This window comes from Vipera berus (assembly GCF_964194415.1).
Source record: "Vipera berus genome assembly, chromosome: 1".
NCBI classification, from domain to species: Eukaryota; Metazoa; Chordata; class Lepidosauria; order Squamata; family Viperidae; genus Vipera; species Vipera berus.
Genome location: NC_138202.1, coordinates 203,574,709 through 203,863,066, shown reverse-complemented (window position 1 = coordinate 203,863,066; position 288,358 = coordinate 203,574,709). Strand labels below are relative to the sequence as shown.

The 288,358-nt window shown below is 39.1% G+C and overlaps 3 protein-coding genes across 10 annotated transcripts in view; all 3 read left to right on the top strand.

Moving 5' to 3' along the window:
- The window catches only part of PLCB1 (phospholipase C beta 1), a 497,164-nt gene extending 462,677 nt beyond the window's left edge, over positions 1 to 34,487 (top strand). Inside the window, exons 32-33 of one of the 3 annotated variants that reach the window (XM_081321971.1) lie at positions 12,611 to 12,676; positions 31,891 to 34,487. In XM_081321971.1, the coding sequence (XP_081178097.1) occupies positions 12,611 to 12,652 (42 nt within the window). In that variant the 3' untranslated portion in view covers positions 12,653 to 12,676; positions 31,891 to 34,487. The remainder of the gene's footprint in view (positions 1 to 12,610; positions 12,677 to 31,890) is intronic. The other 2 variants (XM_081321972.1, XM_081321970.1) reach the window with 2 other exon arrangements.
- Positions 34,488 to 86,169: 51,682 nt separating this feature from the next.
- PLCB4 (phospholipase C beta 4) lies at positions 86,170 to 275,635 on the top strand. 6 transcript variants are annotated; one of them, XM_081321998.1, is made up of 40 exons: positions 86,175 to 86,381; positions 93,918 to 93,983; positions 118,737 to 118,793; positions 194,293 to 194,389; positions 195,671 to 195,751; positions 197,206 to 197,265; positions 198,527 to 198,670; positions 206,181 to 206,260; positions 209,149 to 209,202; positions 211,288 to 211,369; positions 212,079 to 212,179; positions 212,727 to 212,784; positions 219,347 to 219,455; positions 221,017 to 221,227; positions 221,797 to 221,890; positions 222,242 to 222,321; positions 222,619 to 222,703; positions 224,825 to 224,915; positions 226,681 to 226,776; positions 228,528 to 228,628; positions 230,293 to 230,328; positions 233,760 to 233,901; positions 234,882 to 234,966; positions 235,190 to 235,314; positions 236,877 to 236,928; positions 239,418 to 239,520; positions 243,857 to 244,021; positions 249,361 to 249,565; positions 251,639 to 251,727; positions 254,876 to 255,026; positions 255,237 to 255,286; positions 255,992 to 256,057; positions 258,869 to 258,984; positions 260,338 to 260,413; positions 263,005 to 263,180; positions 263,844 to 263,945; positions 266,080 to 266,137; positions 268,518 to 268,604; positions 270,750 to 270,786; positions 273,653 to 275,635. In XM_081321998.1, exons 4-40 carry the CDS (start codon positions 194,306 to 194,308, stop codon positions 273,739 to 273,741), a joined length of 3,621 nt encoding a protein of 1,206 aa, XP_081178124.1. In that variant the 5' UTR covers positions 86,175 to 86,381; positions 93,918 to 93,983; positions 118,737 to 118,793; positions 194,293 to 194,305; the 3' UTR covers positions 273,742 to 275,635. The 6 variants fall into 6 exon arrangements, with proteins under 6 accessions (XP_081178123.1, XP_081178124.1, XP_081178122.1 ...); XM_081321999.1 differs by lacking the exon at positions 86,175 to 86,381 and adding an exon at positions 87,487 to 87,503; XM_081322000.1 differs by lacking the exon at positions 86,175 to 86,381 and adding an exon at positions 91,272 to 91,957.
- A 7,041-nt stretch (positions 275,636 to 282,676) lies between these two features.
- The window catches only part of LAMP5 (lysosomal associated membrane protein family member 5), a gene marked incomplete at both ends in the record, with an annotated part of 17,095 nt that continues 11,413 nt past the window's right edge, over positions 282,677 to 288,358 (top strand). Inside the window, 4 exon segments of the mRNA XM_081314347.1 lie at positions 282,677 to 282,721; positions 287,321 to 287,413; positions 287,415 to 287,594; positions 288,350 to 288,358. The exon segment at positions 288,350 to 288,358 is cut by the window's right edge and continues 123 nt beyond it. Coding sequence (XP_081170473.1) covers positions 282,677 to 282,721; positions 287,321 to 287,413; positions 287,415 to 287,594; positions 288,350 to 288,358 — 327 coding nt within the window.

Here is a 288,358-nt window from a genome sequence, read left to right as displayed (position 1 = left end):
TTACCCAATTCAGTGGAAGACATATTGGTAGTCACTATGGTTTAGAGGCTAATACCCCTCTTTATGTTACACGACTGTCATTCAGGAGGAGGAAATTGACTACTATACTGCTCAGCAAGAGAAGAAGAGACAACATAGGGTATCTCTCTGTTGATAGAGAGGTCTGCCCGGTCTGGAATGGAGGAAAGGGCATTGTGATCTCATACTGATGCTGCCCAGATGAAGAAACACAATTGGCCATTATGACCTCATGCAGGTCTACTCTTCTGAAAGAGAAGGAATAGATGTCATGATAATCTTAGTTCTTTATCACTTGCAGCTAGAAAGCTTTGCAATATCTTCTCTGGTGAAGAGAGCACATTGTTGAAGCAGTAAAGATTGCTGTTGGGGATAACAAGAGTAAAGTTGCTGGCTGTGTCAAAGGTCCCATAGAATCTGGTGATTGTAATACCATAGTGATGTCAGTGGTCCAAACGAAGGGAATTAAGAGACTTTTTCCAGGAATGATTTGTTACTACTGAGGCTGCCTCCCCAAGGGTGAGAAACTGAATTTAGCCACTATCTGTAAATGAAACATTTTTCTAGAACTAGCCTGAGAAATTTTATAGCTATATTCTTGTGCAGAAAAAGGGATTTATACTCTTATATCATGTATTGACCTTTATCTCAACTACTGTGAACAGAACAAATAAGGTTATAGAATTATGGAGCTCATAACTTTCTTACTATTACTTTGATTACTTTCAAGATAAATAAACACAGTGTTATAGGGTATTTCATAAAAACATTTGAAGATGGATAAGAAAGTATTTATTCATTGAAAATAGGACTAATATCTGTCTGGTTTAAGAAGTTGAACTTTATCAGCTCCCTATTTAATTCCTGGTTTAATTTAAAGTGCTGGTGATGATTTTTAAGGATGCTAATACTCAGATTATTTTAACAATAGTTTACTTTGATAGATGTCTAAGCAGTCTCAGCCTCACTTCTAAATACTAACAAGACGTTTCCAGTGTGATACTCAAATTTTGATCCAGAAACAAATCACAGTTCAGAACTTCGCTCTTTAGAAACTAAAGATACCTTTCAGTGAGGTTTAGTAAGTAATTTGAGGTTATGAAACAGTGATTTTTACTTTGTTAATATATTATCTGTTTTATATTATTGCTTGTATGTATTACATTTTAAAAACTACTTTAAAATAATAGGTGGTGGTGGCCACTCTGAATACATTAGTAGCAATATAATATTAATAACCACATATTGTCATATTAATTACTATGAAGAAAAACAGACAGACCTAATTGCCAAAAGGCTGCACTCTAAATTCATTTACTTAATAGTAAGTCCCTTTGATCAAGTTCCATCAAGACATTTGCTAGCTCTGTTTCATATGTGACAAGCTAATGATTTCATCTCTAATTAATTAGGAAGAAATAAAACAAAACCAACCTAAAATTGTGTTCAGTAAATAGCCTGTGTTTCCTCAACTTAGGATAACATACAAAACTGCAGAATATACTATATATACATCAAACACTGACTTAACAACAATAGCCTTTGAAAAGACAAATTGTGTGTACAAAAGTACTTATAACACTTATATTTGGCAGAAGCAAAATATAGTAGAAAGGGAAAGAAATGTATGTTCCAAGAATCTGGAAGGAAACCATGCATCTTCTTGGTGTGTTCATATTGAAGATAGCCTTAGCTTACTTTCATGTATGTATGTATGTAGTAGCAGACATATATAAAAGGTGATGTCCTCTGTAATTCTCTAAACCTCTGGCAATCAAGAAATCTAGAGATATGATGGAGAATATGAATTTCTTTGCTCTATTGCTGAACAATGTCTTGGCATTACAATAACCTGGCATGCATTACGGAGACATGTTTGGGCTCAGAGGGAGGAGTCCCTCTGATTGATTTATGCCCTCCAGGTTTCCGTGTGTTGCATCAGCCTCGGGCTCAGGGTAGGGGCGGCGGGGTGGCGGTTGTTATCAAGGAGGCCCTTTGTTCGCGGGAGGCCACTGCCCCTCAGATAGGTGGATGTGAGTCCCTCCTCTTAAGATGGGGCCCTGGTGGTCAGTTGGACCTGTTGCTTACGTACCTTTCTCCCAACTGCGTGGCAATGGCTCTGCATCTACTCGATGCTCTCTCGGGATTGGCAGTGGAATTTCCCAGACTTTTGGTGCTGGGAGATTTTAACCTACCTTCCCTAGGGGGGGCATCAGGAGTGGCCTGAGAGTTCATGGCTTCCATGATGGCCATGAACCTGACCCAGATAATTCAGGGCCCGACCCATGAGGGGGGAAACACGCCCGACCTTATTTTTATCTCCGGGCAATGGCTTAATGATCTGGGTGAGGTTTCTCCATCTGTACAACCCCTTTCATGGACAGATCATCATCTCCTGTGGCTGGGCCTCCGTCATGCCACCTCCCACCGCTGGGAGGTGGAACCGACTAGGTGGTTCCGCCCCAGGCGCTTGATGGACCGAGAAAGGTTTCAGACAGTGCTTGGTTTGATTCCTGCTTCCCTCTCCCACAGCCCGGTCGAGACCTTGGTTGACTCCTGGCAACGGGCTGCTTTTGAGGGTCTCGACTGCGTTGTTCCTTTGCGGCCTCTGACCCGACCCAGATCCCGGTGGGCCCCATGGTTTTCCGTGGACCTACGGGAGATGAAGCGCCGGAGGAGGGGCCTAGAGAGCGTTTGGAGGTCCAGTCGGTCCGAGTCTGACCGATCACAGTTAAGATCTTTTACGAGATCTTATCTTGTGGAAATGGAGGAGGCGAAGCGTACTTACTTTGCCTCCCTCATTTCGTCCGCAGATAATCGCCCAGCCGCCCTGTTTAGGATGACCCGTTCCCTTCTAAATCAAGGGACAGGGGAAGATCCCTTGCAGGGACGCGCCGAGGAGTTTAGTCAACATCTGCTGGACAAGATCGCTCAGATTCGGACTGGTCTGGACTCCGATTGGACAGTATCTGACGAGGGGGAAGCGACAGGTCTGGCCAATATTATCTGGGAGGAGTTTGACCCTGTGATTCCGGATGAAGTGGACAGGATAATGGGTAGATTAAGTGCCGCCACGTGTTTATTGGACCCGTGTCCCTCCTGGCTGGTTTATGCGGCTCGGGAGGTTACATGAGGCTGGCTCCAGGCAGTGATCAACGCCTCTTTGAGTGAGGGGTGTTTCCCTGCCGCCTTGAAAGAGGCGGTGGTGAGGCCCCTTCTCAAGAAACCTGCTCTGGACCCAACTATTTTGAATAATTTTCGTCCTGTCTCCAACCTTCACTTTCTTGCGAAGGTTGTTGAGAGCATGGTGGCACGGCAGCTCCCATTGGTCCTGGAGGAAACTGAGTATCTGGATCTGTACCAATCGGATTTCAGGCCCGGGTACAGCACGGAGACGGAATTGGTTGCGCTGGTGGATGATCTCTGGCGGGCTCGGGATAGGGGTTATTCCTCTGTCCTGGTCCTATTGGACCTCTCAGCGGCTTTTAATACCTTCGACCATGGTATCTTGCTGCGACGTCTCCGGGGGTTGGGAGTGGGAGGCACTGTTTTACGGTGGTTCTCCTACCTCTCGGGCCATTCGCAGACGGTGTTGGCAGGAGTACAGAGGTCAACCCCGAAGTCCCTTGATTGTGGGGTGCCTCAGGGGTCGGTCCTCTCTCCTCTCCTGTTCAACATCTATATGAAGCCACTGGGTGAGATCATACACGGTTTTGGAGTGAGGTATCATCAATATGCTGATGATACCCAGCTTTTCATCTCCACTCTGAACCAACCCAGTGATGCCCTCGACGTGATGTCCCGTTGCCTGGAAGTGGTACGAATCTGGATGGGGAAGAACAGGCTCCAGCTCAACCCGGCCAAGACCGAGTGGCTCTACATGTCGGCATCACATGTTGTCCAAGATTTACCATCCTTGGTTATGGGGAGAGGTGTTGCCTCCCGTTGATAGGGCGCGCAAATTTGGCATCCTCCTGGATGCACGACTCAACTTAGATCATCATATAGGAGCCGTGGCCAGGGGGGCATTTGCCCAGGTTTGCCTGGTGCGCCAGTTGCACCCCTATCTGGACCGAGATGCCTTACGTACAGTCACTCATGCACTCGGTACCTCCCGTATAGGTTACTGTAACGCTCTCTACATGGGGCTGCCCTTGAAGACCACCAGGAGGCTTCAGCTGGTGCAGAATGCGGCCACGCGGGTTGTGATGGGAGCATCCCGATACTCCCATATTACACCCCTCCTGCGTGAGCTGCATTGGTTGCCGGTTGTCCTCTGGGTGAGGTTCAAGGTGCTGGTTCTTACCTATAAAGCCCTACATGGCTTAGGTCCGGGATACTTACAGGACCGTCTGCTGCCAGGAGCGACTTCCCTCCGCCCTGTGCGCTCACACAGAAAGGGTCTCCTCAGGGTGCCATCGGCTAGACAGTGTCGGCTGGCGACCCCTAGGGGGAGGGCCTTCTCTGTTGGGGCACCTGCCCTTTGGAATCAGCTCCCCTGAGAACTTTGGATGTCCCCAGATCTCCGGTCCTTTCGTCGCGACCTAAAGACGTATCTTTTCCAACTGGCCGACCTGGGCTGAGGATGGGGGGTTTTAATATTGTTTTAATTTTATTGGTTTTAGTAATTAATTATGGGGCTTTGTAATTTAATTCTTTTTTAATATTTGTATTACTGTTTTTTATAGCTGTTTTATTGTTGTGAGCCGCCCTGAGTCCTTCGGGAGATAGGGCGGCATATAAGTCCAATAAATAAATAAATCAACCAACCAACCAACCAACTTAAACCTTGGTTTGAACATTTTTCCCCTATTATTTTTAAATTTGAAAGGGAGCAAGTTCTACAATTGAAATTTAACCTAGATTTTAAACTTTTTTGTCTATGTCTATTCTAATCTGTCCTGTATCCATACCTAGTATTAGATTTCCCATTACAATTAACAAGACCAAAAACTTAAAGTTATATATAGATTTCAAGAGATTGGTTAAGCATTTTCCTGATTTGTAGCATCTTTAGGTGAAAACGAGGGAATACTGTAATTTCTGTATGTATATTTTATATTTTTGTGTAGAAATAACTCATAATTTTCAGAGAGTCATCAATCTATATTTGCTGCAAGATCTCCTGATCTTTTTATTGTTCTTTAGTGGAGACCTAGAAGGCTTCATAGATTATAGAAATTCTTAATTCTTTCCCCATCAACTGTTTTCTCAGTTGTGGTTCCTCCCTTTTAAGCAATTAGGTGAATGAATCAGCTTGACATTTATATATTTACACCTGCATTTCCTCAAACTTCCTCTCAAAATGCCCATTTCTAAATGTTTCCTGAAGGCTAATTTTGCTATAAAGTCACAAGGTTCAATGCCGTTCTCTATTCTTTCTTATACCACAAACTGATAAAAAAAATTCAATATATTTTGAGATAGCTGAACGGTGGATAATATAATTTGTACTCTTATGCAGGTGTACTTATATCTGAATCTATTGAATTAAATTGCATTTATTTCCTGGTAAGTAGATAGTTTAGCCTTCTTAACTGGAGAAAGGCTGAGGAAGAGAATTACAGTCTTGGTTCTGATTTGCAGATTAGTTCTGGAAGATGTGGATCAAATTTAGTTTATATCAGAATTCACAATCATTTAATTACTCAAAATCACTGTCAGTATTTTAAAGGAAGCGATCCATAATGATTTGTCTTTCTTTCTTGGCAACCCTTTGCTTAGAGCAAATTGGGACTTTCTCAAAGACTACTGCTCTTTCATGGTAAATTGCACATTCATTTAAATGTCACATCTCTGTTGCTGAAACAAATTGCATCCCCCCCCCCAAATATCAACAACATTTTTTTCCTTCCACCCCCATTTTCATGGTGCTAACTTGCTTCAGATTTACTGAGAGTGGCATGAGATTTTTACAATTTATTTTTGACAGTGGCAATTAGCAGCTAAGTTCAGTGGAGAAGAAAATTAGTAGCTTTGGCATGTGCATACAAAATATTTTGAATTGCCATTCTCTTACTTGAAAGTTGGCATCAATCATGTTTTCTTTTTTGCCAGTGACATTTTATCTGAAGCTGTACTTAGAATCACATTCCTTTCTCTGCAGTCTCCTATTCAACAAAATAAACATTATTTTGTCTCCATTTGAGAGCACTGAAAATACTAAAAACAAGAATCAATCAAAAGAAGAGCAATCTGTGAGGCAAAGAGATGGATGTTTTCACAAGTTCCAAAACTTCTTCCAAAGCTTCTTTGGGGAAATGGTTCCTATAGCAGTAGACAACATTCCAGGCCTATTTTGGCCAGTTTAAAAAACTTTCCGCCATCAAGTGAGAAAAATAACCACAGCCTCTAATTCAGGGCCGGGGAAAAGTTACATACATAACTGCATTTTAACAACATCTGCAGATTTCCCATTGTGAGCTAGCTGAACACAGGCCAGGCATTGTAGATTTATGATGCAATCCCCTCTCGTCAATTTTTATAAGTTAGTAAAGCAAAATTCAATATAACTATCAAAACCTTTTGACCGCTGCATATGGATGATATCTGATTTGTAAATTGTAAATAATAAGCTATAGAACTGCCTCATATCACATCAAAATGCCTGCTTTGATTGATGAGACACTGAGAAATTTTCAGTCTCTAGGCAGTCATCTGCAAGTTGATTGCAGCAAATGTAAGCATTCTGGGACAACTGACAAGATGAATTATGATCATGATTACATAACTTTTCAAAGAGTATACAATATTAGATACATGGAGCCATATGCCAGTTAAGGTATATTTGTCACATATGCTTTCTCATGAAGAGGTGAGAGTGGGTGAGGATAGTAAATAAGGAGGTCACAGAGGGAAGTGAAAGGTAATAATGATAATTTTAATAATGATGATCATTATAGTTTCCTATTCAACAGACTACACTCAAACAAATGTGACATAAACTTTATTGCATTGATGAATCAATTGTGTTTTACACTATATGTAGATTTATATGTAGACTAAGTGTTCTGGCCTGGTTTTTAATGACATTTCTTTAAGCTATCACTGGACCAGTTGTGGTTCTTTTTAATTTCTCACTGTGTGTGTGTGTGTGTGTGTGTGTGTGTGTGTGTGTGTGTGTGTTCGTAGATTTTCACGGGTACAGGTATGTAGGTCTTGGCGTATTTGGGTCTTTTCCCATGTAAGATTGAGAGTGTCTTGGCGACGTTTCGACGAGGTCCCACTTGTCATCTTCAGGCTGGTGTCTTCAGCTTCGTGCTTGTGCGAGCAAAGCGTGATCGGAGCTGCCGTCTCTCTATAAATATTGGTGGGGTTGTGTGTGGTGCTGGCTTTGTTGCTGTAAGCGGGTTGGTTGGCTGTGTTGTTACATCCTGATTGGATGATGGAGTTATTGTTTGCAGCTTAGTCGGCTGTTTTGTAACATCCTGTGTGGCTGAGGTATTGGCTGTGTGCCCATTAGTCTTTTGTGTTGTAACAACTTGGGTGATGGGCTGTGTGATGACATCCTGAGCTCTAGTGTAGTGATATCCTGAGTTCTGGGCTGCAACATCCTGGGTGGTTGGCTGTGTTGTGACATCCCAAGCTTTAGTATTGTAACCTCCTGAGTTCTGTGATGTAATGTCCTGAGCAGAAGGCTGTGGTGTAACATCCCAGGCTCTGGTTTGGCTCCGAGTTTGCGGTCTGGCTTTGTGTTCATGGTGTGTGTCAGTTTGCTTTGTGTGGGGGTTGGGAGGGGGTGCAGCAGCTGGAGATGCCGCCGTGGTTTGGCTTCTGCATGGTGGTTGCATTTCATCTATGGGGTGGGTTTGGGTTTGAGTCTGGTGAGGATGATTGGTGGTGCCGTCCTGTGTTGTTGTGGGTCCGGTGTCGGTTTTTGTGGCTGGGACTCGTTTGTTGACTAGGGCTAGTTTCCAGATGGGAGGCAGGAGGTATCGTCACATTTGTTCATGTTGTCGGGGTGTTTCTCTATTTCGATGGCTTCCATAATTATTCTCTTATTGTAGTGTTCAGTTTGGGAGATTAATTTCGTTCCTTCAAAGTCAATTTCATGTCCTGTTGCTTTAAGGTGCTGGAAAAGGGTGGAAGTTTTTTCTTCTTTTCTGACTGCGTTCTTGTGTTCTGTGGTACGTGCATTTATTCTCCTATTAGTTTGTCCAATGTATGTGGCTGGGCAGTTTTTGCATTGTATTTTACAGACTCCTTGGTTTTCAAGCTGGAACTTGTCTTTGGGGTTTCTTAAGATGTTGGCTATTTTTTGGTCAGTGCCGAAGGCTGTCTTGATATTGTGTTTGTGGAGAATTTTGCTGATTTTATCTGTGGTGCCTTTAATGTAGGGGAGGAGGGCGATGCCGTTGTCCTGTTCTGTGTCTTGGTTCTTGGGGGGTGTCTCCCTTTGGATTAGGTTGGTAATAGTGCTTCTTTGGAATCTGTTGGAAATTAATACGTTAGTGAGAGTGTGTAATTCGGTTTTCAGGTGGTCTTTGTCGGCTAGGCGTTTGGTTCTGGAGATGAGGGTCTTCGCTACGGAGTTGATCTGTGCCGGGTGGTGATGGGATTTTGCGTTTAAGTAGCGGTTGGTGTGTGTTTTTTTCCGGTAGATGGTGTGTCCTAGGGAACCATTGGGTTTTTTGTAGATTAGGACGTCCAGAAAGGGGAGTTGGTTGTTGGCTTCTATTTCCATAGTAAATTGTATTTTGGGGTGTAGGCTGTTGAGATGTGTGAGGAAGTTGTCTAGTTTTTCTTTCCCATGTGGCCAAATTACGAAAGTGTCATTCTACATATCTAAGCCAGAGTTTGGGTTTGTGTTTAGATTTGTCTAAGGCATTGGTTTCAAAGTGTTCCATGTATAGGTTTGCGATGACGGGTGAGAGAGGTGATCCCAAAATCCATAAATTAAAAAGGATGAAAAGAAAGCAAAATAATTACAGACACCAAGCATTGCAATTTTTTTTTCTTAGCAGTCATTAGAGAATTTATTTTACAGGTTTCCTATTTTTGCTCTAATTGCTGATTCCCCCCCCCCAAAAAAAACCTGATGCTTTCCCTAAACTTTGTCATTCATTATGGTTTGGGGGAGTATTATATAGAACTTTCTATTTTGATTTTCTGCACATACTGTTATGAAGAAGCTCTTTGAATCCTTTTCAAAGAGGAGGAGTAAATTCTAATGTCTATGTCAGTTTTTTATTTTAATTTCTTTGTAAAATAATTTGAATATACATCCACACAAAATCATACTATGTTTTTAATTTACCAAATTGTATTTTAACTGTTAGGGTAGGTATTATAAACTCAAGAACTGAAGATAAATATCGAAAATGATTATGTTTCTACATTAATAAATGTCTGAGTAGGTGACAGTAATGGCTGATCTTGTGTGGGCTCTGAAATTAAGCAGATTAGTTGGATGGAAGGGTTCCAGAGAATTCTGAAGATATAAGCCAGGTTGGGAAGCCAAAACATTCTTAAAGTCAGGAAACCACTTTCTCTCCGCTGCCAAAAAAACAACATAGGCACCTCCATGAAGTCTTCACAAGTCCAGCTAAATTTGTAAAAAGTTTTACCACCTATAAATTAGACCTAATTTTTGATGCTCTAATTGACCTACTTCCAGTTTCAGGAAGGAGGCACTTCAGACTGGTAAAGAGCCTGAAGAAATGGCCCCCTTTTTTTAAGGAATTGATGGGCTACATGATATGTCAGGGGAATACTATCATATGTCATCTGGACTTTCCTTTTTTCTCCTGCTGCACTGCAATTAATCTAATCTGTTCCAGAGGATCTTCCAAAGATGACAAGATTTGGGAGGTAGAAAAGGAGCTGGACCCATGATGAGTTATTGCTGCCAAGTAGATCCTGTGAATACTCAATTTCATGGATACAAGTAAATAAAATGCCAGTTTCTGGTTGAAAAAGATTAGACTGAACTGTATAATCTTATGCAATTTTTATATCACTGTAATACATACGTACATGTTACATGAGGTGATTATTAATAAAACATAAATGCCTGACTGCATTGAATGGGGCCCTTTGCAGCATGTCTATTCCATCCCATTTGTATTCCCTGCAATAGTGAAAAAAAATACTAGGAAATTCATGACTAATTATTCATCCTTGCCCTGACAGGTGGGTGCAAAGTAGAGTCCAGCAGATGTCAGGAAAAGTTTTTTTTTTAATCAGTCTTTGCAAAGCATTGCAAATCTTTTTTTCCCAATTCCAGGCATATATGTAAAAACATTTTAGTTTACATATGCATAAATGTTCTATCTCATTTCTTTACTGATAAGGTTCAGTAAGAAGAAACTATTTCAGTGAAGGTTTGGACTGTCTTCAGTCTCATAGCATGTTTATCTGTGAATATAAAATCTAAAAATGTTCAATATCGTTCCCACTAGAACATTGTATAAAATAGCTTGTATTATAGAAATTGAACAACAACTGAGATGAACTCTGACAGGCTCAATTATTGACACAATTTCACTGTTATGGGCTATTATCTCAAAATTGTTTTCTCTCCATCTCTTACTTATCCAAGTAGAGCTGAATATGTACTTTTTGAAAAGAGTTGGCTGCATATGTTTAAATGGAGATATTAGAATCAACAACCTGCTCTCAGCAGAGGTATCATCTCGAGTTTGTTGTATGTCAGGAATGTACCTCGTAGAAAACAATGGAGAGTGCCACCCTTTGATTACATATCCCACCAAAAGGAGGGAAGACAATATCTACAGCTAAAGATGAGGTTGACATTCAAAGAGCAAAGTGGAGACACTCAACAGATTTCTCTAACCAAAGTCAATGGGCTATGGTTAAGCTAAGGTTAAAACTAATTCCTGGTGGGATGGTCACAACACATATGCAGTAAAAATAACATGTTTTTCATTTCCATTCAGCAAGTCATCTTATTATGGATAGAACTGAAATAGTAAGCTGGTTTTGGTCATTCCAGTACTGTAGTCCTCATTTACTAACTGCCTTGTTTAGCAATCATTCGAAGTTAACAATAGTTGGGAGAAAACAGCTTTGCTACACTCCTCATATCTTATTGCAATGTCACACAATCACACAATTGCCATCTGTGATCTACACAACCAACTTAACAACAAACAGAATTAATGGAGAATGTGGAAGTGAAAATGCAAGTGGCAGTCCCATAATGTCTCACTTAACCATGGCAATCCATTTACAATGGAAGTAGAACTGACATCATAAATCCAAGATGACATGATTTTTCACTTAGAAACTGCAACACTTAGCACAGAATCCCTGGTCCCAAGTGTGATTGATAAGTAAGGCATGCCTATATAATAGTTGTTTCTTTAATTCAAATAAGTTAGATTTGTGTCTTGCTTTTCCCTCCGAGAAGAAAATAATACTTGAGAGAACAGTTTATTTCTACTCAAAAATAATCCTCACTGAATTAAATGGAGCTTATTCTTAGACAAGTACTCACTTTCAAGGTATTTCCTCCTTAAACAGCAACAGTGGTAAGTTAGTGAAACAAAAGAACTCCTTCCAGTTGAGAGAAAATACCTTGGGTGTATTGTAGTAGAAATGCTTTAAATCCTGATATATTTTAATCCGTTTCCCTCCACCTCAACTCTAGCCATGAAAAATTCAAAGCAGGAAATGCTAAGCAATATGCTTCTTATGCTTATAAAAGGTAAAGGTAAAGGTTCCCCCGCACATGTGTGCTAGTCGTTTCCGACTCTAGGGGCCGGTGCTCATCTCCGTTTCAAAGCCGAAGAGCCAGCGCTTGTCCGAAGACGTCTCCGTGGTCATGTGGCCGGCATGACTAGACGCCAAAGGCGCACGGAACGCTGTTACCTTCCCACCGGAGTGGTCCCTATTTTTCTACTTGCATTTTTACGTGCTTTCGAACTGCTAGGTTGGCAGAAGCTGGGACGAGTAGCAGGCGCTCACTCTGCTACGCGACACTTGGGTCAGCCAAATTACTTATACACTGTTAAAAAAAATTTTCACCACTATGAAATACGTTCCTTAAAAGCAAAAAGAGAATGGTTTTCTCCTATACAGAATTTCCATTAATTTAGTATGTCGATTTGAGGTGAGGGGTGGGGTGGGGTAGGGTGGGAGTGGGAGTGGGAGTGGGAGGCCAGTTTAGCTTCTCTAGGTTTGGAGCTGTTTGATTGTTAGCAGATCTTCTGTCAAAGAATTTCCTTATTTGAATTGTGGCTGACTTTAGCTGTACTAGAAGAAAATCCCAAATGATGGATGGATCCATTCTCTATGGTGAAGGGGATGCCATTATCCTTGCAGGGATATCTTCCTTCCTCTTAAAATTTCTTTTCTGCTTGTCATACAGATTTGTGACATGGAGAAAATGTTGTTAAGTAGAGTGGACAGAGTGGCTTCACTGCCTGGTATGTCTGTGTATGTGTGTATGCACACGCATGTACCTGTTGGAGAAATAAGATTAAAATTAAAACTAAACTGCATTCATGGACTTTTTTCTGATTTGTTAAGTTTTTAATATATACTGATTGCTACATGTAAAAATGTCATATGCTAGTTTAGTCATTGCTATTCATCTAAAATTGAAACGATCCTTGGATTTGTTTTAAAGAGCATAGAAGAACCAGAAGGAGAGGAGGAAAAACAGAAGTAGAAATGGAGTATGAGACTAGTGAAAGTGAGTGAAACATTTGCCTTTCTTCTCTAGTAAAACTAACCACTATATATTTATCTATCTATACATATATATCCTAACATAAAAACCATTGATTCATCCCCATATCTTTGCATGTTTTGAATTTCTGGTATTACCCATTGATTATTTAACCAGTATGATCCCGTTTTTTTAAAAAAAATAATAATAATATATTTGTGATCTTAAGTTCCTGCTAATTTCAATCCTTCCAATAAATTTTGCTTTGAAACTATGAGCTGTAGAAATTAATGAATAAAATAATAAAGCTATAGTGTCCATGTAGCACAGAGTGCAGAAATGCTATTCAGTTTTATATTATGTGTTGAGTAGTCTTTTATTTGGCACAGGCAAAATTCCTTCAAAGGAAATCTGCTGGGGAGGGCACGCTGATGTGTGTGGGGGGCTAGTGGGGAGGGCAGGCTGAAGCAGACAGTGGAGAGGTGTATACAAATATGGGTTGTGTAACCCCTTCTTTCTCTTTCTGATGACAATTTAAAAAAAAAGCCATAGATTTAATACCCGCAAATACTGTATACAGTATATAAGCCAAAGGCTTCATTGAAGTAAAACAAGGGCCAAATGAAACCGAAGAGTTACAGATTGCATACATTTCCTGTATCATGTCAGCAGCTACTAAGATAAGTGGTACACAGGTAACCCCCCCAGGATTGTTTTGTGAATTTTCACAAAAAACGAACTCATTCAGAAAGGGTACTTACATTAGAAATTCAAAACTGCAACCAAAAGAAGCCTCTGTACCCATGTGACTTGAATTCAGTCCCTACTGCAGTGGTGGCCATATTCAGTGCTCTTTTTTTGTAAGAAAAAAGGTGCCGGAACTCAGCGCCCCCACCCCTGCTAGGGCATTCCTTGATTGGCAACTTTTCATTCCCCTCCCGAGAAGGACTGCCATGCTAAGTTGGATGGGATGGGCGGGGTAGGCCCAGTCCTCCTCCACCGTTTCGGAGCCAGGGGGAGTGATGGTGAATGGCTCCGCTGCCGCTGTGCGCCGCTGGAGGGGCTTCCTTTAAGCTTCGACCCACAGGCCACCTGCCCAGGCGTAGCAGCCACCTCCTTGTCCTCCGCCAACTCTCCCATGGCTTGCGCCGTGACCGGGCGGCCCAAGCCTCCCCCACCGCCTCCCTCCGCCAGTCCTTTGTCACGTGTCTCACAGAGAACAGCTGTGCGCAGGGGTGCAGAGCAGAGAACAGCACTTGCTTGCTGCCCTGCATTGCCCCACGTCTCCCTTCTCCCTTCTGGAAATGGCAGCCCCATTTCCTGCCGCTTCTCCTCCCGGCACAACTCCTCCCCTCTTCCCGAAAGCATTTCTTTGCTCACCTGCTTTCTAGCTCTGGAGTGTTTCTCTTCTGCTGCAGGCAAACGGAGTTTGTGGGACTAAAAAAAAGTTCAGTCAGACCTTCCAACTCCTTGTGAGATCTTTCTTTTTTTTCTTCACAAAAAGTTGGAAGGTCTGGCTGAACTTTTTTTAGTTTCACAAATTCTGTTGAAAAAAGGTGCTGGAACGCTGTTCCGCGCGTTCTATCACAAAAAAAGCCATGGCCATATTTAACACTGTGACTTGCCTGGGCCAGTTCTGGGCTACAAGAAGCCAGAAGGTGTTTTTTGTATATATATTTTTTTGTTGTTGTTCCTGTTCCTGGTCACATGGCAAAAGAAGATCTGGTGATTTTTGCAGCCAGCACCAACCTTTTCTTTTCCCGGAGCTACATGGAAGATCTGCTGCTTGCTGGATTGAGGACTAGAGAGCTAGAATTACTTCTGTATATATTTTAAACTATTCTTTTTTGTTACTCTGTAGTATTGTACTGTTTTGTTTGTAATCACTTTGGAACTCTTCTGATTTTTATTGTACTTTGCCAAGTACTTTGCAAAGATAGCTTATTTTTATTTGCCTGAAACTGCTTGTAGAAAAGCACTTACACAAAGCATTCTATAATGTTGTGTTTCCTTGCTTTTATTTTAGAGATTAGTGTATATTATTTTAGAGATTAGTGTATATTATTTTAGAGATTAGTGTATATTATTTTAGAGATTAGTGTATATTTAGTATGTATAAATACTACATTTTTTTTGAATCATGGCATTCTCCAAGTTCCTATTTTCGAATTGCAAAGAACTGCAGACAACAACTGGAAAATGAACTGAAGTTAACTAAAACCAATTTGATATCATCCACCAGGGTATGGAACTAGAGATCTTGTTTTGCAGTGGTTCCATTTCTTCCTGAGTGAGCAGTTTCAGTTTGTGATAAGCGGCCCAATGATAGGGTGGAGCAGGCATCATTTCTGCTCTCTCTGCTTTCTAAATCTAATTGAAACCACTACCTTGTGCTGTAAGAGAGATGCTGCTGGTGTCCCTCCCCAGTGCATGAGGCCATAAGATGTCTGATGAGAAAGAATAGGCTGAGGTTGAACCCTAGGTGGGTGAAGGTGCTATTTGTGGGAAGTTTCCATTACTATCAGAGTTGCTGCTTGATGAGCAGGTACTACCCATGAAGGTGTAGGTATGTGATGTGAGTTGGGGGGGGGTGTATCCTTTTGGGCTCAGGGCTACTGCTCAATCTGTGCCCAATTTCAGTTGGTATGCCAATTGTGGTTCTATTTGGAGCAAGAGATCTGGCTATAAGAGCCCTGGTGATGGAGTGGTTAGAATGCAGTACTGCAGGCTACTTCTGCTGACTGACAGCAGTTTGGCAGTTCAAGTCTCACCGGGCTCAAGGTTGACTCAGCCTTCCATCCTTCTGAGGTCAGGAAAATGAGGACCCAGGCTGTTGGAGGCAATAGGCTGACCGTGTAAACCGCTTAGAGAGGGCTGTAAAGCACTGTGAAGCAGCACATAAGTCTTATTGCTATAGCAATTCATGTCCTCATCGTCATTCAACTTGAATATCACACTATGTTGTGCTTTAAATGGAATTACCCTTATAGGCTACTCAGAAAGGGCAGCTGTTCCAAAATGCAATAGCTCAAGTGTTTATTGGTGCTGACTGAGAGCATATTAACACCAATTTATTGGGCCTGCAAAGTTGTAGTTTATGAATGTTATGATTGGTTTTAAGATTTGTGTATGTGGCCTATAAGGCACCAAGGGTGCTTTGGTTGTAGCTGGCAGGTAGGCAGGCAGGACATGGCTCATACCTAAAGCCTAAGGATTTTGAACCAAATGTGCTCAGTTGGAGTACATTTATCTGATTCTCTGTATGACTTGAGGAGAAGAGTCCATTGTGGACCATACATGGACTTTGAATAAAGTCGCTATATTGGGGTTGCAAAAATCCTAGCAACCAGCAGAAGGCAGAAGAGAGATATAGAAAAAGTATTCTTTTGCAGCCCAGACCTGGCAACCCTATCTCGGTATGGCATGGCAGAGACCAACCTACAAAACATAACGGAAGAGGTTAGAACAAAAATTAAACAGGATCTGATTCTATTTACATATTTATTAAAAATAAAGCAAGATAGCCCTTATGTTCCAGCTGCTAACTTAAGTATTTCCCCTTGTGTCACAATAATAATAATAATAAGTTGGAAGGGACCTTGGAGGTCATCTAGTCCAACCCCCTGCTCAGGCAGGAAACCCTATACCATTTCAGGCAAATGGCTGTCCAGTCTCTTCTTAAAAACTTCCAGTGTTGGAGCATTTACCACTTCAGGAGGCAGGTTGTTCCACCAGTTAATTGTTCTAACTGTCAGGAAGTTTCTCCTTAGTTCTAGGTTCTAAATTTGATAAGTTTCGGAAAAATGCAGTGGATCTCGGGGGGGGGGGGGGGGGAAGGGGAGCTGCATGAACTCCTGGCAATTCACCTGGTCAATTCTGCTGTTTTTTTAAAAAAAAGGTTCCTCATTTTCTAATTGATATATGTGGATGTCTCCTGACAAACCAAGACTTCCCAGCCAGCTTGCTATACAAGAGTCCTATGAACAAAGGACATTTTTGGATAAGCAAGCTCTTAAATATTTAACAGTTCTTCTTTCCTGATTTAATTAGGTTTATTGATTGGCTTGGAGACACCTCCAATGACATCCATCAAATGACAAAATGATATCCAGAATGGAACAGATTCCTTCTCTCTGCTCAAGTGTCTCATAGTATTTCTGAACCGTGGATGGCATGTGATGGATGCTGGGGGATGGGGGGGGAGAGACAGGGAAGCCAATCTAGTCATGTCATATTGGTTGTAGGACACAAGTCTTAAAGCAAATTATAGCTGTCAGAATGAGCCAGATTGAATACATTGTATTAAATTAAAACCTTTGCATTTAGGAAGAAATTTTAATTAAAATCTGTCTCTGTGTTTGTGTAAAATAGACTCAAAGAAAACAGGTTGTTTGTGAAATGGTTTCCCCCCCCTGTTGTTTCACTGATTCTTCAACATAATGGCCTGAATTTCCATGATTTCTTATGATGTGACATGCACGGGGTGGCACTGTGTGTCTTCTCAACCCCCAACATAGGATATACTTAAAACCATGAGGGCACATTTCAAGTCTAGGTTTAGAGCATTATTATTAAAAAGAAATGAGTAGCCTCCAAACATTACAGATTTTTTCTAGCAATTCAAGATAAAAAATAGGACAATATGGAGCAAAATGCAATCTCCTTTAAACACAGCCTCCTACTGCATACCTAAGAAAATAAGAAAATGCTGCAATCCACCAACTCCACCACCACCCTCTGTAAAAGTGATATTCTTTATAGATTAAATTGTGGTGCTTTGTAATGGCATTCCTTATGACAGTGGGCAGCAATCATTTTGTTTCACACTATTAACTATTTAACTTTTTTCAGTTGTTTAACAACAGTTAAATGGAATGCTAACAACTTAACATATAGTGCCCAACTAGAGTTGGAGAGAGACTACATTTTTAGAGATAAAGAATGTATGGGCAAGAATAAATGTACTGTTATAATAATGTTACTTTGGAAAGAATTCTGTGGAGAATATCTTTAGTGACTGTTAAATTTTATATATCCTTAGGTTTGACAGGGAGAGAGAGCCATACATAATAGAAAGTCCCAATTATAATAATCCAGTTATGATAGTATTACCCCCAAATTCTAGCTAGGTACGTTAACCTGCTGTTTCAGAACATTTCCAGGATCCCTCTTTTGAATGCCTCGAAAGAAAACTGAGCTGTTTGTCGGAAATATTTTAGCAACCAAGTACTTCATATGGGAGAAGGAACTGTACCATTGGCCCTGGGATGTTGCTGCACCTAAAGGTAAAGGTAAAGGTTCCCCCGCACATGCGTGCTAGTCGTTTCCAACTCTAGGGGCTGGTGCTCATCTCCGTTTCAAAGCCGAAGAGCCAGCGTTTGTCCGAGGACGTCTCCGTGGTCATGTGGCCGGCATGACTAGACGCCAAAGGCGCACGGAACGCTGTTACCTTCCCACCGTAGTGGTCCCTATTTTTCTACTTGCATTTTTTATGTGCTTTTGAACTGCTAGGTTGGCAGAAGCTGGGAAGAGTAACAGGCGCTCACTCTGTTACGCGGCACTCAGGATTCGACCCGCCAAACTGCCGACCTTCCGATCGACAAGCTCAGCGTCCCAACCCACTGAGCCACCTACCATTATTTTAATTGTAGCCGGGGGGGGGTTGGCCAGACAGGAAACATACCGTAAACAGATAAGCTAATTCAGCTTTATTGTCAGGCTATATTAACAGAATCATGCAAGTTTGAAGGTACAACTCTGCTGTCTTTTTTTATAGCCTAAGTTACAGAGAACCTTTCTGAGTTTCTTTCTCTGCTATTATGCAACTCCAGGCTCCTCTCCACCCTCCATCTGATTGTTCCCTAAGCAGCATCATTCCCATAAACCATGACATGTAGCTACATCTCCCTTGTGTGTCTTTTGCCTTAAGTAGCTCAGGAACAGGGAGGAGGAGAATAAAGCAAAAAGATTAGTTTAAAGCAGGGTTCCCCCCCACACACACACACACACTGTTGTTCCATGGAGCTCTAAAGTTCTGTAAGAATTTGATGGGGTTCCATGAGAAACAAATGCTAACACTTGTGTCCGTGGAAATTTTTGTAAGGTACAGCCAGAAAGGTGAACATGACGACTATAATCTTTACTTAGGAAAATGCCTCCACACAGTATTCTCCGGGGCGGGGGGGGGCACAGTTGCCATGTTTTGCATCCCGCCCCAACACTGCCTCTCTCCCCTTCTCCCAAGCAAGGCCAGATGAAAAGCTTTGTGGGGAAAGCAGGGACTTTCATCTACCTGTGGCTCCCAATTGGTCCTTTCATTATGGATGAGCAGAAATTAACCTACATTTTAGCGTATATTTTATTGTCAGCTTTCTATCATTACAGCTTTCCCTTTTGATCAAGGAATTCCAAGAAGTTTTATACTAAGAGTTTTATGGTCTGAAAAAGTTTGAAACTGTGAGTTAGAAGAATGAAGAAAGTTCAGGTTTTCAAAATAACAAAGAGATGCTTGGGGTAGGAGAAGGTTGTCCCAACAAGTTTTATATTGATTATAATGCATTGAAATATTTTGCAAACAAGGTTTTGATAATCTGTAGACTAAGGGTCCCTCTGATCCAGGATCTGTTGGCAATACGCCACACGGATTTCAGGGCAAGGACATGAAGGGGAGAGCAGCCTTCAACAGCCCATATTCAGAATTACACTGAACATGGAATCTTCATTTGGGAATGAGCTTAAATCAGCCTTTAGTGAGCTGACTCAGATATACCCACTATGGGTTACTGAAATCAGTATTATTAATGAAAAACACCAGCCTTATTAATTATAGTGGTTCCAGCTCTGTAGCCATTCAGGAAGTATGAATCAAGTTCAAGAATTCCTCTAACCCTGTTTGTAAGAACATTTAGGATCAGGGCTTTTTTTCTCATAGAACGCTCAGAACGGAGTTCCGGCACCTTTTTTGGATGGAACCTTGTAGGGTAGGCAAGGCAGGTTGTATGACATTGAGCCTTGGTGGAGCAGTGGGCTAATGCCTCCTTAAGTAACACCAGCTGCTTGCAATTAGTGCAGGTTCGCGTCCCACCAGACTCAAGGTTTACTCAGCCTTCCATCCTTCCGAGGTAAGTAAAATGAGGACCCAGATTGTTGGGGGCAATAAGCTGACTTTGTAATAATGCCGCTGGGGGGGGGGCGAAAGCCCTAATAAGCAGGCATATACATAGAATGAAGGCTATTGCTAAGCACATTGGTTTGTGCTTAAATTGTAAACCGCCCTGAGTCTTCGGAGAAGGGCGGGATATAAATGGGATTAAAATAAATAAATAAATAAAATGTGTGAGTTCTGGCACCTTTTTCTTTTACAAAAAAGCACTGTTTAGGATATTTATTTATTTTTTTTATTTTTATTTTAATTCCATTTATATCCCGCCCTTCTCCGAAGACTCAGGGCGGCTTACAAGCTTAGCAAGCTTACAAGCTTAGGGATGAGAAAAAGGATAATTTATAAGCAACTTATTTGGAAGAATTTTCAAATTCAAATCAAATATGCCATCTACATATGTCACTGCAAGCTAATCAGCGTCTTCCCACGTAAGTTCTTGGAGGAGGAAATATAAATTACAGCATGTCTGATTAATCGTCATTCACTCAATGTGGGACTGCACACGGTGATATCCAAAATAGATGAATATTGCTTCCAGGAGTCCAATTTTAAGGATATCAAAGATGAAGTTGTAATTAGAGAACCTTGTTATTTTGATACCTTTGCCTTTGTCTTGTTTCATGAACAAGAATTTTGAAATTCTAATAGTTGAATACAGAAAATTAGTATTCTATAAATGTTTACAGCTATGTAAATAGCACCCACAGTAATCAGGATTTTTTACATGTTGCTTGAAGAGCAAATGAGGAAAGTAATTTGATTTGCTGACTTCTTTCATATCCTTTATATGATTACCCAAGAGAAAAATAGGGCATTTTTAAAGCACACATAGATATGTATATACAAATATATGAACATCAAGTGTGTGACTGTCCTTAATCAAAGGAATGAACCAAATTTTAACCAATCATATAGGAGGAAAACAAACATTATCAATAAATTATACTCAGACTTAATTCAATTTGGGTAGCTTTAGGAGGGATATTTTGTGACTTTTTAAGCTATTTCAGCAATTTAGTTACTGCTTTTTAAAAAACCTATATAGTTAGTTATTATTTCTAGTCATCAGGGCCTGTGCAATAAAATTGATTTGACTGGAATAGTGTAATTTAAAAAAAACACTAATTGAATCGCTTGAACCATAAAAATGTATTATATTAATCTTTGGGGAGATGATTATGATTTGCATTTGAGATTTCAGGCATGATGAAATAACTTGAGCATTTAATTGCAAATCCTATGGAGCTAAAGCCCTATGGATTGCTATGTTCCATCTGATGGCAAAATTGTGTACAATGGTCAGCTTGATAGCGTTATCCTTTATATAAATGCATCCATGGAAGGTAATTAAACTCGAAGAACAGCATTAGATGAGTGAAAGAAGGTTAAAAGCAAGAGCAAGGGGTATGTAGCAATGTGTAGTTTCCTGTTGTTGGGCCATTACATTCTTCAGAATGTTGCCAAAGGCATCTAAATAGCAGCCATAATAAATTCAACCCTGGGAGTTGTGACATAATTTATTGCAAGCATATATTGTCATGTTTGATAGGATATGCTCTGGAGAGTTGGAATTCTGTCTTCCATGTAGTCATCTTTTGGGTCTAATTGTAAGATAGTTTATGAGACATAAGTGTTTTTGCTTGGCAGATTGTATTTTAACATGCTTATATGAGAACTGTAAAAATTCAAGATGGAAAGCATATGGTGTGGAATATGGTTGATTAGCTTCCTTTGCCAGCAGGTGCCTTCTGCATATGTGTTTTTTTAAAAAAAAATGCATGAAAGATAAACTAAATTATTTTGATCCATCAATATTATGCTTCCTATCCCCCACAAAGGCAACACTTTTTTTGGTGATGAGGCCATCCAATGTATGTATTAGCTTTACACTGTTGGTTTTGGCCTGCTATACATTTGTGTTCACAGCTTCCATTCTTGGGCATCTTTTGGGATTACTGTTTTCTTCTTTTTTTTCTCCATTGCTGGAGTAAGGTTTGCTAGAATGAAATGTGCTATGATACATTTTACCATTAACTGCAGAAATGGTCTTAGGGTCTCTCAGGATAGGGCTGTGGATGTGTAATTGGATGCAGCCAATTAAAAACCAAAAAGGTGGGTGGATGCTAAGGAAGATCCCTGCAGCATATCGATGCTACAACAAAATGATCAGGGCTCAAAATGGGGGGATGTGAAAGGAATAAAATAATCCAGTTTTCCTTAGTTTCATCTTAATTGACAACCTTGGCCCACATTCATTTATTTCTCAAATTTAGATATAGAAACACAGTACACACCGAGTCAGTAAAACGAGAGTTGAGTAAAACATGGATAAAATAAGTTAAAAATTAAAAGGCAGAAACACCTTCGGAGCACTAACCACCCCAGGATTGCATGAACCCCACTCTGAGCCCCACAAAGATTGGCAGAGCCAGATCTTCACACTCTTCTGAAAAGCCAGGAGAACAAGGCCTACCTCACCTCAGAGGGAAGGATGTTCCACATGGGAGGAATAAAAAAATTCAACTCCAAGGATGTTGGAAAACAAAACAAGTTTTATTAAAGCTTTTGCAAAAGCGGTGGAACTCTTGTAATGGCAAATCCCAAAGTCCACACCTGAAGCAATTTTTGCATAGGTTTTTATACCCTGTCCCGTACATCATGCCACGTCCTTCCAAAGTGAGTCCAGTTGATAGGCCCACCTGGTCACATGTTTTCCGACCGCCTAGCAACCATTACAGTTACCAAACCCTCCAATTATTAGATCAAATGCCTTTTGCTTCTATCTTATCTTCACTCCCTTTTCTGTAACATCCTGCTAACTTGGGGTATAGCCTTATCTACAAGGTGAACTGTTACCCAAGCTGGATAATTGCAATTATAAAAGATTTATGTCTTCCCTTGTTTTTCTATAAGAATGCCTGCTTTGTATCTAGAAGCTATGTGTGTAACAAGAGTTCATGCTTCGGTTAAGCATGGCTGCACTTTGGTTCTTAGTTATACTTTAAAATACTAACTCTAAGCAGTTTTTATAAAGAATAAGCCTTATATAAAATGAATTCATATGTTATTCTACAATAGTGTGCACTATTCTAAAAGTATCCTTTAAGTCAGTATATATATTTCTCTATTTCTTCATCTTATTATATGTCCTTTCCTAAATGTAAGTGAACTCTATATGCCTATTCTTTTAACAGAATTGGAAAATTACTGTCAGGACCCACCCCAAACCACGTCTTAGGAAAACAAAAACTCTTGGGAGTCAGTTCTACTCCAAAAGGAATCTTTACTAGGACATGCTTGGTTGTGGGAATACAAGACAGGACTTAGTATTGTTTTACAAATTGAGATTTTATAAAGGGTACCCGGTTCAACCCCCCTTCCCTCCACCCCATTTGGTCAGCCCCCATCCTTCTACTTCGTGTCATCCCTTTCGTGGGGGAAAAAAGGAACTTCGAATCTTTATGGTTATTGCTTTCTTCCTCTCCAGAATTAAAAGAAGTCACAAGCCAGATGCCTTCTTCTCTAACCCTCCCTTTTGTTCCCCCCAGTTCAAAAGGTTCCCTTGGCCTTTAAAATAACCTAAGGCAGGCTGAATCCACATATGCTCCTCCTTCCTCGGGAGATGGCAGAATCCATAAGGGGGGGATAATGTTTTAAACATACATTTATGAATGTGATATAAATGGATTCTGACAATTACAACATGTACATTTCTCTCTCACACACACAGACACCCCTACATATCATTACATTAGTCTGCACGTCTCTTTTATATGCATAACCCTGCTCAGATGTTCTGTAAGAGTTTTGCCTGTGAAAAAGGAAGAGCTGCCCAGCTCCCTGAAGACTTTCCTTGCCCTATTTTTTACTACAGGCAGGGATATATTCATCCAATTAGTGAAGCTGAATTGAGCGGGTGGAGCTAGTCTATTCATCCTTACATTTTCCTCCACATTCATCTGGGGGGGAAAAATTAAGCCCAAAGACAGTTATGTTGCCTGTCTTGTAGAACAGAATTACCTTCCATTGTTTATTATATTTTTATAACACCAATACTTTTCAACATGTATTAAAATACCCCCAGCTGCCAATATATTGCAGATACACAAAAAAGAAAGAAAAATTGCAATGATTACACACACACACCCCAAAAAAATTATGGCTTTCCCTCACATGGGTTTAAGAATACTGTTTACAGTATTGCTTTAATTGCTTTGGAAAATATAAAATGTTCCTATAGTTTCCTGTTATTGGATCTATTGCTGTATTAAGGTAATAGTCTAATTTATTAATTTTATCAGTAGTTAAGGAACTTTAGAGGCAAACTTTAAATCTTGCTTATTTGATGTAGTTATAAAATTCAAAAGGCAAGCTTATACTTCTCCTAAATTATACACAGATTATTTCAGGGATAAATAATGACTTGTTGCCAGAGATAGCTGATAAACACACTGTAAGATCATCATTCTTTAGGTTCCAAAACATTAAACTGTAGTTCTTTATCCCAGCCTTCCTATCTTGGCACCCTCCCCAAGTCTTCCATCCAGCTAGAAAATTGATTGCATATTTGTTTGGGAATAAATCTCACTGAAGGTAACATTATAAGACTGATAATAATTCAAATACAGCGTTTATCCAGTTTGGTGTAATTAAAATATTTTTGTCAATGATATTAAAGTAATGTGTGATTTTTAATGTCTTTCTTAGGCCCCTACAGTATTATTTATGATTTTATGATTTAACTGAATGAAATCTGTTGGATAAGTATTCATTTTCAATAGATTAAAATTAACAACTAGAACTGTGCAATATAATACTCTTCATATACTGTCCCCAGATCTGCCCCCCCCCCAAAATAATGAAGAGACCTATGATTAAGTGAAGGTTATTCTTCAATATTTTCAATTTCTGTTATTTAAATTTTTTTTGATAGTGACTACTTTGAAATAATCCTCTTTAAGCTCTCTATTAATTGCCATACTATAGAAATAATATGTACTTAAATTTGCATGGAGTGAAAATTAATTTAAGCATGGGGGGGATCTTGTTTAACACCTTGTAAAAGAAACAGAGGATAATTAATTGGCAGTGTGTGAATCAAGGCAGACAGACACAAATGCTGGTGCTGTAAAGCAACTTCCTAGGCAAAGGATTTTATGTATGAGTATTGATAACAAACAATTGTTTCATTTATTTTTACCTTATTACATTCTACAGAATACAGTTGTGGAAGTTCTTGTGCCGAAGGATGGTGGAGGTGACGAGTTTTGGTTTTATTATTTCTTTCTTTTCTGGTTTTTTATTGTTGTGTTCCATTTTTTTTAAAGATGTGTGGCCCTAGAAGTCTTTTCAATCAATCAGTCAATAAATAAATATGTGAAAATCTATAAAGATCACTTCAGGAACAATAACAGGAATTGAAGCTCAAGTTACCTTAGTCTTAATTTTTTTTTAATTTTATTTTTTTATTTTTTCACAGTTCCTTTAATATACCACAAACTAACCAATGAAATATTAACATTTTTTCAAGTATTTAACATTTGTTATATCAGTAATGCTGTAGGTATTATATATCGCCATACATAAATACCTTAGTCTTGTATGGTAATATTATCTGGGAGGGGGGGGGTTATTACATTTTTTTTAAATTAACATTTTTACTTTAGTAGGGAATAGCTATGAGGACTGCTTGCCCTCATTTACTTTATCCCATATCAGTGGTTCTCCTTTTCTTGGGGGATGCTCCAAGGAGGTAACCAAGAATTCCAGACCCTTGTAGTTTTCTTCAGTGTTGATGGAGCATACTTTAAATATCTCATTGTTTTTGTTGAACAGTAACCATGTGAAGACAATGCCAGTTGTTTGCTAGTTAAACGTAATGTCACTAACAGGATCACACAAAATTTGCCTTTCTCCAACATCTTTCCTTGTCAGTCCTTCTAGGCCCCCCAGGTAATTCAACAAAACACCTAGAAACAGAAGTGTAACATTCAAGCATCAAGACACAACCCTCAGTTCCTCCCATGCTTGTTAATGAGAAACAATCTATACTTGTGCCTAATCAGCGTGGAATCCTTTAAATAGATTTACACAGGGGTTTTATATCCAAAATAACTTTTTCTTGCCTGGTACTTAATTAAATAGTCTTCAGTTACTTCCTTAGATTTTCACCTGTCTTTACTGCACAAGATCAATTTAAAATTTATTTCAAAGATTGACTTTACAGCTACTTAAATAACTGACAGTTCTTGTTACGTCAGCTAACAGTTAAATAGGATAAACACTCAAGCCTTAAATAATCCAAAGCTTTTCTTACCATTCATATTTGCACCGGCTTAGCTGTTTTTCACGATATTTAACCGTAGTTTTGTTCTCACAACTAGTCTGTTTATGGAGTGCCTTACACAGGTCATGATAATTGCAAAATTTGTTTCTGGTTTACCTGTTAAATTGGCTATTCTCCAGTGCTTTTTTTGTAAAAAAAAAAAAAAAGTGCTGGAACTCACACACGTCATACAACCTGCCTTGCCTACCCTACAAGGTTTACCTTTGTAGTTGAAAAAAAAAACCCTTCAATTTTTAGTGTATCTAAAGGACTAGGATTTTGTTCAAGGTAAGTTAATACTATTAATGTTACCATGCACTGTGTGGCTTTAAATTACAAGAAGGCATTTTATTAATCTTTGGGACATTTACCACTGGCATACCCATTTAGTTTAATGAGTGGAAAATCAGCTTTCTATGTGGAATGAAATTGGCCCAATAAAACAAAATTTGGTTGCTTGTAAAAGATTGAGTTATTTTTAAGAAGTTGTCAAACAAGGTGGAAAAATTTACATTTGGAGTTTAATATGGATATTGACTTGAAACAAATTAAAGTTGAAGCTTGGTCAGTGAACAGTGAAGAGATTACTTTTAATTTACCTTTAAGTTAAATCCAATCTAATAAATAGATCTGATCAAACCTCATACTGTAGGTCTATCTTTACATCTGACCAATACATAATTAATATATATTATTATTAATAGTAATACCTCCAAATCACAAGAGATCGGCTTTATTCTTACTCTTCCCCTCTGCAGTTTGAATATAAAGTATAAAAGACTAAAAAGAGATTTTCGTAGACATCCCAGCCTTTGAACTACCCATGGAACCAAAACAGCAAAGTTTTGCTATCAGTCAAGCTTCCACACCAGCCGCCTTTCTTGCCTCTCGCTTCGCCTCGTTTTAACCTCACACCTCACCTTCTGTAAGGGAAGGCAAAAGGCTCACTCACCCTCTCGTGAAAGATGGCCTCCAGGTTTATGTGTCTCCCACCGCCACCATTGGCATCCATGCCACATGGTCTGACCTAGCCAATCAAGTCACGCTCTGGCTGTGGTGCTCCTCCTAGAGGAGGCAGACAGCGCCAGAGCAGACCCCGCTTGCACCGTATCGCCAGTGGGACATTTTCAAAAACAAACGAGGATAGGAAGGGAAGCAATAGGAAAAGAACGCAACTCTGGAATATTCATCAGAAAAAGGTGCTGGAACTCCATTCCGGTGTGTTCTATGACAAAAAAAAGCCCTGGCTATCACTATGAAGACTTTGTCAAAGAATCAAATTATTGCCTTATGTCAGAATAAGACAATAGAATCATGACTCCTCAGTGAGAAGGGCTGTGTATGATTTTGATACTTAAGTGAGTGCTTTATGAATAATCAATTCATCTTTATAATACTAGAAAAAATCATCTCTAACAAACTAATGTCCATATCCTGCAACTCTGCATATTTATTGATGCTCTGCTATTTTCTTAGAAAACATCTCTCTCTCTTGCACATATGCATTCCTGCTTCCCTCACTCATGTTTCTGTCAGTGATGGATCAGTTGCCTTTTTATTTAAAATAAAAACTCTTGGCAGTCCTGATACTACTTCCTTATTATAATGGGATTACCCAGTAAAGTAAATGTTGTAAACCATTCTGTAGAACACCACAAAAGTATTATACAGGGGTGGGGTGGGTGTGTATACTTTCTCCAGTTGTTTTTCAACTTGTGTTTCCTTGTTCATGTTTTATCTAGTGCTACAAACCATTTTAATTACTGCTTTTGCAAATATTGAACAATTGAGAAAATATTACAATGTCTTCAATCATTTATTTATTGGATTTTTATGTCACCCAGCTCCCTTATAAGATGACTGGCGATACCAGTATTTACAAACTGATCACCTCAATATTTGGCTTGAAATGGGAACTGCCTTTTTATTTTAAATACACAATATAGCTCTTTCAAATATTTGATCAGAGGTTTTTCAGTTATGAAGAATGGAGTCCTCAAGAAAGGAAAAAATATTAAATCTTCCTCCTGATATTTCAGCATCAATGTGCAGAATCATACTGGAAGTTCTTTACTATTTACCATTGAAATGTATATCTAAACATGTATTTTTATTGCCATCCAAATGTTTCAAGAGTCTTTGAATGGCCTGTATTCAAAAAGATTACAGGTAATCCTCAAGTTATGACAGTTCACAGCGATCATTTGAAGTTACGACATAACCCCCTCCCCAAGTACTTATGACACAATCCCGAAGTTACAAATGTTACACAGCACAGCAGTCATTTACCCTTACGAAGGACCACAGAAGCGCTACAACATTTCCCTTGCCTATTCCCTCCACCCCCAGGTCTCCCCAGGCACTGGGCTTGTGGATACTCACCTTGCGAAGATCTCGCGAGCCTTTGGTTTCTTGGCCTGCTTCGGTGCTTCAGGCCTTTGGTGTGTTCGCAGAGAATAGAGGCCTAAAGTACTGCAAGTTCACACAAAATCAATAGTGCGAGATCTTGCACTACTGATCTTGCATGATCTTGCGGTACTTTAGGCCTCTGCTCTCTGCAAATGGAGGCCTGGATGAGATCTGTGGCAAAAGGCTTTGCCAACGGAGGGAAGGCCTGAAGCATCGAAGCCTTCCCTTCATTTACAAAGCCTTTTACCATCTTTGCAAAAAGCTTTTGCTCCTGAGAAGGGAGGCCGAGAGGGGTGTGCATATCCCTCCAGGCTTCCATTTACAGCAGCAAAGGCTTTTCCTCAAGGTCTTTACGGCCGAGAACGGAGGCTGCTGTAAACGGAGGCCCAGAAGGACACACCTGCCCCTCCTGGCCTCCATTTTCAGCAAAGGCTTTTTGCAAGGATGATCAGAGCAATCTGTCGCCCCTGCAGGCCTCAGCAAGCTTTTGCTCAAGGTGAAACCATAGCAGGAGAGGGGACAGCTCCCTTGATCGTTGAGATCTACATAAGGTAAATGACCCAGTTGGGCAGGATGTGGGGGAAGGGGAAGCATGAGATATCTCAGTGGGTCAGGTCGGTAGCAGTAGGCCCCCTCATGGCCTTCCTCACCCTGAGATACCTCGTGCACTTAATGACCCAGACATTCGATTAGCGAATGGGTGGGCAAAAGCAGGGAGTGATCACATTCAAGTTACATGATTCACTCCTATGAATCCTTGGGTTACAAATGTAATTGGCAGGCTCCATTACATTTATAACTCAAGCACTACCTGTACAACAGTGATTGTTCGAAGTTACAACAGCACTGAAAAGATGCTTGACATTTGACTCGTATTTAGGACAGTTGCAGTGTCCTGGGGTCATGTGATCACCTTTTGTGACTTATGACATGTAAAGTCAAGGGGGAAGCCAGATGCACTTAATAACCGTGGCAAGAAAGGTGGAGAAAATCTCACTTAACAACTGTCTTGCTTAGCAACAGAAATTTTGAGCTCAGTTGTGGTAAGTTGAGTACTATCTGTAATTAATCTTTAAGGAGGAAAAGTACTTTTTGGTTTATTTTCTGTAGTGCTGACAACTTTTACTGTTGGGACGATGCAATCCTGCCTTGTTGCACTTTACTGTCATTGGACACCAGAAGCCTGAGTTAGTATAAAGATTCTCCTCTTTCAGCTACTTTACTCTTCCTGTTTGCTACCTTCTTGCAAGGCTAATGTACTTCCAGATTTATTTCACTCAAAGGTAAACATTTTTGTCCTCCAAGGCACATGAAGCCTGTGAGTAGTATTTATAAGAGCAGTGAGCTGTGATAATGGACCTTACTAGCCACCCCATATTTAGTAAACTCATTTGAATAAGAAATTATGCACTTGGCTCCTCGAGAATACCACTATATTGGATAAAAGCCTGGAGACTGATATATTCCTCAAATAGCTACATTAAATTACTTTCAATGATAGTATTAATGAAAATGAGGTAGCTTTCTGCATGGCTCACAGCTCTTGAAATCCAATACTATGTCTCTAAAAAAAGTGGGGGAGGCAGGCTGCTAGTCATCTCACTGAACTGCTTTCAGTTTCTCAGTGCAGTAATTAGAGCTCATGGTTAGGACTGAGCGATGGGGTTAGACATTCTGTTTTTCATAGTGACTTTTCAGTAATCTCACGGGCCACTAAGCTACCTCCTTGGAGTACAGTATCAATATGACATCAGTGGAACAGTTTAATTTGCTTGTTGTTTCCCAAACTACCTCTAAAGTCTTCCTCTCTCCTCATTTTTTTCTTCATTTCTAATTGTACTTCTGTGCTTATGTTAAATTACTTAAAATATTTCAAGGAAGCGGACATAACTCATTGCATACATGCTGATGATACTCAACTATATATCTCAGCCCATGGTGAGTTAAGTGATGCCGTGACCTCCCTCTCACAGTGCCTGGAGGCTGTTAGGGGCTAAATGGGGAGCAACGGGTTGAAACTGAACCCTGGCAAGACCGAGTGGCCCTGGGTTTGGGGTTCTTTGGCCCATGGAGAATTGGCACCTTTTGGACTTGGATGGGGTGGCAGTGCCCCAAACAGACCCTCTGCGTAATCTGGGAGTATTCCTGGATTTGTGACTTCTGCTCATATTTCTGTTCTCGTGGGAAGAATTCAGAAAATACCATTGTAATTGAATCTGCTGTAACTGAATATTAGGCCCAGCTAATAGCTTCCAGATTGAATGCCAACACAATTACAATTCTGCCTTCATAATAATTGGCATTTCTCTGGTGAGGTGTCACCAAATTAAAGTAATCATTCATTTCCAAATATGCTACAGCAGTTTGCCCATTTCTAAACATCATGGCTTACCATTTGAATTCCTATGGAGAGATTTTAAAACTTGCAATTCAACATTTTAAAATATTGTTTCTGACTCTAGATTTGTTGTGTGTCAGCACTCTTTCATAAGCAGTCAAATGTCTAATAGTAACTACCATTTTATTAATTCATGCTCAATACTAATTACTGTTGAATAAGAATGTAATTGTCAAGTATTTATCAACTGGTGTCAGATTACTCATAGATATTTACTCTTTCAAACACTGTAATACATTTAATATATTTGTAAATCAGCAAATGCAGTTCAGTGGGTTATATCAGTGGAGCCTTTTTTACATTTTGTATAAAATTGACTTTACTTTTGATTTAGCATATGTTCCTCAGTATCGAGGTCTTCCAAAATAAGACTAAATAGCAAAGTAATTAACACAAGGATGCTACTGTACATGTTACTTCCACCAAGTTTCATAGTGATGGCAGAGATAGCAACATTTCTGCTGGTCATGTGACATATCTCTCATTGAGTCTTGAAATGAAGTCTATCCACTCATAAGATATCTTACACATATCCAGTACCCTCAGGATGGATTTCAATTCCCAGAATCTCCCTGGCAACATATTATTTTATAGCAGTATGTCCAACATACGTGGAAAGCAATGGATGCAGATGTTTGATACCGAGGCATCCAGCATGATGGAGGTTTTTTTTTAAAAAAAAAAGCAGGCTGTAATAATTAACGTTGTTTTGTGACTTTTGGTACATGAACAATCTTCCTGCATGCTCTAAAACAATGGAATACAGCCAATGGTAGGTTTTCTCTCTATCCTCATGCAAAATTCACATCTGGAAACATAACCAAAATGCAGCCCCTCCCCTTTCACCATTTGAAATGTCAGTCAAGGGGGATTTTTTTTTGTTTGAAAAAAGCAAGGGTGAATCATTTCAATTTTATTTATGACAATATTCATGTCATTTCCAGTTACAGGCTGAACTAGATCAAGAATATCAAGACAAATTCAAAAGACTGCCATTGGAAATCTTGGAATTTGTTCAAGAAGCGATGAAAGGCAAAATCAGTGACGATGGAGATCACAGCTCAACATCCTCTTCCCTGACATCCGATGGTGGGAAATTGAACCACAAACCACTGCAAAATGAAGAGCTAGAAGATAATCCAGGAAAAGTGTTTGATACACCCCTCTAACAGCTCCCACAAAGACCCCAATCTCAAATTACTCTGACAGGGCAAGTTACCATGTTGTTCCCCAGGAATGTTCCTCTTTTTGAATGACCATTGGGCAGTTTCAGATATGGAAGACCTCTATTGGGATTGTACTAATTTCTCAAACAAATAGTTGGGTGTGGAAATTACATTCTATTTGTAGGCCTTTTTTTCTTTTTAGTTTAATGCCATAAACCAAGAGGTTTCTCTGGCCATATTTACATTAGTCATTTTTAAACCACAAGCAGGCTGGAGCATTCTTTGGGGACCAGTATGCTTTGTGCAGGTAAATGTGTTTATACATCTTTATGAAACAGCTGTGAAACAATATTCCACCCACGGTTATCACAGTCTCCGTAATTGTTTGTTTCTTCCTTTGCAACTATATCTTGAAAGCTTTCTTCATCTTAACAATGGCACTTTGAGTGGGGGACATTTTTTTTCCTTTAGCTTTCTGTGCAGTGATAGTTGGTTGTGCTGATTGTGTCAACAGAGAATTATCAGTGTTAGTTCTCTGTAATTGTGATAACTACTGGAATATATTCCCAATCCAAAATCTCTTCAAGATATAATAATGTGATTATACATGCTTCAAATGTGACACAAATTCACATATGTATATGCGCATTCTGTCTCTGTAAATCAAAAGTGCAGGCAAGTTCTTGCTGAACCTTCCCTCATGCTGGACTTAAAAGCTTTAAAAAAGAAACTCATACAGTCATCAGTGGTAACTGATACTGTTATGAAATAATTGTTGCACAATCAGAATCTTTCATTTAGACTTCTGTACTATTTCCAAATGTAAGATAGATTCAAGAATGTTGCTTTCAATTATTTTTGTGTTGCATCATTGACCTAACTCTTAAACTCTTATCTTCTTTTTTAATCTATGGAACGCACGTGGAAATGCCGTTTCCCAAGTGTATAGAAACATAGATGTTTCAAAGTTAAAATATTTGTGAAAAAGAAAAGAATCAGAGAAATCTGATTAATCCTACCCTTTTGTTATATAGTTAACCTTAGAAAAGTTACTGTTCCATCCCCAGCATTCCTTACTGTCCTACCATGTGGATATTACTGAAACATTACAGTTTGTTCTGATAGTGGTAAGGGGTTGGAATACATAACAGCATATATGTAGTTTGTTTTCCCTCAGGAGTTCAGTAAAAAATAACTTATTTTATTTAAATGCAAGCAATAAATAGAGATCAAACAAAACAGAAATTGAATTAAATGCTAAGTGTACATAGGGAAACTAAAATTTTGGCTAAACAGTATTTTTTTTCATTACATCATGCATGAAGAAAAGTTGCACATTGTTAGAATATATAAAAGATAAACTGCTTACATTGTATGGAGTAATTTAGAGGATATAATGGAAATGGAAGGTTTCATTTTAATTTTAAGAAGATGACTCCTACATTTATTCTACTTTTGCACTTTGAAGATCAATATTATTAATCATTAAATATAAAACCTGGAAGGGTCAAAGTTTAATGCTGCATTTTCTAAGATAAAAGTTAAATAAATTTGTTTTAAGTTAGACAGGCTACAATAATCCAGTATTGATAACAGTTCTGTAGTTATTTCTTTGCCATGCTTGTATACTGCAGTTTCAAACAAGTAGGAGAAACTGATAAGCTTTTTAATTTATGATGTAAAGTTACCAAGTTAATGGTTGACAGAGTATATTATCAGCAGTGGTTGGTTTTCAGTACATTTGTAACTGATCATTGACTGTACTTTTTTAATATCTGTACAGTGCCCTTTTTTGCAGTTGTAGTTTTAGTGTGTAATATTGTATATCTTGCATTGTTAAAACTTGCAGTAATATATCATTTACCATGAATATTACTTGAAATAAAGTAAGGTAATGAAAAAGGAGTCTATGATGTGAGAGTCTTGTGCCTTCTATGTATTTGCCTTGTTATGTGTTGAACATGTCAAAATAATATACTGTGGACATTTTGCTATAGAGAATAGAGCTACGTTGAATTACATTGGGCTCCACTGTATACTTCAGATACACTACTGAGAATTATTTTAGTAGCTTAGGACAGACCTTCACACAGAGAATTTGGACATTTTAACTGTCATCATGGTTGTAAGAGATATTTCTTTTAGATAGGGCTTGCTTTCATTTGAAACTAACGTTATTGAACATTGGTATAAACAATGTATGTGACTGGCTGATTGGACATAGTGGTTTTGCTTTCACTTAGAGAAAAAGTCATTTAACATGTATATAATTTAATTTTTCAGCCTTTAGAGATGCATAATTCACATTTTTTTGTAAGAATCCTATGCAATTTTGTGGCATGATGTTTCTTCCACTTGTAATTTATGTGCTTTCATCACAGAGCCAAATAAAATTTCTTAACATTATCTGTACTTATTGTCATAATTATCCAGATCCTAAACATCTTGGTGTTTGAAAATATTTCCTTTTACTGCTCAGCTGAGGGACAGTTTTGTGTTTATTTCATGTTGGGAGCGGTGTTGAAGTTGCCAACAAGCCTAGCCATTGTTCCTCGTGAATTTAGAGAAAACTTCACCAATAAGCATAATCTATTTTCATGTAGTTTATTGTTTGAGATTTTCCAGGACTGTGGGATATTTGGCGAGCTATGACTATTTTGCTCTTTAAATCTATCAGATTTCCCCCAGATTTAGCTTCAGTCTTGGGGGCTGGGGGGGTGTTTCTAAGAAGCACAAAAAGACACTAGGAAAGTGCTTATAGCCCATGTGCTACAGGTTGCCTACCTTTAATTTTTTAATGTGAAGATCTGGTTGCCTCCTGAAATTATGGATCAGAGCTCTTTATTATCAGTCATGGTAACTGTTTTAATAGAAGTCCAAGATAAACTAAGGCTCTAACATCTTCTACAATCAAATCCTGTGCCAATTAACTGTTGTTTGTTAGTGAAGCAGGCACCATATAAATTTAATAAATAATATTCTTCAAGATATTCTGAGCAGAAAAGTTGTATGCAGTAAACAGAAAAGTCAGTGGGTTTGTCTAGAGGCAAGTTTAAAGTCCACGAAGATAAAAAGTAAGCAATCAGAAGCTCACTCCTGGATTCACTTTTACTCCTGAGAATAAAACTAACTGCATCCTGAGAAACAAGCTGAAATTTTACTGTATGATGTCATATTTAGGGACATGCAAAATTCCACTGAAGAACATTCCTTAAACATTGGCTTCCATTTAAAGTTAAGCACATAAAGCAAGGGACATTTCAGCTCTTCAGACTATAATTCAGCACTAAGTATACAGCAACATTAAAGATTGTTTTCAGAAATGCCTATATCTAATTGTCACAGGTGGAGTAATAGTTCAAGAAATAAGTATTGTTGAATTAGGGGCAAAGTTTGATCTAGCTTGGCCTTTTCTTTCTAACAGTGGGTTTAAAAGCTGTAGGCTTGGCATACTATTTTCTAGCCAGAAACCTGCATTGTGCAACTGAAGGATATTTTTATACTTGTCCTGGGGTCTTCTTAGCCATCATAATTGTGAGCATCTAGCGGCAAACAAAATCATTACTAAAAGCCAGCATGGGTTTGTCAAAAACAAATCATGCCAGACAAATCTTATTGCATTCTTTGACCAAGTGACAAAATTAGTGGACCAGAGGAATGCTGTGGATACAATTTACTTGGACTTCAGTAAGGCATTTTATAAAGTAGATCACAACCTACTACCGTATTTTCCGGCGTATAAGATGACCCCCTACATTTCCTGTTGAATTATAGGGTTTGGGCTATACTCGCCGTATAAAACTACCCCTCTTCCAACGCACACCAAATAAAAATTAAAAAACATCAGATTTGATTTTAATATGGTAATTTTAATTCAAATGCTTATGACATGCAGGTGCTTAGTAGGAAAACTGTCACTTATAAACATAAGGCTGTTTGTCATCAAACATGTAAACATAAAACAGTGCAAGTGGATTAAACTATAATAATATAATAATAATAATAATAATAATAATAAGAAGAAGAAGAAGAAGAAGAAGAAGAAGAAGAAGAAGAAGAAGAAGAAGAAGAAGAAGAAGAAGAAGAAGAAGAAGAAGAAGAAGAAGAAGAAGAAGAAGAAGAAGAAGAAGAAGAAGAAGTAGTTGGAGGGGACCTTGGAGGTCATCTACTCCAACCCCCTGTTAAGGCAGGAAACCCTATACCATTTCAGACAAATGGCTGTCCAGTCTCTTCTTAAAAACTTCCAGTGTTGGAGCATTCACCACTTCTGGAGGCAGGTTGTTCCACTGGTTAATTGTTCTAACTGTCAGGAAGTTTCTCCTTAGTTCTAGGTTGCTTCTCTCCTTGACTAGTTTCCATCCATTGCTTCTTGTCCTGCTTTCAGGTGCTTTGGAGAATAGCTTGGCTCCCTCTTCTTTGTGGCAGCCCCTGAGTTATTGGATCCCTGCTATCATGTCACCCCTCACCCTTCTCTTTGTTAAACTACACATACCCAATTCCAGCAACCGTTCCCTATTTTCCTAATTCACTTTTTCACTTTTCCTAATTCACTCTAAAGCTTTCCCTGCGCAGAGCCTTAAGTAAAACCAGCTGCCTGCAATTAGTGCAGCTTCGCATCCCATCAGGCTCAAGGTTGACTCAGCTTTCCATCCTTCCAAGGTAGGTAAAATGAGGACCCAGATTGTTGGGGGCAATAAGCTGACTTTGTAATAATGCTGCTTGGGGGTGTGTGAAAGCCCTAATAAACAGGCAGATACACAGAATGAAGGCTATTGCTAAGCACATTGATTTGTGCTTTAAATTGTAAGCCACCCTGAGTCTTCGAAGAAGGGCAGGATATAAATGGGATTTTTTAAAAAAAAGACCAAATGGGAGATCCGCTCCAGGTTTTCCAGCCAGCCCGCCCAGTTCCTGAGTCAAATGTGTCCTTAGAGCTAAGCCGCTGCTCTGGCTGCTGCCTTCCCCACCTGCCTTTCAGGTTGGGATATACTACAGCTGCTCTTCAACTTTAGAAGGAAAGACGCCCAGACCCCAGCCTGGAAAAAATCACAGACTGCAGCTTCTTCTCCAATTGGTCCTGCTTTCCCTGCGCAGACTAAATGGAAGATCCACTCCAGGTTTTCCAGCCAGCCCTGTCCCTAAATTTTCAGCACCCAGGCGTATAAGACGACCCCTGACTTTTGAGAAGATTTTCATGGGCTAAAAAATAGTCTTATACGCCGGAAACTATGGTACTTGATAAGATAGAAAAATGTGGGTTAGACAGCATCACCACCAGATGGATTCATAGCTGACTGACCGGCCGTACTCAGCATGTGGTCCTCAATGGAACCGCATCTACATGGAGGGAAGTGTGTAGTGGGGTGCCCCAGGGCTCTGTTCTGGGCCCAGTGCTCTTCACCATCATCAACAATGATTTGGACGAAGGGATAGATGGGGAACTCATCAAATTTGCAGATGACACCAAGCTGGCAGGAAAAGCCAACACTCCAGAAGACAGGCTTAAGATACAGGACGATCTGGACAGACTTAAACATTGGGCACTATCTAACAAAATGAAATTCAATGGTGAAAAAAGTAAGGTTCTACATTTAGGCAAGAAAAACCAAATGTACAGGTATAGTATAGGCGGTACCTTGCTCAATAGTAGTAACTGTGAGAGGGAGCTCGGAGTCCTAGTGGACAATCACTTAAATATGAGCCAGAAGTGTGCTGCAGCTGCCAAAAAACCCAACACAGTGCTAGGCTGCATTAACAGAGGGATAGAATCAAGATCACGTGAAGTATTAATATTACTTTGCAATGCCTTGGTAAGGCCACACTGCATCCAGTTTTGGTCACCACGATGTAAAAAAGATGTTGAGACTCTGGAAAGAGTACAGAGAAGAGCAACAAAGATGATTAGGGGACTGGAGGCTAAAACATATAGGAAACAGCTGCTGGAATTGGGTTTGTCTAGTTTAATGAAGAGAAGGACTAGGGGTGAGATGATAGCAGTCTTCCAATATCTCAGGGGCTGCCACAAAGAAGAGGGAGTCAAGCTATTCTCCAAAGCACCCGAAGGCAGGACAAGAAGCAACGGATGGAAACTAGTCAAGGAGAGAAGCAACCTAGAACTAAGGAGAAACTTCCTGACAGTTAGAACAATTAACCAGTCGAACAACCTGTCTCCAGAAGCTGTGAATGCTCCAACACTGGAAGTTTTTAAGAAGAGACTGGACAGCCATTTGTCTGAAATGGTATAGGGTTTCCTGCCTGAGCAGGGGGTTGGGCTAGATGACCTCCAAGGTCCCTTCCAACTTTACTATTATGATTATGATTTATCACTGTAACTTACATGAAAGAATTCCTTTAAGTTAGCTGTATTTTTAGGAAGCATTTCCTTCAGTATGTGAAACTACTATTTAATAAAATAGAAATCCTATTCAATCAGTTTGGATACTGACCATATATTCAAGAATGGAGAACAATAGGTAGTAAAAAGGGCTGGGATATTGTTTAAGTAATGTATATAAATATATAAATATTCTCCTTTACCCTTCATGATTCAATCACCTACAATAGCAGTAATGGAGAAAGCCTTTTCATTCATAACTTTTGTTTCATTCATGCATCATCTTTTCACCTGTATTTTTGATATAATTGAATTAGCTCTGGAGAAAACAATAACAATCTTAGAACCTACTTCGCGGTACATGATAAATTTTGTTTCTAATAGCACTTCCATAGTTCCAAAGTTTAACCAAAGCATTAGGGCAGGGGTGTCAAACTCAATTTCATTGAGGGCTGCATCAGCATTGCGGTTGCCCTCAGGGGGCCGGGTGGGTGTAGCCTACTGGGTGGGCGTGGCTAAAGTGCATATGGCCTACTGGGTGGGCATGGCCAGCTCTACATCGTTCGCATCAAGGGTGCCTATGGGGGCCTGGGCAGGAGTGGGACAGATCTGAGGGTCTCTGGCAGGAGGAGGGTCTCTGGGCCAGGGCCAAGGCAGTGGGGGCCGTTCCCTCACTGTTTCCAGGATGGCTTCGCGGGCCACATGAAATCACTTCACAGGCCGGATTCGGGCCTTGTGTTTGACATATCTGCAATAGGGGATTTTAATGCATCATATAAGAATTAGAATGCTTATTAGTGCCACAGTAATTGATAATGTGATTGCTATCTTACTGTGTAGTCCTGGAGCAACCAAGGTCTAGGAAGATACTTGCACAACAGCTAAAAACAAAATAAGAAAATTATTTAGCTAGACCTAAGTTTTATAACAAAGTCCAGCAACACAGAGCTTACCAGGACCTTTGATATGCAAAGCATTCAACATTCTTTCTGCCTCTTCCTACATACAAATATTGCCTCTCATTCCTCTGCAAATGTTTTTAAAGGCTCTGGTCACTGAGACTTTAAAAAAGAGAGGCTGTTTTCCCAAAAGAGTTGACTCTATCCACAGGATGCACTTAATATAAAAAGCATGCTGTCAGTTGTTCTGGATTCATCAGTAAGACTATAATTCCCAGGGTTCATTAGATTAGAACTTCCCAAGACATCAAAAGCAACTACAAGATCAATAAGTAAGGAAGGGTTGATAGAACAAGAGTAGGAGACTGATGGGCACCTAACAGAATTGTATGTAGGCCCTCCAGTTCTATATAATTGGAATTTCTCCCTTTTTGTCTTTAGGCCAAAAATTTCATGTTTTACAGTTCTAAAATTATTGAGTGTCAGAACCTACTTCAAACCCACATCTTAAGAAAGCAGAACTCTTGGAGACAATTTCTTCCAAGCAGGAACTTTTACTAAGAATAAGGGATAGCAAGCATAATAGTCAGGATCTGAGGGATTCCCTTACAGATTGATATTTTTAAAGTATCCCTAAGCAAAACCCCACTCCACAGTTCAACCGGGCAGTTCCAGACCGGCCAATCCCCAGGTGATGAAGTCCATCATGGAAAAGGAAATATAACATCAATCCAGTTCCATTTGCAGCACGATCATTCCACAGCTCTTCACACCTCCTTTGGAGAAATAAACCAGATCCCGGAGGTTTGTGTCTCTTCCCCCACCCCTTTTCCTAGTTGCCCGGTAAGGGAGAAAAAGTTCAGAGAGATGCATAGTATAGAAAGCAGTTTGTTACATTGTAATGGATAGCAGACAAGAAGGCAAATAAACAAAAGGTTACATTTAATGGAGGAAGTGAAAGTAATAAAACCCGCATGCCTATCCCCTCTCCCCCTTGGGAATATGGCAGAATCCAGGGAAAGGTGAGATTTGGTTTTAGCTCAAAGGAGATAGATAGAAATGAAATATAAATGGATTCTGACATCGAGTGAAATATTGTTTTGAACTTTGTTTGCTGCATGTTGCTTTTAGTGTAGTGGAGAGTAGTGTTTAATCCCTGTGTTTGGAATGGGTGTTTCATTCTGATATTTATAAATTCCTTAAAGATCATTTTGGTCAGAAATCAGATGGAGAAATTAAGTACCAATAAATGAAAAGTAATGTAGAATTAAATAAAAGAAATGTCACTGCAAGCTATCTCAGTTCTTGCTTGACTGGAGATCTCTAGAGTCTGTCTCTCTGTCTGTCTGTCTGTCTGTCTGTCTGTCTGTCTCTCTCTCTCTCACACACAACACACACACAGAGAGAGAGAGAGAGAGAGAGAGAGAGAGAGAGAGAGAGAGAGAGAGAGAATGATTATGTTGGGGCATGTGCACTTTGCTATTACTAACAATCAGTAGTTTGCAAAACAAAGCAAAACCATTGTTATGATTATAGCAGCCCAGAGTGGTCAAGCGCCTTCCACAGGCTTCTGGCTTTGTTTTTATCCTAACCCCTTGTTAACATGGGCATGATTAGTGTTGGTGCGTCATTGCTGTTACATTTTAAAATGTATAAACCAGGGTAACAGCAATTTCTTGACAGAGAATTTCTTTTAAAAAGTGTGCTCCCTAGATGTTTACACTGCACTTTTCTTCCAGCAATGTATTTTTTCCCCAAGCGTATATGTAAAACAGGAAGAAAATGCCAGCATTTCTTAGTTTTAAAAGAAACATTTTTACAAGTCACTTACTTTTGGAGGCAGTTGAGGGCACCATATAGCTTTCTCACCAAGCTTTTATTACATTCACAGTAACAGCATACCTAAGAGGCAATGTCTAAATTATGGATTACAGAACAGGCAAGATTATAGGAACATCAAATGTTAAAGTCAAAACATCTTGCTTTTTTTGGAATGAACAAGAGAAACCAAGAGGGAATGATGCCCTTCAAAGCTACTTCCTGGCTAAGGTGAACATCTGCTCCTACGTTTCAGTCTCTTCAAAGTATTTCAAAACTCTAATATTGAACCACGTAAGATGTTTTTCTTACTCTTGGCTTTGACCCCGTAGAACCGTCCCACATTTGAGGTAAGGATATTACCCAGCATTTCTAAGCCCATGCTTGGTTTTTGTATTAAATACAATGTATGTTTGGAATGTAATTTTGAGTTTTCTATTGCTTCCTTAGGGATAAATACAACTCAAGCTGGCTTCTTGAATGTTTCTTTTTCCTAAATGGCAGAGCTATTAAACCTCCTACTGCCTTCCCTTCATTAGAGAAGCAACCAACTGAATGACAAAAGAGAACAGAACCAAAAAGAGTTAAATTGAGAGGCTAGCTAGAAGACAGGCTTTGGCCTCTGTGCCTACTTTTCCCCATGCTCCACCAAATGTGGTCACAAAAAAATAAAAATATTTAAACACTTGATATGTTAACATCAGGTGTTGGGGGCTTCATTCTTCCTTTCTGTAGCCTGTTTAAGTAGCAAGATGGCTGAGTGCTTAAGAAGGTTGGGACTGTAGGTACATAGGATGTACAGTGAGGAGCTTCATGCCAAGTATACCCACTCCTTCTGTGGAAAACCCAAAATGAAGAGAAAAGTCACAGGTGTTTGGTATTCTGGCTCATTGATGAAACCAGTGGATGGTGGTGCCTGGGCAGACTGACAATGAAATATGCCATTAGAAGACAGAAAGCCAGTGGAAATATACGTTTCAATGTTGTCCGCTGTCTAGCCCAGGGGTAGGCAACCTTGGCTCTTTTTTGACTCGTGGGCTTCAACTCCCAAAATTCCTGAGCCAGCCTTTATATTGGAATGGGCAAGTTTCTGACAGAGGGATGCATTGGAGATGTTTGGAGGGAAGACTCCACTCAATAGAATTGTGATGATGCATATATAGTACACAAAAAGATTGGTTTATTGGCTAAGACACTGGGCCGAGCCCAGGAGACTGAGTTCTAGTCCTACCTTAGGCACCAAAGTAGCTGGGAGATCTTGGGCCAGTCATTCTCTTTCAGCCCTAGGAAGAAGGCAATGTCACACCACTTATGAAGCAAAACTACAGGGACTTCTCCAGGCAATCACTAGGAGTCAAGACTGACTTAAGGACAGTGGAGGGGGGGGAACCCACAAACACAAACTTACACAAATGAGCAGATCTAAATTTCATGCAAGAGGTACTACAACTGCTTGCTTTCAAGCTTGGAAAGAGAGGACAAAGGGACTTTCCTTTGATTTTTAAAACTGAAAATGTGCCAAGCTTGTTTTGGATTATATGTTGTAATTTTCATATGCTTTACCATTTCATCAAGTCAGCAGATACTCAGAAGACCACAAGTTGCTTACTTTTGTTATAAAGATTACCATATATTCAATCTGTGATAGCAGGATTAATGTATTAATGACAATCAAATGCAAGCCTACCTTTATTGGGTTGCAAAGTTTATATTCTGTATTCTCAAGGCATTAGAATTCATTCTAAGATTGATAGTTATTCTTGTGACTTAGCACTAAGAAATATAAACAACTCATTGAATTCCAAAGGCTATCATAAACCATTCAGATCTATTAATTGCAAGGCTCTTTAGAATGCTTAAAGCATCCATATTGGTTGCATTAAAACAGCTGAACATGAATAGATTGCTACAGGATTACCGAATGTCTCTTCGCAGTTCAGTTAGCAATGTCAAAATTGAGATGAAAGATTTAGTTGCTTAAATGAGCTTACCTGTGTTTCAGTATTGGGCTTACTTGAATTGTTTTTCCCCTTTTCTTTCTTCAATGCAATTATGTTGGTTTGCTGTGGCTGTTACACAAATGGGGAGTTTGGGTGAAGCTACTGGATGCTAAAACTGCTTACGGTGGGTATGCTGGCATTTATTCCTTCCACTTTTATTATTTCTCATAATGGATAATCTCAGTTAAGGAGCCATTTCAGTTAATTAGTAGGAAATAGTTTGGAGGCTGATCATGCTTGCAGTACTCCACTCAGGATATTCTTCAGCATTAGTTGCCAGATAGTATAGAAACATGAATTCCCCCTTGACTGTAAAGCCAAGTTTTGAAAAGCAGACAAAAAGTTGGACTGCAACAGCTTGTTTAGCCATTCCACTAATGCAGGATGAAGTCATACGTCGGATTCTTATTTTGGTGTGACCCAGAGAATGTTTAGAACATGATCAGGCAAGCTTTCCAATTGGAAGGTAGCAAAAGTGAGACAGGATCCAAAAATCACTGGAGAACATCAGAACCTGCCCAAGATGGACAAATGACATTTTAAGGGAAGAAAGTTAAAAACCCTTGTTACTGGTTTGGGATGCAGGAATTCCTTTCTCATTAGGCAGGTTAGCAGCCTTAAGTTAGCACAGTGTCCAATCTTTCTTCTCTACTCTCTATCCCCATTCAGGTAGACAGTTGTGGCAAGGCAGGAGAGAGAGAGAGAGAGAGAGAGAGAGAGAGAGAGAGAGAGAGAGAGAGAGAGAGAGAGAGAGAGAGAGAGAGAGAGAGAGAGAGAGAGAGATCAATACAAAGACCAATGGGGCTGTTCTGTCTTTCAATCAGGCAGTCTGCGTTTCAGGTCAGAATGGCCAGTCTCTTCAGATAGATAACTATAGGTGACATCACAATGACCCCTCCTCAAACATGCAACATCAGCATGACAGCAGATTGGCCAGCCTTGTTATCACTGAAGGAGGCAGTGGACGATCACTTGACTATGAGCCAGCAGTGTGCAGCAGCAACCAAAAAAGCTAATACAGTCCTGGGTTGTATAAACAGAGGGATAGAATCAAGATCACGTGAAGTAGTATTACCGCTTGATAAAACCCTAGTAAGGCCACACCTGGAATACTGCAGCCAATTTTGGTCACCATATCACAAAAAAGATGTTGAGAGTTTGGAAAAAATTCACAGAAGAGCAACTAAGATGATCAAAGGCCTGGAGACTAAAACATATAAAGAACGGTTGCAGAATTTGGGTTTGGCTAGTCTAAAGAAAAGAAGAAATAGGGGAGACAGGGCCAGGTTGTTCACCAAACCACCAGAGGGAAGGACGAGAAACAATGGTTGGAAACTGATCAAAGAGAGAAGCAACCTGGAATTAAGGAGAAACTTCCTGACATTGAGGACAATTAACCAGTGGAACAGCTTTCCTCCAGAAATCATGAGTGCTCCATCACTGGAGATTTTCAAGAAGAGACTAGACTGTCTGAGATGGTATAGGTTCTCCTGCTTGAGCAGGGGGCTGGACTAGAAGACCTCCAAGGTTGCGTCCAGGTTCTATTCTATTCTATTCTATTCTATTCTATTCTATTCTATTCTATTCTATTCTATTCTATTCTATTCTATTCTATTCTATTCTATTCTATTCTATTCTATTCTATTCTATTCTATTCTATTCTATTCACAGTTGACCAGAAAATACAATATCTGTCTTTCTCCACTCAGACAGAATGAAGGATCTGCTAGTGACCATGTTTTCCTTGAGTCCTTAAGGATGGACCAGAACACACAGGCAAAGCCATTCCTTCTTTTCAGATATGGTCAAGATGTAATGTGAGCCACCAGGACGTGTTTTATTTCTATAAGTAAACCAACAAATTCTATATGCCAATGGTATGGTGCAGAAAACTGATAATAGAAGTGAGCTATAAGAACATCTCAAGTGTAAGTATTTGGTGGCTTGCACAGTGTTTCTTCAACACAGCTGATGAGACAGAGTGGTGGGAGGAGCAAAAAAAATGCAGAGCTGATCAAGGCAGGAGTTTCTTCTCATTTTATAATTGTACAGGCAAAAAAAGGGCTGGAATGGACTTGTGAATAAATGCATGGAAAATTGATGTGACAAATGGTGCATCAAGTCATTTGATCTAGGAAGCTTCCACTTGAAGTGTATGAAGATCAGGAGAAATGGAGGGACCAGATGGCACTTCCTGGGCTCAGGTGCAGCATAAAGAAGAGAAAAAGAGCCAAGATGGGCATAACTGCTATTGGGGAGGAAAGGGGCAGAGAGAGGCAGGAAAGAGCATATGTGATTTACTACATCCCAAGTGGCCTAGAGCAGTTCCAAGAATTCAAGAGCAGTTCCTGCTCCAAGCAACAGCAGCTAATCAAGAAAAGATTCAAGAGATTAGAACAAGGTAATGCATCAGGCAAACAGTTGAGATTAAAATGAAAAGGAAGCAGCACATGTAGGAAGGGAGATCTGGTATGGACAGTGAATAACCAGAAGAAAAGATTAGGTGACGATCCCCTGCAGTTAGAATTTTCACTATATTCTCCCTCAAGAGCTCCTAACCAGAACTCACACTATGGTACAATTAAACACATACTAATTTGTTTTAAAATTTGCAATTTTTCTGGGGCTGGCTGGTAATGTTAATCAGCCAGTGGGGATGGCAAGTTGCCAGGATTCTTATCCTCTCCTCCCATCTGCCATCCTCAATTTGGGGGTGGAGGTGGGAGAATCATTAAGCTTTATTTTCACCACCCCTTTAGTTTTGGTCCATGAAAGAGTTTACACATTAACTCATGATAATGATGATGATGATGATGATGATGATGATGATGATGATGATAGAAAGAGGAGGAAGAGGAAGAGGAGGAGGAGGAGGAGGAGGAGGAGGAGGAGGAGGAGGAGAAGAAGAAGAAGAAGAAGAAGAAGAAGAAGAAGAAGAAGAAGAAGAAGAAGAAGAAGAAGAAGAAGAAGAAGAAGAAGAAGAAGAAGAAGAAGAAATGCCCATCTTGTTTAAGAATTTGAATAGCTCATGGAATTCAATTTACAAGAAGGGATATGAGTGAGTGTGTGCCAGGTTCAGCTTTTATATCAGTCATCACCCTTCTTGCCATTCCTTGCAAATGACAGCTTGGCTACTTGCAAGGGAGCCTGGCATACTCACTGGAATGTACCATCCATCTTAGAACCTTGGAAAATCTAGGTTCCAATCATAGGACTGGCCCAAAGCCTCTGCTGCAGTTGGTTACCCTTCAAAGTTGTGGAGGTACCAGGACTCAAGCTAGCACTATCATCTCTAGTTGCCTGCACTTGTTTGTAATTATATGATATGCCTGAGAAGGATTATGATTTCCCCACAAACTCCCTGGTAGTAATCAGTTCCCTAATTTTGCATTTTATGTGCTTCATACTGGGGCTAAGTCAACCTTTCCAGATCTCTTCTCCAGAAGAGAGGATTTGATTCTGTGATTGTAGAAAGACATTGCAAGCATTTAGAACCAGTTGAGCAAGTCTACCCTGGCAGCTTCTAATATTAGATAACTTGTCAGGTTGCCATAAGAAACAATGGTTGGCTTCCACTTCAGACAAAAAGGAAATAACCAGAGTTTGTCCTCAGTTTGTCCTGAGTCCAGAGGGAGGCTGCCTTCCCCACTTCCTTCAATTTAGATGTGGTAATGAACTCTACATTTATTTGTGTGTGTGTTTAAAGCTTACTGTCAACTCTACAATGAACCTGGCTGAAGCCATCTTGCTCGTTTTAGGTGGTCACAAGAATGGGAGGGGGAAGTGGAGGTTTTCTGCTATTCTAAAAAATTTCTCTCCTGTGGGAACCAAGGTCATTTCTACTGGTTGAATTGGGGGTTGAGCATTCTGTCAGAAAGCCTGCCAAACTATTCTATTGGGAAACACAGTTAATTGCATCGTATAGGGATGGGGAGGGACGTGGTGGCTCAGTGGGTTAGGACGCTGAGCTTGTTGATCAGAAGGTCGGCAGTTTGGCGGGTCGAATCCCGAGTGCCGCGTAACAGAGTGAGTGCCTGTTACCCGTCCCAGCTTCTGCCAACCTAGCAGTTCGAAAGCACGTAAAAATGCAAGTAGAAAAATAGGGACCACTCCGGTGGGAAGGTAACAGCGTTCCGTGCGCCTTGGGCGTCTAGTCATGCCGGCCACATGACCACGGAGACGTCCTCGGACAAGCACTGGCTCTTCGGCTTTGAAACGGAGATGAGCACCGGCCCCTAGAGTCGGAAACGACTAGCACGCATGTGCGGGGGAACCTTTACCTTTACCTTACCTAGGGATGGGGAGTTTAACTTTGTAATATTGTAACTCTTTGGAGGGAATTTCAAACTTGGTTTCACTTTTGACCGTGCTAATACTATGTAGCAAATAAACATGTCCTTTGAGGAAACTTCCAGCCTCGGAGTTCTGATTTGTTTGGTCTCATCTATTGGAACCATGACACTTAGCCTGTCAGTTCTTTTAAAAAATGGCATCTGGAATGAGAGAGCTGAATTGGCCCAAAGACATCTTGGAACCTGTGGGCTCCTTTTACAAGCCTAATGAATTGGAGTTGAGATGTGCTTTGATGTATTAAACATTGCTGCATCATCTATGTTCAAGTTCATTCACTTGCTCTTTCTCTATTCCTCTTGCCCATTTATGTATTTGCTGTTTGTATTTACTCTATGTATTTGTTGTGTGTATGTGCACATCCTCTATCCTTTAACTATTAGGTTCCTGATGGTAATTGCCCCGCTTTGTTAATTAGCTTACACAAGTCTGTCATTTGTTACTTTTATTCATGATGGTGATGGTAAATCACTTTCAAGCCTTATGAAGGGGACAGTATCAATATACACATACTTGTGTTCATGTGGCCATAATAGGGATGTGCAAAATATTCACAGCTAAAACAGTACTCTTAAAACAATTGTTTTGAATGCTGCAAATTGGGAATAAGTATGATGTGCCAAGAGGATTTTTTCTCCCCAAAGAAGGACATTGTATTTTAACAATAGTAATAGCAATAGCTACTTGGAACTTATATAGCACCATATATTGCTTTACAGCACTCTCTGGGCAGTTTATGATGTCCGTATATTGCCCCCAGGGACGCAGTGGCTCAGTGGGTTAGGACACTGAGCTTGTCGATCAGAAGGTCGGCAGTTTGGCGGGTCGAAACCCGAGTGCCGCGAAACAGAGTGAGCACCTGTTACTCATCCCAGCTTCTGCCAACCTAGCAGTTCGAAAGCACGTAAAAATGCAAGTAGAAAAATAGGGACCACTACGGTGGGAAGGTAACAGCGTTCTGTGCGCCTTTGGCGTCTAGTCATGCTGGCCACATGACCACGGAGACATCCTCGGACAAACGCTGGCTCTTCGGCTTTGAAACGGAGATGAGCACCGGCCCCTAGAGTTGGAAACGACTAGCACGCATGTGCGGGGGAACCTTTACCTTTTATATTGCCCCCAACAATCTGGGTCCTCATTTTACTGACCTCAGAAGGATGGAAGGCTAAGTCAACCTTGAGTCCCATCAGGATCGAACTTCTGCCAATGGGCAGAGTTTACCTGCAATACTGTATTCTAACCACTGCATCACCAGGGCTCCTTTTAATATTGTTTTGATTAATTAAAGGTCCTGCAACTGGTTAATTAAAAATATCATGGAGACCTGGGGAATACCTTAGGCAATAATGCAAGAGACATCATATTCATCCTTGCTGCCATTGGTTGAATCTAACATTCAACCAGAATCAATCTTTCTATACATTAAATCTGTTATTTTGGGGCTTGCATTGTTGGATGATCAAATATACCTTTTTGGCCTTTTGTATGACACATTTTCTAGTACTTAAAAATGTTGTTCTATTATTCCTCAGTGCTCTGTTGTCAAGGCTGAGCATTTCTAATTCCCTTAATGTTCAAAAGATTTAATATATCATCCCTAATCATTCTTATTTATCATATCCCACTTCAATCCTTCTTAAAGTTTGGTATCTATAACTAATATTCAAAGTAGGGGCTTCAGAATTTGGAACAGAGTAGAATAGTTACTTTCTTTGATTTAGAACTGTTTCTGTTGATGTAACTTAAAATTGTATTTGTTTTTTCACCCTTTTGGTGATCATCATGCTACTGACTAATATTTATTTTATAATCAATTATTATTCCAAGTTAGTATTGCCAAACCTTCTGTTTTGTGTAGCTGATTTTTGTTTCCTTAAGGAAAAACTTTACATTTGCCTTATTTTACCCATTTCTCTATTTTTTTTCTTTTATAGGGTATTAGCAATGCTGCATTGCATGTCATTTACAAAGTTGACTTCTTTATCCCCATCATTAACAAAAATCTTTGTGAGTTTGAAGTCTAAGATTGAATCTCAGAATGAATCTGGTAACATTCTGGTTCAAACAGAGGACCATTGATGAGCACCAATTTTCCTTTTGAGCAATCCATTTCATACTTATGCCCCTCCAGTCTGTATTGGAGGTTAGCTTATTAATCAAAATGACATGCAATGCAATGCAATCCATATTTTTCTGAAATCAAGACATAGAGTAACTATACCATTTTCACAACCTACGTAGGAGATATCTCATCAAAACTGAGATAAGATTAGGCTGGCATCTAAGATAAGGTTCTTGACAAATTGAGGGTGTCCTTTCAAGAGCTTTATAGATTAATCACCATTATCTGATAGCAGATATCTTCTTAACACAGAAGAGTGAGCCAAGTCAAGTGTCTTGAACTTTGCTGGCAGGGCACCAAATGAAAAAGTCTGGAGTGTTCCTGTGCATCAGAAAAAGACATGCTGCTAACTGTAATGTTTTTAAGTCTTGGAATTGCAAAAATAGTGTCCTTTGGCTTCTTGAATTTTTTCTGTAGCCTACCAAATGCAAAAGCATGTAATTTTGTGTATACTGAAAAAAGCCACAAGCCAATAGCCAAACAAATGTGTTTTTATTATGTTGTTTATGGGCTATGCTGACGTTAATCCATAGCTGCTGCTTGCAGGTGTCAAAGCTCAATTTTTTTCTTTGGGGAGACAAGAATATTATAGAAAGTGTGCTTAAATGTTGAATCCCTGTTTGTCATGGGAACAGTTTCTTCATTCTCATGAGCAGCCAAAGGTCTACATCAAATATGGCTTGGAAATTCTATCCATGGTTAGATTTACAGATTTCAGATTATTTCAGTTTAAAGGAGAGGATACCAAACCAACATATGATACTTTTTCTTTTGCAGTATGAAATATTAGGATCTACCAAACTTAACTCTACGGTAACATCAAAGCTGCCAATGAAGAGAAGATACCAATGATCATTGATGCCTCAGCTACCAAAATATTATAAACAGCTGAATGTTAGGAAGATTATTTTTTTTAAAAAAAAATATATTAGGACTCAGTTGAGTATATATATAAGGAAGTTGCACTCATTCATTTATAATGGAAGTTGTACAGAAAGCTACATATGAAAGATTGCAGTGTAGACGTAAGCACATTGCACAGAAAAATATGAAATTGTGGTAAAAATCAATGAAGGATTTCATTTTACTTTTAATAATTTGTAAAACTGATTGATATATAGAGAGAGTGACATTCCTCATGAAAACAGGGAAGATTTCCACGCATCTTCCCTGGCCAGCAGGGATCAAATTCTAGGGAAATGGTTTAAAGTAGTAATCAAACAGTAGTAATAAGTAGCTTAAGGGGAAAATATAAATGACAAAATAAACTATGCAAATCAGGAAAACTGACTGAATGTAACCAATGCTTACATGAGGCATTACAACATAAGGGAATAAAATTCATGCCTCCACATCTCACTTTTTTCTTTGTCTACCAATGAAATCAAAATGCATCCACCACATAATTGGGAGGAGGAGAAAAAATCAGCCATTTTCAGTAAACGGGGTAAGAAATTCCTCAGCTGTCCACTTTTCCTGAAGTGCTGAAAAATGGCAATTCCCTCCAAGCGGTTAATGGCAATGATCTGTGCCTCTGCTCTCCAAAGGCGATGGCAGATTTCACAACTCTTCTGGACAACTTCAAATATTTCTCCACCGTGACAAACTAGTCCTCCTGGGAAAGAATAAAGAAGCGCTATTGTGCCCGCTAATGAAGTTTACTGCTCTTCCTCAGGAGAAATTTGACAAAAGATACTTGAATTGTTTACAATCATTATGACAGGTTGTTAATGGATGTTGTATTTATTTTAAAGGGCCTGATGTTAGAAGGGAATTTAAAGGTTGCTCTGTAAGCAAAGGACCTTTCGGTGCGGACACATTTAGTACAGCTCACGTTTCCCCATTAATAATTCACTTTCGCTCACGGATTAACCCAGGATTCTCATTTGTGGGGACGTAGCCAGGTGGCCTTCTGCATGGCTGCACAGACACAGCAACTGAAACGTTTCTGACGGCAACCGGTATTTGAAAATTATCACACTGTGGTCCTCCACAAATTGTGTGCATTCAGCCGAAAGAGGAGAAAGGGACTGTTTTTTCCACAGGTCTCATTCTAGTTTCAAATATTTCAGATGGTTCCCTGAAATTTAAGTATGCCTTTTTTCCCCCCATCAGCATGCAGCATAAAATTCCCTTTGTGTTTGTTTGTTGAAATCCTTTTCCCAGAAATTCTAGTTGCATGCTTGATCATATTTCCCTTTTCTTTTTGTAGGATTATGAGACCTCCAACATTGTGTGATTTCTCCTACTTTAATCTCATTGACCTATTTTACTGGATCAGTCAGAGAAGAGATAGCCACACACACACACACACACACACACACCCTCCTTCCATCCTCTCTCTTCTGAAACAGGACATGGGTAACAAGCAATTCAGGAATATAAAGGAGATGCCATTCTTCTATTACTATTCATTCGCGTCTCTGAAATTTGTTTCATGATGGCATCATTCACATTCTTTCTCCCTTTGGGAGTGCAGTTTTTCCTCTCCAATTTTTTTTTTACCCAGATGCTCTCCACTGGTTTTCTCAGATGGATGGTACATTGAATTGCTTCTTCAGTTCCATTTATATACTTGAATTATTCAGTTTTTGCATTTCAATAATGCTAATTATCCCACCAAAGCTCAATTATGTCTATCAATCTATTATTGTTTCTATACTTAGATTTGAATCTCCGTCACTGACATTTGCATAGCCACTCTGTTTTTTTTGGGGGGGGGCATATTGGGTTCCATAGCCAACTTCCCGACAAAAGCCAGAGTGGCGGAAATATGCATGCATATAAAGATAAATGGATGGATGACGAAGATGGATGGATGGATAGATAGATAGATAGATAGATAGATAGATAGATAGATAGATAGATAGATAGATAGATAGATAGATAGATAATCATTGCACTCAATGTTGCTAATATATTTGCCCCAAGCAGGTCATTAATCTCAAGTAAAGAAAAACAGTGAACAAAGAGACCAAGTTGAAAAAGCCACACCATAGGAAAAAAATGGAGGTTGTGTGAATATATTTTGATTGTGAAGTGTTCTTGTTGGTCTCATTGTTTTCCTAGTCCAGGGGTAGGCAACCTTGCCTCTTTTATGACTCGTGGACTTCAACTCCCAGAATTCCTGAGCTCTGCTGGCTCAGGAATTCTGAGAGTTGAAGTCCACGAGTCATAAAAGAGCCAAGGTTGCCTACCCCTAGTCCATACAGCCTGATGATTTACACATCTGCAAATCACGAACATGCTGCATGCTGAATCCATTGCTGCCCAATCTGTACTTTATTCAGACATGTTTATAGTTTCTGTTCTGCTTTTTTTTTTTACTGAATCTTATTCCCAGGTTGAGCTGGATATTTATTCATTTATCCCTTCTTGGGATGCATTTAGTCAATTGTACCATACAAATATAGCCAGCTGCAGCAACTACACTAATAGATGAAGCTGTTCCCCAAAATGTTCACAATGTGCTACACATAATAAGAGGCAAGGAAATCTGAGATCAAGGAAGTTAATATTTAAAGAGAAAAATAGTTGACAAGCTCTGTCATATGCCATCCTTTAACTTTTTATTCACCTCACTGTTTTAGTCTTCAAATCTTTGATCTGTCTCCATCAACCCCAATTTTCTCCCTCAATCTTCTCTCCCTTGGATCCAGGGAGTAATAATAACAGAACAATCATATCAGTGATGCTTTTAAAAACAGTAGCACTTGTCCCTGAGGAATTAATAAAGAAATGATTGAACCTCTATTTTCCAGCTTACTTGATTAAATGTCCAGATAGTTGATAGTCTATGGGAAACAAGACAAGAAGTCTGCAATGTGAAACAAGTTATCTGATAAAAAACCCCATTGGGCTCAATCTAGCCCTAGGTCAGTAGAAAAATGCCATTGCATTAGGAAATTGGTTTCAACTATCAAGTATTTCCAAGAAAGTAAGACATTGCTTTCTATGCCTTTCACTTAGGCCCCTTTAAAATGGAATTTTTGTATCTGTTTTAGTACTTATCCCTGATGACTGAGATTATGTAAGTCCAGTTTCTGTTCTGAGGGAACAAAAGTCAAATTGACCTGCCTCAAAGGACAATGAGTGATGTTGAGTATGTAACACATCCACCTTCTTCTCTTTTTGCTCCTTGGCTGTATTATTAATTTACTTTTTAAAAGCATAACAGAACAACAATCAATATATGTGAAGTGCAAAGGCAAACTTGCTGATGCTTCCACCTCATAATTCTCACATTGGGTGATGCTCCATTTCCTACTGACCTTTGAGATAACAACTCCTATTGGCTAGAATTAGATGGAAGATTCTCTGGGGTTTCCCAGCCATGAATAATGTATAGCATCTCCTAAGCTGAGCATAACAGCATTAATTGCAACAATCAGTGACAGCATTCATAAACCATGAACCTATGATCTTCCTGATCAATAGCAGTGATCCTCTTTCCAGCATTTACTGACATCTCTAAAAGGATTTATTTTGAGGACATTAGCACATGCTTACTATGCCTTCCTAAAAGCACTCCCTTTTCTCTGTGATTTATATCACAACCAGTGCATAATTCTTGACTTGTTTGCACTCAGCTTAGAAAAAAGTGGTTACAGTCCAATGAATTGCAGTTAACAGGCAACACATGAGCTGGTGCAAATCAGTGTTGGAGCTTCTGACCTGGTCCATAAATGCACATTTGTTGATTGTTCATGCAATCCAAGAAAAACATATAATTGCGGAGATTCATTATTATTTTTTTGGAGGGGGTTACTTGTTAATAGTTACTAGTTAATATTTTTATTTTCATGTTGAGCTTTGCTGTTTTTAAGCATTGTGAGCTATTGTGAGAAAGATGGCCATGTTGTTGTTAGCTGCGAAGTCGTGTCCGACCCATCGTGACCCTATGGACAACATTCCTCCAGGCCTTCCTGTCCTCTACCATCTTCTGGAGTCCATTTAAGCTCACGCCTACTGCTTCAGTGACTCCATCCAGCCACCTCATTCTCTGTCGTCCCCTTCTTCTATTGCCCTCGATCTTTCCCAGCATTAGGCTCTTCTCCAGTGAGTCCTTCCTTCTCATTAGGTGGCCAAAGTACTTGAGTTTTAGCTTCAGGATCTGGCCTTCTAAAGAGCAGTCAGGATTGATCTCCTCTAGGATTGACCGGTTTGATCGCCTTGCAGTCCAAGGGACTCGCAGGAGTCTTCTCCAGCACCACAGTTCAAAGGCCTCGATTCTTTGGCGCTCAGCCTTTCTTATGGTCCAACTTTCACTGCCATACATTGCAACTGGGAAGACCATAGCCTTGACTATACACACTTTTGTTGACAGGGTGATGTCTCTGCTTTTTAGTGTGCTGTCTAGATTTGCCATGGCTTTCCTCCCCAGGAGCAAGCGTCTTTTAATTTCTTGGCTGAGCCCAGGAAAATAAAATCTGTCACTACCTCCATTTCTTCCCCATCTATTTGCCAGGAATTGAGAGGGCCAGATGCCATGATCTTGGTTTTTTTAATGTTAAGTTTCAACCCAAGTTTTGCACTCTCCTTCTTCACCCGCAACAAGAGGCTCTTTAGTTCTTCTTCACTTTCTGCCATTAGAGTGGTATCATCTGCGTATCTTAGGTTGTTGATATTTCTTCCGGCAATCTTAATTCCAACTTTTGATTCATCTAGCCCTGCCTTTCTCATGATGTGCTCTGCATATAAGTTAAATAGGCAGGGCGACAGTATACAGCCTTGCCGGACTCCTTTCCCAATTTTGAACCAATCAGTGGTTCCGTGTCCAGTTCTCACTGTTGCTTCTTGACCCGCATATAGGTTTCTCAAGAGACAAATAAGATGGTCTGGTACTCCCATCTCTTTAAGAACTTGCCACAGTTTGTTATGATCCACACAATCAAAGGCTTTAGCATAGCCAATGAAGCAGAAGTAAATGTTTTTCTGGAACTCCCTAGCTTTCTCCATGATCCAGCGTATGTTGGCAATTTGATCTCTAGTTCCTCTGCCTCTTCGAAATCCTGCCTGTACTTCTGGTAGTTCTCGATCCACATACTGCTGAAGTCTAGCTTGTAGGATTTTAAGCATGACTTTACTAGCATGAGAAATGAGTGCAATGGTGCGATAGTTTGAACATTCTTTGGCACTGCCTTTCTTTGGAATTGGAATGTAAACTGATCTTTTCCAATCCTGTGGCCACTGTTGAGTTTTCCAAATTTGCTGGCAAATTGAGTGTAGCACTTTTACTGCATTGTCTTTTAAGATTTTGAATAGCTCAGCTGGAATACTGTCACTTCCACTAGTTTTGTTGTTGCTCAGCTTTTCTAAGGCCCACTTCACTTCACATTCTAGGATGTCTGGCTCGAGGTCAGTGACCACCTCATTGTGATTATCAGGGACGTTAAGCTCATTCTTGTATAGTTCTTCTGTGTAATTTTGCCACCTCTTCTTAATCTCTTCTGCCTCTGTTAGGTCCCTGCCATTTTGGTCCTTTATCATGCCCATTTTTGCATGAAACGTTCCCTTCATTTCTCCAATTTTCTTGAAAAGATCTCTGGTCCTCCCTATTCTATTGTTTTCTTCTATTTCTTTGCATTGTTCATTTAAGAAGGCATTCTTATCTCTTCTAGCTATTCTCTGGAATTCTGCATTCAATTGGGCGTATCTTTCTTTTTCTCCCTTGCCTTTCGCTCCCCTCCTTTCCTCAGCTATTTGCAAAGCTTCCTCAGACAGCCATTTTGCTTTCTTGCATTTCTTTTTCTTTGGGATGGTTTTGGTTGCTACCTGTTGTACAATGTCGCGAACCTCTGTCCATAGTTCTTCAGGCACTCTGTCTATCAGATCTAATTCCTTAAATCTATTTGTCACCTCTACTGTATATTCAACAGGGATATGATTTAATTCATACCTGAGTGGCCTAGTGCTTTTCCCTACTTTCTTCAGTTTAAGCCTAAACTTTGCAAGGAGAAGCTCATGTTCTGAGCCACAGTCAGCTCCTGGTCTTGTTTTTACTGACTGTATAGAGCTTCTCCATCTTTGGCTGCAGAGCATATAGTCAATCTGATTTCTGTGTTGACCATCTGGTGATGTCCATGTGTAGAGCCGTCTCTTGGGTTGTTGGAAAAGTGTGTTTGCTATGACCATCGTATTCTCTTGACAGAATTCTATCAGCCTGTGCCCTGCTTCATTTTGTACTCCAAGGCCAAACTTGCCTGTTATTCCAGTTATCTTTTGGCTTCCTACTTTAGCATTCCAATCCCCCATGATGATAAGAACATCATTTTTTGGTGTTAGTTCTATAAGGTGCTGTAGTGCTTCATAGAACTGGTCAATTTCATCCTCTTCAGCACTGGTGGTTGGGGCATAGACTTGGACTACTGTGATACTGAATGGTTTGCCTTGGATTCGAACTGAGATCATTCTGTCATTTTGAGGATTGTATCCCAGTATTGCTTTTCCTACTCTTTTATTGACTATGAAGGCTACTCCATTTCTTCTGAAGGATTCTTGCCCACAGTAGTATACCTCATGGTCATCTGAATTAAATTCACCCATTCCTGTCCATTTTAGTTTGCTGATACCTAAGATGTCAATGTTCAGTCTTGTCATCTCTTGTTTGACCACGTCCAGCTTTCCTTGATTCATGGATCTTACATTCCAGGTTCCTATGGAGAAAAAATCTTTACAGCATCGGACTTTCCTTTCACCACCAGACACATCCACAGCTGAGCATCCTTTCGGCTTTGGCCCAGTCGCTTCATTCTTTCTGGCGCTACTACTACTAGCCCTCTGCTCTTCCCCAGTAGCATATTGGACGCCTTCCGACCTGAGGGGCTCATCTTCCAGCGTCATATCATTTTGCCTTTTGGTACTGTCCATAGGGTTTTCATGGCAAAGATACTGGAGTGGGTTGCCATTTCCTTCTCCAGTGGATCACATTTTGTCAGAACTCTCTGCTATGACCTGTCTGTCTTGGGTGGCCCTGCACGGCATAGCTCATAGCTTCATTGAATTACGCAAGCCCCTTCGCCACGACAAGGCAGTAATCCATGAAGGAGAAGGTGGCCATACAAATCAGTTAAACAAATTAAATATATTTATATTTATTTATATTTATTAGATTTTTATACTGCCCTTCTCCCGAAGGACTCAGGGCGGTGTACAGGGCAATAAATATCAAAATACGAAATACAAAAGTTAAAAACATTAAATAATTATGCCCAATGTAGTACATTGGTTAAAATCCATGTTAAAACCCCAGACCCCAAACCCATCAGACCAGGCCGGCTTGTTCAAATAAATAAGTTTTTAGATCATGTCGGAAGGAGCGAAGGTCGGGGGCCATCCGGAGCTCAACCGGTAAGCGGTTCCACAGGTCTGGCACGCCCACAGAGAACGCCCTCCCCCTGGGGGTCACCAGTCGACATTCTCTGACCAGTGGCACCCTGAGGAGGCCCTCTCTGTGGGAGCGCACTGGACGGAGGGAGGTTGACGCCGGCAGCAGGTGTTGCCGCAGGTAATCCGGACCCATGCCATATAGGGCCTTATAGGTCATCACCAGCACCTTGAATATGTACATGATGTAACCAATACTGGCAGGATATAAACTGGAAACACTTCATAATAGTAAATTACTTATTCAGTATTATCTGTCCAACATATGGTAGACCTATCTCTTTAGCGTTCTTTGGTCTAGTCCTCCATGATATTGGAAGGAAGACATCACAATGCCCCATCTACAGAATGAATGTGTTCTTGGCCATTTGTTTTCTACAGCTGTTTGCTTCCTCCTCTCATAATTCTGCTTGTAATCAGATATTCTACCTATTCCAAGGATGATTTTGTTTGCTTATCAGACAAGAGAGTTAACATCTCCAAAACACTTGCAAAATTACTCACAGCTGCTTTATGCCAAGAATTTAAATCTTCATTTTAGAATTTATAATCAAGTAAAAAGTTATGCTCAGTGCCTTGTTTATATGCTTTTTATTGCATGTGACTAGTTGCTGACTGCAATAAAGTTATGCACACAATTAAACATTAAATGCTTTTGGATGTAAGAAGTCAAGCAAGGAAACTTACTGAAAAAAAATCATACCATGATTAGGTTCACAATCTAATAGCTGCATAAATAGGAGCACAATTTAATTTTATTTTCATGTTCATTCATTTATAAATTGTTATGTCTCATGTCTATGGCTAAGGATGAAGAGTATCTGGAAAGATATAGGAGTGAAAAAATAAAATAAAAATCCAGCCTGGTCCAGAGAAGAGGAAGGAATATCATATATGACAAGGATGAGCAGAGCAACTCTTGAGAGAAAGAGAGCTTGCACAAAAAAAGAGGATACTGAGAGTAGTTAAGTTTACACAGCAACCACACAGATACACTGAGGTGTGTACAAAAAGTTTTACTTGTGGGATAAGACAATAGCACAGTCCAGGAAAAAACAGTCCACGTCATACACGAGTAATGAAAAAGATAGCAGATAACAACAGTCCAAGGATTATCCGATACAGAGTCTTCTTACCAGTCCGTAAGTCAAACACAGTTCTACAGGTTTAGCAAAACAGTAGCAAACCCACAAACCACACTAAACAGCAAGTAACAGCAAGTGAGAGTGAACGTAACAGAGAGAGAGAAGCTATGTCTCTAGCCCCCTCTTATGGCCGTAGGAAACAGCGCTGGCCAATCATTAGAAGGTATGATGCAATGCATTACACAGTTAAAGTGATACATTACAGTTCTATAACAATGATACAATCATAGTTTATATATATTGACAACCCAACCAGTTAGGCCACAGACATATACCTAACAATATATGTTTGTTGCCTTGAGCTATTTATAAAAACAATACAGGTGGGTTATAAATAAATAGACAGAGAGACAAAACTAAACATAACAGCAGGCAGATTTCTCATAACAGTTCTTAGCACTATGACATAGAATTTGTTGTCATCTCTCCTGCAGACAAGCACTAGCATGAGGTCACAATGGCTGTTTTCTGCCCTGGACAGCTCCATTTGGCCAGCCTACCTTGCTCAGGCAAGCTGGATCATGGCAGTTCCAGTTATGGACTCCTCCTTCAAGTAAGCAGCCGTAGTATAGAATATCACCATAGTTGTTTCTTACTTCCAAACTAAACAGGCACATTGGAAGCAAATCTCTCTTGTTCAGGTGGGTCACATTGGAGAGAGAGGAGAATATCTGTAGCTCATGGTTACAATGAGGGGTGCGAGGTGCTCTCTGAGCTTGCTTGCTTTGTTGCAGACATTTCATTACCTAAACTGGGTAACACTGTTAGTGCTGGTAGGGAGTGGGGTTTTCTCTCAGTTTATATTCTAAACTTCATTTTTGATCTGTGCCGTTGTGCCCACAGTAAAAAATGACAATAAAGATGATCTTATCTTATCTTCTAGTGGCTTGCCCTGTCATTGTTGGTGGCAGGGAGGGTCTTAAAGGTTTTTTTTTTGGTTCAGCTGGTTACTGTCAGGTTGTTTGGCAGTTCCTTGACTGAGGTGCTGTTTACCTAAGTTAGCTGGTTTGGGTAATGAAACAACTTCAAGAATACAACCAAGCTCAGAAAGCACTAAGGTCACATCTGTTCGAAGACCATTGAGAAACTGAGTGCACTTAAACCTTTTGTAATCCTTCATGTTTAGCATGATTGGCTTGGCAGGGGAGGGGTGCATTCTGCAGGGTTCTGAGAGCGGCGGTGTTTGCTTTATCACATTTTAATACCTGTTAATATATGAATGGTATTGACCTAGTGATTTAGACACCAGGCTGGAAACCAAGGTCTGGGAGTTTCAGGTCCATTCTGGACATAAAGGCTGGGCAACTCAGGCCAGGTCACTGTCTCTTGGACCAATTCACCTCACAGGGTTGTTGCTGTAGGGAAAATAGAAGGAGGAAGGAGTACAGTATTACGTATAGTTCACTGCCTTTAGTTATTTATATAAAAAAGGAAGGATAAAAAAAATCTTTAAAAAATTATCAACCAGTTAGAAAGGAGATTGTGAAACCAATAAACCCTTTGTCCAAAATTATCTACAGTCCAGGGGTAGGCAACCTTGGCTCTTTTATGACTCGTGGACTTCAACTCCCAGAATTCCTTAGCCAGTTATAGCTGGCTCAGGAATTCTGGGAGTTGAAGTCCATGAGTCATAAAAGAGCCAAGGTTGCCTACCCCTGATCTACATCAACTTGACATCAGCTGCATTATGTGCCACCACCACCTCCTCCTCCTCCTCCAAGAATGTCCCCTCCCAGCTGACTTTGGTTGAGGCTTGAGAACTTAAAATGTCAGTTAGTTGGTTAGTTAGTTAGTTAGTTAGTTAGTTAAGTCAATTGAACAATGTGAGTTTCCTTCTTGAAGAAAGGAAGCAAAGAAGGAGATGCTGGTAGTAAAGCAAGCATGGAAATGTTGGTACTTATCCCAGAAATGTTTCTTTGTTGAAAAATTGAGACTTTCCTGAGCTGGAAGATTAGAAGCAGCAACTTAGTCTTGGAAAACCTGAAACAGAAGAGCAGCTTTTTACACCCATAGCGTTGCACTTATTCCTTCAGTTTGCAGTGAACTGCAGTGAACTAAGATCTGTAGTCTCAAAGATTTCTGCCATGCAGTTCAAAACCATGAGATCAGGATTACCTCTGCAATTGTCCATGGTAGTGCACAGATTAATCATGGTTTGAAGCCCACCACATTTTGTCTAGTTGTGTTCAGCAGTGATTCTTCACAGGTTCCAAATACATATTTGGGCAAAGGGCAGGGTTGTGCCTACTTATCCCATGGACACACCCTGTCCTTACCTTGGTGTGGGAGAAGAAAACCGAAGATGCATCTGCCATAATCATACAAAAGAGCTTTTCAAATATCCTAGTGTACAGTTGTGGAATGGCACCTAGGACAGTGATCCACTGTCCTTCCTGTGTATTCTTTGACTACACCAAATATTTTTTCCCTTTTTCATAATAAAAAATCATGGTTGTTGCTTATTCACATCAGTGGCCCCAGGCAGTTTACAAATATTCATTTGCAATAGCAATTGTTAGAACTTGGCTAAAACTTAGAGTTTTAAGTGATACCTGAATGGAATTCCTGCCTTCACTTAGAGGCCTGGTGGCACAGTGGTTAGAATGCAGTACTGCAGGTTACTTCTGCTGACTGCCGGCTGCCAGCAGTTCGGCAGTTCGAGTCTCACCGGCTCCAGGTTGACTCAGCCTTCCAAGGTCAGTAAAATGAGGACCCAGATTGTTGGGGGGGGCGGCAATATGCTGACTCTGTAAACCACTTAAAGAAGGCTGTAAAGCACTTGAAGCAGTATATAAGTCTAAGTCCTATTGCTGTTAATATATACAGGTTCACTTCATTTTATATTTGCATATAAAATATACATATCTGTATTCTTGCATTTGTATTATGACTATCTACATTCAGTGGTATTATATGAGAAAGTTCTCCACTGAATGATGAGTTTGTACTGCATTCTGTATGTCAACAGGACATGTATGAACTGTTTTGAAGAAAACATTTTCTCTTCTGCAGTGGAATGGGAAATACGTTCTGCCATTCTGGTCAGTACATTTGCTGCTGGAAAAGTAGCTATTAGAAAATATGGTTACTAACTGAGTTTAGGAAAGGCCTGAATCAATATCCTGTATTATCATATTAGCTGTTCTTTACAGTTCAAGGCAGACATACGGATAATGATCATAACCCTTGTTCAATACAAAAGTAGCTAAAATATATTCATTGCAGCATCCAGCCTTCAGTATAAAAAGAGTAGAAAATCTGCTGGAAGCAAACAAAATATATTTATTTTAATTTTTTGTTCTTTGAGTACTTCAGCAATATATAGTTTGTTAGTGGAGAATCAGTTTGCTGAGTAACGGTCCATTACCTGTTAGTTTAGACAGATTAAAAGGAAGAATTTAACCAAATTGGCAAAGAAAAATTTAATAGCTTGGGGTAAAATATTAGACTGTCAAGATTAAAAATAGATGTCTCAATTTTTAGGAGATTGGTAGCAATGATATTTTGCTACCAATTCTCATCATGTGATTAGTTTTTTTTAAAAAAATGTATTAACTGATGAAACCCACCAAATTGTTGCTGTTGTTGTTGTTGTTGTTTTTGTTAGTAATGAATCAATACCCTGTCAGATTCTTTTAGAAAGATAGTATTGTAGCCCAAGCCACTCATTATATGAATACAGTGCCCCAAACTAATTCAGATCTATCTATTCGGCCCAATGTTATTTCACATTTAATCAGAAAGAAATCTTTCTACATTTAATTATTCTACTTGATTCTGAATAAGATGCATAGGGCTAATGCTTGCCTACTGAGTTTTAGTCAAACTTTGATATCTGGCCTGCAAAAGTCTAGGTGGAATCAAAGAGAGTTCTGTTTATCTTTGCTGCCATCTAGTAGTTGTCTAGATGTTTGCAACCCAGATTGTGCAACTCTACTCATTGACCTTCATGACTAAATATGGTAGGAAATCTAATCTTTGCAGCCCAGATGTGGTACCCAAAACTTTAAGCTTTCCATGGAATCCACCAGTACTGGATTACAGCTGGTTCTGATTCACAGAGATTAAGAATGTGGTCACTCTCCTGCATGCTTTAAATTTAAATTAATTTAAGTTCGTATTAAGTAATCTAAATTAATAAGGTTATTATTCTAAGTTGATAAATTTACTTATTAACCTGTTGTAAGTAAATTTAAGAGATAACAGGTGGAAACTTATCAAAGAGAGATCCAACTTAGAACTAAGGAGAAATTTCCTGATAGTGAGAACCAGTGCTTTTTTTGTAAAAGAAAAAGGTGCCAGAACTCACACATGTCATACAACCCTATAAGGTTCCATCCAAAAAAGGTTAACAATTAACTTGTGGAACAGCTTGCTTTCAGAAGTTGTGGGAGCTCCATCACTGGAGGCTTTTAAGAAGAGATTGGACAGCCATTTGTCTGAAATGGTATAGGGCTTCCTGCCTGAGCAGAAGGTTGGACTAGATGACCTCCAAGGTCCCTTCCAACAACTTCTTCTTCTTCTTCTTCTTCTTCTTCTTCTTCTTCTTCTTCTTCTTCTTCTTCTTCTTCTTCTTCTTCTTATTCTTATTATTATTATTATTATTATTATTATTTTATTATTCCATTATGCCATTATGCCATTATGTCATTATTCCTTCCTTCATGCCTTCACGCAACAGTAAAAACAAACCCAGACAGGCTTCAGGTTTGTGCAGGTGCACTTGTGGGGACAATAGCATGGACAAATGTAGTAATGCCAGAGTTAGTTGCCTTCATTGCATAAGGACGTAACCTGGGCTGCCAGAAGCTCTCCTTCACTAGAATTCAAAAACACGCTAGGATCTTTCATAGCTTAGATGCCACTGGTTATGTAAGCCTGTACCAGGGGTAGGCAACTTTGGCTCTTTTATGACTCGTGGACTTCAACTCCCAGAATTCCTGAGCCAGCTATAACTGGCTCAGGAATTCTGGGAGTTGAAGTCCACGAGTCATAAAAGAGTCAAGGTTGCCTACCCTTGGCCTATACCTTTGGCGCTTGGAGCCTTGGAATTAGAATGGGGGAGAGGGAGAAAGCTCATGCTTGCATTTCCTGGTAAAAAGATTTCAATAACAAAATGTTTTCATAGGGGTTCTAGGCTCATCTGAGGGATTTTTTTTTTGATAAGCAACATTGTTCTTAAATGTTTTATTATGCACTGCCAGTCTCATTAGCTTCATTTTGGCATTGCTTTGTGGTTTAACGTGTTCTCTGTAAGTCTGGCTCAGAGTTGATGGATATCTGCATAAGACCGGCTCTGCCTCATTTCATTGCTTCCTGCCTGTCGTTTTTGCCCTCTGTATTGGTGGCTTGTTCCCAGCTTCTGTCTTGGCTTTGTACCTTGCATTTCCCTCTAGCTGGTTGGTGTAATTAGAAAGAGACATGTTCCCTTGCCTGGCTGATATGGATTTGCTCATAAATAAGTCAAGCAATGTCCTCCAAAGCTGGGAATAAGCTCAGCATGTTTGTGACTCAATCCATTGTTAACTCCAGCCTGAACTCAACCTACCCTCTTCTCCTTTCATTCCCACTTCTCTGGCTGCTGTGGCTGACTGGTAAGGCTGCAGGAAGAAAGATTAATGGAAATTCTTATCTTTGGTCTCAACAGAGTCCTACTTTCTGTATACTTCCTGTGATTGGGTGCATTAAGTTTTCTTTTTCTCTCTGGATTCTCATCGGCTTTGTGACTTTTGTTGTTCTCTTTCTGCCTCAGCTTGAGTCAACCCTACTGCTTTTTCGATCTGGGCTTTGCCTTTCATCCACCCGCATGACTTCCTGGCTCACTCTTTCTGTCTCCTGAGTGACCAAAAAAAGGCTAAAAATGGGTAGAACATGGGAAATGTTATGCCCCCACCTCTCACTTACCTCCATTACATCCTCCATTCCTCAACCCATCCTCTTCCTTTTGCTTCTCAGAGATCTTTCAATATTGCAGGTTTGGGGGACATAAGGGGGGGTGTCAAAAAAGTACTTGTCTTCATTAAATTTGTTCTAGAATAGATTATCTGCTTCTCACCTGCTTCTTTCTTTTCTTATTTACTTCCTTTGTATGCCGCCTCCTTGAGTTCTCCTATTTCTGACTGCCCTGATCTAGATCCTCAACTTTTATTTATAGCAAGCACTACAGCTGCTTGTTTGCTAATTCTTGGAGCTCCCATTAGCTTCTCCCCTTGTCATGAATGAAGGCGAATATACATGTCCCAGGATAATGTTGCAGGATCCAATCTGGGTCGATCATCGGGACCAGAGGTTTTTCGCTTCCGAGCTTTCAGAATCGTGATGGAGCCCATCCTCAGGGAACTTCTCTCTAGCCCCTTCCCTCTAGTTCTCTAGGCTAGAGAGAAGTTCCCTGAGGGTGGGCTCCAGTACGACTCTGAAAGCTTGGAAGAAAAATCCTCTGGTCCTGGTGACTGACCCAGATTGGACCCTTCTCCCCTTGTGCTCACCAACCAGCCAACTGTAATTCCTAGCTACCAATAGTAGCTGGGAAACAGCAAAGTTTACTTAGAAAGGGTTAATGAAAATCTCCTTATGCTCCAGATGGCTCCTTCCCTTCTGTTGATAGGCATGAGAAACAATTCCTAGGAGATTACTGGGGAAAGATAAATGATGTTTCTTCCCTCCCTAGAATTTTTGAAGAAGCATGAACATGCATTTGGCATGGCCATACCCACCAGTGTCTCCATCTGAGGATCCTCCGAAGCCAGTGTAGATCTTCAGTCATTAAAATTTGACCATATCTAATCTATATCCTAGGGACACGGTGGCTCAGTGGGTTAGGACGCTGAGCTTGTCGATCAGATGGTCGGCAGTTTGGCGGATCGACTCCCCAGTGCCGCGTAACAGAGTGAGCGCCTGTTACTGATCCCAGCTTCTGCCAACCTAGCAGTTCAAAAGCACGTAAAAATGCAAGTAGAAAAACAGGGACCACTACGGTGGGAAGGTAACAGCGTTCCGTGCGCCTTTGGCGTCTAGTCATGCCGGCCACATGACCACAGAGACGTCCTCGGACAAGCGCTGGCTCTTTGGCTTTGAAACGGAGATGAGCACCGGCCCCTAGAGTTGGAAACGACTAGCATGCATGTGCGGGGGAACCTTTACCTTTAATCTATATCCTACTTCCTAATAAAACAACTCAGCCTTTGCTTTTCTTTAAGCACAGACTGATGTTCTCCCATTCAGTTAGAGGCTCAAACTCACTTATAGATTCTAAGCTGCTAGACAAATTATGAATTATTTTTTCCCAGTAGCACTTTAAAATGTTTGTAAATATTTGATGGAATCATAGATGATCAATAGCTAGTGTTCATTCAGCTGATGGCTGAATGTCAGTTTCTTTCTTTACTACATGTGATATATTTTCATGCAAGATTTATTATTCAAACAATATCTCAATTTTCCTAACATTAATATAATTACCAACTGGATGTTGTGACAATGCTATATATTTAAACTACAACTTTTATTGCACAGCTATAATTCTTCAGTGTGCGTTTCTGACATAGATATTAAAAATACATGCTATGCATAAGTACATAGTTAGAAACCACCTATAGAAGTTAATATTTAGCAGAGTCCAGGCAATTTCCTACATGATGTCACCTTCCTTGCTTATGTACCAAAGTCCTAATAAAAATCAGGATTCTCCCAATAGAGCAATAAATAATAAAAAATAGATATTGTTGCACAGTGTAATTAACATGGCGCTGAAACCAGAGCTTCAGTGCTTGCTTTAACTGCTTGTTGAGTAAGTGAAGATGCAATCTCATTTAAAACTCATATGGAAACTAACTGTCAATGGAAACAAAGCTTTTAGGGTACCCAGGAAGGAATTCTGGTTACACAACATTGTTACAAACATGTATGTATCCTAAAGAACAGCCAGTGTGCTATCACAGCACAAAGGTCCCTTATTAAAAATAAAGATCAGAGAAACCACAGCTGTATTCTTAGAAGGCATAAAAGTGCTAATGATACGAAATCTGGGGGGGGAGGGGAGTTTAAAGGCTTGGTACAGCAAATTATCCTGTAGCACTATTTCAGGTAGTGGAAAATGGACCTTTTAAGCTGAGGGTATATTAGTCACCAAAGAACATAGCTGAGATGCCTTTGATTGGAGATGAGACACTGTAGAATCCCATTATCTAGCAAAGTTAGTACAAATTTATTCCAAAGGGAAGCAGGTTGATTTTAGCCCTCTGATTCCTGCAGGGATTTATAGCCGGAATTTATGGCATTTGCCTGCTTCTGATTATCTTTATGAAGAAATATCTCATAGCCAATATGAAGGTCTTTTTTACGTTGTGCTTCATGGATACTGGTTTTTCAAGCTGTGTTATAAAATGATGAAAAATGCATTTGACATGTTCAATTCATTTTAAAGACATGCATTCCTGAGTTTAAGAAATGCAGAACTATTTCTTTTCCCAATAATTTTTATTAGTTTAAAATTAGAAAGACAAAAAAAACTAATACAAACTAAGAAAAATATACAAAAAAGAAATGCAGAGAGAAAAGGGGAAAGGGGAAACATATATAAAAATATGTAATAACATTGCCCTTCATCAAGATAAGTGCAAACAATTTCAGTAACTTATCACCTTCTCTAGCATTTCAACCAAAGATCTCTTATTCTGTAGTTCATATTTTGTCTATTAGTGAATCAGCAAAATTCCATTAAAAATTATCAGAAATAATAATTATATCTTTCAAGCTTTTTACAAATTTAATTTCAAATTCCTTTGGTTTACACAATAATATCATTTTCTCTAAAATATCACAAAAAATCTATTCTTCGCCTATCTTAGTTCTATAAATTCATCATTCATACTTAATGAAGAAAAAAAATTCCATTAAGAGCTACCAAAAACAACACTGAAAATATTGATATTTAATCCCTTCAAATACTGTCCCACAAATCAATTTCTTATCATTTTCTCTATGTCTGTGTCTCCTTTTAGAAACTTGCAAATTTAACACTTCTTATCAATTTTAACATTATCACTTTCTCAAAAAATACAACAAAATATATCTTATCTATAAACAAATCAAAAAAACACCAAATATAGTATATTTTAATCTTGATCAAATAAGCCAAATCTATCTATCTATCTATCTATCTATCTATCATCTATCTATCTATCTATCTATCTATCTATCTATCTATCTATCTATCCATCCATCCCAGATAAAAGTCTTGATGTTTATTCAAGTAATGTCGCAAAATCTGATTTCTTTTCATCTCTCTTAATCTTTTCCCAGGAACTCCTTCATAAATATAACATGTATATCTTGTAAGTCTAAGATAACAAAGTTACCAAGTCACTGTTCTGAATGGAATTCTGCACATTCAAGAATTTTCTTATTTATTATTTGTGTGTGCTTTTTAGCTTTTAAAACATCATCAGGTTTCATTTATAGGTCCTGTATAACAACGTCATTTTTAACCCATATTCAAAACAGCTTGATTCTCAGCTGTATTCTATCTCCTCTTTTAAACCCTATTGAACCCATTTTTATAATAACAGACACTCTTAAGAGAAAGTTCTGAGCACATTGTTGCAAATTATCTTTGAATTCTTCTAGAATTAAAATAGTTTTTTTCCATTTTGCATTAGTGGATGCAAAAAATTATAAAAATTATAATTTTTATTTTTTTTTCCTGGTTGTCTCTGGTAATTAGCCTTCAGCCTTCTTATCATGTTTTTTCTAATCCACCTGTTCGGTTGTCTACGTATGAAACATATAAATTTCCGAAATCAACTTTCTAATCACTGTTTTAATGCTTGTTTCTCAATAGTTTTTCTTTAAGTTTTTAAACTCACATGAAATTTCTTTGGCTGAGGATTAAAGAAGAAACACTTGGTGTAATGAAACCTGCCCTTCTGAAAAACTTCTTAATATCCAAAAAAAAAAGTGAACAAGCAGCCATTTCCAGAAGTGATTAAGAAAGGAAGTGGGTGAACCTAGTGTTGTTTTGAAGACACCAAACTTTACGTTAGGAAAGATGACTTTCTCCTGACTTCCAGAGCTCTGAAACCACTGGAGACCATTATTTGATGGTCTCCTCATGGGGAACTCTGCAGTTATGAGCAATTTTAATCTGTTGTTTGATCTGGAGAGGATTTTTTTTGGCGGGGAGGAGTTGATCCATTCACCAGCTTCTCTTTCTGCTTGGCCAATTGATCTGTTCTTTGCCAAGGTATCGTTAGTTCACCATTACTTCTCAGGAAGTCAGAATGCAGAACTATTTATTTACTATTTATTTATTTACCCAACAACCTCTGATTATAGCAATTATGTTGTGGTTGAAAGTTTAAGCCTCTAGTCCTTTGTACATAAGTCTCAATGAGTTAGGAGAATTCCATCTGAATTTTTTTGTTCAGAGGATTATTCTGTCATTGTAGTATTTTTATTTGTATTTATTTATCTATTTATCAATTTTGGAGGCTACCAATCTCTCTCTCAGAGTGACTCTCTTAGTCTATAGTATCATAGATAATGTGTTGGATTAGGCCTGGGCTCATATCCTCACTGAAATCAAAATAGAAATGAAAAGGCATATCTTTCCTGTTACGATCACAAACAGATACAATCAGATACATAAACACACATGCTCTTTCCTAAAATCCCTTCTTAATTTACTTAAAATTAATGTTTTAATTAATTAATTGGGATATTTTTCAGCAGAAAATAAAAGGCTTCCTTACATGGTAAGATCATTTTTCATGCTGAGGAAGAAACTAGGACTACACATCCCAACATTCTGGTTGATAATTGGACAGTATGCCTGTCCATTTCCAAAAGATGCTAGATCTCTACCAGCAGTATCATGCAGAATGATATTGGCATTGTAAACATACTTAATAATATTGTGGGTACATTAATGAGTCACTGGCCCAGGAAAAGTATTACTACTGGCATATCCACAAGAACTTAAGCAAACAGCATATGCAAAACTTTCAAAATACATAGGAGAGAATTCTGTAGACACAGAAAGGGAAACCCAGATATATTCACTGGCCAAACTAAGTGAAAGACAGAACTGAACATAAACAGAGGGCGCTGCTAAGAGAGGGCTGGGAACTCTCAGACAAACAGTGGAGAGTGTCAGAGGAAAAATAATCGGAGGAAAAAACTGCACTGCCAAGGAAAGCAAGAGTGTGAATGATGCCGTCATGAAACAAATTTCAGAGATGTGAATGAATAGTAATAGAAGAATGGCATCTACTTTATATTCCTGAATTGCTTGTTACCGATGTCCTGTTTCAGAAGAGAGAGGATGGAAGGGGGGGGGCGGGTTTTCTGGCTATCTCTTCTCTGACTGATCCAGTAAAATAGGTCAATGAGATTAAAGTAGGAGAAATCACACAATGTTGGAGGTCTCATAATCCTACAAAAAGAAAAGGGAAATATGATCAAGCATGCAACTGGAATTTCTGGGGAAAGGATTTCAACAAACAAACACAAAGGGAATTCTATGCTGCATGCTGATGGGGGAAAAAGGCATACTTAAATTTCAAGGAACCATCTGAAATATTTGAAACTAGAATGAGTCCTGTGGAAAAAAACAGTCCCTTTCTCCTCTTTCGGCTGAATGCACACAATTTGTGGAGGACCACATAGTGATAATTTTCAAATACCGGTTGCCGTCAGAAACACTTCAGTTGCTGTGTCTGTGCAGCCATGCAGAAGGCCACCTGGCTACATCCCCACAAATGAGAATCCTGGGTTAATCCGTGAGCGAAAGTGAATTATTAATGGGGAAACGTGAGCTGTACTAAATGTGTCCGCACCGAAAGGTCCTTTGCTTACAGAGCAATCTTTAAATTCCAACATCGGGCCCTTTAAAATAAATACAACATCCATTAACAACCTGTCATAATGATTGTAAACAATTCAAGTATCTTTTGTCAAATTTCTCCTGAGGAAGAGCAGTAAACTTCATTAGCGGGCACAATAGCGCTTCTTTATTCTTTCCCAGGAGGACTAGTTTGTCACAGTGGAGAAATATTTGAAGTTGTCCAGAAGAGTTGTGAAATCTGTCATCGCCTTTGGAGCGCAGAGGCACAGATCATTGCCATTAACCGCTTGGAGGGAATTGCCATTTTTCAGCACTTCAGGAAAAGTGGACAGCTGAGGAATTTCTTACCCCGTTTACTGAAAATGGCTGATTTCCCCCGCCCCACTCCCAATTATGTGGTGGATGCATTTTGATTTCATTGGTAGACAAAGAAAAAAGTGAGATGTGGAGCCAAGAATTTTATTCCCTTATGTTGTAATGGCTCATGTAAGCATTGGTTACATTCAGTCAGTTTTCCTGATTTGCATAGTTTATTTTGTCATTTATTTTTTTCTCTTAAGCTACTTATTACTACTTCTTTGATTACTATTTTAAACCATTTCCCTTGAGCATGATCTCAGCATGATCTTTGATCTCTGCTGGCCAAAGAAGATGGATGGAAATCTTCTTTGTTTTCATGTGGCATCTCTGTATATATTAATCAGTTTTACAAATTATTAATAATAAAAGGAAATCCATAATGAGATTAACCTTTTACCACCGTTTCATAGTTTTCTGTGCAATGTGCTTTCGCCTGAACTGCAATCTTTCATATTTTTTTATTTTTTTTAAATTTTAATTCCATTTATATCCTGCCCTTCTCCGAAGACTCAGGGCGGCTTAAAAGCTTAGCAGTAGCCTTCATTCTATGTATATGCCTGCTTATTAGGGCTTTCATACACCCCCCAAGCGGCATTATTACAAACTCAGCTTAATTGCCCCCAACAATCTGGGTCCTCATTTTACCTACCTCGGAAGGATGGAAGGCTGAGTCAACCTTGAGCCTGGTGGGATGCGAACCTGCACTAATTGCAGGCAGCTGGTGTGACTTAAGGAGGCATTAGCCCACTGCTCCACCAAGGCTCTGTACATGTATATGTAGCTTTCTGTACAACTTCCCTTATAAATGAAATGAGTACAACTTTCTTCTATATATATTCTCTGTCCCAACTGAGTCCTCATAGATTTTTTAAAAAATAATGTTCCTAATGCTGTGCTGTTTATAAAACTTTCTTAGCCGAGGTAGCAATGAACAATAATATCTTCTTTTTATTGGCAGCTTTGGTGCCATTGTAGAGCTAAGTTTGGTCGATCCCAATATTTTGTATTGCAAAAGGTAAAGTATCATATGTTGGTTCGGCTTCGTCTCCTTTAAACTGAAATAATCTGAAACCTACAAATCTAATCTGGGATAAAATTCCCAAGCCGTATTTGTTGCTCAGGAGAATGAATAAACTGTTCCCATGACAAACAGTGATACAACATTTCTGCAATTTTCTTGCCTGCAGAAACAGACACAGAATTGTGCTTTGAGATATGCAAGCAGCAGCAATAGACTAACTTCAGCATAGCCCATGAACAACATAATGATGACAAAAATATTCTTCTTCGCCTCTTATGGTTTATGGCTGTTTCCCGTGCACACATAAATTACATGTTTTGGCACTTGGTAGGCTGAGTACAAATCTCAAGAAAGAAAGGAACACTATTTTTGCAATCTCATAACCTAAAAACTCAATAGCAAGGGAACTTTACAGTTGAGTGAATATCTTCAGGTGTAACGTGGAAACCAGCAAGATCATTCCTAAAAATAGTATTATGCCTCGGTTCTAAAATTACCTAAGTACAGTTTCTGCACAGACCCTGGAGCTGTGTCCCTCTGGGCTATCAGAAGCAGGACCTGTTCTTATCATTTTTGAGAAGTGAAAGCTTTCCTTGGCTAAGAAATGAACTCTGTCTAGTTTTTACATTTTGAAGACTTTGTAATTCTTTCTCAACATTTAGCTCGGGTGTCTTTTCAAGCATTTGCAAAACTATTGAAATAATTTATTTTTAATTATACTGGGTTCATGGCACATAAATGAACTAGATTCCTTAACCAGAGTTGAAGAGTTGACAAGCAAGACTGTGGGCACATCCACACAGAGTGTTGTCCCCCAGACCATAAAATGTCACAAAAAATTGCTGGCATAATTTGAACTGACCGCATACTGTAGCTACTCTCTAGTCTGCCTTAGAAATGAGGCCAGTGACTGGGTAGTCCTAACAGGATACCATAGATTAGTTGCAGCAAATCTATCCTTCATTTATGCTAAATTGCTTTGTCACAAAAATAAGAGATGGTCCTATGGTAGAATGACTGAAGCAGAATTCAAATCAAATTTATCTTCCAAATGCTGTTTTTCTTGTTGGCAACACACCCATTTATTGGCGTGTTTAGTCTTGGTTTTGACTGGTTCCAAAATGATGTTTAGTCTACCTTCTTTAAAAAAGAAATTATTGAAGTCATCACCTAGTATCATACAATAATGTGGATCCAAAATGATATGAAAAATCCTCCAGGGTAAATTATGGCCAGAGTACAGACAGTAGAAGTGCTATATTCCATTCCCCAATGGATTGCCATACCAGTTCAATTGCAATCAGCAATTGCAGTCAGCCAATCAATTGCAGTCAGCACATGTTTTACTGTATATTGGTTAGCTGCTGTGAACTGCTGGTTTGGGCCTCCTTAAAAAGGTAAAGGTAAAGGTTCCCCCGCACATGCGTGCTAGTCGTTTCCGACTCTAGGGGCCGGTGCTCATCTCCGTTTCAAAGCCGAAGAGCCAGCGCTTGTCCGAGGACGTCTCCGTGGTCATGTGGCCGGCATGACTGGACGCCAAAGGCGCACGGAACGCTGTTACCTTCCCACCGGAGTGGTCCCTATTTTTCTACTTGCATTTTTACGTGCTTTCGAACTGCTAGGTTGGCAGAAGCTGGGACGAGTAACAGGCGCTCACTCTGTTACGCGGCAGTCGGGATTCGACCCGCCAAACTGCCAACCTTCTGATCGACAAGCTCAGCGTCCTAACCCACTGAGCCACCGCGTCCCTTGGGCCTCCTTAGACAATATTAAATAGATCAACTAGTGTCTGTCTGCAGCACAGTTGTTGGCTGAAGCACAGCTCAAAGGCAAACCTTTCCAGAAATGTTCTGAGATGAAATGCAATAGCTCTTAATAATTGCAGCTGGCTAACACTTATGGGGAAAACAGCACCTTCTCCTGAAAGAGGAGGGGGGCTTTAACGAGTTCAGCGGACTGCAGCCTCAATATTTTAAAAAGAAAATATTTCAGTGAAGATGAAGGAGTTAAAGGGAAAAGCCAGTGAGAAGCAAACATGCTCTAGGTCTGTATAAGCAGGGCTTTTTTTCTCATAGAACGCTCAGAACGGAGTTCCGGCACCTTTTTTGGATGGAACCTTGTAGGATAGGCAAGGCGGGTTGTATGACATGTGTGAGTTCCGGCACCTTTTTCTTTTACAAAAAAAGCACTGTGTATAAGGCTAGTTAACTTTCTGTTAACTTCCTCTTCCTCCAAGCACTGGGTTAGGATGGGAGTTGAGCTGCAAGGATGATTGGTCTGGCACCTGGTGGGAAGAGGACTTTTGTTTTAAACTATATTTTTATGAATCATTGTGGGCCTCATAGAGTCAACATAGGGGTGGCCATATAAGTCCTGCAAATAAGTAAATAAATGATTGATTGGAATCTCTTGGAAGAAGCGCCACTGGTTGGTTATAAGCCTACATAAGGCCAATCCATTTCTCTTCATGTCCAATTTATTTTAGTATATTACAGCTATAAAACATCCCAGTTATTTGTTATGTTGGATGGATATTGTGATATTCTTTTAGAGTATAATTGGAAAAAGAGCAGCTAGAATGTAAACATAATTACCTGATAGTTTCCTATCAGCCTGGCTAAAAGACTTTACTCATTAATCTAAAAGTAGATGATTACACTATTTAGAAAAGCCTTAAGCTTTTTGTCTCTATTGATCAGCATTAGTGCTTAGGAGTTTGAGGCAAGATGTTTTCCCCTCCACCAAGAATTAGCTGGAGATGTTGAGAAATAAATCCAGCATCTTCTGTCTGTAGAATCTTTGTATACTTTGAACTCTTTCCCAACAAAATGTCTTGTCCCATGAGAAAATCTAATTTTTAATTCCTCTTTTAATGAAAGTAACTTTAATTACCTTTTTAATGAAACGGTGGTGCTGTGGCTCAGTGGTTAAGACCAGTGGTGGGATTCAAATATGTGAACAACCGGTTCTCTGTGTGGATGCTGCTTCCGGAAGTCCATTCTGGGCCTGGGCAACAAAAAATTAGCTACCGGTTCTGTCGAATTGGTGCAAAGTGGCTGAATCCTACCACTGGTTAAGACCCTGGGCTTGTCAGCTTTGAGACCCGAGCATCATGTGATGGGGTGAGCTCCTATCCTCGCCCCAGCTCCTGCCCATCTAGCAGTTTAAAAGCATGCAGATGCAAGTAGATAAATAGGTGCCACTTCAATGGGAAGGTAACCGCACTCTGTGACATCATGCTGGCCACATGACTGAGGAAATGTCTTACGACAACGCTGGCTAAATGGCCTTGAAACCTCCTATAGTCGGCAATGACTAGTGGAGTAAAATCTGCACATCTCCCTCCCCAGATCTCTAAAAGTGACATGGCCGTGTGTCAATTGTCCGACTAGCAAACTCAAAAATCAAGGAATCTTCAAGGCTTTGAAGTGCCATAAAAGATAAAACTTTATTGAGTACACATCTCAGAACTGAAGAAGCAAAAGTAGTTCTGGTTTTCCCGCATGAAATTTTGCCTAGTTAACAATAACTTCCTTTACACCCCGCCCCGCCCAACCAGGTGTTCACGTTGTACAATCATATATCTTTGGTTTGTTATGGGAATGGTCCACTTCTCTGTCAGACACCTGGCATTCTTGTAGGCTCTCGCGGTCTGTGGACAGCTTCTTAGAATCTCGTTTCTTCCTCACGCTTTCTACCCCTCCCCTCTGTTTCTATGGTAAGTTGAGTAGCAATAGAAGTTAGCAGGCCTTTTAGCATTTCAATATTGACAGTGTGTTTCTTACTTTGAGGTTTTGGTTGGCGTTCCAGTGTGAAAACATAACTCCTCCAGCTCTTCCACTCACTCGCGGGAATCACTAAAGGCTTTGGCTAGTGCACAATATATGGGCAGAAGCCCCTGCTAGCTCTTGGAACTGCTGGGTGATGCTTCCAAGTACAGGCAATCCTCGTTTGCTGGCCACAACTGTAACCAGCAACTCTGTCATTAAGTGATCACTAAGTGAAACTGCAACTGTGCTTATGATCTTCCTCCAGCTTTCCTTTGGTTTACAGACCTACAAGGCCATCAATACAAGGACTCGAAGTTATCTTTTCATCATTGTCGTAACTGCAAGAGGTCATTGCATGAGGCAGTTTCTAAGCAAGGACTACCTGTAAAGTGAAAGATCTCATTACCAAATCATGTTGCTTCCGTATCTCAACAAAGCAAATTATGTCATCTCCCTGGTGCTCTGCTCCTTATTGAAGTGAAGTATGGATGTCTCACATGCTCCTAATGTAATATTTGCTTTGAAGTATTCAGTCCTTTTGTATTTACTCATCTGCCATAAAGCAAATGTCCAGGGAGCAGGGGTCGCACTGGGTTAATGGGGCCAGAAAATATGCTCAATAAAAGCCAGCTGCCAGCCTCTTTCCCAGCTGCTTTCTACTGAAAGTGATTCTTTTCCAAGATGATTTCCACAGAGTTCTCTTTAACAAGATTTATTGAGGTGAGGAGATAGGATTGTAAAAGTTTCAGCAGCAGAACTGTATTCAATGTATAATCAATGTATTCGTGGGAGCATAAGAAAGGGAAGAGATGAAAAGATTCACCCCCTTTCACCAATATTTGCCCCTGGAGTTTAAGAACAAGAATGGGAATAGGAGGCCTCTGGAAAGCTAACTTCTCCCATCTATTGCCTTAGCACCCAAACTTCAAGTTGTTGGAATAGCAGTGTGGAAACTCAGATTTAAACCTAACCGCAGGAACTGAAGCTGAATGGGTGACTTTGGGCCTGACACTCTCTCTGAGCCCAATGCACTCCACTGGGCTACTGTTGTAGGAAAAAAATCAATATTGCATATCTTGCCTTGAGTTCCTGGAGAAGAGGTGGGATGGGAATCTAATAGTGTACACACACGTACAAATAATAAGAGCCGAAAGGGTTTCTGAGATAAGACTCTACAGTTTTCATAAACCTATGGACATACATTCATACATATACAGAGCACTAAGCTAGGCATACACAGAGCAGTAAACCATGGTACAAGCTTCTTTTTCTCTTAATTTCTAGGTAGGGCTGCTTCCTTTCTAACACAGTAGACCCTGAGGCAATCTGACATGCAGCTCCTCAGAAGTTAAGTGTTGGCTATACATCATTAACAACTCTATTCAGCAAATACCAACATCTCTTGTGTGTCACCTAAAGCAACGGTCCCAACCTTTTAGACACCAGGAACAGGTTCCATGGAGAGGTTTTTTTCGCTGACCGAGGGGGCATGGTTTCATGCACTGCCTGTATCCCACGCATGCGCGGATGGGGCTTCGCTCATTTGCGCGGCTCAATTTCTGGTGTGGTCGAGACTACTGCAAGTCCGCGGCCTGGGGCCAGGGAACCCTTGACATAAAGAATAAAATCTAGGGATGGAATGCAAGCTGAGTCCTAATGCTAACATAGTTAAGCAAGATTGGGAAATGCTTATGTATTAGATTCGTGTTGTGCCTTTTCCTCACTGAAGGCAGTTAAGCCTTTTCATTAAACAAGAACACTTCTATCTCATCCCAAGTAAGAATTTTGTCAAGGATGACATGAGGCTAGACTGTACATCCTGGTTCTCTAGAGCACCTAAAAATTAGCATACTTAGCTCTGAGATATCATTTAGCTAGATTAGACAAGAATGAAGTCATATACCCACACGTGATTTGCCCCTGCTATAGGTAGAAGTCAAAGCATTACGCATACAGGTCTATGCTTCAAGTTTTAAATTCTAGGCATTTTCTTCCTGGCTTTCCAGGTCAGTGAAACTTTGGACCTGATCTGTGTTGATACAGTTCTTCTCTCTAGCCTGGTAACGTGCTGCCTCCTTATCAACTTTCTTCTTTAAAAGCAATGGGCATATTCTACATGAATTTCATGAGCAATATCAAACAAAGATTTAAATAGCTTTCTTGGACTTTAACCCTTATTGTTAGCCATGCGTTGAAGCTATTGTGTGGGCTCAGGTTTATTTATTGAGAAACAAGAATTAGATGTTTCAAATACTCAGGGGAAGATTTCTTGATAAACCTGCTGTTCATCAACAGAATTAATAGACCCATTATCTGATAGCAACAGCAATAGCAATTAGACTTATATACCGCTTCATAGTGCTTTACAGCCCTCTCTAAGCAGTTTACAGGGTCAACCTATTGCCCCCCCCAATAATCTGGGTCCTCGATTTACCAACCTTTAAAGGATGGAAGGCTGAGTCAACCTGGAGCCGTTCAGAATTGAACTGCTGAACTGCTGGCAGCTGGCAGTCAGCAGAAGTAGCCTGCAATTCTGCGTTCTAACCACTGCACCACCACGCCTCTGATGCTATTGAGGAATACTGTTTATAGCAAATTACAATTCTACCCCATGGAAGCACGTCTGCATTTTTGCTGAGAAAAGAGAAGCTATAAAGACACAATTAATGCAAGGCTCAGGGCATTAGGAAGTTGGTACATTGGCTTAGTGTTCTACTATAGGAAAAGGGTGCAGTCCTTCATCTCTCAGTGTGGTGTGAAATAGTATCTAGTTACTTAAATGGTTTAGATGATTATCGGGATAGCTATTTTTACACACTTCTTTCAGTGGAAATCATATTCACTTGCAAAGTGATTACATCAGCAAAGCTCTCTGGATACCAAGGTCAAGCTGGATTGCTTATGAATAAAGCAATTCAGAAGAGTGAAGGACTAACATGGAAGGGAAAATATGAAAAAAAAATATAGCACTGTATCATTAAGCTACATCACAGCTAATTTATTTCATAAAAGCTGGTTTCCCATCAGGAATCATGCCAGGTTAATTTTCCATTGCCATTTACAACCCATGGTAAAGGAACAATTGGAATGTAGTTTTTGGAATTCTTCATTTGAGCTTGTGATATTCTGCTTTTCAAGATCACATCATAGAAAATGTAGCATAGAGGTTATTTGAGCACATCCAGCTAAAAGCTTATTTTTCAAGAACAAAGTGGACAAATCCATTTCAGAATACAAAGAAATAAAGTTGGAAGAGACAATGGAGGTCTTCTAGTCCAACCCCATGCTTAGGCAGGAGAACCTACCCTTCTGAAAAAGTGGCTGTCCAATCTATTTTTAAAAACCTCCAGTGATGGTGCACCCACAACCTCTGGAGGCAAGCTGTTTCACTTGATTGTTTTCACTGCCAGGAAATTTCTCCTTAGTTCTAGGTTGTATCTCTCCTTCATAAGCTTCCATCTGTTATTTCTTGGCCCGCTTTGGAAAATAGGTTAACGGTATTCCAAATTGGGTCTTACCAAGGCAGTATAAATTGGTACTCAAACTTTATGTGACCTTGATACTATACCTCGGTTGATGCAGCCTAGGATTGCATTAGCTTTTTCGGCAACTACAGCACACTGCTGGCTCATATTTAAGGCTCATATTTAAGATTTTTCACTAAGACTCCAAAATCCCTCTCATTGTTACTGTTATTGAGCCATGTCCTACCGATTCTATACCTGTGCCTTTGTTTTTCTTGCCCGAGTGTAAAATCTTACTTTTCTCACCACTCAGTTACATTTTGTTGGATAGAACCCAGTGATCAAGTCTTGCAAGATCCAGAAGAATCTTGAGCCTGTCTTCTAAATTGTTGGCCATTCCTTCCAGCTTGGTATTGTCTGAAAATTTGATGAATTCTATCCCCTCATCTAAATCATTTATGAAGCTGTTAAAGAGCACTAGGCCCAAGACAGAACTACTGTGTGCTTCCCTTTATGTAAATATAGTTCCATTGAGGATTACACATTGAGTGTGGTTGGTCAGCCAATTACGAATCCATCTGGTGGTGATGCTGTCTATTCCACATTTTTCTACTATATCTTACCAAGAAGTAGGTGATGAGATTTACTTTGTCAGTTGCCTTACTGAAGTCCAGGTATACTGTATCCACAGCATTTCGCTGGTCCAATTTAGTCACTTTATCAAAAAATGAAATAAGATTTGTCTGACATGATCTGTTCTTGACAAGCCATTGGTTTCCAATAATAGCCTTGCTTGTTTCTAGCAGATCTTGTTGCTTGATGATCTTTTTCAAGATCTTCCCAGTTATTGCTTCATCTGTAGTTTGCTGGTTGCATTATCTTTTCTTTTTTCTTTTCTTTTTTCTTTAGACGTGAACCACATCATCTCTTTTCCAGTCCTCTGGTAATGTCCCCATACTCCAGGATCTTTGAAAGATATGGGTCGGTGGTTCCGAGATCACATCTGCCGGCTCCTTCAGAACTCTGAAATATACACCACCTGGTTAGTTGGTTGGTTGTGGTGTACTCCTTATGGTAACAATGTGATTCTTCGGAATGATAGAGATATTGTATTTAATATTCTGTTTCAATCTGAGTTACAGAGGTAAAAATTGTAAGCTGCTGAGTCTGATCACATTGGAGCAAACTATAAGCCCTGCAAAATAAAGTAAACAATTGAATATACCCGGATTGAAAAAGTAGGTTGGAGGTATAAATACAAGCAATCTCTAAAACCTCAGCCCCAGGGTGTTTTCACTGACACAAGATTACTTTGAAACCAAAGTGATGAATAGCAATTCAAAGGATTTGTTCCGGCTTCCCAATTAAGTGGCAGACTTTAGGATATGCTGTCATAGCACTTACTTAGGAACCGGCATGTTTCTTTCAGACATCGGTGTCCCAATATATGGTACATTGCAGCCTTCAGCCTATGCTAGGAGTGTATATGTTCAGTGGAGGGCCATTCATTTGGCATAGCTTTGGTTACTCTGACAACAAGACAAGCATGAGCTCTCTATATACCTTGATCTGCATTCAAACAAATTTATCTAATTACATCTCAAGCACACTGGGCATTTCAACAGTACCTCCTATTCATGCTTACGTCCATATAAACATAGGATCAGGTGATAAATTACAACACTAGTGAGTGATGATCCTAACAACTCAATTAACGCAAGCGTGTAGGAATGTGTAACTATCAAAATGGTACATAGGAAGAATTTTAATAAAGTGTTGCCAAAAGTATTGCAACAGAACCATCTATGCATCATGTTTGAGAAGATGGATACGTTGACATCAACCCACAGGGCTGGGAAAATTAAGCATTTAAGAGCTTTATCTTTGAATGAGATGCTAGGCATTCATTCAAGAAGTTGCCTCAGCTTCACAGCTCATTTTGATCCTGTCTGCAGTCTTGAAAAGTGGGACATCTGAGTTCAATCACAGATTTAGGGAGAATGACATGCAGGCTGGCATTTTTTCAAATAGTCCGATCTCCGGTTAGGGTCGTATTATTATGCTTAATAATTTTAATTAACTGGAAAACTAGGCTGCCTCAGAGGATATTTGGGCCTCATTTTCTAGAATGTTCTATGCTATGGCTTCCCAACCTCCATGAGACTCAAAGAGATTGCAGTACATTTGGAGGAGGAGTGGAGTTTGGCAAATGTCATTTAGGTGTTGGGTTTTTTGAAATAATGAAAAATTAGGCTTCCGACTTCACCAGCACTAAGGTAGGATAAATAAGTTTTGACTCAGGTAGTCCTCGCTTTATGACAATTGAGCCCAAAATTTGTTCTTAAGTGAGACATTTCTTAAGTGAGTTTTGCCCCATTTTATGACCTTTCTTGCCACAGTTGTTAAGTGAATCAATGTAGTTGATAAGTTGGTAACCTGGTTGTTAAGTGAATCTGGCTTCCCCCATTGACTTTCCCTGCCAGAATGTTGCAAAAGATGATCACATGACCTTGGGACGCAGCAACAGTCATAAGTATGAACCAGTTACCAAGCATCTGAATTTTGATCACAGGAGCATGGGGATGCTGGAAAGGTCGTAAGTGTGAAAAATGGTCATAGTCACTTTTTCAGTGCCATGTAACTTTGACTGGTCACTAAATAAACTGATGTGGATTGAGGACTACCTTCTATATTTCTCCCTAAGGCAAAAGAAAAGGAACTTGGCAAGGTATTTCTGACAGAAAACAAGTTTACTTTATTTTGAGCTATCTTGAGTCTAAGTCAGAGGTCCCCAACCTTTTGGGCACCAGAGACAGGTTCTGTGGCGAGACGTTTTTCTGCGGACCGGTAGGTGCGTGGTTTTGTGTGCTGTCTGCATGTGGCAGGTAAGACTTTGCTTATTTGTGCAGACCGGTTGCTGGCTTGCTGCGGCCCGGTACTGGTCCACGGACCGGAGGTTGGGGACCCCTAGTCTAAGTGACCTTGGTGATTCCACAATGGGGCAAGTATCTCCAATGTAGGAATGCTACCTCATTGTTTGCATCTTAATCAAGGCTAATGAATAATGCCAGGAATGGCTTTCTGGGCAACAAAGCCCCCAGGTGTTGGGGCTAAGTTTGCAAAATTCTACCTATGTAGCTTTACAATAAATTAGCTCATCTGATTCTGATTCCTATCTGGTGTATCTGGCAAGGCTGACATCAAGAGTGCACTGGTTAGAATGCAGTATTGCAGGTGAATTCTGCTGACTGCCAGGAGTTTTATTCTCACTGACTGAAGCTTGACTTCCATCCTTCTGAACTCGGTAAAATGAGGACCTAGATTGTTGGGGGCAATAGGCTGACTCTGTAAATTGCCTAGAGCGAGCTGTAAAGCACTGTGAAGCTGTATATAAGTCTTAAGTATTATTGCTATCAATCTTGCAGGTCTGAAAGTATAATCCACCCCTCCTCCCATTTCTCTTTATATTGTGAGAACCTAGGGAGGATCTCTTCTGAACCTCTTGCCCCATCCACTATCTGTTCTGTCCCAGCCTATGTGAGTCCTTGTTATGCTCATAAGAGAAACCCCTCTTCCAAGAAACAGGCAGGAACTGCAAGGAAAAAACAACCCCTTTTATTCTCACAGACCTGAGTAAATGTCCAAGGCAAACAAACACAGTCCACAGAAACTCAATCCTCAACATGAACAGTTGCCTTTGGCAATCAGCACCTCCCACACCTTCCCTTTTATAATTCAGCCAAGGCGTGGCTTCCTAATGCCTTCTCCTTTGCCTTTGGAGCTGCCCCATTGCATCCCTCTGTTGTACTTGCTTCTCTTGCCTGCGCTTTCGTGCATTCTGGATTTGTCCCAACTGTTCTTCATCACTGTCCAACTCAGGCTCCCAGCACAGCTGTCTCTCAGCCTGGGGGTGTGTAGAGGGGCCAGGGTCCTTGTCCGACTGTAAGTCTTGGAGCTCCTCAGAGCCTTCCTCTGACTCTAATGTCACTCCAGGCCCCTCCTCCTCATCTGATTCCTCAGACTCAGCTGCCGGATCCACTGGCTGGCGAGGAATCACAACACTATCCAGCTGTGTCTATCTGACCATTCCCTTGGCAGTGTCTCTTGGCTCAGTCTCCCAAGGTCTTTTCCACATGCCATCACACCTTGTGCTCATCAGAGGTCCTCTATCTCCATATGTCATGAACTCCTCAGTAAACTAAAATATTTAATAGAGGTTTTCTCCTAGTTAAGTTTGGATATGCATGGAAAAGAGGTGGTACTAAGGAAAAGCACATATCCCGATAGTGAAATTTCTTCCTTTGATATCACCTGATCAGGTGGGGAGAATGGCATTTATTCACCTGTTACTTTCTTTAACTCAATTATTTTAACTGATCTTTAAAAATGTTATAATCAAAATTTATTTTTGGCATTATATTTTAACAGGCTTTATATTACCGTTGAGTAAAAGCCAATATAGATTGAAAGAATATGTATTAATCTGTTTTATTCTATACGATATAGATGTATATACCTACCATGTAGATTAAAAGGGGAAAAGAACAGAAAGAAGAGAAAAGCAAACAGAAAACATTGAAGAAAAAAAACCTAAACAGAAGTATTAAAATAGGTATGCAAAAGTTATTAAAATGTCAGAATATGCACCAATTGAAATTGTGTTAAACTTTTCTACTTTTTTAGTATGATTCATAGCCCAGTCAGGCAGTTTAGGCTGGATTTGACACTTTTATCTATCGAGTTTTTTTTCAAAGGATCTGGGATAGACACATGTTGTTTGACGGTGTTAAAGGTATTGTCACAGGATGTTAGCTGTTCCGAGTAAAGCTGTTTTTTGCAGTTGATGAACAGTGATATGTTCAACTGGTACAGTTGTTTTGGACTCAAAATGCCTATTACTACTAGTACTAACATTATGATTCGTTGCACATTTATATTTATTCAATTTTTAATTAATGAATTAAACCTAGACCATATAGAATACTATTGTCCAGTCTTGTCTCACCTTTGATTTATAGCTTATTCAAAGGCTAGTACATTTTTCATTTTAATTTGACTATTTTGAACTGCTTTTATAAATTTGGCATAATTGATTTCACATTATGTTTGGAAACCACACAAGCTGTTATGAGAGCACGAATAGAAGAGGCAATCAATCTCTATAATAATCAGGCAAACCCCTTTGATATCCCTTTGCTTTTGGGCAAATGTTTTCTTTTTTTCGGTCACCCTGGTCACCCTTTGTCCTCCCGTTTTCAAGATCATTTGCATTCAAATTCTTAAAAGCCCATGTAATTGAAGCCTTGATCTCTCTGCATGCTGCTTTAGCTCACGCCAGGGTTTCAAGTTATGAGACAAAACAGAGAAACAGCAGGAGACCCAGGAAATAAGCCGCAGACTTTCCTCTCCACGTTTCAAGGCCAACAGCTTAAAGGTAGACGTGGGCTGCTTTTCTTCTTCTCGGGTGTTTCTGGTGGAGCAGTGGGCTAATGCCTCCTTAAGTAACACCAGCTGCCTGCAATTAGTGCAGGTTCAAGTCCCACCAGGCTCAAGGTTGACTCAGCCTTCCATCCTTCCGAGGTAGGTAAAATGAGGACCCAGATTGTTGGGGGCAATAAGCTGACTTTGTAATAATGCCGCTTGCCCCCCCCCCCCGAAAGCCCTAATAAGCAGGCATATACATAGAATGAAGGCTATTGCAATAAGCAGGCATATACATAGAATGAAGGCTATTGCTAAGCACATTTAATTTGTGCTTAGATTGTAAGCCGCCCTGAGTCTTCGGAGAAGGGCAGGAGATAAATGGAATTAAAATAAAAAATAAATAAAAAAAATTATGCAGAATTTGGCCTAGTCTTTGCCCTGATGTCAGTGACCTGGTCTACACTTTCCTTGGGGCAATTGCCACTGAGCTCAGATCCACCTTTCCATCTGCTTTCCCGTTCTCTGATTTCGGAAGCCTGCCTGCGGCTTTCTGCCGTCCTGCACCTGCTCCGGCACCATTTGGGCGCCCTCACGAGAACGAGGCACCTGCCGGCCAGCTTCGATGACTGCTTGGCCTAGAAGACCAATACCACTACGAAACCCCCCCCCCCCCTTCCCTTCCCGCTGCCATCTTCCCGGTGCATTGTTCAGAGAGCACCGATACGGCTCCCATCGCCAGTCCCTTTGACCCCCGCCACCGTCTTGGCGGCGGCCGTGCGGAAAAAAACCCACAATTGCAAAAACCGAATGTGCGCCGCTGGCTATAACGCGAGGGCCGCTCCGTTTTTTTTGCCCTGCCTGCCCGCCGCCGCCGCCCCCGTCTCCCCGGATGGTGCGCGCGAACCCGCGGACAGGTCCGCCGGGCCTGGGCGGCTGGCTGGCTGGCTGGCTGGAGGTGAGCGCGCTCCCACACGGAGACAGGGGGCGCGCGCGCCCGAGCGCCCGCGCGCCGGCAAGAAACGCGCCGCCTTAGCCCGCGAACCAGGAGTAGCAAACTCACGCGGCGCCTGCCAATCGCAAAGACGCTCGCCGGCAGCTGAAGGCTGGTCTGGAACTGGGCGAGGAGAGAGAGAGAGAGAGGAGGGGGGGAAGAGGACGGAGGGGTGTGTGTGTGGGGGGGGGGAAAGGCGTCCCCCCCCCTTTTTTTCCCCCCCCCGACTTGGCGCCTTCCCAAATCATCTGGTGCCCGGGAGCGCTTAACGGCAACGGCGGCGGGGCTTTCTCCTCTCGCTCTCGTCCCTTCTTCCTTCCCGGCACCGTCCGGCGACAGCTGATGTAAGACCCTGTGGCGGGAGCGCTGACAAAAGGGAGGCGGGGAAGAGGTGGAAGGAGGAGGAGGAGGAGGGCGAGGGGGGAATGCGGTGCCGGGGACGCTGCTGCGAGCTGAGGGTTGCCTTTCCCGAGCTCGGGCGGGCAGGACGACCGAGTGGCCCTCGGCTCCCGGCGAGGCGACGCGGTGTCTTGCCTGGACAAGGAGCGGCGATTCCCGGGCGCCGGAGGTGGCGGGGGTCGGCTGGGGAGTCCACAGGGCCGCGGCTGCGTCTGCCGGTCCTCCCCCGAGCAGCCCCTTCTCCGCGCTCCTCTCCCTAAGAGGGAAATCCCGCGGGGACCGAAGCGCTTGCTTGCCTGGTAAGCCCGCCGGGGAAAGCGCGTCCGAAGCGCCGCTTTGGAAGAAAGCAAAAGGAACGACCGGTTTTATTTATTCCTCCTTGGCGGCCCTTTCGAAAAGGCGCTGCTGCTGCTACTACTACTGACCGAGACCTTGTTAGCGAAAGCCCTTCGGTGTGGCAGGGCTTCTTCGGTAGCCCTTCCCCCTCCCTCTGCCCTCTCCCCCCCACCCGGCCTTTGCTTTGTGGTGCACTTTTTGGATTTGTTTGCTCCTGCTTTATAAAAGTGGCGTCGTGGCAGGTCTGTCCAGAAGCGAAGCGCCAAGCCTTTCTCCTCCTCCTCCTCCTCCTCTCCTTTTTATTGTTGATTGCTCGCCGAGCAAGTCACCTTTTTCTTTGTATGTGCATCCGGGATGAAATGGCAGCGCGGGCTGCTGAGCTAAGAAACGCGGTTCTTGTGGCTCAAGTCTTACTTTAGTTTTAGATGCTTGGTGTGTGTGTGTGTGTCTCTGTGTGTTATAAAAAAAAAGGTGGATGCTGTGCAGTGACCTGCAGCCTCCTTCCCAGCTTTTTTCTTCGCCTTTACCCCCCCCCCCCCCGTCTCCCAGGGATTCGGGATCCCTTTAAACTTTCCCGGTGAAGGGGTTTTTCTTTTTCTTTTTCCAGAGATGGATTCGAGGGTATTGACCTGGGATGGTGCGTTTTGGTAAAGGAAATGATTCGTGAAGCCTATACCTGCAGAAAGAAGCCGGATTCTTAAACCGGATTGGCATTTGGTGACTCTTGTCAGGTGCTTTTGAATGCGCTTGTTGATTCTCTTCAGAAGTGAAATGCTGGGCACTGCCTCCTTTGTGCTGTTGTTTATCTTCTTGGTTCCTTTCCTGCATTATTATTGTTCTTCATGGATGAAGTAGTACTTTTGGCCAAGATAGCAATCTTTGGGAGCTACTAAGAAAAGTGTGTGTACAGATGTATCGGGGCTACCATGCGAACCATTGCGATAAATTAGTAATATAACTTGCATGAGGAGAGAGCATACAGCAGAAAAAAGTGGCATTGTGTATAATTTATCACATTTTTATCCCTCTTTTTTCTCTGGGAGATTAAAGTGATGTGTTTATTTGGTTCCCACAGCAACCTTGTGAGGTAGGCAGGCCCTGTGAGAGAGATTGGCCCAGAGTCACCAATGAGGTGGTTGGTCCAGAAACATAAAGTATGGACACTGTCCTCAAGTAATTCTGGAAAAGTGTGTCCATATATTTAAATGTAAACATGCATTAATCACCCTAGCAGTAGGACACGTCGAAGATTATACAAACGTGATTTGTACATGTATATGCATGCATTTGTCATGCTATCACAATACCATTCTCTCTCATGCATTCCTTAGTACTATAAGTGAGTTTGTGACTGAGTTAAATTGTATAGGAATAAAAAAGTGAATCCTTATAGGAGAAACATGTCACAAGTGGGGTGTGCCACAAAAGGTCAGATTTGTCACTTGTGAATTAGGAATTGGATGCATGAATGATGATGCTTGAAGAGAGTATCTGTGTAGGAAAAACAATGGTTCAGCTTTGGAAACAAATACCACTATAAAGTATATGGGATTCTGTGATAGGATGCTTTGGTTTAAACTGTCAGGAATCTGGTAGCAACTTTTCTGACTAAGAAATTTTACTAAAAGGTATACTCTTTCGTGAGCTGCAGAATCCGATGCAAAGAATGCTTCATGAAAGCATATGCCTTTTAATAAAATTAGTTTTATTTTGGAATCCTGATTTTTTTTTGGCCACCTTGGATCAACATGGCTATCTTGTTATAATTAGTATAGAGCTATGGTCCATTTCCAAAGATTTCTAATTGAATAGCAAACTATTGCACGTTTTGCATTGCTGCCAAGAAACCTATCTGGACGAGTCCCTGATGGCATCAGAAATCTAGCATGAATTTTAAAAGACTTTACTTTTTAACAGTACAGTTTTGTAGCTTTGCCAATTGTTGATGTATGCCAAAGAAATGAAGGTCTGTAAAGAGCAAAACATAGCTTTGTCATAAATGTTACATAAGCAAAGATTGAATAGAAGTTATTATGTGTGGCATCACATTTCAGTAGACCACTTCGAAATACCTTGCACAATTGACTGTTTCCTTGGAACCAGATATAGTCTGATTACATAACTGCCTTTCTTTTGTTTGCATCTTGGCAAATGCTGGAGAGGTTGGCATATGATCCAAAACAGATATCTTGCAAATAAGACAGTCCGCATGTGAATGAATAGTTTTCGGGTAAATTGAAGGAGGTAATATAATAAATGGTAGTATTTGCATTGTTTCTAACAGAAATTTATTTCAGAATAATATAATGGTGAGTACAGTTTAGATTACATATGCTAAAACAGTGGTAAAATGCACTTCAGCCTGTGGGTTTGGCTTGGCTTGTGGCCCTTGTCTTTGCCTATAAATCAGACCTGTGCTGTAAAATAGATCTGTGCTAGTGGCTGTCAAAACAATTTTCAAACCTGACTTGATATTAGGTATGGTTTCGTATCTGCTTGAGTAACAGTGTGCTTTGCTTTACAGCTGCACTCCCACGCATAGAAGCTTTGTTCTAAAACACAGTTTCTTTCCCCCCCCATCTTTTCAGGTTAGGAAACTTTAATTTTTAGGCATGAGAATATGAGTCTAAGTAATAGCCGCTCTGCCTTTAAATGTAGTTCCTTGTCTCACATTTACCACCCCACATATAGAGAAATAGCATGTTTTTTGTTCATGTAAACCTATGGCTCTCTAGACTTGTACAGTAAGAGTAGCGATATAGTTATACTAAGCAGTAAAGGTAAAAACTCCAAACAGAAATACATTCATCATGAGTGGGTGATTGAAAAGGAAATCACTGGCTTCAGTCTGACCATCCCTTTGTTTCTACAGTATGAGTGACCCTGATAATGTGTAGCTGCATTATGGAAAAAGAAAAGAAGATAAAGGTCACCTGTGCTTCCTTTTAGACACCACCCAAGACTAACACATTCCCCTCTTTGAAATGAAGACCAAGAGGGAGAAGAGTCTTTTTGGAGTGATGACCAAACTGTTTGTGGCAGATGGACATTGGACCCCAGAACTACACTAGCCTGAACTTTCTTAATTTCCCTATTTTGAGTTAACCTCCTACCTAATGACGTGTTCTGAAAAATCTGAAAACTTGTTGTTTGTTTGGAAATATTTCAGTTGATGTAACTGAATAGAGCTCAGTCTATAAATTTAAACAACAAATGCAGCTACCTTTCAGGAAATATAAATAACTATATTCACTGGATTTTTTTTTATAATTATGGATGAACATGTTCAGAGGAGCTAGCTATCTTGATGCTAAAGAATGTGCACTGCTAGGTCCAAGGCAAACTGCAGTAGCCAGAGTAGTTGGAAGGGATGGGAATTGTAGTCCAATACATCTGGAGATTGGGAAAGCTGCAACTTTATGAAAAAGGTAAAATCACCTTTGCATTGACCTCCGTCTGGTGACTTCATGGTAATTGCCATTTTATTTATTTATTAATTTTTTTAATGCCACCCAACTCCCCTACAAGATGGGTTGCCATTATCTTCTCCCAGTGTTCTTTTTGACTTCTCAATTTGGCCACAGTGGGTTTCCTGGAGAGCTCTGATCCACCTACTAACCTGGCCTGACCAAGTTTTGTTTCAGAATAATAATAATAATAATAATAATAATAATAATAATAATAATAATAATAATAATAATAATAATAATAATAATAATAATAATAATAATAATAATAATGTTGGAAGGGACCTTGGAGGTCATCTAGTCCAACCCCCTGCTCAGGCAGGAAACCCTATACCATTTCAGACAAATGGCTGTCCAGTCTCTTCTTAAAAACTTCCAGTGTTGGAGCATTCACCACCTCTGGAGGCAGGTTGTTCCACTGGTTAATTGTTCTAACTGTCAGGAAGTTTCTCCTTAGTTCTAGGTTGCTTCTCTCCTTGACTAGTTTCCATCCGTTGCTTCTTGTCCTGCTTTCAGGTGCTTTGGAGAATAGTTTGACTCCCTCTTCTTTGTGGCAGCCCCTGAGATATTGGAACACTGCTATCATGTCACCCCTCACCCCTCTCTTCGTTAAACTACACATACCCAATTCCAGCAACCGTTCCCTATATGTTTTAGCCTCCAGCCCCCTAATCATCTTTGTTGCTCTTCTCTGTACCCTTTCTAGAGTCTCGACATCTTTTTTACATCGTGGTGACCAAAACTGGATGCAGTATTCCTAGTGTGGCTTTACCAAGGCATTGTAAAGTGGTATTAGTACTTCACGTGATCTTGATTCTATCCCTCTGTTAATGCTGCGCCTGGCTGAGACACGCTGATTAGCTGATTCATAGTCAGTTATTTCAGTTGCAGGATCCAGACTGGGTCAGCCACTGGGACCAGAAGTTTAGTCTTCCGAGTTTTTGGACTCATGCTGGAGCCCCTCCTCGCATTCAAATGAGAGAGAAGTTCCCTGAGGATGGGTTCCAGCATGAGTCCAAAAATTTCGGACGACTAAACCTCTGGTCCCAGTGAAGGACCCAGACTGGATCCTGCAACATTATCCTGGGACACATATATTTGCCTTCATTTGTAATTATTTCAGTCCCTACCCTACTGGATATAAGAAGATATATTCAGGCTGTTTTTGGTGCAGGTTCTTTTTTTTTTCTTGGCATCAGCTTGAAAGAGTGATGGTTTGGAACAAGATTTGGAATGCTTGTCTCTTTGAATCAGGGTTTACATTTCCCTAAGTTTCCTTTTCACAAGGGATGCAAAATGTGTTTCACTGAGTTAATTTAAAACTTTGTTTCTTGCTCTTAGGGATTCTAGCGATTGTTCTGGTGATTTTTCTCAATATATTTTGGTTTTATTTGATTTTTGTTTTGAGTTACGCCCTTTAGAGTATAATCGATAACGTTTGTCGGTAAAACACCTACAGATATTAAACAAGGGGTAATTTCAAGAAAATGTTGTACTGTTTCCCCCATATTTGGTCTACTCTATTCACATGGGCTTCTTGCTCCCTCCTTCCTGCCTTAGCCTGATTAGATTTTATTTTTTCTGAAGAGTTTATGCACTTTTCAGTTTTCAGAGTTTTACAGCGTTCAGCATTCTTCCAAGCCTCTTGAGTATGGATTGTACTGGTTTAGGTATAGAGGCCGGGTGTCTGAAGAACTGAGCTTTCAGTATATACAAAGGTAACTTCTCTTAAGAAAGTTATCTTCCATTTTGGCTATAGTTTCTTTATCTAGTTGTTAGCCAACATTCCAGAGGTGGTGAAAGTGTTCAGATCTTGTATTAGGCTGCTCTTTAGAAGAGTAGGGACGTGGTGGCTCAGTGGGTTAGGACGCTGAGCTTGTCGATCAGAAGGTCGGCAGTTTGGCGGGTCGAATCCCGAGTGCCGCATAACAGAGTGAGCGCCTGTTACTCGTCCCAGCTTCTGCCAACCTAGCAGTTCGAAAGCACGTAAAAAATGCAAGTAGAAAAATAGGGACCACTACAGTGGGAAGGTAACAGCGTTCTGTGCGCCTTTGGCATCTAGTCATGCCGGCCACATGACCACGGAGACGTCTTCGGACAAGCGCTGGCTCTTTGGCTTTGAAACGGAGATGAGCACCGGCCCCTAGAGTCGGAAACGACTAGCACGCATTTGCGGGGGAACCTTTACCTTTACATTTTTAGAAGAGTCTTTTCTGCTGTAGCCACTCACTCTTTGGAATATTCTCCCACTGGAGGTTAGAACCACCCCCCTCCCCCCACTCCTGGCTTTCTGGAAGAGCCTGAAAACTGTCAGATGGGCAGCAAAATAAATAAATAAATAAATCATCCATCCATCCATCCATCCAACTATGGTGGTCAGTGCAGATGAGACTTTCTTACTAATCTCTCTCTCTCTGTGTCTCTACACACACACACACACACACACACACACACACACACACAAACACAAAGCCAAACATATGAAAATATTTCCAAAGACCTGTTTTCTTAATTCCAAAAGAGGTTTTGTAAACTTATTCAGATTAGACGCTTGCTTCTGCATGTATGTTGTCCCTGCTGTTTCTTGATAAGTGTTTGTTGGGTCAGAAAAAAATGGGAAGTGGGATGTATGACTACAGTTGTGGTTAGGAAGTAATGTGATAAATAGAAAAGGGGCTGCTGACTGAGGAATTTCTGCTGGTTGCTTGATAATAATTTCATTAATCTTCTGCATGTAGTCATCTTTGAAGGATAGATGGACATCTGTTAAAAAATGTGTCAGGTGAATTTTTTTCACCTCCATTATTATTGATACTTACAATAAATAGCAGAAAAAGGAAGCATTGGAAAATAATTTAATACAAAGTATTAAATTGTTATTCTTTGCAATAAAATGGCTTTCCTTAAGTTGGCCTCCTTTTTTTTTTGAATTGGACTACAGCTTCTTGAATTCCTCTGATAATGTACTGAAGAATAAATGCATGTATAAGTAACCCTAGATTGGACAAGGTCTCAGTAAACCAGCAATTATACTAAGAAAGAGAAACAAAGGGGGAGATTTAATAGCTAACACCATTAGCTCTTGGGTAATTTTATGACATCTGGTTCATAAATCATTTTTTTTTAAATCTAGCAAATAATTGAGATATAATTAGCTAAATAAAAGTCACAGTTGTGACAACATTATTTGCACCCAGTTCAAATAAAATGAATAGATGGCTTAGGAATATATACTGCTCAAAAAATAAAGGGAACACTTAAACAACACAATGTACTGTATTTAATAGTAGGATGTCTTATCTTGTGTTCCCTTTATTTTTTTGAGCAGTATACTTTGGCCAGTCTCTGCTGTATCCCTATTATGGCATAGAAATTGTTGGGTATCAATCTTACTTTTGACACTTCTGAGTGAAGCTTAAGAATCTAAGTTGGTTGCTATAAAAATTAACAGAAAGGCAGTAGAGCCTCTTCTTGGATGATATGTAGCTTGATTAGGCTAAGATGGATCTAATGGCCTCTTTCTGATAGTAATCCATCAATGTTTCCAGGACAAACAGTAATGTGTTCTCCCCTGGTGTTTCCACTTAGTAACTGATATTTAAAGATACATGAATGTCAGTTTTGCAATATAGTAAGTACATATTACCTTCACATTCTGTTTAATTTTTTTTGTACTAGATTACTACAAAAGTAAAGTTCTTCATTTCTTCATAATGTTTTAAGAAATTGAAAGTGAGCCATGAAGTAAGTGATCATTTCTTCTTTCCTTTCATATTTCCCAAAGGACTTAATCATGGTTAAGGGTTAGCTGTAAATTTAATTATAGTCAAAGCAAAGTTATGGTTCACTCAAAACCACAGCTATTGGCACACGCCTTAGTGACAACGAATCTCAACTGGAGGAAGGGGAGTTTTGTTTAAATCAAAGAATGAAACTGTAATTGCCGATTTCTACACTTGTTAAATTGAAGATATTAGGAGAACTCGGGCTTATATAAATATAGTTTTTCTTCAGAAACTTGCAAGTGCTTAGGGAATGAGTCAGGCTTTTCATGTTGCCATTTTTGGGGCAATTTTCTTTTTTTCTTTTTTATAAATATTTTATTAATTTTCTAATTTTACAATCATAAGTACTTAATAAGCAAAGTGTTGTCTGGGTCTGTTAGTAATTCAGTGGTACATATTAACTTTCTCAGTCTAGTTCCAACACTACACCATCCAGTGCTTGGTCCTCTTTTCGTCCGGTGGGTATGCATTTTTCCATATTGGGCAAATACAATTCTTGTTACTGTTAATACATATACAATTAAATATAGACCTCTTCATCACATTTTTCTGGTATTATACATGATATCGATAGTATCAATTTATAATATCTTCTCTAGCGAAAATATATCTCAATTGCATTTGCACTTAAAATCCATTTATTCAATCAATATTCTGTTTTTCCTGCTTTTTAAAAATTTTAATTTCCCATCAATGTTTGAAATATCTCTGTTGCTTATAATTTTCTCATAAAAAGTTATATTTGGGTAACCAAAAGCTTCCCTTATTCAAACTCTTTTAGAATTTTCATATTTCCCATCTCATATCAAAGTATAATATTCTAGTTACAAATCCTATCCTTCTAATTATAATAATACTTTCATTTCTAACAGTTATCTATTTTCTTAGCCATATTCAAACATCTGTTTAGTAGTATAAAATCCCATCTAATAGGTCAGGACCTCTATTTTCTTCAGTCTTACTCTAGCTTTCTTCCTTTGCCAAATAACTTTCCAAGTCAGTACATTTAAATCATCAAGTAGTTCTTCCTCTGTTCTTGCATATATTGTTTGGAATGAGGAAAATAATTTGGTTGAAGAGTTTTTGGAAGAACCCTAAACCCATTTATATTCATTAAACAGCCTCCATCCTTCAGTTTTTCTTTTCATTTCTTGTTTGTCAATATTTAGCATTTCTCCTAACAGCTTTATCATCCATTTGATCAGCTCTTCTTCCTTATCTTCAAATGTTTTCTGAGATCTTGACAAGTATGATGTCTTTTCCATTTCCGGTGTTATCACTGCATCTTCTAATTTTTCATTTGTCTGTATCTGTTATTTCCTTCCTTTAGGCCCTCCATCTTTGGAACCGTTTCTTCTAATTTTCCTTCTGTTTTCTAGGTTATTAGTTCCTTCTTTGCAGTCATTGCCTGCATTTGTAAATTTAGGTTAGAAAATTGTTCTTTTATCTCATTTGCGTTATTTTTAGTCTCATCCTGAAATAAAACAATTGTCTGTTGGATTGATTTCAACATGGAAAGTATTTATTTCTGAGATTCATTAACATTTTCTTGTTGATATATCAAGCTGCGAGCTTTGGAGACAGGCGTTGAAGATGATTTCTTGCCATTTAAGGCTGAGTATAGAACACTCATTTTATTTTTGTATGTAGTCTTTATAGTCCAATAGGGTCCCCAGACCAGATAAGCAGCCCAAGAGTTTTTGTTTTTCCCTTTTCCCAGCTGCAGTCTGCAAAAGTGAAAGTGTCCAGGAACAACAAAGAGTCTTATCTGAGTCTGGGCTTCAAGCCAAGTTTCCCTTAAGCATAGTAAATTGTAGTGCAATAATTCTCCACTAGATGTCATTGACACCATCTTCCAGCTTTCCAAATCAAGCTTATTTTGCAGACTTTCAAATATTTTTTCTAAAAAAAGTCTCAAAGGTACTTTTAGTCCCCAAATTTCAAAGCTATAGATCTGTATTAGTTCCAAATTGATCTTGTAGTTTCCTGTTTTCCCTCAAAGCAATTAATTTGCCACTTTTCTTTTCCTAAGGGAGCAGGGCAATAACTTCCCTTCCCTCTCTCCTTGGGGAGGATTCTTTGCTTTGGGCATTCTTTTTTCCAGGAAAGTAGTGTTAGGGCCATAAAAAGAGGATAAAGTCTCACCCAGTTCCATCCACGTTGCTCAGAAATTGCTAGTTAGTGCTTGTCTTTGGTTGTCAGCAGCTTCTGACTGGCCACATGAATGTAGCTAGTCATTTCCCCTGCCAGTTTGGAGGACTTCCTTGGATACAGCAGAAGGGCCACCGCCCCTGTGCGATCGACAAGGGTCCCCTCCTTCTTCGTCGCCTCTTCAGAGTGACTTTCGACCCTTTTTAGGGTCTCCAGCGGGGCAAAATTGAACATGGAAGATGGAGCCCCATCTTCCGGCGCCTATTACGCTGGAACGTCAAACTGGAAGTCCGGGGCAATTTTCTTGAAGCATTTAGAGACAGTCCTAGTTTGTTCAGTATACAAACTAGGACTGATCAGAATGAGTATTATGGTATGTGTGACGATTGCCTCTCACACAGAACACAGGATACATGATCATTTCTATTTTCCTGATGCTGCACTACCAATATGTTTCAGACACGTAAAACATGATTTTATTTCTAGGATGCTGCTAGAGGAAGGTGCATGCCAGTTATATACTGTAAACAAAATCAAGTCACGATTGTTTTCTGTAAGAAAGATAAACAGATATGGAGATTATAAAACTGTCTTTTCTGGTAAAATGGATTATAAAATGCACTAGAGATCCATCAGACAATTATGTGAGAGAGAAATTAATTCATTTCCCTCAGAGGTTTGGTGGATAGAAAGGAATGTAGTCATTTGTTTATTAAAGCTGCATCAGGTACGTGGGAATGAAAAGATTATTTAAACTTGCACTTGTTTATAAATCAGCAGATGAATGGATTAAATAAGCAGTTTGTGGGAATTGTTGCTACATCGTCCATGGCTTTCTTTGCAGGTACCAGCTTGATGCTGCAAAAGATTTTAGTCTACTTTCTGTCCTGAATTGGGACTTACTTAGATATATTTAAGGCTGAATTATGAGTAGCAGAAGGAGATAGGGGAGGAGTACATGAACTGCACACCTGCTGCAGCTTGTTCTCATTACATAAAATAATGGTTTAATAGTAATATGGAAACTGGCATTATTGCAGTTAATCCAACTGTAGGGAAACATGTTCTTTTATTCTCTGGAAAAAAAGTGAATGGCTATCTATGGCCTCTACTCCCAAAAATATAGATGTCACTGTGTACAGTTATGTACATTAAATTAATCCTGATTAAGAATGTTGAGAATGTTTCTGCAGACTTTACTGAAATAAACAGAAAGTGTGAGTTGTTTTACATAAATCAAATATGGGAAACCAGATAGATGGTTTCAAAGTTAAATGCATTTTTAGGCAACAGAGGAAAAATGTTTCAGGGCACATCCTAAGGGCTCGTATCTCAGAAATAAACTCTAGAATAGCTGACTTTAAGTTATATTAGATTTCAAATTACCGTATATACTTGAGTATAAGCCGACTCGAGTATAAGCCGAGACCCCCAATTTCACCCCCAAAAACTGGGAAAAGTTGTTGACTCGAGTATAAGCCGATCCGCCGTTCTGCAAGCCTCCGCCGCCGGCGGAGGCTGGATCCGCGCTCTGCAAGCCTCTGCCGCCAGCAGAGGCTCGATCCGCCATTTTGCAAGCCTGAATACACAGGAATACCCTGTGTGGCCGCGGCTCTCGGGGAAGCCCTGGCTGTCCGCTTCCTCGCTCCACGCTGCCATTCGGGGCCCGCGCGTTCCCCGGGCAAATCGCGGCGCCCAGCAGGCGAGGAAACACGCCCGCTCCAGTCGCCCCCCCTTCCCTCAGGAGACGCGAAGCAAGTGACCGCCTGGAGCTTACCGAGGACTTGCGCGCGGCCGAGGCTTCGGTGCTTCCAGGATCGCGCGCACCTCTCCCAAGCCGCCGCCGTCCGGAGACCTGCCGAAGTTTGGGGAGGTTTGGGGAGGTGCGCGCGCACCTCCCCAAACCTCCCCAAACGTTGGCAGGTCTCCGGACCTCCGCGCCCTGCCTGCCTGCTTCTTTCCACTGCGGAAAGAAGCAGGCAGGCAGGGCGCGGAGGAACGGAGACCTGCCGACGTTTGGGGAGGTTTGGGCGCCTCCCCAAACCTCCCCAGGTCTCCGTTCCTCCGCGCAGACCTGCCGACGTTTGGGGAGGTTTGGGCGCCTCCCCAAACCTCCCCAGGTCTCCGTTCCTCCGCGCAGACCTGCCGACATTTGGGGAGGTTTGGGCGCCTCCCCAAACCTCCCCAAACTTCGGCAGGTCTCCGTTCCTCCTGCCGACGTTTGGGGAGGTTTGGGCGCCTCCCCAAACCTCCCCAAACTTCGGCAGGTCTCCGTTCCTCCGCGCAGACCTGCCGACGTTTGGGGAGGTTTGGGCGCCTCCCCAAACCTCCCCAAACGTCGGCAGGTCTCCGTTCCTCCTGCCGACGTTTGGGGAGGTTTGGGCGCCTCCCCAAACCTCCCCAGGTCTCCGTTCCTCCGCGCAGACCTGCCGACGTTTGGGGAGGTTTGGGCGCCTCCCCAAACCTCCCCAAACGTCGGCAGGTCTCCGTTCCTCCTGCCGACGTTTGGGGAGGTTTGGGCGCCTCCCCAAACCTCCCCAGGTCTCCGTTCCTCCGCGCAGACCTGCCGACGTTTGGGGAGGTTTGGGCACCTCCCCAAACCTCCCCAAACGTCGGCAGGTCTCCGTTCCTCCTGCCGACGTTTGGGGAGGTTTGGGCGCCTCCCCAAACCTCCCCAGGTCTCCGTTCCTCCGCGCAGACCTGCCGACGTTTGGGGAGGTTTGGGCGCCTCCCCAAACGTCGCGCAGACCTGCCGACGTTTGGGGAGGCGCCCAAACCTCCCCAAACGTCGGCAGGTCTGCGCGGAGGAACGGAGACCTGGGGAGGTTTGGGGAGGCGCCCAAACCTCCCCAAACGTCGGCAGGTCTGTGCGGAGGAACGGAGACCTGGGGAGGTTTGGGGAGGTGCCCAAACCTCCCCAAACGTCGGCAGGAGGAACGGAGACCTGGGGAGGTTTGGGGAGGCGCCCAAACCTCCCCAAACGTCGGCAGGAGGAACGGAGACCTGGGGAGGTTTGGGGAGGCGCCCAAACCTCCCCAAACGTCGGCAGGTCTGCGCGGAGGAACGGAGACCTGGGGAGGTTTGGGGAGGTGCCCAAACCTCCCCAAACGTCGGCAGGAGGAACGGAGACCTGCCGACGTTTGGGGAGGTTTGGGGAGGCGCCCAAACCTCCCCAAACGTCGGCAGGTCTGCGCGGAGGAACGGAGACCTGGGGAGGTTTGGGGAGGTGCCCAAACCTCCCCAAACGTCGGCAGGAGGAACGGAGACCTGCCGACGTTTGGGGAGGCGCCCAAACCTCCCCAAACGTCGGCAGGTCTGCGCGGAGGAACGGAGACCTGGGGAGGTTTGGGGAGGCGCCCAAACCTCCCCAAACGTCGGCAGGAGGAACGGAGACCTGCCGACGTTTGGGGAGGTTTGGGGAGGCGCCCAAACCTCCCCAAACGTCGGCAGGTCTGCGCGGAGGAACGGAGACCTGGGGAGGTTTGGGGAGGCGCCCAAACCTCCCCAAACGTCGGCAGGAGGAACGGAGACCTGCCGACATTTGGGGAGGTTTGGGGAGGCGCCCAAACCTCCCCAAACGTCGGCAGGAGGAACGGAGACCTGCCGACGTTTGGGGAGGTTTGGGGAGGCGCCCAAACCTCCCCAAACGTCGGCAGGTCTCCGTTCCTCCACGCCCTGCCTGCCTGCTTCTTTCCGCTGCGGAAAGAAGCAGGCAGGCAGGGCGCGGAGGAACGGAGACCTGCCGACGTTTGGGGAGGTTTGGGGAGGTGCGCGCGCACCTCCCCAAACCTCCCCAAACTTCGGCAGGTCTCGGACGGCGGTGGCTTGGGAGAGGTGCGCGCGATCCCGGAAGCACCAAAGCCTCGGCCGCGCACAAGTCCTCGGTAAGTTTTTTTGTTGACTGGAGTATAAGCCGAAGTGGAATTTTTCAGCCCAAAAAGTGGGCTGAAAAATTCGGCTTATACTCAAGTATATACGGTAGTTATTTTTGGACATACTATAATAGGTTGTACATCACTCTGGTCTCCTGGGCTAAAAAACAGCCAGGATATATTTTGCAAGCAAACTATATGCAATATCCTTTGGGATATAAAGAGTACGTTTTGGTACACCTCATGAAAGAAGTACTTTGAAACTCAGGTTGAATACTGAAAAGGTATTGTATATTGGGGAAAAAATGATGTGATAAATTTACGCTGAGAAGCACAAAGGTTTGTGCTGCAGGGAAGTAATTGACTGGCTTGAAACTTAGCAGTATAGTGTACTATTTGTTCAAGCCTTATTCTCATGCACTTGGATTGCAGTTCTAATATTGTTGAATCCTTGTGACCAGTTATTTTGGTGTCCCTGCCTGATCTTTAATGCAGCTTTCCCATCATCAGCTAACAGCTGTGATTTTGCTGGAAAGATTAATTGCATGACTGCTAAGGTAATTAAAGTCTGTGAACACCGAACAAGGCAAAAATCTGTCATTACTTTGATAGATTTTTCAAGGATCTAAGACCAGTACCATCACTATTCCAAATATTCAGTTGTTACCTGTGTAAGGTGTACAAATTACTTTCCCATTGTTCAGAAATTAGACTGAAAGTGTTAGTTCAAGGAACAGGAGTACAGTGTTTGCACTGCAGAATTTCACATGTTTAGATTCATTTTGATTTTTATACCCAGAAGAATAAGGAAGGTGTTATGAAACCTTTTTGGCTCAATAACTGGAAATATTCCTCATTCCCGTGTTTTTCCAGCCTCTGAGATTTCTGTAGGAAGATATGCATAATGGACTGTAATGGAATTAGATTAACCCCTTTGTATAGGGATTTCTAGCGTTGCAGGGATGAATGTCAAAGAGTAAATGTTACAACTACCAAAATGTCTCAGGACCATAGTGCTTTTGTTGAATTTGCTCTTTTTCTGCATGCCGATTACAAAAGTGGAAACTCAAGGTAGCTATCAAAAAAAATACAGAAAAGATTAATTTAAATTAAGGTAAAATATGATGTAAAAACATCCCCAAAACAGATCGTGACCAATCTGCCAATGTTGTGCCTGAATGGAAATACACATTTGCCAAACAACCTTTTCTTTAGTTCCTATAATACAATTTTATTCTCACTTATTTGGAAGTAATGCAGGTGGCAGTTCTGATCTCAGAAAGGCTAAGGGTGGTATTGAGCTGAGAGACCTAGAAGAAAGGACTGGAAGAAGCAAAAAACTATCTCAAAACATGAGTGGCAAATTACTTTCATGCTGTTGAGGTTGACCTGGGAGAGATTTTATTTTTACCTTATTTGAAAGCAATTTCCAGGACGTTCAGAAAGGCTTACTTCCAAGTCAATCTGAATAGGATTGCAGTCTGGGATGAATTTTCCAAGATCAAAATCAGACAGATTTCTGGATGTTTATAATGAGGAAAGACAACATGTTTTTTTCTTCCCATCAAATGAGCCATTGACGTGTCTGCTTTTTTTTTTCTCTTCCCAGTATTTCATGGTTATATTTTCGGTACTGAAATTGCTAGGTTTTTACGGATGTTTTTGGTCTTGCTGGTTTAAGCACATGCATTTAGGGTTCTGTGGACTATCTGTGAAAAGGTGATGGAAGAGTTATGAGCAGTTTCTCTTCTTTGTGGTGCCGTCCTGGCATACGATGTTCCACTCCATATTTAGTGTTGCCCTCCAAATCCAAAGTTGGAGATCCACTTTGCTTTGATTTCCAACTTTGGTTTGAAGGATAAATGCTATTCATAATTAATGGTGACACAACACATGATGAGATATTGTTAAAGAATTTATATACAAGAGGAAAGAACAAGGTGAGCTGGCTCAGATACAGTGAAAAATCATGATGTCAACCAACTTGTATGAATCTCAAGCTTGTAGACTCATCCTTTGCTGCACCAGTGAGGGTAGAGAAGAATGAGCTTTACAAAATTTTGTTTTTGTAATGCGATCTTCTGTGAAATACTTAGAATAAGCTTTGCACTTGGAATGTAACGGCCTGGAGCAGTGTTTGAAAGAAGGAAATGTTTTAACTGAGAAAGGAAGAGGTTATATATTTTTTAAGAATTCTAAATGACCTGTGGAATTTAATTCTTAACTTTTATTATTATGTTTATTTGGCAACAGACTGTCTACAAGTTACATAAATATATCGTTGCAGCAGCTTGCCATTCCATCTGCTGACACATCCATCTACCCATAATTATGCTTTTGAGTTACACAGAGAAAGAAAGAGAGAGAAAATATTTATACAGTATGTACTTAGTTCTACATAACATTAGAATGAAAATAACATTTTTGGATTTTAAGAAGTTGGTATTATGAGGTTCCTACCTTTCTAGAACAGGCTTTAAAACCATGGAAGTAAGCCATATGTTTGCTTGTTTAAAACATTTATAGAGCCACCTAACATATCAAATTCTGGGCGGCTCCCAATCAACAATTAAAACATCAGTAATAAGGCAAAATAATACGTATGTTTACTAAAAGATAAACATTAGAAAACTGGCAACAAAGTTAGGTTCCTGCATGCCGCCCCTCGTTAAATTGCTCATCCACCCCACCCTATCCCAGTGCTTGGGGGGAAATCCAGAAGGGTGGGAGAGTGGGGTCCTGTCAAACTTCATGGGGAAGAATATTCTATAGGGCGGGGACCTATAGGGCAAAGGCACGCTTCCTAGTTCCCATAAGATGGCAATGTTTAAGGGAAGGGTCTAGGAATGTGTCTATTCTATCTGATAAGACAGTTAAATCTCTTTAGGGAGAGGTGGTCTCGCAGATAACCTGGCCTTTTGTCTGGCTCCCTCCTTCCCCTTTGCCCATCAACTGCAGATTGGTAGAATTGAGACATGACAAGCAGCCCAGTATAAGTACCTTTTTAGCACTCTTTCCACTAAATCATGGTATTTCTCAAAGCTTTTTACTAATATGTTTTAAGAAACATAAACACAAGTGGTACAAGAAAATATGCACATGATGGGAATGCAGCTTAAGGCTTTGAAAAAAGGCATTAGTGACGAAACAGAACCTGTTACCTTTGTTTACACATACTGAAAATAATCCTAAAAGATGCAGATACTTATTAACGCAGACTTTCACAGTTAGCATCAGTCCATTGGTGACTTGTGCTGCTCCTTTATTTCCTTCCTCTCCCATCCCCGGTGTTTTGTTACTACTCATTAGGAACATTGATTAAACTTCCAGTTCTGAATATAACCTTCTTTTTAAATTTGGCATCTGGAAGTAGATAATAAGGATAAATGACATATGCTTCCCAAACAATGTCTTACTTTAAAGTAATTCAATAGCATTCCATTATTATTAATTTTTTTGTTTTTTCTGAATCAATTTTGTAGGGTGCTTCTGGTGTCTGCCAGGCAGATTAATTTAAAAAAAAATGTGAACAAAAATACTTGTTTCCCAAGGGGGGAAAAAGCATTAGTTTGCTTCTCAAGGAACGTTTTTGCCTTCTCCTGAGAATCCAGTACCCTGAAGAATTAATTGTTCTGTAGTCTTCTGTCTCTGAGGAGCAGCGTATTTTACTGAAGGCTAAAAGTTACATAAAACACATGGCTACAATTAGTCAGGATGTTTTTATTCAGTTTATTAGTAGTTATAAAGATGAAGTATTTAAAGGTCTTTAGCATATTGGTCCCAAGTATAAATATAAACTGAATGGGATTGCAAAGCCTGGAAATGATAAGAACAATCCAAAAAAGATCACCTATAACTGTTTGTGGCTGTTGTAAGATCCTTAGAAACTCTATTTTTAGATGATGGTCAACTCCAGCTGCCATGGTTTGAAGTAGCCACAGAGCAAATATAAAATAAAATAATTATAGTTGAAAGCTTGTAGGTAGGTAGTGATTACCCACCTAACCGATTTGTTGGTTTTCATTTCCCAGAAACCATCAGTTTTAGCTGCATTACTGGGCAAACCAATATTGTTACCATTTTATAGATCATAATTTAATATGTTTTGTCTGAATCCACAAGCATATTTTTCTTTAAAAATTCTGATTTCATGTGAATGATTAAGCTTTTTGTACCGGGGCTTAGTGTGACATTTCAACCAAATTAAAAAGTACATGCAGAAGAATAGTGTATTCCTTCTATATCTGTGGCTTAAACAAGTATAACTTTGTCTATCATTTAGAATCTCCTTCTATCCCAGGGGTAGCTGGCTCAGGAATTCTGGGAGTTGAAGTCCACCAGTCATAAAAGAGCCAAGGTTGCCGACCCCTGTTCTATCCAGTTGACTTGCAAATTAAGTACGGATCTTAAATCAATGCAATCCATTTATTTGCTTTGTGACTGTCTTTTCTTCATTTGGTTGCAGAATCAGAAACAACATGGAAGTCCAGCTTTCCCTCTTTGCTTTTATAATGGATGTGTGCTTACAGGTGTACATATGCACATATGCGCAGTGCTGTGCAGGAGTGTCATTTATCCCTGATATGGTTTTATAAGTGTACTATTGTTCTTGGTGTTTGCACAAAGTTTCAATTTTAACCTACTTCCTGCAATTTTTTTTAAATACAAAGGACAAAAACAACAGTGTTTTGATTTTCCCCCCTTCTCTTTCATTTTTTTAAAATCAATCTATCTTTGTTTTTAGGGAAGTAAATAAAACTAAGACTTTAAGACTCCAGCTAACAGAAAACAACAAAGGATTTTCTGGTACCTTAGAACCAATTATTATTGCATAAGCTTCTGTGGATCACAGTCTGCAGGATCAAATTCATGAAATATTTACAAAGCTATTCAAAATTGTCCTGTTGATGATGGTCATTAATAAAAGAGTAGCTATGACAGAGGTCTTCTTTCATTGATGTACTGCTAACACATGCAGGGTGATTAAAAACGTTCTGTCATACTTTTCATTCTTTCTTACCTCTTCTTTTATTTTCCCCTCCTGCCATTCTCCTCCACATTTCTCAGATCTGTACAGATGAAGGGGCATATTTTCCACAAAGATTTGCTATTATGGACTGATTATTATCATTTTTTGCAATGTTTATATTGCATTTCAGTTAGCAGATATACTCTTCTTTCAGCTTAGGCTCCTATGACTTTACAGGTAAGGGTTGATTCTTTTTTTATTTTTTATTTTTGCTGCAATTGAGAACCTGAGGAAAATAGTTGTGTGAGATGGATCAGAGCCAAGCAGAAGGGAATGTGTGGGGAAATTGATTTTATTAAATAGGAAAACAAAAGTTCTAAGAGGTTTTCACAATTTGTGATGATTCTTCATCAAAGAAATAACTTAGAAACTATTTTCTCTTGCTCGAAAGGAAATTGTTGGTTCTCTAGCTGGCATAAAATGTAAAGAACAATAACCAAAATAATTAAGAAGCTGGAGCAACTTTATAATGAGCAAAAGATGTGCAGTAATGTAAAAGAGTTCATTTTGTGAAGTTAAAATATGGGAAGATCAAGACTAGCAGAAGAAGCTCTTATTTAGTGTAAAGGGAGGAATTGACTGCTTTTAAAATGAAGGTACTAATGGGCAGCAGCTAGATAGATTTTAGAAAATGACACAAGTCAACGATGCATGAGGATGTAAGTGATGTCCTACTTGTGGGAATGTAGCTGAATTTTGTGGCAACAAAAGGCAGGATTAAGCAGACATTTGGTTTGAGCAATAAAACAGTTTATTGAGCTGAGCCAGTCATGGATCACCTAGAACTCAAGTTGTATCTGCATGTTGCAATATCCACAGTTACCTGAAGTCACACTGAACTGAGTGGTTTTACTTTTGAATCAATATTTTTAAGATTGTATCATTAATGGAAAAATGTTGGTGCATTGATATGTTTTAAGTGCCAAAATTTTAATTCCAGTTTCTGTGTATTCCTTAAGCAAGATCAGGAAAACAAGATGGCTGTGTGAACATTATATGTATTTTATACCGTTTATTTTCCATCCTTTTCCATGAGGCTCTCATAGATTATTTTGGGATATGTTGTTCAGCAGTTCCAATCCGATGGAACCTTCTGGGGCGTGAACTTTGAAGCAAGCTGTCACATTACCTAAATATCAAATTGAATTTTAAGGTTGTGGCTTTAGGATTCAATTTTAAATTATATAAAATACTAAAAATGTGAGGGGTGTGCATGTTAGCATTTGAATATAATATGCAGAATGCTAAATAATATCCAGTTTATATTGTTGGAGTGGGTGAGAAGCTGCTTTGAAATAAGATTGTAATGTTCTTATAACCCATTGAATAAGAGCTAGTAGTTTCCTACTACAATATTTCCTTGGGTTGGCTGTCCAGCATTCAATAGTTCAAAAGTTACTTAGTACAAGTAGTTCTGACAACCTGTTTTTTAAATGACTTGTTAAATAAAAATGTTGTGGGGGTTTTTTTTAGAATCAAAAAGAGATGAAAAAAGGTTTTTCCTTCTATCTCCAAAGTCAAGCAAGTTTTAATTATTTTTGTGTTTATTTACATTACTGTAATTGTCTGGAGAGTTCTGTTTTAAAGAATTCTATGTTGAATATTTTATAAGCAGCCTCTGTTGTTCAAGGGTTAGGCAAGGCTTTTTCCCCTCATGTCTCCTCTGCTACCTTGTAGGACACAGCATGATGCTTTATGAATGTTTTGCTGGAAATTGCTTGCTTTTCTTTTTCTGTGAAACCATACAGTGTTGAATGAGGATACAAGTAAGGGAAGCTTTTTCATTAGTATAAGCTGCAGAAAGTAAGCAACTGCCAAACCAGGATATAAGCATACCTCAACATACTTGGCTGAGCTTTTCCACTTTTATGAAAATACAAAGGTGTGGTTATATATCCAGCAATTGTAGCAAGATATTAGATAAATGAATATCAAAACAGTTGTAAATATTTGGTAAGTACTTCCCATAATATAAGAAATGGAAGATATTCTTTTTAGAAAAATATTTCTATTGGAAATATTTCTATTGGAAATATTTCGTGGAACTTCCATGACAAATACGTTATTAAGGACTTCTGGTGGGAAATGTTTTGACTTGACAAAGAACTGAAGATAGCTCTTTCTATGTGAAGAGGCCACACAGTTTTTTTTTAAATATTTTTTATTAAAACTTATTATTTAAAAACATTGGATACAGTACCAGCGGGCTGACAAACCTTTTTGTCTACAATGTTCAAATATATATATATACATGTATATATGTACATCAAATAAACACTTAGATACACTTAAGTTACAAATCATTAAGATAACAGAATATTTAAGACACAGTTATTTATACGCAGCAATGCATTTACTTGCTGCTTAAATCCATACTGTATTGTTTACTATCCCATTTTAGAAATGCTTGACACATGTTATACTAAGCCCATTTGTAACATGAAGGGCTAGAGTCATTTCTGGATAAAAGCATGATTTTTCTTTGTATTTATACAGTTGATTAGCAGTGACCATTGGAAAATTTGAGGAATTACAGTAACGGGATTTTATTCTGAAAAATAAATGATGCAGGAATTGAATCACAATTTAGAAATATCTTGTGGAATGTCATATATGAAGTGTTACCGTTTGGATAAATGGATACCAGATCATTTCTGATTTATTTACTTTCTGGTCTACTTATCTCTCCTCATCTGGTGGTGAAATATTGTGACCTTTTTTTTGCATACATCTAATGAAGCTGGAAATAGAGTTTGAGGTAACATATGCATTTGCCTTTGTTATTTAATCCTTTTTATGATTTAAATTTCTGAGTTTGATTTTTGAACAGAAGAATATGGTTTGTTACCTTCAGAAAAATAAATGGTGATTTGGGAAAAAATATAGAATGAATAATTGCTCCCTACTTCCTTACTGCATATTTTTTCTATATGTTGGTGGAATTTACAAAGTAGAAGCCAAAGTAATATTGATAGCTTATGATGTTTTTGATTATATGCAAGTGTTACATATTCTTACCTACAAAGAACTCACACTTTTAATACAGAAACATGACACAGTTTAATCTTTATTTATGAAAGTACGACTCAGCCTTCCATCCTTCCGAGGTAGGTAAAATGAGGACCCAGATTGTTGGGGGCAATTAAGCTGACTTTGTAATAATGCCGCTTGGGGTGTGTGTGAAAGCCCTAATAAGCAGGCATATACATAGAATGAAGGCTACTGCTAAGCTTGTAAGCCGCGTTGAGTCTTCGGAGAAGGGCGGGATATAAATGGAATTAAAATAAATAAATAAAAAATAAATAGCTGGACATGAATAAATGCATTTCAACTCAGATGGATGATATGACAGTAGTTCCACCTCTTTGTGTTGAGTGTGGCTTAAATTTTAGAGATACAGTGTTCAAAGATTGGAGTCATTTTAATTTGCCAGATTAATTTGGGATCAGATGCTCTGTGCCTTTCCCTGCATATATAATGAAGCTGGAGGCTTTTTTTAAGCCCAAGATACAGAATTGATTGTTTCCTGGCTGAATTTCTAAAGTGCTGGTTAGTAGCTGATTTTATTAACCAGATGAATAGAAGTCTTTTCATTGTTGATCATATCCCCTTCCATTCTCGCTGTTACATTATTACTTGCTTTCAGTGCCCTAGATTGTTGTCAATTGAACTACATGCTTTATCAAATGAACTTGACAGGGGGGAGATTGTGATGTCAGTAGGTGATTGCAGATCCTTAACTGAATGGCTTTACTTGGGTCTGCTTTTTTCACAGAAAATATGAAGCACAGAAATGATATCTTTCTTTTCTCCATCTTCCATTCCACATGTCACGTCTGCTTCTATATTATTCTGCAGGAAAGAAAGATCCTGAGCATGTGCAGTGTTCAGTTTGGTCTAGTGTTTTAAGGCACCAGGCTAGAAAACAGGCATGAAACCTGTCTGGTTGACTTGGGCCACTCATCCTCAGCCCAGCCCACCTCACAGGGTTATTGTTGGGTAAAATAGAAGGAGGAAGGAGTGTCAGATATGTTCACAGCCTTAAGTTATTTATAATAATAATAAGGACAGGATAACAAATCTAAAAAAAGAATCTAAAAATTTAGCATTTAAAATATTTAAATTACAGCATTGAAAGAATGTATTTTGCTTCTGAAATTTGACTGAAATTTATGCTCAATTGCAGATAAGGGTCCATTTTTTTCCTTCAGATTAAGGGTATGTTTTGAAATACAAGTGATTTAAACTAATATCAATGCCTATGTATTTGTGTAATCAAATACTTACAGCATTATTATGGATGGTCACACAAATCAGCCAGATTTTAGATTGCTTTTGGCATTTTTATCCACCTATCAAGTCTTTTCCAAGGACCAAGGATAGGAAAATGTTGTTCTTGGATGATGTTAAAGGTGTTGTTGCAGGATGTAAGCTGTTCCAAGGAAAGCTGGGTTGTTGTTTTTTCCCAGTTGATTGATAGTGATTTTGTCAGTGCTGCTAGAGTTCAAGAAGTGCTCCAGATGTTTTGGAATTGCATCCAAGGCACCTATTGCTATTGTTCCTATTTTGGCTTACTTTAGCCACAGTTGTTCTACTTCTATTTGCAGGTCTTCGCGTTTTGTGATTTTCTCCAGTTCTTTCTCTTTCTCTTTTGTTCTACTGTCTCCAGGTCCACTATCCAGACTTTTTTTGTCTCTTACCAGCAGTTGTTAAGTCTGGAGTACTACGTAACAGGTGCTTTTTTACAGCAGGACAAAATAGCAACAATGGTGTACTGGAATATCCGCAAGAAATAACATTTGCGTGCAAACAAGAACTGCTGGGATCGCAAAATAGACAAAGTAATAGAAAATGAAGTGCTCTGGGACTTCATCATCATCATCTTCATCATCATCATCATTATCATTATTACTATTATTATTATTATTATTATTATTATTATTATTATTATTATTATTATTATTATTATTATTATTATTATTATTATTTTCTTTTGAAGAATCTTGAGCAAATGTTGGTAACACAGGATTAATTCAAGCTTTATCTAAAGCCTAAGAAGCCCAAATACCATTCTAATATTTATCTGGTTCTGAGCAAAGCTGTAATGTCTAATTGTGAAGTGAAATAATTCTAACTTCTAAATTAGTTTTCTCTTTGTGAAGTTTCTTACGCTCCAGTAATTACGGGGGGGGGGGGGAATTGCTGACTCATTTTATAATCTCTATTGTTAACTCTCAATACTTGAGAAACTTTTTCAGTTCCTTTTAAACTACTTTTCTGTTATTTGGTATTGACACATTTCAGTTAAATTCACTTTTCTTCAATCACTATGATGTTTGGGTGTGTTGTGTTCTAGATGTTGCTCATGCTTGTTTCTTGTGCTGACATAGTCATTCAGGAACACTAGACTAGTCTGGGACATCAATTCCATCTTTTTCATAAATTCCAATGCATCATTTTTGCCATCATGTCTTTTTAAATAATATATCTGGGCAATTTTATCATAGCTGTTTATTAGGTGGTCAACAATCTAATATTTCTCTTTGCATAATCTACATTTGCTAGTGTTTTTAGTTTCTTTATATTTCATTTGTCAGTAGTGCCAGTTCTTGTGCTGTAAATATTAATCTTTACATTTTATTCTTGATAGATCCAGTCTGAAGCCATTGCCAAGTTTTGTTACTATTTCCTTTAAAGCACAGAATATAAAGAGGCTTGTTATTTTATTTTTATCCTGCCTTTTATATATTTTAATCAACTTAAGGTGTCCCAACATGCCAATATTCCTGCCCATATTTTCCCCACAATTGTTTAGTTCTCTATTACATTGTTGATTTTGTCACATTCAAATATTTTTCCTTGCAGACATTTATTAATAACCCCTCATTTATGTATTCATTTAGATATATAATTTCATTCTCCACTGTTTGCTTCACTTGTAACAAACCATGACCACCAATTTTATTTGTTAAACTCTCTATATTACTTATTGAGTGTAGAGCATGATGTATTGTCATAATTTTTCAGATCTTGTCATCTAAAGCAATTAGTTTAGCTTGTGTACAATCAACAATATCTGCTCAATAGCATATTATAGGGCAGGGGTGTCAAACTCAATTTCATTGAGGGCCGCATCAGCATTGTGGTTGCCCTCAAGGGGCCGGGTGGGTATGGCCAGGGTGGGTGTGGCCTACTGGGTGGGCGTGGCTAGAGTGCATATGGCCTACTGGGTGGGCATGGCCAGCTCTACATCGTTCGCATCAAGGGTGCCTATGGGGGCCTGGGCAGGAGTGGGACAGATCTGAGGGTCTCTGGCAGCAGGAGGGTCTCTGGGCCAGGGCCAAGGCAGTGGGGGCCGTTCCCTCACTGTTTCCAGGATGGCTTCGCGGGCCACATGAAACCCTTGTGTGTGACATGTCTGTTATAGGGGAATCCCAAGTATTAATGTTTTTGACTGTGTTATCTCTACTCAGTTTGTTTTTAGACACTTTCTACCTCATTTTTTATATTTCAAGCTTGCCTTCTTTTTGATTTGAGTGTGCAAAATATGGTTTGCTTCTAAAATAGCCAATTATACCTTTCCTTCATTGCCAGTGCTTTGATTTGAGGGCGAATCAGTAAGTTTCATCTGAGTACTCAATTTTCCACTTTTAATGCCAGCATAGCAATTTATCGATTCCAAATTTCATCATTATGTCAACACTAAAGATTCAAACTGTATTTAAAAGTGTATTTCTAGAGATTATTTTGCATCTGGTTTCTAATCATCCATATGGAACAAATATGAAACTTTTGTCCTTGCTTGGTTGTTTCATGGTCCACTGGGATTTTATTCAAGCAGTGGAATAAGAGCTGTGTTAAAAAGGACTGAAAGCAAAAGGTCTTCTTGAAAATTCCTTTTCTAATTTTGATTTCTCCAAGTTTTTCTGAGTTTGGCATCTGTGCTGTTTTCCTATTTTCAACTGTATTATTTTAAAACGTTATATTTTAAAATTAATTCCAAAAATGCTCAAGCATGTCTTAATTCACCTAGGGAACAGTGAATTGAATCAGGTCAAGCTATCAATCAATGTTTGAATTTTTGAAATTCCCTTTTTGGTTTTTGTGTATATTTAATTGTTCAATTGTTTGTAGATATTACTGGCAATTACTTTTGTTAACAGCTTGAATATTGTAGGGTTGGATGAAAAATATTGGTGGTTTCTTTGGTTTTTGTCTTGCAGGATTGGAAAAGTTCCTTATGAATCCTTGCTGTAATGTTTGAAATGATTCACAAAACAAAAGTATAAAATGGATAAATATTTTAGCCCAAATCCTATATATATATTGTTGAATGTTTGAAATTGCCTATTTGTTGAAATTGTTTGATTGTCCTTTAATATTGTTCAATTTTCTTAGCAGTTGTCATCATTCTTTGTTATTCTTCCACAACTTAATCTTTTTTTCAATAATATTAGATATCAACAGAAAATTGGGAAACAAAAGAGAAAAATATAAGGAAAAAGGGGGATCAGGGGAAAAGCAAAATTGGGGTACAGAAAAAGGAAAGGAACATATAGAAAAGAGTACAGATATAAATATAAAATACATTAAATTGTATCATAATACATTGTACATCTAACAGTTCTAATCATCTAAAATTAAATTTTATTTCTTTTATTTTTTACAAAAAAGTGATTTTGAAGTAGAAACAAAGCAGTTAGTTTCACCAGTCCCTGCAATTTTTCCATGACTTCTGTACCATGTAGTCATTTTATTGTCTTTATTGTCTTGTTTTTTCAAACTTTTTTCAGTTTTTAAATATTGCAGGCTGTTGAACTTTATTTTCCAGTTTAATTTTCCACTTTTGCATCAGAAATTCACTGGTGGCTTGCTTTTAATTTATAATGTATTTCTATTGTTACTGCTTTTACGAGGCTGTATTTGAGATGATTAGTCTCTTATCATTTTTGTCACAATTGAGCAATCCAATTTGCATCATGCAAAATTTTATTTAAATGTTTTCTTTGAGTAGATTTTAAAGGAGATCATCTCACATTATTGTTGATCATCAAACAAATATAATTAGTTCATTGTTTCGAATAGAGTGTTCATCATTTTCATTGGCTGCATCCAAATGGATGTTTATGTTTATTTGTTCTTTTGTAGCTTTTGTGGCCCATTTTTATTTTTGTCAGTTTCAAATCTTGTTTGCGTGTTTTTAAAATTGTTGTTCCAATCCATTAAGACAAGTATCTGGAAATGCCTTGTTTCTGAGTATGAAACAACTCTGATGCGTGAGTTGTTATTCAGTGCTATTTGATTCCAGAAATTTTATTTTTCAAATTTCACACCTTGGAAACCATCATGCAGTGGGTTTGATTCACAATAACACTTCACAATTTCTTCTTGATTTTTATAGGTTATCCACATTTTTCAATGATTTCTTTCCAGGACCTTTGTGGTTTCTAGTCATGGTTGCTAAGAGAGGCAGCAAGCCCTGTGTCCAACTTCTCACTCAATACTGGGCACTGGAGCACTGTTTTTCCAAGTTTCACTATTCAGAATTATAATCATAATTGTACAGATTAAATACAGATAATCATCGACTTACAACAGTTTGTTTAGTGACTGTTCAAAGTTACAACAACACTGAAAAAAGTAACTTATGACTGTTTTTCACATTTATGAATGCTGAAGTATTGCTGTGGTCATATAATCAAAATTCAGACACTTGGCAACTGATTCATATTTATGATGGTTGCAGTGCCCTGGGGTCATGTGGTCAACTTTTGTGATCTGACAAATAAAGTCAGTGGGAAAGCCAGATTCACTTAACAGCCATGTCACTAACTTAACAGCTGCAGTGGTTCATTTGACAACTTTGGCAACAAAGGTCACAAAATGAGACAGAATTCACTTAACAAATCTCTTGCTTAGCAACAGAAATTTTAGGCTCAGTTGTGGTTGTAAGTTGAGGACTACCTGTAAATATGTATAAAATAAATAAATATTTTTATTTTAAAGAGAGATGTGATGAGCAGCTTCCATTTTGGTTGAATCCCATTATGTCCTAGGCCAGGGGTAGGCAACCTTGGCTCTTTTATGACTCGTGGACTTCAACTCCCAGAATTCCTGCACCAGCCATGTTGAAGTCCACGAGTCAGACTGTTGAAGTCCACGAGTCATAAAAGAACTAAGGTTGCCTACCCCTGGCCTAGGCCTATTTAGTCATGCTTGTTGCTATTCTTTTCTGTGTATATGTTATGTGCAATTGTATATGGATACTGTGGCTTTTGGCTTCCAGACCTAATCATAACTGAGGCTGATAAACTATGGGATTGGTGTGCTGATATACTCTGATGATTCATTTTGGTGATTGTGTTTAACTTTCTTTCCAAAATAAGTGCACTGTTTGAGATCATGAGCTTTGTGGAAGTTTGCATTTGACCTTGTTCGTATTGTGCAGTATAAACGTGCCTACATTGGAACATTGGCAAGAAAGCTGGTGATAATATTCCAAGCTATTGTATTTAGCATAATTATGTAAACAAGAACTGGTAGATCTTGGACACATTAAATCAAAAGCAGGGTCGGTGAAAATAATCCTGTGTGAGTGTGGGACTGAAGTGAAGTGTTAGCTTCTGTAATTTGAAATGCCATTCTTTCTGGCCCTCTGGTTGATACTCAATCCAGCATTTTTCATAGTTGATGGAGCTGGAGCTGGGTTTCTGCAGGTTATAATCTATCAGCATGTCAGGGAAAAGTCTTGCAGGCAACACCACAAGACAGAAAACAAGGTCCCATGGTTACTTAGGCACAACATGGAACTGCTTCCCGATCTCGTGGGCCTACGCTGCACTTTTGTGGCACATCTGGACATCTTCAAGCTAACAGATGGGGAAGCTGCTTCTGAGCCTGTCTTTGGGGTTTTGTGTAATTATTATTTTTAGCTCATGGTATTATTCTATCCTTCTAATATTGCTAGCTGTCTAATTATACTTTTTTTAAAAAACGGACTGAGGCATACCGGGTGCCCACAGAGAAAAGTGGAGCGCATGTGGGAATTGAGTTTAAAATGAAACCAACTCCCATTTTACGTTTCCAACATAAGTAACTATTCACAACGGTGGTGAGGTGCCACTCTACTTCCCAGTAATATTTTAGCTTGGGACGGGGAGTTTTTGCCTCTGTGCCACAAAAGTGCAGCGTAGGCCCATGAGATCGGGAAGCAGTTCCATGTTGTGCCTAAGTAACCATGGGACCTTGTTTTCTGTCTTGTGGTGTTGCCTGCAAGACTTCAGCCCAGTGCCATAAAAAAATAAGTGCTGCTTTTTCAGCTTAAGCAAAATGTAGATGTGGGTGTAGAATCTAGGACTGTACCGAAAAGCTACTACACAGTTCAATAGGAGAATTGCGTGTTCACGTTGCTTAAATGCAGATGCACTCCAGTAGAGCAGCAAAATGTTGTAACGGTTTGCTGGGTTTCTTTCCTGTTCTCAATCCAATAGAATAGAAAGACGTGTCTCTGTCCAATCTGACCCACTTTTATCTATTGATTTTATAACATACTGAATCTTGAGTGGGAGACATTCCGCAACAAGCTTCAAAAGCACCTTGCTAAATAAATGTTTCTTTTTTTGTGTGAAAAATATCATGTTGTCGTCTCTGCCTACTCCAAGCATTTGGATCCTCTCCTTCAAATGAAGGCTCCCTGCCAGATCACTGTGTGAATCTCAGAAGGCATATGAAGCAGTTGAGCGTTAATGTTCCTTTATTTTAAGTACCTTTTTAAACTCTTAAATTCTGCCCATCGATCATATTTTTTTGTTTTATTGTAGAACTGAGAAAGAATCAGAGAACATATTGTTTGTTATACCCCTGAATTGTGATAGAGATAGAGATGGGGGGGGGGAGAGAGAGGGAAGGGGGGAAAGGTGTGGGGAGAACGTCGACATGTGTTAAAATATAGTGAAATGAAACCTGGCTAGAGTTTGGATATGGGATATTGAATGTTGAAAATGAAGAAGAAGAAAACAGAAGAACTTTGCAAAAAAATACAGTAAAATTGTGCTTGTATGCTGGATAGATGTATGTATATATATATATATATATATATATATATATATATATATATATATATATATATATATATATATATATATATATATATATATATATATATATATATATATATATATATATATATATATATATATATATATATATATATATATATATATATATATATATATATATATATAATGTTTTCTGAGGTTTTCGCGGGTGTTTGTATGTGGATCTTTGGTCATTCGGGTTTTTCCCCCCACGTAGAATTGAAGGTGTAAAAGCAACGTTTCGACGTTGGAGCACACCTCCACCCACAGAACACACCCCCTCTGGCAGTTTAAAAAAGAGGAACAAACAGCCACTACCACATGCTTCTCCCAGAAGAAGGAAGCTGAAGCCACCAGCCTGAGGATGACGGATGGGATTCCGTCGAAACGTTGCTTTTACACCTTCAATTCTACGTGGGAAATATATATATATATATATATATATATATATATATATATATATATATATATATATATATATATATATATATATATATATATATATATATATATATATATATATATATATATATATATATATATACACATATATATATATATATATATATATATATATATATATATATATATATGTGTGTGTGTGTGTGTGTGTGTGTGTGTGTGTGTGTAAATTGCTAACAAATTAATTCTTAATTCTTTGTTAGCAATTTACACAAATATATGAGCTGTCACCGGTGTGACTACTGCCTGTTCGATGGCCTTCATGATAGGCTGAAACAGGAAATAAAGATTTGTCCCATGTTTGGGGCCTAGCAAGGTAATCTAAATAGTTAACAAGCATTTGACATATAGTACAAAACTCAATAAAAACTTATCCCCCTGGCCACAACAATCAAATTATTGGCCCTACAGCAATACCTGATGTGTGGCAAGGGTGTATTGTAGCCCTCCTGTTTATTAACTTGTATGTAAACTCAGTTAATCCAAGCCTTCTCTCTTTCTGTTCACAGGAGAAACTACTATTATCAGAAAAATATTTTCACAACATTATCATAAAATTTATTGTTGGCAAATTGAAATAATATTGAGTCAGTACACATTTACAAACACCTTGGAGTGTTATTTTAGGCTGCACTATCAGGGAGAGAACATTTTTATATCCAGCAGATATTGCTCAGTGTAGTTCTTCTCGAGTTTCTTCTATTCAAAAGGCTTTTCCTTTGTCACTGCAACTGTGCTGTCAAGATCTTCTCTCAGCTTCTCTGTGCTGTAGTACCTAAGTCTGTACTTTTAGAAATCTTGCCATTCTTGAACCCATTCACTCTAAAATGGAGCTATTCTTGGCCATCCCAGGGTGTTTTAATGCTGCTCTGTTTAAGTCTCCATGGAGCTTGGTATTATCATTTTAATGTATGGTTAGAGTTAACACTTTTTCCCCAGTGAGCCTAGCTCCAATGGTTCTCACATCAACTCAATCTGAATAAAAAAATGTTATTGGCAAGTTTCCATCTCTAGGACTCTCAATGAAAAGCCTTTTTCCATTTGCTTTGAAAATCCCCGAAGTTTCCTTAAACTGCCTGTTTGGGATGTTGATGCTCAAATCGATCTTCAAATGAACATCAATTGATGTTCAAATCAATCAGCCTTACTGCGCTTGTGGAGTCTTTCCAAGTGGGTATATAGCAGAATTTTTTTTTTCACCTGCTGCAGTTCTGGAATTTTGCCAGGACTTCATTTTGGCAGGCTGGATTCATTGCCTTCTGCCATCTACAAAAATATTCCCCATCTTTTTATATGTGTGGATGGCTGAGTAGAATTCCTGAGGCATGTGCTCTTTTGTTTCTATCTCTATAAGGACCTACCCTATCATGAAGAAATTACCTGACAAAGAACATGCCTTCTATTGATTGCTCCTCATGCGTGACCATTGTTTGCATACATCTTGTTTGTCTAATTCTAGACCTTTATTTTCACAATCCACCTCATTTTGGATGCAAAAGTTTGTAAAAAAAATTGCTTTAATTTTAGCTCTCTATATTTTCATTTTTACCTCTTCTATCTTGCATCTGACTGTTGGACTTTTGGCCTCAATAAAGGTTTGATATGCTTCCATTTGCTTGTATGCTGTTTCTCTGCCTTTCCACTAGCTTTAACTATTTAAAATCATGCCTCTTTTGATTCTCAGATCTGTAGGGAATGATGCAAAACGTTGATGCTTTAATCCAAATCCAGAATTTGGATTTTAGACCTTAAATGTACTAAAAACTTCATAATCTGTAATTCTTTTGATTAGAAGAATTATTTTTCCCTTTTATTATATTATGGTAAAACTTAATGTACTACACCATTTTTATGTCATATTTGTACAGTATTAATTAAAATCATAGACATATTGTTTAAATAACTTAAGAGTATTAATTAGAAAAAAAGACTGTGAATATGTGCTTAATTATTATAGTGATTAAAATTTGGATTGTGCTTTTGGCTATAACTTGGTATCATTAACTGGGATATGCCATTAGCATTATTTGAATTATCTATTATTGGACATTAATTTATTCTGAAATGTTGCTAAGGTCAATTATGTTTTGTTTGTTTTGTAGAGATAAGAGCAGTTCTTCATATGCAAATGTTTTGAAGATGTGGCCTTGAGAATACAGGTAGGTATATACACTTTACTTTTTATGTCCATATGGTCATTTAATTCCAAAAAGAAATGTGGAACTTTTAAGGTCTTCTGGGCCTTGTGGTCTCTTTGCTGCAAAAGTAATGGATTAAGTCAATAGCTGAATTACATTCTAGAAGATTTCTGTACTGCTACAGTAATGCTTCATTTATATGAATTTAGTGTGATTAGCATGAGCCTTATAAATAATGCAGCCTATCAGGGTGCAGAAGTGTGATAAAAACTTCTTGGTTTTGCTGTTTTCTGATGCCAAAAAAAGTGAATGTCAAATATGAAACAATACAAGGTACTGGACTGTGCTTTTTGCGGATATTAATGGTGGTCAAGGGTGGGGGGGAATGATAGCATATGCATATCGGTGTCGCAGTGTAATTGATACAACTTACTTAGATATTATGATGCAAATGCATAATTGTGTACGGGTAGTCCTCGAATTAATGACCACAATTGAGCCCAACGTTCCTGTTCTTAAGTGAGGCATTTGTTAAGTGAATTTTGCCCCATTTTACGTTTTTTTCTTGCCACAGTTATTGAGTGAATCACTGCAGTTGGTCAGTTAGTAACTCAGTTGTTAAGTGAATCTGGCTTCCCCATTTACTTTGCTTGTCAGAAGGTTGCATAAGGTGATCACGTGACCTTGGGGCACAGCAACGGTCATAAATATGAACCAGTTGCCAAGCATCTGAATTTTGATCACATGATTATGGGGATGCTGCATAGGTCATAACTGAAAAACAGTCATAAGTCACATTTTTCAATGCCATTGTAACTTTGGTCACTAAACAAACTGTTGTAAGTCGAGGATTACCTGTATTTACAGAATGATGTATGAATATCCTTCAGTTTTGTTTCAGTTTAGTTCAATGTTTTCAAAGCTGTTTTAGAAGAACATTTTTTTCATTGTTCCATATAAGAAACAATACAGCCTTCCTTGAGGTAGCCTTTGGAACAGTACATTAAGTCCACCATCCTCACAGAGCAGAAAGAAATAATTGTTACATTATGACATGTCCCCTTTTATGAAGTTTTATCTGATTTCCTCCCCACTCTTGTGGGGGAGACTTTATCTCTGTTTATGTAATATATATCCTATATTGTTCTATTGTGGTGTTGGTACTATCAGAAGGCAGTAAAATTATCTCTAAATAATAGTAAATATAACTCCTGCTAGTTCTTCAGCTGTTGGCCCTATTTACAGAAATGAATGGCAAGCCTGAAATAGTTCTAACATGCAGCTACTCACCGTGGGAGCCAACAAAATATGAAGAATAAGTCTGTCATACACCCATAAATATATTTTAAATTTGAGAAACAGTTCAGTGTAAAGGAATAGAAAATCTCTATAAATATATGAACTAAAATTAGATGTGTTGGAGGAAGCACAGGGGTGTTCATGGGCCTCGGCTTACATTTTTAGGTCATCTCTAGGCCCCTTGATAAAAATACATATGGTGTGATAAAACCTAACAGGTTGTTTTGACAAGCGAAAAATGACTAGTGGAAATTCTTCTTAAAAGTTACCATATTTCTCATTCTTCTGCACTCTTGCATTCTGCCAAGATGGAGCTGTACCTGCCTTGTCTCTGCCTGGCACTTGGAAGTTCTCATACAACTATGGAATATATGTTACATCAAAGAAATATGCTTAGCTGGCAATCATCAATGCAGTGGACTTTTTAAATTTTAATTAGGTAGGCCAAGTTGGGGGTTTGGCTCTTTCATCTTATCATACAACTCATCTCTACTCTATAACTATAATCCGAAGCTTCTTATGAAAGCCATGCTTTCCTAATTTTTACAATTGTCTTTCCTTTAAAAAAATCTTCCTTCTTTCCCCACGTTTTACTTCTCTTTGTGTTTTTATATAAACTACCGGTATTCCTCCCTGAACAGATTATCCTCATCTCAAAATAATTGCTACTTGCTAATTTTGCATGTTTCTAATTGGCGAGATTGCTTTTGGAATAAATTTTTATTGTCTCACTTTTAAAAGTATTTTTGTATTTTATAGTAACATTTGGCCTTAATTTATTCATGGCCTACACCATTTTGTAAACAAGCCTCTTATTAACAAATCGATAAGTTTTAAAAGTTAATTAACCAGTCATATTATTATTTTTAATTTATGTCATTCAATGTTTATGCCTGCAAATTATAAATCCTTTATGAGGCCCTATCAGTTTTGGCAATGTGGTCTTGGATAAGCCATTAAAAGGTAGCTGTGACCCTCAATTCAATAAAAGTTTCATATGTTTGAGTTACATTGTCTTTTACATATAAAAAAAAAGGATTAGTGAACACTGCTAGCTTGAAGAGAAGCAAAAACTGTATTGAAAGAATGAGAAGATTGTTGAAGAGAGTGTCTATGGAGATTCTCAATCATCCAGGTCATGGTTGTCCCAAAGGTGCTTTTTCCAAAAGGCAACTGGGCTTTCTTGTTTTTTTTTCCTTTGAAAACATTTCTGAAGTTAACTGAAGAAGCTTCTTGTATGAGAAGTGAAATGTTTTCAAAGGAAAAAAACAAGAAAGTCCACTTGCCTTTTGGAAAAAGCGCCTTTGGGACATTAAGACACTGTGAATCCTTACTCTCCTGCGGTTGCAAAGACCTACTTCTTCATAGAAATGGAGCCAGATAGGACAGCATTAGCGTGAGAAACTCCTGCCCAATCTTCTCCATTAGGTCATTTCAGTATGAGATTACAGTGAGCAGTTCTCCAGTTCAGAGTAGAATAGATGAGAAGAGAGGTTCAGCATCTATGTCAGAATCTCAGGGGCCAGAATTTCTCTTTCAAGCAGGCAGCATCAGCATGAGGTCATAATGGCTGGATTTCTTCTTTCTGTTCCAAATGGACAACATTACCTTAGATGGCATTATTCCCTGCAAGGCACTGTAATAAATGGGTTAGGTATGTTCCTGTGTCTCCCCATGGTAGATAGAAAGTATTCAATGGGTGCAGTATCTTTTATAGAACTTGCACAGTTAATGGTAGAATATGGGCACAGTCTTTCAACTGAAATGAACACTAACATGAGTTCAGAGAAGCAGTGGATGACAGAATGGAAGAGAGAAGTTAGCTTTTACAGGGATCCTACAGAATCACAAGGTGGGCAGTCATTGAAAGAAACAGACACTATAGAGGTGGCTTAATTCTTGAATTTGAGGGGAAAAGATAAAGGGAGATTTAAACAAAATCTGCAAAGTCCTTCTTTCTGCCCGATGCCTATAAATGTTACTTCCTTCCCTCAGCCTTATAAACCTCAGTGCTCTGCGATTACGGCCCTTCTGGTTATCTCTGCACAGAAATAGGAGAATTAAACTAACATCCTTTTGGGTGTTGCTGCTTTTTGGGTACTGGTTACAAAACTGATCAAATGAGTACCTACAGCATTTGCTTTCTTTCCTTTTTGTTCCTAACCTCTAGAGCAGAGGAACCTGGCTGGCAATTTTTACTTAATTTACTTTGATTTAAGTTTGAATTATAATGAAATCAAATCTGAGTTTTTCCCTCTGGCTTTTCCACCTCTTTTTCTCAGTTTCACCATTATTTACAACGCCAGCATAGTGTTTCAAATGCAAACTTCGTTCATCCATCTGCCACCAGTTTTTGTGCTATGGACTGAGGTCATAGATTCAAGGTTTTGGTTATGATCTTCAAGTCCTTACATGGCATGGGTCCGAGGTACCTCGAGGACCACCTGCTGCCGGCGTCAACTCCCCTCCGCCCTGTGCGTTCCCACAGAGAGGGCCTCCTCAGGGTGCCTCCGGTCAGGGAATGTCGACTGGTGGCCCCCAGGGGGAGGGCCTTCTCTGTGGGAGCTCCGGCGCTATGGAACCAACTGCCGGTTGAGCTCCGGATGGCATCGGACCTTCGCTCCTTCCGGCGCGGTCTGAAGACCCATTTATTTGAACAAGCTGGCCTGGCCTGATGGGGAACGTTAGGGTTTTTAATGGGTCTTTTATTGTTATTGTAATTTTTAATTGGGCACTTGTTTAATTGCTTTTTAATTTTTGTATTGTTATTTATATATGCCCTGTTAACCGCCCTGAGTCCTTCGGGAGAAGGGCGGTATACAAATTTAATAAAAGTAAAGTAAAGTAATACAGGACTAAAGATGATTATTTATTTGACCAGGGAAATCTCTGCACCATAAGCACTTTTCTCTGCAGCGCTGTGTATTTCTTTTTATTTTGATTCATATAAGCAAAGAGACCACAAATTGTCACCCAAGGGTGGTTGAATATGTTTCATTACGGAGATAAAGCAAATACTTGTGAAGAATTAGATTGAACCAGTACATTATGTGATAAAAACATTGAAGACGTTGATATAATCAAGAAGCCGATATAACAGGAATCAAAGCGAGGTTGGAAGAAAAGGGAATAAAACGTGCATCACTCTTATACAGTGGTTAGAAAAGCATGAACCGAATGAATGAATGAATGAAAGAATGAAAGAATGAACCGAAAAATAAAAAATAAACCTTGTCTTTATTTTTTTTAATTTCAAAGCAATGATCATAAAGAACTTATTCTCAGTGGGATTATTATAAAATGATATATTGTCCTTCACAAAACTGTCATATTTCTTAACAATTCCAATTTTTGGAAAATCTTTTCTATAAATGTACAAAGCAGTAGTAATAAACACTGTTAATGCTTGAGTTCTGCTGGAATCCTATTTGGGAAATAAGAGAGGGAGAGGGGGAGGGAAGAGAGAGAGAGGAGAGAGAGAGAGAGAGAGAGAGAGAGAGAGAGAGAGAGGGAGGGAGGGAGGGAGGGAGAGAGAGGCATTTTTTTGGTGCACGGATGCTGCTCTTTGCATTCCTCAGTTATTTCCTATCTGAAGACTTAGATTTCAAGGGCTTGCTGAGTCCAGTTTAACAGCTGGATCAAGAAGTGTTATTCATTTCAACTACTATAGATACCGGCTGAAATGTCAAGATTGCAAGCCTCTTTCTGTGCTTATTAAGAGAAGAGAGCTAGTGTAAACATAGAGCACCTCACCATCTGACACAAAATATAAACCACCTTCTAAGCCACATTTTTGTCTGGACTGGATTCAGGTGCTTTCGTCTGTAAGTAAACTCTGGCTCTGGCTGTGCAATTGGACTTCAGAGCTGCACACGATAGCTTCACTCTTCCACAGTTCACTGGTAGTTTTGAGGACTTTGGAAATTGGCCCTGTTTTTTTCCCTTCATTTCTATATAATCGGAGAGGGATAAATATAAAAGCCGTTTTATAACTTTCATTTAGACAGTCCTTTCCAGAATTTCCAATATATTTTGTAGGAAGGAAAATTCAGCTACACACATAAAGACCAGTGCCATTTGTTCTGTATTAGCTTGGTGTGGTATATGATACCATAGTCAAGTCTGGATTATTCAGTATGATGGATAAATAAGCCAGGGCCAATTTATGAACCCAGTCACAGTCTCTACATAAATTCACTTCCAGACCTTTCTAGGAAAATAGACATAAATTCTGATAAGGCCATCTTTTCACTGATTGTGCATAAGCATTATATGCTTGGAAACTATTTACCATACGGTGTAGTATTTTACCCTCCCCAAGATTGCAAAGCTACCTATTAGAGAGCATTTTTGGCCAAGCGTCTTATCAATTGTTGACAAACTTTTTGTTCAGGAAAACTTTATTACAGATTTTAAAATTACTCAAATGCTCTTTCCTTTCTCTTTTCTTTGTATCAGTTTACCTACCAATCTGCTTAAAAGTATTGGTAGCTTCTCTGGAGCTAAGTAGAAGATTCAAGTTTTTTATAGAGAAGAGAAAAAGGAACAGTTGGTTGCACAAACACATCTCCTTATGAAATGTTGGACAGATGTCTGCTCATTGTTAGAAGTAATACATTGGTTTTTTGATATTTAAATTCAAGGGTGAATGGTCGTAACTGTGCTCAGTATCCGATTAAATATCTGATTCAGTCTTTTCTTCCAACATAATTGGCACCATCCCATAGGAAATGATAGTAGCACAGAAAAAGCAATTCAGTACCTATCACATTTGGGAAATAAGAGCTTTTGAAAAGGTCAAAATAAAATATGCTCTCAATTATGCAAATGATACTTGCCACAATGATCAGCAAGCCAAAAAAAAATCAGAATTCATCTTAACTATCTCATATGTTGTGAGTTATGAACTGGATGCTTTGTTACCAACTTGTGAACATGAGGATCCTGTTAATTCAAGCCGCAGTTTATTTTAAGATAGAATAAAACCTGTTACTAAAAGATAGCAATCTGTGATGCAAATTGATAATATATTTTTTATTGACAAAGACACCAACTATATTAATTCTGAGTAAATATTCATGGAATCATTTTGTATTTGATACTGTAGAAGATCTCCTGACTTAAGAGAAGGACTGTCTTTTAGAGATTACTCAAATACGATCCTCTTGTATTTGGAGGATGTATTTAATTGGCACTTGTTTCCCATTCCAGCTCTGGCGCTTAGGGTTCTCATCCTTTAACTTTTGTAGGATCTAAAATATGTAAGGTCAGACAGGTTTTGTTCTGAGGGTCTGAATGTTTGGCTGAAAAAAAATAGTTTTATGCACTTGCCAACTCAGGTATTCTGGAAGTGAAGAAGCCAAAGGCTGTGTGTAGTTTCTGCTCTGTTTGTGTGTGTTAGCTTGCAGGCATGTCTATACATTATGTTCTATATCCACAATAATTTCCCCATTTTTTGAATTATATCAGGCAGACAATTTATGCAGCATGCAATCACAGTGCTCATTGTATATTAATAGGAGTCCTTGATTTGGTGAGTAGAGTGACTAGGTCCACAGGCAGTGATTTCTTTGGGTAGTGAAATATTGGTTTGGTTCAGCTCATCTAGCAACATTTATGCACTTTGATTGAACTGGAGTCTGGAAGATTTAGGCTCCTGTTTTTTTTGGGCTGCATACAACCCAATATCTGTGCATAAAGTTGCCGCATTGTGATGTGTTGGAGTCAGCAAATTCTGACTGTACTTGGCCCAACCACCAAGCTGCCTTTAGTTACTTATGAAGTAATAAAATATGGCATAATAAACAAATAAAAAACCCTCTGAACTCCTGTAGGGCTGTTAGTTAAGAGTTAGGTTCCCCAAGGTTAGCTTTGCTACTTGAGGTTGTATATGTAATGGTTTGCCACATAATCTTGTGCAAATAGATCGTGTTTCAGTTTAGGTTACTCGCCTGCTTTACAGGGTATTATTGTGAATGAAGATTTTCATTTCATTTAGAGCAGTACAGGAAAAAAAATGTACGCCCTCGGTTTCCCTCTACTTCAGCTGACTTGCATCTTTCTGTTTTAATGGACTCAGTTTATACAAGCATTTTAACTTTTACTGCAGGCTTGTAATTTGCTGCTTGCTCCTGGTGACAAGTAGCTACTCTCTGCCAAGTCCCGAAAAGGCAAATTGTACAGTGCTGTTGTAAATATATGCTTTATGTGTTCTCTCTTCAAGACTTTAAATAGCTGCTTGATAGAGGAACAGGTTTAGATGACATATAACCCTAAGCCATAATGTGGTTTGCTGGAATTTTAGGTGATATGCAAAACTATCCAGTGTGGTTTGGCATGAATATGAGGTAAATCAATGTAGCTTATATAGCAAAGTGGTTGCTTTGGTGTTGTATTATTAAACTAGCAATAGTGTCAACATTTAAGGTTGGTACAAAGGTAGAAGCTGGAGATGTGGGAACGAGCAGGCTAAAGATGGCCATTGCATACAGAACTCACCAGTGTCAGAACCTGTTAGCCCTGCGAGATAGTCTAGTCAAGAAGCACAATCAGGAGAACTAGCTCTATTTTTATTGTAAAATTAGATTAACGAAATCTTGCAAGACCGAAACTCTTTTTCCTCTCTTTTCCTTTTACTCGCTGTAAAACTAAGGAGAGTCCCTTCTGAAACGTTTCCACATATTCCCCCCTTCTGTGTGCTGGTTGTCCTGTCTGTGGCTGTCCCTCTCGTCTTCCTAAATACCACTACAGCAGAGTTCCCCAACCTTTCCACCTTTGAGGACCAGTGGTGGTAGTGGCGGAGAAGGGACGGTTCCACGTGAGTGAAGGGCACGCATGTCCATCGCTCGCGCAAATGGAGCGCAAGCACACATGCTGACCTGTTGCTCGCACAATGGGATCCACCACATGCATGCGCTCACCTGCCATTTCTACGGCTTGGTTCCAATTGGTTCAAGGCCCGTACTGGGCCACGGTTGGGGATTCCTGTACTACAGAACCCCACCGATATTCCCTCAGCAGATAATTGCTTTTCATGATCAGAAACCCAAGGCAGATGTTGAAACAATTTCTGACTTTCATGTCCAGATCTCATTGGATGTCCTAGCTCTTAGTTACCCCTTTTTCTAGTCTTAGGGCCATAGAAACAGAAGAAAGCAAGGTAGACAGAAATGCAGGGCCTGCTAATTATGGATGAGGTTACTCTAAGCCAGGGGTGTCAAACTCGCAACGTCACGTGACGTGTCACGACATATCGTGACGTTTTTTGCCATTGCCGGCAATGGGGTGGGGGTGGTTTTGCTATGAGACATCCAGCCCACAGGCCGGCAGTTTGACACCCCTGCTTTAAGCATCTGTCCAGTCATGGCTTCACCAAAGTCCAGGAGGAGATGCAGCATCAACTCCTAAGGAAGTTCTTTGTCTCACATAAATGACTGCTGTAGCCAGAGCACTCTTAGAATTGGAAGAGCCAGTATTTCTGTCTGTGAAGACAACCATTTTTTTTAACTTCAGTGTGTGTATGATTAGTATGTGTATGATTGTGTGGTTAAGTCATAGGGATTAAAATCTTCCTTTAGGCATTGATTTGTAAGAGTGTGATAATTACTGCTGCCACTGCATCAAATACAACTTAATGAATCCACAAACTTTATCCATGGAGATTCTTGATACATTGGCTGGCTTTACAAATTGCTTAATAGTAGTTAGTTTGCTGATGTGATATCTACCCTCACCCTTTCATTTCTTTAGAAACTTACATATTGATTATATACTCGTAGGTGGCTTTTGTATGGTATTTAATCAATTAGTGGAACGTTGGTTCAGTTGTCAGAAAGATCTACCAGCTTTAACTATAGGTTAGCATGCTGGAGTGAACAGTGTGGTTCCTTAGACATCTGCAATTCCTGATGTGAAATGTCTGAATATAGCAAAAAAAAACAAAAACCACTCAGCATTTTAAAATGAAATCAGGCTTTTGGTATTTGTTTTGTGTATCCTGGATAAATTAAATTAAAGCCCAGCATCTACCATAAATAATAATGTAAATCTTAAATTTCTTTTTTTTCTTATTGCATATTTCATAACTGGCAATCTAGCTGACATGACACATTTCAGTTATGATATATTTACTTTAGACTTCTTTCAGGATCTGCTTTATTTTTTGGGACGTTCTCCCACTGTATAGGTGTTTGATAATGGGACCTGAGCTTTTGTTAAAGGTTAGCTTGCAGTTATAGCCAATCTTTAAAAATTGGGAAGATTATACTGTAGGTTAATTTGAGCATGTTTTGATGAAGAAACAAATTGCAAATTTGTTGAATATATTCTTGTACTTGCTGACTTTTCCTTCTAAAAGTATTGGCTAAGAAACAATTGTCCTCAGTTCATTTTTGACGTGTTGTGTAAACTGCAGAATATTTACAGGCAGGAGTAACTAAAGCAGCCTTCCCCAGCCTGATTGCCTTGAGATGTCTGAACATCAACTCCCCATAGTTCTGCAAAATGGTCATGGCTGGCTGGGCAGTGCTCAAATCCACACATCTGGAAAGCGTCCAGATTGAGGAAGGCTGAATTAAAAGTATCCACATAACTTGCTCATGAATGCTTTGTGTTTCTTTTGTTTATTTATTTATTTATTTGCACAATTTGCAAACACTTTGTCATATTTTCTTCATCAGAGCATACATTAGTTTGGTTAATACTTTTTTATTTTTAGTTCATTTTATAAAAGAAGTTCTCAGGGCTGCGGCTTTATGCATATCAGTTTTGCAAAACACAGTAAAATAAAGTCAATGAAAACATCAGTAAAAAGCAGTGGAGGTCAAACATACAAGAAGACTTAAAATATTATATTGGCACTCCTTGACTTACAATCATTTTTAGTGACTGTTCAAAGTTACAATGGTACTGAAAAAAGTGATTTATGATTGGTTTTCTCACGACAGTTGCAGCGTCCCCCTGGTCATGTGATCAATATTCAGGCACTTAGCAACTGGCATGTATTTATGAGAGCTACTCTATCCTGGGATCATGTGATCACCATTTGTAACCTTCCCAGATGGCTTCTCATAAGCAAAATCAATGGGTAAGCCAGATTCGTTTAATGATCACATGATTCGCTTAACAACTTTGGCAAAAAAAGGTTGCAAAGTGGAGAAAAACTCACCTAACTTGCCTAGCAATGGAAATTTTGGGCTTAATTGTCATAAGTCGAGGACAGCCTGTATAGCATTAGATGTAAGAAAGATTAAAAGATAACAAAACAGATGCCAGGTGAACTTTCTTGGAAGAAGAGTTAGAGCACTACAAGGGGGATAGATCAGGTAGTCCGTTCTTGAATAGGAGTGATTCTTGAATAGTGTTTTACAGTGTATTTAAATGGAAATAGATTTTGCTTTTCTGCCTCTGAATTTCATAGCAGCTCAAACAGATCAAGTCCAGCTAGCATTACCTTTTTCTCGATTAAAAATCTGTTATCTATTTCTCTTTCTGAAGTTAAAGTCCAACACTGAAAACTACATACAGTGGTAGTTATTAGTAAAAAGCTTACCTCAGGAAATAGAGGCATAATAGGAAGCATAATAAAAATTGTGCTAAAGTTATTAATTTGTAATTATAAGCAGCAGCACAATTTAAATTAAACATGAAGTTCTTGGACAGTTCCTGTTAACTCTTATTTAAATTAGTGGGATGAGATTTACAAGGATTTTATGTTTTTATTTAATTAAAATACTTATGAAATATTTATATATCCTATGGATGTTTTAAATAATTCCATTTATAGAAAAAAATCTGCTACAGAGTGGAGTCTGAGACATACACAGATTTTTAATCCCATCCATTACAGAAGTCCTAACATATGAGAACAATTTCAGTGACAAATGTTGGGGTTGGATGGGGAAGGCAAAATAACATTCCTTGTGGCAGAATATAGCTTTAATTTACTAGCTAGGGTTTATACAAATATATTTCTAAACTGTGTGATTTCAACAGACACCTCTATCAGGTCACAGAATCTGTATTTAAGCTGCCACTGCTATACTGAATTTAACTTAGCTATGATTTCAAGTTGGTTTGTTTCAAAACTGGCTTTTAGCTTCTTGGGTTTGCATGCAACACCAAGCCAAAATTAGCCTGAAAGCAGTTCTACACACCATCTGTATATTCACCCTCAGTCCCTCACATTGTGGTTTCAAAGTGTCTTGCACTTAATTTTACTTATACTACCTCTGAATCCTAGGAAATACCACAAATAGAAAATTGGACTGCTCAGAAAATCTGGAGCACTGCAGCAATTTGAGGGGAAAAGAAAACAGATTGTACTGTCCTGCTAATTGGATGGACTGGGCTTCTGGAAATAGATGATGTCATGAGATCAAACGGGTTCAGAGCCAATTCCCAAATGGCGCAAGCCATTATTGTGGAAGTGGTCTAAAAATAATCCCATATATGCCTATGATTCATACCTGTGAAGACAGCCTATGTCTTTGACTTGCCTCTGACTCCTCTTATTTGCTGATGCATATAACCTGCCTACTTATTCAGTTAAAATGCTTTGGGGGAGACTAGTAATTTGTGAATAGTGTACCTAAATATGATCCAGGTTATTACAGAAGGTTGGGTTTACCATTCCGTGATTGAACAAACTGAGATAACGAGTTCTCCAAAATAAGCAGGTCTGGGAAAAGGAAACAGGTTTCTGTTAGATTTGGGTGAGGATTTCTCCGCAGCCAGTGAGGAGGGGAAACAGGATTCTTAATTATGTAGAGAAAATTTTTCCAAACTACACAAAGGAATATGCAGTAACTCAGCTATCAGTATCATGGCTAGGTAAATTAGGTAAAATATATATTTTTGCTCAGTAGTAGGATGCGAGAAAGCACATCTATCCTTGTGTTGGGTCAGTCCATAGCTTAGATGGGATTTGAGCAAATTTTGAGCTTGGGCCATATTTTTAATTAGGTCCATACAAATGCTCAGTGCTTTGCGTAGCGTCTGTTCTATTTGAATCAGAAAAGATGCTGCTTTTTCTGCACGACTGTTTCATCAGCTAGCCCTGGCTCTACACGTGTGTTTGTGCAGCCCCATTCTTAGCTGCTTCACAGCCCCATACCATACAGCAGGAACAAATCAAAATTAGAATATCCACATTTTAAGAAGTTCATCTTTTTCTTCAGTGTCTTTTTATTGAGCCGTGTTTAATGTTCATACTGATATATGAGAGGCCCAGGTCCATGCTGATCTGGTTGGCAAAAAAATAAAATATTGTTGTGAGCAGATTGATTTCAGCAGGCAAGTCAGTTTCACTTCTTTATGTTTCATCTTTAAATTCATTTGGTACATACAGTAGTGAGACATATTACTTTTGCATTTAAGATGCACGGCAGATAACATCGCCTAATGTTCTCATTTAGCAGCTCCATAATTTACATAGTAAGCAGGAAAGGGCAAGTGGGTGGAAATTTTGCTGTGTTGTTCAAAAGCATGCAACAGTGATTTTAACAGTATTGATTTTATATTTCTCCTGACCTCTTTTCCAATAAGAATATATATGTATTTACTTCAGATTTTTTTAAATAAACCAAACTCTCTATAACTGCAGCAAGCAAGGCTCTGTTGCTGAGGCATACTGAGTTCTGGGTCTCCACAAAATTTAGGAAGTTCATAAATTTCCCACCTTTTCTTTAGTTTGTAGATTTCTGGGGCAAGAAAGTCTTTTGCTGTCACTGTAACGAGTGACATATTTATTTAATAATAATAAATAATGCATTAGGTCTTCAGTTGTAGAACAAGCTCCTTGGTAGGCTGATGTTTTCAGTTGCTAATGTTTCTTCTTTGGGGCATACACTCCTACTCTCTTTAAATGAAGAACTTACTTTTCCTTAATAAGTAATAGTTCAGATATCTGCTTTTAGTAGATGAAAGTCAACTGGGAACAATGTGGTCCTTTCTGGATCAATTGTGGGTTACATACACAAAGTACAGACTATTCAGAGATGGTTTTGTGCTAATTTTGTGGGCATAATTGGTATTCTTAGAATAAATTTCAAGAACTCATTATCCCAGATCATACTGTCTTAACTGGTACAGCTTTTATCCAGGGATATCATTTCTATTAACTTGATTCCAGGTTAAATTTAGGTCTGAAGGTTTGAGTTGCCTCTTGGTGCGACCAGTTGCACATAGTATACCAACACCATTTGTAAATGGAGATGCAGAATATACACTCTTAAATAAATATTATGGGAACTCAAGATATACAAGAAAATAAAAGGAGCATTTTTTTCTATGGCTTTGAGTTAATCTTGTTTTATAGAGCTGTAATTTTTATTGTCATAGTGGAAGTTCAGAATCAAGTAGCTTCCTTGTCATTGATATTAGGCACATACATATTATACATTTACACACATCATCATGTAATTGTGGCTGCTTTCTGAAGAGGAAATATAGAAGTATTGTCTCTAATGGAACCCCACCATTTTATTCTTGCTTTTTTAAAAAAATGTCTGGTTTTTAATTTATTTTTACTATTATTACTGAATGACTTTGTAATTCCTTGTAATTTATAATGTGAGCTGTCTAGGTATCAAAAAAGAAAAAAATTGTCTTAAGTTCTTCCCTTTGGAAAAAATCTCTTTGGGTGCAAGACTGCAGTGCATGGATCACGGAGTACAATTACATGCATTTAACGGCATATTCTTTCAAATGAAGCAAAAACTAATCAGTACATCAAGGATTTATCTTCTGTTCTGGAGGCAGAGAAGGAGGGGTTTTATGTTCCACCTAATGTCAATTTTGCCATGTAAAAAACCCCCATATGTTACATTCAGGATAGTGCTATTTGTTCTGTACTGGTTCTGATGAGACAAAAAATGAGCAAAAGGGCAAGTTTGCTGTTCTCATCTTTACTTGGATGTGTCTTGGATTCATTATATTTCCCAGTAGCTTAAAAAGATGTTGACAAGTAGACGCTGTCAAAAGATTTTTTAAAAGTTTTCTAATTTCTAATATTTTATGCAGCATCAGTACAATACTCTGAAGAAACAGTGTGACTGCGGCTGTCTTTGCAAGTCCCTGCCATGTCTTGCAGTACCTTGACAGTTGCGTAAGCCTACAATGCTATGCATACTTATGTTGGAATATTCACTCAGTGGAATAGGTATCCATACGCAAGATTGCATAGCAAAATCCACTAATTTTTTAAGCTGCAGTCCTCTCCTCAATACCTTATGAACAAAGGTCATAGTAGAAATAAAAAAGTGCAAAATTCTTATCACAAAACCAACAGGTTACAGAATTTTGTTAAAAGATGCATGCAGATGTAGAAACCACTCCTTTAAATGTATGTTTCAGAGAAAGTAAACAAATTTGCTTCCATGGATGAAGTAAGTTCTTTAGTGACATTTAAGTTCACCCATATCAGTTTATCAATTAATATATTTCTTACCCCTAATTAATTTCTAAGGCAGCTGATCCAAATATTTCTTTTCAAACAGTTCTCCTAATTACCCTTGACTCATTAATCATCACACTATCCAATAAAATTAAACATACATTCAATTTTCAATAGGGCATAATAGGGCATAAATAGGATTAAAATAAATAATAGGTTATAAAAACAAAGAAATAGAAGGCAAGACGGATAATTGATGAACATCATGAGAAAGGCAGGGCTAGATGAATCAAAAGTTGGAATTAAGATTGCCGGAAGAAATATCAACAACCTAAGATATGCAGATGACACCACTCTAAAGGCAGAAAGTGAAGAGGAACTGAAGAGTCTCTTGTTGCGGGTGAAGAAGGAGAGTGCAAAAGTTGGGTTGAAACTAAACATTAAGAAAACCAAGATCATGGCATCCGGCCCTCTCAATTCCTGGCAAATAGATGGGGAAGAAATGGAGGTAGTGACAGATTTTATTTTCCTGGGTTCCAAGATCACTGCAGATGGGGACTTTAGCCAAGAAATTAAAAGGCGCTTGCTCCTCGGGAGGAAAGCCATGGCAAATCTAGACAGCACACTAAAAAGCAGAGACATCACCCTGTCAACAAAAGTGTGTATAGTCAAGGCTATGGTCTTCCCAGTTGCAATGTATGGCAGTGAAAGTTGGACCATAAAAAAGGCTGAGCGCCAAAGAATTGAGGCCTTTGAACTCTGGTGCTGGAGAAGACTCCTGCGTGTCCCTTGGACTGCAAGGCGATCAAACCGGTCAGTCCTAGAGGAGATCAACCCTGACTGCTCTTTAGAAGGCCAGATCCTGAAGCTAAAACTCAAATACTTTGGCCACCTAATGAGAAGGAAGGACTCACTGAAGAAGAGCCTAATGCTGGGAAAGATTGAGGGCAGTAGAAGAAGGGGACGACAGAGAATGAGGTGGCTGGATGGAGTTACTGAAGCAGTAGGCGTGAGCTTAAATGGACTCCAGAAGATGGTAGAGGACAGGAAGGCCTGGAGGAACGCTGTCCATAGGGTCGCGATGGGTCGGACACGACTTCGCAACTAACAACAACAACAAAGAAAAGCCACATCTCACAGCAAGTATTATCTGCAGTCAATCTCAGGTTAACTTATAGAGCCTACACAATTCTCTCTTCTCCTTCAGCATGCAGGAAAGTGCCACCTTCTTGCCACTTTCTCCCATTAATGGACCGAATCATTTCCTTAACTTTTTTTTTACAATTGTCCTATTATACATACTATGGGACAAATTGTAATATAGATGGATTATGGGTAGGCCTGTATATCACTAAGTCAAAAGCTTTTTTATCTGTGACCACTGGAATAATTGGGGTTTAGGACTATTGGATAATGTTTTTTTCTGCATTGTAGGTAGTATGGGGAAGCAGGGCAGAGGCCAAAGAATGGAAATATTTAGTTTGACTTTATCCTGAATGTACTTTAAGCTGTGTCAAGTTTACCTATGATGTAAGAAATATACTTGTTGGGATCATGTAATGTCTTTCTGGAAATAAATTGCTGAATTGCCTGTATGGAGGGAAGTTCACCTTTACAAATACAGGATATAGATCTCCTCTGTTGTCTTCTGCCAACTTTTACTAGGCAAGCATGTAATTATTTAACACTCTCTTGAATGACTTGACAGATGTAGACCAGCAGTTTTGAAGATTAATGCGACTCACACAATTCTAGGATGCATATGCATTGTACCTTGAAAGTCACCTTTTGTGTCAACAATCTCTAGGAAAATTCTAGTTTTTAAATTCACTTGGCAATTGATATGAAAAACCTGGTAATATACTGTGTATAAAAATCAATTTAGATATTTGTATGTTTTAATCAGTTGCATTTGTACATATATAATGTACAGTATGTATGATAATGTACTTTTTTACCTGTTGTGATTACACAAACATTTTTGTACAGTTAATCCTTGGCTTATGACTATTCGTTTAATGATTGTTTAAAGTTACAATGGCACTGAACAAATGATAGTTACAACCATTCTTTGAAATTCCGGCCATTGCAGCATCCTGCATGATCAAGTTTTCTGATCTTCCCTGGTCATTTTCCATTACACAGTAGAGACGTCAACAGGAAGTTAGAAGTTGTGGTCTTACGAGGTCCTAATTGCTGTTGTAAGCCAAGGACTACCAGTAAAATTACATTTTACTATTATAAATTGAGGTTCAAATTTACTGTTATTGAAATTTATGGCATTTCTATAAGTTTCTAATTAAAAAGATCTCCTCTGTTTTTGTTTCTTGATCTTGCATACCTCAAAGGGTTAAAACTATTATTTATTTATTATTTATTTATTTATTTATTTATTTATTTATTCGGTTTATATACCGCCCTACTCCCAAAGGACTCAGGGCGGTTTACAAGGCAAAATTTAAAAACAATACAATATAAAATTAAAATTAAATTAAATTAGGTCTAGCCGCAAAAAATTAAAATCACAATTTAAAAATTAGTGATTAGTGTGTCATACTATAATTTATTATGTAATCCCCAATCAATTAGTATGGTGAGCCTTGAGTTTATACATTCTTCACTCAGGCAGAATAACAGAGTTGGAAGGGACCTTGGAGGTCATCTAGTCCAACCCTCTGCTCAAGCCTATACCATTTTAAACAAATCATTGTCCAGTCTCTTTTTAAAAGCACCCACAACTTCATTCTTTTCTATCTTATTTATGTATTTAGTATAGCCACTCATCTCAAGTAGTATCTCTGGAGGCGAACAATCACAAAACAATTAAAATAGTTAAAACACAATATAAAAAATAAATGAAATACAAAAGCAGCCACTAGATACTAATATTTGATCAGCACTAGTCCGCTATTTCCTGTGATGTCTGAATGTGAAAGAAGAAGACTGGAATTTCACATCATGGTTTTATCCTAATATTTACAGCATAAGATACACCTAGATGTGAATGAACACTTCTGTCATTTCAGGACTTCCTTTAGGCTACTGTGTTTCCCTGAAAATAAGACCGAGTCTTATATTAATTTTTGCTCCAAAAGACGCAGTAGGGCTTATTTTCTGGTTAGGGCTTACATTTGGGGAAATACGGTACTGAATGTGTCCATCTGGCTGACAACCTTTACCTGGGGCTTATTTTGGGGGTGGGGCTTGTATTACGAGCATCCTGAAAAATCATGCTAGAGCTTATTTTCTGCTTGGGTCTTATTTTTGGGGAAACACGGTAGCAACACTAGAATATTTTCCAAATTAAAGGTTACAGGATCTTGAACAAGCCTCTCGATTCCTTGGGTTGATTATTATAAGAAGAAAACAAAGTTTACAATGGAAGCTAAGAAGCTAGACTTCTTTCTGCATGCTGAAGGAGAAGAGAGAATTGTGTAGGCTCTATAAGTTAACCTGAGATTGACTGCAGATAATACTTGCTGTGAGATGTGGCTTTTCTTGGTAAGTAGCAATTATTCTATGGCATGTCAGTCTTCTAGTAGGATTTCTTTATGATGGTGAATGATGCTAAATTAAAAGAAAAAAAATACTTAGCAGGATCCCCATTTCTCGGGCGAGACTTCCTGTACTCCCTTGAACTGTTGTTGCAAAGGAGTGGCTCTTTTATTTCATTTTCAAACATACTGCCAGGTAGAGGCATCATTAAATGCTTTATAATTAGATACATTTGTCAAAACAGTGCTTTAAGAAGCTTAGTTTATTACATAGTTGTGCCTTTTTTTAAAACGAACAAGGATATTTTTTTTAATTCATGCATGTAAGCTCATGTAAAACAGTGAGGGGAGAGCAGAGCAATAAAAAAGAAAAAAAAGAAAGGTATTTGAAATTGAATAACAAGAGGAGCTATATGATGGATGTCCAGGGGAATACGTGGATCTTTCCATTAAAGTCAGAGAAGAAGGGGAGAGACAGCAGCAGCAGCAGAAAAGGGAAATTCTTGGAGAACAACACAGATCACAAAGCGGGAGGCAGCAGGCTCAGCCATGTGATGCACCCAGAGGCAAATTTCCAACTCGGTCAACTCAGAAGGCCTTTTAGCTGGGTGACACTGAAAGATTTTCCACAGCTGTGGCTGCCTGCTGCCGGACTGGGCCTGCTTTACCTGTGTGCAGTGAAAAAGGCGATCCAGTCATAAAGGAAAAAGGAATCTGAGAAAAGGTAAAATGCAACACCGCTTGGAAGAAGAAAAAGCCCCCTCGCCCCCAGGATTTGTTATAGAGAGGCTAGTCATGAGCTGCTGTGCTAGAGGTGTAGAGATGCAATATTAGGATTGTGAATACAATGAGAATCTGAAGTAGCCTCACACAATCTAGAATTGTTAATGCATCATGTCAGGAAAATTAGGCAGAGAAAAGAGGTAAGGAGGAAGAGGCAGTTTAACATACAAACCTAGCATGCTGATTTCCTTTGCTTCATCCTGGGGAACCTTGTCTCCATCCTGGGTGATATAGTTCAAATGGGTGGTGGGGATGGAAATGTGTGTTTCCTTGTTAAACTATTTTACACCTAGGCTTGTTTCTTGAGCTACTTCATGCTGTGTAACACATTGCCTGTTGTATATATTATTTTTTCCGTTCGGTTGTCTTGCAGCACTGGCTTCTGAGCCAAGGAGAGTAGGCAACAATAAACACATGATTTATTAGAACAGTCTTAACAATTAGTTCTACGTGGCTGGATTGTTTTATTATATTTTTATTAATTATAAACTATTATTATTATTTTTATTACATTGTTTTTGGAAAAGGAAAAATAAGACATACAAGGAGAAAAACAAAGAAGCCACACAAAACAGTAAATATAAAGCACAGAGTGAATAACCAGGGAATGTACTGTACAAGAATTAGGTTAACAATTTGAATACCTGCAATATTTGCAGTAGCTAATTATATAGTTTTAAAAACAATATAATATATGAATGTCAGCAGCAATAATTAGCATGATGTAAAATAAAATAAGATTAACACTTGCAGTAATTTCTCTCTGAGCAATTGAATACATTAAGAGAAAGCCAAGTTTGTATGTAAAATTATATTCCAAAACCATTTGAGTTAAATTCTATGTCAAATTTGCTTTTGAAATATGAAGTCTCGAGGTATATTCCCCTAGTTTAATTAGCTGTTCTTCTGCGGAAGAAACTATGCCTTCTTTTTAATAGTTTGAGCATTGTATCCTTGCGACAATTACAATGTGTAAAGCTAGTTCAGTATATTTCTTGGAATGCAAGGTGGAAAAATTCAGCATTCTGTTTTGTTGAATAACAATTATGCCTTGGGATCATACAACATGCTACACTATAGCCAATAACCCATATTAGCATAATATGAATATTACATTTTTTTAGCTAGTTTAGATGAAACTTTAGGATTTAATTCTGTAATTGTCATTCTGGTGCCCCTTTTCAATTTTTTTTTTACTTCAAGTCTCATAATGTCCCAACCAGCCTGTAGGAATCAGCATGGCAATGACCAAGGGCCATGGGTATCTGAATACTGCCATGCATAATACTTTTTTAAAAAACTGGTTAATAGCTGATTTATTATGCAGTTGATTAATATATAGCTTTTTAAATCCTTTTTAAAGATAAAAGGTGAGATAGTCTCAGGAAAGGTTTTGATTATCAGTAAAGCAATTCTAAATTGAAATCTTGTTAGAATTCTGATAGAATTCAAGAGCAACATGAGCTAAGATCTTTTTCATTTTGACAAAAATATCTGTTCTCTTTTAATATCCATAGCTGTGTTAATTGAGGAGGAAGCTGTCCAGTTCTTAGGGTTTTTTATTATTTTGTGGGCATCTGCAAGGTTTACACAGAAAGGTACAATGTTTTTTTATTACTGTTTATGTATTTTCATGGAATCCTAGAGCTTGAAAAAGCCTGCCAGAAACAAGGAAAGAAGTAGCTAAATTTAAGGGGGGAAATATGCTTAGCAGAAATGGTTTATAAAAGGTGCATAAGAAATACAGGGATTCCTTCTGATAATATGAATATTTTGGATTAACTGTTATAGTTGATCAGCTTTAAGTCAGGATAGGTATAAAAACCCCAGGTCATGTCTCATTACTTGTGATTTTGCTTTTGCCATCTTTATGGCTACTGATAGAAAAGGCTAAAATAGATGGTCCCCAGTTCAATTAAACTCTCTTACAAAAACATTTGAAGAATGTGATTCTTTTAGACTGAGTTGTGTTTTTTTTTATAAATTCTGATCTTTGTGCATACAGAAACTGTTGATGCTCTGTGTGGATTTTCAAAATATGGCAAAAAAGGGGAATTTTCGTATCTAGACAGATTATTTAATCATCTGATTTGGGATGTCTCTGCAAACAATAAATATAAAATGTATCTCTTTTGTGAACCTTAGTGAATCTACGATATCCTCCCATTTAAATATAATTTAATTTTGGGGAAAACATAGTATGTATATAGAGTTCCCCCCACAGAAACTGTTTTGCCCGGAAGAAGACATAATGGCTGCATTAACAATACAAAAGGAAGGGCTTTACATGCAAGCCCACTTACAAAGGCCTTACACATCCCTAGAGTCTCATAGTTGTGGCTGACATGATCAGAAGGTAGATGTCATAATAATGGAACTTTGATGTCACATAAATATATTAGTAATACACAAAGTGCAGATTGGCATAGACCTATAAGTGAGATCTCTACAGTCACTGCCTCAATACTATGAAAGTTTGTTTAAAGGATGGTATTCCGTACATAAGTATATTTTCTTTACCATGGATCCTGTGACAGATTTGCATGGTGATCTTATTCATTCATGGTGTTAATTTTTTATGAGGTTTCTGTGATTTTGCCTTGTGTGTTGTATGAATCCAGCATTATTTATTTATTTATTTGTTTGTTTGTTTGTTTTTATAAACCGCCCTTCTCCCGAGGGACTCGGGGCGGTGTACAGAGTAAGATAGGCAACAAAACGAAACAGTATTGAAAACAATAATCAGAACAAAACAAACTGGGACCCCAATTAGAGCTATCAGAGCTATCAGGCCAGGCCGGACTGCTGGAATAAGTAAGTCTTTAAGTCGCGCCGGAAGGTGCGGAGGTCGGGGGCCATCCGGATTTCAGTTGGTAAGCAGTTCCAGAGGGCTGGCGCACCCACTGAGAATGCCCTCCCCCTGGGCGCCACAAGCCGACATTCCTTGAGCGGTGGCACCCTGAGGAGGCCCTCTCTGTGGGAGCGCACAGGGCGGTGGGGTGTTGACATTGGCAGAAGGTGCTCCCGTAGGTAGTCCGGACCCATGCCATGTAGGGCTTTGTATGTCATTGTTAGCACCTTGAACTTCACACGGAAGGCAACCGGAAGCCAGTGCAGCGCACGGAGGAGAGGTGTGATATGGGAGTATCGGGAGGCTCCCAAAAGTGTCCGTGCCGCTGCACTTTGCACCAGTTGAAGGTTCCGAGTGGATCTCAAGGGCAGCCCCATGTAGAGAGCGTTACAGTAGTCTAGGCGAGAGGTCACAAGGGCATGGGTGACTGTACGTAAGGCATCCAGGTCCAGATAAGGCCGTAGTTGGCGCACCAGTCGAACCCGGGAGAAGGCCCCCTTGGTCACAGCTCCTATGTGATCTTCCAGGGAGAGCTGTGAGTCTAGGAGGACACCCAGGTTGCGGGCCCTATCAGCAGGGGGTAGTAACTTGTCCCCGATGTTAAGGGATGGGATGCTCTGAGTATCCTGGCTTGCCGGTACGTACAGCCATTCAGTCTTGTCCGGGTTCAGTTGAAGCCTGTTCCTCCCCATCCATTCCCGGACCGCTTTCAGGCAGCGGGACATCACGTCGAGGGCATCACTGATTTTGTTTGGAGTTGAGATGAAAAGCTGGGTGTCATCAGCATACTGATGGTACCCTACTCCAAAGCTGCGAATGATCTCACCCAGCGGTTTCATGTAGATGTTGAACAGGAGAGGCGAGAGGACCGACCCCTGAGGGACTCCGCAAACGAGAGGCCTCGGGGTCGACCTCTGTCCCCCTGCCAGCACCGACTGCGAGCGACCTTGGAGAAAGGAGGAGAACCAACGCAGAACCGTGCCTCCCACTCCCAGTCCCCTGAGGCGTCGCAGCAAGATACCATGGTTGATGGTATCGAAAGCCGCCGAAAGGTCTAATAAGACTAGGACAGAGGAAGGGCCCCTGTCCCGGGCTCTCCAGAGATCATTCATCAGAGCGACCAATGCCGTCTCCGTGCTGTAGCCCGGCCTGAAACCCGATTGGTACGGGTCTAGATAAACCGCTTCATCCAGGACCTGAGGAAGTTGGTGCGCCACCACGCTCTCAACAACCTTCGCAAGGAAGCAAAGATTGGAGACTGGACGAAAGTTATTCAATGAGGATGGGTCCAAGGTGGGCTTCTTGAGGAGAGGTCTCACCACCGCCTCCTTCAAGGCAGTGGGGAAGTGACCCTCACTCAGAGAAGCAGAGATGACCGCCAGGAACCAGCCTCGTGTCCCCTCTCGAGCCGCATAAGCCAGCCAGGAAGGGCACGGGTCCAGTAAGCATGTGGAGGAGCTCAACCTCCTCATAATCCTGTCCACTTCCTTAGGAGTCACAGGATCAAATTCCTCCCAGATGACGTCGACAAGACTGTCCATGTCTTGTTCTTCCAACTCAGCCCAGTTGGAGTCCAGGCCGGTTCGAATCCGAGCAATTTTATCCAGCAGATATTGACTGAATTCCTCGGCTCGACCCTGCAAGGGTTCCTCCCTCACCTCTTGGTTCATTAGGGAGCGAGTCACCCTGAACAAGGCAGCCGGGCGATTATCTGCGGACGCGATGAGGGTGGAAAAGTAGTTGGATTTTGCCACCCTTATCGCAGCGAGATAAGACCTGGTGAGGATTCTTAATCGCAATCGGTCGGATTCGGATCGACTGGATCTCCAACGGCTCTCTAGGCCCCGTCTCCGACGCTTCATCTCCCGGAGCTCCGCGGTGAACCATGGGGCTCGCTGGGATCTGCGCCAGGTCAGAGGCCGCAAGGGTACAACTCGGTCCAGAGCCTCCGTGGCTGCCTTTTCCCAGGCTTCCACTAAGGCATCCGCCGAGCTGTGAGCAGGGAGTGCATGTGCGTCCCCCAGCACTGTCTGGAACCTATCAGGGTCCATTAGGCGCCTAGGGCGGTACCATCTGGTTGGCACCGTGCACCCATGGCGGGGGGTGGCAAAGGGGAAGTCTAGCCGCAGGAGGTGGTGATCGGTCCATGACAGGGGCGTAACAGTCGTGGCACCCCCACCGATATCATCACGCCACCGTCCAGACAAGAACACCAAGTCTGGGGTGTGGCCTCTCTCATGAGTCGGTCCAGTAATTATTTGCGACAGGTCCATGGCCACCATGGAAGCCATGAACTCCCGAGCCAGTTCGGACGATCCTCCCAGGGATGGTAGGTTAAAGTCGCCCAAGACCATGAGTTTTGGGAATTCAACCACCAACCCTGAGAGGACATCGAGTAGCTCGGGCAGGGCTGCCGCTGCACGATTAGGTGGTAGGTACGCCAGCAGCAGGCCCAACTGCGCCCCCGGGCCGTATCTTAGTAGGAGAGACTCACACCCGACCATCTGAGGGACGGTGGTCTCTCGCGGGCTAAGGGATTCCCTGATGATAACTGCCACTCCCCCGCCCCTCCCATGGGTCCGAGGCTGGTGCAGCACCTGGAAACCTGGCGGGCAGAGGTCAACCAGAGGGACACCACCCTCTGGGCCCAGCCAGGTTTCCGTGATGCAAGCCAGGTCCGCATGCTCGCTCTCCACTAGGTCACGAACGAGGTGAGCCTTGTTAGCTACGGACCTGGCATTCAGGTAGACCAGCCTTAGCATAGGAGGCTGCACACCTTCGCTCCCGGGTCCTCCGGGGAAGTACAGAGGGTCGGAGCGTCTCACCGCTTGTACAGAGCGGAGATGACACTCCCGGTGACGATGCGGCCCTCTGTTTGTGCACCTTCTGCCGTTCCCCACCATCCTGGGAATAGGCTGTTCGTCAGTACGCCACTGGGTATTATCGGCGACTGGTCCTCGTTTATGGTTTGCTTAATAAACTATTCTCAAATGGTGGTGTCTATGTGACTTACAGCAGTAGCTTTTATATTTGGACATAGGTAACCTGCTTGAACAATTCAGCTTTATTCATTTTAATTTTGTAGAAAAAGTGAATGCCAATTATTTATGAGTTTCTTTTAGAGTATCTTTATATTGTCCTGAACACTGGTATATGTATATGTATGTGTATATGTATATGTGAAAGCTAGTTTGGTGTAGTGCTTAAGGTATCAGGCTAGAAATCAGGATACCTTGAGTTCTAGTCCTGCCTTAGGCACAAAGCCCACTGGGTGACCTTGGGCCAGTCACTTTGTCTCAGCCCTAGGAAGGAGGCAATGCAATCCACTTCTGAAAAACCTGGCCAAGAAAAATGCAGGGACTTGTTCAGACATTCTCCAAGAATTGAACATGATTGAACAGAAGAAAAAAAGTATAATTATATGTATACAGACCTACACACATATGACTTTTCTCTGAAAATACCGAACATTATCTAACAACTGACTGATTGTTAGCTTTTGAAAGAAACCTTTTTCTAGGGGAGTGGAAGAATACAAATACAGTTGGGCCATATTAATAGTAGATTTCATACTAGAATAAAGTAACTCTTTGTTATATTTTGTGTTGTTGACTTGTTTGAATGTGGATTCAATCTCTTGATTAGTGGTTTGGAAGTGAAAATAATGGGTAATCCGTATTTACCCAACACAATTATGATATTTGTGTAAATGCTTTTTGAGGTCACTGTGTTTACCTTCCGCACTGGTTCCTTTTTTCTAAAGTTTGCCATGACATTTTCATCAAGTCTTCAATTTTAGCCGAAGCCCATGACTCTTGCGGAAAAATTAATATGCTGCAATGGAGCATACTTCTTTCATAAACGTTGTGGGGTAATTATTTTTCCAAATTATTTTTAATGCTAGGTATTTCCTGTGAGCATGAAAGCTAAATGCACCACAGTAGCTGTTTTTGTGACTGAACTATAACTTAATTAGACAAGTTGTTTAGAGGATCATTTGCACTTATGTTAAAGTAAAATCTTTTAAGTTCTTCCGAATGGTGATAAAGGGAGAAAAAAGAGATACCTGTCACACAGACTGAGCTACCAGTTCCTCTGTGAGCTTCTGAATCTTCCCACCACTTGATTGTAGAGCAGTTATGATGAAAAGTCCTTTCAGCTATTGGCATGTTTTTAGGTCAAGCTGAATTTTCTTTGCAGTTCCTCTCTAACAACCCAGTTCTATGAGGTATATTCTGAAGTGCACTGGTGCTTTCATCATGTCAAAATGTATTTACTCAAGTAGTGCTGCATCAAGACAATAAGATCTTGTCATGAGGATAATAAAAACAGATGAAAGCTTTTGAATTTGGCTGGTTGTACAGGTAAACCTGTACTAGCAGTAATTTTATTTCTGTGCTTCAAAATAATGCACATCATCCAGAAGCCCTCCACTGTCAGAAGAATCATGAAAGCCCCAGGCTTAAAGGTACTTAACATTAGCATATTTGAATATAGATTTAATTGAGTTCAGTGTTGCTTATTCCCAGTGGTGTGGATTTCTTTCTCTTAACACTTTACCTCCTGAGCAGGTCTTGTTTTGGTTATAGTTAGGGGAGAAGAGGGACACAAAAATAGGAAAAATAGGGGAGAAAACCCCTGGTGCCTTTGTTAGGGAGCTTCCAATTATGATTGAAACCAGCTGGATGGAGAGTTTCGTTTGCAATTGACAAGTTCTTTTATTCCCCCTCCCAAGCACTTAGATTTATATACTGCTTCACAGTTGCTTTACAGCCCTCTCTAAGTGGTTTACAGAGTCAGCCTATTGCCCCCAACAATCTGGATCCTCATTTTACCGACCTCCGAAAGATGGAAGGCTGAGTAAACTTTGAATGTGGTTAGGTTCAAACTGCTGAACTGCAGTCAGCAGAAGTAGCCTGCAATACTGCATTTTAACCACTGCGTCCCCGTGGCTCATTTAAAAGAGGCTGTTCTTCCCTTAGCCTCTGCTTTGCAAAGAATGGATTAGGCTTGTGTATTCAAAACCTAGAGTTGGAAGATAGTATTCTTAGACTAGCACTGTACTTTGTGTGTTTGTGTGTGTGGGGGGAATGTGACACTCTTGAAATAGCATTTTCAATTTTTTTTTTTAAAAAAGGGGGGGGAGGGAAAAACCTTCCCTTCTTAAATTTTCTTCCCTTGAGAAATAATTTTAATTTTGCTGTGTTATGGTTGCTAGCTATTTTCTTTTTTGTTTAATTTTCCCTCACCTGTTCCCTTGTGTTTGCCTGTTGCATTCCCAGGCTCTTTTTTTTATACCTTTGCAAAGACACCCATGACACCTAACTAAAGAAGAGAAAAAAAGAGAGACAATTTTACGTAGAGCAAATAGATTTCATTTCTGTATTATCGTTTGCTTGCTCCTTGCCCTATATTTGATGAGACTGGGGTTTGATTATGCAAATGTTTTTTTTCAAGCATTTCAAAAATATGAGACATTAAATTTTGACTGACTTACCTTTGGTTCTTTTGAAATTGAGATCGCTTCTCTCCATCTTAGCTACAGCTAACATTTTAGCCATATTGTGATGGCTAAAAACAAAAATAAATTACTTTTTAAGGTGCCTGAAGAAAAAACACATTGCTTATGTTCCTCTTGTGTTACAATTTGGATTCATTTTCTGAAAGTTAAATTAAGAGCAAATCATTAAAAACAACTTCTACATTGGCTGTTAAACTGAAACCACAGAAGATAGAGCTGTCTCTTGGAAAGCCTTTGCATTGCCAGCATCCCCTCTCTTATTTTTCTATGAAGTGTTTGTTTTTAATACCTTGAACAAGCAGGGGGGAAAAGTCGCTATAATTTTTTTCATTTCCTTGACCCAGATTACAGTGAATTAATGGCAAAGGTTTACAGAGCTGTATAGTAGCTACGGTGCTAAATTCAGCTATGATGGTCCTTGCTTTTCCCCAGTATGTAATGCAGGCATTCAGCGCATTGTGAATTTCATATCTTTTTGTTAAAATCTTTGCTGAAGAACTGCTGCTGATGATGAATGCTTATTCACTGGAATCATATCAAGAGCTTTATTTCAGTATTGTTTAGTGATGCTCATTACTTCACGAGTATGAAAATTATAGGTTTGGGCTGCAATCCTGGACCATTTATCTGGGAATAAGCCTCCCTGAACCTCGTGCAATTCATTTTTGAGTTATCGTGTGTGGATTCTCAGTTTTTAGAGATTAATATTTTCAGTCACACATGTTAGAACAGAACAGAACAGAACAGAACAGAATAGAATAATAACTTTATTGACATTTTGAATGACACTAATCGGCATACATTAAAATCAAATTTCATTGCATACAACTCTCAAGGGGTCACCACCCCTGATATATACTACATAAATATGACAAAAATAAATAACTAAATACAAAAATTATGCATATACTCACATATATTACATGCAGGGCTTTTTTTGTCATAGAATGCTCAGAACGGAGTTCTGGCACCTTTTCTGGATGGAACCTTGTAGGATAGGCAAGGAGGGTTGTATGACATGTGTGAGTTCCGTTCCGGCACCTTTTTCTTTTACAAAAAAAGCACTGATTACATGACACAGAGAAACAATAGTCTAGTTTGGGTTATGTATACGTGTGCATAGTGAGAAAAATGAATCTTACAAGTTTACCAGATGGATGGCATAGGGAACAAAGCTATTATAGAATCAGGTAGTCTTGGGTGCATTTGCTTTATTTGTGCCAATATTAAGTGATTTATTTGCTCTTAAGGTATTTTCCAGGGATTCTTTGGGAAAAATACATGTCACAAGGTAGGTCTTTGTAAGAAAATATGCATATCAATGATACTTAACATATGCACAGAATCTTAAATTGCTGGTTAAACAATTAGCAAAAATCTGTAATGGTCTTTTTAAACAGCAAGGGAGCAGAGAATTGTAGTTTAACAACATCTCGGCTGGTAAGGCCCATCTTTGCCAACCAGGTTCCCTCCAGATGTGTTGGAATTCAGTTGCATAATTTCAAAGGACATGTTTGAAGTTGTTGTAAGGTTGCATTAGGGACAGAAATCATAAATGCTGGATAATATAAGAGGGTATTTTGAATGTTGATTGTTCTTTGAAAGTATGTGAGAAATAGTTTTTTTTGTGGGGACTTTTGTTAGGAAAAATGACTTACCTTATTATATGGTGGAAACATTACCTGACTGCAAATCCAGTTCATAGGAAAAAGATGCTAACTTTGCTGTCCTATGAGATATAACATAGGCTTATCTAGGAAGCCCAAGAGAACTAGATGAGGAATACAGAGAAAAATACAAGTTGCTTCTCCTTATTTTGTTATCTGCTGTTACTTTAGATTTTTGGACTACTTTAAATCCATCAGGACTTTACAGTACAATTCAATACAATACAATACAATACAATACAATACAATACAATACAATACAATACAATACAATACAATACAATACAATACAATACACAAGGAGGAAGGGAGGAAGGAAGGACGGAAGAAAAGAAAGAAAGAAAGAAAGAAAGAAAGAAAGAAAGAAAGAAAGAAAGAAAGAAAGAAACTTTATTATGTGCCCAGAAAGCCATTCATTTCCTTATAGAGTATTCAGTGTTGGGTAAGGATTTTTGTTTATCGTTTTCCTTCCTGACAATGTAATATAATGTGTTGAACTTACAATATAAAGATGCTGGACTAGGGACAGGGGAACAAGGGACACTCTCGGCCACAGAACCTTACTGGATAATTTGGGGTCAGTGACTCTCTCTTGGCCCAACCTTCCTTACTGGGTGGTTGCTGTGGGGAAAAATAAGAGGAGGCAGCACTCTGTATATTGCCTTGAGCTCTTCTGCAAAAGGTGAGATTTGAGCCAAATAAATACACAAGGCAGATCAGTTCCTATGGTCTTACCTACTACGAAAATCTGAAAATTAAGGTTTTACTTCAACCCTAGTTTCCAGATTGTACATTGTTTGGTATTTTTTTTTCATTGGTGTTCTTTGAAGTTATCGCAATGTATTACGGCTCTTTTCCAGGCAGTTGAGTTTCTTTGAAAAGAAAAATGTGAAACGTAGCTTTTCAGGACACATGATGTTACTGTATTTTTGGCAAACAAGATGGCAATGACCAGCCTTTCTGACTCAAAAGCTTCCCCAATGATCACTTGAGTTTTGTCTTCTGTAGTTTTTGAGAACTACCATATTCTTTTTGAGATTGTGGATGCAACAACACATGTTTTGAATATGGCTGTGTTTTGAATTTTTATAGGATTGGATGCTTTATTTTCCATCCCTGGTCTATGACCATAATAAAGATTGATTTGATTTGATTTGATCTTCAGTTCTTTTCTTAGTAATGTTCAACATTACATTACATACAAACAGCACATTGCACAATGTAAGCATACAATGCATGCCTGTTGTTTTCTTTTCTCAGAATGAGAGTCCATTAAGAGAGCCATGAAATATTCTCCACAACTAGGATTGCTTTTCCTTTAAAGGAGAAAATTGTATCTCTAAGAAACACCCATTCAAAGTGAAATCTGAATTATCAAATCTTTCAACCACCCGATATTTGTAAAGGATGAATGTGGTGTGGGAGATTAAAATATCAGGGCTGCTATACTTCTGTCAAAAGAAAATCCCTGGTCCTTAGATGTAATTCTTTTTCATTGTCAGTTATGAATGTGGATTATTGGGCCAGGAATATTTTCTAATTATATATGGATTTTCTCTTTAAAATTCTGGATTAATAACAGTCTTTTTTTCTAGAGGTATTTTAAGGTCAAACTTTGGACCAAACATCAGGGCTTGATCAGTTCTTTCCATTATGACGTTTTTGGGACTTGAATTGCCCTTGCCATGACATTAAATAGGATCTTTCTCTGCCACAATTGTTTAACTTTCTAGAAATTTAACTGGAATGAAGTGGGCTGATTGAGGAAGCTGATATGGTACAGAAGATTATGTTTAGGAAAGATGAATTTAAATTCAGCAGTGGTTTAATGGTTGCTATGGTGCTTGTTTGGTATGGTGAAGAAAAATACAGAAGTACCTTCCAGATCCAATCTTCGCTGGAAGCTGTAATAAAGCAGGAACAATTTCTCTACTATCCTCAGAGGTGTTTTTGTGTTTCCCTCACAAATTGGATGAATGTGATGATGGCTGTTGAGGTAAGATCTGCCAAGGTACTTCTGGCCTGATGCAGGAAACATTAATCCTTCTGATCTGGAATTTGGGAGCTCTTGCTGTTTCAGTCCGAATATGAAGTTCACAATTTTTTTTCCTTCATAAAATTTTATTAAGTTTCAACAAAAGATAAACAGAAAGAAAATGATTAGGAAAAGAAAAGATGATAAGAAGAGAAAAATTAGTGCAGAAAAGAAAAAAAGGGAAGAAATAGAAAAAAGAGTAACTTCCGACCTTCTTTAGTACAGCTACAAATATAAAATACATTAACATCTTATTCTAAAATTAACAATTGTACACAAATTTCTATAATCATAAACAGTTCTACTTGTCAAATCCCGACATTAAAATTTCATCTGTCTCACTTTCATACAAAAAGTCCAAAAATAGTTTCCAAGTAAAAACAAAGCTAGACAGTCTTTTCAGTAATCAAAGGAGTCAATTTTGCCATCTCAGTCAATTCCATTTACCATCCATTTTTCCATGGTAGGAATGTTTAGGTCCTTCCATGTCTGTGACTAAAGAAGTCATGCTGCTGGTGTCACATAGAAACAAAATCCCATGTTATATAGAAACAAAGTCCCGTGTTCAGGTTAATTTTCAGATGTTTAAGAGTTATTTGATAATTTGTTTACTGTATCTTGCTTTCTATATAATTTATCTGTTTAATGTGGCTTTTGTAAATGTTAATGTAGTCAAAGCCCTTGACTTATATTTCTTCATCACAACGTAATTGTTTTTAATGTTGCTTTTTATCAGAGGGACATGGACATTTCAAGGTTTTCAAAGATTTCATAATTCCTTGTAATTACTGTGAATTTAAATGGTTGGCAGAAGGATATAATGGCTCTTTGTCAAAATTCTGGAGTGGCTAATTGCAGTAAGAAGAACTGAGCCCTGGGATTTAGGGTGTCTTATCTCTGACACAGGAAATGTTATCTGCATCCAATTGCTACCTTCTTGGGTGGAGCAAAACTTCTTTGGGCTGAAAGACCTATTGTGTTGATCTGTTTCAAATGATCTGAAAGCTTTGGGGTTTTTTTGCCACCTCTAAGCACTCTCCAGTTTATTATAGCATGAAAATTGTTTCCAGAAATATCCCATCTCAAAACACATTTTAGCTCCTAGCACTCAGATAACATCTCTGTAATAGTCAGAGTAAATGTACTGTTACTGCACACAGTAACAAAATATTAACACTGCTGCCATCTATGCAGGATGGCATTCGGAGGCAGATAGTTAAGAAACATTTGGTTGCTATGGTCTTTGAAAGTTTGGAAGGCAACAAGTAGGAAATAAAAGCCTTATCCCCGATATTTCCTACTGAGTCTTAAAGAACAGCTGAGGATTAACCTGTGGGTTAGTTGCTCAGTCCGATAGGAACCACATCCGTCACACTCTTTATCTCTCATTTTAATTTCAGAGGAATGAATTACACCTCTTGATAAATTATATAAAATTGGAAGATGGACCCGAGGAGCAATAAATCCAGTATTGATTTTTTAAAGAAAATGGTGCTAAGGAATAGAAATGATGAGTCACTTTGATGAGATTACTTCTTCTGTGCATATTAACTACGGCTTCCTTCAGTGCCTGAGGGAACCCTCTCTTAGTAAATTGCTTATGTTGCTGTCTGAAATTTAAACAGATAACCTTAAATCATGAGTGTGACTCTTTGTATAAATAAAATCCTTGACTTTGTGTTGAATTATTAATCAGAGGGAAATTCTGTGCATGATCCCATAGAAACTAATTCCCAGCATAGGGCTATCAAAGTATAATACATCTTGAGATCTTCAATTCAGGATCCAAGAACCCTCCTGAAGGGAACGAGAGACATTTTCTAGACACTTGAACCAAAATTCAGCTTTACATCATGTGGAAGGAAAGCCTTGCAGTAGCTCTTCCTTCCTTAGTTTTTTCCCCTGGGACTTTTAAGCAGCTTGAAGAGTACTGAACCATACTTAGTCTCCTGTTATAACAGGAAAATGCAGATAGAATCTGAGTGTGGAAGAAAAAGTTTGTGTCATGTGATATAGCAGAGAAGGAAGGTTTTGTAGCTGGTGGAGTTGCCCATTTAGCAAGTGACTGATGACAAAAATGAACACTAGACTAGACTAGACTAGACTAGACTAGACTAGACTAGAATAGAATAGACTAGAATAGACTAGAATAGAATAGAAGCTGGAAGCTAGAAGCTAGAAGCTTGGAGGTCTTCTGGTCCAACCCCCTACTCAAGCAAGAAAACCTATATCATTTCAGATAAGTGGCTGTTTAGTCCCTTCTTAAAAACCTCCACTGATGGAGTGCCCACGATTTCTGAAGGCAACCTGTTCCACTGGTTAATTGTCCTCACTTGCTACAATGGCTCATACTGTTATCACTGCCTGTGATGGACTACTGTAATGCATTCTCCATGACTTTTCTTTAAAGGCTACTTGGAAACTGAAGTTGGATCAAAGAGCAGTGGTCCATGTATTGGACAATGTTTCTTAGTAGGAGCATACCGTATTACACAAGTGCTGTGGTCCCTTTCCTGGGGCTGTATTCTTCCATTGAAGTCCACCCAGCTCCATTGATTACACTGGGAAAAGTTGGTAGGAGTTCCCCATTTTAGAGTGGTGAAGGGGGCCAGTGCTCAGAGGCGCTGTTTCTTGGTGGCTGATCCTTTGTAATAGCCTTCTAATGGACACCAGGTTAGCTCCTACTTTAACAGTGTTGCAGAAGCAACTCTGAATGGAGCTTTTCTGGGCAGCCTTTGGACTACTGTTGGGCTACTTCTTAAGGCTATCTGCATATGTTATGTATTGTCTTTGATCTGATTGTGGATGCTTTAATTGTGTTTTCTATTTGTGTGAGCCACCAAAAATTATTCAGGATTATGCAGGACAAATAGAGAGTACTGGTAGAAATATGTGGATTGAAAACTCTTATTTAGAAAATGCTTGATAGTTTCTTGCGTCTTGTGGTGAAATACAGTATTTCTGTATTTCTGCATTATGAAAATGAATGAAAATGAAATTTATATTGACGGTTGAATCTGACATTTTTGACATCATTTTCATCTTATCTATGTTTCTCTAAGAAGATAGTGTAAAAATCAACAGATTGGAAATTGCATAACAATTGGGGCTATTTCCTTGTAATTTGTTCATAAGAGTATTTGGTTGCTGTATTTTTCACTATATTTTTAAATAGTTTTTGTACAAAATCTGTGCATTGATACAGCCTTATCCAAAATATTTCCTCATAATGTGCTTATCAAAGGTGGAATTCTGTTGAAGTGCCACAGAAAATCAAGCTAATAAAATCCCAAGTTTGAGATGTCTTCAGAAATTAGTGATACCAGAAAGAATTCCTTAGTTCTTCCATTTTTTTGTCTGAGAACTTTCAGTGGATGTTTTATTGGAAATTTCTCTGAAGTTTCAGGACAGGTTCCCTTGGAAGTTCTTGCCCATTGGGGTTCTTTTCTTTTTGATTCTCCATGGAGTTGTAACCATTTGTAGCAGTTTCTCTTACAAAACAAGATATTAAAAAACCAGGAAATTTCATTTGTGCTTAAGTTGTTCTTAACCTCTAAATTAAGTCTGCCTTTAAAACAGTAATACTCACCATTTTAATTCTTTTCTTTTAGTACATTGCAAAGATAGGGAACCATTTGGTGGCTGAGATTGTAGTCATATAATGAGAGGAGCAAGATGGCTAAAATGGGCAGACTAAAGATGCAAATCACCAGGAATGGACTGGGGTTTTTGTTTTTCATTTTAGAGCTGGAATTCTAAGATTCTCTCAAAATAATCTGAAGGCAAGGCTTCCATCTTAACGTTCTTTTCCTAAGTATGGGAAATAACTGGTCACCACTAGTTTTTAACACCAATGGTCAGAGCAGGCTATAGGGTCTGTAGAAAAGGGGCTCATATATCACAGCTTTGGCTCACTTCTGGAATATTATTGGCTGATGAACTGGCACTTACTAAGAGTTTACAAAGAGACCGGAATTATATTCTTGGTAAAATCATTTGCCTAGGGCAGTGATGGCGAACCTTTTAGAGACCGAGTGCCCAAACTGCAACCCAAAACCCACTTATGTATTGTCGGGTGTCGGGTGGGCATGGCCCATTGGCTGGGTGTGGCCAATTGGGTGGGCGTGGCACAATGGGTGGGCGTGGCTGCGGTGGTAACGGCAGACTGGGTGGGACTAAAAAGTTCAATCAATTTCAACTTTGCAAGATCTTTTTTTTTCCTGCGAGAAGTTGAAATTGATTGACTGATTGAACCTCTTTTTTTTTGCACACGGCGGCAGAGGCCTAATGCGAGAATGTTTTATAAAACCCAGCTGAAGGCCTAGGACTGGGGCGACGGCGTGTGTGCCCACAGAGAGGGCTCTGTGTGCCACCTGTGGCACGCGTGCCATACTGTAGGTTCACCACCACGGGCCTAGGGGGAAAGAAGTCTTCAAGTATCTCTACTGCTTTTCCTATTGAGGATCAAAGAGGATGTCACTTAGAGTTGTTTCAGTCCTAAAAATCCTTTTCCTTCCCAAATCTTGATTTTAATTTGGTTTGCCTAGTGTTTTGAGAAAAAAAACCCAACCCAAACCATAAATATTTATGTAATCCAATTATATAATCAGAAACTCAATCCCCAGTGTAATACAGTGGTAGAGGACACAATTACATCAATGTGATTTATTTTAATTAATGGAAAATGCTATTATTTTGGCGGGAACCTAAGATGCAGTTTTCTCTTCGTTTAAAGATATAAAGATTTTCTTATTTTGTGTCTCCCAGCTAGTAATAGTGTATTCATATTTTTTTTTCTATTGGGAGTGAAAGAAGGGGGTTTATTATATGAGGTGCCTTATTCAGAGTCATTCCTACAATAATGTTTGTCATATCAGGAGACCAGTACAAAGGGATGCTTTTTACTACATTTTACAACAGTTCTAATTCCATTGTATAACTTCCTTTTTCATTCACTATGTCCTTTCGAGGTTCATAATATCTGTAATCATAATTAGACATTTAATACTTTTTACATGTGCTCTCTAGGATCTAAACTTACATCTTTAAAAATTAGATTTTTCTTTTTGTTCATATATTTCTGTTGACGGATAAACACAGTGGCAGATTTGAGGAAAGCAATTTCTGTAACATTTAGCCTTAAGACTTTTGAGAATAATGGAAGCGAAGTGCAGCAAGACATAATTTCTAATAGGAAGCAAAATATTGTATTTAGTCAGTGCCTGGGTAACTAAGTCATTATAACCCTGAAGGAATCTTGCAGCACCTTTTCTGACTAATGCATTTTATTAAAAGGTTATGCCTTTTAATAGCACTTGTTAGTTGGCAGAGGACTTCTATCTAGAGTCCTCCTGGTTGTTGTTTTTTTGTCACAATAGACAAACAGTACATCTCTCCTCCTACACTAATTAGGAATAGAGAACTTGTAGCTTTCAGAGGGTTGCTAAATCATGACTCACAGCGTCTTTTTCCAGGGGCCATCTAGTTGAAGCTTCTGGGAATTGTAATGCAGCAGCATCTGGATGGAGGTCCACAGATCCTGACAGCTCCCCACAGTCTCTTGAGTTGCTCTGATAGCTTTGTAATTGGAGCAGTATCTTGATGTTGTCACACATTTCCTTATAGACTTCAAGTAATGCACAGCAAATATAATACTAAGGGATGTGACATTACAGCAAATTAATATCAATTTTGGATGGGTTTTTTTTGTCTCTCCTCCTCCCCTGTACTGAGAAGCTGTGGCTTACATGTAAAAGGGGATGCGTTTGGTTACACATAATTATGTGGGCCTTTTTTTTTTGTCAAGGCCGGCTTTTGTGATTTTAAGACGAACAGAACTCTGCTGCCCTGCTGTTTGCAGCTCAAGAAATGGTATAGACTGCTCTTGCTTGGAGTTCTTCCATCCTTTAATTTAGTAAAAGCTTGTTCCTTTGACTAAACCAGCAGATCACCAATTAAGTTTATTTTGTTGTTGTTATTATTATTAAAGCAGGGGTCCCCAACCCCCGGTCCATGGATCAGTATCGGGCCGCAGCATGCCAGCAACTGGGCTGCACAAACAAGCAAAGCCCCATCCGCGAGATGCAGATAGCACACAAAACCATAACACCACCCCCCCGGTCCGTGGAAATCACCAACTGCATTCTTTTCTACTACTAATAAGTTACAAAAAAATCACTCGTACAAATTCATTACCATTAATGTTTACATACCACTTCGTTATTAAAAGAGTAGCTAAAGTGAGATTCCAGCTTTCCAGAATCATTTATTGAACTGCTTATTAACTTCCAAAGGAACGGACTCAGGAAGAATACATGGGGGGAACAAACTAAAATGGAACAACTTTGAAGAATGAACAATACAGGAAAGTCAGCCCAACTTAATGCTACAGTGGAAAAAACAGCTCATATCGATCCTAATCCTCTGAACCAGATTAGGACGTTAGATTGTTCTGTATCCATGAGAACAGAATCCTCGGTGGTCTATTGTGACTTCAGAGAGATCATAATGACTCTTTGCTGGATTCACATCAAGATGAATTGATTGAGTTGGTACATTAGATGATCTGTTCAGATGACTCTCTAGCTTTCTCCTTCTCTGACAATGACAGGGAGGCTTCCTTCAATTTTACACAACAGGAATGGTTTATGGAGTTCAAATTGCCTGTCAGACATAACATCAGGTAAAGAGGTAGTCATGAAAGTCATAAACCTGCCTGACCATTTGGTGCAGTAGGCAAAAATACTTACTGATCCTTGGGTAGTAACAGGGAAAGCAGCAGAAGAAATAGATACAATCTTAATTAATATGAACTGTGAAGGGGGATCAATCAGGTTGATTATTAATAACAAATGGGTGTTGAAAGAGGAAAACCGTATTACTGTAATCATGATTTCCCCTTTTTAGAATGGAAAAAGAGTCATAAACATATCATTTCAGTAGTGGTGTGTATTGTTTCAGTTTCAAACACACACAGTTGTTAGGTGAAATTAGCAGTTTACTCAAGGCTGGGTAGATAAAGGCAGACAAGGAAAGGAATCTAAATCAAAACAGAGTCTCTGGATAAGAAAGCTTGCCAGAATGGTTTTGCTTTCAACAGGTACATTCAGAAGAGTAGTCAAAATCCAGTCCAAAGTTCAGAAAGCCAAGTCAGGGTTGTCAACCAAGGTCAGAGTTTTACAAACAAGATTCACAGGAATGACAGGAAATCACATGGTTGTTTCCAACAAAGTAACATGGGTCAGGGTTGCCTCTTAAATCAGGTTGCAGCTAGCTGTCTTTAATCAAGTTACTGTCTTCCTTGAGCATCTTTGTTCTGCTCTCAGCTCTGCTTTCCAATGATGTATCATTTCTAAAGCGCTTAAGAACTGTTTGTTGGCTGAAACCAGATTCCCTGAGGATCATCTATTAAGAACTATATGAGGTTGTTTAATGCTTTTTTGGGTGCTTGATATTCCATCCCACTGTTTTTTTTTTCCTGATTAGCCTGGCTTTACCCTTTGTCCATTGGATCAAACTGTAAGATCTGAGTTTCAGGAGATCTGGCAAGTTTAGTGATTTGTTTAATGATTTAATTGAAATTTAGCATAATTAGGTATGTAACATTATAGCATTCTTTTGAGGCATTGATTAATTTGGAACAGGTTGTTGTGAAGAATTGGGCACTAATGGCATTTATTCTAAAAAAGCTATTGGTGATACTTAGTCTTATGAAGTTTTATGTAATACTTGAGGCATTTTTAATAAACAGTTAAGCATACTTGTAGATAATATGAATCTAGCAATTAGTACTGTTGCTTAATGGATTATAAACTTGTTCTTTAGTCTTCAGAGGTTCTGTTGATCACTTGATTTTGAAGACTCAATAGCAGTAGGCTTTTGCTATAATGAGCAGTGTTACAGAAATGGTGGATTAGTCAGTATGCTTATTATAAAGCAAATAACAGTATGAGCTTAATTGGCTAAATCTAAGCAGTGAAAAGATTACTTACTAGATATACCAAATCATTGTTGTATTTATGTTTTACCAATACAGTTTTCTCAGATATAAGGTATCTGTGGGAGGGGAAGACAAAAAATTTAAAAGAAATAAAAGAAATTACTTCCTTCCATTAAAAAGAGTGGGTTATGTCCTTAATTCCAGGTACCATATGTGAACCCAATGTATTTTGAAAACAGGCTGTATATAATAAATTAGATGGATGGAAAATCAGAGAAAAAGGTTATCACATAGGGTTTCTTAGTAGAATGCCTGGGTATCCACAGTTCCACTAGATGGTGCCCTTTGACTTACAAAATAATTTTTCTAAAATTTAAAATGACTCAAATTTCCATTTCTTACAAGTTTTATGTGTTTTCACATAAGATTTGGTTAGATTTTTGCCATTGTAATTCAATACTTTTCATTTTTTAAAAAAACATGAATTATTACTGGCATCTCTTGTGCTGTGAGAAATTGCAAAAGGATGTCTGCCATTTCAAAAGTTTACTGATCTCAACCTAAAGGAAAGAGCTACATCTACTTATGCCTTGCAGTACTTGTATATATCATAGATACCGGGCAGTGGAAAAGAAAGTGTAGCTTTGTTCAGAAGTGACCTCCCTAAACAAATTAACCTATTTCCTATTTCATTGCTGCCTGTAGCTACACCATATTTTGCACAGATTACGTGGAAAGCAATCCAAGTCTGCCTTCCCAGAAATATTAAGGATTCCAGTCAATACCAGGCAGTATGGAAAGAGGAGATGGCAGGGTTGAGGGAGCTTTTTGTGTCACCATGTTCAATCTTCTGTTTCAAATAGGAATCCAGATTGCCTAGGAGAGGAAAATGTCCATCTTCTGCATGAGTGCAGAAAATAGAAAAGAGCCTTGCAACTCTATGACTAATTGGTTCCAGGAAATTTCCTTTGGGCTCAGAGATGGGAGAGAAGTTAAATAAATGTTTCTTGGCTATTTATGAGAAGAAAACAGTTGTTACCAGTTAGCCCTCTTTTCTTTTGTTATTCGTTAACTAATATTTTGTTATTTTCTCTATTGATTGGAAGATAGGAAAAGAACAAGGCAATGTCATTTTGATATTAATTGAATGTTATATTGATTTCATAATATGCATATTTACATGGATTTGCTTATATTTTCTGGTGTTTGAAAGAAAAAAAGGACATATTACTATTTCCAAGTTGTATAAATAATTGTGATAATTCCAACATGTTAATATATGCTGTTTTCAAATTGATTTATTGCAGTGGTGTCTATGAATATGTTCCTTACTTCTCAGCTTGAAGTCTATCACCATATAGCTAGCTATAGATTTGTCATGAGTATGAAAATTCTCAACTATCAGTGATTTTGTTATTCCATGTATGATTTTGCTTTTCACCATCTTGGTGCCTTCCTGATGTATGTTAGATTAACATCCCAGAGTTCTGAAGAAGCTGGCAGATGTTATCTCAGAACCATTGTATCTTTAAAAAAATATTGGAGCACTGGGGAACTACCAGAGGATTGGAAAATAGCTGATGTGGTTCCCATCTTCAAAAAAAGGGAGGGAAAACAACACAGGGAACTACAGATCAATCAGCATAACATCAATACCTGGGAAGATCCTGGGAAAAAATAATCAAAAATTAGATATGTGAATATCTAGAAACAAATACATTTATAACTAAAAGTCATTATGGGTTTGTTAAAAACAAATCATGCCAAACCAATCTTATTTCATTCTTTGACAAAGTGACTAAATTAGTAGACCACCGAAATGCTGTTGACATAGTATATTTAGACTTCAGCAAGACATTGGACAAAGTAGACCAGAACCTACTTCTTGGTAAGCTAGAAAAATGTGGGATAGACAGCATCACCACCAGATGGATTTGCAACTGACTGACAAACCGTACTCAACAAGTAAACCTTAATGGTATTATCTCTACATGGAGGGGGGTACCACAAGGTTCTGTCTAGGCCCAATACTCTTCAATATCTTCATAAATGACATAGGTGAGGGAACAGAATGGGAACTCATCAAATTTGCAGATGACAGTAAGTTGGCAGGAATAGCCAATATCCCAGAAGACAAGCTCAGGATCCAAAAAGGTCTTGACAGACTTGAATGGACCCTATCTAACAAAATGAAATTTAATGTGGAGAAAAGCAAGGTTTTACATCTGGGCAGGAAAAACCAAAGTTACAAGTACAGATTAGGTGAAACCTGTCTCAAAAACAGTAACTGTGAGAGGGACCTTGGAGTCCTAGTGGACAGTCACTTAAACATGAGTAAGCAGTATGTGGCAGCAGCCAAAAAAAGCTACCGTATTTTTCGGACCATAAGACGCACCTGACCATAAGACGCACCCAGTTTTTAGAGCAGCCAAACAAGAAAAAAAAAATTCTGAACTAAATAGTACTGGTATACTAAAACAGGGCTTTTCAACCTTTTCATCCATTGTACCACTTTTAGGACAAGGCAATGTCCGAGTACCACCAGTCGCCCAGCAAGGTGTCAAAAACCTGACCCCCCACCAAAAAAGGAAAAAAATGATAAAGTACAGGTAGTCCTTGACTTACAATGATTCACTTAGTGACTGTTCAAAGTTACGACGGCACTGAAAAAAGTGACTTATGACCATTTTTCACACTTATGACTGTTGCAGCATCCCCAGGTTCATGTGATTTACATTCGGATACTTGGCAATCGATTCATATTTATGATGGTCACATTGTTCCAGGGTCATGTGATCGCCTTTTGCAACCTTCTGAGAAGCAAAGTTAGTGGGGAAACCAGATTCACTTAACAATCATGTTACTAATTTAATTTCTCTCTCTCCTTCTCTTTCTCTCCCTCTCTCCCCCTCCCACTTTCTTTCTCCTCTCCTTCTTTCTCTTTCCCTTTCCTTCTTTCCCTATTTTTCTCTTTCCCTCTATCTCTCCCTTTCTCTCTCTCCATTTCCCTCCCTTTCTTTCTCCTTCTCTCTCCCTCTTTCTCTCCCTATTTTTCTCTTTCCCTCTATCTCTCCCTTTCTCTCTCTCCCTTTCTTTCTCTCCCTCTCTCTTTCCCTCTCCCTCTTTCTCTCCCTCTATTTATCTCCCTTTCGTTCTCCTCTCTCTCCCTCTTTCTCCCCCTCCCTATTTCTTTCTCCTTCTCTCTCTCTCCCTCTCTTTCTCTCTCTCTCTCTTTCTCTCTCTCCCTCCCTCTCCCATTGTCCCTTCCTTCCTTCCTTCCTTCCCTCCCTCTTTGTCCTTCCCTCTCTGCATTAGAGCAGTACCCACGGAGGCGGCCCTGCAGCCCGGCTTTCTCTTTCAGAAAGCAAGCTGAAACGGAGCGAGGGAGATTGCCAGAAATGCGAATCGGCCGATCTCGCGCTCCTGCAAACTCCCTCGCTCGGTTTCAGCTTCCCTTGCTACAAGAGAAAGCAGGCTGAAACGAGGGAGATTGCAGCAGCGCGAGATCAGCCGATTCGCATTCCTGGCAATCTCCCTCACTCCGTTTCAGCCTGCTTTCTCTTGTAGCAAGGGAAGCTGAAACCGAGCGAGGCAGATTGCAGGAGCGTGAGATCGGCGTTTCTCAGCACGTGCCGATTTGTGCTCCTGGCAAGCTCCCTTGCTTTCCACTTGCAGAGGTTGGGGCTGGCCATACGGATCACCTTCGGACCATAAGACGCACCCTCGTTTTCCCCCCCACTTTGGGGGGAAAAAGTGCGTCTTATGGTCCAAAAAATACGGTAATACAATCCTGGGAAGTTGTAGTTGAAAGTACCTAGAAGTATTAAGTTTTGGAAGGGCAAGTACTTCTTTAACCATCATTATCACTAATAGTATTAACTCACTTTGGCCAATCTTATGGAAAAAATCCACAGTGGACTAGCTATAGCTGCTGTTGCTATCATAAAACCATCTCATCTCAGAGAAGCAAATCCCTATTCCTACCTACACCTTGCAAAAAAATGTGTTTTTCTCCCATGAGAATAGACTATGTTTAAAAACTAGTGGAGGAAGCAGATAGGAAATAAAGAATGTGTAGCTGTTGCCCATTATCCCAATACAAAACTGAAGCATGATCTTTTACAAGGAGAGATCATTAGTAGGCTACAAAGTAAGCATGGTAGAACACTTTTCTTTAGGTAGGTATGTTTCCAAACTGCTTGTACTTAGAAATTGTGTATATTTGTATTAAAAAACCCTCAGTGCTTCAGTAAATAACTTTTGAAGGTAAAATCAAATACTTCTAGAACAGAAAATTTATATGGCTGCCCAACTCACTTATGGTGATTCAGAGTTAAAAAAACTCAAAATACAAAAACCCAATATTACACCCTGACTTATTTCTAACCTCTGCTATGGGTTTCCATAATTCTTGTGGCAGAAACACCCTAGATTTTTCAATCATCACAGAAAAAGTCAGGTACTTTTGCCATTTAGTTGCCAATATCCAGAAATGCTTTAGATTGTAAGTATAGGTAGTCCTCAACATGATCACATTTGAGCCCCAAATTTTGTGTTGTTAAGTGAGACATTTGTTAAATGAGTTTTAACCTATTTTGTAACATTTCTTGCCACAGTTGTTAAGTGAATCACTGCAGCTGATAAGTTAGTAACCAGGTTGTTAAATGAACCTGGCTTCCCCATTGACTTTGTTTGGTCGCAAAAGGTGATCACATGACCCTGGGATACAGCAACAGTCATAAATATAAACCAGTTGCCAAGCATCTGAATTTTGATCCCATGAGCCTGGGGATGCTGCAAAAGTCGTAACTGAAAAATGGTCATAAGTCAAAAGTTGTAACTTTAAATGGTCATTAAACAGACTGTTGTAAGTTGAAGATTGCCTGTATCCTCCTTGAATGAACATTAGGCTGGAAGGATTTCTGGGCACTAGAAGAAAGAATATGGAAGCAGATGGGCCAATTGCTGGCATAGGTGTGAACATCCAACTTGCCTCTGGGTAGCTCATACTTCTTTAAAGAAAGAAGTTCTAAGGTTGCCTAGATGTAGAAGTTACACAAGTTCTTCTGTACCTTTTTTATGTCTTGAGTTACTTGCAGTATTATAAAGGCACAGAAAGAACATGAAAAGAACATGAGAAATCAATGATGTGATAATGACAGAAAAGAAAGAATGAGGGGTAATGAATTCAGAAGGAAAATCTTATAAACAAGTTGTTGCATAAGGCTCTTTTCCAGTTTGTATGTCTCGTTTGTTTTCTCAGTAACGGTACCTTATGCCATTCAATATAGTTGTAGAATTTAAGGTTATAAAATGGGTAACTGCATAGATTGTCATGTTGTTATTGGCAGTGAGACAATCTAATTATCTTCCCAGTCATTTTTCAATTTGGTTTGTTTTTACTTACAATAATTTAATAAGCCGACCTTCAGAGCTGTGTCACAAATACAGATAATGCTTTGTTTTTGCCTTTTTTGGTAATTTTTCTTAATCATTTAATATGTTTAATATTCCGGATAATAAACCCATAAGTGAAACTACAGCTTCAGTATAGCAACGGGATAGGGTAATGTTTGCTATTTATAGGATTTTCCTGAGATCAAGTATAATTTGAGGTTTTCACTTGCTCAGAAAACAGACCAGATTAACCTCTTCTCTAAAAAAATTGAAACAGAACTAGGGGAAATGGCAGGAAAAGTGAGAACTAGGAACATGTAAGGTAAGCCATAAGCAGTGTGCCTTAGCCAATGTGCATTGGATGGATTTGAGCTACAATTCTGAGAATTTGGAATGTTGTAGTCCCAGCCCACATAGGAGAGAAAAAAATGACAGAGCAAATATATAATATTATTTCCTAAATTATACAGAACAAAGTAGCGAAATTTTCTTCCCTCTTTCAGAAAATCTCTCTCTTGAATCTTCTTACTCATTCCCTAACCTTGTTTGTATTTAAAACTTCCAAAAATAAAAAGTTCAGTAAAAATAATGGTTGCTCTCTAGTGGTTGTTGGGATTTTTCTAGTCCAGACAGGGTAAAGGTAAAGGTAAAGGTTCCCCTGCACATGCGTGCTAGTCGTTTCCGACTCTAGGGGCCGGTGCTCATCTCCGTTTCAAAGCCGAAGAGCCAGCGCTTGTCCGAGGACGTCTCCGTGGTCATGTGGCCGGCATGACTAGAAGCCAAAGGCGCACGGAACACTGTTACCTTCCCACCGTAGTGGTCCCTATTTTTCTACTTGCATTTTTACGTGCTTTCGAACTGCTAGGTTGGCAGAAGCTGGGACGAGTAACAGGCGTTCACTCTGTTACGCGGCACTCGGGATTCGACCCGCCAAACTGCCGACCTTCTGATCGACAAGCTCAGCGTCCTAACCCACTGAGCCACCGCGTCCCTCACCCAGACAGGGTAGTTTTGATATATTCCATAAAATGGGAAAAGACATAATTCAAGTCCTCTTCTCCTCCACACATAGTGGCCAGTAACCAAAGAGTTGTTTTAGAGTAGGGGTGTCCAATCTTGGGAATTTTAAGGCTTGTGGACTTCAACTCCCAGAATTTCCCAGCCAACCATGCTGGCTGGGGAATTCTGGAGTTGAAGTCCACAGATCTTAAAGTTGCCAAGGTTGGACACCACTGTTTTAGAGCTTGATTTGTGCCATTTTGCAGATTATTTTTCTAGCTTTTTTTAAAGATTGGAATTGATTCTATGGTTATTTGGATAGGGTTCTCATCATAGAATCCAGGATTGTCAGTGGACATCAAGACCTGGTCATCTGATAAACTCTCTACCCTTCTGAGGTTTTATCTTTATAAAGTAATTTTAAAAAAATTAATAAATCAGAAGTTTGTATATTGCTAAAGTAAACCGCCAATTTCATTTTCATTTCCAAGAATATTTCTGGCTTATGTAAACTGAAAAATATAAGTTATTGGGCAATTGTAGCCCAGCATTGTGTTTGGAATTTTGCCCATTTATCTGGAAACAAGGGATAATATGGAGTATCTTATGGGTTTGTATATTAAAAGAGGCCTCGGGTACATTTTGGTAAATCAGTGGTTTATAGCTATTATGTCCTGTACCAGCTCTTTTGCCCAACCACCCATTGCACTATAGTAGTCAGTAAGGCAAAAGGTGAGAGAGAGAGAGGGAGAGAAAGAAAGAACTGGACAAGCAAGAAAGAAAAACTAAAAGAAAAATGGAGAAGAAAGAAAAGAGAAAAAGAAGTGACATCAGGTCCTAACAGTTAGTATAGGATAGATTATAGAAAAGAGACAATATTACTTTAGAGAAAGAGGCAAACTTATAATTGTACTTATAAAATGAGGACCCAGATTGTTGGGGGCAATAAGCTGATTTTGTAATAATGCCGCTTGGGGCCCCCCCGAAAGCCCTAATAAGCAGGCATATACATAGAATGAAGGCTATTGCTAAGCACATTGATTTGTGCTTTAGATTGTAAGCTGCCCTAAGTCTTCAGAGAAGGGTGGATATAAATGGGATTTTTTAAAAAAATTACCACTTTCTCTTAAGTTACATTATGACTCATTTCTATAAACCATCCTATTTTAATCATCAAAACCATAAATTATAAGTTTTTTTCTGTTTCACACAAAAAGTTCTAACATCTTCAACCATTCCTTCATTGTAGGTATTGCCTACAATCTTTCCATCTTTGAGCATGCAGTAATCTTGCTTACATTCTCATACATAAAAACAAAATGTGATGACTTTCAGCATAATAAAATGACCTTTCCTATTTCGAACATAAATTTAAAGTGTCTTTATACAATCTAGACAATTTATCTGGTATCATATGCTAATAGTACATAATTTTCTAAAAGTTCTCTTTAAGATTGTAACATAATGTAAATTTCAGTTCTTTCAGCCACTTATTTTTCCATTGTTCCATCTGTACATTATAACCAACATTTTTAGCCCACTGAATCATACATTCTTTCAATTGTTCTTCTGTTTCAAATTTCAGTAAAGGTGTACACATTTTTGCAATTACATGTTCATAATTTGTTCACAGTTTTATTTCAAGGTCAATCTTAACAATGTTCAATATCATAAACTTCTTTGTCTACCTTAAATCTTTCAGATAACTATAAATAAGAAACATACAATTCATATTCATCATTGTTATCAATCTTAAAACCCATTTTGTTTATCATTTCTATTTGATTCTCTATTTTCATGTTTTGTTATCATTTTCATGTTCTGTTTGTTAGTTTTAAAACTTACTAATATGCCAAAGCCTTTTAGTTTTCCATTAGTGTTTCAATTCCCTTCCAAAGATCTTCCAAAACCAACACCAAATCGTCTGCAAAAGCCATTAATTCATACATTCGTTTTTAATCTTTACTCCCACAATCCTCTCATCTTGTGCTACATCTTTATTCAATATTTCAAGGACAAAAATAAACAAGAGAGGAGACAGTTGGCATCCCTGTCTTGTTCCCTTTTGTATCTCACAAGGCTTTGTTAGATCTCCATTAACAACTGTTTGGGCTTTCTGTGAAGTATCTTTTATAACGTTCTCTTTCAAAGTTCATATCTTCCAAAACTTTGAGCAAAAAGACCTGTTCAAATTCTCAAAAGCCTTCTCTATGTCTAAGAAAATCAGTGTGACTTGTTTTTCATTATATTCCTCCAAGTATTCCAAAATGTCCAACACATTTCTAATAAATGCCTTTTAGGTAAAAAGCCATATTGATCCTCATGAATAAATTCTTGCAGAATTATTTTCAGTCTATCAGCCAGAGTCATCGTAAACAACTTGTAGTCATTATATAGTATTGAATAATGATATCAACCTACAGTTTCTTGTTAAAGTCAAATCTCGTCCCTCTTTAGACACTAATGCTACATTGGCCTTTTTCCAGCAGCTTTGTGGCATCTTTCATCCCTGTAAAATAGAATTAATCATATATTTTTAAGGTTGTAAAAGTTTATCCTCAAAACATTTATAATAAGAACTCAGGAACCCAGCTGCTCCAGGCATAGCTCTGGCTTTTATCTTTTTTATAGCTTCACAAATTTCACATTGTTACAGGACCATTCATAATATATTTTGTTTCTTAGTTCCTCCCTAGCAATCCTCAGAGTTTATCTATAGTGATGCAAATAGTTGCTTTATTTTGATAAGATTGATGTCAGGCCCCAAGAACCAAGACAGACACATGGAGCTACTTCTGAGCAGTTTCCTTTACTGTTCCTCACCTGTGGACAGAAATCAAGGAAATACCAAAGCAGAAAACCACACCCCTACCAACACTGACAAGGCAGTACAGTATATAAACAGAGAGCAAATCTCACACTCATAGTACTGATCAGCAAGCCAACAACCAAACTCAGCATAAGGGACTTCACAGTTGAAGCTTCAGTTATATATATTCTATTGATCTCACTTCAGCTTTTTTGTTTGTTGGTTGGTTTTACTTGCCTGCAAACGTAAATGTAAGGATTGGTCATAAAGTCACTTTTTCATAATTTCATAAAAAGTTGCTAAACGAGGACTACTTACACATGCATCTTAGACTTTCCTGTTCCCCTAGAGTGAGAAAGAAACATTTAATTAACCCTCGTCTCAGTCATATTTCACTTAAGAGCCTTGGTGGAGCAGTGGGCTGATGCCTCCTTAAGTAACACCAGCTGCCTGCAATTAGTGCAGGTTCGAGTCCCACCAGGCTCAAGGTTGACTCAGCCTCCCATCCTTCCGAGGTAGGTAAAATGAGGACCCAGATTGTTGGGGGCAATAAGCTGACTTTGTAATAATGCCGCTTGGGGGTGTGTGTGAAAGCCCTAATAAGCAGGCATATACATAGAATGAAGGCTACTGCTAAATTTGTAAAGCCGCCCTGAGTCTTCGGAGAAGGGCGGGATATAAATGGAATTAAAATAAAAATAAAACTTAATCTGTGAAGTTTGCGTAAATAACACTGTAATAATCTTTTACAGAAAGTAGCTTCCCAGTCCACCAAAAGAACACTTTTTATCTACCCAGATAATTGCTATTTGGTAAGTTTCCTGTTTTTTTGCAACAGGATAGTGTCTTCTTTCATCAAAGTTTATTTACCATCCAAGACCAAACAGAAGAAAATGACCAGCGGTTAATTGAGTGATTGATTATGTGCCATAATAGATAGTTTTCTGTATGAAGACCAATAACATAATAAATATAATAAGAGAGGCTTTTTTAATTCCAAGAACATTCTGAAATAATTAACAGGTAATGAATGATTAGTACAGTAGCATGAGAGAGGAACCAAGTGGCTTCTAACAGCTATAGCTATTGATAGAAATTTTGCAGCCTTCTTAGAGGTTTCTGAAGAATGGTCATCTAAAATAAGGATAATGATCTTCCAATCACAATGGCAATTAAATTTGTTAACAATTAGAAATATTGTTATATCACCATTGGATGTACAGTGGTCATTATATTAGCCCATTGGAAATAGATTCTACCTCCATGTCTAAACAAAAACATACATATTTATTTAATTAATAAAAACAAATACAGCATTCATATGAAAGATTTATACATCTACCAGTTCTTGTCATAATAAGTAAAACCCCAGTTTGGAACCAAGTAAATTGTTTCCTGTGAATGGCATACAGAACATTAATTTAATATCTAGGAGGAGACTAAGAAAGGGAACTATAAATAGTGTAGGAAATGTTGGTTCTATTGTTTGGGATATCTAGATCCAAAATCATCAGGTTTTATTTATTTATTATTTGAGCTGTCAGTTCTGCCTGTCCACAACTTTTCAGTTGATCACCAAGGCTGATAGACCATTAGTAAGCAATTTCTTCTTTCCCTTCCCTTCCCTTCCCTTCCCTTCCCTTCCCTTCCCTTCCCTTCCCTTCCCTTCCCTTCCCTTCCCTTCCCTTCACCCTTACCCTCACCCTTCCTTCCTTCCCTTCCTTCCTTCCTTCCTTCCTTCCTTCCTTCCTTCCTTCCTTCCTTCCTTCCTTCCTTCCTTCCTCCCTCCCTCCCTCCCTCCCTCCCTCCCTCCCTTTTTAACTTGTTCAAGGTAACCTGAGGATGGTTTCAAATGGTTGTTAATTTTTTTTTCTTTCTATGCAAATGCAATAACCATTATTTAATGCAAATAAAATACTTGGGGATCTGCTTAGATAATACCTTTGGTAAATTAATATTGGTATCTCAGTAACAGTGTTTGATTCTGACTTTGCTAAGCTGTGCTTTATTTCATAGGCTGTTTGGAATGTGAGAATTTAAACATTCCTGATGACATGTAGGCATAGCTACTCTATAATAATTGCTTTCTATAGTGAAATTGGATTTGTCTCTATTGCCAAAGAAAAATAAATTTACTCTTCATTTACATAGTTTAAACCAGGGCTGTTCAACCTTTTCACCCACTGTGCCATTTTTAGGATATGGCAACATCCGAGTACCACCTGTAACCTAGCAGGGTGTCAAAAACCTGATGACCAAAAAGAAAAAAAGTAAAAAAGTAATGAAGTACAGGTAGTTCTCGACTTACAACAGTTCGCTTAGTGACTGTTCCAAGTTACAATGGCACTGGAAAATGTGCCCCCCAAGCCAGAGCCAAGCAAGACACCTGCCTGCCCGCCCAATGGTGCTCTTCCTCCTGTCCAACGTTTTCATTGTTGTGAGCATTTCTGTTGAGGATTGGCAGCTGGGGTGGGGTGGGGTGGGTTAGTTTTTATTTCCCCCCCTCTGCTGGGTGGTTGCAGCAGGTTTCGGTCACTTCACTTGACCCAGGGACACTGTGACCGTCAGAAATATGAATCAGTTGCCAAGCATCTGAATGTAAATCACAAGACCCTGGGGATGCTGCAACATTCCAGTTGATCGGCGCTTCTTCTGGGCTCAGCAAAAGCACCGTGATCAGCGCCGAGCTCCAGCTGGAGCCTGGCGCTGATCCTGGCGCTTCCGCTGAGCCCTGACAGCCCTGCAGCTCCAGCCATCTCTGACTCAGGCTTGTGCGGTGCTGCCACTGGTTCAGCTCATTCCCCTCCCCCGCTACCACTTTTCTAGGATGGTCGTGTACCACCTGCCATGTGCCAATGTACCACAGGTGGTACCCGTACCACTGGTTGAAAAGCCCTGTTTAAACATATCTGCAGCATTTTATATCATTGTAACTTGAAGACAAAAATAACTGAGAAGGAAGCATAGGGTACTCCAGCATACTTAATGCATTTTTCTTTTCTGAGAACAAACTCTTTCTTAAAGGAGGAATGATTTTGATTTGGTTCCAAGATTACATCTAAGCCACATTGTATGTTTTGTGAAATGAGGCATGGGACTTTATATATAGTGCTTTATGACTTAGTATTTTACATCCCAGCCATTTTTGCTTGTTTGACACACTAAAACTAAAGCAAACTGGGCTATATAGCACCATATATGTACATAATCTGGGCATAAATCAATATATGGGAATTTCTGCAAATCCTTATCACTTATATCTGGTCTCAAAATCTAGTTGTCCCTTGAACACTGGGCTACTTTTCTAGGCAAATACCATGTGGCAGTTTTTCTCAACCTGGGATCATCCAGATATGTTAAGAGTACAACTGAGAATTGTAAAAAAAATATCATAGGGGAACCAACTGTAGGAAGGCTGCCATAAAGCCAAAGATAGGAGTGCAAAAAAGACATTCTTTTACCTTCATATAAGGGGTGTATGTAGAATTGCTTAAGTCCTAACTTTCCATCCCATGCCCCAAACTATGAAGTCACTCTTGATAGTTGGAAGTAATGCATTGTAGTGCCAGTTATCCCCTTCGGGATGAGTAAGAATACTCAGCAGTTCCAAGGAGTACTGGTAGGATAAGATCACAGCTCAAAAGCTGTAAACAGGAAGTCTAAGCTTGCATGAATCCAATCTTCAGAATATTTAAACAAATTTCTTACTCTAAATATGTTAAAAGGACTTCCTGAAATGAATCACTAAAAGTAGCATGCTGGGAAAAATCAGTTGTGTGTTTTACGTATTACACTTTGTGTACTTAATTCTCTTTCTACATTTAATGTTTGTTTACAGTTTTGTTGAAACTCTCTTCCTGATCTTTTAGGAAGTAAGTGTGAACTTTTAAGTTTGAGAGGTATTCTGTATTCCATTAACATTTTCAAAGTAAGCATTCTAATTGTATTTTCCTTGGTTTATTTCTTCCTGGTGGCTATTGCACAAGTTAGCTTTAGTATCTCCCTAAAACCATTATTGTTGGATGATGGAATGGGTCATTAAACTCTGCAGCGTCCATTTCCTGAATGACCAGGAGATAAAACCAGTAATGAGGAAACTTAGTTTTGGATAAAGGGAAACCCATATCAGTGGAAAAGGAAATGCAGATCTATTTAACTAGCAAATTCATTGGTTCTGAGAATAATGCTCGAATATTAGATATCAAGAAAGGAAAGTATCACATTTATCTCCAGAAAAGCCTTCATGATTTTGTCTGTTTGCTATAAACTAGACTAAGTGACCTTGCATAAAATACTGGCTTTTTAAACCAACAGCTAAGCTGAGTGATCCGCATCTTTTTCTTAAAAGTGATGCCAGCATGCTGCAAAGCCAGCACCAACCTTCAATATTATGTTTGTTTATAATAATTTCTCCCCTCCCGTGCAGAGGCGTTCTTGCAAAATAAATGAGGGGGAAGCTGCAATTAAGTGCTTTTTTGGAACTGTCTAGATGCCAGGAAAACAGCTAAAAGTAGTTTGAGGTGGTAGGCAACATTCTGGGAGACTAGAAGTAATGATGAGGAACATCTTCACCCATTGCTAAATGGGTGTTTGAGATCAGCCATGCCTAACATGCCAGATATTTTGTGCAAATACCCTTAACATGTTCTCAAAAATCTAAATGAGTCTGTTGCCCAAAACATTTGGAGACCTTGGATTTAGCTGTGGTCTATTCTTTTGGATGGGTTTGCACCTCAAGCTAAGTAACAAAAACCCCAACCAGTTAAGTTGCAGTCTTTGATTATGCAACCCAATAAAATGGGAAGTGATCCTTTTGTTCTTTTTTTTACACTCTTTCCAACTGAGATATCAGTTTGAGAAAGCCATCATTACAGGAATACAATATAGTGACTATGACAGATTTATATAGCATCACAATCTGAGACTTTTACCCCTTTCTTGTTGACCTATCCTAGAGTGTGGATGTCACCTTTTACTTTGCTGCTTGAAACTCATTTTATTACCTGATAGTGTGACCCTGCTCAAATATTTTATTGTCAAGTATAAATGTATATGCATAAATTCAATCTTTCTGGTTTCAGTGCATCTAATATAGAAAGAATCAGGTGACCCTGATCACTACCCTTATAGCAGACAGTTTTTTTCTGACAGTTCATTTAGGAGCAGCATCCTGTGTCTTGTTTCAGAAACCTGCATCTTTTTCAAATCTTTTTTCTGCTCATAAAGAAACATGAAACAATCATACAATTCTTGAGAAAAATCAGTCTTAGAATTGTCAGCTGTTATTAGGTAGTAATAGTGTATTCATAAATCATCTAAAAGTTCACTGTGTCTTATTCTCTTAAATTGAAAACATGGATTGCTATCATTAATAAATGTTCCCATTATATCTGAATTCCTAAGTCCCATTCTAAAGGGTCGACTACAGTATAGATATAAAAACACAGTATCCTTGGTCAGCAAATCCATGATTTCAGGACATAAAGGAGAACTTAGCTATTTTGACCTTTAAAACTGTGGTCAAACTTTTTAATGGCTTGGTCCACAAAAATAGAGAGGGGTATTTATATGATAACAATGAGGCCTCAATTCTGTTCATGTTTATCTTGGAGGAAATCCCACAGAACTCACTGGAATTTATATGTAAAATGTTGCATTAACATGCCATTTCAGGGGAATTGTTTTATTCTACGGTGTTTTGAGAGCTTTCTTGCATTTACTGGTATTGAAATGGCATGTCTACCGATTTGACCTATGGAGACTTTTATGTACTTATGACTGGATGTTGCATAGGACTGCGGTCCATTTACGATGGTTGCTTTTTTTAATTGAAAAGTTTTAAAAATACATTTTTGAATACAAAAAAGGAAAAAAAAAACCCTCCTCCCCCCCTCTCCCCAACCCCACCCTACCCTCCCCTCCCCCTCCCCAACTTCCCAGAGCTGAATACAGGGTATAAGAATACAAACAAACATAATCTAAAATATGCTAACAACAATAAAACATTAAAGTCTATCGCACTTTAACTCTCCATCGTCAGAATAATAACAAAATAACTACTAACTAATTATACATCATATAACTCCACTACTTATTCAAATGCTAAATGAAACTTTTTAGTCCCATATTTGTTCTGGATATAATCAGTCCATCTCCTCCATTCCACAATATATCTCTGTTGCGATTGGTCTTTCAAATATGCTGAGTTCTTCGCCATTTCCGCCAAATTAGAAACTTTTAAAGTCCATTCTTCTATAGTCAGCAGTTCCTCCTTCTTCCAATATTGCGCTACTAAAAGTCTCGCTGCCGTAATTAAATTCAACATCAACTTAATATCTATAACAGTAGTATCTGTAATAATACCCAATAAAAACAATTGCGGAGAAAACTTTATCCTTTTCTTAAATATCTTTTGCATATTCCACCAAATTTTAATCCAAAAAGCTTTAACCTTTTTTTTTACAAGTCCACCATATATGAAAATACGTTGCATCCTCACAACCACACCTCCAACATTTGGGCTGGCAGTTCGGATACATACTTGCTAATTTTTTAGGATCTAAATGCCATCTATAAAACATTTTATAAAAATTCTCTCTTAAACGATGGTTGCTTTTTGAGGGCAAAGATTCATGAACATCTTGTTTTTCCAAGATAATCTTTATGTAATCTGATGGTACCACAGACAAGTGTAGTAAGGCCACACCTAAGAAAACCTTACATTGCTTCCCATTTCTGTGGCACTAACATATCATTCAAAACAGTGCTTTGATTTTGAGACTACACTAACTCAAATGTCTCTCTGTGATTTTAGCTTTAGAGAGGAACACTAGTATAATAGATTATATATTGTTAACTACTTCTATACAGTATATTTATTATTCATGTTTGGTAGTTTTTTGCTTCTCTTCGCAGTTTTAGTTTACATGATAATCTGTATTTACCAGTATTGTTCTGAAAAATGTTTTGATTGACATTTATTTCCCGTGTATTTATCACATGCTCAGTTACAGTATCATTAAAATCAGGAGAACTCGACGCTTATTATTTTTGAGGCACTGTCACTCTTTTTTTCTAATTGGAGAGGGAATTGATCCATCTCCTCCAGCTCCTGTTCTGGTTCTGCCAGGGAAATTATAAGTTGATGGTCCTGCAGCTTCCTGTGAACACAAGCAGACAGAACAATTTTGGGGTGGAGTAGCTAGATGACATTTTAGAAATGGATGGAATTATTATTATTTTTAGTTTCAGGTTAATCACTGATCATTGAATGTAATTTGGTAAACCTCAACCAAAATTTGCACTCAACTTCAAAACAATTGTTTTCTAATGAATTGCTCGAAAATATGTTAACATCTCTTTTTCTGACAGCAGCGGAGAATGGATGAGGATTACGGGAGTGGGAGATGCAAGCCATCACACAGAAACACAGGAATCTTAATTAAACAGTCTCCTTGGTCAGAACCATGCAGAGAAAGGGGAATCTAACATTTGTCTGGGTTATTGATTCTGCTGTCAGATGATACTATTAGGAATCTTTTTATAATACTTCAGTTCTAATCTGTCTTCCTGTAATTTGAAGCCATTATTTCATGTCTGGTACTCTGAGACAGAACATCTCGCTTTTCTGTGTGACATCATTACAGGTATTTGAACAGTGCTCCATCATTGTTCTCATGGCTAAATATTATTATTTCTTACTTGTCTCTTGGTAAAACCTAGCATCAATTCCACTGATCATCCCCACTGCACTTCTCTGAACTTGTTTCACTTTCTCTGAACCCTTCTCAAACTGCGATGCTCAGAATTAGATACAATACTGAAATATAGCTGGACAAGTGTATAATCTTACTTCATGTCTCACTATGGCAAATGGTATCTGGATGTCTTACAGTAGTAACACTGGATACATAACTGAGAAATTAAGTGGAAGCAAATATATTTTAAATAGGGATGTTAGAAGTGTGAGAGCAGTGTGATCCATGATTCAAAATGAAAAAAGGCTTCATATTTGAAGACAAATAGATATATGGGACCTGGTGGAAAGTGGTAAGAGGATGGCTAATAAACATGGTTTTGTCTAAACTAAGATAGTTGTGTTCAGATTCTCATCTGGCATGACTATTGCATTCCTCCTGAAAAATATTAGTGGCAAATTTGTACCATTTCTGCTGATGGGACTGACTTGATAATCCTTCAACTTCTGTTTCTGGTTATCTTCAGGCTACCTTACCGGTTGTGATACATGGTTGTTTACATTAATTTATCCCTGTTTAGGAAAGGCAATAGCTCAGTGGTGGTGAACCTTTTAGAGACCGAGTGCCCAAACTGCAACCCAAAACCCACTTATTTATCGCTGGGTGCCAGGTGGGCATGGCCCACTGGGTGGGTGTGGCTGTGGTGGTCATGGAAGATTGGGTGGGTGTGGCCAAGGTAGGTGTGGTCACCTCAATGTTGCTCGTGGGGAGGGACACCTGTGGGGGGTGGGCAGGGTTGAGGGAGCTCCAGGAGGTCTCTGGCAGGTGGGGCGGTAGGCAGGATACTCATCCTGTGGGGTGAGGCGAGGCAGGGTGGGGGTGCCATTGCCATGCGGCAAGGCAGGGCTGGGGCAGCTGCTGCCTGACACCATTGGCCCCCGCACACAGAGGTCAGCGAGCGCATGGGGGCCAACGGTGTCCATCAGTAGCTACAGCCTGCCAGTCCCTCGACAGGCGCACTCTGGGGCTCCGCAGCCCGTTGCCAGCAGTTCAAAGAAGCCACCTCCGAGATGTATGGTCGGCCAATAGCTGAGGAGGTGATGCAGTGGGTAATGCCTGGGAAAAGGAGAGCATGCAAGGCCAGGAGGGACAGGATGGGGGGTAGGGAAACCAGCTGTGCCAGGATGCATTCAGCTATGTGGGATCTTGGCGAATTAGCAGGCGGCTGGTTGAAGAGGGATAGTTGCCACCTCCGGGGCATGGCGCGGGTGCCCACAGAGAGAGCACTGAGTGCCGACTCTGGCACCCGTGCCATAGGTTCGCCACCACTGCAATAGCTGGTCAGGTAGCTGAAACTGGATTTAGTCGCTCCATACTACTCAAGCCTATTAAGATATTATTAATGTCAATTAGTTTTAGTATATAAGGGAGACTGGCTAAACTTGGGAGCATAACCTTATCAAGAACAAGCTGATGATTCATTAATTTGAATCTATTTTATGATTATTGGCCCTCATCCAACACATTTTTGTGATTGGCCCTCCAACTGTAGACATTACTTTTGAATTTGTTTTTATATTCTGCATCATATTTACCCACATTTTATAAACTGAATATTCTTATGTAATTGCATGACAAAATGGAAAGGGAATTCAGCTGGCAGAGAGCAGCAATAACTTTAATTTGGGTGACAGGATGCATGTTAATTAGACTTACTGCCTGCCAATAAATATTGTCTGCTGTGATATTTTAAAACATTATTTATCAGTCTACTTCAGACTGATGCAATATATTTAGATATCCCTTTGGGTAATTCTGTATTAAATAATTGTCTCCAAAAGTCGGCATTAATGGTTGCATAATTAGATTACTTTGACTATGTATAATGTTTTTCTTTTAAATGGGAAATATCTAAAAATAAAAATGTAGAAATCTAAATGCAGAAACAAAATAAGTGAGTTTATTCATGGCATTTAGCCAGTTGTGATGTATTCAGCAAAATATGGTTAAATACATAATAGAATATGTAAATTTTGTTAGTTGTGCTGGGCATATATGTTTTTAAAAGCCTTTTTACTTGTAAAAGTTAGTATGACAATAGCTATTTAAAAATACTCTACACAGATATCTTCACAGAGAGCAGCAATAACCAGAACTATGTCCCAGGATGACACAGAGCTATAGTCAACTCCTAACTTATCTAGCAGTATTTCAGTGTTTGCTTTGTTTTGATATTTTCAAATTTGTTCTCCCAACTAATTCCCATTCCAATTTTTCCCAGGGACAATTTCTGCATGCCTGTTTTCACTTCTCCAGCATCTGACATCTAGTGTGCTTTCACCTTGAACCCATTTGATGGTGAGGTCTGGAGACATACAAAAAACAGTATTTGGCTGATTTGGTGTGCTATGTATAATTACAAGTCCTGATTGCACATGATTTATAGAATGGTAAAATGACCGAATGGTTGATCAGTCATGGCTACTGCCTATCTACACAACATCATTGGAAATAAATGGTTTGGTGTTTGCGATTAGTCTCTGGAATCCTGAAGTAGGACATTTTTTACCATTTTACAGTTCTTTGCTACAGGCCAAGTCAGCTTGGAGAACCTGCGAAGTTAGAGATTGATCCTAAACTCCTCCAAACATCTGTGTTCACTCTCCCTTGAGAGTGAACAAACACTGCTTTGGCTGCAGGTAGTCTCTGATTTGAAACTTAACATTAAGAAAACCAAGATCATGGCATCTGGCCCTCTCAATTCCTGGCAAATAGATGGGGAAGAAATGGAGGTAGTGTCAGATTTTATTTTCCTGGGCTCCAAGATCACCACAGATGGGGACTGCAGCCAAGAAATTAAAAGACGCTTGCTCCTCGGGAGGAAAGCAATGGCAAATCTAGACAGCACACTAGAAACAGAGACATCACCCTGCCAACAAAAGTGCGTATAGTCAAGGCTATGGACTTCCCAGTTCCAATGTATGGCTGTGAAAGTTGGACCATAAGAAAGGCTGAGCACCAAAGAATTGAGGCCTTTGAACTATGGCGCTGGAGAAGACTCCTGTGAGTCCCTTGGACTGCAAGGCAATCAAACCGGTCAGTCCTAGAGGAGATCAACCCTGACTGCTCTTTAGAAGGCCAGATCCTGAAGCTGAAACTCAAATACTTTGGCCACCTAATGAGAAGGAAGGATTCAGTGGAGAAGAGCCTAATGCTGGGAAAGGTTGAAGTCAAGAGAAGAAGGGGACGACAGAGAATGAGGTGGCTGGATGGAGTCACTGAAGCAGTAGGCATGAGCCTAAATGGACTTCAGAAGATGGTAGAGGACAGGAAGGCCTGGAGGAATGTTGTTCATGGGGTCGCGATGGGTCGGACACGACTTTGAAGCTAATAACAACAACAACAAGTCTCTGATTAGAGAGTTGTGAGGCCTTCAAGACTGATGTGTGCTCTTTGAGGTAGACCAGGCCAGAAATGAGACTCCCACAAACACTACTGGAACTCCATTTTATTTTGTAGAGTATACTAACAGAATCTTGAAAGCTTGCCAGTTTTTTTCTACAGAATCAAGGCAGGGCTATTTTCAGTCTCTTCCTCATACTGACTTCTTTCCCAGGGCCGAGATATTATTTACTGTTTGTTTTATCTGCAAATGGCTTTTCACATTCCTTCACTATCTCTTCCCTTCTCTACAGCCTCTAGGAAGAGAAGTGTCCTTTGTATGCCCATATTCCTATCTATTTTCAGCTGCAAGACCAGAGGAAGAAGTCTGTAAAGATTCCCCCCTCTCTTTTGTGAGGGCTATTGTTTATCCGTAGCTTTTTTATTACCAGAGATTCTATCTCTTAGTACTTCATGTGTTCAATCACATGAAGATAGAATAACATAGCCATGAGCCTCATCAAGACATTTAAGGATTTTGTATTTGGTGTTTATAAGAGGGCATTGAGAACTGTGGTTGGTCAGCTGATGGTGTCTTGGAGATATTTGTTTTTTTTCTACAGAGGTCAAGAGTAGGAAATTCATTACTGCCAGATTCACTGTTGGAATAAAATCCTGTTGCCATAGAGCAGGGGCGTCAAACTCAATTTCATTGAGGGCCATATCAGCATTGTGGTTGCCCTCGGGGGGGGGGTCAGGTAGGTATGGCCAGGGTGGGCGCGGCCTACTGGGTGGGGGCAGCTGGAGTGTGTATGGCCTACTGGGTGGGCATGGCTGCTAAGGTCCTTACATCATTGGCATCAAGGGTGCCTATGGGGGCCTGGGCAGGAATGGGACAAATCTGGGGGTCTCTGGCAGAAGGAGGGTCTCTGGGCCAGGGCCAAGGCAGCGGGGGCCGTTCCCTCACTATTTCCAGGATGGCTTCAGGGGCCACATGAAACCACTTCACAGGCCGGATCTGGCCCCCGGGCCTTGTGTTTGACATGTCTGCCATAGAGGATGATAGCTGAAGGTTTATAGGGTTTGTCCATAGTGGGAGCATGTCTCGACTGATCTGCCAATAAAACTACACCAACAGAAGAAACATCCCAGCGTAATGCTTTGTCATAGTTACTAAGCAAATGCTCCTATACAACTGATCTGGGTTCCTTCTCATGTATGCTCTTCCAAGCCAGGCATTGTTTATATTTGCCTTTGTTTCTCTAAAAGTAGAACTTTGTGTTTATTTTAAAATCCAAGTCAAGGAATCTGATGTTTCCTTGACAAGGGATTCAGTGTGTACTCTCCAATTACATTCCAGTCTTTTTGGCCTTGCTAATCCTAAACAGAACCTTTTTGTAAAGAAACTACTCTGCTGTTACATACAGTTACATTAGGTCATGGTGTACTTTACTTGGATTTTCTCCAACAGAGTTAATGTTAATGGATAGAGGAACAGGGTGCAACAAACTATAACAAGAATTCTGCTAAGGTTCTTACAATTGTAATAGTAATGTTACTGTATGGAGAGCAATCATGAATGGTAACAAAGTTTTTGATACTTATAAAGAGAAATGTAGTTTTCTCTAATAATATTAAATTTAACTATTTTTATATCAACAAAGGAATATACTGTATGGTAAGAATAGAATTCAGCTTAACTCTATTCCTTCTCTACCTTTGGCAATGGCTTTTTTTAAGGAATGATTTTAAGTGCATTATTAAAAGAATAAAATTAAAAGAATTTAATTTTAAATGCATTATTCTGCATATATGCATATAATGAATTCCACATATATTATAATTGTACATATAACTGCTGTGAGGAAGACTGGATGTCTCTTTTTTCTTTTCTATTTTTCTTTCTTTTTTTGCACTTTTATTTTTCTCTTCATTTTCTTTCTTGTTCTTTTTACTGCCTTTATATTAATTAGTATCGTTTTTACCTTTGTTTTAAAACTTTTTATTAAAATATATACAAAAAAGAATTGACCATGCATCAGACTAAGTTTAAGTGATATAATGTAGCGGTATAACTCAGTTTAATTTACAATTATGTTTCCCCATTAAAGTTGTGGGAAATACATACAAATTGCATTTGAGTTTGTTCTTCAGCATAATTAGGAACTATGTGAAAAAGAAACTTCTTATGGTAGCTAAAATTACTATAGACTGCAAGTAGTAACATCCTCATGTTTGTTTACATTTAAGATTTCATTTCTTGTCTCCTGAGTGCATGTCCATTTCTCTGTACTCTATATGATTGTATTTATTTCAATTTATATAGCTTCTCATCTCAAATATACGTCAGAGTGCCTCGCAAACAATTAACATTGTTTATCCTTTGTTATCCTTTTTGAAGATATAGCCCAGACATGTCAAACACAAGGCCCGGGGGCCAGATCCGGCCCGCGAAGTGGTTTCATGTGGCCCGCGAAGCCATCCTGGAAACAGTGAGGGAATGGCCCCCACTGCCTTGGCCCTGGCCCAGAGACCCTCCTTCTGCCAGAGACCCTCAGATCTGTCCCACTCCTGCCCAGGCCCCCATGGGCACCCTTGACGTGAAAGATGTAGAGCTGGCCATGCCCACCCAGTAGGCCATATGCACTCTAGCCATGCCCACCAAGTAGGCCACGCCCACCCTGGCCATACCCACCCAGCTCTCTGAGGGCAACCGCAATGCTGATGCGGCCCTCAATGAAATTGAGTTTGACACCGCTGATATAGCCTAACTCTCCCACAGCATTCCCCCCACCCCCGTATGGATATACAGTATATATTATGGTTGCACAGCAATCAAAGATGTTGCTGCATACAATTCATATTCTTCACACATACCCCAGGGCGCTATGTCATCTCAGCACATTAATAAAGATGTCAGTAGTATATTTTGATATTGGGTAAATACAATATCAAATTATTCAGTTGCTCCCTCCAAAAGAAAGAAAGGGAAAGGATTAACTGGAATTTAATTGGTTTTGGGGGAGGAAATATTTTTTTCTCAACTTCACCCAAAGTGTACTTACTAGGTTATGTGAAATATTGTGCATTTATTTATTTTCTATGCTAGACTTCCTTTTAAAATATAAATACCAGCCTCTCAGCCTCACAACAATCCCATTAAGATGCCTCTAATACAGGGCTTTTCAACCTTTTCACCCATTGTACCACTTTTAGGATAAGGCAATATCCGAGTACCACCAGTTGCCCAGCAAGGTGTCAAAAACTTGACCAAAAAAAAAAGGAAAAAATGATAAAGTACAGGTAGTCCTCCACTTACAACAATTCGCTTAGTGACTGTTCGAAGTTACAACGGCACTGGAAAAAGTGAATTATGACCATTTTTCACACTTATGACTGTTGAAGCATCCCCAGGGTCATGGGATTTACATTCGGATGTTTGGCAACTGATTCATACTTATAACATTCAATGTCCCAGGGTCATGTGATCAATGGCCAGGGGGCGTGGCCAGCTCATCACTCAGGTTGCGGGGTGCCTGTGGGGGGAATCCGTGGGTCTCTGGTGGAGGGGAGTGGGACTGGGATGGGTGCCTTCCCTCTCTCCCATTGTCCCTTCTTTCCTTCCTTTCTTTCCTTCTCTCCTTCTTTGTCCCTCCCTTCCTTCCTTCCTTCCTTCCTTCCTTCCTTCCTTCCTTCCTTCCTTCCTTCCTTCCTTCCTTCCTTCCTTCCTTCCTTCCTTCCCTCCCTCCCTCCCTCCCTCCAATTGTCCTGTGCTAGGCTGCCCAGATCCCAGCCTGATTTTGGCAGATAGCGGCGCATTCTCATCCACATGGAGTGGCTGGGCGAAGTAAACCACCGACATCACGGCCCTGCGCCTCAGCCTCTGCGCGTGCACAGGCTGGGCAGGGATGTCGCCAGTTCACCTCCCATTTTCAGGCACATACATTACGAACCGGCTACTTCTCCCAGTCATTTTTCCCCTACCGGAGCCCAGTGTTTGAGCCAGGTTCCCAAATCCTCTCCGTGTACATCATTCTTCCCAGCGCTGCCGAGAGATACCCATTTCTGGCTGCATTGCTACCGTTCTTAAGTTACATTTGCACCCGTCTGAAGGAAGAGAGCGACGCTTTTCTCCCTCCTCCAAAGGAAGGGAGACGAACCTGCAATGCCACCAAGTCACCCTTCCTTCGGGCGAAGTAACCTCCAGACCCAACTTTGAGACTGTTTCAGCCTGAAGCAGAGAGTCGGAGAGCTGCGTCACTCTCGCCATTTGGACCCTCTACTTTGACACCCCAGGAGCAACTTGCCTTTCAAACCTCCAATATCTAACAGAAGGGGAAACCCACTGCAAAGGTGCATCTCGCAGAGTCCGTTGCCAAGTGACGCCTGCGCTCCACCGCTGCAGAAAAAGAAGCACCTTTTTTCCTGCCAGTGCAGGCAGCCTGGGTCCTGTGAGAGGCCAAGTGGGAACGAAGCAGCCTTTGGGTCTGTGCTGCAGAAAAGCCGCAAGCAACGTTGTCGCCTGGGCTCCTGCCCAGCTCACTTGTGGAAAATAGGCTGCTTGCAAAGTGAGCCCGGCAAGAGCCCGGGATCAGCTGAGCTGCGCTCAGAAGTTGCGCTCAGAAATGCTGATCCTGGGCTCCTGCCCAGCTTACTTAGCAAGCAGCCTATTTTCTGCAAGCAAGTGAGCTGGGCAGCAGCCCGGGATTAGCTGAGCTGCGCTCAGAAGTCATGCTCAGAAATGCTGATCCCGGGCTCCTGCCCAGCTCACTTGCTTGTGGAAAACAGGCTGCTTGCTAAGTGAAGCCCCAGGATCAGCGGGCTACCCAGCACTGATCCTGGGGCTTCACTTAGCAAGCAGTATGTTTTCCGCAAGCGAGCTGGGCAGGAGCCGTTCGCTTGCTAGCCCTTCCCCCCCAAACACACCACTTGCTCACTCACCCTTCCTTGCTGGCCGCTCCACTCACTGTTCCTCTGAAAACAGGCCAGTCTGCCCCTTTTATACTTTTTCTTCTCTCTGCCCTCCTCCTTTTCTCCTCTGGGTGCACCGGAAGCTCCAGTTAGCATATTTCCACAGATCCTGGGGATTCTGGCAAGCTCTGCAGCTACAGCTGATCTCCAGGTCTGTGCGGCTCCGTTTTGACTCATTCCCTCCCCCACTATAATTAGCTAGGCTGGGCTCGCGTACCACCAGCCAGGGTCTCGCGTACCACTGGTGGTATGCGTACCACTGGTTGAAAAGCCCTCCTCTAATATATTTCTTGACTGAGAACATTCATTATACCACGTCTCTCACATTCACCCTCTAGTCCAGAATAACCCTTGTATTCCTGTATTCCATAGCTAAATGCATATGAAACAGATTTTGCAGGTAAAATCAGCTACAACACAAATAGAAACTGTTACAAATCATCCTTTTGTTTCCTTTGTGATGTCTTTGCTTTAGAAACTGCCCACATACCTATGTACAGGCTAGAGCTCATCAATTTTCGGAGCACGAGTAGACAACCTACCATACTCCAGATAAGGTTAAAATACAGGATTCAACATTAGCCAAGCTAGCTTGAACCATTGGCATTTATATTAAGCTTTAGAGAGGCACAGATTTTTCCATGTTATACAACCTTTTTTCCTCCTCTGGAACAGGAAGCAAATAGTTGTTATTGGCATTTTATATTTCAGGAAACTAGTTTCCTTTCAGGTAACTGGATTCCTTTCATCCTTGATTATAACTATGTTGTTGCCTAGGATCTCTTTGCCCTTCATGTTTTTAATATAATGCATGATCAGTGTATGTGCATTCCACCCTCCCATTTGGCATTCCCTCAGTGGGACGCGGTGGCTCAGTGGGTTAGGACGCTGAACTTGTCGATCGGAAGGTCGGCAGTTTGGCGGGTCGAATCCCGAGTGCCGCGTAACAGAGTGAGCGCCTGTTACTCGTCCCAGCTTCTGCCCACCTAGCAGTTCGAAAGCACGTAAAAATGCAAGTAGAAAAATAGGGACCACTACGGTGGGAAGGTAACAGCATTCCGTGCGCCTTTGGCGTCTAGTCATGCCGGCCACATGACCACGGAGACGTCCTCGGACAAGCGCTGGCTCTTCGGCTATGAAACGGAGATGAGCACCGGCCCCTAGAGTCGGAAACGACTAGCACGCATGTGCGGGGGAACCTTTACCTTTACCTTTACAGTGGGTTCAGCTGCAGTTCACAGAGTTGTCACACTGTTTGTTGGCTGGGGAATCTGGAGAGTTGCATCTCCTGATGCATCTGGAACGCCTTGAAAAGTGTTCTGATTGAAAATTTATATGGCTATCTTGCTTGTTGGGTGTAGGCCAAAGGAGCATTAACCGAAGTCACACTCTTCCCAAAATACGTATCAAACACACATGTGATCTTTCTTTTTCATTTAATGATTTACGTATTTTGATTTATGTTTTTTTAATGTTCATGTTTTAAGCTAGATTATCTACTAAAGACTTTTGTCATCTCCCCCTGCTTTTTTGTTATAGTATCAGTTAATTTTTATTTATGTCAAACTAAAATCTCAAGATGGTGTTTTTTTTATTAAATTTCTGGAAATTAGAGAAATCCTTGCTGGCAGTATGTTTAGCATTTTTTTTCCAGTACTTAAAGGTAATTGAATTTTCATTTGTTCTGAATTCTATTAGTGGCTTGTAATCAGCCCTTCACAATTTATTTTTGTCCTTGATTTGACCAAAGTTCTTCTTAAATTAATTTCAGTGTGAGTTAAAATGTTTCTGGTAAATTCAGTCTGATGCACAAATAAATGCTTTACCTACAGTATAATACTCATAAAATATAGAACCAAAAGTTCTTATGATTATTTCATACACCAGATTTAAGGAATCTTGGTCAAAAAAAATAGTCAAATCTTCGTCAAAAAATAGTCTTTGATATTGTTATAATGTCAGTTGCATTTTATGAATGTTTATTATCAGTTGTTGAAAAGGTTAATAATGATTTTGCCTCAAAAAGTTTCTGTCTCTGAATAATAATGAAGGGACGCGGTGGCTCAGTGGGTTAGGACGCTGAGCCTGTCGATCAGATGGTCGGCAGTTTGGCGGGTTGAATCCCGAGTGCCGCGTAACAGAGTGAGCGCCTGTTACTCGTCCCAGCTTCTGCCAACCTAGCAGTTCGAAAGCACGTAAATAGGCAAGTAGAAAAATAGGGACCACTCCGGTGGGAAGGTAACAGCGCTCCGTGCGCCTTTGGCGTCTAGTCATGCCGGCCACGTGACCACAGAGACGTCCTCGGACAAGCGCTGGCTCTTTGGCTTTGAAACGGAGATGAGCACCGGCCCCTAGAGTCGGAAACGACTAGCACGCACGTGCGGGGGAACCTTTACCTTTACCTTTTAGAAAAAACCACTTAATGAGATCTACCTCTGAGCAATGGGTCAGAAGATAGGACAAGTGTTTGTCAAGTGTTAGATTTCCGGAGAAAAAAGGAGGAACCTGCCCCACTTTACATCGGGGAGGACTGTGTAGAGAGAGTTTCCTCCTTTAAATTTCTGGGAGTCTACCTCTGTGAAGATCTGACCTGGAAAGTTAACACAACCCAGGTGGCTAGAAAGGCCCAACAGAGGCTTCACTTTCTTAGGATCTTGCGGAAGAACAGGGTAGAACAACAGCTAATGACCCTCTTTTACCGGTCTACCATAGAGAGCGTCCTCTCGTATGGTATTGTGGTTTGGTATGCTGGTCTGACAGCCGCGGATAGGAAAGTATTGCAGAGGGTAGTGAGCACAGCACAAGACATTGTGGGCTGTTCCCTGACACCACTGGATGACCTCGCCAGGGCTCCTTGCCTTGGAAGAGTGAGGAAGATTCTCAGGGATGACTCACACCCTGGATGGTATCTCTTTACTCTCCTACCATCCGGTAGGAGATATAGGAATATAGCCAGCCGTACCAACAGGCTGAAAAATAGCTTTTATCCGTGGGCTGTTAGGCTTTTAAATGGGACATAATCTTATGCAGAATTGACTTGGGAGGCCGGTGTGTGGTGTAGTTGGTTCACATAGTGTGGTGGGATGGAGGGTTTGTTGTCACTGTGTGTTGGGGGGAGAGAGAGCACGGGGGGAGGCTCAGCTAATCTCAATGTACACATGTTGTACTTTGACAATAAAGGTTTATTATTATTATTGATATTTAAAAAGGAAATAAGTTAAAATACACCAAAAAGAGCCTATTTTGAATGGAGCTCAACATGCCCATGTAGTTTTCTTGGCAATAACACAAAAGTCATCCCCCACCGTCTTGTCCCACAGTTATTTTTTTGACTTCCCTATCTAACTTACGGCTCAGGTAGATCTGTTATAGTGTGTCCAAAGGCTAATTAGGTCCATCCTTGCTTAACTTTTTGAAATCAACCAAGGCACACTGACCCTTGTTGGTACTGCTTTTGTTCAGTCAGTCATCTTCACCGTTGCAGCCTGTGGAATCACAGATATATGCTGGATCAGGGCATTTTGAAAAACAGCTTCGCTGTATTCAGTTGTGAAGCTATGATTCTGAATTGCAGAAACTGATGTGTGATTTTCTTCTCCAGTTTGTAGTATATGTTATCTGTATGCATTTTTCTTAGAGAACAGTCAATTATTAAGATAAATATACTTATAATATTTTCTTTTCAAATGACTGTTTAGGATTGTAACTAAGTTCAATATTGGATATCATATGTACATGGGAGAATTATATAGATAAATTATATAGATTATATAATTAATTATTATATAATTATATATTATATATAGAGATAAAAAGGACAAGTATAGAAAGTGGAAAGAGGGGCACATAACTAAGTCAGAATATCAGCAAATAGCCCAAGCCTGCAAAGACGAAGTGAGGAAAGCTAAGGATCAAAATGAACTAACGCTTGCGACCAAAGTCAAAAATAACAAAAAAAGCTTCTTTCAAACGTAAAAAACAAGAAAAAAGTGAAGGAAATGATTGGTCCATTAGTGGGTGAAAGTGGCAAGAAGGGGGACAAGCAACAGGGAGAAAGCAGAACTCTTTAACTCGTTTTTTGCATCTGTCTTTACACAAAGGGAAAAAACAGACCAACCTATCAAAAATAGTGCCATAAAAACAGAATAAAAACACAAGTTAAGATAGGCAAGAAAATGGTAAGTGAGCACCTGTCTAGCCTAGACAAGTTCAAATCACCAGGCTCAGATGGATTACACCCCAAGGTTCTCAAGGAACTGGCAGACGTGATCTCAGAACCACTGAACTATATTTTTCAAAGATCCTGGAGCACTGGGGAACTACCAGAGGACTGGAAAAGAGCTGATGTAGTTCCCATCTTTAAAAAAGGGAAAAAAATGGATCCAGGAAATTACAGACCTATCAGCCTGACCTCAATACCTGGGAAGATTCTGGAAAAGATAATCAAACAACGAATCAGCAAGCATGTAGAGGCAAACAAAATCATTACTAAAAGCCAAAATGGGTTTGTCAAAAACAGATCATGCCAGACAAATCATATTGCATTCTTTGACCAAGTGACAAAATTAGTAGACCAGAGGAATGCTGTGGATATAATTTACTTGGACTTCAGTAAGGCATTTGATAAAGTAGATCATAACCTACTACTTAATAAGATAGAAAAATGTGGGTTAGACAGCATTACCACCAGATGGATTCGTAGCTGGCTGACCAGCCGTACTCAGTATGTGGTCCTCAGTGGAACCACATCTACATGGAGGTAAGTGTGTAGTGGAGTGCCCCAGGGCTCTGTTCTGGGCCCAGTGCTCTTCAACATCTTCATCAACTATTTGGACAAAGGGATAGATGGGGAACTCATCAAATTTGCAGAGGACACCAAGCTGGCAGGAATAGCCAATACTCCAGAAGACAGGCTTAAGATACAGGAGGATCTGGACAGACTCGAACATTGGGCGCTATCTAACAAAAGGAAATTCAATGGTGAAAAAAGTAAGGTTCTACATTTAGGCAAGAAAAACCAAATGTACAGGTATAGTATAGGGGGTACCTTGCTCAATAGTAGTAACTGTGAGAGGGATCTCGGAGTCCTAGTGGACAATCACTTAAATATGAGCCAGAAGTGTGCTGCAGCTGCCAAAAAAGCCAACACAGTGCTAGGCTGCATTAACAGAGGGATAGAATCAAGATCACGTGAAGTATTAATACCACTTTACAATGCCTTGGTAAAGCCACACTAGGAATACTGCATCCAGTTTTGGTCACCACGATGTAAAAAAGATGTCGAGACTCTAGAAAGAGTACAGAGAAGAGCAACAAAGATGATTAGGGGACTGAAGGCTAAAACATATAAGGAACGGCTGTTGGAATTGGGTATGTGTAGTTTAATGAGGAGAAGGATGAGGGGGGACGTGATAGCAGTGTTCCAATATCTCAGGGGCTACCACAAAGAAGAGGGAGTCAAGCTATTCTCCAAAACGCCCAAAGGCAGGACAAGAAGCAACGGATGGAAACTAATCAAGGAGAGAAGCAACCTAGAACTAAGGAGAAACCTATTTGACAGTTAGAACAATTAACCAGTGGAACAACCTGCCTCCGGAAGTGGTGAATGCTCCAACACTGGAAGTTTTTAAGAAGACACTGGACAACCATTTGTCTGAAATGGTATAGGGTTTCCTGCCTGAGCAGGGGGTTGAACTAGATGACCTCCAAGATCCCTTCCAATTTTACTGTTATGATTATGATTATATGTACAGAATATTCAGGTATTCTTCCTCAAATCACTTCTTGGCATCTTTACTAAAGTACTTCATTTGTATTGGTTTCAATTTTCTTTGTAACACATGAGCATTTTTTCTTGCCTTTTGGACCAGAGAGTTTGGGGCAGTTGCTTTATGATCTCGTTAGATGTTGTAGAAATTGTTGCATAAAGGTTATCAGTTGAACTGTTAAATTCAAAGAATTGGGCATTGTTCAGCTGGTTTTGCTAAGATTATATGACTTTCATCACCAAAATTCATTGTTGTTGGCATCCAAACTAACTATATGTGCTTCAGTTTTTGATTTGTAACAAGAAGAGGCTTCAAACTCCTGATATTATTTTATAAATTCCCATAAAGTTTCATCATCTTGATTCCATAGAGAAGAGATTCTGCAAGCATTTCATATCAGTGCTGCATTTATTGCCCTTCTGTGTCAGAGAATGTTCTGATAATGACAGAGGTTTTATTGTGCTGTAGTTTCCCCATAATATTAAGAGAAAATGATGTCTACTTTTTAAAATTATTTTTAAAACTATAGTCAAGATGCTTTGTGCATTGTAAAGTCTGGCTAATTTACCTTTTATTGTTATTGAAAATGTGATAATTTTTTCATGTTGCAGTGAAGCTGTCAATACAATTAATATATTTCTTATGTCCTTTGTAGCCTTGATAGCTACAAGTTACTTAACTGTTTTGCACGTATGCTTTTTATCTTTGTTTAAAATGGTCAAGAATTGCAATTTAAAAAACACTGATTGAAAGTTTCATTAGGACATTGATTTGATTTTCATCATCTGTGTGTCAGCAATAAATGCTATTCTCCCATGAGTGTCTTTGCTCTACAGATATAACACATAAAATTCCTTTGTGCTTTTAACTGTTGGGGAGGACCAAGGGGGAAATCACCCTTGAGGAAATGCTATATTGTAGGGCAGGGATATAATATCCTTGGAAGTCTTCTTTCAAAATGATACACAGTATTTCAATGTATTTTATATTAAATTCTCTAAGATTTTGCTTAGTCTTGGTGTTACACGAATATACAGTAAGAGAAAAATAAGCCCATGTATGCGTCTTATACTTTTTAGAGAAAGAAAGCAAATAAGCCCCATCTTTTTCAGTGGCAAAGAAAAGATGACTTTATTAAATTTTGGTTTCATTTATAATTATGGGTTCTAGGGACGCGGTGGCTCAGTGGGTTAGGACGCTGAGCTTGTCGATCAGAAGGTCGGCAGTTTGGCGGGTCGAATCCTGAGTGCCGCGTAGCAGAGTGAGCGCCTGTTACTCGTCCCAGCTTCTGCCAACCTAGCAGTTCGAAAGCACGTAAAAATGCAAGTAGAAAAATAGGGACCACTGCGGTGGGAAGGTAACAGCGTTCCGTGCGCCTTTGGCGTCTAGTCATGCCAGCCACGTGACCACGGAGACGTCCTCAGACAAGCGCTGGCTCTTCGGCTTTGAAACGGAGATGAGCACCGGCCCCTAGAGTCGGAAACTACTAGCACGCATGTGCGGGGGAACCTTTACCTTTTATAATGCATATTTAAAGGGTATTGTAGCAAATGATTTTGAGTGCTTAAAATAAAATAATGGACGATCTGGGTTTAGAAAGTATAGATGAAATTATCCTGAAGAATTTTGAGGAGTTGGCGGTTGCAGGAAGAGATAGCCAGTTTTCAAAAGAGTGTTCTGCCTCTCTCATAATTGCACATCTTTGTTCCTGTATCTTGCTTTCAGAAGCAATTTGACATTAGAAGGTAAAAAGAGAGAACAGGGCTCTGAGATCACGTTAATTTCCTTTCCCTACCTTTACAAGCCTGAAATAGTTTTCATTATTTGGCAAAGTCGTGTTTGTATATTAGTGCTTCATCTCCAAGGAGTTCAGAACTTCTTTGCTTTTACTTTTAATCTAAAACATAATTTTCTGAAGGTCATGAGTGTTTGTTTAAGGTAATGTGTTATGTCTACATTAATTTTCAGCAGACAAAAGCAAAGAAATATTGAAAGAACTCCTTTTAATTTAATGTTCCAATCACAGTTCACTTCCCAACCTTCTCGTAATCAAATAAGTGAAAGAAAGGATGCAGAGCAGGGAATGTTTGGGTATGTTTTCCAATTCCTTAAAATAGCTTTGGGTCAAATGACTAGGAAGGAAGTGCTGCTCTATTCCGTCTCATAGGAATGCTTTGGGGGAATCTTTCTGGAAGGTTTTTTCCTCTTCTATCTTTTCCAGCTAATTAACAACAACAACAACAAGAAGAAGAAGTTGGAAGGGACCTTGGAGGTCATCTAGTCCAACCCCCTGCTAAGGCAGGGAACCCTATACCATTTCAGACAAATGACTGTCCAGTCTCTTCTTAAAAACTTCCAGTGTTGGAGCATTCACCACTTCTGGAGGCAGGTTGTTCCACTGGTTAGTTGTTCTAACTGCCAGGAAGTTTCTCCTTAGTTCTAGGTTGCTTCTCTCCTTGACTAGTTTCCATCCGTTGCTTCTTGTCCTGCTTTCAGGTGCTTTGGAGAATAGCTTGACTCCCTCTTCTTTGTGGCAGCCCCTGAGATATTGGAACACTGCTATCACGTCCCCCCTCATCCTTCTCCTCATTAAACTACACATACCCAATTCCAACAGCCGTTCCTTATATGTTTTAGCCTTCAGTCCCCTAATCATCTTTGTTGCTCTTCTCTGTACTCTTTCTAGAGTCTCGACATCTTTTTTACATCGTGGTGACCAAAACTGGATGCAGTATTCCAGGTGTGGCCTTACTAAGGCATTGTAAAGTGGTATTAGTACTTCACGTGATCTTGATTCTATCCCTCTGTTAATGCAGCTTAGCACTGTGTTGGCTTTTTTGGCAGCTGCAGCACACTGCTGGCTCATATTGAAGTGATTGTCCACTAGGACTCCGAGATCTCTCTCACAGTTACTACTATCGAGCAAGGTACCACCTATACTATACCTGTGCATTAGATTTTTCCTGCCTAAATGTAGAACCTTACTTTTTTCACAATTGAATTTCATTTTGTTAGATAGTGCCCAGTGTTCGAGTCTGTCCAGATCCTCCTGTATCTTAAGCCTATCTTCTGGAGTATTGGCTATTCCTGCCAGCTTGGTGTCATCTGCAAATTTGATGAGTTCCCCATCTATCCCCTCGTCCAAATCGTTGATAAAGATGTTGAAGAGCACTGGGCCCAGAACAGAGCCCTGGGGCACTCCACTACACACTTCCTTCCATGTAGATGCAGTTCCATTGAGGACCACATCCTGAGTATGGCCGGTCAGCCAGCTACGAATCCATCTGGTGGTGATGCTATCTAACCCACATTTTTCTATCTTATTAAGTAGTAGGTTGTGATCTACTTTATCAAATGCCTTACTGAAGTCCAAGTAAATTATATCTACAGCATTCCTCTGGTCTACTAGTTTTGTCACTTGGTCAAAGAATGCAATAAGGTTTGTCTGGCATGATCTGTTTTTGACAAACCCATGTTGGCTTTTAGTGATAACTTTGTTCGCATCAAGGTGTTCGCTGATTTATTGTTTATCTTTTCCAGAATCTTCCCAGGTATTGAGGTCAGGCTGATAGGTCTGTAATTTCCTGGATACATTTTTCCCTTTTTTGAAGATGGGAACTACATCAGCTCTCTTCCAGTCGTCTGGTAGTTCCCCAGTGCTCCAGGATCTTTGAAAAATATAGTTCAGTGGTTCTGAGGTCACGTCTGCCAGTTCCTTGAGAACCCTGGGGTGTAATCCATCTGGTCCTGGTGATTTGAACTCGTCTAGGCTGGACAGGTGCTCACCATTTTCTTGCCTATCTTAACTTGCGTTTCTATTCTGTTTTTTATGGCACTGGTTTTGGTAGGTTGGACTGTTTTTCCCCTTTGTGTAAAGACAGATGCAAAAAACGAGTTAAATAGTTCTGCTTTCTCCCTGTTGCTTGTCACCTTCTTGCCACTTTCCCCCACTAATGGACCAATCATTTCCTTCACTTTTTTCTTGTTTCTTATATGTTCTCTTGTTGGCTTTGACTACCATACCAAATTCGGTCCCATTCTCTTTTTGGGTAGGGGGAGTTGTCCTGCTGATGGACAGCCAGATGGACCGCAAGAGCCTTGAATGCTATTGCATAATATGTTTCCAAAATTCCATTGAGTTGGATAGCATAACAAGATAAGGACAGAATGCTGAAGAAGGTTTCAAGATGGTTCCCCCCCCCCAGGTCTTTTAATAATAGCGCCACTCTGAGTCCCATTTCATTCTGCTTTTGAAGGTTATCCTGTGAGTGGATAAAAGGCCAGAGGCCTGAAGTCCTTTGCAAAATTTGTTTCTACAGACTTTTAGGTTGTAAATATTTTTTTAAAAAAGGTACACCTAAATTCTGCAGAGAAAGTGTAGCCTTTTAGAACTTGAAATAAAGGCTGCTTTGTTTATTCAAATGAAAATTATGTTGTCTAGCAATACTTTTCAGCAATTTCCCAAGGCTAAATTGTTTTGCCTTTCTTTTTGTTGGTGTTTTTTCCCCCTCTCCACATTGCAGCTTTTAATGAGATCACCATATATTGTTCTTTAGCTGCCTCTGGCTATTGATGCTCTTCATATTTTCTGACTTGTAACCCCAGGGTTTACTTCAAAATCTCCGTGATTAATAGTATTAAATAGCATTTTGAATGTTTTCATTTTTTTCCCCTGAATGTTTGTCATTTTCAGCTAAAGATCTTAATGAAAGTCATGATGGTTTAATTCTCAATTCCATCACTTAAAATCAAACAGTTGATTAAAATGAGAACTTATAAATATTTACTAAAATCAGTGTGATGAATATTTTCTTTGCTACTAGCCAGGCTTCTACCACCAGAGTGAATTTTTAAAAATTGTTATTTTATTCTAATAACAAAACCACATAGATGGTTATCATGAGCAAAGAACATCTTTCATTCTAAGAAAGAGATCATGAATACTTTTAGAAAATTAAAAGGATTGGTAGTTGGTTGGTACTGATTTAGAAGCATGTCCATTGATCTGGAAAACAGGTAAATAAGGGTAAATAGTGTGCCTCCTGTATGCCAGAAATTATAGGCATCTTCAGTAATTACCTTTCCAATAAATGAATGCTTTGTTCTTATTGCACCCTCCACAGAGCCTTTTGTGAGCATACCTATTATACAATCTCAACATTTCAAATGGTGGTTATTGCTAGTTAACATACCTTACAGGCAGTGCTTTTTTTGTAGAAGAAAAAGGTGCCGGAACTCACACATGTCATACAACCCACTTTGCCTACCCTACAAGTTTCCATCCAAAAAAGGTGCCGGAACTCCGTTCTGAGAGTTCTATGACAAAAAAATCCTGCTTACAGGCAAAATTGAGATTTTTTGGAGGCTTTGTCTGAATTTTCATGTGAATTGAGTGTTTTCTCTAGGATTTACTACAAAGAACAAGTGGCAGTACTGTATGAATAGTCCTCATTGACCATGTATTGTGGCTCCTTATGGCAACAATTTATTTTATTTGTTTTTTTATTATTATCCAGGGTGGTCCACAGAATGGCAAAACCATATGAATTTAACTGGCAGAAGTCAGTACCTTCCTTTCTACAGGATGGAGCTATTTTTGACAGATACGAAGAGGTAAGGAGCTTATACAGTATCTGGAAATACAGCTGGAAGCTCCATTCTGAGGGCAAATAATAGAAATCTGTTCCTGGTTATTATTGCTTCAGAGAGGAATATGAAGCACCACCTTTTTATGAAAGTAGACGATGTACAAGATAGGGTAAAAAAGAGAGGTCTCATTCTGAGCTAAACCTAACTTAAGCATCCTGGTGGCCATGATAAAGAGAAGAAAAAGAACCAAAATAGAGCTGATCTCTTCCTCCAGAGTCCTGCTCGCTAGGCAGAATCATAAATAATTCTATTCCACGTTATATCTCTCTATATAAAGATTTTGAATGATTGTTCCCCTTCAGCAAACAGTCTTGGAAATGATAACGCTCTCACCACTCAAGTTGGTGAGTGCACATGTATTTAAATATGTTGTTTTATGGATGGGCAGCAATTGATTTGCTACCTTTTTACCATCTTTTAAAATTCCTCATTGAAAAATGCATAGAAAGAAAAGAATGCTTATAGACCACAGTGTAATGAGTGCCAGAAAGCCATAGCTTTTATCCAAGTCCAGGACAAAAAATATATACCGTATAGGCAAGGGAGAGAATTTGGTGATTTGCATAAATATAAAAGGATAAAAAGAGGCCATGCCAAGGAATGTGAGAGGGAACATATTGTATTTCAAAAGATTAAAATGCAGTATGTTGATATTTTATTTAACCATGGGATCAGCATTCCTTTAAGCAGTAGATAGTTTGTTTAACTGAATATATCAGTATGGTATTGTTTGGTACTTCACCACGGAATCTCAAGCATTTATTTGATAGAGGAGCTGAACTTTCTTTTTAACATGACAAGTTAATAAAAGGCTGAAATCCCAATAACCGTCTTTAGCAATATCTTACTCCATTTTCTTAGCTCTTGAAATAAAAAAAGGTTTTAAACATTTAAGGCCTGCTAAGATTGTTGCAAATCTCATTCCCAACAATTGTAGCCTACAACAATAAAATGTAAGTAGCTTGCTGAATGATTTTTTGCTTAGAAAAATATGCTTCAGTATTTACTTCCCCATTCCAAATATAAAAATATCTAGCTGGTATTAGAAATATGCAGATAAACTTTTCCAGCAGGATGCAGTGCTTTAATATGAATGCAAGTAACATTTCTACAAGATCACTTTGCTGCTTTGGTTATTAATTCATTTAACATATTTTGTTTCTGATTTTTTTTTAAAAAAGTGGATAATTTGGGTTTTAAATTCTTCCTTGCAGACCTGAATATTTTGGATTTCTCTTTCAACAGGAATCTTCTGTTTTTGAGCCAGGCTGCCTGTTTAAAGTTGATGAATTTGGCTTTTTTCTATCATGGAAAAGTGAAGGAAAGGTAAAATTTACAATGATCTCATGATTTTTTTTGCCTCCTCTAACAAGCATAAGGTACAATTCTAGTTGTTCTAGTGGGAGGCACTGTGTCCAAATATTAGGGCCTTAGATTATATTGCTAAATATAAAGATTTGCAAATCTTCTACCCTGTAATTTGTTGAGACAGCTCCCATTATATCCTATTACTGTTGCATTGCTGTTAGGGGGATTATGAGAATTGAAACTGAACAACTAGAGAACACTACACTCAGTGCTTTTTTTGTAAAAGAAAAAGGTGCCAGAACTCACACATGTCATACAACCTGCCTTGCCTACCCTACAAGGTTCCATCCAAAAAAAGGTGCCGGAACTCTGTTCTGGGCCTTCTATGACGAAAAAAGCCCTGACTACACTAGATAAAGCCCTTAAGCACACTTATTAAAATATAAAGATGAATAAATATTCCAAAGATTGTAATGTTAGTTTGAAGAGAAGAAAATAATTTTCTGCCAATAATTTAGTTCCATCCCATGTTTCTTTCCTTAATAGTGAAAAGGGGAGGAGAGGGGATGGAATCATATGTTTGTGGATGGAAGGTGTGTGTGTGTGTGTACTTGCAAATCTTGTTCTATATCTTCTAGCCATTCTCTACTTGCCTCAGATTTGTACCTGTATAGCAACAACTCATTTTTGTTCCCTTTGATCTAAAAATTCAACATTGATTTCGCCCACATGCTGTATAGTTGGGTGCAGGAAGTTAGGAGAGGGATGAGTGTGAATGAAGCAAATAGTTGCTGAATTTATTTTCTTTGGAGGTAATGATGTAACAGTCTGAAACCTTGGCCAGGTATTATTGAACTCCACCATCTCACCATTAGCTCTGTGGAATAAGGTTCCTGGAAGACCCTCTGAAGGGCAAAACATTCCCCACCTTTACACAGAGGTCAGCCTTACCAGGTAGACCAGACAGGAAATAAGACCAAGTAAACTAATTCTGCTTTGTTGAAAGCAGAACGAACAGGACCTTTTAATCTGAAAATACAATTCTTGCACCATCACCTTTACAGCCCGATAACTTCGGGAGTGTACCTCCTGGGCCTCTTGCTTTGCCCATTATGCAGCTGAGGGCTATGCTCCCTCTTATCTGACTGCTCCTTAGGCAACATCTCTTCTCCAGGTCTCCCAAAGTCATTCCCACATATCATTACAGCAGGAGTGATTGCTGTGTCATGGTCCTATGCACTCCCCCCCCAACACACCTCATCCACCATGGCCAGACATGATGGCATTTAGAGTCTGACAAATTCTAGAGAGCACAGGTTCCCATGTCTGTTTTTACTGACATTAATATAATGTATACTGCCTGGTATTAATTAAGATTGTGTATTTTTGAACGCTTAGCTGTTGTTGTATTTTTTATTTCAACATACATCACATTGGCTGCTTGGCATTTATAGTGTTCCTTTCTTTTCCAGGAAGGGCAAGTTTTAGAATGTTCCCTGATCAACAGCATTCGTTTTGGAGCAATACCAAAGGTATTTCTGTGGTTTTGTTTTAAAGTATTGTTTTAAACAATTACCATTGGCTTGAGGCCCAGGAATGGAAACTTTCTTCAGTTCAAGAACTTCTGAAGTCTTTGTACCTTAAGGGACAATGAATTTTTAATTTTGAAAAACTGGGCTTTAGAAACTAACTTTTGGTGAGGATCAGATAATTTAGAAGTGTTTACCTACAAAGGATTACACCAGGGGTCACCAAACTTGGCTGCTTTAAGACTTGTGGACTTCAACTCCCAGAATTCATCAGCCAGCATTGCTAGCTGCAGAATTCTGGGAATTGAAGTCCACAAGTCTTGAAGCAGCCAACTTTGAAGACCCCTGTATTACACCCATTGATCTGAGTGACTGGATAAAATTCACCCAGCAAACTTTCATGCCTAAGGTGGGACTAGAACTCACAGTCTCCTGGTTTCTAGGCCAGCACCTTCACCACTACACCAAACTTCTAAGAATTTAACCTAAATCCTGTAACGGCTGTGGGTGATGATTTTTTCCTGTAAATACAAAACATTTTGTGAAAGCTAAATTTAATGTTACTTGAAAATCAACAATGCCCCCAGACAAAAAAATTGCTCTCTGAAGCAGTCCTTCCCACCCTCCATTTCATTTGCTTAAGCAAACTAGAGTGGACATAAAACTTTACTTGAATGTTAAATATGAAGCAAGTACCTCCAGGATGAGCTTTTTAAGTCAGTCTTTTGTAAGTCCTTTATAAGGACTTATTTAAAAGAGGTCCCATGATCTGAAAGAGACTTTTGAATAAGGAATGGAAGCCACTGATGTATTCCTAGGATATTTCCCCCAGATTGGTGTCTCTTAGATATTTTGGGACTATATGCTGTCTGTGGAAATTCTGAGAGTTGCAGCATATCTGGAAGGTGCCAGTTGGGGAAGAGTATCCTAAGGTACACTTTTTTTCTCCCCAATAACTATTATCGGAGTATTTCATTTGGGTAAGGTCACTGCACTCAAAACCCAAGAATTCTTGTTACTAGTTCATAGGCAGAATTTTAAATAAACCATCAGTTACCTAATGTGAATACGATCTGTGTATACTATTATCAGCTCCCTAAGTAGAAAATGAAATACTTCTAAACATATGCTTGGAATAATGACAAAAATATAAAGAAGGTAAATATGAATAAGAAATGCTTATGGGTGAAAGTGAGCGATATGTTTTTGTTTTGTTTTTTTAATCCATGGTGGTTTTTTTCAAGCAATTAATTTTGTTCAACAGGATCCAAAAATATTAGCTGCTCTTGAGGCTGTCAGTAAAGCAGAAAACGAACTTGAAGGACGAATAATTTGTGTCTGTAGTGGCACTGATCTGGTGAACATCAACTTCACATACATTGTAGCAGAAAGCACTGAAGACGCTAAGGTACTGCCGCTAAACATAGCTTTGGTGTTTTGTGGCATGATTGTTCCATGTAAATCCCTATTATTCTTTAAGAAGGTTGGCAAATATTAATCTAAACCCAGATCTTTTGACATCAGTGGCAAAAATGAGCTAATCCCTCAACTGAATTGGTGTACTGGTTTTCAAATTATTTGGGTGTTTCTTCTGTATGGGAAAAATGTTAGCGCAACAATTAGGAAGTGTGTAGATGTGTGATAAGCAATTACACTGCAGTGAGAGATGTCATCTGTAACCCTTCGAACTAGATGTGATGAGGTCTGACTTCAAATTTATACGCAAGATCATAATCTTCACTTTTCCCTAAAAAAATATTGTGTTTAATGGTGGGAAGGGCTGTACAGTAAGGAAGGATGAACTGTCTGATATTTGATTAATGGAAGTAACAAAACAAAATTCAGCCACTATATTGCACGTTTAAGGGTCCTTGAAAATGTGTGTTTGTGTCTGTGTCTCTGGGTATTCCCTGCAAACTGCTTATCCATGCTACAGAGGTATTTGCTGAGTGGCAGAGCAATTTTTACAGCTGCTGTTTTCCTTCTTCATTTATGAAAAGGGGGAAGTCAGATATTTCAGAAACATGTCTGGGGTGGATCAGGTGATACTCTAATTTTATTAGATCCCAAAGCACTTTTCCCAGAACTGCTCTAGTATTAGAAGAAACACTATGGCTGCTCTGCATGAAGTGGAAAGATTATATTTTCAAGAAGATGCTACTTCAGGGACCTTTGAGTAAGTGCAGATAATCTGCCAGAAGAAAGAGAAGCTTAATTTAATGTCCGTGATAATTTAATAGCATCTTAAACCAAAGAAGCTTTTACAAAACAATGATTAACATTTAATACACAGTATTACATTTTCTCAGTTAATACAAATAAGAAGATAAGAATATATTGTTATCAAGAATTTATTTATAGACTTTAAGGTATAGCAAGTGTTGTTTATTTATAAGGAGCTCCAGTTTTTGTTCTTTTAAAGGATAGCTGCATAGTAGTGTTGTTTTCCAGTATTCAAGTATTTGAGGGGCTGCCATGAAGAAGAGGGGGTCAACTTATTTTCCAAAGCACCAGAGGGAGGGACAAGAAACAATGGATGGAAAGATATCAAGGAGAGAAGCAACCTGGAATTAAGGAGAAACTTCCTAACAATGTGGACAATTAACCAGTGGAACAGCTTGCCTCCAGAAGTTGTGGGTGCTTCATCACTAGAGGTTTTTAAGAAGAGACTGGACAGCCACTTGTCTGAAATGGTACAGAGTCTCCTACCTGAGCAGGGGATTGGACTAGAAGACCTCCAGGGTCCCTTCCCGCTCTGTTTTCATTGATCTTTATATGTAAAAAATAATATTTTGTAACAGATTGAGAAGCACGTGGTCCTTCAGATGTTGTTGGGTTACAATTTATCCAGTATAAATTTCCCAATAATAAAACAAGGACTTTAGACAATAGCATTTATGCAGAAATATAAGAATTGCATAATTCAAGGACAAGCATTGAATATTAAACTCGATTTGAAAAACCTGGCAGTTGCTAAATTCTGCCCGAGGGTATATCTCCCCACAGAACAGAGAAGCAAGGCAAATGCAAAGGCACAGCCTATCCTTCTAGAGGTTTTTCCAGTAAAGAAATAGCCTTCTGTGGCCTTGATTTGGGTTTCAGGATAGTGAGTTAATGAATTTTGAAGATTCAGGTACTCCTACATCCTATGAAACAATTAAAGTCTTTAACTAAACTGTGTGGTAGTCAAGCTGAGAATGTGGGTATAAAGTAACATTCTTCTCTCTACCTGGTACACAGAGTTTCTGTTTCTGATAGGCTCTTTTTACATATTTTTAGCTACATCTGTTCCAGAATACTAGGGTGTCCTTTTGTCATATTGACTATGTCAACCACTTCCTGTTTCCTTGCTTTATGTCTCTCATTCTGCTCTCCTAGACTTTTCAGGAATCATATTAATTTGAAATTGTATTTTCACATTCCCCCCCCCCCAAATGTGTGATACCACCCTTAACATTACCCATCATGTTAGATCGAGAAGGCTTTGGACAATCATTCTGCATTGGTGTGAATTATTTGTCAGAGTATATTTCTGTACAGAAAGTACAGAGAGCATCCAAAATACTGATGCACACCTATGGCACAATTCACAAGATTGAAACTGAAGCTGCATATATATATATATATATATAAAGGTAAAGGTAAAGGTTCCCCCGCACATGCGTGCTAGTCGTTTCCGACTCTAGGGGCCGGTGCTCATCTCCGTTTCAAAGCCAAAGAGCCAGCGCTTGTCCGAGGACGTCTCCGTGGTCATGTGGCCGGCATGACTAGACGCCAAAGGCGCACGGAACGCTGTTACCTTCCCACCGTAGTGGTCCCTATTTTTCTACTTGCATTTTTACGTGCTTTCGAACTGCTAGGTTGGCAGAAGCTGGGACGAGTAACAGGCGCTCACTCTGTTACGCGGCACTCGGGATTCGACCCGCCAAACTGCCGACCTTCTGATCGATATATATATATATACACACACATACACACACATACACATATATATACATACACATACACATACATATACATATACATACATACATACATACATACATATATATATATACACACACACACACACACACACACACACACACACACACACACACACACACACATATACATATACATATATATGTAAGTAAGAAAAGGATTCTGTCCCTGGAAACTCAAGATTACCATTTGGATGGGAAGGAGGAGGTGACATACTTAAAACAAAGGAGTGGAATTTTTTTTAAAAAAAAAGATAATGTAAGGAAAAAGGTTGCCAAAGTAGACAATTGTTGCAGTCTTACTAGAAAATATACTCACACTATAACTTCATATACTGTATATCCAGTAGTTGTGGAGAAATTTATGACTGTAAATGTTTTTGAGTTAGATCGTTTGTCCTCCAAATCCACTGTTGCTGAACAAAGGTTGTTTATAACCTGAGAAAATAAAGTAAAAATTTATAGGACTAGAGCACAGCGAAGATGCCACATTTGCTTGGGTCTAGATCGAGGTAGGCTACCTTGGCTCATTTATGACTTGTGGACTTCAACTCCCAGAATTCCTGAGCCAGCCATGTTGAAGTCCACGATCATAAAAGAGCCAAGGTTGCCTACCCCTGGTCTAGATCAGGGGTGTCAAACTCAATTTCACTGAGGGCCGCATCAGCATTGCGGTTGCCCTCAGGGGGCCGGGTGTGTATGGCCAGGGTGGGCGTGGCCTACTGGGTGGGCGTGGCTAGAGTGCATATGGCCTACTGGGTGGGTGTGGCCAGCTCTACATCGTTCGCATCAAGGGTGCCTATGGGGGCCTGGGCAGGAGTGGGACAGATCTGAGGGTCTCTGGCAGAAGGAGGGTCTCTGAGCCAGGGCCAAGGCAGTGGGGGCCATTCCCTCACTGTTTCCAGGATGGCTTCGTGGGCCACATGAAACCACTTCACGGGCCACATCCGGCCCCCGGGCCTTGTGTTTGACATGTCTGGTCTAGATGATTATTAATCTTCAGTGATAACTCTTTTGGGAGTGATAATCATTTGTTTTCTTTATAAGACAAGCACAGGTAATAAACTTAATGATAGTAGATACAAGATACACTGAAGAAAAGATTTTCAAAACTGTGAAATCAGAATGCTGTAGATAGGAAGTGAGAAGGTAAAAAATTGAAGTTGTAATGTAATGTCTTGTCCCAATTATATCTTCCCATCCCAGCCTGATCAGGCAAGGAGAGTATGTTGTGGATCCCATGGGTTAAAGAATTTCTACTGATGGATTTCAAAGGTATTTTTTTCCAAAAGGCAACTGGACTATTTGTTGTTTTTTGAGGAAGAAGATGAAGAGGTTTTGCTTCTCATCCAAGAAGCTTCATCAGTTGTGATGAAGGGGGGATGGAAGGATAGTTCTGACAGCACTGGGGGATGGTGGTGGAAGGGTTGTATTTCTTTGCAATTATCTGGCTGTTAGCACTCTCTCTCAGAGACGGTGAGGCCATTTGGGGGTTTAATCTGTGCCCTCAGGATCACTTGAATCAGAGTGCAAATGGGTGTGGAATACCTCTTGGAACTGCTGAAAGGATTGTGTTGACTGGTGGCAGCCAGGAAGAGACCCTTCTTTGCCATTACCCCCACCTTCTGTAACCCACCTTCTGTAACACTTTAACCCCAGAGATAAGGCAACCCACTCCCTTTTCCCCCCTGACCTTCCAAAAGAACTGATTCTACTATTTGGCATGGAGGCCAAAAAGTGATATGTGATATCACTTGGGATGGTTGGTTTCGTGAGGGTGTTCTCTTCACCTTGTTAAATTTTTAACTGCTGTATCCCTACCTTTTAAATTTTGTTTTTAATTTTATCCTTATCCTATGCTTTTATACTATGTATATTTTTTATTGTAAGCCTCCTACTCCACTTAACTGAGACGGGTGATATAGAAATATAATAAATAAATAACAGTAAGTGCTGCTGCTCCTGTTTGTGATGCACTTCATCCTACTTTTCTGAAGAAAAAAATGGTATTTATCTGTAAAACAGATGTATATTTGTTTGAACTGTGTAAAATTTCTGCAGCTCATAGAGAAGGTAATCAACTGGAAGGAAACGGTTTTGTTTACAGTCTGAGGTGAAGTGGGATAGAGTCAAATCCTGGTTTATATCCCCAGATGATGGCATTAATTATGCCATAAATGCATAAAGCCATTGGGTAAAGTGTGTATGTAAGCTTGGAGAGATCTTATTTTGGATTGTTAGACAGACAAAGATTGTACTCTGTGGTATTTATAGGTTATGGCATGAAATGTGTGTGGCTGGAGAAGTCCTTGCAGAAACGGTAGGTTAATATAAAAATGGGATTATAATTATTACTCTCTTTGCTCACTTTTTTAGACATTTTATGCATTCAGAGCTTGTTCATGGGGGACATCAGTTTTTATATACTATTAATTTTGGAAAGAGATATAGAGTATAAGGTCACTACAATAATGGTAGATACTAAATCGATTGATACTAAACTGCGGATTCAGAATTCCTTACTTCTTCATGTGCCACTTCTGTAATGTCCAGATCTCCACAATTTCTCTGCTTAAAATCAAGAAAGTTGCAATATTATCTTAGAGAAATATCAACATATATTTTTCTTCCCCAATTTCTGGTCCATTCTGCAACTGTATTATATTCTGAACCTCTGCTGACACCTAGTGGTGCAACTGTGGAGGTATTTAAATCTTTCATTTTTAAAACATGAAAGGCTACCTGTTTTTACTTTGTTTAGATAGATAGATAGATAGATAGATAGATAGATAGATAGATAGATAGATAGATAGATAGATAGATAGATAACCTTTATTGTCATTTTTTTACTGTGGGCACAATGGCACACATAAAAAATGAAATTTAGTTGCTTGCTCTGAAAGTATACGCATACATAACACACATTTACATAAACAACATATGTATAAACCTACACCCTTACATATAAGTAACATATAAATATTAATCACTGTCCATCTTGATTACATATACATTTTAATACATTTTAATCTTTCATATGCTGCAAAAAGCCCTAGCTTTTCATAATGGGAGATTATTTTCATAATTTTCTATTTGTACTTCAAATATACGAATTCAGTATAATGATTTAAAGAAGAGAAGCTATCTGTATAAAACAAACTTTATTCAATAGGAGAAGACCGGAGAAAGAGAGAATTGTTATCTTATTTGACTGAATAGAAATTAGGGTATAAATACTAGTTTGTAAATATTTATTAGTTAAGATAGTTAACTCTGAATGCCATCAAACATCTGGGAGGGGGACAATTATTAGATATTAGATACATGGAAGTTCCAGCAAAAATTGTGCCAAATGCCTACTGATAAAACTGTCATTGATCTTTTGCCCATACAGGTAGTTCTCAATTTATGACTACAGTTGGGGCCAGAATTTCAGTTACTAAATGATGCAGTTGTGAGTTGTCATGACTGATCTGATTTTATGTCCACTTTTACTGCAGTTGTTAAGCAAATCATATGGTTTTCACATGAATCTGGCTTCCCCAATTGATGTTCCTTGTCAGAAACTGGCTGATCTTGCAAACTGCTATCACACGATCACAGGATTCTGCAGTTGGTAGTGAATGCAAACTCGATCTCTTCATAAAAATGAGCTATTTGTGCATTAAAAATGATTTAAAATTTTAGATGTATCCAAAGTTTGGAATGGAGAAACCAGTCAATAAATCTCATTCTTTCTTCTCTTTCTTCCTCCTTGGTAACCGGATTACCAACTTTATTAATTATGTTACATCTATTGTAATTATATAAAGTAACCTTGCTTATACCAGTTTAATTTACACCAACCTGGCAAGGCTCTGTGCTCATAGCGTATCTTTGGACTGCCCATTGATTGCTACTAAATTCAGATGGAGCTATGTGCACTTCTGATTCATAGTGTACAAAATTTGAAAGAAGGGGTATAGAGTTTGTAGATAGTATCCAAACAGGAACTACAATTTGCTCAATAAAAGACTTTTAAGTAAATCAGAAAATCTTTTATACAGGTAAAAAGGGGAAGGGAGCACTATTTTATAGAGATGAAAAATAAAGGAAGGGAGCAGTATATAACAGAATATTCCTTTACAATTGCCTTCAATTCAGCTAATAGTATCATAAATAAATTTGCTTAATTATGTACAAAAGGTATCAACAACAGGTGAAGGAAGTACTTGGGTATTTGAATGGATTATTAATGAAAAGATTAATAAAACAATTAGTTGATTTGTTGATTTTAAGATGTAATACTTTAGCTATAGCATATTTTGTTTACAAAAGAATAAAGAAAACTCCTATCAAATCTCTATTTATTTATTAGATTTTTATCCTGCTTTATTTCTTTATAAGAAACCCAAGGTGGCAAACAGACTTAATATTCCTTCCTCCTCCTATTTCCCCACAACAACAACCCTGTGAGGCGGGTTGGGCTGAAAGAGAGTGACTGGCTTGAAGTCACCCAACTGGCGTTCATGGATGAAGCAAGGCTAGAACTCAGTCCCCTGGTTTCAAGGCCAGCATTTTAACCACTGGATTTTTTCCCTTGTTGAGGCATCACAGTTGTAATATTTATTCCAAATGTGATAATTGTTCTGGGAAACATGATTGTGAATATTGTGAACTCTCTGAAGTAAGTCATATCCCCTTTCCCAATCATTTTCCTTTCTGCGGCATGTTATGTGGGATATGTGTGTATTGTGAGAAGATTGTGTATTGTTTGATGTGCATTGAATACTTGAAAAATCTTCCAAATAAGTCTAGAGTTGCTATTACAAGCACTACTAATTATTCTAACATGTTATTTGAAGAGGTGTCTGTAGTTAAAAAAAGTGCTTTTGAATTTGGTTGATTGAGTGGTCACTGTGATCTCGATATTTGTTTTATCTTTTTGTCTTTCAGCAATGGGTTGATGGACTCAGATCAGTTATAGGTAACTTCAGAGCCAACAATGTCTGTCCCACGACATGCCTCAAGAAACAGTAAGCTTCCTCCCCCCTCACCTTATCAATTACAATTTTGTCTCTTCTGCATGTTCCTTGATGTGCGTTTAGAAAAAACTGACTTTCCTTATTCGGCACAACAAGAAATAAATATCTGGATAAGCTGCAGAAGACATTCCCCAACAACTCAAACATCCATGAGAAATATGATATTAGGTTATTCTTCACATTTTCCCCCACAAATAAAATATGTTCTCAAAGTCAAACACGCATTCAGGAGTTGAGGGCGTTTAGTGCTGGATTTTACGATCTGTTGAGAGAGGCAGTTGTAATTATTAGCCTTGCCTGAACTTTTCTTTGTTCAGGAGGGAGATCTGCTGCCCACTTACATACAGATGTTTTTATTTCCTATGGATCCAGAGCTGAATTATTCTTTTCTCGATGAGATTTCCCACAGAATATTCTGAAACATTAGGAAAATGCAGCTGAGACCAAATAATTTAGTGTAATCTTCCTACCTTGCTCAGATTACCATGAAGTACGTTTATACGCTCCTCACTTTGTAAACCCTCTTTTCCATTTCTTCAAAAGGAATCCTAAAAGATTTAGCAGCAACAAGTTTGAAAAGATTCCTGTAGTAGTCCTTCCCACTTTGCTTAAATGGTATTTCCCCTCAGAAACTGTTGTTGCTCTCCAAGCAGTAGAAGGTACAATTCCTTAATGTCTATAGAAATTCACAGTCATCCAGATCATGGTTGTCCCAAAAGTCTTTTTTTCAAAAAGCAACTGGACATTTCTTTGTTTTTTTCCTTGACGTTTCATTTCTCATCCAGAACTGAAGAAGCTTCTTGGATGAGGAGAAAAACAACAACAACAACAACAACAATTGCCTTTTGAAAAAGCACCTTTGGAACTATAAGTCCTCAGGATACATAATAGTCTTTAAAAGACATTTAGAGAAGAAGCAACTGAGAAAGAGGTTCAGGAACCTCTTTACTCACTCTTTCAGCCCTCAATTCACTCTGAAACTACTTGGAATATGTTATGTATTAAGCTTTATTGCAACACCTAAAGCTGTGTATAAGAGTAACAACCAGGAGGTGTTGAACTGTAACTGTTTTGGCGAGAAACAGAGGTTCAAACTGATTGGTTGGTTGAGTACCTGGCCAGGTATATAAAGAGTGCAGGTAGCCCCTATCCCCCAGTACAGTCCCTTCACCTAATAAAGAGCTGCTATGCTGTACTCATCGTCTTGGTGTCCTTCCTGCTCTCCAGAACCCACTACACAACAGAATATTTTTGTCTGATGTAAGAAGAACCCTTGGGGGAGTTAATCAAGCCGCATGTGGTTCCAACATCATGACTGTCTCTACATTCCAAAATGTTAGGCTGAATGACTTGCCACCGAGCATCTCTGCTGTGGATGATAGGGATTATTGTAGAATATATCTGAAAAACAAATTGTAAAAGTAAGTTGAAGTAAGTATTGAATACGCAGGCACACTAACAGTCCCCCCCCTTACATCACCCTTTAACTTCCTGTAACTTTTAGCACCCTTTCAGCAAAGCTTTCCAGAGTGCAGAAATTACTGCCTGTCTTCATTCAAAGGACTTAAGCATATCTCACATTACTCACATTGCTCAAGGAACATGGAAAAAGCTAACATATTTGCTCTCTGGAGAGCAAGAATATGTACGGAATAGCCAGCATTGCCTCTTCTCACTCATAATATGTAACATACAGATATTCAGACAAATCTTATTAAAAGTGCTTCAGTAGTTGCCTTATTTCCTGGATGCTAAAAACATTTCAACTGAAGCTTCTCATCCACTACTGCTGAATTAAATATTTAATGCATATTAAATTGCGTTCATTGTAGCATGACTGTACAGGAAAGCATTAAAGAAGGTATAATAAAAGAATGATAGGAGTCAGAGGAAATCGTTTCCCTCTTTTTCCTACTTGTGTGTGTATTTATGTTGCTAAGATTTTACCTGTATCCAAGTTTGGAGCATTTTGATTCAATTAGAACTTTTAGAACAATGTCTATAGGCTGCTTGTGGCTCTCCACTTCAATTAGTGTCCTCCAATATCCCAAGGACATGTTACAAACATGCAGAGCCAGGAAGCACAATCTTCAAAAGTGGTTTTCTGGTGTTCATCACCCACCCACCCCAGCAAATGAAATTTAAGGGTAGAAACAAGAACGAGAGGCCTCTGTGAAGCAAAACTTTTCTATTCTCTTTTTTAAAAAACTGCCCACCCAACCCTTGAAAAATGACCAGAAATGGCAATAACATTTAGCAGTGAATTTTTAAGGCTGGGGGGGGGATTTAAAGGGTAGTGTTATGGGTCAAAATGGCAGCAGTTTGTATTTTAAAAATAGGCGGAAAATTTCAGCCCTGTTACTTTCATTGGTATCATGATATCACTGCATGGCCTCCTTCCCCAACAAGAAGGCTAAGAGACAGAGTGACTTGTGGCCCCTTAAACATTATTTATCCCAGTTTTAGAAGCCCAAGGTTCATTGTAAAATAGAGTTGTGGCTCAGCTGCAACTGACTTTCATTAGTGTGACCTTTTTTCGGCCCAAGTTTGAAAAAGCTGCATCTCATCTTCAAGCCCCCTTTAAGGCTTCTTTACAGATAGTATGAAAGAGTTGTAGTTAGTCTTGTGGGCGAGAAGTAGTAATTTGTCTTTTATAAAATGCAAGGATACAAGAAGGTTAACATTTGAACATTTGACTCAGCTCTTACATAACTCCATATGTAAACTACGTGAACTTTTAAAGCCCCACTTTTATACTTTATAATAAAAGATCCCAGGGATAGCTTTTGTCTTATTCTCTTTCCACATTTCATCTTATAAACTGAGCTTTTATTGGATTTTTTGGGGGGAAAAGTCTAATTGTTTTTTCCCCCTTCTAGCTGGATGAAATTGGCATTTCTGACTAATACTAATGGCAAAATTCCAGTTAGAAGGTAAGTATATTGTAAGCTTCAAGCGTGGGGTTATGCAGGGATTGTATGGTTGTGAAATTAAAATGAATAACAATCACAAGTTAGAAAGTCCATTAGAAGCAATCAAAGTAGTTTAGGAATCTGTTCAACAGTATTTTTAGAAGGCTTTGACTTTCTTTCCTGATTGGACGTTGTTCTCAAGTCAATAGTGAAATAAACAGTGCAGATACTGTATAATCCTGCTAGAGAAACCTCCATTATTTGGGGGATAGAATTGAAATTTAATAGAAATAACATAACCATTTAGCCCTCTAAAACAATTTGGTAGAATTAAGAAATTATTAATCTTGAATATTCAGAATAGGTCACCAAGTTCTTCCAAATGTTTAAACTGCAAGTCTCACATCCCTTTTTATTTTCCATGCTGGCTTAGATACTATATAGCATCCAAATAGCATCCAGATGCTTACCCCTTTTACAGAGTTAAGCACTGCAAATTGTTAAAATTATGACTCAAAGGAGTTATCTGAAGTGTTTGCTCAGGTTATTATTTAATTTGCTACAGATAATTCTAGAAATTACTGCAATAATTATAGATTTATAATAATGGTGGTAACCTGCGGTTCTCTAAATCTTGCTGCTGCTGCAGCAGCAGCTGTACCAGTTTAGATAATCTTTGATCTAAAAAAGACAAATAGTGCAATTTAGCTGTAAATTGTATAAATGCAGAGTGCTCATGATGTTTGCTATTCAGTTCAATGATGTCGCAGCTATATAGTGTAGTCAGTTCTTAAATATTCCAGACACAATATGTTATAAATCTTTTTCAACTTTCTCCAAGTTGTAGCTCACCAGATACATTAAGTTACAGGCTAAAAACTATTCTGAAGGGAAGATTATTCTGCAGCATAGTAGCATATTATTGTACATGCTGGAAAAAAATCACACACTATCCTAGTGATGTACTACTGCTATACCTAAATACAGATCTTTTGACCTGGAATTTTTCTGAGGGTTAGGGTGCCAAAAAGTGCTGGTTGATCTTTTAGTGTGAAAATATAGAAGGAATAGCAGAAATATATTGACCACTGTTGCTCAGAGCCAGGCTCCGTCCCACGAATATAATAAAGCTAAAGCAAAGAATTAATAATCATTAGACCACATATTTAGCATCAGTGGACTACATTATCTCTTTATTCTAGGGTGTATAAAAAGGAGAACAAGTTCCGAACTATATAGAGATTAAGGATGACTGTAAAAATCTCTTTACAATTCAAAGTTGACTCTTTAGAAAAAGTTGAGAAAGTGTTCATTCACGGTGAAAGAAATTTGAAGTGAGATTAGCCAAGGGTTACTTTTAGAACATGATGTGAGAAGGTTTCTTAGCTCGCACCCATTTTTGCAATGATTGACTAATAACGCTATATATGACATCCCTGTGTTCACGATACAATTCTTGATCAGTGGGGATTTCTCTAGTGAGGTGAAGAATGTATGAAAACATCAAAACACAAAAACAAAGAACATGCTATGGCAACAGATGGCAACAAAGATTAAGAAAACAACAACAAAAGGAAACATTTCATTTATACTAAAACTAAAATGTGGAATAATTAACAAAAAAAATCATTAAAGATGCTTGAAAGCTTTGTTTTTCAGCCTTCTTTCAGAAGGGTAAGTGGCAAAATTCAATCTCCCAGCCTTCAACTGCTAAAAGAGGAACTCCACTATGAAACTCCATATGGGAAACAAAATTCAAATTATAATCTTTCTTTAAACTTTAAATTTCTATAACATCTTTGGATTTAATCCCTTATTGTATCTAACCTAAATAGGTATAGTTTTCTATATTAATATCTTCCCTCATTATTATCCCTGGTTTCACACTCACTGAAAACTACATTAGATGTATGGTAATGGAATGATGGAATTGTTTATTTAGCCAAATAAGACTGTAATATTCTTGAAGAGATACTTTACACTGTCCGTACAAAAAGTCATTAATGAACTATTGTCATCTCAGTAGAGGACATGTGTTGCAGCTCTGATTATGAGATTGCCAAAGGTTTGAAGTAATTTAATCCTCTTCTTTTTTTCCCCCTCTAGCATTACCAGAACGTTTGCGTCAGGTAAAACTGAAAAAGTGATATTTCAGGCACTTAAAGAATTGGGTCTTCCCAGCGGAAAGGTATTTAAATTTAATTTTCACGAATTAAGGGTTTCAAGATGGGTATCATGAGCCTAAAACAGTTAATCGTTGCAGTTGATTATTCAATATCACTTCAAAAATAATTCATTAGCAGTTTGTCCATTGATAACTTTTATGCTAATTATAATTAGAATATTTTAATGCAATAGGCTATATACCAGACATGTCAAACACAAGGCCCGGGGGCCGGATTCGGCCCGCGAAGTGGTTTCATGTGGCCCGCGAAGCCATCCTGGAAACAGTGAGGGAACGGCCCCCACTGCCTTAGCCCTGGCCCAGAGACCCTCCTTCTGCCAGAGACCCTCAGATCTGTCCCACTCCTGCCCAGGCCCCCGTAGGCACCCTTGATGCGAACGATGTAGAGCTGGCCATGCCAACCCAGTAGACCATACGCACTTTAGCCATGCCCACCCAGTAGGCCACGCCCACCCAGGCCACACCCACCCACCCCCCTGAGGGCAACCGCAATGCTGATGCGGCCCTCAATGAAATTGAGTGACACCCCTGCTATATACCATACACATAAAATAATGTACATTATTGTTGTTATAAAGAATTATTTCCAGATTTTTTTTTAGTCAACATTAAATGATTTGCTTCCATTCATAATGAACATATTGTAAATTCTTCCATTGCTAAGTCAGTGCTTATACAACCTGGTACATATTAGATTTTATTTTATTTTCAGAATGATGAAATAGAGCCTTCAGCTTTTACTTTTGAGAAGTTTTATGAACTGACCCAGAAGATATGTCCTCGTACTGATATAGAAGAGCTGTTTAGAAAAATGTAAGTTGGCCATTACTCTACATAATGAATTTAATTTTAATGTTACTTAATCTGAAGATAGCGCTAGGTCATGCAGTGTTCCTATTAGAAGTCAAATTTCTTCTCCAAAGGTTTAACTCAGTTGAATGTTCAGATTCAGGTTTTCAGGACCTTTTGATTTAAAGAAACCTTTTCTGTTTTTAAATTGGCTTTACTAACCTATAATATTAACTTGCTATTATAAGGTGATTAACACAATATATGAACTAACTAGGTTAAGAAAGTCTTAACATCTGAGGTTTCGTGCACTAAGTTTTTAATGTGGAAGACTTACATGTTGAATTGCTTCTTTCTTTAATCTGTTAAATGGGGGGATAGAGACAAGGAGCTGTTTTGTAGCAAGCATAGTCAATATCACTTATTAGTGTTCATTTTGAAAATGTAGCTTAGGTGTGTTAAAGAATATTAGATCAATATTGAGAATATAAAAGAAATGTCAACATGTAAATCATACCTGCTGTAGGATCTTACATGAAAACTTACATTTTTCTAATACATTTCTTTTCAGCAATGGAGACAAAACAGATTATTTAACGGTAGACCAGTTAGTGAGCTTTCTAAATGAAGTAAGCTTTTTCATACATTAACTACCTTACAAGTCTGTCTGCAGTGGCTTGCTTCTCCCGGTCGTATCATTGCATGATCCATGCTATCATTTGCTGTGCTTCTGCTCTGCTGGTCTTTCCATTTCGGCAAGGCTGCAGGTGCAAAAATCAGCTCCAACCTGATGCATTCTCCCGTTCTCTTTGTGTTGGCTTTGCAACTTGCTTGCACTGATTATTTGCTGTATTATGTAGATGATCTGTGTGTGGTTGTTTTGTTTCTATTCTATATGTTGTTTTAACCAAATGATCTGAAATCTTTTTATTTTTAGGAATTTTTAGAAAGACAGTCCTTCTAAATATTGAGGAGGTGGTGGCAGGGAAATTGGGCTTCTCTGATCAGTAACTAAAATGTTTCATTTCGACTGATTTTTTCCCCTAAGGTTTACATGTGACCTGGCTGTCTTCAGAATGCTTGCATTTGTATAGTAGGCGGTATGTCAGTGGTATCAAGTTCTTTAGATGTTAGATATTCTTTCGATGCATTACCAAAATACACAGTATTTTTTAAATTAGATGCTCAATGGAGAATTCTTTGCGGTAAGTTTTAAAAAATTCTTTTTATTAAACAGTTGGCATTCAGCATTTCATTATTTAGTCCCATAGGTTGTACAAGCAATATTGTTCGTATTTTGAATAATATGTGTGAACCAGTTGTTAGACATTTCTTCAGTGCTCCTTGGCAATGCAAAGTAGGCCAAAATAGGCCTCCTTAAGGTTTTTTTAAGGCAGGATTCATGCCTCTGCTGACAAATGTGTTCCACCTGTTTGTTATCCTTTCCAAGTCCATGAGAGAGAAAAAGAATTATTTCACAATAAGCCAGTTTATAATGCAATTCTGATGTAGTCAATCTTATTTTTCACTGTCATGGAATTACTCTGAAGAGCCCACACACTCTTGCTTGAGGCATAGAAGTCTCTCCCAGGCTCAGATTTGGAAAAACCTCAGCAGCAAATTTCTTTTAATTCTTCCAAAATACTCATTTCAATGTTTTGCATTTTTATAAAATACTTACCCTGAGAAAGAGAACGTTAAAGCTCCAGAAGACTTCTAAGTAGCAAAGAATTCTATTTTGCTCTCCGTAGTATTGTTTAAATTTTCCTTTTGCTTTATATTAGCCACTCATCCAGCAACTGTTTACATTTATGGCAGTGATGAAAAAGTAATTTTACAAGCATACCTCACATTGCAATCTTTGTAGGTCTATAAAGCAAAGGAAAGCTGAAATAAGATCACAATTTGCAGTTTCACTTAGCAACTGCTTCACTCAACTACCAAGTTGCTGGTCCCAGTTGTGGTTGCTAAACAAGAATTACCTCTACAAATATGTCACTAAAATTGGCTGTTTTCACTAGAGGTGAATTTGCTATCCTATTATATCAGCTTTTGCATTCTGATAGGAAAATGGAAGATAACACTTCGGCTTCTCACATTTTTAAGTGCAGCTTTGTCCCAGTTGCAGAATTTTCATTAAGGAATGATCTAACTTATTTGTCTTTGTATGAGTTCCTTACTAGCAATTTTAGGAATGGATCATCAGGAACTGAAATTCATAAATTCATATTTTTAAGCAGGCTGGTCATTAGCACTGGCAAAAGAAAACATATATCAACCTATGAAATTCATTACCGTAAATATAAAGATGGTCACTATCTTTCAGAGTGGATTACTGAAATGCATGAAGAAGGGGCCAGGTCAATCTTCTATTGCTATGAGATATGACTACAATTCTTAGTTCACATATTATATTAGCCATGATTTATGATTATGGTTTGTTGAACAACTCAAGAAAGATTTATTTAATTGCAAATATGTAAGGGTAGACACAATTACTAAGTGAAGTAAATGATTTTGCATATCGTGCTATGCCAGGAATAAGCTAAGCACATTGTTCCTTAGCATGATGATTAAAAGTCGGCCTCTGATATCTCACTTGCTGAGTTGCAGAACTCAAAAATAAATAAATTCTAACCATAGCTGGGGAAACATGCTGATTACACAGACCTTTCATTTGATCCATCAGAACTGATGCAATTTCTCAGGAGTGGAAAGATTTGTTCAAATATGACAATATAAGAATCCAAGAGAAGCAGAAATTTGGGGGAATTGTTTTTAAGTCTTCAGATTCTAACTTCCTTCTCTCTAGAATTCTGCATTGGTAATTTGAAATACTATATTAAGATTTCATATATAATGTAAAGAGCAGGTAGATTGTTAATATGTACTGAAACCATCTTGTTGGTTTTGCCATCGATTTTGGATATCGTATTGAAACACATGTTGCAAAGCTACTCACTGTACATGTTGAAGAATAGGATTTTGTGGTTGGATTGTGAAGTTGCATCCTCTTTTTCAATAATGCTTGCATTAAATAATGCATGCATCTAACAGCTTTTATATTTCATTAGTTTTAGCTTGTCTATTATATAGCTGACTAGTTTTAGTGTAATTATCCAGTACAGTAAATTAAATTAAAACAGTACATCTGGCGTACACTTACAATATTTGGAGCATAGATTAAGAGATTATGATTTGCAATATATGACTGCATTTTTAATAGTTGGGAAGCAGACAAAGAATGTGTTCACTAGAATGAAAAGTCATTCATATGCCTTACATTGGTTATTGCTAGATATTACAGAGAATGCCCAGAATATTTTAGAAATTGCTACCGATGTTCCTCGGAGCGTATTGGCAACTCCAAAAGTGCTGTCTGACAACACAGGAGTTTTTGCGTTCCTTCTTTAAACTTTTTTATTTTTAAGTCCCCTACGAAAGGCTTATCTGCACAGAAGGATTTATTTTGCTTGCATTTGCATATATACCTTTTATAATGGCAGATCAAGCAGGAACTGTAGTCCACTCTACTACATACATTTATGCTGTGCAACGTCTTGTTAGCATTTTAATCTGAAGCTTGGCTAGTATCTTAGGAAAGGATTGAATCGGACTTGTTTGTGAGTATGTTTGATTAGGATTTGGCTGAGCAGAAGTAAATAGAATTCAGTTTCTGTTAACCTTGTGGAGGTGGTACGGACCAGAAACACAATGAAGGAGTGCTGGTTCTATCTTTATTATAAGGGTACAGAATAGATTTGCAAGAGTAACAGAATCTTACACTTCTGAAAATAATAATAATAATAATAATAATAATAATAATAATAATAATAATAATAATAATAATAATAATAATAATAATAATAATTATTATTATTATTATTATTATTATTATTATTATTATTATTTAATTTCTATACCGCCCTTCTCCCGAAGGACTCAGGGCGGTGTACAGGGCAAATACAATAAGAATACAATGTACAAAAGTTAAAAAAGAATTAAATAATACAGCCCAATTCCAATAAAATTAATACAGTTAATATTAAAATACCCCAAACCCATCAGACCAGGCCGGCTTGTTCAAATAAGTATGTTTTTAGGTCACGTCGGAAGGAGCGAAGGTTGGGAGCCATCCGGAGCTCAACCGGTAAACGGTTCCAAAGGTCTGGCGTGCCCACAGAGAACGCCCTCCCCCTGGGGGTCGCCAGTTGACCCTCTTTGACCGACGGCACCCTAAGGAGGCCCTCTCTGTGGGAGCGCACTGGACGAAGGGAAGTTGATGCCGGCAGCAGGTGCTCCCGTAAGTAATCCGGACCCATGCCATTTAGGGCACCTTGAATCTTACCCGGACGGCAACCAGAAGCCAATGCAGCTCACGGAGTAGAGGGAAACCCCCACCACCACTCGCGCGGCTGCATTCTGCACCAGCTGAAGCCTCCGAGTGGTCCTCAAGGGCAGCCCCATGTAGAGAGCATTGCAGTAGTCCAAACGGGAGGTCACGAGCGCATGAGTGACTGTACGCAAGGCATCTCGGTCCAGATAGGGCCGCAACTGGCACACCAGGCGAACCTGGGCGAAGGCCCCCCTAGTCACAGCTCCTATATGATCTTCCAAAGAGAGCTGTGAGTCTAGGAGGACACCCAAGTTGGGGTGGTTTGGGGTAGAGATGAAAAGCTGGGTATCATCAGCATATTAATGATACCCAACCCCAAAACCACGAATGATCTCACCCAGCGGCTTCATATAGATGTTGAACAGGAGAGGCGAGAGGACCGACCCTTGAGGAACTCCACAAATGAGAGGCCTCGAGGCCGACCTCTGCCCTCCTGCCAACACCGACTGCGAACATCCCAGGAGGTAGGAGGAGAACCACCGTAAAACGGTGCCTCCCATTCCCAACCCCCTGAGACGCCGCAGTAAGATACCATGGTCGATGGTATCAAAAGCCCCTGAGAGGTCTAATAGGACTAGGACAGAGGAACAACCCCTGTCCCGAGCCCGCCAGAGATCATTCACCAGCGCGACCAATGCCATCTCCGTGCTGTACCCGGGCCTTCCCTTCTGTAATTTTTACTCTCCCAGAAATCAGGGAGGGTCCTTTCTGAGACCACTTTTGCCACCCTTCCTCTTTCGAACTCAAAAGTTACAGTTGCTGAAGAAAGCATTTATAGAAAAGTGTAAAAAACCACAGTTGTTTCCAATCTAGACAAGAAATTCTCATCCTGTCTAGAAATTCCCCAAGGCAGGCATGTCAAACATGCGGCCTGTGGGCTGGATGTGGCCCATGCAGGCCACATCCACCCTGGCCCTGTAAGGGCAAAGCAAGTCTCAATATGTCATGATACAGCCTGCGATGCAATCGGGTTTGACACCCCTGCCCTAAGGCAAGCCTAGGTGGGTAAGAACAATTTTGAGTCCGATCATATTTCATTACTTAGGAAGCTGCTTCAATCTGAAGTTCTGATATATTATCTTCCTTCCTTCCTTCCTTCCTTCCTTCCTTCCTTCCTTCCTTCCTTCCTTCCTTCCTTCCTTCCTTCCTTCCATCCATCCATCCATCCATCCATCCACCCACCCATCCATCCAAATTGCATATCTGCCTATCTCATGGCAATGAATCTGGGCGGGTGTACAAAAATTAAAACATACAAGAAAAAAAATCCAAATAATAAATGACCAGGGTCACAAAAATCACTCCAATACAAACAATAATTTAAAAAGTCAATCAACCAGCATGTTACTCAGTTGCATGTCCCAAACACCGGAGGGGACACCCAAATCTAGAGCTGTATGAAATGTTGATAGGGCCGTGGCCGTTTGGATCCCTTTAGATGCCACTTGGAACAAAAGGAAAGGCCTAAACTAAATGATGAATGATGAACTGAGCTAGAATTCAATAAAATGGAGACAATAAAATATTCATTGCATGGAAGGCATTTCATTACTACAATGAATGCTGTACTATATATTTTAGTCTTATTTAAGTATGCTACATATAGCAAGGACTTATTAGATTGTTTTAATTACTAAAACCAAAGAAGGAATAAGAGTGGTGGCAATCTATATAGTACTAACAAAAGTTGTTTCCATAACTTTTAAGTGGACAAAATGATGCATCATAGGGCGACAGTTTTTGAACCTCAGATGGGCTAACTTATAGAATGTGTCCAAATCTGAGAGCCATGACTCCCATGGAACTGAACTTTGACAAATTTTATAAAACAGTTTATGATATAATACAAAATGTCATAGAACATAGAACATGTGCTGATGTTTGACTGTGCTATATGGTTCAACATGGGCTATTTTAAAGACAGATACCTGTCTGAATGTATCTCAATTTTTCCAATGAAGGCAGTGGATTAGATGTTCTGTTATTGTTGAAAGCATTGAGGAAATCTGGTAAGGAAATACTGTATCTTTGAAAAGATGACCCAGCAAGTCACCGGCTGTCTAGTAGTGTGCTAATTCCAAAAGGTAATTAGAACCATTATCTGACAATTACTCTAATATAGAAATTGATTTTGACTCAGGTATTTCAAACAATAATGGGTAAAATCTTTAACAAAAGAATGCTCTTAAGAGGGATACCTACCATTTTTAAAAAAATTCAGACATGAGTGATAAATGTTGGTGATAGAGTTCCAAATTTTTGCTCGCTTGTTGGTTAATTTAGAAGTAAATTAACTGAAGCTATTTATTGAATGCCAAGAATTCTTTAAATATTCATTGCCTCCTGTCCTCTGCAGTTTCATTTTCTTTTCTTTATACTTTTCCTCTTCATATATGAATAGTCATATTTTGAACTCATAATTACCCACATATGGAAATTTCAAAAGCATTTTAGTTCAAGGTTGAACTAGGGAATATTTCATTAATGCATTATGATGTGGGCAGTAATGCAGATAAATGATTCTCACTGCATAATTTGTTTTTGTTTTTAAACATTTGTAGCCATTGTAATCATCTGTACTAACATACTATTAGAGCACAGAATTATACTGAACATAAAATAAAATTAATTTACTTGTAAAAATATAGAGCTTGAAAAAGATCGAGAAAAAAAAATAGAAGTCTAAATGACTTTAAAAGCAAGCCCCTCCTGAATATTACTTGTACCGATGAAAGATTTGTAGAAGCAAAACAGCATGTAGTAATTTTCATCAGTCTTGTTTTTTCTTACCTTAGCATCAACGAGATCCTCGGCTGAATGAAATTTTATTTCCATTCTTTGATCCTAAAAGAGCAATGCAGATAATTGAAATATATGAACCAGATGAAGATTTGAAAAAGAAAGGTAAAAAGAAGAGGTGGATGTCAATAATTTCTGTTAAAAAGTTCAGCTTGTTTGTTGTCAGCTACTCGGTATGTAGGCTGCCCTAAATTTTGTTTCATTGTAGATAACATTGTAAGATGAGGACCCAGATTGTTGGGGGCAATATGCTGACATTGTAAACTGCTCAGAGAGTGCTGTAAAGCACAAGAGGGCGGTATATAAGTGTAAGTGCTATTGCTATACTTCAGTGTTTTAGGGCTGAGGTTGAAACTGTGGAGCATGTCTTTTTATACTGCCCTATGCACGTAAAAATGCAAGTAGTAAAATAGGGACCACTACGGTGGGAAGGTAACAGTGCTCCGTGCGCCTTTGGCATCTAAGTCATGCCGGCCACATGACCACGGAGACGTCCTCGGACAAGCGCTGGCTCTTTGGCTTTGAAACGGAGATGAGTACCAGCCCCTAGAGTTGGAAACGACTAGCACGCATGTGCGGGGGAACCTTTACCTTTACTATGTATAACGCAGGCAGAACTAAATTACTGTCTCTCCTTAAAATAGACCCTTCTGGGCCCAATGCTAGTAATTTAGTCTTATATTGTTTAGGGGATGGCTCCTCATATATTACTTCTCAGGTCTCTAAAAAATTTTTAAGAGCTGTAACTATTAGAGGAGAATGTTGTAATTCCCCTCAGCCAAGGCTTCTGGTGTCCAATTGACTAAGATTTTACTTTTTTCATGTTTTTCTTTTGTTGTATTTGTACTTTGGTCTGTGACGGCAAACAAATAAATTGAAATTGATACTTCAGTGTTTTTCAGTGTTGGCAACTTTAAGATGTGGGAACTTCAATTCCCCAACCAGCCACATGTCTTAAAAGTTGCCGCAGTTGCGAAACACTGATATACTTTGTCCATATTTTAAAAGACACTGTGAGGCACTTGGATAGGCTATTGTTCAGCTGCCTGCACTGACCGTCAGTATGCTGTATTTCCATTCCCCATTTAAAGGGCTGGGCTGGCTCTAATCTTCAAAGTCCTAAATGGCTTGTGATCCTAACCAGTAGTTTTGTCTTGTATTGCAGATAACACTCTGAGTATGTATGTATGTATGTATGTATGTATGTATGTATGTATGTATGTATGTATTTATTTATTTATTTATTTATTTATTTATTTATTTATTTATTTATTTGGATTAGGGGGATAGGTTGGTTTGATTTCCAAACTGTTCCATTTCTATAAGTGTGATTGAGGCAAGCAAACATTTCTTGGCTAGGGGCTTTTCCTTAAAAAAAATAGAGGCAAATGGAGATGATCTGGTTCATCCCATCATCCTGTATATATCTTGCCTCTTTAAATGGGAAAAACCGTAATTCTCTTTAAATGCCATATCCTTTAGAACCTGGTTCTTTTTTTTCCCCAGGGAAAGGCTGGATACCCTTTAAAACACAACCAAGAATCCACAAACCCAACACTTATCTTCCTCATCAAATGGCCATCTCAGATTAAGGGAACGAACCAGGAGCCCAATTTTAGAATAATGATGAAGCCTGCATTCTAACATTGCGTATCGCTCATTTCAGGTGTCATGTCAAGTGATGGGTTTTGTCGGTACTTAATGTCAGATGAGAATGCCCCTGTCTTCCTAGACCGTTTAGAGCTCTACCAAGAAATGGAACACCCTCTGGCTCACTATTTTATTAGCTCTTCCCACAACACATATCTCACAGGAAGGCAGTTTGGTGGAAAGTCATCAGTGGAGATGTACAGACAAGTCCTCTTGGCTGGATGCAGGTGAGGTGTGCTTAAGGGAGGCTAAAACTCTAATTCACTAAATTTAATTTACCATCAGTTTTGATGGTTGAGTGAATCTGCATGCATATGTGTGTATGTCTGTAAACATATATACATATTTAACAAACCCAGTTTAAATAATGAAAACCTATTAATAGGATTTCTAGCAATATATCTCAAGATCTTGAAATAAATTATAGGACAAACAAAGAACACTAAGGATTGGGTTGGTTTTTTTAAAAAAAAACACAATCTGAATGCTTTGATTCCTTTGATTATAGATTACCAGCAAATAATAAATTATACTGAAGTCACAAGCATTTCATTTATATACATGTACATGTACATATAAATTATTTTAATTACCTGCAAAAGTAAGTCTGATGAAACTGCAAGTCCAACTAAGAAAATAGATTTGCATTTCTTAATACCTTTCTTTAAGATGGCATGCAGAACTATAGCCTATTTAAAACGAATGTTTACCAATAATTTGTGTGGAACTATATTGTTCTTTATAACTTGACTGCTGGGACTAGTTTATACCATCTTTCTTTCCCTTTGGCTTCTAGGTGTATTGAACTTGATTGCTGGGATGGAAAAGGTGAAGATCAAGAACCAATAATAACACATGGAAAGGCCATGTGTACAGATATTCTATTCAAGGTAACCAGTTCCTATGTGATTTTTATTTTCTTGTAGATTTGCCACAGATTCAGCTGCAAACATCTTCTTATGTATTTTTTTTAATCCAAGCTAAGTCTTTTCCTGCTCCCAGTGCTAGGACTGGCCCGAACACCACACTTCAACCATTTGAGGAAATATGGAGAATTTTGTGAAACGTAGCATCCAGTTTTTATGATGCGAAAAGATTAAGCTCTTACTTTTTTCTCTGTGGTTATGTGTATGTGCACATTCATGCTGAATGAGGCATCTCTCCTGTTGTTTGCTTTGCTCTAGAATGCACCTGAATTTATTTTGAAATGTCCATAATGTCGCTTTGTTGTATTTTTAAAGGATGTGATTCAAGCCATTAAGGAAACAGCCTTTGTAACATCCGAGTATCCTGTCATCTTGTCCTTTGAAAATCACTGCAGGTGTGTTATGAAGTGGTAACATTGTACTACACTGTATTTGATTGATGTGGTGAAAGGAAATTTATGGTAAAATTCGAAGTAGGAACACAATTACTAATGAAGTAATTCTAGTCACAGATAAATTTGAACTCGCTCTTAAAAATTTTCTACCATTACAAATGTTACGTATAACTTGTTTTACCATATTGGTTTTAAACTAATGTAATAACAATCTAATACAGTTGAAAGACGTTACATATTTTAATTTCTGTTCAGTTTTATATTTTTGATTGATTAACAATAATACTTCTTTTCTAGCAAATACCAACAATACAAAATGTCAAAATACTGCGAAGATATTTTTGGAGATCTTCTCCTAAAGCAGCCACTAGAAACACATCCAGTAAGGGTCTTCCAACTGTTATGTTTAAATATTCTTGTGGAAATGTTTGGAAATTTGATGGTAAGAGTGATGCACTTACACTGATTGGGTAACAATACCATTTGGCATGAGAGATTCTTGGAATTCTGTTGCTGGTGCTTATTTTGCCACTTCAGTGTCCTCACATATTTTTCTAGAGCTCAGAGTTTCTTACCTATCATTACTTTAATCAGATTTCAGGTAACATCTACTGTTTCATAACCCAAACTCCTTTGCTTTGTCAGCATCTCATATTTGAAACTCATCATTCCTGGATATTTATAGAAGCCCTCGCCCTCCTACCTTTTAAAGATGTGCTTCAGGGCATGTCTGTTTTTAACATGTGTTTTCCAATTATCAGGGATGTTTTAAAGCAGACTATCTCTTCCTGTACAGTGTTCAAAATTTGATGATTTTGATTGGGAGGGGGGCAAACATATACTCTGTATGTATGTTTTCACTGGCAGTTATTGTAAGTTTATCCTTTCTCATAGGCCTCAGTAAATCTTTGTAGTTTGATTTTTCTTAGTTTCTCACTTCTCCCATCTTAAAAGTATTCTGTTTTTGCAATGCTTTGCATTTTTTTAGAAAGAAGCCCATGCAAAAGTGCAAATTTCATTTAAAATACACATTTTTTTGCAGATTTTGACTCAAATGTGCAGTTTTGTTCATCCACTTACACACATTCACACACATTTTTCTAAGGCATTCAGTTATAGCATCAACCAAAATAAACAGCCAAAAAATGCAATGTCCTCACTTCTTTCATATTTGAGTGTTTGTTTATGGCAATGTCTGTGATTGATACACATGTCACTTAAATGCTAACGTTTCTGGCACTTAGCCAAGACTGGATGCAGCCTAATCCAAAAAATCCCCAGAGTCTTCTCTAGATGTCTTGGGATAGTCCTCCTTTATTGAGACACAATATCAATAAGGTATACAGGTAGTCCTCGACTCACCACCATAACCGAGGCCAAAATTTATGCCGTTAAGTGAGACATTTGTTAAAAGGGAGTTTTGCCCCATTTTGTGACCGTTTTAGTCACAGACCGTTAGTAACACGGTCATTAAGTGAATCTGGCTTCCTTATTGACTTTGCTTGTCAGGAGGTCCCAGAAGCTGTTCACATGACCCCAGGATACCGCAACTGTTATAAATATGAACCATTTGCCAAGCATCCAAATTTTTGATAACGTGACCACCGGGATGCTGCAACGGTCGTAAGCGTGAAAAATGGTCATAAGTTCACTTTTTTCAGTGCTGTTGTAACTTTGAACGGTCATTAAACAAACATTTCTAAGTCAAGGACTGCCCTGTTGTTGCATTCTGTATTCACACTATCTGTGTTTGCTATTGATACATAAGCGGGAATGAGGAAAAAGCTGTCACCTGATTGGAAGAGTCACAAAATATGCTGAAGTGCAAGAAAACTTGCTATAAAAAATTCAGGAGAGGGAACAACGATTGAAGAAACCCAGTGAAGCCGGAAGAAAAGGCAAAGGGATATAGTGTGCTAGAGAGGGAATAACTACCTAATCTGCAGCAGTACAGAAATGTATACCGCAATGCATTGTTGTAGGATCTGTAGAATGGATCAGTCAAAGCATATTAAAGGCTACCAAAACCTGCTTATGCACAGTTTCCTAGAAACATTTTTAATTCTAAGCAGTTTTATTTTAGTTTGTTATTTGAAAAAAAAATATCCTGGGGAGTAAACAAGGCCTGAAGCATAATAACCGAAGTCGTGGTCTTCAAACTTGGCCCTTTTTATGACTTGTGGACTTCAACTTCCAGAATTCCTCAACCAGCATGCCTGAGGAATTCTGGGAGTTGAAGTCCACAAGTCATAAAGGGGCCAAGTTTGAAGACCCCTGACCTAAGTTGTCAAATGAAAGAAGATAATTCGCTAATCATCTTACTATATTCAATTTTAAAGGGAGGAATGTATTTCTAACTGGTGTTCTACAAGTCACAAATGACCTTCCTTTAGGTGTCTGCGTGTGTGCATAGTTGCCACAACTATAATAATTGTGAGGAAAGCAGGAACAAAAGACAGCAGCGGGTGTATTTCCTAATTATGCCCTTTTTTTTGCCTTTCAGCTCGAACCAGGAAGGTCCTTGCCCTCCCCAAATGATCTGAGAAAAAAGATTCTTATTAAAAACAAAAGGTTGAAACCAGAGGTGGAAAAAAGTAAGTAAATTGCATTTAAAATGCCTAATATCTAAATGAAAAAGGCACCATGGCTTAAATTGTGTGCTGGTAACCTCCCTTGTTTCCTAATAATAGCACTTTGCTGCATTGTTAACTATTTGCGAAGTCTTGAAAGGGCATCTTCTAGAGAATCCTACATTCTAAGGTCAAAGTTTTTGTTTTTACCTTATTATCACTAGACGTATTGAGGGTTGTTTTTTTTTTACTTTTAGTAAATATGGCCATTTATGCTTATTGGCAAGGTTGAAAGTTAATATCCCAATGCATCTGGAGGAAAGTTGCTGTAGCCTGTTTAAATGTATGTATGTATAAAATGTATATGCCTACCGATCTTATGTATATAACTTTCATTTGTTAAAATCCAGTTTATTATAGAGCATTAAATTAAAACTTCCATAAAGAAAGCAAAAAACCCCCGCACATAATAGTAATACAGTATCTGAGACACTCTATAACAAATTCAAAACACAAACCATACCTATATCGAACTCATCTTGGGCCAACACCTGGGAAAAAGCCCTCTCTTCGTTGGAGGCCAAAAGATCTTCCAGGTCTTGGTGGGAGGCTGCTCCATAGGGCAGGTGCCATCACAGAAAAAAACATATCTGTAGGTCTCTAAGCAATAGTGCTCAGCACTTAGACTTATATACCCCTTCATAGTGCTTTACAGCCCCTCTCTAAGCGTTTTACAGAGTCAGCATATTGCCCCCCTCCCCCAACAATCTGGGTCCTCATTTTACCGACCTCGGAAGGATGGAAGGCTGAGTCAACCTTGAGCCAGGGAGAATCGAACTGCTGGCAGTCAGCAGAAGTAGCCTGCAGTACTGCATTCTAACCACTGCGTCACCACGCAGAAGACACTGACCTTTTAATACTGTTAGAGAACCGGCCATTCAAGATACCTCATCTTCAGCGTTTGAAATAAAGTGTGAAAGACAGTCAGAAGTCACTTTTTTCAGTGCCGTTGTAACTTTGAGCAGTCATTAAACGAACGGTTGTAAGCCGAGGACTACCTGTGTCCGCAGTTCTTATACTGAAGCTTATCAGTGGGTCTTTGCAGCAAAGGGCTTTGATTTTCAGCCAGTTGTCTCAGGACCTGTCGCTGGTGTGGGCTGAGAGAAAGTGACTGACCCAAGGTCACCTAGCTGGATTTCATGGCTGAGAGAGGAGTACAACTTTCTACTTCCAGTCCCATCACCTTAACCATGATACCATGCTGGCTCTCAGCCATATTGGTGGGACTATAGTAATTCATTATGTTTTGTAGAATGGCTGCAATCCTGCATACTTGTGAGTTGGGTATAGTGATTATAATATTAAAACCACTTAAGATTATTAATACTTCTCTTGCCCTTTGATTGTTAGGCTGAAAACCTATATCTGGTTTCTGCCATTAGGGAATTGCTGTGTTTGTGCAATGCTATCAAGCACAAAATAATAGAGTTACATATTAGAGCACCTTGTAACCAGGGTAAGAAGGGAACATATTGCCACGCACATCCATTTCTTCTTGAATATGTACCTTTCAGTCATTAGTCACGTGGCGGTAATTTTGAATACAATAACAGATGATACTATTCCAGTACCAGTAATGAGACATATTGACCCTGTTGTGGAGTACATTGGAATTCAACTCTTATGCAATCTTTCCGAACCAAGATTTATCTGAATTATTTTCCATAGTTGGTTTTTAAAATTTTGTGGGTTTCTTGTATGGATATGTACACATATTTCTTTTAAATAGAACAGCTTGAAACTTTGAAAAGTATGATGGAAGCTGGTGAAACGGCTGCTCCTGTCAGCATCTTGGAAGATGATAATGAAGAGGAGATAGAAAGTGGTAAAGTGGTTCTTTTACTTATCATATTTTTAAGTTCCTCTTGCTGATATTTGCAGTGTATCAGATGACAGCATGCTGGATATGTTGCCTTAGAACAGGGGTGGGGAACCATAGCCCCCTTATGACTTGTGGACTTCAACTCCCAGAATTTCTGAGCCAGCATAGGATGGCTGGCTCAGGAATTCTGGGAGTTGAGGTCCACAAGTCATAAAAGAGCCATCGGTTTCCCCCCCCCCCCCCGCCTTAGAAGGAGCCCTTTGACTTGACAGCTTATATTTATTGTTTTCTTATAGCAGTCACTTGTACATTTATCTCTGGGTTCTGAATTCAAGGTTATGTGCAAGAAGTACAGGCTGTAATAAGGGGGCAACATCTGTAGCACGCACATCATACACTAAGCCCCCAAAGCTTTTTCTATTGTCCTCGATGCCCTTCTCAGCTACAGGTTTGATAAATAAATTTCAGCTGAATATGGTGGTTTTCAAACTAGATAGGTTGAGAAGGGATAGATTGAAGGGAGAGAAACTGTTCATGAATAGTAGTGAATTGACTTTAAGGTAAGTTATGAATGTGACCACTTAAATTTAACATTAAAAAAACAACACTGGGATTCACCCAGTTGCCAAGCCCTTGGTGAACAGTATACCATTTATCCTCCTGTGAGTTATTCTCTCCCTCTTTGTCATCCATCAGTTAGCAAACTAATTATGAGTGGTTAATTTATGAAGAGCTATGGGAGAAAATTGAGGACCAACTTTTAATGTTGTTGTTAGTTGTGAAGTCGTGTCCGACCCATTGCGACCCTATGGACAACATTCCTCCAGGCCTTCCTGTCTTTTACCATCTTCTGGAGTCCATTTAAGCTCACGCCTACTGCTTCAGTGACTCCATCCAACCACCTCATTCTCTGTCGTCCCCTTCTTTTATTGCCCTCAATCTTTCCCAGCATTAGGCTCTTCTCCAGTGAGTCCTTCCTTCTCATTAGGTGGCCAAAGTATTTGAGTTTTAGCTTCAGGATCTGGCCTTCTAAAGAGCAGTCAGGGTTGATCTCCTCTAGGACTGACCTGTTTGATTGCCTTGCAGTCCAAGGGACTCGCAGGAGTCTTCTCCAGCACCATAGCTCAAAGGCCTCAATTCTTTGGCGCTCAGCCTTTCTTATTGTCCAGCTTTCACTGCCATACATTGCAACTGGGAAGACCATAGCCTTGACTATACGCACTTTTGTTGGAAGGGTGATGTCTCTGTTTCTAGTGTGCTGTCTAGATTTGCCATAGCTTTCCTCCCCAGGAGCAAGCATCTTTTAATTTCTTGGCTGCAGTCCCCATCTGCAGTGATCTTGGAGCCCAGGAAAATAAAATCTGTCACTACCTCCATTTCTTCCCCATCTATTTGCCAGGAATTGAGAGGGCCGGATGCCATGATCTTGGTTTTCTTAATGTTGATTTTCAACCCAAGTTTTGCCCTCTCCTTCTTCACCCGCATCAAGAGGCTCTTTAGTTCCTCTTCACTTTCTGCCATTAGAGTGGTATCATCTGCATATCTTAGGTTGTTCAATTTTTAATACAGAAAGTTAAATCCATGTTTTTTAACTGTCATTGAAGTGGAACATGACCTCCTTTAATACACAAAAGCTAATAAGTAGTTAAGTTACCTTTCTGTTGCCTTTGGTTTGATATCTTCGGTTTACTGCTTGGGTTTTTTTAAGTAGTTTTCTGATCATTTTATTCCCTTTTGTACTGTATTACTAATAGGGGAGCAAGAAGAGGAAGCACATCCAGAGTATAAATTTGGAAGTGAGCTTTCTGCAGATGACCTGAGCCAAAAGGAATCTGTAGCTAATCACATTAAAAAGGTAAGGCAGCTTTTCCCATATATATTTAATTAAAAGATCAGAGACAGCCAAGAGAACAAGACCCACAATACACACTGTTGGTTAAAAAATGTGTATGACATTTCAGAACTTAATTATATTTTAAATAACAAGCAGTGTCAATTTTTCCAGGCCATATTGTACTCTGGTATATCAGGAGTTGGTCCTCAGAAAATACTATGCAGAGCATCCCAAATCATAAGATATCTATTATTATTTTTCTCAATAAAAGGCTGCATGTCAGTCCCATATTGTACAGCCTTCATACCTATAATGTGAATTAAAGTTACAAAGGCAAAAACTGATTTTCTTCTTTGATACTCACTGCTGAAGGACTAGAGTGCTAGGAGCTAATTGTCTCTTGAGTACATGGTGCCTATACTGAATAATTTCTCACTGGGAGGAGTAAAAAACATGGAATGGGACAACTCACCTTTGTCCCATGATGAGTTGGCCATGGCGAGTTGGCCTATGCTGAGTTGGCCTTGGCAAGTAGTCCACGGCAAGTTGCCCTACCTAGACCCAAAAAAGCAAGTGTCTGAAAAATAGCAAAGGAAGCGATCTAAAGGGCCAAATTGAGATAATAGGAGACCATATAGAAGACTGGAAGAAAGAAGAAGTAATAATTCTGTCTGAGACTGGGACAGCTTCCTCTTCCACCTAAGGACCAGAGATTCTTTGTTAACAGAACATTCCATGGGATATCTATTTTTTTTCTTGTAGAATGTTCTTTGTTAACAGTATTCCAACAGCAAACACATGAAATTGTGCTCGCCCAAGGAAACATTTTAATTCTGAACTACTTTACAACTTCACTTCTGCTGGAATTCTGGCGTCTTCATTCTTATATAGATGTTTTCTGGGTTTTATCTGGGGAGCTGCCCAAGTAAAATATTTGCTTGTTGCCAGCTGGCTTTTGTCCAACTTTTTAACCCTCTTGGGTTGCTGATTCAAAAGTTCTAATATCTCAGTTTTCTTTGTTTCCTGTGGAATTTCAACTTCAATTTAATTAAGATTCCCCTTATATCTTAGTATGTTTCTAGTTACTTAATGAGCTAGTTCCCTCCATTTAGTCACTGCGTGTTTTACCATAATCTGGGCTGACTAGTTTGCTTTCAGAATGCAATATGTAAGCAACAAACGTCTTCCAGTGTTACCCCAGGTTTTTCATTGTTAATGTCAAAGATAAAATTATGTGTATTTTCAATATCCATTTACCCAACATGTAGAACTCAATATTGAACCATTTTAGATTCATGAAAATTGATTGCAGTGGGGGGTAAATTCAGTAAATCAATCCCCTATGAGCAAACGAAATTTTTTTCCCCCCACCAGTAACAAGTCTTTTAAAAATAAGCACTGAGCAACTTCAGTTCACTTGTTCTAAATCCAGAAGTATTCTATTATCTAGACTGGACTCCCAACTACGTTATAATTCCTGATTAAGGACTTACCTTTTTTCCCTCCTTTCTTCACTTTGGCAACTTATCAACCGTGTTGTTTTTGAATAGAAATGGAAACTGCATACAAACAGTGGAAAGGATATATTTAACAGACCTGCCCAAAATATTTCCTTGGTCCTCATTTGAGTTTTGAGTGTGTGATTTTGCAACAACTTTCGATAATGTCTATATTTTTCCCCATAGGCTGTGGACGATTCTGAACAAGAAAACAATAAAAAGGTGACCCATGAGATATTTTTTTCATAGCTTCTACATTTTTAAGTTTTCTGTTTTTAATAAAACTGCTTTGCTAACTGTATTTTTAATGCCCTGCATCATTCCCTCTTTATTAGGCTAGCATTAAGGATTCAGTAGCTGTATTGCAGTATCTTTTTCTTTAGAGAAGTACAGGAAATCTAACATCTGCCGTTACCTACACTCCAACATAAAAGGTTCCTGGATGATAGAAGGCCTGCATGAGTTTGGTCTCTCAGCTATATAGGTGTCTACATAATATGCTGCAAACATTGACACCTGCAGTCAGTCTGACTTCCCTTTCATTTCTCCATGTCCCCTTCTACTTTAGCATTATTTTTCTTTTCCTTTTTTGTGGGGGGCTGGATTGCATGTGAAACATTCTTCTGAAAATGCTTCACTTGGATCTCTTTTTTTCCCCATTCCTTCTCTCCTTATTTGTCTTCTCTTCCAATATTTTGACTCCTAGACTTACAGAGTATTTCTAACCCTCTTTTCTGGAATAGTGCCTGTTTCACAGAGGCAGCTGAGTTCACAACTCTGGCGTCCTTTAACTGGCCTAGCAATAAGCCAGCATTATTGCCCTTGTTTTGTAAGAAAACACTGACCTTCCATGGCCTGGATTTGTATCATTTCAAAGGGCATAAAGGCATGCAGATATCTGATTGTGAGCCAGGAGAAATATCTGGAAAAAAACTGTAATATAAAAATGTGAAAGCTTGTTTTTTCATTGTATATTTCACCTACTTAGAAGAATATGGGCCGATGAACAGATTTCAGTTTGTTTCATGGGCTTTGATCACTTATTTTTTCCCTTGCAATAAAAATATCACATATATGTGATTATTCTTCTGACAGAGGATGGAGTTCTCATTTGCTACTCATATATTATGTCTGGGCAACTATAAAAATATTCAGTAACAACTTTATGATATTTCTTTTGAAAAGATACATTAGTAGGGGAAGGAAGGCAAAGTTTTAGACTATTGAAACTGCAATTGGGGAAGGGAGGGTGAATGGGAGACAAAATTATTGCTGCTTAAAACTATGTTTGAAGAACTTGGTAGAATTCTTGGGAGAATTCACCATGGAATGTGTCTATAACATTTATTGTTGTGAAAAAGCTTCCAAATTTCCATCTTTGAATTATGAAATGGGCAAGTTAACAATGTTTATTGATTAAATTTATATAGTTGGCCATCTATATATGCCATCGTTCTGGGCATCTTACAAAATCAAAGTTGTCAATGGAGATTGCCTTCTTCTTCTTCTTCTTCTTCTTCTTCTTCTTCTTCTTCTTCTTCTTCTTCTTCTTCTTCTTCTTCTTCTTCTTCTTCTTCTTCTTCTTCTTCTTCTTCTTCTTCTTCTTCTTCTTCTTCTTCTTCTTCTTCTTCTTTTGCTGGCAATCAACATTGAGGGATCAGTCAATTGGATCCAGACATAGTAATTCATATGAGGAAATCAACACCCATCATCTGAGTTTCTCTCATTCTTTGCATGATAGAAAAAAAAGTCAAGTTATGTTACCTCTTACATATGTAAGAGTATCAGTTCCTCCTGGATTATTGCATAACCTGAACATTTCTGCAGATACTTATGCAAACACCTGTAAGGCTACATTTGTGAGTTGCTAAAATTCTGTGAATCCAACCATTGTAAGCCAAGATATGAAGGTTGTATATTATATTGTAATGTATCTGTAATATAAGCAAGACATCGACACAGCTTCTGTTCTTGCTCTGTCAATGTCTCACTTACACCCATTCTACCCATTGTTGGGAGTTCTGCTATGTAAATCCAGCTATACTTTCACGAATTTAGAACGTGTCCTGTTTTATTATCATAGGAAGGAATAGTAGTTGTTCTTCAGAATATAAAGTAGTAACTCTTGGGAGAGTAAAAGCAGAATCTCCTGTACTATTTTGGTGGTAAAAAGCAGCTATTACACAGACTTCTTTAGATACATGCAGAATCTGAGAAATATCTGGATAATTCCGAGAGTTGAAGTCCACACACTCCGGAGACCTGAAGAAGCTTGTTGAAGAAAGCTGTCTTGGAAGAAGCATAATAGTCCATGTGCCTTTCTATTTCTCTTTGTTCAAGCTGGTGGAAAGAGGAAAGTGGTAGATCATGGTTTCTGCACTTTTCTGTAGTCTTCTTCTAATCTGAGGAGGAGATGGAGGAGGAGAAGAGGATGTATCGGCCACTATTAGATGTCAGGGGTAGTAGTCTTAAAGAATGGGCCAGAAAAAAATGGCCAGCATTCCATATTCTTGGCTGGAAGAAAGGGCTGTCTCGTGGGAAAGCTTGTGCGTCTCTCTGGAACACGTTCCCAAATAGTATTTGTTTTATTTTTTATTTTAATTCCATTTATATCCCGCCCTTCTCCGAAGACTCAGGGCGGCTTACAAGCTTAGCAATAGCCTTCATTCTATGTATATGCCTGCTTATTAGGGCTTTCACACACACCCCAAGCGGCATTATTACAAAGTCAGCTTAATTGCCCCCAACAATCTGGGTCCTCATTTTACCTACCTCGGAAGGATGGAAGGCTGAGTCAACCTTGAGCCTGGTGGGACTCGAACCTGCACTGATTGCAGGCAGCTGGTGTTACTTAAGGAGGCATTAGCCCACTGCTCCACCAAGGCTCTATAGTAATAGTATAGTAATGTCCTGCTGCATAAATACAGTAATGTCCTGCTGCATAAATACAGGCAAAATTAAACCAGACATTCTGGTTTAAACCCGTTTCGATATCTCTCAGGCTTCTTCGCTTGTCTTTTTTCCCCCCCTCATTAAAATTAAAAGTAGGCTTTTAATCAAATGCTGATCTGCATTTTAAAAATGCATTATTAGTTAACATCATTCCTTTCTTCTCCTGGTAGTTATGCTCCATCTTTTCATCTTTTTTGCTTTATTTACCCAGTCAAGCATGTCAAGGATACATAATAATAAATGTTACTGATAATAATAATAAAAAATGTTACCCTACACCAGGGGTAGGCAACCTCGGCTCTTTTATGACTCATGGACTTCAACTCCCAGAATTCCTGAGTCAGCTGACTCAGGAATTCTGGGAGTTGAAGTCCATGAGTCATAAAAGAGCCGAGGTTGCCTACCCCTGCCCTACACAATAGTATATTTATTTGAACACCCAACCCATATCTTTCTTCATTACAGGTAAACATGTGCATGCACTGATAAAAAAAATAAAAATAGAGTTCTTCTGTGCCAGGGGTAGGCAACCTTGGCTCTTTTATGACTCATAGACTTCAACTCCCAGAATTCCTGAGCCAGCTATGACTCCATGAGTCATAAAAGAGCCATTTTCATTCTGACTACCTCTCCTTTGAAACCATCCCCACTTGAACCAAGGGATGCTACCATTAATTTATGTTTGTTTCGATTACTTTCAGGGCGTGATAACTGCAGAAGATGAACAAGCATGGATGGCTTCTTATAAATATGTAGGTGCCACAACTAATATACACCCGTACTTGTCAACATTAATCAACTACGCCCAGCCTGTTAAATTTCAAGGTTTCAGTGTAGCAGAAGGTAACTTTAAAAGATTTTTAAAAATTGTGTTGTTTTTTTTTTCTTATTGCTGTGGCCGTAGTTATTTTTACAGGTAGTCCTTAACTTAATGATCCCAGCTGAGCCCAAAATTTCTGTTGCTAAGGGAAACATCTTTTAAGTGAGTTTTGCCCCATTTTACAATCTTTCTTGCCACCGTTGTTAAGCAAATCACTGTAGTTGTGATTGTTAAGCGAATCTGGCATTCCCATTGACTTTGCTGGTCAGGAGGTCACAAAAGGATCACATGACCTTGGGACACTGCAATTGCCATAATTACGAGTCAGTTGCCAAGCATCTGAATTTTGATCACAAGGATGCTGCAACGGTCGTAAGTGTGAAAAATGGTCATAAGTCACTTTTTTCAGTGCTGTTGTAACTTCGAACGGTCATTAAATGAACTGTTGTAAGTCGAGGACTACCTGTATTCTCATTACTGTATATATTGTGCATGGCTTGTAAGGCAACGCTTTTCCTAATGTTTAGTGTTATACTTTCTCCACTAGGGGGCAGCAGATTACAAAGAGAAATTTAACTAGCATTGGCGCCCATCTGAGTTTGCTCAGAACAGATTACTTTATTCTTTTGGCTTGATTTTGATTTTCTGCTTATCTCTCTTCCACTAAATATCCTAGGTATCTGAAGTTTACTTGTAATGTTTATTCTTTTTCTGACTTAAAAACATTTTTTTTTAATTTCATGCTATTCTACTTCTTGAGCTTAATTAATAATTTCTACCTCATTTCTTGTCCCAATTAATCTGGCTGTCAGTTCTAGGAGATCAATATTGTTATTCCATATTTATACTTTTTGTGGATTTCTGTAATTTCTTTGTCGGGCATATCTTTATCCTGAAGCTCAATTTCATTTTTGTAATAAATATATTTTTATACGTAATACTCTCCTAATCAACTTTTCATTCTGAAAATTTTACAAAACAGATTTTATGGTTTTCTTTCTAGAACGCAACATTCACTACAACATGTCTTCTTTTAATGAGTCTGTCGGGTTGGGCTATTTGAAGACCCACGCAATTGAATTTGTGAAGTATCCTTGCACTGAGGCAGTTATAATGAGGCTATTTAGTCTTAAGAAGCAAGGTGCCAATTCTGCAACTAACAACACGCAGTACTTAATAAAACACAGTACAGTATGTACTTTGTGAAAAATGCCTCATGAATTAAAACATTTAAAAAATTAAGATGTGAAGATAGGATCATTCTACCTCTTGTTTGTTTGGTTATTCCAATTTTCTTGACTAATAATACAGCTACAATAAGCGGCAAATGAGTCGGATATACCCAAAGGGAGGCAGAGTGGATTCCAGCAATTACATGCCGCAAATTTTCTGGAACGCTGGATGCCAGATGGTCTCCCTTAACTATCAGACCCCAGGTAAGCAGACCTACCCACTGACTCTAAATCTCAGAGAATGGCAGCTTTAGTAGGAGCTTTCTGCCAGATGCTGTAACTTTTGCTTCTGGCATTGCTGGAGGATTCATTCACATGGTTAAATATAAGAATCTACATCCAGCCAGGCAGACAATTAGATTGAAAGCAGTAAAACATATATGCACCCTTTTTCAGCATGTCTTCATACATCAGCATAAAACTGATAGATAGATAGATAGATAGATGATAGATAGATAGATAGATAGATAGATAGATAGATAGATAGATAGATAGATAGATGATAGATAGATAGATAGATAGATAGATAGATAGATAGATAGATAGATAGATAGATAGATAGATAGATACAGGGCTTTTTTCTCATAGAACGCTCAGAATGGAGTTCCGGCACCTTTTTTGGATGGAACCTTGTAGGGTAGGCAAGGCAGGTTGTATGACATGTGTGAGTTCTGGCACCTTTTTCTTTTACAAAAAAAGCACTGGATAGATAGATAGATAGATAGATAGATAGATAGATTAGATAGATAGATAGATAGATAGATAGATAGATAGATAGATAGATAGATAGATGATAGATAGATAGATAGATAGATAGTGGATGGATTGGAGAGAGGGAGGGAGAGATGGATGGATGGATGGATGGATGGATGGATGGATGGATGGAATTTCTATGAACCATTAGTAGGAATCATTTCTGAGTAAAAACATAAGGGACAATACTAGGAACTACAATTAAAACGTTATGTTATGTTGAGCCAGAGAACTTGTTTCTTTTCTTTGTAGTGAGTGAAATAATGGTGATTAACTGGCTAGTATTGAAGCCAGTTGCTTCTCCAAAAAGCAGAAATCATCATATTATTAGGTGTCACTTTCTTTAGTGTTTAAAGGTGTGCTCTTGCTTGTTGTTTGTCATGAAGGGCAATAGAAAATAGATCCTCTTGACTTGGTTCCACCAAAACATCTGTGGATTGATATTTAGAATCCACTGAAGAATCAACAAAGTAGCCATGTTAACCATCACCATATGAAAGATGTTTTGAAGTCTGTCAAGTTCTATCACTGAACAATGTTGCATAACGGAAGGGCTCCTTATTCTTATTGGAAAATAATTATCAGATGTGTAAGGATTGCTAATCCAATATTGTAGTCCATTATGACTAACCATGTCCAATATTGACCATTGTCCTAGTCTATAGAATGTTCCTGTTCACTTAATAAATCCATATCTTCAGAGTGGAGAGATAGAGATGATAGAAAAGAGGATGCAGTCTTTTAATTACACCCTTTTAGAATTTCATATTTCACAAAAAAATTGAAGGAACAGCAACTTAAGAATATATATTTTTAAGAATATATAAAAATGAATATATTTTGCATTTTTCTACCGAAGTAGGATAATATGTCCTTTGCTTTCAAGGAATGTGTGGAATTAGCATTTTAACTAAACTGGCTATCCAGGATAAATTGTGTTTTTTAGTTTAAAAAGACTGTCCAGATAGGTTTTGCTCAGTAATAAAATTTAAACTATTTTTACCTCTTCACAGATCTAGCAATGCAGTTGAATCAGGGGAAATTTGAGTATAACGGGTCTTGTGGGTAAGTAACAATGTTCAACAGCTGCCATTATATAGAACAATGTCACTTTTAATTATGTGCTGTAAATGAAAGACAGGCCGTAGAAATTCAGTCTGGTGTTATATTTTATGAAAAGAATCTGGAAGATCTGTCCCTGAAGGGGAGGAGAGGGTGAGGAGCAAAAAAGGAACCACATTTTGCAAATAAAGCGGTAAGGTACAAGGTACAGTAGTAGAGTTTTATGTCCACATTCCCAAATGCCCAAATTTAAATTTCTAAATCTAAATTTGCTAGGCGGCTTTGATTTTTTTTTTTTACTCATGAATAGATTAAATGTTATGAGTAGAAAATCAGAGCTGCCTAGCAAATTTAGATTTAGAAACCTAAATTCGGGCAATTTGGAATATGGAGGCTTTTCCTGTTACTAGTAATTAAATTTCCCTTCTGCTTAAGCAGGCAAACTCTCCCCCTTATTTGGCTAATAGTCCCCATTGTTCCTAGCTGAAGATGATCACCTAAAGTGCAAGGGTTTGGCATTTGCAGTACAGATCAGTTTTCCTTGAGATTTTTTTTTATTATTATTATTAAGCAGCTTTTGTCTTCAAGATGTATCTGCTATCAATTGCAGTACAAAAGTTGAACTAGTTTTGACCTAAACTCCCAACTGAACGCTGGCAGAACAATTTGTATAATGCCATTTGGGCACACAGATATTCAATTCCCCCCAAACATGTGCAACTTCTCTCAAAGACCAAGATCTTTATCATATCACTGTACTTTCTGCAGAGATGTACATTTTAAAAATCCTAAATATTTTCTTGCATACAGGGCATTTCAGGTTACCTCTTGTATCTTCTCTGCTAGTTTGTTTATTTAACTGAAACTTGTTGAAATTGTGATCTAAGAGGTTTGTGGTATATAGAATATTTTTAAAAACCTTTCACAAGAAATACAAGATGTAATGTAACTATTTCCTTTGTGTCTTTTGGAAAGGGATCCCAAGCCTGGAATATAACAAAGTGCGAAAGGCAGATCTATTAACGCAGATAATAATTTGAGCAACAGATTTTTTTTAAAAAAATGTTAATCCCCACCAGTAAATTAAAGAAGGCAACATAGAAGCTTCCAGGTTTTTTGAAAGTTTAGCAGAGCTGCTCCGAGAGTGATATAGTAATATACTGATATAACTGCTCTCTATAAGTTTGATAAATAACTACGAATAATTAGAAAATTCTGTGTGTATCACTTTGTGGGTATATACTCTATTTTCCAAAGGGAGAGATGGTATATCTTTACATGCGAATGTGGGAAAGAATGTGTGGGGATTGGAAATAATTGAATTTGTGAAAAACTATGGAAATGATCTGGAAAAGAAACTGAACTATGAAGTGGGATTCGTATTCTTGGCTTGGGATTTTCAGACTGAGTTTAGTATGCATAGAATAAATGCATTTTATACACTGTGGGAGAAAAAGGAAAAAAGGAAGTAGGAAAAGAATGACTGTAAACTAACCAGACCCAAAACTAACCCTGTCCTTCCCACAGATTCATGGCCTTGTTATTTGCAGTTTCATAATTTATGATTTTATACTGGAACAGAACCACTATGAATATTAAGGATCTACCTTTATTTCCTTTTGATGCAGCTGCTTGGGTTTGTTTTTGTTTTTTGTTTTGTCATTTGCTATTCAGCAGAATTCAATACAATCAGAAGTTTGCACTGAACCTTTGAATCAGAACAGGGCAGGTTAGTCTCACCCACCTTGTCTAGGCCGAAGAAAAAAAATTAGGCCTTGGACAAAATGGCTGGGCTTCATTTCAACAAAGTCCTTTGTGCCTCAAAGGCTATATGATTATCGTTGCCATGGTGATTAGAATTTTCACCAAGTTTGGGTTCTCATCACCACAAAAGACTCAGTTGGCAGTTCCAGTGGCTGGAAAAAGTTTTTATGGATACATTTTTCATGTCAAAAAAGGGAGGGGAAAACCAGCTGATACTGAAATGGATTCTAGCTTTAAAATTCTTTAGCCCAGAAGATAGCCACATGTCTTATGGATGTACTGTGGAAGTCCCAGCCCAACCAAAGGATGTGCAGCAAGAAAAAAATCTATACCATATTGAAGTGGTTAAATTATTCAGCTAATCGTAGGGTAGAAAATCCTGTCACATACTTGTCTAGTTACCTAAATTAGTGTAATTTTGAATGTGTACGTTAAATTTAATTTCTTAAAGGAAATGTTTCAGGTGGGATGAATTCATACAATGTATTATCTCATTCTGGTTACTGTAGGTTTTTTTCACCATTCAGTGAGTAAAATTTAGTTTCTCTCTCTTGGATATGCATTCTAAAAACAATACTCTTCCATGATTTGTTTTCAGCTGATTATATGCTTTCTACATATGACTTGAAGACAACTAATAACAATAATGGCATTTAATTTAAAAGGGATTAAAAGGGAAACATAAGTAGTTTTATCTAAACATGTGCGTTTTGATTTTTTTTTTAAAGTTATCTTCTTAAACCAGATTTCATGCGGCGTCCTGATCGGACATTTGACCCTTTTTCTGAGACTCCTGTGGACGGTGTTATTGCAGCGACTTGTTCAGTGCAGGTAGGAATCTGTGCAGTGTAGAAAAAAATGCTTGAAATATGCTACTTGACCTCAGATACCTGAAGCTGTTTTAAAATATAAAGAAAGGGCCACAGGTCATAAATAAATTGAAATAAGTATGAGACTATACATATACATACACACACACACACACACACACAGAGACATATACACACACAGTGCTTTTTTAAAAAAAAGTGCTGGCACTCTCATCTTGGCGGGCGCAGGAGGTGGGGGGGCAGTGCTGCTGCGGTCATGGCTACGAGGGGTGTTGGTGGCGGGCTGCCCCCCAGAGCCGGTGCAGCTGGTGCTGTGGGAGCAGCGGGGCCCACTCTATATGGTGGGGCTGCACGGAGCGGGAGGCGGGGTGGGCCAGGCGATGCAGAGCGGCCACTTAGGTATGCAGGGCGAGGCGACGGTGGCACAGGGCCAGCACCAGGTAGGCCAGCAGCCTGGCTGACACGGGTGAGCACAAGGAAGGAGTGCACATGGACTCCACAGAACCCACCTCCCACTCCTTGTCCTCTCTTACTTACCTAGCTGAGATGGTGTAGTTGGGCAGCAGGGAGGGATGCAAAGTTCCTGCCAACTTGCCTTCGCTGCAGACAACTTGCTGGTGCAACGTTTGCCGGCCATGTCTTTTGGCACGCTCAGCAGCAATTCCTATTGGCTTTCAAAAGCCAATAGGCTTTTGAAAGCCAATAGAGGGAGTAGCATAGCTTGTGCAAAAGCTTTTTTAGTGTGTGTGCAAAAAAGGGTGCCGGAACGCCATTCTGAGCATTCTATGAGGAAAAAAAGCCCTGCTTTTATTTTAGTGTGTGTGCAAAAAAGGGTGCCGGAACGCCATTCTGAGCGTTCTATGAGAAAAAAAGCCCTGCTTTTATGTTTTAATCTTATGATTTTAAAAATATTGTAAGTTGGCCCAAACCTCGCCATGTGGATTGCATACAAATATTATATAATCGGTAAATAAAGGTAAAACATATGTTAAATATACATCAAATGATAATATGCTTCCCTACAAATTCAATTCTTGCTCAATGACAGACCAAGGAGTTAACTCAGAAAGGTAAGAGGAAAATCTAGAAGAGGTCTGTGCAACTTGTAGAAGGGAAAGGCCTACACTGATAAATTAAAAATCTTTGTGGTCTGCAAAGGAATACTGGTGGGCTAATCAATGATTTGGTGACTAGAGGAGCATCTACAGTGTTGGACTTCGTGGTCATGGTAAGCCATGGAGGCACTAGGCAACATGACTTTCAGGGCAGTGGTGGTGATTTTATTACTTTTTTTTAAAAAAAAAAAGTCTGTGCTCTGTCCAAGGGTGCTTGGTAGGCTGCATGTACAGGCCTGGTCTAGAATTTATTTTGGAGCATTCAACTATCTAGAGCAGGCATGTCAAACTCATTTTGTTTGAGGCAACTTCTTATAAAAGAATTGCCATTAATTTGTTTTAATAAAATAATTTAAATCAATTTTTCACTTGATTTCAAATTAAATGAATTATATTGGTTGACAATGAGATTTTTTTAGTACAATTGCCAAATGCAATAAACTGGTTTTAGGTATATGTGTGCACTAATTATTTCAATACCGATACATTTTAACAACATATTCTATTTGAAAATGAATGCAAATGCAAATTATATAATTTTTTTGTGCAAAAATAAAACAAAATAACAGATTTTTTAAATTAAATTTATATGCCGCCCTTCTCCCTAAGGACTCAGGGCGGCTCACAACAATAAAAAGTAAGAGATATAAAATACAAAACTTTTAAAAAGAATTAAACAATGAATATAAGAAATATGGGACAATTTAGCAAAATAAAACCCAAATTAAAAACCATGGTCAGTCCAGGCCCGCTTGTTGGAATAACCATGTCTTTAGGTCACGGCGGAAGGATCGAAGGTCAGGGGCCGTCCGCAGCTCCAGAGGCAGTTCATTCCAGAGGGTTGGCGCGCCCACAGAGAAGGCTCTCCCCCTGGGGGTTGCCAGCCGGCATTGCCTGGCCAACGGAACCCTGAGGAGGCTGACACTCTGGGAGCGAACTGGGCGATGGGAGGTTGACATTGGCAGCAGGTGGTCTCGCAAGTACCCCGGGCCTAAGCCATGTAGGGCTTTAAAGGTAATTACCAGCACCTTGAATCACACCCGGAGGGCAACCGGAAGCCAATGCAGCTCGTGCAGGAGAGGTGTAACATGGGAGTATCGAGATACTCCCATAAGCACCCGTGCGGCCTCATTTTGCAGCAGCTGAAGCCTCCGGGTGCATTTCAAGGGCAGCCCCATGTAGAGAGCATTGCAGTAATCCAGGCGAGAAGTGACAAGGGTGTGGGTGACCGTGCATAGGGCATCTCGGTCCAAAAAGAGGCGCAACTGGCGCACCAGGCGAACCTGTGCAAAGGCCCCCCTGGTCACGACGGTTAGATGATCTTCCAGGTTAAGCCGTGAATCCAGGAGGACACCCAAGTTGCGGGCCCTTTCTCAGGGGGGCAATAACTCTCCCCCCCATCAAATGTTATCATTAGTTATCCTTAGATAAAAAATAATTCTATCATCCAAAACTGTAAATTAGCCTGTACGGATCGCATTTCCTTCAATTTGAGCCATCTGAAGGCCTGTCGCTGCGATGCATTCTGCTGCTATGCAACCTGGCTGCCTGAGGAGAATTTGGCTCTCCGGAACAGTTTCCTTCAGCTTTTGTGTGTTTGTGTGTGTGTGTGTGTGTGTGTGTGTGTGTGTGTGTGTGTGTGTGTAAAAAAAGGTGCCGTAAAGCCGTTCTGAGTGTTCTATGGGAAAAAAAGCCCTGGATATATCACATATAATTGAAGATTGTAATTAGTTGCGTGTGCACGTTCGGCAAGTGTGATGTATTTGTGCTGGCATTTCTAGGCCTCTTTCCAACCACATCCAGAAAAATTTGTAACAAACATTGGAATTCTTAAGGCCATGTTTGGTATTTCCCAGCAATCTGTTACTGGAAGGAAAAAGCAATCCCTGCTGCGTTACTGATCCCAGAGAATCATTTGCATGTGTGCAGGTATCCTTAGGGTGCCATAGTTATGGATGAGAAATATTGGTTGCAAAGTTGGCATTTCTGGATGTAATACAGATATTTTGGACTTATTTTTGTTTCTTTGCATGTTTGATATTTTTAAAAAGGCATATGCTACTGACTATGCTTATGCACATATGTAACATCTTTTGCTAGGATACATGACCACTGCTTTTCCAGAATGTGAAAAGTGAAAGATTGTGACTAAACAAAATTTTAATGTACAGATAATACCACCAGAAATTATTTTAGCCTTTTAATAAATGTTGTTATTGATGTTAAGCTCACCATGGAAAACATCATATATTGTTATGTATATACTAGGTTAATTATTTAAAGACTGAAGTGCAACATAACTAGATTCTAAATAATCTATTTGTCAAAACACACAACAGTCCAAACAGTAAAAGTAAAGCCCAAATTAAGAATATTTCATTCTTAAGAATTTTTTAATTTAAAGTGGTTTAGTTGAAATAGATGGTTAGATTCAAAATAGTTTTCAAGAGTATGTACAAAAGATACTATTTTTTTTCTAGCATCAGCTAAATTAGACATATTACACTGAGAAAAATGTTTCTCGTTTCTTTCCTGTTACCTTTATTGATTTCATTGCAGAGATGTTAACATAGGAAATAGATTATTTTGTTATCTAATTTTACCTTCCAAAAGACAGAAACAGATGAAAAATGTGAGGTTCTTTCCTGTTGGTTTTTTTGAATTAGCTGTTTTAGATTCTAAAAGTTTAGTTCCTAAAGAAGTAACCCTGTAAATAATTTTAATGTCCTCCTCTAGTGCACACTCTTTTATAACTCAAGGACTTCAACTCCCAGAATTCCTGAGCCAGCATGGCTCAGCTTGGAAACCTCTCCCTTTCCCCTCAGCATGGCTGGGAGTATATATATATTAAAGAGGGAGTCAGGCTATTCTCCAAAGCACCTGAAGGCAGGACAAGAAGCAACGGATGGAAACTAATCAAGGAGAAAAGCAATCTAGAACTAAGGAGAGATTTCCTGACAGTTTAGAACAATTAACCAGTGGAAAAACCTACCTCCAGAAGCTGTGAATGCTCCAACACTGGAATTTTTTAAGAAGAGACTGGACAGGGTTTCCTGCCTGAGAAAGGGGTTGGACTAGAAGACCTCCAAGGTCCCTTCCAACTCTATTATTTATATATTAATATATATATATTTATATATGTGAATAACACTAAACATTGATATATGCTTGACTATATTAAATTTCTCATTGGACTGAACATTTTTATGCTTCCATTTCAAGGTCATATCTGGTCAATTTTTATCAGACAAAAAAATTGGTACTTACGTAGAGGTGGATATGTATGGCCTTCCTACTGATACAATACGTAAGGAATTCCGAACACGGATGGTGATGAACAATGGCTTAAATCCTGTTTACAATGAAGAATGCTTTGTGTTCCGAAAGGTATGTATTTCAGTAATGCCTTTGAGATTTTATGAATAACACTTTGCCTCAACATTTTTCCTGAATAAGGAACTTTTAGGAAAAGATCCACCAATCTGATGTCCCCTCAACAGCGTTGAGTTGACCAGTCCCCAAATGCTCAGCTGAAATTTCAGTTCTGGGCATTGCAGGCACATCACTTCAGTAAAAGAATGGTTTGGGGAAGGCTGATTTAGGAGAGCAGGTCTTGCTAGCGCTTTCCCTTCATCTACCATGACACACTTTTTGTCATGGGATAGAGTTAACTAAATCTGGATTATTTTTTTTAAACGGAAACTTGTAGCTATCACATGATTTTTATTTTTCTGTTTGGCTTTTCCCTCTTCTTGCTTCCTCCTCCTCCTCCTCCTCCTCTTCTTCTTCCTCCCTCTTGGAGGAACAGCCTCGTTCGTGGCTATGGCTATGCCTGTGTTCCAGGTATGCAGTCTGCTCAGAATGAGCTCCAGCTGGGGGAACCTCTGCCTTCCTTGGAGAATACAACTTCTTCCCTGCCCTGGCAGTGCCCTGGCTATCTTGCACTGTTCCTTCAGCCAAGAGGGCAGGTGAGACCCGGCATCCAAAGCTAAGGTCAATGTCATTACGTGGATTCAGTCAGGGGCTGCTGCCTCTGCATCTGAGGCTGGCTCCCTCGTCCTGTCTGCGTCGTGTATATCTCTTCTCTCTTCCACACACAAACGTTCTAGACACCATTTGGAGAAAAGTAGTTTTTAAAATATATATGTATACGTATATGTATATGGGTGAGTTTACTTGTGCCATTTTACAAAACATTCCCATCACCATAGTTGCAAAGGGCAGTGTTTCAGGAGGAACATTGCGTATTCTTGGCCCGGCTTTAAGACTGCGCCAGAACAAGGTGGTACCATGTGGGAAGCTCACGTGAACATTTTGGCTTACATGAAAGTGGCAAAATCTGTGTTTGGAATCAGGAAAACAGGACTTGAAAATAATACCATCCCTGTACTGATCTGTAGTGCAACCAAATTTGGAAGTCATGCATCATTCTGAAAACTAGAGAACCAAAAAAGGGCTGCCCAAATGACAATGGAGAGAGTCTTCCTCTCTCTGAAGAGAGGTTTCAGCATTAGGGAGGTCTTAAAGTTTAGAAATAAGGCAAGTCAGAGGCGACAGAAGTGCAGAATTCTGCCCGGCGCAGAGAAAGTGGATAGAGATAGTTTTTCTCCTTTACTCAGTGCTACCCTTAGGGTCATCTAATGATAATATGTGATAGGAGGTTCATAAGGAATTTGAGATTTTTCCACACAATGCTTAATTGAACTGTAATCTGCTGTCATAAGATGTAGTGATGGCCAATAAATTAAATAGTTTTAAAAGGAAATCAAGCAAAATTCATGGCGGACAAAGTTATTGACAGCTAGTAACCGTGTGGCCTGTATATCTTTGGTAGACAGCAAGCCTCTCAATGTCATTGGCAGTCTTCTGGCTCCCCTGTAGACATCAACAGGAAAAGCAAATATTGAACTAAGAAGAGTTTGGGCCTGATTCAGTGGACCTTCTCTTACTTCCATTCCTATACGGCATGTGTACTCTTTCTGTACCACCTTGTGATAAAATTGTTGAGGTGCTAATTGTGGATATTACTTTTGTAGAAGAGCTTCCTGCAAATGAAAATAACTAGGAGGAAAACCTCTCGTCTAATTTTGTTAATAAGCCAGCAAGGGATCTTTTTTTTTGAATAAGGGGACTTTTCAGATGGGTACATTCCATGCAAGCATGCAGATCTCATTTCATTCTGAAGAAATGCCAAGTTCAGTAAAACATGGTTAAGCTGCACCATGTTGCTTGCATATCCACAATCATTAGCCCCTGAAACTTACAGTATGTATAAAGATTTGTCAAAATGCACATGCAGATTCACTCTTAAGGGCAATCCCTGGTGTCTAGTTTTTTTTTTCCCTATACCATTCTACTTTAAAAAAAAATTTTTTTTTGTCAAGTAAAGTTTATCCAAAAGTGTGTACGTTAATGGTGCCGTCATTTACAGTGTCTTCTATTCTTTTTTACCTGTTCTGTTGTCTAGAATGCAGAACAATTTGCCTGCTTTTTTTTCTTTTCTTTGTGATGTATTTTTCTGGCTAGTATCATGCCTAATTTAGGTATGGTTGGGAGCTAAGGCCAAATGTAAAGCATCAGAGTAGCATGACCCAGGTTTTTATGCAGCTGATAGCTAACCTAATAACATTTCGACTATATCAGAGAAATTGCATAGACCAAGGGAGAATTGTGTAATACGGTAGAGTTAGGGTTGCTTATTACCTACTTAGGTAGCATGAATCTCATGCAAATACTTAGCAGGCGCAGGTAGTCCTGGACTTACAACAGTTCATTTAGTGACCAAAGTTTCAACATCCACTGAAAAAGGTGACTTGGGACCATTTTTCACACTTACAAATGTTGCAGCATCCCCGTGGTCACGTGATCAAAATAGAGGCTTGGCAATTGACCCGTATTTATGACGGTTGCAGTGTCCTGGGGTCATGGGATCCCTGTTTGTGACCTTCTGAGCCTGGGGAAGCCAGGCTCGCTTATCGACTGTGTTATTAACTTAACAGCTGCAGTGATTCATTTAACAACTGTGGCAAGAAAGGTAAAATGGGACAAAATTCACTTAACGACCGTCTCAGCAATATAAATTTTGGGCTCAAGTGCGGTCGTAAGTCGAGGACTACGTATGTGTCAATTGTGTTTTATTGTCAACCTGTTTTTTTTTAAAAAAAATAAAACTACTGCTGTTGTAATACATATTCTGTGTCGTTATTCTTCTGTGAGCTATCACTCAACTGTGATAATGATATTTTGATATTTGTGTTGGGTCAGTCTTGCTATATTTAACCATGTATGCTAGTTGATATATTTCTCATTAGTTGCCAAATAATAGCCTAATTCTTTGGGGCCCTTTGTAATTGCAGAACTCAAAAACTGGACAAGGCTACCTTAAATACCATTGAATCTTTCCTTTTAACAGGTTGCCAGGAGAAGGGATTGCTTATATTCTGGAAATGTATATATCAAAAAATAAGTGTAGAAAATAGCACCTTCTAAGGAAAAAAGTTTTAAAGAGCCTTGTAGGAAATATTTTTAATATAACATTTAATATTTGTATCTTTAGAAATCTTTTTAACCCTTTAAGATATTTTATCTGCAGTTTGAGATTATTATTCAATCCAGTCTTGACAGAGGCTACTGCCATTTTTTCCTCCTTCAGACAATTTTGCATTTGCTCTAACTAAACTATTTTGAGATGTCTTATTCTTGCTATGGAATGATGCCAGAAGGGACCCAGGCAACGATTACAATGCCAGCACTAATTATCTCCATTAGCTAGAAAAAAATGAGTTTCTTGTGTTCCATTGATGGAATCCTGGTGCTACAATGTGTTAAGCAATGGTCTTTTTTATTTTCATACTTTGTTCGGCAAGTAAGCAACGGTTCTGTTAGTAGAATCCATCGGAGGAAAGAAGATTAACTTGTTTGCATTGTCCTCTGCACTTTGAGAAATAGAAAAGACCTACATCCACTTAGTTTCTTTACAATCACTATTGTTGCAGCTTGGACAAATGCTGTGAAACTACATGTTACCTTTTATAAAATCACATACAGAAGAGCACTTTTAGCTGTTAGTTTAGATGAAGTCACACAATGTTTAGAAGGAAATTCCTCCTAATTCTTTCCCCTTATTTGGGAACAAAAGTTGAGGATCACCTTATCTTTATAACTTTATCTTAAATCTTTTTTGGATTAGAGAGTTTAGAACGTCGGCTGTAAATATTTTGGGAGGAAAGAAGGATTGCAATTCCATCTAAAAAGTACTACCCTTTAGTATAGTACTATGAGGAGCTTTATACACTGTTTTCCCACCAATCACATGTCTGAGTCTCCCTGTGAGTGGGTAGCTAAATTTGATAAATAAGGTCCAATTCTTTATGTGGACAATATTTGATAGTTAGAAACATTATCCCTCATGGGGTCCTTGGTGCTCCATGAGCTTGAGTGGTTTTTTGTTTTTTTTAATCCCATTTATATCCCGCCCTTCTCCGAAGACTCAGGGCGGCTTACAATCTAAAGCACAAATCAATGTGCTTAGCAATAGCCTTCATTCTATGTATATGCCTGCTTATTAGGGCTTTCGGGGGGCCCCAAGCGGCATTATTACAAAGTCAGCTTAATTGCCCCCAACAATCTGGGTCCTCATTTTACCTACCTCGGAAGGATGGAAGGCTGAGTCAACCTTGAGCCTGGTGGGACTCGAACCTGCACTAATTGCAGGCAGCTGGTGTTACTTAAGGAGGCATTAGCCCACTGCTCCACCAAGGCTCTTGTTTGCTTGCAGACTTTTTTATTACCCGCCTAGGTAACTTCATCAGTGCTAGTGAGTATGTAATTTGCTCCTTGTTCATGTGCAGTAGCTTGCCCTGTCATTGTTAGTGGAGGTGTGGTTTTCTGCTTGGTAGTTCCTTGATTAGGGTATTTCTGTTTGATCATTTGCCTGGTGTTATTCCCTGCTTATCTGCATACTGACTACTAGAGGATGTGTTCTGGTCTTTTTGTTTCCTCCTGCTACTATATAAACAAGGAGCGAACCCCACACTCCTAGCATTGATGGTATTACCTAGTTGGGTAATGAAATATCTGCAAGCTAACAACCAAGTTCAGAGAGCACTAAGGACTCCACAGTTCAACCTATTCTCTTTCCTGCGTGAGAATCCTTCAGACTTGTTTTGCCCGCTAAGGAAGAAAATAGTGTTTTCGTCCATCAAAGATTATATTTCTGTCAGGGTGCATGACACAGATGAATTGCATAGCTAATAAAATGTAGATATTTTGGAGAACAGAACGGGGACCTCTTTGGAGAAAGCAACCCTGTGCTACCAGAATAGTACTGAGTACTCATCAGACCAAAGTATCCTCCATCTTTTGAAGATTCATTTACTCTAATCACTTTCTATTTATTTTTATTCATCCAAACTTCTGGAGTTTTCATTTTTAAAAAGAAAAACAAACTTAACAGAATTAAATAACGTTGATTGGCTATTTTTAGAGGCATAAATCAATATCCACTAGTAATACTGTATATTCTGTGTAACATTGACACATAGCGCCACCAAAGTTGTTGTTCAAGAAAGCTTAATGATATTGTAAATATGTAATCAAACATCCCTATGGGGTGATCTGTTAGAACCTGGTTCCAGATGGGGTTGCTGGATTTCTTCAACAATTACAAAGTAGGAATGTGCTCTCTGGTGAACCTAAATAACCACCTTCATTCTGTGGTTTCTTAGGTGATTCTACCAGATCTTGCAGTCTTGAGGATAGCAGTTTATGACGACAACAACCGGTTGATTGGTCAAAGGATATTGCCACTGGATGGGCTTCAGGCAGGCTATCGACACATTTCCCTTCGAAATGAAGGCAACAAACCATTGTCTCTGCCAACGGTTTTCTGCAACATTGTACTTAAAACTTACGTGCCTGATGGTTTTGGAGGTAAATGCTTCAATCATATCTTTTATTTGGAGCAAATTAATTGGGAAGGATTATGGATGGTTTTGCCACACAATTCAAAAACTAGGCCCTATCAGTCCTCAGCCCACTTTCTGTACCTTTCAGCCAGGCTAGCAAAAATGGATAATGCATGTAATGACCTATTGAGGTGGGAAGCTCATGGAAACTTTATGCAAGTATTAAAATCAGCATAACATGCTTTAAAAATTCGTACCCACACATACGTACACTCTGTCATCTTCCCCAACTTTCCAGCAGAGTATCTTAGCTCGGCCTAAGATGCGATATAGTTTCATCTGCTTTATATCTTTCCTGCAGCTACTGTAACCCTTGTCCCCATGACCGTAATTACCTAACCATCCAAGAGTCTTGAATATTTCTTAAGGTGTGCAATGGACCTGAGAACTGATCACATTTTTTTTCAGTCCCATTGCAATGAGTGCAGAGTAATCCTTCTTGCAGGTCGAAGTTGGAAATGAAAGATAGGATCCCTTTCTTAGAGGCATGTTTCCATTTACAGAAGCTTTTTGGCATGTGGGAAATGGAATTTGCCTATATTGCCTGATTGCTACTTGTTTGAGACGGGTGGCCATACAAATTGAATGAATGATGCTCCTAAGCTAAGGAATGCCTTCCTTTGACAGTTATGATTGGTCCCAATTTGATCTGCAATTGGAAAGTTTATCATTGTCAGATGGCATTAAGTCAATTGATAAAATGCTGTTTGGTGATCTCTAACCTCCAGGGCTTCCCCTATTTCATTAAACCAAGGAAGGACATATCCTGCCTTTTTCTTTTCTTTTTTTAAGTAATGGTACGAATGTCACCAATACAGGGAAATCTTGTCCTTGAGAAATTGTTGGGGAATTTTTCATCCCTCTGGAAAAATGAAAATGAATGGTCTATCCCAGGGGTAGGCAACCTTGGCTCTTTTATGACTCATGGACTTGAACTCCCAGAATTCCTGAGCCAGCCAAGCTGGCTCAGGAATTCTGGGAGTTGAAGTCCATGAGTCATAAAAGAGCCGAGGTTGCCTACCCCTGGTCTATCCATTTCTCTGACTCTCAGACATTCTTTTATCTCATTCTTTCTCCAAGTCCAAAGATCCAGGATAGCTTAATATAATAGCCATCAAGGCTCAGTTTGGAAACACTCATTTTACCTTGTCTCTTATAATGGCGAATTTAATGAGGAAAAAACCCTCCACCCCGGTCTGCTCATTGCCTGGTTCTTCCAGGTAGCAATTTTTTTAGCAAGCAAAATGAAAAAGGGGGCTGATGATCTCTTTGGACAAGAACACAATAGGATGGTATTAAACAGAAGGGAGCCTCAGGTTACTATTCTTCTGCCCCCAACAAAATTCAAGTAGATTTGTTTTACTTCTATCTATAACATTGTGATTGTGTGTATTGAAATAAGATTTGAATAGCGTGTAGACTGTTGGGCATATTTCTGGAATTATTGCAAGATGGTGCACGCATTTGTAGTAAGAGGTTTTGTGTGAAGTTTTTGTGACTGTTTTTTTTTTAAAAAAGAGAGCATTTTACAAAGCCTCTAGAGATGAAATGTCAGAGAGAGGTCCAGCAAAGTACACAATTCCCTGATAAATATTCCGACATGGGGAGAAGAATTACTTTATCTTGCAAATGCAGTATTTGGCCTTTCCACATATGAAAAAAGCGAGATCTTGGGGGTGTCTGTACATATATGCTCTCACACATACATACTCACATGCACACCCACAAACACATGTATACAGTATATAGTAGTGCTCAGAACAAATTGTCTCCCTAGCGTAAGGAAGACCTGTGGGAGTGTGTTTGTGTGCAACTTACTTTTTTTCATATTATTTCTCTTAAGCTGATGGAGCCTGTCAGAGGCCCTATGCTTCTGCATCTCTTAGATTTATGAAGACTTTCCCTTTTATCCCTTCTCATGATTAGGGAGACAGTAATGCACGATAAAATTAAGCAGAGCCGTTTGTAGGAATTATGTGATGGGCTTTAAAGGGATCTGAAGTTGAAAATAGCTTTACTTATTTCAATTCCTTTTTAGATATCGTGGATGCCTTGTCAGATCCAAAGAAATTTTTATCTGTCATGGAGAAAAGAGCCGACCAGATGAGAGCTATGGGAATTGAAACGGTAAGGAGTAATTAACCTTGGATATGGAATTGATTTGCATTTTTTTTTCTAGGAGCCTCTTTTAGCAGAATATTTAAAAGATTAGAGTGACAGACAACATTGGTTGGCTTTTCTGTTGCTCCACCATGGCTAAAATTAAAACATTATTTATATTATCAGGAGCTTAGGAGGTAAGTTTCAAAGGAAATGGCTGGAGGCAAACTCTGGTGCTCTTCCTGTAATCTAGTTTATGCCAGTGTGTTCCAGCAATACTGCTCTGGATTCTACATAGGACAAACAGGAGGGACTTTGCATAGAAGAACTAAGAAATGCAAATTTAATATACCAGGACGCAAAACAAGGACAGAGTTATTATAGCAAAGTATTTTAGCTTTCCAGGACATATCTCAAAGTAGCAATTTGGGAATTACCACCACCACCACCACCACCAAATAAAATTCAGGCTTTCAGATGTTTAGAACAAACACATTTTTACACATTAGAAGCGTTAACTGATAAGGCGCTTGTAATCTGTCCCCCACAGAACCTTCACCTGCATTATTACCATGTCTTCCCCTCTCGCTACTCCTGTCCATCCCTATGTAATTTAATCCTATTTCAGCAAGGCCACTCTGATGAAGGGAGCTTGTACCTCAAAATAAAAATACTGTAGTTTTCAGAAATGCTACCAAATAATTTCCAATCTCTCCTTTTACAGTCATTTAGGGTGTTGGAGCCCTTTATTGGGTACAGGATGCTTTCTTATTGATGACCAGATCTGTCATCTTGTTATTGTTTTGTGCTTTATCTTTTACATATATATTTGTCATTTTGCTTTTATATTGTGAACCACCCAGAATCAGTTGGAATCGGGAAGCATCTAGGTCTAAATAAATAGGTTTTGCCTCTTAAGGTGAAATGGTAAGTTTGTGATCCAGGGTTTAGGCTTGAAAAGGGGAACATCTGGGGCACTGCCTATTAAGCAGCCTGGAAAAACCCTTATGACCCCAAAGTCTCTCACAAAATTGTACCACCAAAATTGGCAGCAAAATTTGATGCGCTTTTCCAAGAAGAAATTAAGCACAGCAAACATGTTAAGCCACTAAGAGGCTTAACACTCTTATTAGTAATACATCTAACCCTTCCCCAAAACTGCATTATTGCATTAGTATCATGATCATGGCTGCCAAAATATTAACTTAGAAGTAGTAAAGCCACTAAATATGAAAAGTTATCTAGCTCTGTGCTAAGCAGTATGAGTCATTTCAGAGTCTTTGAATATTAAGTCCATAAGTTTTTGAATTGAAATGGAGAGCATACTAGTAATAAAGGTGAACAATGAAAGTGGTCACACTTCTTTTAGTATGCAATGTTTCTGTTATTGTTGATTGCCCTTCTTCAGGTTACTGCAGCTTGTGTGTGTGTGTGTGTGTGTGTGTATGTGTGTGTGTTTCTGGCATAGGCAATGCTAATTTTAAATACATGAGGACCCGTTTCAAACTCCTGAGAATTCCTTTAATATAATATTATACCTTGAACTTTAGCAATAGCTTGCTCTTTATTTGCCTATTGTTTGCCTGCTAATAATTTCTTCAGCCACTCTTTAAGTGATCTATTTGAGGGAGGTGGGCAATTTGAAAATGTGAATACACACGCTCACACACTCACACACTCACATTCTGTTTGATAGTGGGTGCCCTCTAGTTAGCTTAAGTTGTCTGTTATTACCAATAGTCAGTGCTTTTTTTGTAAAAGAAAAAGGTGCCGGAACTCACACATGTCATACAACCTGCCTTGCCTACCCTACAAGGTTCCATCCAAAAAAGGTACCGGAACTCCGTTCTGAGCGTTCTATGAGAAAAAAAGCCCTGCCAATAGTAGCAAGGATTCTTGGATAATGCCTCGATTGGTGTTAAGCATCCCCTACACAAGACATGCAGCATCCCGGCTCTTTGATGTGCAGGTTCTGAGGTTTTGCTTGGTAAAAAAATACAGGAAACCAGAAGTTGCCTTCAAGCTTTACGCTTTTATTCTGAACAAAGACGGGCTTCTCTAAAAAGAGTAGAAGCCCCAAATATTAGAAAAGCCTTTTTTTTAATACCTTCTTTGATTACATCAGCAATTCACCCAGCAAAGCTGACACACAGAAGATAAAGACTTTGCCCTTTAAGGCTGACACACTGTAGATAAGAAGGAAGAAAGAAGTAGTAGCTAAAAATGTTCCCTTTTGGGTGTTCCCCCAGGACACCATATGTTCCCTTTTGGGTGGCTTAGGTGTTTTCCCTAAAGACACCATATGTTCCCGGGTGGGTTAGGATATTGGGTGTTTCCTTTGCTGTCCTTTTATGACCTTGCATTCATGGTTCTGCAAGTGGCCAGAGATAGCGGGGCATGTATTCACAATTGATACTGTCCCCTAAGTCCGGGTCAACACCTTGGTGGACTGAGCCTTGTAATCGGCACAGAAAATATAGCAGGAATCTTTAGGCTCAAGATCAAATGATCCCATGATTCCTTGCCAGCAGGATACCTACTTCAGAACCTGTTGGCTGGTGATGTTGTAATCCTGGACTCAGGATAAGGTAGTCCTCTCCCTCTGGCTGATTCTCACCACTGAGTTTCCCACCTGATCATGGCAACCACCATCTGCTCTTCTTGGGCTGCCTCAACTTCTCTAATCACAGTACTAGTTGGTAGACTATAGTTACTACAGGAAGAGAACACACTTCAAAAAGTCAAGCCTTTGTGCTATTGTTAGCCCCCCCCCCTGTGCTTTAGTAAGAGGCCTTGTCCAGCTGTTCCTCTGATTAGTCTCTTTTATTCTAATTGCTGGTCTACCTTTCCCAGCTGTGCTCTTCTTAAGTGGAATTTTATGTGGGGGGAGAAAGAAGAGGTAGCCAGTTAGCGCAAACAAGAGGGAAACACATAACATTGCTTGACTGTCCTTTGCACAGCATTAATGGCACAAAGGGAATAAGATGGCCCAGTGATTATGATTGCCAAGATGTATCAATGACAGCCATGTGCTATGACACTGGACTTCTTGCACCCTGCCCTTAGACACCTGGTTTATGTTTCAGTTTCACTGGCTGCTTGCAGTCTTTCGTCCTGGTCCTTCCAGATTTGTCCATGGTATGTTTTTTTTTAAAAAAGGCCTTATTTCTTGCAGAGTGACATAGCTGATGTTCCAAATGACACATCGAAGAATGATAAGAAGGGGAAAACTAATAATGCTAAAGCCAACGTTACTCCTCAGACCAGCTCTGAAGTCAGATCAAATCCCATTTCCAGTACAGGACCTGGTACAGAAATTAAGAAAGGTAAGCCAACATCTAGAGGACCACGGCATTCAGATTTCTCGCTGTAGATAGTTAAGAGTATCTATGAAGCGTTAAGGGAAAATATTTATTTTCCTTTGTAATAATCTGGATATCTTTTCAGCAAGTGTATATATAATTCAATGAAATGACATTAAAGTAAGAATACTGACAATACGCTCATTCTCTTGTTTTTTCCTCTCCATTTTTAAGGTATAGATCTTATTCCTCAAATCAAGATAGAAGACTTAAAACAGATGAAGGTAAAATCTTACGTTTCATTTTAGCAGTCTCTTTTTTGAGAATGACTTGTTTTCTGATATTTTCCTGTGCGGTTGAAAATCCAAATGTCCTTATTAAATAATTAAATAAGAATAGGATTTCATTTTTCTTGGCCTTTAATCCAGTAAGGTTTTCATTTTACTCTAGGGAAGCCTTTTAAACTGATAAAGGAAGAAGTGGTTAAGAGCAGTTAGGATCTGGTGCCTGACACTTCGCTTTTCATTTTTTCCCCACATTATAGAGTGAATTCTAGAATGACTGTAAAATAGCAAGGCAGAAAAGAAAGGTTTCCATTATCATTAAGTCTCAGCCCACACGAATTTATATGAAATTTCTGCATATTGCTCAAAGGTAGCAACTTGATTTCCCCTATTTTTCAAAACCTGTTAAAGATGTAATGAATTTTGAATTGCTTTGCACATTATTCAAAGCCAAAATGTGATTTCTTGGTTTTGGTTTCTTTCTTTGTTCATTTATTTAATTTACGTGCTGCCCATCTCACTGTCCTGAGTGACTCTCATATGATTTAACACTTTTTGAAAACCTGGCCACCGTGGCTAAAGGTAAATCATGCTTTCGAAAATTTTGGCTTTATGCATTGTGCAGAGTCAGTTTTGAAATCAAGACAACTGTTTTCTAGACTTTCTGGTTTAAGTGTTTTAAAACATTTTTTTAATGGGGAACAGGCATATATAAAGCATTTGAAAAAACAGCAAAAAGAGCTGACTGCTTTGAAGAAGAGGCATGCCAAGGTAGGATATCTTTTGTTTTCTCTTTCCAGAGCTGGGGTACTTAAAATCTAAAATGGAGTATGAGTCTTTGCAAAAGCATTTAGTAAAATAATGTGTTGTGATTCAGGGTCAGCCTGTGGGTTCGGCAGTTGGGTCGGATGACTCAGAGGAGGAGGGGGGTGTTGAAGAGCTTGCTGAGGGGGTTGGAGAGCTTGCTGAGGGGGTTGGAGAGCTTGCTGAGGGGGTTGGAGAGCTTGCTGATGAGAGCCCTCAGCCAGGCCCCTCCCACCTGGTCACGACGGAGACCCAGCTGTGTGAGCCTGACAGCGTGGATGAAGATGACCCACAGCTGGCCCTGTTCAAGGACGCCCGACGCAGGAGGCAGTCAATCAGGAGTAAACAGAGGAAGGCAATGGGGCACCTCGGAAGGAGGCAGAGAGAAGCCACGCCCTGAACTGTATAAAAGGGGAATGCGTGGGAGGGCTGGTTTGCTGAAGGCAACCGCTTGAATAGTTCCTGTTTCATAGCTCCTGTTTCATGGTTCGTGTCTTGTTTTTCTCTGTTTTATGTTAATAAATTTGGCAGGCTTAGTTCCAGCCTCTTGCCGTTTGTAAAGGGGTTGTCCCTGCCTTTTCTGCAGGGCCGGTAGCAGGCTGGTACAGAACATAATGTGTGCCATTGGTTCTTAAGTATGCTTCGGTTTTCATAGATAGCATCACTATCCAGAAGAAACTTAAGAAGCAGTACATGACTTCTACTTCTCTGACCCTTAGGCTAAGCTAACGATGATTAGATATTTAAACAAAAATATTTGATTTGTAGTTACATAACTTAAGAGCGACCAACTGTAACCTAGTGCAAAAGGCATGCATAACATTTTAAAAGTTCTGAATCAGGGATTCATTTGGAATGCAAGCCCTGAGAGTATATGTATGTAATTCCCTTCAGCATCCGTCAGCACAGAGTAAGATTATTTTATTCTTCCTTTTTCAGAAATAATTAGAAATTAAAACCTGCGCCTAGGAATCTAACCATGCTTTTTAGATATATGAAAGGGGGTGGGGTGGGGAACCATTTTGCTCTAAACTCAGCATTAAAAAGTCCTATTGTGAACATTCTGTTTTGGTAGTATCCCATATTCCAATAGAGCAAAATTCAAAGAGCTTCAAGTGTTCTTGCATTCCAACAGAGCAACAAGTCAACCTGTTTCAAGGATTCTGTGGTTGGGAACTTGAGACCTGCCCTGCCTTTCCTTTCACCTTAGAAACACAGACAGAGCTGGACTAACAGTCCATTCTGGGAGCTGTCTGTCACTCAACTGGGGCAAAGATGCCATCTATTTTTAAAACATTAAAACATATTTTTAAAATCCCTACAGTAGACAATGAAAGCAGCCTTTAACTACCTTTCAGCAGCCTAGTCTGCTGCCACAACCAGTGCTTTTTTTGTAAAAGAAAAAGGTGCCGGAACTCACACATGTCATACAACCCGCCTTGCCTACCCTACAAGGTTCCATCCAAAAAAGGTGCCGGAACTCCGTTCTGAGCGTTCTATGAGAAAAAAAGCCCTGGCCACAACTACTTGGAGCACTGAACTCCACAAATAAACAGTAGCAGTGGATTAAATTTTTGCACTGCCCATGGCCAATTATAAATGTACTTCTATGTCAACAAAATTCCCTAGGTAAACAAAGCAGAGTGGCTAGTGCATTTTCACCTTGAAAGTCTAACCACGAAGCTATACAGGTAGTCTTTGCTGAACAACCATAACTAAGTGAAGTGGTAATTAGGTGACCACGTGACCACACCATCACTTTCTGTAGTCCTGGTGTTGTAGTTGTTAGGCCAGGACCGCACTGTCATTAGGTCAGGTCCTCACACTTCTCCCACCCTGGTATGCTCATCTCCCTTTCAGCTTTCCCACATCTTTGCCTTTTTGGCCACTCTGCACTCTGTTGCCCCTGCTGCCCTGGGAACATTAAAAGCTATATTGAAAACAATATTATTTTGTTTGGAACAGACTTTCAAAACATGCAGCATTTTGTTTCAATCTAGAAAAAGTAAAAATGGCCATTCCGAGCTTTAACTATTTTGCACACCCCTGGTGCTTCAAATCAGAACGCAAGAAAATAATAATACTATCTGAATGTTGGTAATTTAAACAAAAAGTGATCCGTAAGTGATTTCTAGGGGAGTCTCAGCCTGTTTTAAATTCCATTTTAAATTTTACAACTCCCTTTCAAAATTAGAAAACTCATTCCTTTCTATCTGGGTTCTTTGCAGCATCCTTTATTCAGCCCCATCCTATGCATGTTTATTCAAGAGTTTGGAACAAATAGTTGGGCATATGGCTACCATTGTCCTGCAGCAATGTTTAAATTTCTGAAATGTCAAAAGGAAGGGGTATAAAGAGGTTTTATTGGAATGGTGGTGTATTTCCCAGGCAATAAAAACAACTTAGGGGTTGAAAAAGAAAACACTTATTTTGCATTTACTATTTACACAATAGTCTTGGTTGCTTAGCAACAGTTGTGAGTTCTGAAAGTTGCAAATACCCAGGTAGTGGAAGAGAAGGAAGGGAGGGTATGCCAAGGCAGATAAGGAAAGAAGTTGCTTCAGATAACAGTCCCATTCAGGAGAGTTCGTTGATTTAGGAGCCTGACAGAATAAAAAGGTATTTCTGCCATTTTGAAACTTTTTGAAAGATGCTGTAGTGAGGGTTTGGGGTTGTTTTTTTTTCTCTCTCTCTTTTTCTGTGGAAACACAAATATCTAAATGCCACGCTACTCAGATTGCAGCCTAATGTGCCTTTTTTCTCCCCCCCCCACTGCAGGAGCACAGCGTCATGCAGAAGTTACACTGTACACAAGTTGACAAAATGGTAGCCCAGTATGACAAAGAGAAGCTAGCTTATGAGAAACTCCTTGAGAAGGCAATCAAGAAAAAGGGGTATGGCCCTGTTTAAAAAGCAACATTTTTTTGATGGCAAGAGAGAAGAGTATAGTTCCAGTGATCTACCTTGAGAGATGGATCAAAGTACTGTTGTACTTGAGACGTATTCTAAGTGTGGGGATCCCCAGGGAAGGGAGGGGCTCAAAAAGTCTTGCAGATTCGGTTCAGATTAAAAGATTTAAAAATGACACATTCTTTTAAAGGGAAAAATGGAGGTGGGGAGGTTATTAGTAATTAATCTATAAAATCATTGACCTCAATGGAATATTTAGATCCTCATCATATGAAAGCTAATAAAAAAACCAAGTTACACATAAGAAAAGCAGGTACACATTTGCTCATATGTCTGTCTTCATATGGAAACCAACATCTCAAGTGTCTTTTGGTTCTGACTGTATATATGTTGACGCAAATAGTTCTGATGATGTATTGAAGGCTATGGAATACAGTATGAAGTGTAGTTGCCAATGGATAGTATGTTTTTCTTGTAAGCTTCATTGGTCTATCCAGGTTAACTGATCAGGTCAACATCTGAATGTTAATTGAAAAAACAAAAATCTGCTTGCTATTACAATCAGCACTTTTTTTGTGTGGACACTATAAATGCAATGCTTCCTCTCATCAAAATTAGCATGACTTGCCTGGATTCTTTCTGGTAGATGAAACACCAGACTAATAATATGAGTAAAGCTGTGGTGGGCAGCCAGAAGCTTTAAAATTAAATTGCTGAAATACGACAAAATCAAGATATGATTTTAATATTGCTCCCTGGGATTTTGTAAGATACGAGGTGAGGATGCCAAAATCTTGCAATAGTCAACACGCTTTTAAAGATTTGGATCATACAGCACCATCACTATCATCATCATTGTTGCTACCATACATCTGCATCATATCTCACCGTATAGAATATCTCACAATAAATCTGAAAAGCTGCTGATCCCAGAACTACACATTATGGAGTGAAAGCACCAGACAGGGTTACCTCCATTTGTAGTTCTCTTTATGGGATGAATTAGTAAGATTGTTTAAAGTATTGTGTTAGATGCTCAGGATGTATGTTTTCATATACTCTTATGTGTTAAAATAAATATGGATGCTTATTAATACTTGTACAGATTGCCCTAAACTTACACCCACAACTGGGACCAACCCTCTGACAAAGGCAGGGTTCTCATACTTCTACAGATAAATGCTTGTCCATTCTTTTCTTGAAAACCTTCATAATGGTGGCAGACCCAACTTACATTTATAACCACTTTTCAAACTTTGGCTCATCTTCTGAGGTTTATTTGAAAATTTTAATTTGAAATGCTTACTTGAAATATTTCTGTTTTTATTTTTGTTTAGGGGAAATAATTGTCTTGAGATGAAAAAAGAAACAGAATGTAAAGTTCAGATGTTAACATCTGATCATAAATCAAAGGTAAGAGCAAAAGTAACCCATTTAACAATGTATTGAAGTACATGACTGTCATATAGTGAGGGAGTCGTTTCTAGAAGTCAGAAATATGTTTTGTTCTCCAGGAAATAAGAACAAAGACTGCAGGTTCTTAGGACTACTTTGGAAAACAAAGCAAGGCAGCAGATAAAAATATGGGGTTTTTTTTACCCTGGAGTAAAAATATTTAACCCCACACAGCTGGAATTCCTTACTGTTAGATCTGACAGCACACATTCATACTATCCTGGTCAAGCACCTGCGAGTAAATAAAGTATTTTCTTTATACTCTTAGATTTCTTTACTTAAAATTGGAATTATTCATACCACAGTCTAAAACAGTGTTTTTCAAACTTGCTGGCTGGGGAATTCCAGGAGTTGAAATCCACCCATCTTAAAGTTAATACTGGTCTAAATTATTCCACATTCCATTGAAAGGGCCACCATGACAGGTTCTACTTTAACGTTTCCCCAATTTTTTTCTATCTATACTTGTGTACATTTACTCTACTTTTAATTTGGGGGAGGGGGCAGGGACATACAAAAGAAGGATTCAGGTTAAGAGCTGTGGTGGCGCAGTGGTTAGAATGCAGTATTGCAGGCTAATTCTGCCGACTGCCGATTCTTACCAGCTCAAGATTGACCCAGCCTTCCATCCTTTCTAGGTTGGTAAAATGGGGACCCAGATTGTTGGAGACCAATAGGCTGACACTGTAAACCGCTTAAAGAGGGCTGTAAATCACCGTGAAGCTTGTATATAAGTCTATTGCTATTAAAAACAGAAACAAAATCAGGTGGAAATGCCCTGAGGGACTGCTTAGAAAAGATCTGGGTGAACACAGCGGTTAAGTGGCATAAACTGAGAAGAGATAAATCAATAGAAAGAACTTGGCACAACAAGAGAAATATCAAAAGAAGTTATTGCTGGAAGGGAGATAAAAGAAATATAAAAGCAAGGAGAAGGGTGGGGGGAAACCCAATCTTCTGAAAAAGAAATGGCAGTTAAAGGGAAGCCGACAGAATCAAGCAAAGTCCCAAGGGAAGGCTTGTATACTGTGGTGGAGAAGAACAGAGCAGCCACATGGGGTGGTACATTGCATGGCAAACTGGTTAAGGATCCACATTTAAAAGCATGTAAAAAGCAGGATAAGGAAAGGCAATAGAGGCAGAAGGTATCCCAAGTCCAAGCAGAACAGGGGGCCAGCAACTGCATTGGAGGGTTCCTGTTGTCAGACTTCCTACGTGGTGAGAGACTGAAACACAAACCAGAAGGCAGGAGCTATGATAGAAACAGATGACTGTTCTTGTCATTAGAACTGCAATTGCTGCCTTCGCTACAGCCACAACCGTTGCCATTAAAGAGAAATGGTTTGTTGACACGCTGGGAGAAGAATTGATGGGAGTGTAATAGACAAGTCAGTAATGGCTTTGGAACATGTTGCCTAGGGCTGAGTTCCGCTCACCTGTTTTCAGTGCTGCCGTTGCTGTGGATTGGGATGGTTTACGAGATGGATTATAGAAACAATTGAATTGATTCCTAAGGGGTGACAGAAGAGCCATATCGGATGAAAGAACTTTGAATGATAGGCCCAAAGCCAAGAATGACATGTGGTGCTTCTTCCAAGCTGAGGTCTTTATTGTTTCACACCTATAGACAAAATTGTGCCAGATTGAGCACTCTTCTATATGTATCTACAATATATTCTGTAAATTATGAGGGAGGGGCTGCCTTCCCCCTCTTTCCCTTATACATAATAATGGGATTGAGTTGCCTCTTTGGAATGTGTCTCCTCCCTCTGGGAATCCACCTCCATACTATATTCCATCACATCAAACTGGATAATGGACTGCAGTTGGTCTTCTTGTCACTTTCAGGGGAGGGTGAGGAGAAAGCTGTTGGTGGAGGCTGTTGGTACCCACCTTATCCAGACAATAGGTAGTGGGTGCATGCCAATTTATATGCCTCGTGGGCATGGGGTAGAGCTGCCCGACTATAATTTACCCTTCCCCAGGTAAGACATGAGAGAGGGAATGTAGACCTCCACCTTGCTTGGTGGACAGCTAGGGGACAAGATCTCAACTTCAAAGTATTAGTGTGTGGGAGGAGAGAATCTGGGGGAAGGGTTTGTAGTATTCTTTGAGCCCCTATACTAGGAGCTGACTTCCTTATGTCAATGGCCCTTCCTCATTGGCTGAATGTGGGTTGATGCTACAGCCAATCAGTGTTCAGAGGGATATTTCCTATGGTTTGTGCATTCTTAACATGTTTTGTGACATAATGTTTTATTTTTCAGCTACTTATGCTACAGCCACTCTTTTTTTTCCAACAATTGACTCGGCCTTGGGTGTCTATTAGTCAGAAGTGACTACTGTTTTGGGATTCCCACAACACGGGCAAACAGGGAAAAGCTCTTTAACGATCAGTTGATTCAGGGAACACTGGGATTAGTATAGTCTCAGGTTTCTGGTTTGACATAAAACATGGATCTAGCAATGACTCTTTAACAGCGCCTCCTATATTGTCCACTTTAAAAGTCATGAAGAGAAAATACTGATCAAACTTTTCTTCTTCAAAGGTGAAGGAAATTGTGGCACAGCACACCAAAGAGTGGTCCGAGATGATCAACACCCACGGCGCAGAAGAGCAAGAAATGCGTGATCTGCACCTTAGCCAGCAGTGTGAGCTACTGAAGAAGCTGTTAATTAATGTGCATGAACAGCAGACACAACAACTGAAGCTTTCCCATGACAGGTCAGTATAATAGTATAAAGGTAAAGGTAAAGGTTCCCCCGCACATGCGTGCTAGTCGTTTCCGACTCTAGGGGCCGGTGCTCATCTCCGTTTCAAAGCCCAAGAGACAGCGCTTGCCCGAGGACGTCTCCGTGGTCATGTGGCCGGCATGACTAGGTGCCAAAGGCGCACAGAACACTGTTACCTTCCCACCCTATTTTTCTACTTGCATTTTTACGTGCTTTCGAACTGCTAGGTTGGCAGAAGCTGGGACGAGTAACAGGTGCTCACTCTGTTACGCACTCTGTTTGACCTGCCAAACTGCCAACCATCTGATCAACAAGCTCAGCGTCCTAACCCACTGAGCCACCGCATCCCCTCATAATAGTATACTATTATTCTATTATTTGTTCACTTGGAAATGGTTGAATTTAGTTCAGTGTGGGAATGTAGGAGATGAAAGCTTTTCTCATCACCATCCAGGCTCACCTAATAAAAAAATCCTTGTCAGCTGACCATTGCTTTAAAAAAGGTGCAGCCATTTCTCTGCTAGTGCTGAGAATAATCTGATGTCAGTTGTATAAACATAATGACTGGCAGATCAAAACAAAGGGAATATAATCCTCAGTCTAGAATGTTTAAAATTAAAATTTAAATGCCAGAATTTCTCTTTTCTTTTTTTAGAGAAAGTAAAGAAATGCGTGCCAACCAAGCAAAAATTTCAATGGAAAACAGTAAAGCCATAAGCCAAGATAAATCTATCAAAAACAAAGCCGAAAGAGAAAGGTACAAATTACTTTGCTGATTATAGAATAAATTTTCATAGGGAAGATTCACGGGCTACTTTGTTTAATTTGAGTAGAGAAAATTGCCTTCCCAATAAATTATTATTGCTTTATACAGTTGGAACCCACCTCAAAAATGTAATGTGAATTCCGTTATATTCAAGTAACATTCCAATAAATAATTGGCTGAAGGATTTAGGGGTTATTTTGTCCTAGGGAGAGAGGAGCATTCCTGTATTTCTAAAGTTTATGTACTTTTGCAAATATTGGAATTCTTCCAAGTGAAAATACAGGAGGAGGCATTCAAGATACATGGGCTCTTGAGATGAACGAAAGGTTTTTAAATAAAGATACAATACCAGAATGAAATCAGAGGCCCAACAAAGCTTTATTAATTTCCTTAAACATAGCTATCTCCATTTCCATATGCATCACTTGAACCCACTCAACTAGATCTAGCCAAAGTCCTAGCTAAGGTGATGAGAGAAATGTGGTCCAGACACAGAAGCAACTGCTTTCTTTGCTTCACTCAATTTTATACAATGACTTGTTGCTAGGCAGATTCATAGATAGGTATTTTGTGCTCTGAGTTTAGGTACTGGAGAAATGAGCTGTTTCTCCGATTATCAGAATCTTTCAGCGTACTATTACACAAGCATGCTTTGCAAAACCCAGGTTTCTAAAGAAAGGGGGCTTTTTAGAAACCTGGATTTTGCAAAGCATGCTTGTGTAATGGGTACTGCTGAAGGTTTAGCCTCTTTAACTTTGCATAAGCAATATTACTCCAACACTTCACTGGAATACAAACTGTGACCTATCTACATCTCATACGGCATTCTTTCGAGATGCAAAAGCCAAAGAACCATTAAAATACTGTGGGATATTAATAAACAGATAGGCTTTAGCAGAATCACTCGCTCACTCAATCTTTTTATGGTCGCAGACCAGCAAATAAAAGCATTAAAACAATAATAATTGTAAGAAATAAAAATAAAAGACGGACTTAATAATATATTGCTATTGGTGGTGGATTTACCATGGGCAATTAAAGTTTGTCTAATTTCACATAACAGCATAGCAGAATCACCACTGTTGTGCAGTTGGAAATCCAACTTAAAAAAATCTTTTTAATAACCAGTATACCTTCTTTTGGTTCATTTAAATATCATATGCCCTCTTGAATAATGTAAGGTAAATTCACTGGTGCCCTAAATATCTATATCCATACTTTTTGGGATCTTTTGAGCTATTGGCACACGTTCTTTCTATAGTACCCAAACTTTATTCATAACATCTTTCCATACCTTTCATATCAACTTCCCTTTTATCAGCTTTAAACCCAGTTAACACATACAAGGTGAGGTGACAACATTTGTCTCTGAGACTGGGCCTGTCAGGAATAAAGGTTGGCTTGTATGCATTGATTCAACTTTGCCAGTGCTGTCTATATTTCAGCCTTGGATTCTTGTTCATTTCATTGCTTGCTATTTAGGTCTGTTGGGTGTTTTTTCCTCTCTTCTACATGATTAATTTCAGATCTAACTAAAGAAACCAAATCTACAGCTTAATACTAATGATATAAATGATTGGTTTATTCCCCTTGGTCAGGGGTAGGCAACCTCGGCTCTTTTATGACTCATGGACTTCAACTCCCAGAATTCCTGAGTCAGCATAGCTGACTCAGGAATTCTGGGAGTTGAAGTCCATGAGTCATAAAAGAGCCGAGGTTGCCTGCCCCTGCCCTTGGTAGACTAGATAGTTTGGTCTGCTATTTTTAATCTATTTGTTTTATTTCACTTATTTGATACCGTTGTTTTATCTTCTGTACTATATTGCCATATCTGGTACTTATAGCTGTAATACTAATAAAGCTATAATTCTTATTGTTAGATCTTAGGGTTAGAAAGCATTTCGGTTTTCTGTGAATAATACCTATATTTTTGTTATCGGTCACTTATTGTAAACTTTAAGCTTTTATTTCTGGAATGAGTGTAATTTGATATATTTTATATTGGTCTACAACTGAAGTCCAGGAGGAGGAGGAGGAGAGCTCTTAGCCCTTTTCTCAATGACATTTTGATATGTAATACAACTAGTATTACATGTAATACTAGTAGTAAATATATCGTTCATAGGCGGGTGAGGGAGCTGAATAGCAGTAACACAAAGAAGTTTCTGGAAGAAAGAAAACGGGTGAGTAGTTAATCATCTGGAATATTATAAACTTTTTTTAAAAAAAATTGAATTGTTTTCCAGGAAGTGATGAAACTGAGTAGATTGAAAGACGGAAGGTAGAATGGAAATAGGAACTACTCATCAAATAAATACAATAAAGTATTTTTAGAAGTCGTGACTTGAAAAAAAGAATATTTGAGGGCTTTGGGTCCAGTCTAATGTATTCACACAGAAAAGGTTATCTGTGACTTAACTAAAGTCTGAAGGGAGATAATCTGTCTTTTTTTTCCTGTCCTGGTTCTGTTGGATATTCATGTGCCTTTTATCAGATATCTGTTTTTCTCTAAGTGCTTTCCTAATTTAGAAATCCACCCCCCCCCCCGAATATAATATGTGTTCTATATTTCATATTCTTCATTAGGTAATTTTAAATTTCACATTGTGAAATACAGAAATATACAAGTCTCAACTTGAATTTTGATTCATGGATGTGTTCAGAAAATGCACATTGGTTAAATTTGTATCAAGAGAGGAACAGAATGGACTTCTCCCCACCCTTTGTTGTTGTTGATTTCCCTGAGAACACTGAAAGTACCTGAATAGGAATGTCTCAGAAGGAAGGCTGAAATAAGTGAACATGCTGGCTGAGGAATTCTGGGAGTTGAAGTCCACAAGTCATAAAAGGGCCAAGTTTGAAGACCTCTGTTGTAGACAATTGCATGTGAAATATGTTGTGACTCAGGGCCAGCCTGTGGGTCCGACAGCCGGCTCCGATGTATCGGATGACTCAGATGAGGGGGAGGAGGGAGACGAACCGGCTGATGATGGCTTGGAGGCTTTGCAGAGCCCTCAGCCGGGGACCTCTTCTCAGCTGCGTGAGCCCGATAGTGCGGAGGATGATGACCCACAGCTGGCCCTGTTCAAGGACGCCCGACGCAGGAGGCAGTCGAGCAGGAACAAACAAAGAAAGGCTGTGGGACTCCTCGGGAGGAGGCACAGGGAGACCACGCCCTGAGCTCTCAATAAAAGGAGTGTTTGGGGAGGGGCTGGTTGCTGAAAGCAACCCTTCTGCTTGAGGATTCAAGTTCCGGAGTTTTGGTTTCTTGTTTTGTTAATTGACTATTAAATCTTGGCAAACGCTTTTCAGCCTTGGACGCTCTCCAGTCTCTTCTGTTTAAATAGGGGTTTGCCTTTCTACAAGGCCGGAAGAGGGCTGGTTCAGAACAGAATAGCAGCTTTGGTTTGAATCCAGCCCCGGCAATCTCATCTGTATGCATCCTGTTTTGAGGCATATTCTAAATATTTTTGTAATAAAACTTGAAATTTGTACCGATTAAAAAGCTGAAGACACCAAATTCAGTACAAGGGTCTCGCGGCTATTGCTCTTTTTGTTTCACAAATATTTTTAGAAATTGGAAGAGACTAGTTAATGTAGAAAATACTGCTCCTTATCCAATAAGTAAGTGATGAATCTAGTTACACTGTTTGAATTTATCAGACAGGTGGTCAGTTTATGACGCTTAATTCTTACCATGAAAATTATTGATACAAAAATAAAGATATGCAAACTCACAATCCTCCTCCCCACCACCCCAAAGTTCAGCCGTCATTTTCTTATTATTATCCCATTCCGGCTTTGGAATGTTAGTTGTGCTGAGATATAACACAGCACCCTGCACGAACTTAACCTGTTTGCTTGGTTTATGATTGGGTATTGTGAGGACATAAACAAATGGTTCGTCAAATAATTGCATTGAACTTATTCTGTGTTCCATGGCACTGGGTGTCATGTATATAACGATGTGGAACATTTGTAGCCCTTGCAGTGACATGACCAAGCCCTTTTAGTGCCTTTGTCAGAAGGCTGCATAAGCCTAATGGGGTGCACAGTTTAGCTACGTTGAGCCCCGTACTGAGCTAATTTCCAAGAGAGATACCTCTTAGAGGAACATTAAAATCCTCATAAGAACCAGAGTTTTCCTTTGGATCATTCTATCTGTCTGAAGAATTAAAATGTTCTATAGAATTGAATGGATGCTAATATACACACCCCATATAGGTGTCTCACTCGAATTTTCTTGGGAATGTTCTCTCTAGCAAAATAGCAATTTTTATATACAGTAAAGTAGAGCTAAAAACATAGAGTACCTCAAATGAAAGAGTCATCTCTTAATGCATTTCCTCAAGATGAAGATCAACTTTATTTAATTGTAGAATGCTCACATCACATGAAGGAGAGCACAGGAAATTCCTTATTATCCCTTTTTTTCTTTTTCTCTTTTTGGCATTATGTCCCCTTATTCCTAAGCAACATTTTGGTGAGAACTACTTTTAAAAACCCATATAACCCAAAAGCATGTGGTTATTTCATTTTCACCTTTTCTGGTTTTGCTTACAGTTGGCAATGAAGCAATCAAAGGAAATGGATCAGTTGAAGAAAGTCCAACTGGAGCATGTAGAAATTTTGGAGAAACAAAATGAGCAGGTAATCAACACCTGGCTGTAAAAGGAAAGGGAATCTGGGAGCCATGACCTATTATCTGGTTATTGATTTATTTGGGGCAAGGAACTTAGGACTGATTTGGATATGAATATCAGACTGGAGACTGCCCTGTGCATCACTTATAATTTATAGACCATGCCAATGTATGAACCAGTACTAAGAATGCAAGTCTGTGAATTCCAAATATGATTCTAAAGCAATATGTTATCTGTAGCCTAAAAGTGAAGTTTTGACCTGTGCCTGTGAGGATGTCATTTTCTGACCCAAGAAAGGATCCCAGTAGCTGCTTGCTGAACGAAAAGAGACTTGCTATATCATTGGAAGCTAATTTGTGCAAAGCAGACATTTAGATAGAACTGAAATTGTATCCCCACAATTTTTTTCAATATCCACTCTGACGTATGCGATACTTCCTTAGTAGAAGCAAAGCCAATCTACAAGAATCTTCACTGCTGCTTCTAGTATTGCTACTGTCATAGACAAAGGAGAAGCAGCCTGCTGCTCTTCAGACATTATGGATTTCAGAGTCCCAGCTAATATGAACAATGGCTAGGAATGATCAGAATTTTAGTCTGGAACATCTGGGACATGGCAGATTGCCTACTTAAATTTAAATGTACAGTAGTTACTGGTAAGTTTTGTTATAGAAAAATGGTATTTGTCAGTTCAGTTACTGTGAAAACCATGCTAAGTGATCAAGGAAAGATAAAAGGTCAGTTTTAACCTGTTTTGCTGAATTGTCTACGGTGTAAATAAATTACATTAAATTCTTTAAGTTAGGACATAAAAACACTGTAGGTTTGTCTAAAATCAGAATCTCTAGAAACTACTATAGGTTCGATGTAAATTGTTCATTGAGCAATGTCATATTTTCTGTTATATTCCATTATAAGTAGGGGCGCAGTGAGTGAGCATCTGCTAGTTTGATCTAATGGTTATGGGATTGGCCTAGCAACAGGGAAACCTGAATTCTAGTCCTAACTCAGGAACGAAAACCTCTGGGTGGCCTTAGGCCCACCACTCTCAATTTTACGAAGAAGGAAATGGCAAACCTTTTTTCAAAAATGTTGCCTATAAAACTGCATAACTGCATAAAGTTCTTAGGAGTTAACTGGGACTCAAAGATGATATATCACAGGTGTCAAACTCGTTCACGTCACGTGACATATTGTGATGTTTTTTGCCTTTACGGAGCTGGGGTGGGCATGGCCTGTGCATGACACATCCGGCCCACAGGCCGCCAGTTTAACACCCCTGTGATATAGATAAATAGATGGGTATAATGCATTAACTTACGGGAGCACCTGCTGCCGGCATCAACTTCCCTTCGTCCAGTGCGCTCCCACAGAGAGGGCCTCCTCAGGGTGCCGTCGGTCAGAGAGTGTCGACTGGCAGCCCCCAGGGGGAGGGCGTTCTCTGTGGGCGCGCCAGACCTTTGGAACCGTTTACCGGTTGAGCTCCGGATGGCTCCTGACCTTCGCTCCTTCCGCCGTGACCTAAAAACTTACTTATTTGAACAAGCCAGCCTGGTCTGATGGGTTTGGGGTATTTTAATATTAATTTTATTATTTTTACTGTAATTGGGCTACAATTTTTAATTCTTTTTTAACTTTTGTTCATTGTATTTTTATTGTATTTATTGCCCTGTACACCGCCCTGAGTCCTTCTGGAGAAGGGCGGTATAGAAATTAAATTATTATTATTATTAACTGCTTTTCATAACTCTATCATTTCTGCTATAATTTTGAAACTTACTTCTCCATCATTACTGACACACTCAAAAACTATTTACTGGTTTGATTTTTTTCCCCTCTCATTTAACTCAGCTTTATCAAGCACAGTAAAATTAGTGAATAGCACTAGAAATCTGTACCTTGATTAATTAATAATGAAGGAAAGAAAAATGCATCAAATCTTTAATGGGTATACCTGTTACTCATTAAAGATTTGATGCGTTTCTCTTTCTTTCATTTTGAAAACAAGAGGAAACTAGACCCAGACTAGACTAGAGTAGAAGAGACTAACACGTTTTCTTGCATTTATACGTTGTCATCATCTCACTTTTCATTCAGTTTATTTGCTTCATTGTGTTGCTGAATTTTGACGTTATTATTTTTATACAAACAGCTTTTGAAATCCTGCCATGCAGTCTCTCAAATTCAAGGTAGGATTTATGTATTCTGAGCAAGCTACTACTACTTTATTGATACCAATTAATGACTGATCCATATTGGCTTGATTTAGAATCAGTTTGGTACTTGCAAAGGATCCCACTTTCCAAGAATTCTGTTGTCGTGCATTGTGTTGCCCCATGTACACACTACTGGAGGCCCCCAAAAGCTGGAATTTGTAGACTTCAGGTTTCACAGATAGCTAGTTTCTTATAAAATACATCTCTTAGTTTTTTTGTGTGTGGAGTCTTATTCACGTCTAGGTTTCATACAAAACAATTTTGGCCATAATTACGAATCCTCTAAACATAGGCATCATATTTGACTGACAGTTCCTTATACTGAGTAACTGTGTGCATTGTAATTGGTCAAATTCTGCATAAAATTGGACTGTCAGTTCATTCAAAGCAGGCAAATCTCACTTTTTGTTGAAAAAACAAATTAAATATATTGGAGGAGGTAGGGGGAGACCGTCTAGCTGCAGAAGTTCAAGTTTTTCAGGGACCCTTCAGTCATCACATTTTGGGGGAAATGTGTTGACATTTTTGCTTGCAAATGTCATCCAGTTTCATCAACAATTTCATTTGCCCATATTTCACATCTGATTTGAGTCCAGGCCAAAATGAGCAATTTCTGATTTAGACCTAGCAGAAAAGGCTACTTTTTGAAGCCTGAACTAAAACATTAAAACGGGTAAGTAGTTAAGAACATTGTAGAGTCAGTTTTGGTGCAGCAGTTCCAGGCTACAAACTGGGAGACTTGAGTTTTACTACCATGTTAACACAAAGCCAGCTGGTTGACCATGGGCCAGTCAGTCTCTCTCTCTCTCAATATCTCTCAGCCCTAGGAAGGAGGCAAGGACAAATCACTTCCGAAAAAACTTTGCCAAGGAAACTGTAGGAACTTGTACGGGTTGTTGCCAGGAGTCAATGCTAATTTGAAAGGACAAAAAAAAACCATTTTGTATGCCCAGCACTAGTGAATGTTATAACATTGGTACAAAAACATTTGCCCCATTGAGATTTCTCTGGTTTTGTTGTCATAATTTCCAGCATATTTTTATTGTACCTGAAGCACGTGATCAAATTATAAATGATTTATGTAAGTAGTAATTGCCCCTTTTTTGGAGCCATTGTTTAAAACAGTGTGCAATCTGTCTTATAATAGGGCTCCGAGAAATTAAGGGGGAGCTCCTTTTTTTCAAATCAGAGCAGTCTGGTTTAGACAACAGGGATGAACAGATGAACAAAGCAAAGTGAAAATCATTGTAATATAGAGACTTAACTCTCAGGAGCTGTCAATTGTTCATGGAAAAAATGCTACCAGATACATCGTGTGACTGAAATAGTTTCGAGGCAGGCAGGTAATATCACCCTTACTAATTTTATTAACATTATTAATACAGTAAAAAGGGAAATTTGTGTGTGTGTGGGAAAACAGAATAACCTTAGCACTGTCTGGTTCATGCTTTCCCAGAAATCAAGTTAGCGGACTAAACTGCTAAACATATTCTTTCCAACATAATAATAATAATAATAATAATAATAATAATAATAATAATAATAATAATAATAATAATAATAATAATAATAATAATAATAATAATAATATCTTTAAGATCTTTGTGATACTTGAAAAAATAGATTGTAGCACAGTCAATTCCAAAGTGTGTTGGTAGGTATAAGATCCCTACATTTCTTTCCTCAAAAATAATGTTTCCAATGGAGAAGAGTTGTCAAGATCCTGGCTCATTTTGAGCTGTGCCATGTCAGTTTTGTATCTACTGATTGTTTTCTGAAAGGAGACCAAAACTGCAATATGCTGGCAAAAGGGAAAAGGGCATGGGGAAAATTATGAAATAACATTCCTGAACACACACAAAAAAGGAACATGAAACTTGCCATTGGACTTGGACATAGACAGTGAGGTTCAAAACAAATATTCAGATAGGTGAACTAGGAGAAATTCATGGATTATTCTGCCAAGGGTGGGACACTTTCACTACTTGCTTACCTATGCCACCTCGACAAAGCCAGTGGCCAGCTGGGTCTGCAAGTTAATGTGATTTCTCCTGATGATGTCATGAAACTGTGGACTATCAGAGCCTGTAAAGTGTACCTGGCAATGTCATAGAATAATTGGGCTGCCCACTGCAAGAAATGATGCTTGCATCCTGCCTAATGTGTTAGCTTTAATGTGGACTGCAATTAAATAATACTTTTGGATGCTAAACCATTGTGTGCCCTTTCCATCTCTATTTTATCTAATGTGGTGAAAATCATGCCCACAAGAAACTCCCATCTTCAAGCAATTCCTGAAGCCCTGGTTTACTTAGTCATTGAATGGCTTTTAGATGGAGGATCTCTGAATTCATTTGGAAAAATTCAGCTGTTGAATTATGCCATAATGGCCAGTGTTTCAAAGGAGGCTGTACTTTTTTTGTCAATGCGTTATGCTCCAGCTTTGAGCTTTTTCGATTATGTTTTGACTTGAAATGGCATTCATTTGCCCTTTCTGGTTGTTTTCCAGAAAGAACCATATTAATAGCATCCGCTCTAAATACTTACAATTTGTATTTGAGCAGTGAAGAATTATATTTGCCTAGTATAAATAAATAGTCCAGACTTGGTTTATCCAGCATCTCTTTGCCCATTCTGAAGCTGCGGGAACCACCACAGAATACCGTATGGCTCCCTTATGTTTCCCCTTTGATTGGTGGGGTGATTCTGAACGTCAGTCCTTTTTTCACTCCGTAACACAGAAGTGCAGCTCCAATAACCTAGACTCGGATGTACCGTCTCATTCTTCTCCCACATCCACATTCAGTCATGCTAACAACCCAATTTTCCTGCTTTGCAGGCCAAGGAGATGCAGCAGATGGTGAAGCTAGAGGCAGAGATGGACCGCAGGCCTGCAACAGTGGTATAAAGCTCCAATGCACAAACTGAAGTCTGAGGCCATCTGATATATACATATATATATTGTCTTTGCAATGATAATAAACTGAAGTTTGGAAGATGGGATCTTTTCTGCTTAGTGTCATGTAGCAAATCTCTGCTGAAGAGCTTGGATTTTGGGGGGCGTGGGCCGGGGAAGTAGGGGAAATACTTTTCTTTATTTTTCCAAATAAGACTCTCCTTCTCAGAAGAAAGCGTATGATTTTGAAATCCGAGAGTACAGCCCTTAACATGATGGCAGTCTTTATCTGAATTATAAACGCAACACTTATTTTTGTTCTTGAAATGTTTAGTCGTGTTTGACTTGCCTTCGTATTTTATATTACTTTTTGCCTGGGCTTCCTTGACTTTGGAAAGACCACTAACTCTCCTATAATTTCCCAGAATCAATCTGCCTCCTGAAGCAAGAACCTCTGAAGAACATTTCATAAGATTTCCCCTGCCCTCCAAAAGAAAACTACCTTGTAATGCATTTGATAGCGTCAGTGGCTATCTTTCTATGAAATTTTGATTTTGCCCTGAGTATTGCTTGGACTAAAATGTTACCAAATGAAGTGTTGCAATGTAGAGTCCATCTTTTCTAGAAGTTGTTTCTCCATTCTGTTCCATTCCTCTGTCCTCTAGTTCTTCATGTTTTCCTTCCAATGATGGGTCTGCATTATATGGACATTTGTTATGCCCAGTCCTAATAGGGCTGTTTTAGAAGATATCCTTTCCCTTTGTCTGTATCTGTGGGTTTTTTTCCCCTCCAAAAATATTTTATACTCTATAAACCTTGACAATGTATAATGCCATTTTGGCTGCATAGAAACAGGCTCCGTAGAGATATAACTTGTATCAGAAGACGATATTGGGAAACTCTCATCTATAAACTTTGTAGACTAGATAAACGTTCATTAGTAAAGCTGTGCGGGTTATTTCTGTGTTCAGAATTTCATCATCAGCAAGTGCCATGCTGGACTGGATACGTCTGAATTTGAAGTGGTATTTTTGTAAAATCCTGTTGAAAGGATTGCAAGGTAACAAAAGACTGTTCCTGTGCCATATTGATTTATGATGCTGTAGTTAAAACAAAAAAATGAAGGAATTGTATTTTAGGCATTCTAACCAGAGTTTACAGACTACCTAAAGGTTGCATTTCAATTAACTTGTCACCAGTCCCAAATACTACTGTTTTTGTGTTCTAAAATTTGAATAGATTTTGGGGGGAGGGTGTTCTGTGATAATGTAAAGTATTTATACAGATTCAGTCACAATCTTGTGGAAAAGTCACATTCCTGTAGCAGCATTAACAGTAGTGAACAAAACCTCTGCTTGCATGTGGAAACAAACACCAGTTCTAACCAGTTGAATATTGTCATTCTCTTACTGGTAAATAAATAAATACAGAAATAATGTACAAAACAGAATATTTGACTAACAAAATATCAGTATAAATAATATATATATATATATTTGTGTATATGAATTATGTGGGCATTCTTACAGGTCGAGTTGAAAAAAATTATGTTAATTTAATTTTACACACTATATTTATGCAGATTTTCAGAATTTCATATGAGGAAATGATCCTTTTTATGTCTATTAGATATCCAAATAATTTGCTACAGTATTAATGTGCACATTCTCAAAGCCCACTGTAGTTACAATGCAGAACAGTGCACGTCAACCTTCTGCTTGGAAGTCTCCATGTTACCAACATAAGCAAGACTACGGGAAACGGGTAGTTTAGAACAAAATCAGATAACTGATTTCAGTAATAGTACTGATCATATTGTTATATATGCGTGTATAAACTGATTCAAAATATTCCTTAAAATGGCATTTGGAGATAATTATGTAATTGTTCTGAGATACAACTTTCAGATTCTCTAATAAAAATCCCTAAAACAAAGTTAGTATCTATTCTTGTAGATCAAATTATTATGGTGTGTGTGTCTCTGTGTCTGTCTGTCTCTCTCTGTGTGTGTGTGTGTGTGTGTGTGTGTGTGTGTGTGTGTGTGTGAATGTGCGTGTTAAAACATCTTCCTCACGCAAAGTTTTAATTTTTTCAGCCTAATCTACTTTGCCATCCTTATGGTTTTAAAACTATATTCTTTTTTTCTTTTTTTATTAAAATTTTTATAAAAGTTGCAATATAAACCCACCCCACCCCACTATATTCTTTTATCATGTTACAGATGTCTCACTAAAGAAAAATAGCTGGTTTTACCTATTTTTTATGGAAAACCTATTAATTCTGCTGAATCCTATTTGAAAAATAAAATAAAAACAAATTTTATACTCAATTACACCAGTAACATCCATTTCTTGATGTTAACTCTGCATCCACAAGTACTTACTATGTGGCACATACATGGATCATTTTCCTTCCTTAATTTCTTCAGCCTTTTCTCAATCTTCATTTCTGTTGTGTTACACAGCAGTTGTCCTTGTGACAATTAACACTGCTCTGGTCAAGCTTTAACAATTCTGAAACAAGTGACACTTTCTGACTCCCATTGTGAGATCACTGTCAACATGTTTTATATTGTATTTTTATGTGAGTCATTAAAAGTCATTCTTTATTATGGCAGCATAAAAATATGCTTAATAAATGTTTCCTCTGTATGATTGCCACACACATTTGATTAAGGGACTGAAGTTCTCATATTCTACAATAATGGTGTGATCAGCAAGAGTTTTCTCTCTTCCAGACATAATTCAAATTTAGTTCCTGTTTTTAATAGGCTATATTTTCTTATGCCAAGGATCAAATCCTCAAATTGTACATTCTTCAAGTACCTCTTCCAGAAATAAAATTCAGTATATTTTATAAGCATGGTTTCATGATGTTCACATGTATATATTCATTTTACAATGCAGGAATTTTCTGTTTAGATCAGCGGTCCCCAACCTTTGTGGCTTGGCGGCCCAGCTGGAGGGGCAGAGGGGATCCAGGCTACATGAACAGCGGTCCAGCAAGCAAATGCACATGCAGTTTGATTGCAAATTGAGATGCACATGCATGCATGTGCATGCTGGTCTGCCACTCGCACAAGAGCTATGCGCACACATGCGCTGATCCGCCGCTTGCTCAAGTTGAGCTACACAGGCACGCGTGTGTGTCGGCCCATGGCCCAATTGCGAATAGGCTGCGGCCCAATTACGGGCTACAGCCCGGGGGTCGGGGACCCCTGGTTTAGATGAAGCCCAATTAAGGCTGTTGTCCTAGTGCACAGCTCTTCCACTGAGATTTTTTAAGAATTGGATCTGAGAAGCTATTCTTTCTTCTGTCTGTTCCTGGGGAGTTGGGAAGGCCTGCCAAGAATAGGCTGTGGCATTAACTGCTGAGGGACCCAGGAATATTAGTCACATCTGCAATCTTCCACTTTTCTTCTGACTCCAAGTTCTCACCTCATCTCATCCAGCAACATTTCTGCTCCTTACATTCAGTAGGTGGGGTTGTTATGTGCAGAACTCAAATGGAAATGAAATATTTGAAAATTAGCTTCTGCCTTCCCCTTTATGCAGCTCCACATTTGGAGAGATTAAATGATGTTTACTAGCATTCCCATATCTCCCATATCATCACAACAGTTAATATCCTAATCTTAGATAACGCTTCAACTGCAAATGTTATTGAATGGTTTAGATATTAACTATTATCTGCATGTTAAGACAAGCCACATAGTTTCCCAATGTTCCATCTGCATATTAACACCAAAATTTTAGCCCACTTAATTATACATTCTTTCACTTTTTCTTTCAAATTTCAATAAATTTATACAATGTAGCAACTGAATGTTTATCTGTACACAATTTCAAACTCAGACTTACAATGTTCAAAAACATTATTTTGTCTACTTTAAATAAGTTAACCATTTGTATTTGCCCATTACTTCTAAACTATAAAATGATTCTTGTGCTAAGATCCACAAAGGTGTTTTTGGACAGAACCTGGGTTTATAGCTATTCCATATTCTCAATATGGCATGTCTAAAATAGTGATTTTTTAAAATCGTCATTAACCTTGACTTTATCATACCACAAATATCCATGCCACCCAAATTTCAAGTTGTATCATGAGTCAAAAGCCAAATGGTGGACAATTTAGGGCTGGTTGAGATATGGAGATAGAAAAATGGCAATTCTAGAAAGTACACCTATTTTTCTGAAAGGCATAATCGTTTTCAAGAATATGCATGATCTGAACTTCAAATAATTTAGCTGCTACTGTTACTAAAGTGGCAATATTACCAAAGACAAATTAATAATCCACTGAGTTTGGTTTATAAATGCAAACCTCTCAGATGGAGATAAAGCAGTCCTGTGAGCGTACAGACCAGGTACTTAATATTTTAAACGTATTACCATTTCCCAAAGTTGCCAGTTTCTGATCTAATATGATAGAGATACATTGCTTTTTCATCCATCATTGTAGAGACATCGTCCACAAAACATCCTGCACTAACTGGGAATGCCAGTTAGACTTGCCTTTTCACTCCCATATTGAATCAATCCAATTTGTTGCTCCTTCCCAAACCAGCTTGATTATATTGTTCTTTCTTTTGTTAGAGAGACCCTGTTTGATCTGGTGGCTAAGGCACCAAGGTAGAAACCAGGAGAATGTGAATTCCAGTCCTGCCTTCTCATGAAAGCCAGCTGGGTGACTTTGCCATTCTCATTCTCTTTCAACCCAATCCAATTCAGAGTGGGGTTGTGGGGAAAATAGGAGGAAGGAGTTAACAGCTAATGTTCACTACCTTGGGTTTTTTTTAATATAAAAATAATAAAGGTGAGATATAAATAAAATAAAAAATAAATAATAGGCATGCTGTAGTGAAGATGTGTGATTCTTACTACTGTCACCATAACCCAATATAGCGATACTTTCATCTGGCAAAATGATCTAATGCCCAGTGCTTCCAAAGAAACTTAAAAACTACTTGCATCATTGCAGTTTTGCTTGCAATCATGGTAAAACCCCATTCTTTTTGCCACCCTCTGTCTAGAGAAGACACGGAGACTTCCGTTCCACCCTATCAGTTTTGGAAATTACATTGTAAATCACTGCTACCTTTCAGTCAATAGAAGCCAATAACCTCATAAGGGCTGTGAGCTGTATTCAGGAGCTCCGAATGGAGAGACAAAATTACAGCAGCTGCTCTTTCTTTTCACGAGCCCAAACCTTTTCCTGGAACCAACTACCTAATTCAGAAGTTACCCACTACAAAAAGCGTAGTGTCTCTCCCTAGTATGTCAGTTGTCTGAATGCAGTATCCTAGCAAGGACAGTTGAAGTGGATGCTTTGAAAAATGTAGTATTATCCAGAGAAATCACACAAGAACTTGGAACAATGAGTCCACGATGGCTTAAGCTTTGGAGAAGTGACAGGCTTCACGTTCATTCTACAACTGTAGAAGGCATGAACAAAGGAATTTGCTACTTCTGATGGCATGTTGGGGGAAAAGAAATCTGGTTAGTCATTTGAATCAGAGGGAGAAAATTCACCTGATCAAGAACTGAGAAAAATGTCCTATTTCCCAGCCCTCAGGAATATATATATATTCTAGCTAATAAAAGAGAGAAAGAACCTGTGGCTCAGGAAGTTAAAACAACTGCCTAATATATAATCAGCCCAGGTTCGAATCTCAGATAAAGGGTATGACTGACTGATGAGAGCATAATAAGTTTGAAATGATCATCTCAGCCTCCCAAATTCTTTATTAGCAATTTGAAAAATTTACACAAATAATGAGCTGTCATAAGTTGACTATATCCTGTGGATAAGCCTTGAGTCAGGCCAAAGCAGGAAAGAAAGAGTTAATTAGCAAGGTGCATTCAAAAAGCCTTGACAAATTCTTAACACACACACACATATATGTGTGTGTGTGTGTGTGTGTGTGTTTTCTGAGGTTTTCGTGGGTGTTTGTATGTGGATCTTTGGTCATTTGGGTTTTTCCCCGTGTAGAATTGAAGGAAATCATATATATATGATTACCTTCAATTCTACGCGGGGAAAAACCCGAATGACCAAATATATATACAGTATATATATATATATATATATATATATATATATATATATATATATATATATATATATATATATATATATATATATATATATATATATATATATATATATATATATATATATATATATATATATATATATATATATATATATATATATATATATATATATATACATATATATATATATACATATATATATATATGTACATATATATATATATGTACATATATATATATGTACATATATATATATATATATATATATATATATATATATATATATATATATATATATATATATATATATATATATATATACATACTCTTTCGGGTCTTCTAAAATATTTGGTTGAAGATAGTGTAGTTTGGCAGCTGAGTGAATTCCTGATTATTTGGCATCTGCTATTGCTTAGAAAGCATTTTGACAACAATGAACAAGCTACTTTCAACCTTTGGCAGATCTCTTAAAAGACAACTCTTTTTTCCCCCCAACGAACTGGTTTAAAAATTTAACGACTAAAGTTTTTTCACATAGTCATTGGAAATCTCAGGTGTATAATATTATATATATATATATTGTAATCTCTTATTGTCCCATTTAAAATAATCTTGCTATTGATTTACTGATGTTTCCCCTCCTCCCCCTTGTTTTTCTTACAGAGCTCTTAATCAATTTAACTTGCTGGGCTTTAAAGGGAAGTGTTTAAAAAAGGAGGAAAAGAAGAGACGCTTCCTCCATTCCTGCCATAACTGAAGTGGCAGGAGTTTGGAAGTGATGGAATGTCTGCTAATTAAAATTGTTCTCTTAATTAAGTTTGAGGGAGATCGGCGGTCTAGAAACACAACACAAACAAACAAATAAGATCTCTATATCTGATACAAATAAACCTCACGTTTGTAAAATCAATAAATAGTGCAAACTCAATTGATCATCAGCCAGGACCCTGAGACTGTGGGTAGAGGAAACTGAGAAAGTATGGTGGCCTTGAAACAAATAAAAGAGAGTGGGAGCATAATCAAGAACAAACAACATTTTCCACTTTTATTAAAGAAAAACTCTTCCTAGCTGTCTACTGAGAGAACAGAGTTAAGAGATAGAATGTACCCCCAGCGCAGAGGTAAATGACGACGATCAGCAATGAAAATCTGATGAAGAATCCTGGTCTGAATTTGATTAGTAGTTTGAAACAAACTTGGAAGTATATAGGAAGTATCTTGTTTATACATCCTGAATTAGCAAAAGAATCCATGACCGCCTTGCTTCACAGCACACCTGACTTAATTGAATACACAAAGATCAAAACAGCCAGGATTATGGATCTCATAAACCTCTGCTTAACTATATACTTCCAATTTGATGGCCAAATTTACCAACAAATTAAAGGGACACCTATGGCAGGGGTTCCCAACCCCCAGTTCGTGGACCAGTACCAGGTTGTGGCATGCCAGCAACCGATCTGCACAAACAAGCAAAGTCCCATCCACGGGATGCAGGCAGCACACAAAACCACACAACCTCCACTCTGTGTAAAAACATTTGTCCACAAAACCGGTCCCTGGTGCCCAAAAGGTTGGAGACCTCTGACCTATGGGATCACCACTTTCAGGACTTATAGTGGAGGTAATCATGCAATGACTAGAAGCTATAACACCTCCACAAATACAACTGAAAACATGGATCAGATACACACAACACCACTATAATAAGAAAGGACCACCCACACAACCATCAATAACAGTTTTAAAGGAACCCAGTTTACTAGAGAAGAAGAAAACAACAACTCTCTACCTTTCCTGGACATCCTCATCAGCAAAGACCACAATGTCAAACTAGAAAGACAAGTCTACAGAAAACCCACCCATACTAACCAGGTGCTCCACTACTAAAGCAACAACCCAACTTCCCACAAGAGAAGCTGTGTAAGGACTTTATTTAAACGAGCCCAAACACTCTGCAGCAACTCAAAAAAGCAGAAAAAGGAAATGGAGCATCTATATAACACATTCCAACAAAATGGATACCCACACAACTTTACCCCTGACTACTCAACCCAATACAGCACAACCAACACAAACCCTAAACAGAATTACACTGCCATACATCAAGAATATCTCAGAAACCACAAATAGACTACTACAACCACATGAAATCAGTGTAGCACATATGCCAATTAAAGCCCTTCAAAACATCCTAAGCAAACCCAAAGACCCAGCAACCCCAGAAGAAAAAGCAGGAGTCATCTACAACATAGAACGTAAGAACTGCAACAACCACTGTTTAGGACACACAGGCAGAAGACCGGCAGAACACATCCATGAACACCAACTGGCAGTCAGAAGACATGATGAAAATTCTTTAATTTCACAACATATAGACAGATTTAACCATAGTTTCAATTGGGAAAATGTGACAATCCTAGACAGGGAATTGCCAGGGAATTTCTAGAAGCCTGACACTCTGACAAATCAGCCATCAATAGACACACAGACATCAACAGCATCTATAGACTACGCAAAAGAGACAACCAGCCCAAAAGGGACCAAAAAGACCTAAGCACCTCTGCACCAGCAAGCAGCACCCAGATCAGCATAGATCAAGGTCACCTTCAGACCAACAATCAAGTAAGCAATACTCCAATCAAGAAACTGCCACAGAGCCATTAGTAAACAGCCCAACCAAAGAATCCCTAAGACCGCCCCACCCACCCACCCTGACAGGCAAGACACCAGAATATAAACAGACAGCAAACAGCACTCCTTACTAGCCCTGATGATGTTACCTAGTTAGGGTAATGAAAAGTCTGCAAGAAAACAAGCAAGCTCAGAGGGAACCAAGGACCCCTCATGTTCAACCCTGAGCTACAAATATTCTCCTTTTTATTGGTAACTGATTGATCATACCAAAATGAGGAATTCTAAGGGATTTGACAATAGTAATATCAACCCAGAGGTATTTTAAAACTATTGATTTTTCTTCGATCATAATGTATTTTGGTATGAGAAAACCAGGAAGCTTTTTTACATGTGTCTTTAATGTATAACTTTCCATGTAGGTTTGCTCCATAGAGAGATTTGAGATGGACTGAATCATAGGCGTATTATAATGGCTGGGTGTTGGACTATGGTACTCATTACACCAACTGAAATTAATCATATTCTTTTGGTCAAATCCTGTTTACAGTGGAGGAGAGAAGCATGCATCTCTTGAAGACTCAATGACTGGATTTAAAAGAAACATGACAATATTTCTTGGGTGTCCAAAACAATCTGAATGCTCATTAGTGAACATAAATTTTAATATTTTTTTTGAAGAAAATAGAGCTGCTTTGCTTGTTCTTTTCCCTCTGTCATTCCTTTCTTCCCTTCAAAGAAAGGAATTGGCTGAGTCACCCAATTCCAACAAGGGACTGAAAATCACTAAAGGGTTATGATATAATAATGGTTGTCATTCACAATAGGGTGTGAAAGTACTGGTGCTCAGATGTGCTTCTCCATGGTTAATTTCCTTCTGTCCCATTTGCAGTACAAATTGGCACAGCTTGGAACATCTCTGTCCAGTTCTCTCAGCTATGAGAGCATTCTGACTTTAATAATTAAGAAGCCTGGATTTGGCCACCCCAGTCCCAAATAGTAACAATGGTAGTATTCATTTACAGCCATTGACCAGTCAACAATAATGTATACAAATCAATAATAATACAAGTGACAATATTCTCAGGAAATTTCTGGTTGCTTAATACATTTTGCTGATTTACATTTTTTTATTTTTCAAGCATTGATTTTCTTTAAATTTTAAAGCTATTTATTTCTAGAGAACTACGAGCAAAGGGGAAAATCACATTTTAAGCAAAATAAAACCCTAGATTTAGTTCCATGTCAACTCTGTGCAATCCAGATGTTTAAGCAGTCTCCCAAATGGAATTCATGGAGTCAGAATACTCACAAATTCGAAAGAGAAGCAAAGTCTTTAGACTATCGTATCAATTTCTTTGCAGTCATAAAAATATTCCTTTGTTACTTACATTGTTGATTTCAAACTGCAGGTGGATTTAAGAAACATCTACAAGATCAATAAAAGTTCCAAAATAAAATTACTATGTAACATAATTTTAAAAAAACCCAGTCTAACGGAGTATTTCACCACATCATATGGATTAATATGGCATTTCAAGCACTATACTGCTAATAACCTGCCAATTTCTTTCATAAAAGATGCATAGGCTTGCAATATGCACAAAATGATAATTGTTAACTGTAATTTTATCTTATCAAAATATGAAATATAGATGGTCAAATAATTGTTAAAATTAGGATATTGGACATTCCAGTTTTTGTTCTTTAAAATTTAATTTGCTATAGTTCAACTGTGTGTAAATGTTTTTATAAGACTTTTCAAGAACATATTAAATATGCTAGTATATATCTTTGCAAACATTTTTGATGCATTTCTGCTAAATTATTCATTTTAAATGCTGGGAAATCTTTCAGATAGAACTATTAGGGGGGGAAATTATCTGCTCAAAGATTTAATGCATGGAAAAATGGAAATAAAGAAAATGCATGTGTCCTAGACACGTGTACCACGTCAGCTGGCTCCTTTCACTGTTTTTTTTAATCATTTGGAATATCTTAATTCAGGACGAAGGGGGGGTATGTTCTTAGATACAAAATATCATAAGGTGATAATTATATCCCCAGGATGATTTCTCATTTATTGTGACACTAACTAATTCTAACCCATTATATATTTAGGATCAATGAACTTCAAAATTAATTGAACTGGATTGTTTTCCTGCAGCTTTGGCTGCAGCAGACTTTAGCTTCCTAATGTCTGCTGCAGAAACACTCAAGTGGTGAAACATAGAGGTGGGTAGAGGGAAATCTGGTGTTTTTTTAATAAAATATTATCTTAATTTAAAAATCTGGGCTTATTTTGGATTTTCACTATGTGCTAAATGTGATATTTATGAAGTGCTTGATTTGATTTGATGCCCTGATGTAATTTTAGGCCTTACATCAATTGCTTTCTTTCAGTGGTGAGTGCTCAGAGAGAGCAAAGAACAATTTATTACACTCCAAAATTAAATATAACATTTTATATTTCCCAGTGCAATTGTATCCATAAAATGAATTCCACTGAGTTTAGTGGCATTTCCTCCCATGTAGAAGCACAGCATAACTACTTACAGTACCTATGCACTGTGTATTTGGTTAATTGGGATGCTTCCTAGTCAGATATACATAGAAATATAGCTTTAGAGAATTACATTTTCAAAAGCTATGTGCCTTTTTAAAATTCAAGCAAGTGCCCTACTTGGAGTGGAAGAAATTATTTGGAGGCCAAATTATATACCTCTAATATATATTTATTATTTATTATTTATTTATTATTGGGACTCAGGGTAGCTAACAACAATAAAATACAACGATACAAAAGTTAAAAAGAATTAAATTAACAGCCCCAATAAAAAATAAATAAAATTGAAGTTAAAAATTAAAAAAACATATATGCTTTAGAAGAGTGGATATATTGCAATAGAAATTTAAAAGAATTAAGAAATGATAAATTTAATACTGAGCATGTCAAAATAATAGTAATGACTAGAATAGTACTTTGATTCTATGGACATGAATACCTACAGTTTATACCCAGAGAAGGCTGGGACATGAGTCGATTTAGGGAGTGGTCATTGTGGGAAGGAGGAGACACTCTACTGAGCAAGGCTATCTGTTGTGGCTTACTGTGCTTCCCTGTGCGGCTGGTTAGTTTCTACAGTCATATTAGCTCCATCAGAAAAATCTATGGAGGCAAATCTCAAAAGTAGTGATCAGACTAATGCAGCAACTCCTATAAGTGCAAAGGCTGGCCTGGGGATGATTTTATTGTATTAATCATATTTATAGTAGCCTTTCTGCTAAGGACTACAAGGTGATTTTATATCACATCACCCTATCACTGCAACAATACTGTAAGAAAGATTGTGAGGCTGTGATGGGCCCAAAGACCCAGTGAGCACCATACTCAATTGGAAAGTTGGACCTGGGTTTGCTGGGTTCTAGTTCAAACCTCAGTCATGAGGTAGCTATGTCTATCCATGTTCCTTTTTATAATAGATCAGAAATGGATCATAGCTGGAAGCATATATGCAGTCTTCTGGCAATAAGCCTTATTGAGCTTATGCTCATATACTGTGGGTAAATTCAGAGCCAATCTGACACTTTAACAGAATGAATGAATAGATCCCAAAACATTATGTTATATCTTTGGAGCAATGTTTAAAGACTACAGTCTCCATTTAAATCAATCATTTCCGCTGTCTTCTGAGCTTACCTCCTTTGTTTCTCTCTAGACCAAATATATCTGACTATGTGGTGTGTATAAGAGAGATAGATTCGGAAGGGCACCATAGCCCATTTGGTTTCGGATAAGTGAGTATCTCCTTCACCCCTTCCCCCCCCAGTACACATTATTTCCCTTTGTGTGCACCTTTGCTGATCTTTCGGTTTCTTCCTGTCTCACTAATATAAACTTTCTGCATTACTGGAGAATTTCATAAGCACATTATAAGGTTATGTTTAAGGTACACAGCTTCAAAACTGGGCTAAAGAAGCAGCATTTTAACAGGCTTTTTTGCTGGCTAGGAAGAGGGGCACCGTCTTAAATAGGATCCTGAAAGAATACTTTAAACTTCACTACTATCTTGTGACGTTAATCAAAGAGGCGTCCTCTGGAAGAAGGATGGAGGGAGAAGGAACGCGCGGTTGGACTTCTTCAAGACAATTGGAGCCGCCGGGTGAAGACAACGATCTGGGGGGAGTGGGTGGGGAAGGGAAGCAAAAGACACAAGACTGGCTGAGGTTTTAACCTGAAGCAGATGCTTTGCCAGCCATCTCTAGCATTGGCCTTTTGAAGTTCCACTTTCGGTTGCGCGAGTTGCGGCAAGTCACCAGCTGTGGGACGGTAGCCTGGACAGTTCTCTCTTAGGAGCCAGCTGGGGGGACGTTGGAGGAACACGGCGGAGTTCAGAACCTCGGACAGCTCCCGCCGGCCCGCCACGTACACCCCGCCTCCCCACCACTTACCAGAGCTCCGAAAACTAACCGAGGCGCATTCGCCTCCGCCCAGCGACGCTGCAGCAGCGGGAGCGGGCGAGGGAAGCCCATCCACGCGGCTTCCCGCCTCTTGTCTTCTTTCTTGCGGGCTTGGCTTGGCAAAGCATGGAGCGGAGAAGGCGCGAAACCTCGGGAGCCATCCCGCGACTGCAGGGACTGCTTTTGCTTTTCCGTGAGTACAGGCTTTCCCCAACTTTAGCGGGAACTCTCCTCTCATTCCGCCCGTCCCGATCCGCCTAATTCGCCTTTAAATCAGCTCGGTTTGAGGAAAGGGGGGGGGGGGAGAGGAAAATAGCCAGGAAAGACCGCTTGACGTGTCCTGGGTGTAAGATAAATAGATGCGACTAAATAGCTTCCCTCCTCCAGTCCACACCGCCCCGGGGAAGGTAGATCGCTGGAGTTCTCTGGCGAAATTCTAACTTCGTGCCCAAAGCAGGCAGGAGCTGCCTGGAAAGAGAAACCCCCCCACCCCGCTTCTCAGCAACCTTTATCGGAATCCTCTTATTCTCTTTCCCTATTTTTGTTTTCTCCCAACAGATGCACTAACTGGTGGGCTGGCAGAACAAGAAGTGGAAAACCTTTCGGGGTTATCTCCAAATCCCGAAAAGGCTATTTTTGTAGTTCGGGAAAACGGAACGACCTGCCTCATGGCGGAATTCGCTGCGAAATTAGTCGTGCCCTACGAGATCTGGGCCACCAATTTTGTTGATGTAAGATTCTCTTTTAATTGGAATATCATCTATTAAAAGCGTGAGAAGAATGGATTTCAATATTTGGGGGGGGAGGATATCTGTGGCTTAGGTTTGTGTGCGTGTGCGCGGGGGGGGAAAGAGAGAGAAGAGGGGAGGATTCGAATTAATCTTAAATCTAAACGCAGCCTTTTTTAAAAAAACGGCATGTTGCTAAGGAAATGCAACTTCGCTTTCTCCCTCTCCCTGTCACTCACATGGGGGAACTGCTAAACTAAAGCATCCCCATCCCCCAGGTACATACAGTTTGTCCTGCCCCCGTTCCCGTAGCTCCCGACCCAAATCTTCCCGGGAATAAAAGCCGTTGCCTTTCGCTGCAGAAATGATTTTTTAATTTTAAATCGTGGAAAGTGCACAAAGTTTACTGCAATCCTTTTCTTGTTCATATCGGAGGGTGAAAGGGAGTGACAGTATATAATTACTCACCTCGATTCCCTGGGGCGCGGAGGGGGTGGGGAAGTTGGTCTATTACGAGTAATTATTATTACATCTCGGGCGTTACAGTAAATAAGGTTACGCGTCCTTCTAACCCGTTGCGGGGAGCTGAAGCTAGCCTTATTTACGATTGTATTAGGCAGCGGGAGATGGAGGGGGGGAACCTCCCATCTTTTCGCTGATGCTCCCGCAGCAGCTCTTTGTGGAAGTGTTTGGGGTCGGAAACTAACGCGCCGGTGTGTGTGTGTGTGTGTTTGTGTTGTCTTGTGGCGCGCATTCAGATGATCACC

Bases quoted from the DNA above. Each gene is read 5' to 3' on its own strand.
- PLCB4 (XM_081321997.1), top strand. From the start codon at position 194,306: ATGGCAAAACCATATGAATTTAACTGGCAGAAGTCAGTACCTTCCTTT. The intron at 219,456-221,016 runs GTAAAAAGAAGA...CGCTCATTTCAG, and splicing joins TGAAGATTTGAAAAAGAAAG to GTGTCATGTCAAGTGATGGG. The intron at 236,929-239,417 runs GTAAGTAACAAT...TTTTTTTTAAAG, and splicing joins GAGTATAACGGGTCTTGTGG to TTATCTTCTTAAACCAGATT.